Below are 288,358 nucleotides of genomic sequence, written 5' to 3' on the forward strand. Positions count from 1 at the left end.
GCTAATTTTCCTTTGCAATGAAATTTAAAAGAGAACAGAAATCTCCAGCAACGCTTGTAGTTAAAAGAACAAGTTTTGATGACCCTGATGAGGGCTACATGCCAAAATGTGTCGGTCTAATATAGTTGTTCTTTTAACTACAAGTGTTGCTGGAGATTTCTGTTCTCTTCAAGACCCTCCTCATCCTTCATGCATCTTGGGAGTTGGTGAAGTTGTGCCAGATTTACCCACTTCAGATCCAATGAAATGTAAAAAGCAGTCTTTAATATCTTTAAGACAGACTAGCAGATGTTTAGTAGTAGTAGTAATAGAGTTGCCATCATTTCTTTATATGGGCAGGTAAATTTGTGTGTAATCTTCATAAAGATGGTAAGATATTCCGTTTTTAACCTCAAAGGATGGTGGTAAAGCAAGAAAAGATGAGGCCAAGAATATAAGCTAGAGGAACTCCACAGGGTAGGAAGAAGCACAGTCACCAGTTTTTACGTTAAAACACCTCTGTGTCAAGTCAGATCTGAACCAGTTTCAATTCAATTCAAACCTTAATTTATTCTCCAAAGGGCATTGAGGTTTCCCTCATTTCCAATGCTGTCGAGATTACAAGCACATTGGAAAAAGCGAGACAAAACAACAGTCAAATATAATCAGCCAAAACCAGTAGAAATCAATTAAAACAATAGCAACTGAAAAAAAAGTGACTAGAAACCAAGGTCCTAAACTCTGCAAGAGAGGGTAGGACTTCAGTCTTTGGAGTTTGTTGGAGGGTGTTCAATGTGCTTGGGACATCAAAGGAAAATGCAGTTTTACCAAGTTCAGTGAAAGCTCGAGGAACTTTAAGAAATAACCAATCAGTAGAGTGAGTGATGTGAGTGATTGAACTCCACTCCAGCAAATCTAAGATGTAAGGAGGTAGTTTTTCCAAAGAGGACCGTGAGAATGTACAAAAAACAATGTCTGTTGTGCCTTTTTTCAAGGGAAGGCCAACCAACCTTCTAATATAGGACACAATGATGAGTGCTGTGTCTGCCACCTGTTATAAATCTAAGGGCAGAGTGATAGACAGTGTCCAAGGGCCTGAGCGATGTTTAGGGCTGTCCCTGTCAAGCCGAGTCAGTTATAATAATAAAAATTATAATAAATCAATAATAATAATAATAATAATGATAATGATAATAATAATATTTTATGTTAATATAACTTTTAGTCAAGGTCAGATCTGATCATAAAGAAAATATTGATCATTTTAGAGAGTTTTTAACTCTTTCAGTGCCAGTTAGGTGCAAAACTTGATGTCTGTAATGGAAAAAGAGGACGTGTTTTTCTTGAATTCCATGTGTACATTTTTTAACTGTGCAAACAGCCTTAGATATGTTTTTTAATAAGCAACAATTTTGATTTTTATGCATTATTGTTTTTTCTAAACAACATTAAAATTGTAATACAGTATCAGCTTTTTAATCAAGATCAGACATGATCAAGGATATCAAATATTGATTTAATTTTAAAGAAATGTAACCCATTAAATATCAATTTAAGTGCAAAACCCAGATGTTTGTCATGTTAAAAACACAACAAAAGGAAATATTTTTCTCAAACTACATGCACATTGGGCTTCCTTGAAGGGGATTATCACAGCCTTGAATATGTTTTTAATGGGCAACAATTTTGATTGATTTCGGGGGGGTTTTCACGACTTTTTACATTCTTGCACTTGAGGCAATTGGTGACCAAAGTTGGCTGTCATACATAAATAGTGATTAAAAAAAATACTTTGAATAAAAAATGCCCTTTTTTATTGTTTTTAAAATTCAAGATCAGACCTGATCATGTATATCAAAAATTGAATCATTTTTTTAGAAGTTTAACCCTTTAAATGCCAGTTTAAGCACAAAAAAATATGATGTTTGTGATGTAAAACACACAAAAAGTACATGTTTTTCTCAAACTACATGCAAATTTTATTAATTTTAGTATTTTAATAAACTGTTTGAATAGTGCCCCTACGGGAAACCATGAAAAAGCTTGCAATTTTCCCTAAATACTGGAAAATGGTTGACATTTGTTGATGAATGGGGAAAAAAAGCTTTTTTTAAGCATTGCCTCCAGAATGAAATCCACTAAGTGTAGGCATAAAGTGTACAGTGCTTATTGTTGAGCCATAACAGGGTCTGATATTAACATTTCAAAATTCTATTAAAAAGATCTCTTTTAAGAGTAAACAGTTCAAAAAGCCTTGCTTATTCATAACACTGTCATACAAGAAAACAAAAGCATTTCAAATGAAGTTACTTTTTCACTTTGTTAAAAAAAAAAATAAGACAAAAAGGAATCAACCTTACTAATTGTTTGTCTTTATTTACACCATGTGGTTTTAGATGTGGTTTCAGTTAAACCTCACCACCGACATAAATCCCTTCAGGCACATTCCTTGTTTAAAAAAATATATAAATAAATAAAGAAAATTATATATATTTATATTTCAGCTGTTTTAAAACATGCTAATAATAATCATCATTTACATCAAGAAAAAAAGGTTGATAATCATCTTCTGCCACAAGGAGTGATCTAGTGTAGAACACAGTCCAAACAGTCAAAAAAAAAACATCACTATGAAATCCAGGACGGTAGGAGAAACACTGAAACACAAATTAGTGCATGTGTGTCCTGTAGCTCCGGGCTGTGTTTTGAAAGCATGCTGTCAGATTAATTTCAAACCTCTCAATCTGTGAGTCCTGCTGATGGCGAGCTTTGACTTATGCTGCCCGTTCATTGGGAGACTACATTTGTAAATGACGGAACATCACAAAACCAAGCTGCTTTCCTTCTGCATGATCATAAAGTCCACTGAGTGTAGACAATGGAAAGAAGCGGCAGCTGTCATTTAGACACTGCAGTGGGGAACAGAGAAAAAAAAAGTTATTATTTTTGAAAAAGTAAAATCTTATGTTTGAGATTTATTAAACCTGCATTCTCGACAGATAAATTTACTCCCTACCAAGATTTTTGAGCACATTATAAAATAAAAGAGAAAACCCCACTTGTAAATATGCTCCTTATGTCAATAGGTCAGAGCAGTGTATATCAGAAGTTGCACTGTTTTTTAGACCCTGAAGAAACTGGTTTTGGAGTCAGGTCAGATCAGGTATGAAAGCATATGCAGGTATGACCCTTCGCCCCCTTAACCTTGGTCCTGAACTGCTCCAGCCTTCAGATGGCCATCGTCCCACATGCGGCAGGTGCATGCCCCATCCAGGTATCCTTCCAGCTGCCCCCTCCATGACACATGTGACCACCCCCTGGCATCTGGACCAGCCCACCACTTCCCACTTCCCATCCCATCCCCACTTTCCTGAGCACGTCAGTATCAGACACATGGCCTTGCCAGCGTTACCCAAAAATGCACCAAAGAAGTTGTCCAGCCAGCGACTCTGGTCATCAACCAATGTCCAGGCCTCACAAGAGAATAGTAAGACCAGGAGGACCAAGGACCAAAAGATTCTAACTTTCATCTGCATGCTCAGATACTGGGAATGCCACACTGACTTGCACAGTAAACCCATCGCTCCATGGGTTTTGGAGTAGAGGGCAGAAATAAGGGGAATAAACGCTTATTTTCAGTCACTTGGACTACCTTTTAAAAACAGCTCATCTGTTATTCAAAGTAGCTCTATTATCCCTTCTCCACCAAACTTCACAGTTGACACAATGCAGTCAGGGAGGTAACGTTCTCCTGGCATCGAACAAACCCAGGCTTGCCCATCTGACTCCAAAACAGATAAGCGTGGCTCGTCACACCACAGAACACGTTTCCACTGCTTCACAGTCCAGTATCAGTGTGCTTTATCTGACACCTGGCCTTTGACTTGGTGATGTCAGGCTTGCATGCAGTTGCTCGGCTCTGGAGACCTATTCCATGAAGATCCTGCTCCACAGTTTTTGTGCTTACATTAATGCAAGTAGAAATTTGGAACTTTAGCTATGTAAGGAGCAGAGTGTTGGTGACTTTTCCATCATTAACCCAGCTCTGTGTGTTTTTTTTTTTTTAAGATATATTTTTGGGCTTTTTAGTGCTTTTATTGGACAGATGAGGACAGTGGATAGAGTGGGAAATGGGGTGAGACATGGGCCAAAGGACCACAGGCCGGATTCAAACCCAGGCCACCGGCGTACATGGGTAGCGCATTAGACCGCTAAGCCATCTGCATGCCCCCCTACTCTGTGATTTTACATGGTCTTCAGTTTCGTGGCTCAGTTGCTATTGTTTCTAAATGCTTCCAGTTCCTACTAATACCACTTACAGTTGACTGTGGAATGTCACTTGGGAAAAACATCACTTCTTATTGCCAAGGTGGCATCCATCACAGTACCACACTTGAAGGCACTGAGTTCTTCAGATCAACCAATTTTGTATCATGAATGTTTGCAAATGGAGACTGCAAGGCTAGGTGCTTGATTTTATACACCTGTGGCAACGGGTCTTGTTAAACACCTGAATTCAATAGTTAACAGGTGTGGCCAAATACCTCTGTTCATATAGTGTTTCTATGATTTTCATGTGCTTACTTTAGTATGTTTGCATAATGTTGGCTAATAATATCAAAACATGCACAATAGAGGCTGTTGCAAATCATTTCTTCTGCAGCAGATTTCATGGCTAACTAATCATTACTTTTGATACATTTTACTCAAAACTGGAAACCACAACTACAAACTTACACTACAGGTAATAGTTAGAGATCTTCCATTATTAGGACTCATCCTCTGGAGACTACAACTGTCTGGACCAAATGTCAGTGCTATCCAATCAGTATATACCTATACCTTTAAATAGTGCCTAAACTCAGATGCACACCTGTAAACATGGAGGGATACATGTGCTATGATGACACATTTGAGCATTTCAAACCACATCTCCAAACATCACCCGATCTCCTGCAAGTTCATTTAATGAACAAAATGCAGCACATCCAAATGTCACTCTGCTATGACCCTGGATTTCATTGCATAAGACGATTCCTTTCTGTCTCTCCAATCACCCTATTTCCTTTTTTGTCCTTGCAGAGTTAACCCACTCCCTGGTGAGAGAAAACAAACGATTTTCTATTAGTTCTCAAGATTCAAACGGTGAGTGTGACTCACCGTTGGCTTATACAACACAAACCTTCATAGTTCTCTAAGCTCTCCTCTCCTAGCCTCTCTCCTTCTGTCACTCCTCTCATTCTGTCTTTCTCTCCTTTTTCTTCACCGTGCAAAGTCTCAAGGGTAGACTGAATGTCCTCTTCCATTTGGCGTCTATTTTGGTCTCCATGTCAACAAGATATGAGTCACAACACCCTCAAAAAAAACGTGGAAACAATCACTGAAACACGTTACTATTAATATTGCAATCAACCGATTCCTGCACTGCTCACACATAACGGTGCGTCAGACGTGCTCAATCTGAACAGCTGGCGTAATAAGTGGAGATGAATAGAAGTAAATGAAGATCTGAATAAAGAGACGCACTGTAGGTCTCTTCTTTACAAAGAGCTGTTTAAAGATTCTGACTCCTCTGAGCCTATTTTTACATCCCGCTGCTGTTAAACCGCTTTTAGACAACAATATATAGGATCAAAGATGTGTGTGTTTTGTGTGAGTGTACGAATTCCTGGCAGCATTTGGCAATAGATTATGTATAGATTATGAAGACTGTGGATGCAAGGAAAAGATACATAATCCATCTATCTATCTATCTATCTATCTATCTATCTATCTATCTATCATCTCATTGAATTCACACGGTCAGCCAAGAGGCTATGCCGTCTTAATCCAATTTAGTCTGATTAAGAGCATTACAGCGTGTGTGAAGAGGCTAATTTAATATTATGCATCTGCTAATAAGTAGCCTGTTACTGTATGCTAATATTTCTGTAGACTGAATGAGAGCTTGGCACATCAGTTCATTTTTTGTCAGCTTGTCTTGGCTGCATAATGCAATTGAAGCTTAATGATAAATACATTATGTTGCACAGGCACGGTGGCTCAGCAGTTATACGCAACACCTTGCAGGGAGAATCTGAGTTAAAATATACGACAGCATGCAGGGACTCCCGTGCTGCTCATTTTGGGGATGTCCTCTGGGTACGCTGCTTCTACTCAATGATGTTTGTGGTCAAGATTCAGACCAAAAAGATTGGTATGCAGGCCAAAAACGTTGAAAACTCTCAAGTACTTACTGCCATTTATCTATTAAACCGCTAAGTCTGATATTTCTACAGTCGCGGCAGCTGATCAACTTTATTGGTCAAGGACGCTACGCTACGCTAGGTATTTTAGAACACAAAGGTTTTTCCCTGTGCGTTTTGACCCTTATTGACAGGCCTGATCTCTCACATTAAGGGGGCTAGTCTGCTCACAACTGCTCAGTGTGGCATCCATCAGTGCAGCCAGACCAGTAGTGGGTGAAACCACCCACACCACTCTTGCCAGGGCCAGGGCCCCTCACCTCAGACAAGGTAGCGACAGCAATCCTAAGCTGAGCCAGCTCCCTCAACAGGTATGCGAGAGTCCTCCTTAAGAGAAGTCACTATCCAGGCGCCAACCTTGGAAGACTGCCTCAAGATGAGCCGAACCAATAGGCCCTTTTCACGCTGCGCATTTTCAGAGCGGAAGAGGTCAAAGGCAGTGGAAAACAACATCTGGGTCTGCTTGTTAGTCGCGAAAATGAATGAAGTGAAGATGAAATTTTCGAAGTTTCTTGACACCCTTCCAAAACAGACGATACTTTTACTTTATAACGCTGATTATCATCTATCCAACACATACTTTAATTGAATGTATTTCATCATTTATTCATCTTTCACCCAGTGGTCTCATGCAACATATTGAGGCAGTTTGAACTTTTCCTGCATTGAAAAATACAGTAATTAGAAGAAGTTAGTTAGAGAAATGTATTTCTCCGATATATTCTCAAGTTTACCAAACACTGACTAGTGGACTGCATTGTTAATTTTGATATTACATGAAATGATAGCCGCGTTATCTCTGATTTATGGATGTTGGGTTTTTCATACTGTATGATAAGGTTCATGTTTTGAAATACAAACCACCATCTCATCTACTGACTCCGGCTGGACTCCATTTCATTTTCATTTTCATTTTCCATTCATTTATTCATTCATTCATTCATTCATTCATTCATTCAATTCCATTCATGATTTGAAAGATGGATAAGTGACGAAATACAGTCAATTTAAGTATGTGTTGGATAGATGATAATCAGCATTATAAAGTAAAATACAACTTTTCACCGTATGGGTGATTGAGATCGTTGATTATATTAAGCAACATTGATTTTTACCCGCATTTGGTGAGTAAAGGAATAGGATTTCGGACCAGGACCACTTGGTTAAAACAGCTAGCTTGCTTGTTAGCCTAGCATTCACCGTCACACCTACCTTTGTAATCATATAAATATCCTTCCACGAAGAATATGTAACCCTCTTTCAAGTTTGGAGCTTGAGATCAAGGAAAACGTGTCAGCAATCCTATTGACATCAGCCATTGTCAGTTTCGGAAGGTTGTCAAGAAACTTCAAAAAGTTCATCTTCACTGACAAGCAGACCCGGATGTTGTTTTCCACTGCCTTTGATCTCTTCCGCTCTGAGAACGCGCAGCATGAAAAGGGCATATTGAGATCCGAATAGTTCAAGCTTGAGAGCTAAAACTGACGGCCTGTTGCAGCATGTGTGACATACTGTTTTACAATGCATCGACAGCAAGGCTGCATTTAATACTACCAATTTGATCTGACATCTCAGAACTAAACATGCAACAGAATACAACGACTTTGCTATAGCACCAGAGGAGACGGCTGCTACACTGAAACAACAAACTAGATAAATACCCCCAAGAGAACGCTAAGACAAGAAAGATCACAGAAAAAGGGACTGAGACACTGTTTTTTTCTTTTACCTCTGCGCTTTGACTCCGTCCTATGGTCCACATTATAGACGGTGATCACAATAGAACTTACTGTCCCATGGGAGCGAGGAACAGAGGCAGCTTTCGAGCAGAATACAGACATGCAGAAATGTGAAGATGCAGAGTGGTCAGCTGTCTGCTACCCCGTGGAGGTCAGAAGCTGAGGCTTCATGGGACCCAGAACCCTGAAAGATCTGTCCAAGGAGGCAGAGCAGGGAAGCTTCTGGCTCTGGCTGAGGAGAAAGGACCAGATTAGGGAAGGCAAGGATCCTAGAAAAGCTGTAGGGGGCCGTAGGAAGACATTCTTATCACCGCTGTACCACCTTGAAGTGTCCTGGGGTTGATGGAGCAAAACATCAATGAAGGGTAGCCCCCGCCTGATGACCCTGCAGCTGTTCTTAGAACGGCCGTCAGTCTCCAGGCATATCACCAGGAAGGAAAAGGCCCAGACAAAAGAGATACCGTTGAGCTTGACCTTGACTGCTGAGCAGCAGTGTCGACATGTGTTACCATTCACTCCAAAAAAAGCATTTATTGAGAATAAGAGACAGGACCAACTTAACAGCCATGTAAACAAAAGATAATAGAAAACACAAGCACAACAAATATGACAAAATGTCTCATTGTTTTCACAACCCCTCACATCTGCCATGAAAAATGTAGTGTTTATATTGTGAAGTCTAATTCAAGCCTCCACGTCATTGTAAACAATGACTACTCATATACACAATGATACCTAACACACAAATACACTCGGCTATATTTTAGGAAAAACAGGAGTCAGTTGGATATTCCGCCTGCAGTTAATCTCTCAGACCTGTGTGATGAGTATTTGCACAGACAGTTACGTAAAACAGGAGGATACAAAGACAACATGAGAGGATTCTTACAAGCTCTGTCTGAAACCAACTCAGCACTAGCTCCGGACCTTCATAGACAATGACAAAACAAAGATGCACTTTTGAACTCCAAGTTCAGTGACGCAAGTCTGACTTACAAACTTCAATGTACACAAAAGCACTGGAAAATTATTCAGCATTCGTTTTTATGAATCACAAAGCAGAAAAGTGGGGAGGAGGGAGACAGAAAATACAAAGTCTGAATCTTCCTCTCTTTCCAAGAAGTCTCAAAAGTAATGTGAATACTGTCCTCACCTATTTACTCTTGTTAATTTACTCTATTTTATGGAACACACAGTCTCCATCAAAACTATGAAAGTGAAGTCAAACCTCCATCAAGACATGAGTAGAAAGAAGCTGATTAGTGAAATGCAGAATAAACATCACAGCCCTTTGATAACTAAAGCACACATTACAAACTGACATGTAAAACTGACTGATTACAGAGAAACTGCCAAAGATGCTGAAGCTGCATCAGGTCTGCAGCAGAAGAGAACCTTATGTTGGTTTGAAGCAGACACTCAGAGTTATGGATTCCTGGTGGTGTCATGACTCTGTGGCAAATAATTTCATATCCAATCAGATGCTAATTATAATAGCATTTAATTGACTATTGCTTATACAAAACACCCAGAAAACAGTCAAAATTGTTAACTATTTATTCAAGACAGGATTACAGCAGCATTTGGAAAACTGTGCAGAGTATGAGGCTAACATTAGCAGAGCTAGCACTGCAGGATTTCAATCCTCTTGGCACGTTACCATCCACATTCCTGTGCTGAATATCATCACTCAGTTCTTTGCTCATTTTCTTGAGCAACATAGAGCTTATCAATGCTGGTCCTCTGTGAGGCTATCAGTGTTATCAGATCACTGTTGTTTACATCAAGTTAAACAGCATTATGGCGACAAGATGTCATTTAGCACAGCTTCAGTGGCAACTAGTGGCAGGCAGCTGTGTTACAGTTTAGAGGGAGCGTTTGACCATCATTGTGGACCTGAACTAATTAAAAATTTGTGCAACCAATGAATAAATCTGATGCAACCCATGGAGGTATCTGAGTTTAATCAGTTAGTCAGCTAATCAAGTGCATAATTGCAGTGTTTGGTCCATAAACATTCTTCTAGAGAATATGGATAAAAGATTAACATAAGTACTTAAATACTAGGTAACCATTAATAAAATAGTAACTAACTTTCTAATTAACACAAACAAATGAGTAACTAACTTCTAGTTGTCTGTTATTTAATAAGTAACTAGCTACTAGTTAGATGTAATGAGTAACTAACTACTAGTTAACCTTTAAAGAATGAGCTACTAACTACAAGTTAACCATGGAGTGAATAACTAACTACAAGTTAAACAGTAGGTAACCTTTACCGAACAAATGGATAAGGTACAGGAATTTTGGAATGTAAGAAGGCAACTGTTATGTGTTGGTAATGGCTGAACCCAGGATGCGGAGACGGATAGCAGTTTTGAACAGGTTTATTGTACAGGTAAGTGGAAACAGGAGGGGTGAATCCAAGAGTCCGAGAAGGAGAGAGAGTGCTGGAGCTGGCTGCGGTGATCTGGGCAGGAGGCACTGGAAGGCAATGGAGAGGCACGTTAGAGGTGAACAAGAGGATGACAAACACTAGAAAATACTCAAAAATCTCAATGGTAGAAACACTGGTGAACTTCTCTGGAGGAATCTCGTGAGAGAAGGAGCCTGGAGCTGACGATTACCGTGAGGTAGGTAAGACGAGACTCAGGCGCTGTAGAGAGCCGCAGCAGGTCTTAAGTAGCGCTCCTGATGAGTGATATGCTGCAGGTGTGAACTCTCCACAGCACCGGGGGGAAGGGGAGGAAGCCTCAGGGAGAACACAGTAAAGTTAGCAGCCAGTCACAGCCTCCGGAAACCGTAAGTTCCACAAAAATAAAACGACTAAACAAAGTAAAACACCACAGTACCCCCCTCTCAACGGACTCCTCCTGGCGTCCTGCCAGGCTTGTCCGGGTGCTCCCTGTAGAAGTCTCGTAACAAATTATTATCCAAAATCAATTTCCTGGAGATCCAGGATCGTTCCTCCGGACCATACCCCTCCCAGTCAACGAGGAACTGGTATCCCTGGCCTCGGGGTCGCACATCCAGGATTCTGGAGACAGTAAAGGTAGGATGGTCATCGATGATCCGGGGGGGTGGAGGGGCGACGGTCGGAGGGCTCAGGTCACTGGTAGATACAGGTTTCAACAGAGATACGTGGAACGTGGGGTGGATCTTCATAGACTCGGGGAGTTTGAGCTGCACAGCAGAGGGGTTGATGATTTTGGTGATCTCGAATGGTCCAATGAAGCGGGGGGTAAGTTTTCTGGATTCCGTTGCGAGAGGAAGGTCCTTGGAGGAGAGCCAAACCTTCTGGCCAGGACGATATTCAGGGGCAGGAGTGCGATGTGCGTCAGCCGATCTGCGATTGCGCGCTCCTCCGTGAGCGCGAGCGCCTTGGCTGATCGCCACACCTCTGATCCGCTGAAGGTGTTGCTGCACAGAGGGTACCGATGCGGAGGCTTGTTGCTCTGGAAACAGGGGGGGCTGATAACCCAGGGAACACATGAATGGAGACATGCCGGTAGCTGAACAGGTGAGCGAGTTGTGTGCATATTCGACCCAAGGAAGGTGAGAGCTCCAGGCGGTGGGGTGATGGGCAGCAACACAACGAAGAGCAGCTTCTAAACTCTGATTGGCTCTCTCAGTCTGACCGTTACTCTGCGGGTGATAACCGGAGGACAGGCTGACCGTGGCTCCCAATTCGTTGCAGAATTCCCTCCAAACACGAGAAACAAACTGTGGACCGCGGTCCGACACAATGTCACTGGGGATGCCGTGAAGCCTGAAAACATGGAGAACAAGGAGTTGAGCAGTCTCTAGGGCAGAAGGGAGCTTGGGGAGAGGGATATAATGGACTCCCTTGGAAAACCGATCCACCACAGTGAGGATGACCGTGTTTCCAGCAGAGGGCGGTAGACCGGTGATGAAATCCACGGCAATGTGTGACCAGGGACGACCAGAGGTAGACAGGGGGCGCAGCAACCCAGCAGGAGGCTGGTGGGAGGATTTCCCTCGGGCACAGATGGGACAAGCCGCCACGAACTCCCGGGTGTCTTTGGTCATTCCAGGCCACCAGAAACTTTGCTGGAGGAAACTTAGGGTCCTCTGAAAACCTGGGTGACAAGTAAGCTTGGACGAATGAGCCCACTGGAGCACTGGAGAGCGAACTGAGTCTGGAACGAAGAGACGATCTGGGGGTCCGGTACCGGGATCTGGCTGGATAGTCTGGGCGTCCTTAACAGTCTGTACTATGTCCCATGTAGCAGCTCCTACACAGGACGGGGAAGAATCAGGTCAGGCTCCGTATCCTCTTGGGATGACGAGTCAACACGAGAGAGGGCATCAGGCTTAGTGTTGCGAGAGCCTGGTCGGTATGAGAGGGTGAAGTTGAAACGGCTGAGGAAGAGCGCCCACCGGGCCTGCCGAGATTTCAACCGGCGTGCTGTACGTAGGTAGGCGAGGTTCTTATGGTCCGTCCAAATGATGAAGGGGTGCTGCGTGCCCTCCAGCCAGTGCCTCCACTCCTGTAACGCCCACACCACAGCCAGCAACTCTCTATTTCCAACGTCGTAATTCTTCTCAGACGGGACAGCGAGAGAAGAAGGCACACGGGTGGAGCTTCTGGGTCTTAGGGTCTCTTTGGGACAGTACCGCCCCAGCTCCGGTCTCAGAGGCATCCACCTCGACCACAAACTGGAGGGAAGAGTCAGGGTGTTTCAGGACAGGGCCGAGGTAAACAGAGTCTTAAGGCGGGAGAAAGCCTCAGCAGCTTCAGGGGACCACCGATAGGGGAGCTGGGAGAGGTGAGCCTAGTGAGGAGCAGCCACTCTACTATAGTCCCTAATGAACCTTCTATAAAAGTTGGCAAAACCTAGAAATCGCTGGAGCTCTTTGCGGTTGCTAGGGATGGGCCATTCTGTCACTGCCCTGATCTTGGCTGGGTCTGGCTGGAGCTGGCCTTGGGCGATAATAAACCCTAGAAAACTCACAGATGGGGTGTGAAACTCACACTTCTCGGGTTTGACATATAACTTGTTTTCTAGGAGTCTCTGGAGAACTAACCTAACATGTTGCTGGTGCTCCTGGAGTGAACGGGAAAAGATCAATATATCATCTAGATAGACGAACACGAAACGGTTTAACATGTCCCTGAGCACATCATTGATAAGGGCCTGAAAGACGGCTGGAGCATTAGTGAGACCGAAAGGCATGACCAGGTATTCAAAGTGGCCGATGGGGGTCTTAAAGGCGGTCTTCCACTCATCCCCCTCCCTGATCCTGATGAGATGATAAGCGTTCCTAAGATCTAGCTTCGAAAAAACCTGAGCGGAACAGAGGGGTTCAAAAGAGGGGTCAATCAAGGGCAGAGAGTATTTATTTTTAACAGTGATGTCATTCAGGCCTCTGAAATCAATGCAAGGACGGAGTGAGGAGTCCTTCTTTTTACAAAAAGAACCCAGCCCCTAGTGGAGACGAGGAGGCGTCTGAGACCTGAAGCTAGCGAGTCATGAATGTAAGTCTCCATGGCAGACTTCTCAGGGGCTGAGAGGTTATAGAGCCGACTGCTAGGCAGGGGTGCACCGGGGAGTAAATCAATAGCACAATCGTACGGGCGATGAGGAGGAAGAGAGACAGCTAGCTCCTTGCTAAATACCTGTGCTAGGTCATGGTACTCAGGGGGAACATTAGACAGATCGGGAGGATTGGGAGCGACCGGGGGGCGACTGACTGAGGGAATGGCTGAACGGAGACAGTGGGAGTGGCAATGGACGCTCCAGTTGGTAATAGTGGCGGTTTTCCAATTGATCTGTGGGCTGTGTAACCGGAGCCAAGGGAGACCTAAAACAAGGGGAGCATGAGGAGACGGGATAACGAAAAGTTGGAGGTTTTCACGGTGATTGCCAGAAATAATAAGGGTTATGGGCACCGTCCGGTGAGTGACTTTAGCAATGGGTCTGCCATCTAAAGCGGTGACGTTCTTGGGAGCAGATAAAGATTCAAGGGGAATTTGGAGCTGTTGGACAAGGTCGTCTTGAATGAAATTATCATCTGCTCCGGAATCAATGAGTGCTTTTATGGGGACGGAATCGCGCCCCCAGAGGACACTGGAGGGAACAACTACGCGCAGGGGAGGGCTAGAGGAGGAGGTCTGGCTCACACGAGTGCCCTCGTTCACGAGTGAGCCCTCTCTTTTGGCGTCTGGGGACAATTTACCAGGAAGTGGCCCGCCTGACCACAATAAATGCATAATCTGAGATTAAGGCGTCTTTGGCGTTCACTGGGGGTTAACCTAGCACGACCTAACTGCATGGGCTCGTCAACAGGGGTAGAGGAGGACTCACTGGAAGGTCTAGGTCTAACAGGGGAAGGAGGAGTGGGTTGACCCGAAGGGGGAGCTATGGTACGGGACCTGAACGACCTATACTGACTCCGCTCCCTCCGCCTCTCCCTCAAACGATTGTCTATACGAATAGCTAAAGAGATAAGGCCCTCAAGGGAATCGGGCTCATCCCGAGAAGCTAATTCATCCTTAAGTTCCTCTGACAGACTTTTCAAAAACACACCCTTAAGTTCGGCCTCCCCCCACCCGCTCTCAGAAGCAACAATGCGGAAATCAATGGAAAAGTCTGCCACAGACTGAGAACCCTGGGAGAGGGAAAATAAGCGTTTTGCTGACTCTTGACCCTGAAGAGGATGATCAAAGATGCGACACAATTCACTAGAAAATACCGAATAAGAGGCTAACACTGGGGACTCACTATGCCACACAGCAGTGGCCCAGCGGGAGGCTTTCCCGCGTAACAGATTCATAACAAAGGCTATTTTAGCTCTGTCAGTGGGGTAACTCGAGGGTTGCTGGTCGAACACTAAAGAACAACGTAACAAAAAACCTCTGGCGTTACCTATCTCCCCTGAAAAGAACTCAGGGTGAGGGACTTGAGGCTCCCTAAAGTGGGGGATGGGAGTCCGAGTCCGCTGAGTCCATTTTCTGGCCTGAATCTTCTGTTATGTGTTGGTAATGGCTGAACCCAGGATGCGGAGACGGATAGCAGTTTTGAACAGGTTTATTGTACAGGTAAGTGGAAACAGGAGGGGTGAATCCAAGAGTCCGAGAAGGAGAGAGAGTGCTGGAGCTGGCTGCGGTGATCTGGGCAGGAGGCACTGGAAGGCAATGGAGAGGCACGTTAGAGGTGAACAAGAGGATGACAAACACTAGAAAATACTCAAAAATCTCAATGGTAGAAACACTGGTGAACTTCTCTGGAGGAATCTCGTGAGAGAAGGAGCCTGGAGCTGACGATTACCGTGAGGTAGGTAAGACGAGACTCAGGCGCTGTAGAGAGCCGCAGCAGGTCTTAAGTAGCGCTCCTGATGAGTGATATGCTGCAGGTGTGAACTCTCCACAGCACCGGGGGGAAGGGGAGGAAGCCTCAGGGAGAACACAGTAAAGTTAGCAGCCAGTCACAGCCTCCGGAAACCGTAAGTTCCACAAAAATAAAACGACTAAACAAAGTAAAACACCACAGCAACAGATGTTTAACTGACTACTAGTTAACAACTGACAAAAGCATAACTAACTGCCAGTTAAAAATAAGTCAACAAATAGAGAGAGATTAGCCTGTAATGTTCAAGCGAGAATGATTAGACTTGTGATCTATACTAAAGTTAGTCAGCAGGGGGAGCTCTAAATAACTGGGCTTCATCCAGGGGTGGCTGTTGGTCTGTCTCTCTTGAAATAGAGTATTGGTCTAATTCTGCAAGTTTTAATAATAACAAAAGCCATATTGTAATCGTTTTAAAGTAAGAAGTGGTCTCTGAAGTTTAGGTGCAAAATAAGAACTTTATGGTGCATATTCACAGTTATGTCTTTCATTTTGAATCCGGATCTGCTTTTTTTTCTAAGAGTTTTCAGAGAAAGGGGTCAAAAAAATGAAGGATTGTTTCCTGCACTTCTGTCATGATTTATCAGCTAGAGTACAAAGGTTGACTTTTTTGTTAGAAACGATCACATATTTGTCTTGACTCCGACTCTGCTTTAACTTTACAAATGAAGAAGGAAAATGAACAAGGTGAAAGAAGACAAGTCGGACACAATAAAGGTGCAGGCTCCTTTGTAAAGACTGATTATTTTCCTCTTTTTAATGAAACCAAATGCAAGAATATCAAAGATCGGACTGTGTGGGTGCTGTGTCTATGGGTGACCTTAAACTTGTTCTCTGAGTTGTTTCATGCTACTTTGAAACCTTCGTTAAACTTAAGTGCTATTTTTAAGACTCCTTTATGAAATAACTCACACGACTCACTTTTCTGCCTCTGTAGTTATGAGTTACTTTAATCAGAGTTCATTACTTTAATCATGCAGTGCCTCTTTATAGCCACATGGAAACTGAGATTGATTTAGCTTTCTCGTTTAAGCATCATCTACAACACTGTCTTACAGCGGTATAAGAATAACATTCCTATAAGCCATTACAGCAGAACGATAGGAATAGATCAGCTATAAAAGCTGTAAATAAGGCTTCCTGTCCATGGAGAGACACAACACCATCCGTCTATAGGAACCAAAGTTTATAGCCTTAAGTATAGCTGATAGTATTTCCAGCCTTCCACTCTTGCGCAAAACTAATTAATAATTTCTCAGCCGATGTCCTCCATGAGAGACATCAGAGGGTTGAATCACGTCACTGGATCTCTCTTGCGCACACATTTCTGCCAGCACAGTTAAGCAAGGCTTTCCCAAAGACCTCTAGGCATTTGTGTGTTTGATGAGATGCTGTTAATAAAGGAATCATGAAGCTGAGAAATGCAGAGGGACCGAAAGGGAATAACAGTGCGCCAGCTTCGTAAAAATGGGGAGTGTGGAGGCAAACATTGTGTCATTTTTGTGGGATACACTCATCCTGGTAGCTTAATGAGCTGCACATTTACAATAAAGGGAGATGTAACATGTTTCACACAGACATATTTCATCACTGCAGCTGCTAACCACAAGAACGACTGCTTCTCTGTTTTCTCTCTCTCCACAGGATTGCTGGAAGTTGCCTCTCACATGTGATGATCTGCGTCATGCACACAAATGCATACACCCACAACTCACACACACATTTACATCTTACTGCACTCAAAGCTGTAAATGAAGCTGGTTTTGCATTCATTTCTTAATCCTCAATGCCTTTGATGGATATTATGATGTTGTTTTGACAAAATCTTTTCAATCAGTCATCTACCATACATACGCAAATGAACAAAATAACACATATTAAAAATGCATTCAGTGCCTACAAAAAGGCTCATTTTCTGAGTCCAAATAAATTAGGTGTTGTGCCTTTAAATGAGTTAGTGTTAAATGACTAATGTCAAACTTATATTACATTATCGAGCCATTTAGTGGCAGTCTAGACACATTAGACACATCACACAGAGATTACCGGCGTTAAAGCTATTGTAAGGAACAGGCAGTTTGTGTTGAATTCGGTGCCCCCTGTGGACGAAGATGTAGGCCAACTACATCTTATCTCCTTTTAATGTCTTGCACATGTGAAGAGGGTGCTAACAATCAACTTACCCCTAAACAGCATTTTTTTTTTTAGTATAGATATATTTTGGGGCATTTTATGCCTTTACTTGGAGACAGTAAAGCTTGAATCAGGGATTAAAGATCAGGGAAAGACATGCAGGAAAGGAGCTGCAGACCAGGCTTGAACCAGGTCAAGTGCTTACATGGGGCGCGACCTAACCACTAAGCCAGTGGTTCTCAACTGATGTTTCCTCAGGACCCACAACCAACTTAACCTTGCAAAGCAGATGGATTCGCCTGTTTCCATGTTTCTCACTGCTGAATCCATCTTGCAAAGCTCCCATCAGAACTGTTTGGGCCCGGTTAAAAAGTGACAGGACCAATTAGTGTTGAGGGCAGTTCTATCGGGTGCAGTGGAGTCGTGACGTAAGCAACCAGTGACAAGAGGCCGGTGCAATAATGGTGGAAGAGATTGTTATTATATTGACTAGAATATTAGATTGGATATTAGATTGGAAGGATGCTATAGTGTCAGTTTTATAAGAACTTGACAACATTTTTTGTTAAAAGAACAAAGAACAGCATTGAGTTGTTTTCTTTTCAAAAACGACAAAAGTCTACAGTTGTCATGGTTTGTGTTATGCAGTCTTACTCCACAGTAGCAGCACACCTCGGTAGTGGCTACGACGCCATGTGTTTTCCTGCTCTGATTGGCCCGTAAAGATTTGACAGAAAGAACTTTCATCCAATCACCCTCCAAGTTTTTTTTTCAAAGGCTCTGCCCTTTCCCAAATGCCGTCTACGGGAGGTTACCACCAACTCCTTAGGGAGCAATCGTGACCAGATTCTCTCAGTGAAACGCAGAACTATGTAGATTTCAGACTGTACAGAAAACAAAGAGACTGAAAAAAATACTCCAAAGTTTTTGGAAGAGTATCCTAGAAGATTCCCAAAGGTTTCTGGTAACACATTTCTAATAAGTTCCTAAACATTTCCTGAAAGGTCCCTAAAAAATTCACAACCCATTGGAAACAGCTTACTTTTTTTGGGTCCCTAAGAACCACTGTACTGGGCCAACCACACCCCAACAGCAGCAATTTTTTTTAAACAGAATAGAACATTAAAAGCATAGTTTGACAATTATTAATCAAACACAACATAGAGTACGCCGGCTGAAGGCTTCATTTTTAAGTTGCAAAGTTAAAAATGGAGTGCCTCAGGGCTCAGTCATGGGACCGCTGTTATTTACACTTTAAATCAACAGCATCAGTAAAATGTACCAAATGCAAATGTTCATTTATATGCAGATGACACTGTCATTTATTGCTCTGCACACAGTGTCAGGCTCTCTGCTGCTTACAGTAAGCTCTTGATGCTGTACAGGACACACTGAGTTAAAATTGATTTTGAATCCTTACAAAACCAAACTCATGTTTTCAAACTCAAAGAAAAAGCCTCCTTACCTGCCTACCATTACCACACCTTAGGTGATCTATGTCTTCTCATAAATATGTTGGGTTTTTAACTGATGATTTTCTGACTTTTCAGCTTCATATTGAGCATCTTGTAAAGAAGTTAAAGTTGCATCTGGGCTTTTACTTCAGGAATAAGTCTTGTTTTTTTGCTGCAAAGGAAAGACTTATTGCTAACACTTTTATGCTTCTGAGAGATTACGGTGATGTTTAATGGATGCATACATCTTCCCAAAGCTTTACAACTTTAGATACTGTGAACCATTGGGGTTATAACAAATCTTAAGTCCTTAACTCGTCATTGTACTATGATCTGGTTGGTTGGTCTTCATTGGATACTTGTAGACAAAATCATTGGCATATCCTTATTTATAAGGCAATACTTAACTTACTCCATCATACTTGTGTGATTTTATTCATATGAAGTTTTGGAAGCAACAGTTGTCACTCTGTGACTCAGACACAAGACTTGTTTTTGGTAACTGTGCCCAAAGTCTGTCTTGAGATGGGTAAAAGGAGAGTCAAGAAAAGCCCTCAGTGTGGTTCTTTGTTTTAAAGAAATGGCCCTATAGTTATGCCTGCTCCAATCTTTTCTCTGCTACTGTTTTCAGACTTGCAGTACCGCGAAACAACGCCTGTAGCTACTACCTAGTTTCTCTCCAATAACGCTTATTGGTCCGGACACTCTCTGACTGGAAACAAATGCATCAGCTTGAAGCTTTGCAAGATGGATCCTCCTGATGACAGACATGGAATCTGGTAAACCCATCTGCTTTGCAAGGTAAGTGCAAGAAAGTACTAATAAGCAGACATCGAGGGATTGATTTCTGTGTCAGTGCCACGCTCTCTGACCACTTAGTGGTTGGTAGTGTCTTAAACTTACATCTGAGCATCCTCTTTGCTCACTTGGAACCTCTCCAGAGGTAACCAGAGGCAACACCAAAAGAGGACAAGGTACAAGGTAGGTGAGAACAGTCAAGCAAACAAATTGGTGTGGATGGTCAAAGTGCAAGAAAACACAAGGACAGAAAGTCAAAACAAGGCTCAAAACACTGGAGGAGACACACACAAAACTCAGGAATCTGTTGGAAAAACATCCAAAAGAACAAGAAATCCACATCTAGACAGTGATATCAATGAAATACAAAAGTAAAAAAGGACAACTCATGAAAATATATCAAGAAATGTCTACAGATACACAAGTCTACAAATAGATACACTGTGCCTCACATTTATCTATTAATACAGTTGCAAACATTTTTGCAACATCTCCATTCACCTTTTTGGTCTTCCCAAATAATCAAAGCACATTACAGTGCATTCAGAAAGTATTCAGACCCGCTCAATTTTTCAATTTTGTTATGTGGCAGCCTGATGCTGCAGTCATTTAAATAATTATTTTCTCTCGTTAATGTTAAAAGAGCACAGCGGCTTCAATCATTTTCATAAAAAGGGAGAAGGCCTTAACAGGAGAGGTGACCGGGAACCTGATTGCAACTCTGTCTGAGCTCCAGAGATCCCGTGTGGACAGGGACAAATTTCTAGAAGGACAGCCATCACTGCAGCTCTCCACTGATCTAGGCTTAATGGCAGAGTGGTTAGACGGAAGCCTCTCCTAGTGAAAAACACATAAAAACCCACTTGGAGTTTGAAAAAAAGCACCTGAAGGACTCTCAGACTGTGAGGAGCAAGATTCTCTGGTCTGATGGAACCAAAATTGAACTATTTGGCCTCAATTCTAAATGTTACATTTGGAGGAAACTATGCACTGCTCATCACCTGCCCAATACCATCCCAACAGTGGAGCATGGTGGTGGCAGCATCATGCTGTGGGGGGATTTTTAGCAGAAGGGAATGGGGGACTGGTCAGGGTTGAAGGAAAGCTGAATGGAGCAAAGTATAGAGGTATCCTCAATGAAAACCTGTTATGCAGCACTCAGGACCTCAGACTGGACTAAAGGTGCATCTTCCAATGTGACACTGACCCTGAGCACACAGTCAAGACAATACAGGAGTGGCTAAGGTACAACTCTGAATGTCCTAGAGTGGCCCAGCTCCCTGACTTGAACACCATCAAACATCTCCGGAGAGACTGTAAAATCCACCACAGTCCCTATTCAATCTGACTGAGCTTGAGAGGATGTGCGCAGAAGAATGGCAGAAAACCCCCCAGTCCAGGTGTGTTGTCATTGTTTGTGGGGGTCTCTACATAATGTTAAATATCCTAAATCTATGCAACAGTGATTAATCTAGTCTTTGAACCACTACGCTACATCAGCTGTTTTTATTTGGGTAAGCAGTGAAATAAACCTTTCGTCTGTGCTACAAATGAAATCAACAAAGCTTTCAGCACCTTTCTGCAGCAAAGAATGATCCCCACATGAGCACTGAGGAAGACTTTAAAGTGATCACTTTTGCCTCTGGTAGAAACCCATCTAACAACATAATCAGCTGCACTATTTCTTCTTCATCTCTGTTCTGTTTTAATGCACACTTCAAACATTCAGTTTTAAGGCTTTCATCCAGTTAGACTTGGAATAATTGTAAAGAAAATGTAATTTCTCACACTGCTGACATTACAAGGAACAAAATAGTGAAGGCTGTAATGATATAAGTCACAGTAAACAGTCATCAGATGTAACAAGTTCCCATGTCCTTAGAACAAGGATCAAAGGCAGATGGCAAGCTTGAGCTGCTCTGCTGATAATTTGTTCTTAGTCAAATGTGACTGTGTTTTTTCAGGCTCCTGAGAAAGAGGAAGAGCACTGATCGCACAAGCAACGCTGATGATCATATTTTATCCTGCTCTTAATTCAATCATTCCAGTGCCGTTGTCAACACAGTTTCTTTTTCATTCAGAGCCAAAAGAGGTTGCAAACATCTTCACTTTGTATTAAATGTGATTTTAAATTTTGGTCAGCTTTATTATAAGAAATATTGATTGATTTCAGAGGAATTTTTTATGTAAGTTGAAAAACATAGCATAACTTGAGATTATAGAAACACAAAATAGTCACTAAAGGCCCAGGTATCAGATGGTTCAAAAGATTGTCTAGCCAGATTTTCCTGTGGTGTGAGGTGTTTTAAGAGAGATTTTACCTTCCTAGATCTGCTTGGAAGAGTTTCCACTTATTTGAAATTGTAAATATTAAACAAGTTTGATAAATTTAGTTCAGCAATCCTGTTGCGTGCCGAGCACTGTCTCTGTGGGTTGTTTCATGGAACAATTTGATAGCCAGTCACAAAGCAAGCTGTCTGAAGTAGGAGGCACAGCAAAGATAACAGCAGGGGAGACTTAAATACAAGTTAACAATTATTTATTTTACAAATGTTGATTAAAAAAGAAATCGTGATGACTTCATACATGAAGGGGTACCTTGAAGGGGGCAGATGGCTAGAATAGGATACCCCCCCTCATAGAGTCTAGGCACTGGTGGTGGTGCTGATGAGGGATGCAGGATTAAAGGAGGAGTAATGAGGTGGCTTGGCAGAGGAGACTGAAGTATGCAGGATAATATGAGCAGAAGACCTATGAGGATCTAGACAGGATGATGATGAACTGGAAAGGAGGTGGCTGGGGTGGAGGAGGGTTGCAGCACCCACATTGAAATGACAGGCTGAATGTGAAAGAGAGGATGACATTTAGAATATAACAAGTGTATGATGATTTGAACTTCTGCTGAGCTGCATTGAATATGAGGCATAAAGTTGGACATCAGAAATGCAGGACCAACTTTATGATCTGTAGCAACAAATAAGTGTTTATACAAAATCCTGTAAAACATGCCACAATCAAACCGACAAGGAGAAGAGTTGGACCGAAATTGCTAAGGGGTGATATTACAATCACATCCGTGGAGGGACATTTCACTTGGCAACTCAGGGGTCCATGCATTTCTGTGGGTAGGCATGCATGGAAGTGTCAGATAGCTAACAGCTAGCTACATTTAGGTTGTTCACTCACACTCACACAAGAGTGGAGACTCTGACAAATGAATTTGTCTCAGTGTGGTGTGCTGTGTTGATCATCTCATTGGATACCAGACACATGATCTTTCAGCATGTGTGTGGTCTTCATGTTTTTTAAAGCCAGTTAAGATTTGACTATTATTTTAGTGGTTGCCAGGCTTATTTATTTGATACATTATTATTTGATTATTTGAGGCAAGCTTGGTTTTCAGGCCGAATATTAATAGTACACATTAATAGGGACCGTAGGCCCAGTATTGAAATCTCTTCTTAGACATATTTTTCTGAATTTTAACTTATTTTTTAAAATTGTATTTTATTCTCTGGTTTGCTTTTATTGTGCAACCATCCTGTTCTTTATTGCTGCTTTTTGTTTGTTTCTTTTTTGCTAAGGTTTTTTGTTATCACAAACCCACAAAAGTCCAGATTCTTTAGCTGGATCCTCATGCTGAACTTTTGTTTATTTTTCTGCTTTGTGAAGTGCCTTTGTGTGGACAAAGGCAGGTGTAGAAATCAACAAAGTGTAGAGTGTCGCGCCCACACAGAGACAAACAGGACAGCACAAGAGCCACAGAATATGCTTGTTGGTGTTAAAGTCAGTACACGACACACTCTCTAAAAGCTGCAGTGCTCACAGTCTTTCTAGTTCAGGATAAGATGGACTTCAAAACTTTTACATGTCGTGTATTTTGGCCTTGTTAAACTGGGGCTGGTCATGTTAAATCTGTGCTGTGGGTGGCGACAGAGTAAAGCCAGTAAAGGGTCACTGACATCAAAATGATTTGTGGCCTCTGGGGCATGAAGGCACCCCACCAATTTCATGGCAAACCACCAGTAATTTTATGAGATGAGTTGACATTTTAGCCAGAAGAGGGAACAAAAGCTCGCTGATTCTCCAAACCGGAAAAGGCTCATAATTCTGGAAATGAGTATTTTCCAAAGAATTTGGGATTTTCTTTGATGTGTTCCATAGTGTCTTTGTCTATTGCGGAAGAATAGAGAGAAATGTCTTTTACTGCTATTACACAGAGAAATTATGACAATAATATGCAGCCTTTAAAGACAGGATGGACATGAGCTTGGTGTTAATACCTTGTGGAAATATTGCTTTATTCGCCTTTGGCACCTGTTGTTGGGTGTTGCTTAAGGATATTTCTTCGGCCAAGGGCTGGTGTCTACAGCTGAGTCCAGCCAGGGCTTGGGCCCTACTTTGTGGGGTTAAATTTGTCAAGCAAAGACATAAAAGTGGCAAAACTGGATCCCATACATAGAAAACTGAAGTGTCAAGTCTAAATCTTAATCTGTCTTGATGCTGCCTCCAAAAATGCTCCCTCTAATTAATCAGAAATGATTGATCTGACCTCCTATCAACAAACATTTTAAAGGTCACTCTGTCTCCTCTTGAGGAAAGACCCAACTAAACTTGCATTATTACTTTTTACAAATCTGCATCCTGATCTTCTTACTTTCTCATAATTTAGAGGTAAACTAAGACTCAGGGGGTGAACGTGCGTTCCTTTAGTGGATGTAATAAGCCAAAAATTTGAGCCTTTACTTCAGACATATCTGGAGGGGGAAAATTTGCTTAGCTTTGATCTGAACACACAGTAGCTTCTGAAGTCACTAATTGGACATTAAACAATGCAGATCACGGAAGAGAAAGTGCTATCCTGAAGCCATTTCAATGCTAACCACTGGCTATAAAGAAACTACAGAGAGTTTGTCTATGATTCCCAGAGGCAGATACCATCAGGAGACAACAGCTGATGAATTCTGAGACTGTTGTATTATTCTTATTCTGAGCTATTTTGTATGATATGCATTCACATACAAACTCCCCAGTTTGTCGTTAAACCCCTATATAATTAAATTGACGGTATCAGTATGGGGGTCTCAGAGTTCAATAAGGAGCTTGAAGTCGACACAGCCTCTTCACACGGAAAGCAGCTACTTGAGTTTGATCTGCTTTTGGATCACAGAGCCTGGACTCTTCCCAGCATACATCTTAGAGGAAATCCTGTTAGGATTACATGTTCATCTGGCCTGGGAATGCCTCATGAGTCCCTAGAAATAACTGGAAGACACGACTGTGGAGAATGGTGTCTGGTACCTTGGTTACCTCCCAGCTTTCAAAAGCTAGCTTTGGACTCGGACCAGTCTTTGAACTTGTGTTTCATTTACTCTGGCAGATAAACAGTATGTCTGCCCCCTGTTTTGGATTTCTCCACCTGACTCTGTTAGGGCCTGATCATGTTTGTCTAATAAGGGGAAAGCAAATATCCATGACAGCTCCTGCAAGGTCAGGATGTAAAAATGCCTCTATAGTAAATTATGTTATTGCATGACCAAAGATAAGTATGCAACTTATATGGTCTGCCAAACATTTGTACATTAGAAAGATAGAGGCCACTTGAATTTGATGTTGGAGCTGGGTAGCTTGCAGCAGCCTACTTCTATGTCATTCATTTGTTGCTCTGATGTATTTGGTTTCTATGGACATTTACATATGCTCCAGCTGAGAATTGCCCTTAAACATCAGAATCAATCAAATTACCTGCCTATAAAAAGTTCCTGCTCTCCTCAACCAGCCTGTAGTGAGAGAGAGAAAAAACATGCAGAGCCTCCTCTCCGACACAAAAAACAATTTAACACGAAATGCCTGAAAAATCACAGTAGATCAACCATGACAATCTGTGCTTTTAAACATTTTTGTTTGCCAGATTTGTGCTTTTTGTCTGTATTGGCTATGCAAAGCTTCCTTCTTAGTGTCCCAAAATCATAGACAGAATTCCAAATCACCAATTCATGTAGAAACACACTGATATTAAGTTGAAGTTGACTCAAAAAGAAGTGGAGTTCCAGAAAATCCCTCATTTTCTTTCCTTCATAGCCTCCAAGTCACCTTTATTTATCGGTAAGTACTACTGAGTATCATCTGCATATTAATGATCTTTTCTACAGTATGGTATAGATAGTTAACTGGGCTTACTTTTTACATACTTTTTGTGAGCAAGGTAACACAAAGATCACATATGACAGTTTAACTTTGAAATCTCTGAATTTGTCAGTAGTCCAAACACGTCTGCTCAGCTTTGACTGCTGACATTATGAAGGTTACATCTTTGTGGCCTCTTACAGTCAACATACCAGGTTTAGAAAATCATTACACCTGTATTACAATGCAGAGAGTGTCATAACATTTTTCTTTCTTGCAAAAAAAAAAAAAGAAAAGAAAAGAAAAAAATAAATAAATGGTTGGATGCTTTGTCATGGTAAACACAACAGTGAAAGTAGCTATGAGTCGTGAAGAGGGGCTGTTGTCGGTTCTGTGGTAGAAATTGTATAATCAGGATCAACATGAGGCCCAGTGTCACTGACTTATGACCTTTGACCCAAGATAAACACTGCTATCAAGATAACAGTACAAAGCAGTTTAAAACCCTGCTGAGCATATAACATTGGTACAGGCAGGCCACAGAGCCAGGCATTGCCATAACTGAGATCAGCTGATCTAATGCAAGCCCTCATCAGCTGATGGCCAGATGATTTGCTCTAAGAACACTACTGGGCAATCAGGCACTCAGACTTCCATATTCAAACTGCTCCAGCCTAGCTATGCTCTGCAGCTCTCTCTGCAAGCTGATCTTGCAACCCTCCTCCACCCCAGCTACTCCTTCAGTCTGACTTAATCAGTGTTATTCTGTTGCCATTGATGCCTGCTCTGCTCCGGGTTTTTTGCTGCTTCTCTCCCTGCCTCAGGCTTTCCTTATTGGCACAGGGAGGGCAGGAACATGTGCTGCTCCTGTTTAATGCTTTCCATGTATGCTTGTGGAACAAGAACAGCCACACCACCGAATATAGATAACAGCATAAGTGCTAATGAATAACTTCTAAAACATATATGTATAGCCACAAATCATGTGTGTTTCTTCACAAAGTGTTTCTGACTGAAATGTTACTGCAGTCAAAACAATCATACTTATATTAAAGCTACTACTGGATTTCAAACAAGTCAATCCATCTCTGATTACACTGATTTTTTTCTCTTCAGTTCCATCTCTTGCGCATGCTGAACCTTTTCTATCACCTTTATTTCATGGTGCCATCTTTCAACACCTAGGCTCAGCATCATCCTCTCCTTTTTTTGAAAGTAGGCTCACAGGCAGCCAATGTCATGATGACATTTCACTCACATCTTGAATACATGATTAATTGGAACTCACATATTTTCACAGTGTTTTCACACCTTCGCATGCCAGCGACATTTTATCAATGAAAAACCTGTGTATACCAACAAGCCAGATGTTCCTTCAAGGATACCAGTGAGATTATATGATTCACAGCATTAAAAAACAACTGCTTCATCTATGTGCTGGTGAACACTAAGGATGCACAGACACAGAAGAAACCCACCTTACTACCTCTGAATAAGTAGCAGCCACCTATGAGTTTTTTCTCATTATAAGCGAAAGAAATCTGTCCACTTTAACATCACCTAAAGGTGCCACCAAAAAGTAATGAGAAAAACTCAACAATGTGTTTAAGTTTTTACCTTGACAGGAGTTTGGTTGGAAAGAAAGGCTATCACCTGCAAATGACAAAAAACTTTTGCACTAACAATTATTATGCAAGCATATAAGGGGGAACTGGGTTGGTTGTCACACATTTTACTCTAGTGTAAATTGCTAATCATCACAACATCCATCAAAAGTCAGTCCTACTTCAAATTGGAGCTAAACCCTATCACAGGGATGGTTGTCACACACTATGGGGTTGCTTGTCACAATGTTATTTTAATTGAAAAAATTTTAATCTTAAAAATTTTAGCATCAGTGCACCTCAACTAAGCAGAGCTTGTTTGTCCATTGGTTGCACATCCAAAACTTCTCCCATACCTCCCCTCAACGGTTGTGACAACCAACCCCAAAGAGAATGTGACGACCAACCCCAACTGGAATTTCATGCTAGCATCAAGGCTAACAACCGTCAGCTGTCCTACTCTAGAGAAGACTATGAAGGTTAGCTCTGATCCCAATTCTGGAAATTTGCATACCAATTTTTAGGAGACAGTGCTCTCTAGTGATGAGATATCAGAAGTGTGACAACCAACCCATGTGGTAAACAACCCCATTCGCCCCTACTGATACTTTTCCCATCTGAGGCCAAGAAAAAAGGATAGAAAAATATATTTACTTATACCTGTTTGAAATGCTAAATGACAAAGAATACATACTAATATTGTCCCATATTTACCCCCCAAAAACCACCAGCTGAAATAACTAGTTGGACTTAATTTTGTTGTTGTTTCCTCTAAACAGACGATCAGATAAGCTAAGGGGGAATAGCATGTAGCCAGTAGCCGCAGCATGCATTTGAAAATAGTGCCAAACACAAAGTTTTTATTGGGGAAAATGAAAAAGCTTCCAACATTTTTGATATAGTGTATAAGCCAACATTGTTTTTTGACCCATTTTTACCGGAAACTTGCTAAATTAAGAAGTAACTGTACCCATCTGTAGTGCTGTATAGCATGTAGCTTCCTAAAGCATAACCTGTGTGAACACATACTGAAATCACTCGATGCTAATGCCACTATTATTGCCAAGTACCTTATACAACCTAACTTCAAAAATACCGAAATATCCCTTTAAGTTGTGTCATGTTTGGTAGCATTAGTGAGATTTAAGGTTTATCTTTAAAAAAAAAAGAGCTAAATGTCCAAACAAACGAAACTGTCATTGCAGATACAGTGTTTTCACTTAATTTGACCAGTCTGTGAAAAGCATGTTTTTATGCAATGTGTTTTACAGTGCTCCCTCTCTTGTTGTATTGCCACAGGTTAACAGTTGTAAATACCCTCTTCTAACTGTTGTTATTCCTCAAAGAGCCCATAAAGTGTGTGCAAAATATGACAAAGCTCTTTTAACCTGGTGTCAGTATAAAACAGTGACAGCAAGAGCTGAAACTTTCAATTTAACTATACTTTATTGTTGAACAGCAGACATTACCTCCACTCTTGGAAAACTAAAGTGTAATTGATCACAGAGATCACACTGCTATCACCAACCAAATCTTTGCTCCTCTTCATCCACCGAGTTATCTAATCTTTAGAACTATCACCAAGAGAATCGTATTTTACAGCAGGTTTTACAGAGGGGCATTCATTTGAAAACCAACACTGCTGGTGGTTAGCCACTATGGTTAGCTATTAGGGAAACATATTTATTCTTCTTCCGTTCTATCTATAGTAGAGGTTTCAGGGATAAGGTGGGCTCTGTTTATTGCCATTATGTTTTCTCACCTTTCCTCCTCCTTGTCTAATAATGCAAAAAGTCCCATTTGTCAACAGAGCTGTCAGTCATAGCATTACAGTCATGCTTTTCTCAAACAGCAAAAACAAAACTACTCTGAATAATGAACATCTTGAAAAAAGATCAGCACATTAAGATAGTGTGAACTTCTGTCATTTTAATCTGAAATGGTTTTTGTCTAGTTTGACCAATATACTGCAGCCAGTATAGGAATGGGGAGGTCTGAATATTTTGAGAGGAGGATCTGGCTGCAGACTGCATATCTCAGAAGTTTTTTTTTTAAATTCAACTTTATTCATCAACAAAGTCTAACAGTTACACTCCTAAGATAACCACTCTGCAAATATTAAAGACTAAGCAACATTACATAAGATATCAGAAGTCTAATCTGGTATTAATTATGTATATACCCGTTTTAGGAGTAATTATAATACAGTGGCTTGCTTTAGACTCTTTAGCTTTAGCTAAAGCTAACATAGCTTGACTAGCTAAGTTGTTAACATTGTTACATAAGACGTAAGCCAATGTAGCTCAAGTTAGCTTTAGCTAAAGCTAACAAACTAAAAGCAAGCCAACATGTGCATAACTACATATATTCATATTAGCGTACTACCTATATTCAGTATATTCTAATGTATGTAACGTAGCTTCATTTTCTTAAGCTTTAGCTACCTTAGTTACACAGCTATATTACCTACTTAGCTTATGTAGCTAATGTGGCTTTGTTTGCTTTAGCTGTAGCTACCTAAGTTTTCTAGCTATGTCACATATGTAGCTTATGTAGCTGATGCATCATCATTTGCTTCAGCTTTAGCCACCTTAGTTAAGTAGCTATGTTGCCTACGTAGCTTGCGTAGCTGATGTATCTTTTTTTGTTTCAGTTTTAGCTACCTTAGTTATGTAGCTATGTTGCCTATGTAGCTTACATAGCTGATGTATCTTTGTTTGCTTCAGTTTTAGCTACCTTAGATATGTAGCCGTGTTACCTATAGCTTATGTTGCAAATGTAGCTTTGTTTGCTTAAGCCTTAGCTAAGTCAGCATCATTAGAGTGTTTTTCTGTGATCTCCTGTGTTGATTTGGCTTTATTAAACATTTTTTATTAAGGTTTTGCAGGTCAGGTTAATGACTTTTAACTTTTGGAATTCTTTAAGCATGTATTTCCATTCTGTCAGATGCAGCATCTCACCATAGTGGTCTGCAAGAGGGGGGTGTCTGAGATCTGTGGTCTGCAGCCAAAGTGTATTGAATATATTATGGCTCCACTCAGAGGTAGCTGTCAAAGTTGTTCCTTACCACAACTTGTTCTTACTGATGCCAAATTGATTTTGGCCCTGAATAATATGATAAAAGGGCAGTCTAGACCTGCTCTTATGGGAAGTGTCATTACTTTTGTTTGGATTTTGAAGTGGATGTTATAAAACATGGGCGTTTTTATAGACCCAAAATGTTATGAACCTGAACAGCTGACAGTTGTCTTCTTGTGTATTTGGTTTCTTTGGCTTAATGGCAGGTACAAGAATAGCCTCAGTGTTATGAATGAAAATACCACACTGTCTAAACTGTGTGCTGTCATACCCAAACAATGTCACAAGACGCTTCTGGCAAAGGAAAATACAGTCAGCTATTAAATGGGTCCATGATTAACATTAGATCTACCGTAATGTTTGAAAATAAAGACCTTGGGCTGTGGACTAAACACAGGCACGGAAAGCGATGCTGTCATGATGGTATTTGGTGGGATATGGAAGGAATGCTACAAGTCTGGCTCATCAATCTGCTTGATAGGAGGTATATACGAATGTGGAACATTTTTGGTAAGGCATTTTGGAGGAGACATCTCTGAAAACATTTACCTTAATGTTTTCCAAACTGAAACACTCAGGGAAAATGAGGACATCTCCGACTCAGATTCCTGACTGCGGAAAGGAATCCTCAGGTTGGAATGTGATTTATGAATGGAACAGAATCTGCACATTTTAAAGGTTAGTCACCCTGATGTTTAACATTTCAATGAGGTAACATTTTCCAGAGGCGATCAGTCCTATTGCATTCCAATATTTTCTAAGTTTTCAAGTATACATTAAGGAGACAAAATACTAATTCCAAATTCAGTGTTATTCACAATGGTATCCCTCGTTCTCTTGTATTTCTTTCTGTGTGTGTTTTCTCTCTGTCGCTGCCTTCCTCCTCCCCTCAGTGTTATTCTCACCTCGAGCTCCCAAAACTGCAGCCTGGCTGACTCATCACTGGCCTTGCCATTAGGCTCCTGCCAACACTCGCTGATTAAATCATAAAGGAAGAGAAAAATGAGGGTTATTGAACATACTGGGCCTGATGCATGTGTCAGTGATAAATAAAGAGAATACAGTAAACAGGGTGATAAAGCCAGCACAGACAGCAGTCAACAGGATATTTAGAGCATATTTTAAAAGTTTAAGCCTCTCACATCTGGCTCATATATTCTAAGAATACTGGATGTATACACAGCAGACAGCTGCACACAAATTTGGAGAATGTGGATGAGAGTTTCAGCAGTGTTATTTTCACAGTGACCATGGAGATGATGAGTCCCTCACTTAAAGCTGCAATAATCAATTATTGGCCACTAGAGGGCAGAAGAAGTCCAAAACCAGCTGACAGTCACACAGCCCTTAAATATTACAACCTTATAAAGTCGGCAAACATGGCTGACTTGTATTGACTCTTTACACACCCAGTACACTCTGAACAACATTTTCATCCATTTGGAGTCTGATTCTGGCAACAAGCAGTCAGAGCTGGACAACAACATTGCTTCTCTGTTTTATGCCCCTTGTGGCTCGACAGGGTCATTTAACCATATCCTTAACAGCTCAAATCAAGGTAATGGAAACTATGGGTGGTATGTCAGCAATTTTCACTGTGTTTTTGCAGTAATAAATTTAATGAAAGTGACTGTATGTGACTACTACAACTAAGGACATTTGTATTTATTCGAAATCTTGGTTAGATTTGCCACACTGTCAATTGGTTGATCCATCTTGCAAGGCTCCAGTTTACATTTATACAGAACCAATTAACATCAAATGAGGAGAACGAGGCAGTAGCTACAGGCGGGTTAAGTTGTACTGTGAGCCAATAGCAATGGCTGACACCAGTGTAGCAGTTAACTCAGATGTAGCTGTACTACAGTAGCAGTTTTATCAGATTGGGACAACATTTCTTAATGAAATAAAAAGCAAAGAACAGCACTGAAAGCTTTTCATGAAGGAAAGTGTTATCCCTCTTCTGCTGACATGCTTCTGAATGAGTTTGCAATCTTTATGATGGGGTGGTAGCAGGCCCCTGGGGAGCCTTATAACAACCCAGTGAATGGGCCCTCCTCATTTGTGTTTTTATTTTAGCCACCCATTTTTGCCACTTGCAAACTGTTTATGTTACCTTTTAACCGCCTTTCAACATATTACACCCATTTTAACCCTTTTTTTGCCTTTCTTAACCAATTCTTGCTACTTGTACCCTGTTTTTACCATTTTTGCCGCTTTTAGCCAATTTTTGCCAGTTTTTACCTTTTTTGTCTCCTTTTGCAATACTTTAATTATTTTTTTAACCTAAAGGCCTTTCAAGTTCCTCCTACTTTATTCTCCAGCATACCAATGTTTTTTGTGCATCACGGCTTAGTTATGAAGTCTGACATTACTTGCCAAATGGTTTAACCAATGTACCCACATTGTTAACGTTATGAAAAAAAAAGGAATTCTGTATTAAGAAAAGGGGTTTACATCTTGAAAAAGGCTATATTGTACTACGGCAGAGATAAATACAATTTGGTTTGTTGTTGCTTTGATAAGAGTGGTTATTATTCAGGTTTAAAATAAAACAATAAAATGTGCTTATCACAGATTAACTTTACAATGGACTATGACTGTGTTAACCTCCATGCCTGAAAGCTCTCCTCTTTATCCCCCCGTATGGGCGACCTTGGGTGGTAGTGTGAGATTGTATCTACAATGGCTGCTGGTGGAATGGTTAGCATTTCACATTTCTAAATTAAAACAAGAGCAAAGAGCCATACTGACACCTTTTCATGGCAGAAAAGGTGTTTTTGCACCTATCCTGACTTGCTTTGGCGTAAGTTTTCAATGACAGCAGGTGGGGTTGAGTTGCACTGTAAGCCGGTATATACACTGGGTGCTGCTGGAGCGATTAGCTTGGCTGTAGCTGAAGAATAGCAGCAGTTTAATCAGGACTTGATCATATTTTTTATTAATCCTCTGAGCCCTGTGTATTTTTTCATCATTTTGTCTCGTCTTGACTCATCGTCTTTAAATGCTTGTGAAAAATCAACCCTGTGGCACACATTCAAGCTCTAAACATTCTTTATGTGAGCTGCAGTAACGTCACTGGAATTTTAAAAATGTTATGGGACTATCAAGACAAAAGAAACAAAATCAACAGAAATTTATAACAAAAATTTTTATGTGTGACACACAGCAAACAATAATGACTAAGAATTGTTTGGCACAGTTTTGTTCTCCCTTCTCTGAGACCAAAAAGTGTAAAAAATGATCATTCTGAGACAAAAAGTTGTCAAAATATTAACATATTTACAACAAAAAATATTTTGCACTTGTGTTAGCTTTATTTGAGCCGTTATTCAAAGTAGTTTCTATCTGCAGAGACACAGAGGGCCACATCACAGCCTCTCTGTTTCTCTTTCTCTAGTATGAGATGCTCAGGTTGTCCCTTGCATGATCTGCCCAGCCAGCGCAGTTTGGCAAAGCATGGCACAGCGATGGAACAGCCTGCCATTGTTTCTCACAGCCCATGTGACAAAACAATATGGGGGCTAATTCTAAGCTAGTGGTAGAAATGATTAAGAATGGATCAAAAATGGATCAAAAAAAGACCTTAAACATTAGGGTTACTGGTGTGGATTTAATCTCTAAATGCCCAGGAAAGTCATCCAAGCTCATAGCTTGCTAGACAATGTACTGTAAGGGCATGGATAGCACCATTAGAAAGGCACAATGGCAGTGTGCAAGAGTAAATAAAGTAAGAGGCTACAAAAGTTCAAAAGTTATTTAACCATAAGTTAAATAACCATTGGTCTCAGAGGGTTTAAACAAGAGCAAAGAGCTAATCTAAAAGCTTCTTCTAGCAGAGTACATGTTTTTGCATGTCTACTGTTAGGCTTCAACATGAATGTTAGTCATGGACATGTTCTGTTGTTCATACACCACAGCAGCGCTAGCCTGTATAGCTCAGGGTAGTACTGGAGCTTTGTTTGTCTACTTCCTCATTTTGTCCTTCCTGCCCAGCTTTATGGCCAAAATACATCCAACATGCATAAAAATGTCCATACTTTCATAGACTCTCATCCTGGTGGTGTAGTCAGAAGTATTTCCCATTACTGTAGGTAAACTGATATGCAAACACCACAGAAGAAAAGTTCTGGCCCGAACCCAGCTGATTTTTTATTGTCAGTGTGCTGTATAAGGTTACAGGTGACAAAAACTGAAAGCTATAAATACAAACTTTAAATGATATCTATCAGCATATGTTAAGCATGGTATGCCAACTTTTAAGAAATTCAAACACTCAGTAAAGTCTAAGTAGATCTTGCGATCAGCTGCTAAGGCTAACTTAGCTACATTGGCCCAGACAGCAACGTTAACTGTGTAGCTAGTGCAGCTTTGTTAGCTTTAGCTATGTTTGCTAAAGCTCACGTTGCTGGAGCTAACTTGGCTACACTGGCTTAGATTGCAATGGTAACTATGTGGCTAGTGTAGCTATGTTAGCTTAAAGCTAACTAAGTTAAAGCAAGCCACTGTTTGTGTATCAACTTCTAAAACAGGTCTATACATAATTAAATCTTAGATTTGACCTCTGACCTGGGTTTTTTCATGATTTATTTATTTTTACTCTGCAATGTTTGCAATGTAGGTATTTCATGAATGTGACTGCCAGACTTTGTCTATGAAAAAGTTGAATGAACAAAACATCTAAAACTGGAAAAATGCTGTACCACTAAATAACGCCACTTCCACTCTGACAGAGAGGAGTCCGTGATCTATGGTCTGCTACCAGACTGCCTTGAACATTGCTGCCCTAAATGTTTTGGAACAACACATTTATTGTCTTCATTCAAGATATTTATGCCAATAACTGATTAAATGTAACTCAAAACAGAGCTTTTTGACTTTTTTGTGCAAACCAGTCAGAATTTTCTCAGAGCACTGTAAACACCTCTGTATATTAAAAAAAACCTCTCTAAAGCATTTCATTAGTAAAACACATACTGATATGTGTGTGATTCAGTTATATGGCATTATGCCAACCAGGACTTTAACATCAGTTTCTTAAATCTGCGCTTTATGTATAGATACATAACATTTCTGCTGCATTCTGCACGATCTACTGCATATTATTCTTAGCTGCGAGGTAATTTTATCTTTTAAGTAAATCTTTGTTTCTCTGAGATCAGAAACCCTCAGCCATATAAACAGATATTAAGTGAGGCTTTACAATCAATTTGTTGCCCCTCTTTACCTTTGCATCGGCCTATCCATTTCATTATAAGGTGTGTGCAGTAAACTAATCCTGCAGTCTGACGATGGAGAGTGAGTGCTGCTCCCTGTAATAAGGCAGGGGAGATGAGTCATCAGCACAAGTAAGGCTTGGAAATAAGGAATGTGGAGACTGTGGCCTCTGGCTGAGATGAAAACCTTTGCTTCTGAGAAACAGACACACTCCTGCACAACTAAGGTGACCCACAAAGATCGCTGGATCCCTTGTTGTTTCACTGAGCCTCTACTCAGTTACCATAAATCGATATTGCTATAATTCTTCCTGGCTCCAACAGAGTGATTCACTTCACTAATAAACAAACCTGCCGCTATTTCAGCAGCTTTAATATTTTTAACACTGTCTTTAATGGTGTGAAAGAAGCACATTAATAGTGGTATTCAGAACACACTTTGCAGAGCCTAATTGCCATAAATCCAGCAAAAAAATCACTCTTCATCTATGTGTGTGTGTGTGTTTCATACTCACAGGTTTAGCCGACAACACAATTTCCAGTGGAGCATGTGATATATGACTATATTTAGATATATACCAGCAAATGTATGACTGCAACCAGGAACGCAGACAGGGTTTCAAAAATACTGAGATCTGAATATATTCAAGCAGCTCCTCCACCTAAGGATCATTTTATTAACGTACACAGAAAAAGCTGTTATTTCTTAAACAGGCAATGTGTGTGTAGTTGTAATTTAATTTATTGGACTGTTGACTTGTTGCAGACAAATAAGGAGGCTTGAATTAAGGTGTCCAAAAGATAAAGAAAAGAAAGAGAGAGGAAGCAGAATTTGGGGGAAACAACTCAAAGTTATTTTCAAAAAGAGCTGAGTGTACCCGAGTACACTAGAGATAGACAGCAAGATGAGGATGATGGAAGGGCAGAAAGTAGGGATAGAGAGGAAGATGAGGATAATGGAGGAGCAGAACGCAGGGATGGATGGGGAGATGAGGATAGTGGAGCAGTAGAAAGCAGGGATAGAGAGCAAGATGAGGATGATGAAGAAGAAAGCAGTGATAGACAACAGAATGAGGATGATGGAGTAGAAAGCAATGGATTGACAAGAGATGAGGATGATGGAGGAGAAGAAAACAGGGATAGAGAGCAAGATGAGGATGATGGAGGAGAAGAAAGCAGCGAGAGAGAGTGAAATGAGGATGATGGAAAAGTAGAAAGTAGGGATAGAGACCAAGGTGAGGGTAGTGGAGGAGAAGAAAGCTCGGATTGACAGCAAGATGAGGATGATGGAGGAGTAGAAAGTAGGGATAGAGAGGAAGTTGAGGATAGTGGAGGAGAAGAAAGCAGGCATAGAGATTAATATGAAGATAATTGAGGAGAATTAAAGCAGGGATAAAGAGCAAGATGAGGATGATGGAATAGTTGAAAGCAGGTATTGAGAGAAAATGAGGATGATGGAGGAGTAGAAAGTAGGGATAGAGAGGAAGTTGAGGATAGTGGAGGAGTAGAACGCAGGGAAAGAGAGAAAGACGAGGATAGTGTGGGAGTATAAAGCAGGGATGGAGGGTAAGATGAGGATGATGGAGAAGAAAGCAGGGATAGACAGCAGAATGAGGATGATGGAGGAGAAGAAAGCAGGGATAGACAGCAAGATGAGGACAGTGGAGGAGTAGAAAGCAGCAACAGACAGTAAGATGAGGATGATGGAGGAGCAGGACGTAGGGACACACAGCCAGACAAGGATGGTGGAGGAGTAGAAAACAGGGATAGACAGCAAGATGGGGATGATAGAGGAATAGATAGCAGGGATTCAGAGGAAAATGAGGATAGTGGAGGAGAAGAAAGCAGGCATAGAGAGTAATATAAGGATAATGGAGGAGAATTAAAGCAGGGATAAAGAGCAAGATGAGGATGATGGCAGAGTAGAAAGCAGTGATAGAGAGCAAGATGAAGATGATGGAGTAGTTGAAAGCAGGTATTGAGAGAAAATGAGTATAGTGGAGGAGTAGTAAGCAGGAATAAAGAGCAAGATAAGGATGATGGAGGGAGAGAAAGCTGGGATAGAGAGCAAGACGAGGATGGTGAAGGAGTAAAAAGCAGGGATAGAACAGGGATTATTCCCCAAATTTTCTCAAAATGCACAGTATAATTTTGACCTTTACCCCTGGCCCTAATACTGTATTGTTATACACAACATGGAGTTCATTTTTCATTGATTGGACTCCTTATTTCAAATTAACAAGCAACCGAGGTGGGTGGAGCATGGTGTGGCTCTGACAGATTTAGCGGGGCTGCACCATGACTCTGAGCTGCTGAATGGACATGTGCTTAAACTCTGTTTTTCTAAAGTGCCAGAAACCCAAATGAGGAGATGAAGCACAAAAATGAAAATGAAGAAAAGATGTCTGAAACCTGTCCAGCAGACTGAGCTTTGAAAACAGAGACTCGCTTCTGAAAACTTGAAGATGCTGAATAATTTTTTAGCACCACTTCACATATCAAACATATGTCTAAAAAATATCAAAAATAGTGATGAAAAACTCCCCCTTGACCGATTCGGTATTAAATCAAAAAGGACCTGTAATTATTTGTTGACATTTTTATCATAGGCTCTAAAAGACATTCTGTTGCTGATCCAACATCTAAGCTAAACAAAGGTTAACACCATGATTTTAGCTATTGCAATCATTGACAACAATAATTCATCTTGTCACTTTTTTCACAGACAGCTGATGACACTTTCTTAACTGGGGACATACCAGCTCAGTGACGAAAGTCCCTCCATTGACCGTCTCCGTGAAGTGACGTGAGTTCTTTAACAGCCCTGTCCTTAGTGGTGCTGGGACGTCGGCCAACATCACAACCATCCCAGTGGATCTAAACAGAAGTTCACTGACTCCTTTTTCTACATCATGCCAGAAGAATGTTTAGTATGTGCGGTATTTTGCCAAACAGACACGGGCCAAGCCACGATTGAAACATCATTTACAGGGCGAGGGTGAAATGATAAATGATGCAGAGCGGGGGGTTTGCCCTGCAACCTTCAGACATGATGCTTCACGATTAAGGTAATGTAATAAAGGTTTACTATGAGGATAGAGGGGCTGGTGAGTCATAGGTCAGCGGTGGGTGTAAGGTGAGAACATCGGAAAGCCTCAGGCGTTTAGGGAGATAATGAGGCCTTGTGCATCTCCCAAGTGCCCAACATGAAGAGTTATTACTTCCTCTCCTGCTGTAGCTACAAGCACCTTGTTTCATTCACAGCCATGGTACAACTGCACCCATTGCAAACACAGACACACACATGCACAAACATATGTATACACACAGGACATGCTTAAACTGCCTGCAATAGGTCTGTCTAATTGGAGAACAGGATTACACGTGCATCCCTAAAATTGTTTACGCGCCTCTGATTTTATTTGCCTCAAAGCTTTATTCACATCCACATCGAGACAAGGCATGTGCCATATTGTGCACCCTAGTTTAGAGATGAAAACAAATACATAGAGAAAATATTTCTTCTACTTTTTGAAAATATTATTAAATTATTTTGATCTGCATTTTTACTGTGAAGAAAATTCAAAGGCATAGTGAGACCTTCAACTCAAACATAAATGGCTGAGTTACAGCAGAATTTTTTAAAATCTTCTTGTGACATTCGGCACACTCATACTAAGCTACGTTGCCTCGTACCTTGCTGAAGCATGCTTATCTTCCCTCTCCAGTCTCTGCTCACCTGTACTCAAACTGCTCCGAGCCCAACTAAGCTGAGCACGCATACATCATATATGACACACACAATTTACAAGGTGCACAGTCTCACAGAGTCATCATAGTGGAGAAGAACACAGATTACCTAGTAATAAATTTACTGACATTGTGACTAAGGGTGGCCTTACACCAGAACACTATGCTAAAACTTGGAAAAAGACTCTAAAAAGACTGACATCTGAGACCCTCTCACATCTTAATACAATTTACCAGCAAGCCGTTGAGTTTTTAGTCTCAGGTTTTGCAAAGACTGTGGGTCATTAATTACAAGACTATCGTACGATTCCTTTTGAGATTATTTCCCATCATGCATCTGGTGGAAATTCACAACAACATTTTATGAGCAGAGAACAAGATGAGGAAGGAGATGGAGATCGTATTTGAGTTAATGTCTCTTATAATCCGACATTTGTAAATCATTTATGAAAACGAGAGTCATCTCATCACAGAAACAAACTGATCGGGCTTAAGACTTGCGACAACATCAAACATGTTTGATGAAACGTGAAAAAAGACTGCCTTAAAATGGCTAAAATTGAGTCTTATGGCCAACTTACACCTAATGACTGAGACAACGGGAGCGAGCTGCGACTTTAGCAAGACTCCCATGATTTTACGCCAACTTTGGAATTCATCTGAAATCTGAGGTAAAGTCGTTAGGTGTAAGGCTGGCATTAGTTACTGACCACTTGCAGACATATGACCTCTATGGTCCCGTTTTCTACAGTGGATGGACTTACCAAGCTGACATTACCTGCAAATTCTTTATAGTCCTCGTCCACAGTGTTGTCCACTCAAACAGATGGTAAGCACCCTCAAACAGTGAATTTCTGAAGCTATGTGCAGCAGAGCACAGCCCTGAACAGCTGGACAAAGGCTTTTTGGGTATACACCCAATGCAAACGCATTCAGCGTAGAAGTTCATAAAGTAGTGTAGTCTGGAAAAGAGCGGTATATAAACCTGTCACTCATTAAAAACTTTTGGAGGTTGACTGAAAAAGTTACCCAGCCTGCCTTATTGGAGTCAGTTTAATACAGCTCTTCTTTAAAGCATCCAATGACCCAGATGAGGTGATACATTTATGTAAAACTCATTCAAAAATATGTTTCTCATTGCTTAGATATGTAAACTGTCATTTGCTAACCAGCTTTGAGTCCGGCTCCCACAGCAGCTCCTGACAAGTTTCAATATTTACATTTTTCTGTGTAGCAGTCTTAAGAGAAGAAGGATGAATATGGAGCAGAGCTCTGGCTTTGTTCTTCAAAAGGAAACCGTTCCTCATCCTTGAAATATCTGAAGTGCTGTCATTTGGAGTCCCTCCATGGTATGTGAAACATTTACAGGCTCTGTCTTGAAACTGTCAGAACGATAAGTGTTCAGGGTCAGTTGTTTCAAAGATTTCAAATACCTGTTCCTCTATTAGTGTTTTCTTTTCATGTGTCCTGTGAATTTGTTATGTACATCAGTGTGTGACATGACCACATAAATGACTGAGGTATTACTGACAAGAGCCAATGCACCACAAAAGCCTGAAGGATTTCCGTGAGGAAGAACAGAGGGCAAATTTAGAAACTACTCAAATTCCAAAATAAATGCAGTCCAAGACTAGTCCAATGACAGAAACATGATGAATAAGAAAAGGGTAGTCAGGAAGATAAAACACACTTTTAAAGCAACAAAATGCTCCTACAATAATGCAATAGTTTTAAGAGACATACAAAATGTATTAGTTGTTTGCAGTCATGTGATCCCGATGATGTGCTAATGTCAGAAGAAGGACAGAAAGTAAAGATCACTGATAGGAATCAATGGGAACCAAGGAAAATTAGTACGTTAAGGCCTAAATGAATCTCACTACAGTGGAAATTTCTATATATGTTGGGTATGTTCCCTAAGTGATTTTTCCTACGGGTTCACCAATGTAAATGGTGTTGAGGCGGTTGATTCCTCCATTTTCAGATGTAACTGTCCCTTAGTTTCAGTTAACTTGCAATCTCTTAACTAGTGACTTCTGTCAAATCTGTCCTGATATAATGGCAGCTGGTTAAAACAGAATAATTCATTGGGAATACCCTGTTTTTATTTTGTCATTGTTTTTAAAAACATTCATATCAGACATGTATTTTATGATAAAATAGTAAATATAAACACTGCCACAGATGCTCTCAGCTGAAAGTGACAAGTTAATAGGGTCACTTATTGAACCAGACTCGAATCTTTTTTCTGTTTATTGCAGGTTTCCAAGTCAATTACAAAAACGCACCTTTTTGTCCCAGCTTTCTGACCTGCATGTTTGTCACTGTGTAGTGTCAATGATACATTATACATTTGTATTATGACTCATTTAACTTTACACATTTTAATAGCTTTTATTCTACTTCTTACTGCTTTGATTCATATTCCTTTTGTCTCCCCCTATTATTTTATTGCTCTTACATTTCTGGTACTTAGGTCTCTTTTTATGTAGCTGGGTTTAGTTTTTAGTTTTATTTTTATTCTTGGTCTTTAATTTTACTCTGGAATTTTATATATCAAGGATTCATAACGTATTTCCAAGTTGGCATGTTTTCAGACTCTGTAATGGGTCTACTAGGATGATAATGATGTCTCATTGATGGCTTTATCTTTCATGGGTTCCCCTGTTGATGTGGATTTGTCTTGTTATGTTCTTTGCTTGTGTTATGATGATGCTCTGTTTTATTTGTGTTTCTGCTTATTGTCGAAGCACTTTGCAAACCTCTGCTTTTAAAGGTGCTATACAAATAAGTTTTATTATTATTATTATTTTTATTACAACTTTACATAACTCTGGAACTGACGATTTGTCTTCACAACATTGAACCATTGTTGTTCTTGCTGCTGTGTTGACTTAGTCACAGACAGCCATGTAAGTTTCCACATACACACATAATATCCACACACACCAGCTGCTTTGCACTTCATTCTGGAGCGCTACACAATCCATTGCAAAGTTGAGCAGCCTGAGACGAGAGGCACAAGATCAACTATGAGCTCACATAGGAATCGTATGTCAACAGCAGATTATTCTGCATTTTTGTAGTTGATCTGCCATTTATTTAGACTTGTTTCTATGATTTTATTGCTTGTGCCATTGGTGAGTGCATTATGATATTAAAAGGTTAACGTTTGCAACAAAGGATGTGTGGTTTCATATAAAATTTTGTTGCTTTCAACTCAAAAGTTAACTAGTAGCCCCATGACCCTCTGACCTCCCAATGACCTCTTGCTTGTGCTGCAGGATGAGACGTAATGTTGATGTAGTGATGATTGACTAGAGAGGGAGCAATTTGCTCCACAGTACGTTTTGCCAGGGGATCATGGCATGGCCGTTGTATGTGGAAATTTGAGGTGAGCTAGTGCACTGCTTCTCTTGTTGTCTGACAATGCAAAGCATATTTTACACTCATTTAGTACTCCCAATTCACACACTGATACAAAAGGATTCTATGGAATCAATTTGTTTGCAACTCACCATTAAAAAAGGAGTAGAAGAATGAAAGGAGGCAGTTAAATAACTGTCACTTCAGGTAGTGCTTGATTTGTGACACTACCCTGTTCAGAATCGTTCTTTCTACAGAGAAGTCATACACTTGCCATTTTATCTAAAAAGATATGTGACTCAAATTGAAATTGCCAGTAAAATACATAATTTAATTAAAATAAAATAAATGTCACAATAATTGCATAAGTTTGTTACTACCTACATTTTAGAATATTCAATGAACCACCAGTCAAAACAAATGAGACTGATTAAAAAACAACTGAAAAAATATATTACAGATACGATTTTATTATCTATGTTATTTATGAAATGTTTTTCAGTTGTATTTTTCTTTTTAAAGCCCACAATGGCTTTTTACTGAAAATGTTATGTATAATTTAATAACACCTAGCCTATGCAATCCACTTTAAATGTTTTACCCTACAGGTAACCTTGCCTGACTAAATCTAGGCCTACTGAATGGATGTAAGGTAATCTCAGGGACATAGATTTTTACTCCGAGCTGAAGTCATGCAGCTGTTTATTGTGGCATTTATTCCATTACTAATTTAATAACCACATTTATTAATGAACATTTGAATAGAATAGGATTCCGTAGCTTTAAGACTCCTGTTGTTTGGTCATTGACACAAAAACCTAAGCCTAGTAGACAGATGAATATCACCTTCCCAAAATTTAGGGACAGTGCTGCACATCGCCAACAGCTCCTTATCTATCTGTACCTGGATAGTGCTTGCCTGCAGCACCAAAGGACTCTGAGAGTGGCGTCTGTCTCGCCCTAGCAGCACCTGTCTCTCTCCTCTCCTGCTCTTTGGATCGCATCATCATATTCTGTTTTATGGTGGATTCTCAGATATTTAACAGGGTTTGTGGTGTTGCCACAATACTTAACTGTCTTCCCACACACATCACATGCTGCGTCCTTGTTGTTTGTGGAGCTGAAATAGCCACAATAGCACATGACTGTGTTTACGTTCTGCCATCGTTGCCAACCGGATTGAGTGAGCAGCAGCGCAGTGAGCCTGTGACACTCTTATAGAGCCGTAGTTCTTACCAACTGGGAATAATTATGACAAACTTTTATTTTTATTTTCCACTGTATTCCTGTTAATGGTAAACTATACATTTACCCAAATTTAATGAAATTTTAATAGAGAATCGATTCTGGAACATAAATCTCTGGTATCGGAGGGATCAATTTGTCAGTATCAATCCGCACACCACTTCTGTCTACCATACTAAAGCATACTATAATAAAATTTACTAACAGAAGTATGTAACTAACACTAGCCTAGTGTGGTGCACTAGCTCAAGTATGCTAGCTAAACATTTTAAGTTACCTTGCTGTTGTTTTTTACTGAGTGTTAATGAGAGTTTATTATGGAAAAACAAACAGAAATTGTTTTGGTACCTTGTCCGATGTTGGACAGTCATTTTGCAAGTGCACTCATATCATGTATGTGTTGCAGGCAGGAAGAGTCAGACTGTGTGATTGTGACCATAGTAATTCTGAAAATTATGAATAGCAGTGATAGTATCATTATTTTAGTGTTGTCTTTTCTTTTCCTCTCTGTAAGAAGACAAAGAAGACAGCATTGACAAACCAAGACTTAACAGAAGCTTTAACATCCATCTATGTAAATCAGTGCAGAAGCTTAAACTTTTTTTTTATTTTATTTCCTTAATTTTTATGTTTTTTTTTCCTCTTCTTTAAGTGTTGTGTGAATTTCTGTGTGAGAAAAGTTTTTCCTCTGTGGGTCAATCTAAGTACTTCTTTCACCTTAAAGTCCCTTTTATTACTCTGGATGTTTCTTGCAAGACTGAAGGTGTGACAAAAAGCAGACAGTTGGCATCAGGTCCAGTACAGCCAAGGATAACCTCGCTATAGGAAGCTATGGATCAAGAGATAGAGTTTAAGGCAGTGAGAGAGAGCATGGCTGGATGAGAAATGCTCCGTAACTTTTCAGTGACATTTCTGAACACATACAAAAACAAAGTTTAGAGTTGTGTTAGAAAAGTAGATGCACATGAAGGTTAAAAAAAATTGCTAGCAAAAATATAAAAAGATGACTGGCTTATAACAGGAAAGGTGTAAATGGACATACATGTTAACCTGACACACCAGATGGATTTGTTTCACATATTCATCTAGAGGCTTTAGCAGCATCCACGCTAATGTCTCCTGCCATAACAGCACCGGCCTCTGGTTGCTGCTTGCTTACGTCACGACTCCGCCGCACCTGAAAGTACTGCCCCTCGTTGCTGATTGGTCCTGTCACTTTCTAACCGGGCCCAAACGGTTCGGATGGGAGCTTTGCAAGATGGATTCGCCAGCGAGGAAACACTGTTTTTTAAGACTTAAGGAATTTTTCATCCAGTTTTAACATCCTCTGATCACACTGCTTGATGGTTCTGTCTCACCTGACATTTGTAAAAACATCCACAGTGGTGATGCCAGACACATGAGATCTCAGGGAATCTTGCATAATCAGATGTGACTTCAGAAAAAAAACAAATATGGAGGACAATCTGCATTGTCAGCTAAAACTATTTTTAACTGTTTTAAAGCCAGAGAAATTCTGATATTTTATAATTGTAATGGGATGTGTCCTGTGATAATGCCTGACTTGCTAACTATTGATGGACCACAATTATTTCCTGCCATCAGTTGTACATGCAGTCGCCCAAGCTCAACCCCATAATGTGACTCAGAGCACCCATCTCCAAGGCCTACTTCTTGTTTGAAGGCCCTTTCATTAATAATGGCATGTGTTTACTAAAGATGTAATGGTATTGTTAGTATAGCTGTGACAGCAGCGTCTCAGTATCATGGACATGCAACGGTTTCATTTATGTTTTTCAAATTAAAGGGGAGAAAAGCTCCTTCCTGGTTCACACCAAGAGCAATCCCAGAATGTTTTGAGAGTAACACACTGCCCCAATGGGCATTTAACAGCATTTTTCCTCATTATGTGAAATTGATGAATGAAAATAATACAGTGGCTTATTGTTTTGTAGATGCATCATATGGAGTGCCCTTTATGATGAACAAAGCCCTTAATTCAAGACAAAGAAGTCTCTACTTGCCATATTAATGTCTTGTTTAGCTTCAGAACCCCCTGGCGCTGGAATTTATACACTATGTGTTCAAAGAAGATGTGTTGTGCCCTCTACTTACAGTAAAAGTTATTTCTCATGATATGAAAATGTAATTAAAAAGCACGAAACAAGGGTGGCTCAGAGGATAGGGCAAGCACCCATACTATACAGAGGCTGTAGTCCTCAATGTGATGGTCGTGGGACTGATCCCTGGTCTTGAAACATTTGATGTAATGTCTTCCCTTAGCTTTCCTATTAAAATAAACGCAAAAAGCCAAAAAATAATCTAAAGAAACCAAGAAACAACAAATGAACAATTTAAGAGTTGAAGTTCATTCACAAAACACTAGTCAAATCTCTTTTTTTGTTAGTGACGAAGACAGGACTTTTTAAAATGCTTATGCACTGATAATTTTCAATACCCAATATTTTTACCTCCGCCAAGGAGGTTTTGTGATCGGGTGGGTTTGTTCATTTGTTTGTTTGTTAGCAACATATCTCAAAAAGTCATGGATGGATTTTCATGAAATTTTCAGGAAATGCCAGAAATGGCATAAGGAAGAACTGATTAGATTTTGGGACTGATCCAGATCACCGTCTGGATCCAGGAATTTTTTTAAGGATTCTGTACTACTGGGAGATAGGGCTGATGGCAGAGGTCTGCGCTGTTACCACTTTACACCAGGAGATGGCGGACATGAGTAACTTATTCAGAGTTTTGGAGTTTATAGAGTTTGAAAGACACACACCCGGTCAAGGAGACAAGTCGGAGTGTAACAGAGCGAAAGACAGCGAATATACTTACAATGCTGGGAGGAATAGAGGAATATTCACCATCTGCCATGACTTTCAGTTGTCCAATAAGACTATGGGTGCTTCCGCCATGACAGTCCACACGAATTGTCTCACCATGTCTCCACCCCACCAGGGAGGGAGTAATCGGAGAATTAGATTTTGGGAGTCATCCGGATCACCGTCTGAATCCAGGAATGTTTTTAAAGGATTCTTCACAATTGGGAGATAGGGCTGATGGCGGAGGTCTGCGCTCTCTGAGTGCTTTTCTAGTTTTATTCTTTATCCAGTTTAAAAAGAAGTTAAGTTGGTACAAAATTAAAACACTGAAACACCTAAAGCTGTTTTAGTATATCACCATCCTGTTGTTTCTAGTGTCGTTTAATATATTTTTGTCCAAGATTAAAATTTTGGATTTATCTCAGAATATCTGTTCGCAACTGCACTTAATCTCCATTTTTACCACAATTTTAGATCCAATTATTTGCATTTAAAACTTTTTCATTTCGGATTTCTGTACTATCTTAAACTATGCGTAATTAACTGCCTGTTTATACAAAAACCTGCTTTTATTTTGAAAGAGTAACTACAGGTAGACTCAGGAGTGTTACATGAAATTAATTCATAATAATACCATTATCTTATTTCAGCCTCCCTGAAGAACATTAATCGAGACACTGATATAAGGGATGTTAACTCCTCCCTGTCTCTGTATGATGTGAAATAAAAGGTGAGGCTTTATTTTCAATCATTGTGTCGTCAGGTGTTTCTCAAACCCAACATACAGCTAAACTATACATTTTTGACCAAGATTTCTACATTTTATACCTCGGTATTTCTGTAATTAGTTGGTTCCTGATTATTGGTCCACAGTCATTCATCCAGTGTTTGAAGATATTTGTTTTCAGCTGAGTGCTAATAAAAACCCAGTGTGTTAATGTGCCCTCCTACCATTCTAGACTATGACTCATATCTTCACTGCAGAGAGTTATATGTGATGTGAATACTTATCAAGGCAACAATCCTAAACTGTTTCCACACTGTGTAGTAACATATCCGTCTTTTATGAGCTAATCAGCGAGACAAAGGCTTATTAGTGTTTGCTTTGATATGTATATTGATAAATGTGCATGAAGCTGCAATAACACATAATTTACATGTGCATAGCCTACTTACACTGAAATTAAATTATATATCAAATGATAAAAGTCTTATAATGGCACTTTTATTTGAAGAGTTGGTAACATTTTAGAGTCATTAATGCACAACACAGTGTAACATATGAATCCTGTGTTTGTTTTCAAGGAGACATTTATATGTTTTTATTTCTTAAATGTTGAAAGTTCCTCTGTTATTGAGTGCTTTTTGAGAGAGGGTGGGGGGTGGCTGACCAACTGAAATAACTGCTGTTTGACGTCATGACTTTATTTTTAGAAGGTAATATATGGGTGTGGAAGTGCCTTTTCATGTTAGTATCAAAATACAATCACACAACATACACACACTGACGCACCCATGTGCACATGGGCAAACAATCACGTGCATGTGTGGGTGAGTGGGGTTTTTTGGAGGGGGGGTTATGTGTTTGTGTGAGCTGAGAGTTTCTATCTTCTAATTTCAGTAAAATGCATATTCACACCTGCTGACAAGCTTTGCACATGCAGTGAGAAGTGACACACAAGCAACACTAAGTTTGTGTGGAAAGAAACAATACATGAGACCTAAAGTCTTTACAGATCCTGTCTGCACCAAACATGGAGGGACTTCAGCCACGTCTGTGTCTGTCACCTGTTACAGCACAGCACAGTGTCAAAGTATTAACTGGGATTAATCTGCTGAGTATTGGCACATCAAGACCCCTGAAGTAATATGGGCACGTACATGCACATGCAAATATCCATCCATGCACATCTTTAAATCTGCATATGTTAATTATTTCATTTATTAATATACATCAACACATAAAGACATCTACATCTATTACCTCCACATGTGCTAACTGATCTGCATAAATTTGGTAGGGGCATTTTCAAACCTTGTCCACTATGGTACATGTTGGGATTGTGGACAGGCCAGGAGCCATATTTTAGCTAGAAAAGCCTGATAAAGTGATTTTTGCACAATTTGTCCCCCTTCATAATTGTTTTCATTTAAATATGTATCTACTCATGCATGCACATATGCATTTTCTTATACATCTACAAATACATACCATCACAGTTACATGAACATCTACTAATACTAATACACACATATATTTAGATATGGACATACAGTTACATATCATCCACTTATACATCCACATTAAAAAAAAAACACGCCTTCATATAGAAATACAAACACATAATCTAAAAATGCACTCTATATACAAATATACAGTACTGTGCAGAACTTTTAATTATGTTTGAGCCAAAATTGAGGCTGAGTAAGGAAAGGATGATTGACACAACCCCAGTCATGCTCTGGATGTCCTTGCATATTCAATATTGGCATATTGGGTATTGAATTCAAAAAATATCTACACAGCTTTTAAACTTTGACTTTAGTTGTCTGTAAAATGTATGATTAACGTGCATGAAAAAAAAAATTATATATCTACGAGCCAGTGGTTGAGACGAATGTTACCGTTAGCTAGCAGTTAGTTTACGGTAATGCTATCAACAGTCTAAGTAACTTTAACAGTTCCCTTACTTTTCTGGGTGCGTCGTGGAAAGATGTCTGTTAAAGTTTGAGGTTGTCCTATTTTTCCTTGTGTTTTTTTTTTCTAATTTTAACATATTGAATATGTTGCACTGCTCTTGCTTGCATTTGCAGTAAAATCTTTAAAAGCAAAACACAGAACTTGTGGCACCTCCTTTGGCAAGCTGGCTGACACTCTTGCTGAGCAAGATGGCTCGTGAACACCCATGCATGTGAACACATGTGATGGGTGCTGCATTAATACTGATCAGTTATTAGGGGTTATAACACACAAAATCAACACTAACATTTTAAAGCATAAAGCAGTCTTTTAAAATTGTCAGAGTCCTCCTCTTCATCCCAAAGTCCTAATGCAGCAAAAGCTCAAGTCCAAGTCTAAGTCAGAGTTATCAGCGCCTGAGTCCAAGTAAGGTCACGAGTCTGAGTCCTGGACTCGAGTACTGTGACACTGGGAGCCACTTGATGACAGACATGGTATCTGGCCAATCCATCAGCTTTTCAAGATTAATTAAGTATGCATCCATGTCTTAAAGTCTTCATACTGTATGCAGTTACAAACTAATCCTTAACTGCAGATGCATTTTACAGATGGCTCTGTCTGTGTCTGACTGACTGAGTGATGCTACTTTCACTTTCAGAGTTGGGTTTGCTTGTAATGGCTGCCTCCACTGTGGTAAATAGAGCTATACATACAGGTTTGCACTATGGGTGGGGCTTAGTTGTACTGAAAGCCCTCTACTTACCTGGAGGAGCGCTGCATTTAAGTTATGCCATGTACAGTTTTCATATATGAATGAGGAAACAGAGCGCATCATTTCCGCCTCCTATACAGTTTAATGTTGCGCGCTCAACGGGTCACATGATGAATGTAACTGATATTTTATTTATTTTCTTGGGAAAATAAGAGGTATTTTGTTTTTTTGAGTAAATTAAATAGGTGATAAAAACCCATGAAAAATGAATGAAAATGATCATGGTTATTAAAATGTTTAGAATGTCTTTATTGAAAAGAAAATATTGTTTTAAGGAAAATTTATGAAATTTATGAGGCCCAGTAGGAGGGGCTTTTGTTTTAAATGAAGCCTGCCATGGCCTTGTCAGTCAGTTGGTTCTGGGTTACAGAGCAGGTAACACCAGGTTTGACTTTGACTTCTTTTTGCTCTTTGAGTATTAAGTTATTGAGTTATTGAAGGACTCTACTTTGACATGTTTTCTTTTGTTTAGTTGTAAATAGTGTAAATAGTATGTTTTTCCATTTTGCTAATTTTTTTCTATATTTGTGCAGCACTTTGGGAGGCCGGTTAAAAATAAATTTCACCATCACTGAAATCATCTGACTATGCCTGTGTTTTTGCCAACTTTTTGAGTGTTTTTGAAAGAACCCAGCCACAAGGATAGTTACAGGGAAAGGGTACGTTGTTGAGAGTGGTTGTGTACAAGGCCTGCTAGTGGAGTGCTGAGCTTGGACTTAGCTGCAGCAGCAGTTTCGTCTGAACTGAACAACATGTCTTTATTACAACAAGTGCAGAGAGCAACAATGAAAGCTTTGTGTGACAGATGTTTTCACTCTACTCCCAGTCTGTTTTGGCATGGATTTCCAATCATTACAGTCGTCTTGTCTGGTTTATCCAGGGCCTGCTGCTGCGTTAGCTTGGATGTCGCTGCAGGCACGCCAGTTTACTTGGAACTGGACTGACCTTGCAAAGCAGATGGATACACCCACTCACTCTCACTGGTGAATCCATCTTTCAAAGCTCCCATCTGAATCGTTTGGGCCCAGTTAGAAAGTGACAGGACCAATCGGTGACGAGGGGCAGTACTTTCGGGCGCGGCAGAGTCGTGACATAAACAAGCAATAACAAGAGGCCAGTGCAATTATGGCAGAAGACATTAGCGTGGATGCTGCTAAAGCGCCAGTTTTATCAGAACTTGACTACATTTCTTCATTAAAAAAAGAACAAAGAACAGAATTGAGTTGTTTTCTTTTCAAAAACGACAAAAGTCGTGTACTGACATGTCTACAGTTGCCATGGTTCAAGATGTGCAGTTCTTTAAGGACTTTACTCCTTAGGTAGGGACGCAGCTCTGTTGCTACGTCACGTGTTTTGTTGCCCTGACTGGCCAGTAAAGATGTGACAGACAGAACGTTCATCCAATCACCCTCTGAGTTTTTTTTTTCAAAGGCTCTGCCTCACTGAAAATGAAAGAGTCTGCATTAAAACACTTCATGATGCTGGATGTTCTCTGAGACAAATAGGGAAAGACATAAAGTGTTCTCACAGTGTGGTCAAGTATGCTTTGGAGTCAATTGCTGAGACTGGTACTTACAAAACGTGCCAAGGAAGAGGCAGGAAACAAAAGTTAACTGAAGCAGATGTCAGACACCTCAACATTTGAAGTACTAGAGACAGAAGGAAGACCACTGCTGATCTTCAGGCAGAGATGAATGCTTCAAGATCAGAGTCTGAGAAAGTCTCCAGAATGACCATAAGCAGACGACTGACGGAACAAGGCTTAAAGGGAAGAACAGCTGCTAAGAAGCCATTATTGAGGCCTGCAAACATCCAGAAACGCCTCAGATTTGCCAGGGAGCACAAACACTGGACTGTTGATGACTGGAAGAAGGCACTCTGGACGGATGAGTCCAAGTTTGAACTCTTCGGTCAGCATGGTTGTGTTTATGTCCGTAGAAAAGCTGGAGAACGTTTTGATGCCAGATGTATTGCACCCACAGTGAAACACTGTGGAGATTCCATTATGGTATGGGGTTCCATTTGTGGGTACGGTGTGGGTAAATTAGTGAAAGTGGACGGTATCATGAACAAGAACGTCTACCACAACATCTTAGTGCATTATGGAATCCCTTCTGGACTGAATCTGATTGGTTGTGGGTTCATATACCAACAAGACAATGACCCCAAGCATACTTCAAAGCTGTGCAGAGACTATTTGAGCAAGAAAAAGAAATCTGGAGTACTGGAACTGATGGACTGGCCAAGTCAAAGTCTGGATTTGAATCTATTTGAACAAATTAGTAGATTCAAAGATTGATGGCACAAAAGTTTAATCTAAAGCAAGTCTGTGGGAACAGCTAGAAACTATTTGGAACTCAATGACAAAAGAGACTGTGGAAAAGTACATAAAAACAATGCCAGCAAGAATGCAAGCTGTTATCAAGGCCAAAGGAGGCCATACAAAATATGAAGTCTTTTGGTTATTATGTGTGAAAAAGGACTATTTAGGTGTTTCAGTTTGTTATTTGCCAAATAAATAACAATAACATTTTTAGTTTTAAACAAGTTTTTGATAGATTTCTAAAATATTTATGTTTTCTCGTTTTTATGACAGGTGGTCTAATAAATTTAAGCACTGTACATATAAATGCATATGAATGACCAAAATATGTACATATTTAAATAGATTACATCCACCAAAAAATACAGCTAAACCTCAACACTAAATTTATTCGGAAAAATGTATTTTTAAGTAGTGTATATCTTGTAGTCTAACATTAATCAAAGCTTGACAAATGTATAAGCGACAAAAAAGAAAGAAACATCGTTTCTTGCAGTCGTAAAACAATTACTTGTCACAAATGCATTCAAATCTAAATAGGCACATATGTTTACATTAAAAAATGCACATACACCTTCATCTTTGTACAGAAATGTGTAATTATAGCTGCATATAATAAATTTACATACAAATACCTCTACATGCATACACATGTATATCCACATACAGAGACAGTTCAGCAGTTTAATAACCAAAGGATTCAGCAAATTTCTGTTCAATAATGTGATCAAACTGTTGAAAATTCAGATCATATTTCTTTGTCAGTTTTAGGCTGCTTAATATAACTTCTCACTACTTTCATGTATTTATTTGCTCTTTTGTGGCTTCTGTTGTCTATCAACATGCTGTATTCAACACTCTTGAAGTTTGCCTTCGTCTGTTACACAGAAACATGCTTTTTATAATCCTCAAAGCATTCTTTAATCAAACATTGAACTGAGACGCATCGCCACAGACAGACGGTATTAGCGATTTCACCTGAAAATAGAGTCCCTAATTAAACTTAATTTATTCATAAAGAAGAGACTTTATGTTGCCGAGCTGATAATTTTGTTTCATCTACAGTCCCTTTGGCAGAGACGTGATATAGAGACGCTGATAAATTACAAGCTTTAAGCTAAATTTAATATGATAAAACCCTCGAGCCCTTAGGGAATTTCTCTGTTCTTTCTTTTTTGTTTTTATTGCTCAATTAAGCTATGAAATAATATCTTGATATTAAAGCCTTGACTCCTTAAGGGGCTAACACAGTATTTTGTTCTATTTCAAAGGAAGTGCCTGTTTACAGTTTTTGTCTTTTATATGGAGGTCCAGAACTGCCAATGATAAAACAACACCGGTCATATCAATCAATTCTGTTTCAATTATTTTTTTAAATGTGTTCTTCAGTGCAAATTCCACATTCGCATGTTTTAAATGTTACAGTCATTTAAGTGATCTGGCAAGAGGTCTTACAAGATCAAAAGGTCTCAAGATTTCTTGTTGAGATGAAAACTGTGTTGTAAGCAAGGCTGCCCATAAGGGAGGATAAAGGGGAGAACCTTCTGGGGTCCAGCTGAAACCAGGGAGCCCATGGAGGTCAGCAAAATCATGGTCCATTGTAAAGTTAAGCTGTGATTTAATTTTTGACCCTAATAATAACCATTCCTATCAAGGTAACAAAAATGAATCTAACCTTTTTCAAGATGTAAACCCTTTTTCTTAAAACAGGATTATCGTTTCTTTGTGATGTTAACAATGTAGATGGGCATTCTGAACTATACTATTAGGACCACAATGTTACTTGACTTTAGTAATAGGCCATAATGCACACAGACAATAAAATGGAAGACACTAAGACAAGTTTTATAATAACGCATAACGCCACAAACCATGGCGACTGTAGACACATCAGTACTCGACTTTTGTTGTTTTTGAGAAGAAAACAACTCAATTCTGTTCTTTGTTCTTCTTTTAAGAAAGGAAATGTCGTCAAATTCTCATAAAACTGGTGTTTTAGCAGCATCCACGCTAATGCCTTCTGCCATAATTGCACTGGCTGCAATTATGGCAGGCTGCACGTTGCTGCTTGTTTATGTCACAACTCTGCTGTGCCTGAATGTACTGCCCCTCAATGCTGATTGGTCCTGTCACTTTCTAACCGGGCCAATAATGGTTCTGATGGGAGGCAAAAAATGAAAAGTGGGCAAAAATGGGAAAAAGATGGGCACAAGGAAGAAAATATAGGTGACAGATTCCAATAAGATGTTGCAGAAATGGGCAAAAATGTCAAAAAGCTGCAAAAAACAAATGGCTAAAATGGATGAAAAATGGCTTAAAGGGGATAAAAGTGACCAAAAAAGTGACAATAAATGGGCAAAAAGTGGCAAAACATGTGGCAATAATGGATTGAAATAAGCACGAAAGTGTGAAAGAGCGTACTCACACTGGTCAAACATACTTGACTTTAGGCTAAAATGCACGGTACGGTAGTACCTAGTGTTTACACTGGTAATGTTTGATTATATTCCTTTGTCTTTTTGTTAACTCTTTTCACAAACAGGTTTATTATAAAGGTAAGATAGATTAGAAATGTTGGCTAAAACTAAAGGCCTAAAACTGAGATCCAACATCAGCTCAACATCTGGATCTGACATCAGCCTGTCAGGATGATTATCCATTCTGTATAAGGATTTAAAATCAACCCAAAACCATCTATTGTTGTCTCTTTGTAACCACTTTTGCCACTTTTATCCCATTTTCTCAAGTTTAAATGTTTTTAAATCTAAAATGAAAGGCACGGAAGCAGATTCTATAGGATGTCGATGTTTTAGCTCAGCTGTTTAAACAATTGATTCCCAGATATGACTCATAGATGGTTTTAATCCAAAACGTTGTACTTTGTAAATTGTACCTTGTCTCTCTTTGTATTTCTGTCTGTAACTGTGTTTTTGCTGCTGCTTGTCTTGGCCAGGTCTCCCTTGAAAAAGAAATTTTTAATCTCAATGGGATCAACCAGGTTAAATAAAGGTTAAATAAAATAAATAAATAATACATTTTTGCCACTTGTAACCCACTTTAACTACTTTTTCTGCACATTTTTAATCTGAAGAAAAGGGAGTTACATTTTAAAGCAGGCTACATACTACAGCATGAATTAATACATGAATAAAATGTATGTTTCTTTAATAGAAGTGGTTATTAGTAAAAAAAAAAAAAAAATACAGTTATCTCAGCTTAACCTGAATCATGATTTTGAAGATGGGTCCTCAGTTTGGCTGGACCCAGAAAGCTTTCCCCTTTATACCCCCTTATGGGTGGCCTTGCCTATCAATCAATCAATCAATCAATCAATCAATCAATCAAATAATACATACAGTTAAAAAAAAAAAAAAACATAAAAGGGCCAGCTCTTTGAACCGGCTCGTTTAGGAAGACGCACCACACTATCAAGTACTGTTTACTTGAAACTGAAATTGTGTTAAGTCAACTCAGAAACACTGGGCTATTTTGGATATCTGAGTTAAAACAACTCATTTTTAACCACTATTTACTGGTCGGTCTGACAATTAATGGTTCCCTTCAGTGGCAATATAATCTATATTTCTTTCATAAACTGAGCTTTAATAGTTATCTTGATAAAATGAATATTTCAACAGTAATATGAAAAATTTCTTACTGCATTAAAGGAAAAAATTGTCAAGGCTGTCTTTCTTAATAAGCAACGTTTTTAAAAAGATGAAACCTGAAATTCCTCCAAGTACTAAAGTTTAAAGAAATCCAAAAAGGAAACATGAAATGTAAATATGAATGAAAAGGGTGAATGAGGGTCTGTGCATGTACGTGCATCCTTGTGAACTAATCTCTGAAATACCAGACAGCTTTTCAGTCAGTAGGGGGAGAAAACACTTCATCCCACTCTCCGAATCTGAGCTTCTCTCTGTCTCAGCCTTCTGAGTCTCCCTCCCCCACCGTAGGCAACACCATGAGTCAGAGAGTGGCACATTGACATGAGTGGCATGGCCGGCCTCACACACAGTCAAACATTCAGCCTGGACTTTGTCTCACTGAGCAGATTTGGTGAAGATATGTTCTTTTTTTAGGGTTGGCAGTTGTAGATTGGACAAACTTTCAGAGCACGCCATAACTCATGGACAGATTTATTGTTTGAAAGCACAACAGTGATGCTGCTGAGTCCACGAGCAGAGCCTTTGGGAGTTGGTCAAGGGCACCAAACTGAAATATTTGAAGGGCAGGTGAGTGATGTTAGTAATGATTCTGTCTGTCAGTCCTGGGAATCAAACCATCATCCTATCAGGTCGCAGAGCTTACACATTATTCATTCAGTCTCCCATCTCTCAGAATCTGTATTTCTCTGTACATCTATGGCAAAGTAGGATGTTTTTAACTTGACATCGATTATTGATACAAATAGAAGTTGTTAAAGCACATAAATGTCTTTTAAAATAAAATGTTTAGGTGGATATGATGAGTTAAATTATCTGATTTCTATGGTGAAAGGGATTTTTTTTAAGGCAAAACATATGCCAAAGGTCCAAAAGAATAAAAACTAATACTGCCATAATTCTAAATTTTTAATGGCAAAAAATTGGAGGGAAATATACCAATAAAACTTATTTTTAATATGACTCATTTAACACTATTTTTAAAATCATATTAGACCATTTAATGGTCCACATTAAGTTGATGAGACTAGAAATTTGTGCATTTAAATGCTGTAAAATATGCTTACCGTTAATTTTGAGAGGTTTTTGGTAGTATTGAGGTAATCCAAGGAAACTATAAAAAAAGGGACTTGAATTCAAGAGAAAAAAATGATGATAATGAGTAGAGTTGTTACAATATCAATACCAGTATCTGAAAGACGTCCAATACTACTTAAAATGCAGGTATCAGTATCGGCAAGTACACAAGTTTATGAATATTCAATACCATTTGGTTTAACGTTATAGTTTGCTGTGTTTAGCCATGCTAACTATTAGCACTAAAAATCAATTCGTCTTTGCTGCAACTGTATGAACGGACTTCCATTTTAGCGCAGAAGCAGCAAGAACAACAACACAAGAAGTGACACAGTTTATAAAAAAGTGAAATAACTTTTAAACCATAAATCGTTGCCTTTCACTTGTCCCTCTTGAAGCTAGCCGTTGTGTTTTCTCATTGACACTATTGATGCCTTTGAATCCTGTGCAGCAGCATTTTCAGCAAATCTGGAACTCGTGTGTCTTTTGGGGACTTTAATGATTAAATCAACACAAGTAAACCCGATATTTAACGTCTTTTTATCCATTTTAATTGAATTACAATCATTAATTACCGCTAGCTTGAATGCTAACCGCCATATTGTTTGTCTCTGTGTGTCCGTCAGCCAATATTAGGCTGTTCTGTAATCATGTGATCCTGCATGAAATAGAAGAAAAGAGAGATAGAGTTCACTGCACTTGATGCTTTATACTACTGTAAGTACATATCTATATACAACAATTGTTAATATGCGAGTTGTAAGTTTTATACTGTATTTGGAAAAGTGAAGTAAAGTTTGTGTTTTAAAAAAGAGAGCTAGTGAGAGCCTGTGATGCAGCACCCTGTATTATTGCTATTTTAATATTTAGCAGCAAAACTGAATAATCAGCAGGAAAACAACTTCCGGGTCACAGAGACGCTGTACATTTACAATTCTATTTTTTGTATGTTCTGAGTCAAAAGTAGGTCTTAAATAATTTGTTAGTCTGAACAGTCAGTTCAGAAAGTTCAGATTGGTATTGGATCAGTACTCGGTATCTGCCGATACCCAACACCTTGGTATCGGAATCGTATCGGGAAGGAAAAAATGGTATCGGAACATCCCTAATAATGAGGGCAAAACCAACTTCTCTTGTATCTGTTAAAGACTATTGGACAGTTCATTGTTGCTGCTCAAAAATGACTGAGCAGGTCAGGACTATCCTAATACATTGTGTTTTTGGTAAATTTCTGAATTGCAGCCACAGAAGAATATTTTATTTTCAATTGATGTTTTACGACAATTTCTAGGTTATATTTAGAAATAACAGAAGGAAAAGCAGCATACTCAAACCTATTAAACTTTTCAGGTGCGGGGCATGAAGAAAAAATTGGAACAGTCAGAAAATTCAGTGCTTTAACATTTTTATAGCCGCAGTATACAGACCATAATGACAGACTTAGACAGATGTCCATCAGATGGTACTGAATACAGATGGGCGGTATAAACTTTTTTTTTTTTCGATATGATACGATTCTTTTTGATGGAACTTTATCGATACTGATACCAATACTTTTGAAGAAAGAACAAAATACTGGACTCACAAACTTTAAAAGGTTCACATTTCAGGCAAATATAACGACTATTCAGGTCATTCAGAAATTAATTTAGGGAAAGACTTCAATTAAATTAAAATGTTTGTGTAAGCAGGTTAAAAAATGAAATAAATAAAATATTTTCATAGCACAAACTTGTATATGAGATTAAAATACCTACAACATAAAAATGCCCAATTTCTTTTCTTTAAAAAAAAATGGAAGGGCTATATTGAGAAAAATGTGAGAAATACAAGTCATCAAAGATTTTTTTTTTAATTTTTATCTTTTGTTTCTACTACTTGGTCTTCAAACATTTTATGGTATTGGCATGTGGTCCCAGTATTTTTTTATGCTTTCTTACCATTCTGAAATTTACTTTGGGGCCACACTGGTTCACATCACAGACTGTAAAATGAATTGATATGCAAGCGAGTGGAGTTGCTGAATCCTGTTGCTCATTTATGATTGGTCCCCAAAGTCACATGGTATGGCAGGATTGACATGTCCGACTGGTCTCCAAAGTCACTTGACACGGAGGAGCAGTCAAGAGTCAAGCCAAAACATAGGCAGGGAGGCACTTGGCTGAGAAGCGGTGGTGAGATGCATTTATTAGTACTCATTTGGTATCGATACTTTACTAGAGGGATCCATACCAAGAGAACACTTTGTAAATATCGATATATCGAGTCCGTAGTATCGATACTCCCACCACAAGTACTGAATCATACGTAATTAAGATGACTACTGATTCACATTTCCTAAACTGAGGTCAACACTTGTATGCTTTTTACAGAACGCCTTAAAGCTCGTTTATGCTCTGTGTTTTAACCACATACGGACACGGACAGACCTTTCTGTCTGTGCTCTGTCTTCAGTTCATCCTATTTTTCGTCCGTCCTCTCGAGGCTTACGGATATGGATCAAACAATGCAATAATGTTGCCAATCTTGGGGGAGTGTTGGGCAATGTGGCCAACAGTTCAACCCAGGGTAGACATTGCAATGAAGAAGAAACATTTGAAAGAACTTAATCGAGTTTTCTGAGGAATATCAACGAATAATGAGTGAGTTATTAGAAAATACAGACATATCAACATTGTTAGCTCACCTGGACACTAACACAGACAACTACAAGAGCGCAGCTGAGCAGAGGACAGACCGTTCTTTCGTCACTCTATGGGATGGATGGAGCAGCATCAAAGTAGTGTGGTGAGAGACGAATACCTCTTGTGGATTTGTTGGTCAAAGTCCACTTCAACATAATAGCCGCACATAAGTATGAGGACAATGATGATTTTAAAGTTCAAAACCCATGGATCAATTTTCATGCATGTGTAGAGCATAAATGAGCCTTAAGAGGCCAATAGCATAGTCCTTTGAGTATTAACATCTGGGTAGTATCCTGTTTCAGGTCAATGTAAAGATTCAATACTTTTTGACACATTATATTTTTCAACACCTTCAATGTGTATATCTTTAAAACTGTTGTATTCATAAAGTCCTGCTTTTGGTCTATTTACAAGACAGTCTGGCTGCAGACCAGACATGTCTAATGGCCATTCTCACAGATGGTTCATCTGAGACAGCGTCTCTGTCAGAACGGAAATACACGCTAAAACCTTTGAAATAAAATCAGATTAAACTTCCGTTTAGTGTTAGAGTACAAGTTAAAGTAGGGTAAGGGTGCCAATAAAAGTTAAAAAACCTAACCTGCAAAACCTGACTGCAAAATGTTTAATAAAACTGAGTAGGGTCTGCCTACAGGAAAAAACTATGAAGTTGTTGCACAAAAGGACAAGAATGTGACGAAGTGTAAACCACGGCATGACCAGAAACAACTCTCCACTGCAGTGAAATCCACATCATATATTTCCAAACACCTGCAAAGGCAGCATGCTAACACAAAGCTAGAAGCCTAGCCTGAGTGATGCCGAGAGATAACTGGGGTGGCGTATTTAAGAAAGTTTACCCTCTCCGTGTCTCAGGGCGCCCTCACAGTAGGCAATCTGTACACATCTGCGCTAATTTCTACGCCAGTCGATATTATTTAGCGGCTTGAGGTACAACTAAACCAAACGGAAAGCTACAGCCTCGTATTCCTTAAATAACGCCGATTTCTTTCTCGGACCGGGCACAATTGTTTCAGATTGGAGGTGGATCGTCAGCCGTCTGCTTACAATAGGCGACTCAAACTGCTTTGGAAGCCAATCTGTGGTGGGCTCCATATTGAAATCATGGTCTCAACCGAACTTTGGATCAACCTAACAGCCCACCCACTGACTCCCTGTCATCTAGCTAGCTAGCATTCTAGTTAACAGAAATATAGCTTCTGCCTGTCAAGCTATCTTTCAATCAAATGAGACGCGCCAAGCAGTGTGCAGTGAGGTTTTTTCATAAATATAATCGAAACTTTTGTGGTACAAATAAGTCAGCCCCCGTACAGTGAGAGGACACGAAGACATTAGCTAGTTGGTTTTTTGATCCAGGCTGTATACCAGTTTATTTCTTGTGTAAAAAACGGCTTTTTAATGTGTGTTAGAAACTTTCGGTGTTCCTGCTGCTAGCCTCAAGTGGACACTTGCCATATTGCAGTTTTGTGCACCTTCGCATTGGCTTCATTTTTCAGGACCGGAGGTTGCTGCTTATGACAGACATGGAATCTGGCCAATCCATCGACTCTGCATGGCTAAGTGGCCGCTAATGCAGCACACAACTTCATTACAGCAGAATGTGTCTGGGCACTTCTTGCCCACCACACCCACACTTAAAGTCCTCTGATGTACGATTGGTCATTACAACTCAGACTAAAAATATGCTCTCAGTCCAGTCCCATGCTTACAGATTTTGTTTTATACACACAATCTAAACCTAAACCAAAACACATGGTTGAACTTTTCTCTCTGGTGTCCTGCTGTTTTTACTTCATCAATGCACATTGACTGCTTTCTAACAACTTAAGTGTGGCACAAAAATACAATTGTTTTCTTTTGGAAAGCACTTTTTTGACTCTGAACTTAATCCTGGCAGCTTTAATGCTTCTTTGGCAAAACAAAATAGTAGTATTAACATAATTCCAAGTAAACTAGCCTGCAGAGCAACATACGCATACATTGCATTTAATTTCAACAAACTGACCTTCTAAGAGTGCGAAATCTAGATCTTGGCAGCACAGTGACCACATATTTGTGCTGCTGGCATCAAAATTACTCTAAAGATGAAAGAATCATAAACAACACAGATGCATAAAGTGCTGCAAGTTTCAAAGTATTAATAGTGAAGCAATAGTCAGAGGACTCAGGAGGAACTTTAGTCCCATTTAACCACCTAGAAAATTGCTGGTTTGGTTTGTTGTATTACGTTTAACTCTGCTCTTTCTATCTAACAGTGCTGAATATTTCACCTTAGAAAAACTCCACTGACCTGTTCTTTTACATAACTGTTGTTTTCACTTTGCAGGTATCCATGCGAGTCTTGTTTTGCTATGCTTTGACTCAGGTAAGAGTCAGTGAGATATTGTTTTTCATTCAACAAAGCCTACTACCAGATACGGACCACAATAATAACATGCTCTTATCCCCTAAGAAACAGCATCCAAAAGTGTCCCTGGAGGCACAAAGGGCACAGGGTCAGAAACAGCAACTGGCAAAGACAGATCGTAGGTCAGCAGGAGGCCAGCAGTCAGGCCAGAGCTGGTCGGAGAGGGGGAACAGAGGACATGCTTGGAAAGTTAATGAAGCCAATATTTATGTATCAGTTTGATGTTTTAGGGGTTTATTTCATTTGACAGGTAATGTACAAGCCCCAGATTCTTCTTCCGAGCTCATCTGTTGGCATGGCTGCAGTCATCATACAATAGACTGCAGATGTGATCTTGTTTCTGTTTTAAAGATCAATGGCTATTAAGATTGACATGAAGTTAAAGATTGGAGACATTTTATTTAAGTCAGCTAGAACCTGGAAATTTGCTGGGGGTTTTTTTGTCTTTTGACATATATACAGTTCCTGACAGCTTTATTAGGTACATTTTTTAATTTCATTAATAAATATGTCTCAGACCATGGTCACATGGTCTGGAGCACAGACAGTCTGTTTCCTCAAAAGTTGGGACATTGTGTTGAATGTAAATTATAAACAAAATGTGATGATTTAAAAAAAAAAAAAAAAACTGGGACCCCATATTAACAACCTTCAAGATCTAAGCTATTCTCAGAGACCATGTAAAGTGAAATCCAAAATTTATGTCCTAACACACTAGTTTTGTTGGAATGTGGTCGCTGTAAATATGTGAAAACACTGAGATCTATGTGTGACTGAATTCGGGATTTTGGAATGGTTAGGAAATATTGAAAAATGTTAACGCAACATAAAATACAAAACAAGCAAAAAACATGATTAAATCAGTTTTTTGTTTAAGTTTGCTTTTTTTTTTTACCCCCTACATATATATAACTACATGACCAACAGCCACATATATACAGGCCCGGAGTGGCCAATCTGATGAGTTCCCGGTGGGCTGGGCTGTTTTCTGGGCCGGTAGGGCTGCCGTACAGCAGCATTAAACAGGCTACACTAGATAGGATGTACACAGGCAGGAGGAATTCTTGTTCGAGTTACGTTTCCCCTCACAAAATACTCTCTCTCATGTTCACTCAGCTCTTGCTCTCTCTCTCCCTACATTTGGTCGTGCTACATTTGAGTGGAGCGGGCCGCCTGTGTCCGTCTGACTGGAAACAAAACCGTTAACATTGGTTCCACATTCACCATGTTACTGGTTGATCCCTCCTACCCAAGACAGTCAAAGTGATAATGAAGAGAGAAAGATGGATAATAACTACACTGAATTGGTGAAAATGTTAGACCAAAACAAGGAGAGCTTTAAAAGGCCAAAATGAACATTTATTTTGTCATCACAAGCTCACAGCTTGTTGTAAACGTACCAGGTTGAGATGACACAGGTAAGCTAGCAGAATCATATGTTCAAAACAAAACACAGCATAGACTTTGCAAACCACTGTCCAACTTTATTGATCAAATCATTGAATTGTTTGAGTTTATAGCCTATACAACGACGTATAAGTACACAACACAAATAAGCTCTATGCAAATAGTAGCTGTGTTACAAAAACTGTAAACATCACCTCTTCAGCTGCAGCCCCTCCACCAGTCTGCTGCTGACAATAAGAGCCAATAAGTGGTTATGATGAGTTATAGACATGTGAGAGAGTGTGATGCCCTCTGAGCTGTCAGTGTTGTCTTTTCTGATGTATGCGTAGCTGTCCATGGTGCTGATCATGTGACAGTCGGGATTTCATGGTGTGATGGACTTTATTATACACTATGTCCTGACTGAGGCCTCAGACTGTTTGTGTGTGGACTAGACTACTGAGTTTAAGACATTTTGTCCCCATCTCTGGGGATCAAAAAAAAAAAAAAAACTAGAAAAGCACTCAGAGAGCGCAGACCTCCGCCATTAGCCCAGTCTCCCAATAGTACAGACTCCTTTAAAAAAAAAATCCTGGATCCAGACGGTGATCCGGATCACTCCAAAAATCTAATCAGTTCTTCCTTATGCCATTTCTGACATTTCCTGAAAATTTCATGAAAATCTGTCCATAACTTTTTGAGATATGTTGCTAACAAACTAACAAACCCTGCCGATCACATAACCTCCTTGGCGGAGGTAATAACAGTATGTGACAAAAACTCTTCGAAATATTCACATGTTTACAATAAAAAGTCCTTGAGCTTTTTGTATTGTTTCTATCTGTGCCACTGTTGACAGCAGTCTCTGTCTGCAGTGGCACAGAGAGCCACATCACAAGCTCTGTATCTCTATGGATAAAAAGGTTTCAATATCAGATTTACTAGTGTGGATTCAATCTTTAGATACCCTGGAAAGTCACCCAAGTTCCAGACTTGATCAGCACAATGACAAGCTTCTATGGGATAAAAGTGAGTGGCTACAATTTATGGTTCAAAATTTATTCAAATTTAAATGTTATATGACAGCATTGGTCTCACAAGGTTAAAGGAGATAACCCAGTAACCCATTTTTGAAGTTGGGTTGTATGAGGCACCTGGCAATAGTAGTGGCATTAGCCTCCAGTTATTTCAATGAGCACTGCCCTTTTAAAATGACTCACTGGTTGTTCAAGCAGAGAAGCTAGGCTGTATAGCGTAGCTGACAGGTACACTATCTCAAAGCAATTTAGTGTGTTTTTGGCCCATTTTTACCTAAAACTCACCAAATTACATAGAGATAGTGTACCAGTTAGTTATACTGCATATCCTAGCTTCTCTGCCTAAACAACCAGTGAGACCTCTTAAAGGGAGAGGGGTCTGGGTACAAACTGTAGCTCTTAGATGCCCCCTCATGCAGATGGCTACTGTGAGATGCCTTATATGTCAGAACAGAAATACACGCTAAAATATGATTATAGATCAAAATAGTCAGATTAAACTTAAAAATGATATCTGAAGCTGTAAATACGATGTACTGGCAAATTACAGCGCTTTCGTTTTGACAGTGACAGCGTCTCACTGTAACGGTCTGTGAGAGGGTGTGTCTGAGATCTGTGGTCTGCAGCCAGATTGTGCTGCTTAAAGAGGCAACACTCACTAAAATCACTGGAGTCTAGTGCCACTATTGTCAAGTACCTAATACAGCCCAACTTCAAAAATACCACCATATCCCTTGAAATATAGCAGAAATAGAAAATAGAAAATTCTCAGACTGAGAATTTTTTTTCTTTTTTTTCTTTTTGTGTGTGTGTGTGGGGGGGGGGGTTATACACCTATTTCAAATTTTAAGCACCTGACACAATATTCCAGCTTTTTTGGAAGTAGGTTTTTATATGTGAAAACCCTCAGATGGTGAATGCATGCTCGCATATGAAACATAAATGTGTTATGTTTCACATATGAAACATAAATAAAGAGATGGCATGTCAGAGCTGGACAGATGGGATAAACACAACCCTAAAAGTAATCACAGAGCAAGGGCACACGGAGGGAAACAAGCGAGTCACAATTTCAATGCATGCCTTTGATATATATTGGGGACTGTACCCTAAATAACAACAAGGCTATAAATAGAAAAATGTGTAAATTGAGTCACAAGCTAACACAAACACACACACAACACAGACATGTAGTGCATTTTAATTGTCTCAACGTTTGAAGTAACTCAAAGTGAATATGTGATTTGTCAATTGATTCTTTTTCTCCCAGGCTATGAATAAAATGCTTTAATTATTGATGTGCTGACGTCAGATGTCCGCTTGAATGTTGTATGTGGTGCAGACCTCTTTCTCCGGGCAAGCTGCTCCCCTCACAGCTCTCAACCCCGGTAGCACCCCACCACACCACCCCTCCCCCCGACAGACACCCTTATGCTCCCCCTAGCTGAGCACGAGAACAGCTTCAACACGTTTGAGGCAGTTTAACAAACTGGAAAAAGTAAATACACAAAGTGTGTTTTCTCTGAATCTGCCTCCTCTCTCTTCCTTCTACAGCAGCCATTATTGTGGAGGCAGTGTGCGTGTGAAGAAACTTTGAGTATGGAGTTTTACAGTCAGTTCTGAAAACTTACTGTGAAAGTTATGGTTTGACACTCACTCACTTACTGATGTTTTGACAAGTCAGAATTTGACAGTTGTTGATTTTTTTTTTTTTTTTTTTAAACCAAGATTCAAATATATTGCCAAACTCAGCAGGGCTGCTCAACACAGCCAGGTAGAGTCTGAAACGGTTCCTTTTTTTTAATTAAAGAAGCGAGTTGTAGTTCTAATACTTCTCTGTTCTGTTCTTAAGTCTGAAACAGAACTTAAATGTACAGAGAGAGTAACTCAAATATTTCCAGCATTTTCAAAAGCCAATTCTTGTTTTTGCTGTGGCTCATGCATTGTGACAGACAGGATCTGTTCATCATTGCCTTGGAAAACGCTGGATGTTATGCAAAGATTGCTGCGTAAGAAATCATGAACGATTGGAAGCTGCCTTTCTGTTGCTGTATCTTATTCATTATTTGTGGACCACAGTTATTTTCTGCTATCAGCTGGACACTCATCACCCAGACCACATCATTCTCCCCTAACCCCTGTAACATCAAAGAAAAAGCTTCAAGCAGAAATGCCTGTGCCCAATCTGAGAATGAATGGACCAATCAGCATCATTTGAGGGGAAAAAGGGGGCAAGGTTTAGTCTTACTGCAAGCCAATAAAAAAGGGACCAGTGATGATTAGTTATTTTAAGACACTTTACAAAGAGGGCAGGTCTAGACCGTACTCTCTGATGTAGCCTATTATCATTATAAAGACCAGCACTAATCACCATGAGCACAGCATTAGCTGTATTAAGCCTTGTTACAGAGCTGAGAAAAATCTTCCCCTTTTGGGGCAGGAATCTCAAGCAGAACCAGACTCGTGTTGGAAAGGGGTAGTAGAGGTAGGGGCTGGGGGGAAAAGAAGGAGAGGGACAAGAGAAACAACAAAACAACAAATGAAAGACAAACTTATTGCACTTTGTCAAAAGATATCAAATTAAATTTATTTACTTGCATTCCTGAACGGAAAAAATACTTTTAGTGGTTGAATGTTATGCTCGATTAACTTCTGACTTCTCAGAGAAGCCCAGTGAGCCGACTCAAATTTCGGTATAAAAAGTGAATTCAGTTTTAAATGTCAGATGTCAGACGCCACAAGATTTTAACTACTAGTGACAAAAGGAAGACCACTGCTGATCTTCAGGCAGAGATGAATGCTTCTAGGTCAGAGTCTGAGAAAGTCTCCAGAATGACCATAATCAGACAACTGATAGAACAAGGCAGTAGCTGCAAACACCCAGAAACATCCTGACGGACGAGTCCAACTTTGAACTCTTCGGCCAGCATCGACGTGTTTATGTCTGCAGAAAACCTGGAGAGCGTGAAACACGGTGGAGATTCCATTATGGTATGAGGTTCCATTTGTGGATACGGCATGGGCAAATGAGTAAAAATCGACGGTAATACAACATCTTAGTACATCATAGAATCCTGTCTACCGTACTGGAAAAGTACAGAAAAAAAACTATGCCGGAGCAATGCCAATGCAAGATTTCAAGTTGTTATTAAGGCCAAAGGAGGCCATACAAAATTTGAAGTTTTTTGGTTATCATGTGTTAAAAAAGGACTTTATAGTTGTTTTGTTTTGCCATTTTTAAAATAAATTACAATGACATTTTAGTTTGTCACATTGGTTGTTAACTATTGGGTCATGTCAGTCCTCAAGTGCCAAGGATAATTTATCTTACATACTGTATGACAAATTTCATTATATATTAGTATATATTACAAATAATGTTTATTATTGTTATGTTTTCTTAAGTAAAGAGAGAAGATTCAAACACTTTAAAGCCCTAAAATGTTTGATATTTTTGCTCAAAAATAGATATTTATCAGTAAAACAATTGTAAAATCAGCTGTAAGTTAAAGAACTTTAAACCTACAAATTTGCTGACTAAATTTAAATGTGAAAGTCAGAAAATTAGGTAAAAAGTTTAAAATTTGTCTTTTCTTCACCACATTTTAATCAGTTAGTATTTTGTTTATTCTAGCACTGAGATTTAAAAAAAATCATAAATCTGATGAGGTAAACTTGAATAGATTATGTCATGGAATTGTAAAAACTTAAATGAGAGGTGTGTAAAGTGTTAGTCATTGAAATGTCAGTGATTGTAATAGTACAAGGCAGTAATAGTTGTTCTGAGGATCTATTATTAATACAAATGTAATGATGAAGGTTTTACAGGGGACTTTGTGTCTGAGTTGTTCCTCAAAAATGTTTGACGTGCAGTTCTGCTTGTGATGGATGAATCATCACAGCTCAGATCCTCCAGCCCCGATCCATCACTAACAGTAAATCCTGCATTAATGAGCTCCTTATCAGCATAAACCTACACAGCTCAGATACAGAGGCATCTGCTCTCTTAACCTGTACATGGTACGCTCAGAAAGATAGAAGAGGATGTTTGTCTTTGTCTAACTACCAGTGTCGAGCAAAGGTGTGACTCATTGCGCTCCCACCAACAAACAGAGCTTCTGTTTGTACATTATCTATTCAAAACCATCATTTTTGACATGCATGTGTGTAAAAAAAACACTTTTCACCTACAACACAATGATAAAACTTGAGACCTGTTTGCCATGCTACTTTTATTTTTATCTTTTTGGAGGTTTTTTATATCACTCATGTCCGACTCCATATAAAGAGGCAGGAAGCTTTCGCCATCATTAGCTATAAATCTTTGCATGCCTGATGAGTACCCACCCAATGTGTGGAGGGAGAGAAAGACGGACAGGCATAGCTAGTGCTGGCGTATGCCATGGATGTGAAGAGATCCTCTTGAGGAGGCGGAGGGATGGAGGGAGGCAGAGGCACATTGAAGCAGATGCAGAGAAATGTGAGAGGGTGTCAGTGAGACTGGTGATGACGCGCTCATGGCTGCGGAGAGCTGGCGAGGCCGCGGCCCTGGCTCTGACTCACCTCATCCCCACGGGGCCTCCTGGTTGACGTCACTCAGCGTGCGCTGTGGCATTTCTCTGCTTCAACTTCTTTGTGAGCAGCAGCCACACTTGAGCCTTTCTCTCATCTGAGAGAATGTGCATTCGTCTATGTGTACAATAACAATATCTATCTATCTATCTATCTATCTATCTATCTATCTATCTATCTATCTATCTATCTATCTATCTATCTATCTATAGCTGTTTAGTTATTTATTTATCTTTTCCCTGTGAATATACTGCCAGAGTTTGTTTGTTTTGCAGTTTTTTATCTACCCGTGTCGAGCAAAGGTGTGACTCATTGCGGTGAAACCAAACCAGGTAACATTCTGCACGTTATCAATCCATTGATTGTCACAATGTTAAGGTATCTCGCAGATTTCTTTTTGTTTCACACCCTACTGGCAAACTTCCTAGCACTGATTGCATCTTACTCCTTTTCTTTATCAGCTCTTACTTCCCTCTGAAGCAACAATCTAATCTTTGCATGAACTTCAAAGAGGAGTAGGTGGAAAAAAAAAACCCTCTAACAGCGTATATTTTTAAATACAGCCTACTGGCAATACATGTAAATGAAACTGTATTTTAATCGTGCAAATAACCCCATGTAGTGCGCAGCACATTTGTATCAATAATGGTGTGAATAATGGAGTAGCTGTTGCTCAGAACCTTCACCTCTTGTATTTGCTGCAGCAGACCAGAATATATTTTACAAACACAAATATGCATGCACAAAAAGAAACATGCAAGTTGCAGAGCTCTGCCATGACCTACAAATTGATATTCAGATACAAGGTTTTTTCTGCTTTAAACACAATGTAAAACATGTTTTTAAAACCACAAGTTCCTGCACAGTGTTTTTTCTGCTCACACCTCCTGGAGGTATATGAAGACCTGTTGGTGGGTAGGTCACTGAGGTGCAGGGGAGAGCAGGTGGAAGGGTCCAATGATCCAGCTTGTTATAGCTGTGGTCTTCATTTCTGAGGGACAGTAAGAGCCATAACACTGGCCTGCACAGGCCAAATGAGCAAAGATACACTTAAACCCACAGGTTTTCAATTTAAATGCTACACAGAACCATTTAAGGTACAGATTGTCAGCAAATTCTCATTAAATCTATACATGTATTTTCTTTATTGCATCTGCAACATTCAAGACCTTTGAGCAGAACAGAGCATGCTGCCTATAGATATGGGGGAAATGGTCTTTTCCCATCATGCTGTGCATGGAAAAATCTTCAAAAAGAGTTTAATTTGGAGTCACAGATTTCACTGTGAAAATTTCAGAATATTAGAGAGCTTGTGTTGGCAATTTTGTTTGATTATAAATCTTGGTTGGATTCCTTTATAAGACAAAGGCTAAAAAAGTTTTAACATTCTGAGACCTACATTGTTGTACAAGACAAAAAGAGACACAGGTTACAAAGAGTAAAATGACTTTTGAACCATAAATTGTAGCCACATACTTCTCCATCCTTGCAGCTGTCTGTTTTGCCGTTCTCATTAAGCTATCCACTTCTTTGTAGCTCTTACACAGGCTTTTCTAGCGAGCCTAGAAATTGGTTGACTTTCCAAGGCATTTAAATATTATATCCACACCAGTAACTTCGATATTGAACATCTTTTTATTAATTTTTAAAATCAATTTTTAATAATTTCTTCCATTAGCTTAGCATTAGCCACCATCTTGAGTCAGAAAATGGTTATTTTTTCACTTTTTTCTTCCCAAGAGATGGTAGAACGAGTTTGTGCAGAAAGTTGTGGTTGTTATTGTGAAAATCTATGAGTTTAAATTTATGTTTAGTTAATTTCTTTTGTCTTTTTGGTCCCATAACTTTTGAAAAATTCAAGTGACATCACTGCAGCAGACATATTCTTAAAGCCCATGTTGTCCTGAAGACGATGTTTAGAGCTTGACTGTGCACCACAGGATGGACGTTTTACAAGCTTTCTAAGACAATAAGTCCAGGTGAGAGAAAATGGTTTAAAAAAAAAGTAGAGTAGAGTAGAGTTTTGAGTTTTTGTTTTACTTTACTAAATGAGCAGTAAATTACTTGTTTACTGTGTAAATCTGTATCTGAGTTAAGGAAAAAAATGTTTATGACTGCTTTTTCTGGAAGTTTTTGTTTTGGGATTTTATTTGTTATTTTATTTACCTATCTACACTGTAAACAAGTAAAGTAAAGGTTATTAAGTCTGAATTCATCTGTTACTGATTTACAGAAAAAAACCCTTTTAATTTCTGCTCACTCTAGCTACAGGACACACTGGCTGTTCTGGGCCTCCATATCAGTGTTAATTATGTCATCTAAAACTGTGACTAAAATGTTAGTGGACTACCTTTTTTCAACAAGGAAGATTACAGAAAGATGTGCTAAAAACAGATCTTTGGTGAGGAAAACTCTGACAAAGTAAGTTTAGTTTTCCTCAAAGAGACTAAAATGTTAATGCTGGACTGTTGGACTTCCAAATTAATATTTCTCCACTGTGAATGTGAGGTGGGCCAGTATTTTAATCAGTGTATTTAAATCAGTTTAAACATTGATAGTGAATTAACACCACTGTTTTACATTTAGATTGATTTTATAGTTTGGATGATTAAATCATTTCCAAGAAGTGTTAAAAATGACTAAATTGTAACTAAAAAAAGCAAACAAAAAAATTTGATCCAAAGCCTAAGACTGACTTCTAAATCGGCTGCCAAAACTTGACATTGCTTCATAGATATCTCATGTTGTCATTGATTTATAAATAATTTCAAATTTCTATCTAAAAGGAATTTCATAAGACTGTAATGAGTAGAAAAAAGGAAAAATTTTGCTATTTTTAAAGAAAACTTCTCTTTGTCCTCACCGCTCAATTATCCCTTTAATCAAACAGCAGCATTAAGGAAAGGAAAAGTAGGGAACTTTTCCCCTCTGAGGTACTGATGATCTGCTCTTGACTCTGATAGTTGACTAAATACCCCATTAAACCCAGTGATTTTGTCAGTGGTTCTAACAAAGCAAATTAATTCAGACTTCTCTCAGTATAGATGTGTTGGCCTGACTGCTCTGTGATCCACATGAGCAGTGGATGAGCTGTTCTCATTTTCAGCTGCCCTGAAGTCAGAGCCTGGAGCATCACTGACCCAGAGGAGGATGCACCACTTCAAGGCCCAGTCACAGAAGAGAGCAGGCTGGAGAGGGAGCCGCCACTACATTGGCCTCAGTGTTAAGCAGTGGAAGACACACACCCACTGGTTTAATCCTTGTGCCCACTAACCAACCTCTGAGGCCAAAAATATTTAACATGTAGGCCTTAAAGGTTACTATTTACATTGAGATTCAGCCACAGAGCTGTGTTGAAGCTCTGTTGTACCTAAGCCTTTCTAATTTAGTATTTAACCACTAAATGTTGGGATACTAGTGTCCTGTTTTGCACACAGAAGCATAAGATGCACTATATGTAAAGAGTACTGCTCTGTTCTGCCGTCTCACTGACACTGAAATGATTTCACCCCACCTTATTGTATTTATATGTAGACAAAATAAAGCACATGCATCCACAACAGGCAGAGAAAAACAAGCTGTTGACTTTGTACTAATGTCGACTTTAAAGACAATATAGAACAAATGAAAACATGTTCAGCACCTCTGTACACACATATTTATCAGGTTTATTAACGATATGATACGGTACAGTACAGCATATTCTTCACATATTGCTACCGTCATTATTGATGTTTTAGTCATATGCTACACATGGAAGGTACGTTCTGTCTTCCATTTGTTGTTTTGTTGTTTCTCTTGCCCCTCTCTCTGCATCCTTATCTCCTCTCTTCCTGCTTCTCCCCCATCCCCTACCACCTAGTCCCAACCAACCCCAGCATGGCTCCGGCAGATGGCTGTCAACATGAGTCTGGTTCTGCTTGAGGTCCCGTCCACACGGAAGCTAATTCAGGTGTACACGTAAAAGTTTTATGTCGGATCGGCGTTTCATCCACACAGAAACAGTGTTTTGTATGACTGTAAACGATACTTTTTGAAAACGGGTCCCAGAGTGCATAAATCACACATAGCGTATCTCCCTTAACACGCCTGCGCGGGTCTGACCGTAACATTAATGGCGGACTACAGGGTTGTGTTCGTGCTGCAGAAGCTACTGAGCTAGTTATGGCTTTTACAGCTAAATCTGATGCCCCTTTACCACCACCGCAAAACGCATACACCATATGTTCTTAAATCAAATGTGAAGAACAACCAGAAGAAAGTTTGTGTCAGTTTTCTATGATCTTCTTCTTTTCCTTTGGTGCGTTTTTGTGGCAGCATTACAGTGCCACGTACAGGCTTGGCATATGCACTACAGCGTTTTCAGTCTTTTCAGTGGTTCCTGAAACGACTCCGTCTTTACGGAAAACTTTTTCAAAATGAAACGGCAATATATCGTTTTCGTCTCTGTGTGGACGGGGCCTGAGTTTCCTGCCCGTAAAAGCGGGGTTTCTCTTGCCATTGTAACTATGCTAATTACTGCTATTGCTCAGACTTTATAATGATACATCAAAGAGTACGGTCTAGACCTGCCCTCTTTGTGAAGTGCCTTGAGATAACTTGTTATGAATTGGTGTGATACAAACAAAAACTGATTGATTAAATATATATGAAATATATGAAACGATGACATGATAAATGAGATACAATACAGTACAATAACATATGATACCACATAGTAAAACACAAGACAATACGGTACAGTACAATAAAATATAACACGATACCACATAATACACATATATGATACAATTAACAACAATTAACGATTAACAGGCAAAGTATGATCTGATAATATACAAGAAAATACATTACGATCTGATGCAATACAACATATGGCATGAAAGGATAGGATATATTAAGATAAAATACTATGCTATACATCGCACTACAATTCAATGCAAAAACATATGATACCTCACCATAAAACACGTGATACTGAAATTAGCGCTGCCAGGTGATAAAAAAAATAATATAGTTACTTACAGGCTTTGTGATTAATTAGTTGCAATAAATTGTATATATGGATAATATAAGCAGGACCGCAATACAGGTCGATTTACTGTGTAATCCTGTTTGTTATATATTTTTTGTATATATGATATATTGCTCTCAGTATTTTCTCTGCTTTGCACATTATTTACAATGAATTTCGAATTTGGTGAATCTGATCCGTTAGCAAGGTTTCATTACATGCAATCACCCGTGTGGTTCTCTACATATATCAGGAGGTCCTTCTTATTTCACATTTTGGTATCCTTCCTTCCTCTGTTCGTGACGCTTCCTCGCGTCCTAGCTCCACCCAGCGAGGAACTGAAAAAGAGATGTGATGAAGAGAGAAGAGAGAGGAGGTCCAATTTAGTGAATGAGAAATCCTTCACTTCACAGCGTCAGTCTGAGCGATGTCAGGCACTGAAAATGAGCTGATCAGCTGATTCACCCTCATAGCCCAAACATTAGCAGACCCGTATTTAAAATCATTTCAAAAACCTTTTAGATGACTCACCGTAAAAATGGTCAAAAAAATTAGCCGTAAAATGTATGAAGAAAAGAATTCTTGTTTACCCGTGGAATTACTCAGGTTTATAAACTCAATCATTTAATCAGTGTTAATATCCTCATCTATTTAGCCTACAGACCTTTGTTATTAAGTAATAACCGAGGCACTCTTACACATAATCTGTAATCTGATCAGTAATCCACCACAGAGCTCTGTGAGTTTATGCAGATCTTTTTCTGTTACTTAGGAACAATAAACAAATTTCTTGTTGTTTTTTTTTTGTTTTGTTTTGTTTTTGTTTTTTTTTTACGAAAGTTAAAATTTAATAGCCTACAAAATATAAAATTCAGTATATAAACTTACTCATATTTTATTGAAATATTTATGAGTTAGTTCAAAGGATTTTTGCATGGATATTATTTTTGAATATTTGTATTTTAAATTCTCATGTTCCCCTGGAGTGCTTCCACGTACCCCTATTTGAGCACCACTGTTTTAGTTAGTGTAAGTGACCTCACGAAAGTTCGTAATGAAAGAACGTACATTTGAGCGGCATTGTCTCTGTCTGTTGTTTGTGAGCACTCTGGAGAAGCCCACCCAAAACCGAAGGGGGAAAGAGACTACAGGTTATCTTATTAATCAATCCTGGATGGTACATATCTTCTAGATGTACAAAAATGATCATTATCAAAAGACCAAAACATGTCAGTCTTGTTTTTTCATCCAGTTTGGACAAATGTAGAAAACAGTAAAGTATAACAGTGCAATTAATTTGTGTTAAAAAAGGTGGTTTTGCTGTTTGTGTGATTAATTATTTGAAATTAATGTGTCACTTAAACAGCACTAGATATTATACATATGATACAATGCCACATGAATGATATGAGACAGTATGACAAGACAAAAAATCATGATGCATTATGATACAATTTAACAAAAGATAATATGATTCCATAAGATACAAGAAATACATCATTAGATGTAATAGGACGTGGCACAGCATGGTATTATATATGATGTGATATGATACAACCTGTTATGATACCATAAAATGTGTTGTGATAGTCATAAGGTAGAATATAATCAAACATGATATAATAAAATATGATATAAAAAACACACAATTTAATGTGGAAGATAAAATACAACTCGATGAAATATTAAAGAATGTGATATGATTTATAAGGACGCTGTACGGTAAGACAAAATACAATATGATAAAACATATGAACCAATATAATACAATATAATTCAACACATGAAATCTATGCCATTAGTGCCAGTTTTACCTCTTTTTACTGCTGTCCAATAATGTCCCATCTGTTTTTCTTTTCTTATCTGCCAGTTTCCCTGATATATTATTTTTTTTCATGTTATCTTCAATGCCGTTAGAATTGAATTGACCAGGAATATCTAACAGAATTTTTTTTTTCTTCAAAAATAGACACTGAAAGCATTAAAACACTGCAGGTGTACCCAACACACCTGGTAGTCATATGAAAACGGCAAGGACGAACCAAACAAAGCCCTCATTATGAGCTGATCTAATTATTGAGTTTATATTTAACACATTGATAGAAGAGGATTGAATGCATAAATGTCAAAAGGGAACAAGATGTAGAGAAAAAACCCTTTATTATACCCATGTTAACAGATACAGATAGCAGGACGCATGTGTTCAGCGTGATGAACCAGTAACAGACTAAATATTTACTCCTAAGAACTGTGTGGATAATACGAGGGAGGTGTGTCGGCAGGTGGTGGTGAGGAGCTGTGAGCGTGTCCAGGGGACAAGTGGAAAAGCAGGTCTTAAAGTTCATAGACACAAAAGCCACGGGAGAGAAGAATGGAGACAGGTACACAAGGTCAGACTGAACCAAATTTCACCACAACAGAGGAAGTCCTGCAGAAGTTTGATTTCATTCAGAAGTTGAGCTTTGTAACCAAAAGTAAAATCAAGCCTCAGGCCAAATCACATCAATAATGCATAGCTGTTGTCCAGACATGACAAGACAAAAACACAAGTCATTAAATGTCTTATAAACATTCAAACAGACACAATAATTGTATTCTGTTTCATGAAAAAGGCTTTCAGCTTTTTGCTTTTAATGCTGCAATGCATTTCATATCTCATCCTTCATGGGTGAATATTTAATACAAGAATACATGATATATACATGATACTATAATTTTTTGAGATGCACCTGTACATACCCCCCCCCCCCCAAAGTTTTGATTATCTGCAAGTTTTGCAATATTTATTGTATTACTTTTTGTATTTTAACAATTAAAAGCTTAACAATTGATTTTAAGTACAGAGACAAAAAACATCCTTTCTATACACTTAAGACTCACAGTAGTGTACAGGTTTTGTACAGATGATAGGCGCTGTCAGGCCCCAAATGTGCAATTTATGTCACAACATTTAACAGCATGTTGTGCCCATGTAAGTGCCCTGCTTTTTAAATTTCTTAATAAACAAAAGTTGTATTGTTTAAATCAAACAAGCCATATTTCTCATGCTATAAATATGTGCGTCTCAGGTTTGAACTTACACAACTGTGAATTGCAAAGCCAGAAAATGACTAAAAGCCTGAATAAATCAGAGTCTGAGAGCTATTGTGTGTTGACAGGTCTTGTGTTTACATGGTCACAGCAGCAGGCCTCACAGTGATAACAATAAAGCCAAACCAAGAAGGTATCCATTAAAGGGCAGGGAGACGGCGTCTGTGCTGTGGAGTAATTTACACTCACACAAATTCATTTGAACCCCAGTGTGACTTTTCTGTTTGTGACCTCTGTTTCCCTGTCAGTGTGCGAGTTGTGTTTCTGTAGGAGCCAAATGGATGACTGCTGGGAATATTGCATGCTTGTACCCAGACAGGCAATTTTCCCTACTGTGGGATAATGGCAGTAAGTGGGGGGGTGGTAAGATTTAGTCATACTGTACACCTACTTGGAGGCTGGTGATTTTATTCTGCTGCCACCATCCAATATATCGCCTCATTGGTGTTGATTACAGGCAGCTCCTGGTTTCTACGTTTTGCCATCTCACCTCCCACAACTTGATTCGAAGGAAGTTGTTTTTTTTTTCTCCCTCCAGTGTAATTTTATCTGTCCCTCTTTTATTTTGTTATTTTACCACCACATTGAAGAAATGGTAGTGATTTTCCCGGTATGGCATTCTTCATTTCCTGCTTTGAAATGAAACACATTTTGATGACACAGCTTGACCTGCAGAGCATTCACTTCCATTTTCAAAGAAGATGGTTCAGAGGGAACAGTATGATGATATTTCTGAACTGAGTCTTTACAGTGGTTTCTTTTTGAGCCTTTGTTAAAGTTCATCACATGTATTAAAAAAGATCCATCTAATAAGGGATTATATTGTTTCATTTTATCCGATCCTAACTACCCGCTTTTTATTCTGTTAACCACAGGTCTAAAAAAATTATATGAAAACAAGACCAGGCAAAATTACCTAGAGAGCAACTTGGAGTGGTTTTGTAGTCTTTAAAAATGGCATTTAGAACAAAACAGAGCAAAAACTGTATATTTCTTCTAAATTTTTGTTTGATGTATTTTTCCAAGAGTATCCTGGCCAGGATTGGCTCATCAGATGAAAACGTTTCTGACAACAGTGAGCAGCACACAGAGTCTTTTTTATTCCTTTCATTTTTTTGCACTTAAAAAAAAGAAAATCAATTTGTTTCATTTCGTTCTAATCATGTTTGCACACTGGCGCAGAAACTTTAGCCGCCATAATTGTTTCGGAGCAGGTTTGCATTCAAAGTCATTCAGATGGTGGTTGATGATCCAAAACCGCCCCTGCTGCTTCCCTCTCTGTCACTCACTAAGCCCCCTTCCTTTTCTCTCTCCCTCCATCGCACCAAAACCTCACTTTAAACACCGTGATTTGCCAGTGTATTATTTGGATATCAACCATGGAAATATAACAGATAAAGGCATAAGTTTGAAGGACTGAATTAAAAAGTTGCTCTCTATTTCTCCAACTTGGCACGACTGTAACGTATAAGCTGGTGCCGTATGAAGATCTCTTCCAGGACGGATTCACGAGGGATTTTTAAGGAGTGACTGAGCCGCAGGCTCATCCTCTCTGCTTATTTTCATCAAATTATGAAACGAATTCTACTTATTTTCCCATTGAATATAAATAACATGCAATGGACTCAGTGTGCAAGGTTCGAATAATGTTTATGTTTTTGATTAGGGGATGTCTGTGCTAGCTCAGAAAACAGTGACAGAAACCCCACACTGGTGCGCAATCTAGATGTAAAGATGTAAATAAAGTAATTCAACAATTACTGTCATCAGTCCCCAAACACTAAAACAGTGTTAAAAGACAAGATGATGTAACACAGTGGTGAATCAGCAATGCAGTATAACGAGTTTCAAATTTAGTGAGTTTATTTTCAAAAAAATGATAAAGGTGATCAGTTTGAACGTTAAACATCATGTCTTTGTCCTGTATTCAAATCACACTTTTCTATTTTGTTCACATTTTAAACAATGTCCCAATTTTTTGGAACTGGGGTTTGCATTTTAGGTGGCTTTCACACTAGGGGCCTGGTCCCTGATCCGAGTACACTTGAGCAAGTACATAGAGTCAAGTGGACTCTGGCCCGGTTCAGATGAGATGTGAATGCAACTGCGCCCCGATATGGGACAGAGCATATTAGCTTTATGAAGTCATCATAAAAACTAAAATTCTTTCCACGGCACAGCAGTTTGTTCACATTTTTCCTCAATAAAAGGCAGAAATTGTCAGAATCAGTTCAATAAACGGACTGTTGTGACTCACCTTACGGATGAACACAAGTTGAAGTCAGTGAGAAGAGGTGTAAAGGTAATAAAAAGTCTCCTGTCACCTCAAAAACTGCTGTATCTGCGCAGTGCAAGCCCATTTAATCCTCTGAGATGCACATAGATGTGCAGATACGAAGAGCAATGTTCCTGGCATCTTTAAAAGTGATTTTAATCTTCCATGGCTGCAGGATGGACTTTTTTGCTGGGTTAAAACAAAAACAAACTTTGCTCAGGTCACAAACCGAGTGATTGCCATGGTAGCTTCTTCTTCTTTCTCCTCCTTGGCAGGGTTGTAAACCAGCTATGTGCATACCGCCACCTGCTGTTTCAGACTGAGTACATACGCAAGTGGGCCCGGGCATGGATCGATGTTGCTAGTGTGAAAGCAAGCCAGTGGGGGAAGTGGGAGGGGGGGGAATCGCACAGCGGGCCTAGTGTGAAAGCACCCTTAGCTTTATGGTTTCACCCATTCCCCATCTAATATCACAGAAACAATGGGACTTATGGTGCAGCCAGTCAGCAGAGGGGGAACTATGTACACTCAAAAAAATAATTTGTTGGCTTTAGTCAATATATTTATGGAAACTTTTTCCATCTATATTATTAGCTTTCTTTCAGCAAGATATAATTGTTTAAAGCTAACGTAAAACAGTTATGTTAATCCAGCATAACATGTTTTGTATTGGGCTATCATAAAAGAAGTATGTCGACGCAACGTAAAACAGTTGTATTGGCCCTGTGTACGATGTTGGTTGAACTCAACAGTTTTACTCTGGCTCTGCACAATTATTTCATTTTGAAAGAAAGTATCTCAATTAGGGGGAAAAATGTTTACATAATTTAATTATGTTTAGCCAACAAAACTGTTTTCGCTTGGGACAACATAGTGCATTTAACTTAGGTGGATGCAGATCTGAAGTATTTTTGATTTACTTTCTTTATGTTCAGTTCACAGATTGCCACCTCACATTTAACTACTATGGCATAGTGAAGTGTCTTATGGCTATTGGAACAATGCAACAGGGACACTGCTGAAGCATGTCCTGAGTCTAAAGTCTGCTATCCCTTTATGATTTGCCGCACAGATCACCACAGTCAGCAAATTTAGCAGACAACTACGCGCATGGTGCAGAAGTGTATAACATAAAAAACAACTACAATTCCCCAGAAATATGAGCAAAGGAATCCCAGCCGTGACTACTGTACAACAGAAAACATCTATATTCAGCTAAACATCTAAATACATCTAAAACATATAAACACAGCTAAAATGTCCCCTATATTCAAAATGGCAGTAGTTGGAGCTTGGATCACTGTACTCTCTACCGAATGTATTGACACTGTCAGATAACCCCAACACTGAAGGACTTTTACTCTGAATGGAGTTAAAAATACACTTTAGTGTTAAAATCAACACTCAAATGTTAAACCCTTTTCTGCTTACCTGTCTTGCACAGGTGGGCCATGCAGATTTGTGACTCATTACTGCCACCTACTGCTCTTGCGTAAGTGGCAAAAATGATTTGCTTCACTGACATTTTGGTGTTAAGTTGACTCCACATGAATGAAATGCGTAAATTCGAAGTTCTTGTATTTTATGATAAATCAACATAATTCACATTCAGCCTTAAATAATGAATTAATTATGTAGAAACCACATGATAATATGTTGTAAATGTAAAAAACAGCTAGTTTGTTTAGAAGTATTTCAGCCCTCTTTGAGACAACTTAAATAATTAATGTCAACAAAACACAAATATATTTTAAAGGGGACAAGTTAAAATTTACATTTACTTTTAAAGAAAAATACATTTAAACCCAACAAATGCATTTGTTTAAAGTTAACAGAAAATAATATTTTTTCATAAAGTCAACAATTCCTCTACTTCATTTTTTTTAGTGTATTTTGGCTTCACTCCCAGGCAGCTGTTGTTCTGTCCATCTTAATAGTCTGTGTGTCTGAGTAAGTGAAATCTATGGGCTAATTTTATAGTGAAGATTTTTGGAATCATCAAAAAAGATGCTTCATCAGGGTAAATCTTTGTTATTCAATACTTGCATGTATTTTTAATGTAATTTAATGATGTTCAATAAAAGTAAGCAGATATTTTTACATTTATGGGACTCCCCGGTGTCTAAAGGATGGCTGGTGTACGACTTGTTTTTTAGCCTGACAGAAATGAAAAGGTGCCAAAATGCAGTAGGTTGTTTCAGGAGGTGAGAGAGTGGGTGTTGTGTCTCCTTCCACTTAAGATTGTGGAGTAAGTGAGCTGACATCAGGTCACCCTGCTCACCACCTGACACAGCAAGCAGTGCTGTGATGACAGCTCAGTCCTAACGAAGAGGCATAAACTACAGGACACCCTAAAGACTTCTGATTTTTTTTTTTTTTTTTTTGTCAGCTTAGGTTATGAATGTGGTTAAACTCTAGAAAGACTGGGACTTGTAATTAATGTTTTCAATGTCATATTTTTTCCCTTGAACTAAGTTTCAGCAAAAAGCAGTCCTAGCCCCTGGCTGTGCAGCAGCACTATTATCCAACATGGCTGTCTTCTCGCACAGTTGGATCTTCTTCCCACGAGACCTGCAGGCCCTACGTCAATCACAAAAATTATTCAAATAGCTTTGACCTCAGGTTTTTTCAGTGACATATCTTTTTATAGTAGGCAGAGATGCTGAGATGGGCGGGGAGTGCGAGAAGGAGGGAGGGAGTACAGATGTGGACAGAATGAGATCTAGTTCAGACTGAAAAAATTAAACTTTCCTTAGTATCAGAGGGGGAGCCACAGCCTGATGCATGTTTCTCTCCTCACACAGAGAATTAATGGTCAAAGTCCTCGCCTCCCCCTGACAGATACTGAAAAGTAACAAAGACGCACAGTCATGGGTGGACAGAAATCTACAGGTGGGGGAGAGAAGGTGCATTCTTTTGGTTAGTTACAGGGGACTGAGATTTCGCTTCAGGATTAGGCCTACATCACATTTTCTTCTGTTTCCTTTTTCAGGTGACTCTTTTTCATTTTCTCAGAGAGCGCAATGCTTCTGCAGCACTGCAAGAAAAGGATAGCCTTTTCAGAACAATATTTCTATTTCCCCTTTTTCAATTTTTTCTGCTTCTTGAAGTGAATACAACGATCTTTATCAACCTTAACACGGAAGCTTCAATCCTGTTTCCTCCATCACCTGCACACTGATGTGCAGGTGATGGAGGAGGAGACAGTAGAGTCTACTGGCTGAAGTTTCCGTATTAAAACTTTAAGAAAAAAGATAAAGTCGAAATCATTTCAAAGAAGCGGATATATTTGGAAAAAGGGGATAAAGAAATATCATTCTGAAAGCTTTGCTTTGCTCATGAGCAGCGATTGATGAGAAAATCTGTGAGAAATTAAAGGCTATAGGAGCTGAATTTTTCTGTGGAAAATTCATTATTCCCAGTTTATATCTACGTTATAACAAGACTGATCTTGCAAAACACTTTTTGTGGTAATATGAGCTCTGAAATTTTCCAAAAGTAATGAATGGCATGACTTTCTCTAAAGAAAGTGGCATCGATAGGTCTCCAAACAAGAATAATGTGTCCCCTTTTCTAAATCCAGCTGTCTGTAACAAGCTGAATCAGAAATAACGTGACCAGACGGCTGGGGTCGAGCTGCCACGGCTCGGTTCAGAGTGCTGTGACACTCACACTTTATAACTGACTGCAGCCATAGTTCCCATGTGTGTTTTCAGTAAGTGTCGTTTTCCCTGTTTGCACGGAGACGGGGGAGTTTTGAAAAACTTTCACTCTAGAGCCCGTTCCAAAATTGTTCAGTTTTCAGGCACTAAAATGCCATTCTCGTGTAAACAGACAGCTAAAACGCTACAAAAGATTTGCGTTTTAACCTGAAAACGTTGCTGTGTGAACAGGGCCTCAGTTTTTGTTTTTTTTTTATGCTAAATTTTAAAAATACATCAATGGTCAAAGCCTGTTTTCACTTGTATCTCTCACTGTTTTTTTATGCATATAAGGTCCTGCTGTATATTACGAGTGAAGCCAAAATATTCAGAGCTTCCCCTGATGGCCGTATGGACCATTTGCATTAGCCTTTACATTGTCTGCAAAAGGATCTTGGATGTCTGCAAATCATTTCTTAAAAGGCGTAACAAGTGTAGTCTACAGCAACACTGATGTCCAAAATGGTATCTTGAAGCGTCCTCAGCTGGATAAGTAAAGAGGAAAGGCAAGAAAAATGTAATAAAAGTAACAAAACAGTAATTGAACTTCCCATGAATGCGAGAGTCTGCTGACCCCTGCTGTGTAGAAATGTGTGCTTTGTTTAGCAAATTGGGCGTGGCATTACTTGTACCCCCATCTGCACTTCTTGGCACCATATGATGGTGTCTTGGCTTCACTTTTGCACAGCAAAAGATGTCAGAGACATGACGTCCATATTGTTACACTGTAAATGGTCCCGTAAAGTCATGCTCATGCAGCAAATATGCATGCAGTATATATGTGTTTGTTTTTTTTCTTTGAGCTCCATTGCTACATTCCCATCTAGACGTTTTATAGTTTCATTGTTAGATTTTGTAACTACACTGATTATTTTTTCAAACCTTAGTTGTTTACATGAATTCTAACCTAAAATCCTAAAGTTAAGTATCTACCTGGGTTTATTAGTCTTCTTTTTTTTCTCTCTTTGTGAGTGACTCATCGTCCTCCCCCTCACCTGGTGTTGCCTCCTCTTACTTCAAGTTGTTACGTACAAACTTTTTAGTGTGAGATTTAACTGTTGATGACTGCCTAAAAAAATACCGACAGCCTTTCTGTCTTTAAAAACTCTAAAAATGAAAACACGTCCTGATTCAGGTTGGTTTGTTTAGTGGTTGTTTTTTTAAAATAAGATCAAATCTACATTTGGCTTTAATTTAATTATACCTCGGTCATTCAATGGACATTTTATAGTACTAATGATTATTTTCATTTTGAATAACATCAAGATTAAATCCTTGAAAGCCTTGAACAAGAGAAATGTCCGGTAGGTTTAACACATTCATTTTGCCAAGGTTCATGTCCAATCATGTGAACCACAGAGCAGCTTTTTATGGCTTTAAAAGATATATGAACAATTAATTAGTGTCATATTTATAAAACATATTATTTGAAGCAACTGTGTTGCATTTTTGTCACACTGAAGCTTAAAAAGTGGGGATGCACGATATTATTGGCATAACTGTATAGTATACAAACACCTGACTGTTACACTAACAGGGACTGTAATTACATTTTATTTAAATGCATGTACTTTAATATGGAGTTGGTCCCTTTTGCCGCTATAACAGCCTCCACTCTTCTTGGAAGGCTTTCCACAGGATTTTGAGTGTTTCTGTGGGAATTAGTGCCCATTCATTGTGTAGGGCATTTATGAGGTCAGGCATCCACATGTTGGATGATCAAATAAAAGGTTTTTAATTGGTTAAAAACGCTGTAAAATAAGTTGAACAAAATATATTTTATTGATGTTTTTTCTTAATCTAGCATATTTGAGAAATGATAAATATAAAATTAAACATTTATCCTGCCATATAAGCACTCAAATGTCCATAAAAGTGCTCTGGAGTGTTCTTAGATTTTGTTCTTAGCAAAGAACAAATCGCAGATAAGAAACGAAGGTGAATCTTCTTCAAAAGTGTGTGTGTTTTAAGACCAGATTTCTTCCAAGGAACAGTAGGTGAATGAGGCCCATTGAGTGCACTATCCACTATTGATAACATTGATCTTTTTTAGGGTTGCAGGGAGCTTGAGCGGAGGAAACAGAGCACCTGAAATGAAATGAAGAAATTACGGTTAAAAATAAATCGCAAGTCATGAAACATGAGGGAAAAAAAAAGCTTATCAAAACTTTGGGTGATGTGATCATTTCTAACATTTCTTGAATGTCTTTTAAAAAGAACCAGTTTCTCTTGACTGAACATGTGACAGAAGTTTGACCCTTTATGACTGAGTTTTAGTTTTCTGTTGAGCTAATACAGACAGGCCTGTATGTCTTAGTACTTTATATTTGTATGTCAAGTGCAGTTCTTGAAAAATGCACTTAGTTACATTTCTTTACTGCATGCATTTTAGCAACGTCTGGTTCTGAGTTTTTGACTGACATTTCAAAGAATCGGGCCGGACGTTAAAAGCCTTCAGATGCGACAGTGTCGTCTGACATATCAGGATAAAAGGTTCACACTGGAGTCAACCAAAAATAAAAAAAAAAAAAAGGGGGGGGGGGTCTGCTGGAAGAAAGAGTCATCTGTAGGGTTATATTTGCCTTTAGCTTTACACTAATCTTTACTGTGATGATGAAGAGATTCATGAGAAGTATGGCGGGAAACAAACACCCACAAGCTTTGTTTAATTATAAAGGATGTATTGATGTGCTGTTTGGTGTGTGCTCCTTTCTAGAGAAGCAGTTCAGGTGATTAATAGCACATATGCTGGAGAAAAATCATGATTTAAATAAAGGGTCAGGATGTTTATTAAAGGCATACAGCTGCATGCATCTCATAACCACAATTGATTCATCAGATGAGGTTTTGAGTTTTATTCTGGGAAGGCAATGTGTGGATTGATCAGCGTTTATTTCCTGTTATCTAAGGCTACTGTATCTATGTATGTTGAGCCTCAGCAGCAGCAATATTTTTACTTTTTTCCATTTGGAAATCAACCCTGAAGAACATTGTTTCTTCCTCTCATCACAGATGAACACTACACTGTAATTAACATGGATATAGTCTCAGAGATGTTACTCAATATTGAAGCTCAGCGCTGGCTGTCATGATGACTGCTGTCTCCGCCTAAATTTCAGACTTCCTAGTAACAGGAAAAAGAGGGTGTCCCTCTCATGCCCCACACAAGCACCGGTAAGAAGTCTTTCTTTTTTTTATGCACCAGAACTTTTGATATCACTGCTTCTGGACCTTAAGAGGCTGAGCTCTCTGGGTGTTTTTAAAAGTTAAACACAGACACATCTTTTAACTTGGAGGGATTTTACAACCTTTGTTTTCAAATTTTTTTTACATTAGGTTAGTGTACTAACTTTGATTTTATTTCATTTTATTTGTTAATTCTGTAACTTATTCCTTGTTTTAGTCTTGTAAGATATCTATTGTTTTATTTTCCATCTGTTTCTTTTGAGGCACTGTGGGCTGCATGCTTTTATGTATGAAAAGTGCTATAGAAATAAAGTTGAGCTGAAGTGGGCCTTTAGCCTCCTAGCTAACAGCTACACAGGCCTGCTTGTAGTCATATCAGCCGCACCTTCTGTTATACTTAAATATTTTCCTTAAAAATTTCAAGATTTATAAGACCAAAATCATTTCTGTACCAGACTACAAACATATCTACTGTGTTTCTGCTCTCATGATGGACTCATTTAACTTTGCCTGCCAGCTGGGTTTGTTTCACACATCAAGCTGGTAAACCACTCATAGACAGCAATTGGGAAAGGGCAGACCCTTTTAAAAAAAAAAAACTCGGAGGGTGATTGGATGAACGTTCTGTCTGTCACATCTTTACGGGACGATCAGACCAACAAAACCAGCAACATAGCCGCTACTGAGCAGCTCCCCTACCAAAGGAGTAAACTCCCTATAGAACTGCACAACTCAAACCATGGCGACTATAGACATGTCAGTACACGACTTTTGTCGTTTTTGAAAAGAAAACAACTCACTGCTGCTTTTTGTTCTTTTTTTAACGAAGACATGTCATCAAGCTGGTGCTTTAGCAGCATCCACGCTAATTTCTTCCGCCATAATTGCACTGGTCTCTTGTTGCTGCTTGCTTGCGTCACGACTCTGCTGCGCCCGAAAGCACCAGGAGAAAATAGAGCACTTCATGCTTCCGTCTGATGAGAAGCTTTATGGATATATTGATTTCCTTTTCCAGCAGGACTTTGCATCTGTCCACAGTGAAGCCAAAACTACCAGAACCTGGTTTGCTGACCATGGTGTTGCTGCACTTGATGGGCCAGCCAGCTGGTCTGACCTGAACCCAAAAGAGCAGCGGTGTCAAACTCAGCACAGCAGGGGCGGGATTCTGAGTTTAGGTCTAAGCTGAGGGTCAACGTTTAACCATGAACTCTCAACCTCATTTTCACCAGTAATAAAAAATGTGAAAATAAATTGAATTTGAGATTTAAAAAAGTCAAAGTGAAACATTTTCAAAGGCTCATAATCTGAGATAAAGTGTCACACTTGTTAGTTCAAAAGTTCAAAAACCCAACTGAATGTCAAAATAATGTTTTAAAAAGGCAAATATATGAAATACAAAGTCACAATAATGTTTTGAAGGTCAAAATATGATATTTAATTTGAAATCATGATTCTAAATGGTCAAAATATGAGTTAAAAACTTAAATTGTGAGTCTCAAAAGTCAAGATGTGGGATTAAAAGTCAAAGTAAGGAGCTGAAAAGGTCAAAACATGAGCTGAAATTCAAAATAGTGAGTTAAAAACGTCAAAATTTAAATAAAAATGTAAAATTGTGAACCTAAAAGGTGAACTAAAATGTCTAAATCACAAGTTTAAGTCATAATTGTGAGATGAAAATTTGAAAATATGAAATTAAAACACAAATTAATCTCTTTTCCCACATTACTGACTTTTAGTCTAATTATTTTTATCTTTTCTTTCTCAGATTGTTATGCAATAAACAAGGAGATTTTAAATCATCATGGTTAAATTTACATTTTTATACTGGAGGAAATCTGCAGACCTCATTATGTTTGGGCCAGTAGTGATAAAAATATAGTATGATCTTGCGGGCTGGGCATAACTGTCCCATGAGCTGGATTTGGTCCCTGGGCCTTGAGTTTGACACCCCTGCCATAGAGAATCTCTGGGAAAATGTCAACAAGAAGATAAGAGACACTAGTCTCAACAATACAGATGAAAAAGCTGCTATCAGAGCAAACTGGGCTTCATAACACCCCAGCAGTGCCACGGACTGATTGGCTCCATGCTGTGTTGCATAGATGCAGTAATTTGTGCAAAAGGAGCCCCAGCCAAGTACTGAACGCATAAATGAGCATAATTTCTCAGGGCAACATTTCTGTATTTTAAATCTTTTTTTTTCTTTTTTACTGATGTTTTGTGATATTCTAAAATTTTAAGATTGTTGATATATATAGGCTCTAAACGGCCTTCCAAATTAAAAAAAATAAAATAAATCCTTTGTTTGTTTGTTTCTGTTACTCATATGCAACAAAAGACAGATTTCCTAACAACTCATGTTTTCATGAAGACATCCTGTTCTCTGTTATAGTGATAAGACTTAAAAAGGCAAGAATCTGAAAAATGCCATTTAATACACAAAATGTTAACTTTCTTTATGCCTCATTTCCTCATATCTTATATTTATATACGAGCTGTTATGCATCAGTGTAGAATGTAGTCATGAGTAACATGATCACCTCTGACGCATGGTTAAACTGTGATTCAGAAAAGATCATGTGGCAGTAAAATAGAAACTAAGAATCCCCAGTGATTAAATGCCGTGACATACTTGCTCAACAGAGATAGTGATTTTCATTAACTTACATCCACTGATGTCAAAAGGGAGGGACATTTAAACTCTGGATATGGCATCAGTTCACATTAGATTAAAACAGCACATAATTTTAGACACAGTTAAATGTTACATGCGCCATTTAGTTTCCAAGGTAACAAGGAGGGTATATTTAGAGTGCACTAAACTAAGACAGAGGAAAAAAAGTGTTAATAATCTTAATGGAGCTATTACAATTAGTCTAAGTCAAATAGTAAAGATCAAAACACCTCATCTGCCTCCAGTCGAAGGTGAGAGAATGCTCAAGAACAAGCAGCATGCTCATTCAGCACCACTTCTGACACCTGCGTCATTCAGTATTTAGTGGCATTACTGATTCACATGGTACAGTACAGGTTTGACTTGAGCTTCCCATTGAGGGAATTAAAGGGGGAAATAAGAGACGTCAATGGGAAAAGGTGTTCTTTGTTGTTTTTCACTGTTACATCATCGGAGATTTAAACCCCCCCACCACCACAACAGCACTATGCAACACCAACACAAAGAAACATCTAACTTTGTGTGCAAACTTGAGGCTCTTACTGATTTCAAAGACATTTCAGTGCAAAATACTCAACAATTATGGCATTTTTTTATTACCCAATCTAGCTAAGTCCTGTTTCTATGCACATACTCTGCCAATGCCAAGTGTTATGTTGTCATGCATATTTGAGGTAAAACTGATGCCTCCGATAGACTATATGGGCAAAAGTTTTCAGCCACCTGACCGTTACAGCAACAGGGACTGTAATGACATTGTATTCAAATGCGTGTATTTTAATATGAAGTTGGTTCCCTTTTGCAGCCATAACAGCCACTCTTCTTGGAAGGCTTTTGTGTTTTTGTGGGAATTAGTGCCCATTCATTCTGTAGAGCATGTTGGACGAGCAGGCCTGGCTCGCCGTTCATCCCACAGGTGCTTGATGGGGTTGAGGTCAGTGACTACTTGTGACTGCTAGTTTTAATTTTAGTCTCAGTCTTAGTCTTTAGATTAAATGCCTTTTTAATTTTAGTCACATTTTAGTTCATTTCACCCTTTATAGTTTTAGTTGACGAAAACTCAAAATCATTTTACACTTGTTTTAGTCCATAAAAAGTCCTCACATTTAAGCCTTTACTTTTAGCCCGAGCATTTATTCTCTTGCCTAAATGTGGTATCAAATCATTGTAGTGTGTTCTATGCACCCTGCCAAACCTAGGTGGTCCCTGCTTTCTACAGCTGAGAGGCAGAATAGCTACAGATGCATTTGTATTTAGACCGATTTAGCTACAGTGGAGAAATGTAATGGATTTTGAATGTGTGATGAAACTAAACTACATTTTAGTCCTGTTTAAGTCATCTTGGCAAAAACCAAACTAACTTTTTGTCAGTTTTAGTCATCATAAATCTGGTTTTGGCTAGTCTTCGTCTAGTCTTTCCCATGGAAAAAGGTAGACGAAGAACATTTTTAGTCACAGTTTTAGTCAACGAAATTAACACCAGTTCTTCCACAACCAGAACTCATCAAACCATGTCTTAATAGTCCTTGCTTTGTGCACTGGGGCTCAGTCATGTTGGAATAGAAAAAGTGCCTTCCCAAAACTGTTGCCACAAAGTTGGAAGCATAGCCTTGTCCAAAATGTCTTGGTTTGCAGAAGCATTAAGATTTTCCTTCACTGCAGTTAGGGGGCATAGCCCAAACTCTGAAAAACAGCCTTGTAACATTATCCCTCCATCAAACTTCATAGTTGGCACAATGCAGTCAGGCAGGTAACGTTCTCCTGGCATCCGCCAAACCCAGACTCACCCATTTGACTGCCAAACAGAGAAGCATAATTTATCACTCCACAGCACGTTTCCACTGCTCAACAATCCAGTGTCGATGCGCTTTACACATCTGACGCTTGCCATCGGACTTGGTGATGTGAGGCTGGAGTCTGGAACAGTTCAACAATGGAATCAGCAGAGACTAGTGACTTTTATACCTCAGCAGTTGTTGACCCCACTTTATTATTTTATGTGGTCTTCTGTTTCATGGCTTAGTTGCTGTTGTTCCTAAATGCTTCCACTTTGACTTATATTTTTTTTCTCCGTGTTTTCTTATTGACAGACAAGTGTAGTTTTGTGTTATCTTTACATGTTCTAACTAAGTTTCTGCAGTCTTCCTCAGATGAGTTGTGAAGCTGGTCTTATGAAGGTTAAGTTGTCCTGTCTTGATTGACAGGATGACCACATCCCTTGTTGTCTGGCAGCATCTTGGGAACAGCATCCCAGGTGTGGGGCAGCATGTAAGCCCCCTTGTCCCTGGTCATAGTGCAATGGGCCTGTTATCTGAATCTCAATGGCTTTTCTGATCCATTGATGGTTCTTGTTGCTTGCTGGATAATTAACCCTGGCATTTCCCTGCTAGGTTGTCAGTGTAATAAACATGCAGTGCAGCAACCACATAAACCTGCAAACAAAAGTTTGATGTCTGTAACAACAACAACAGAAGTGAGCTACACAATTTGTAGAGTGTCTCTGTAGGTCTATGTGGAGCTTTTACTCAGGCTTTCTGCTGTAAAGGTTCAAACCAGTTGTCTGTGTAGCCTTAAACCTGCAGGTTTTACTGAAACAAAGACTCTACCTTGACTTCTTACAGACAGTCTATGTTTGAAGGAAATGCCTGAATGAGACATACATATGAGGATGACAAAAAAAAGCAGAAACCGATATCAGAGTATGAGTTTATTTATATAACATAAGCTTACACCTTTACATAACTTAAGAGTTAAAAGAAAGACAACATTCAAAGGTAAATAATCCATTCTTTCAATGCCTGACAGCAGCCCTAAGTTTAGCAGAGCGTCCTCGTGGATTGTCGCTGACATCCTCTTTTTCAGGCTTGATCACTTTTCTGCGCAGAGGAACCCAGTGAACACTTCCAACATCCATTTTTTCATCCAACAACTTTCTCTTGCTCTGCTTTCTAGGGCTAAAGTGATACTGGTCAAGATTAGACAAGTCCTCTCCTTGGAGGAAACGTTTGACCAGTCTGTCCTCCAGAGAATGAAAGGTAATCACGCAGAGACGTCCTCCAGGTCTCAGTGCTGTCTGAGCTGCAAGGAGGCCTGCGTGAAGTTCGTTCAGCTCATCATTCACAAAGATACGCAGAGCCTGGAACGTCTTAGTGGCCACATGTGCTGGTCGGTGGAGTCGGTCTTTACGTGCGTAGACAGCAGCAGCAGGAAACCCTCCTAGAGACCAAAAATAAAAAATATATCTGTGAGTGGATCTTAAAAGATTTTTTTGCAGAACCAGAGGACAAATGATCAAATACTAAGAAATCTGAAAACAAAAAGTCACAAAGAACATCACAAAAATATTCAAAGTGTCTCAGTCTCATAAAAAAAAAGTGGACAATTTAATTGAGCTCAGTGGAAGTTCAAGCAGGAAGACTGTTTCTACTCATTCATCAGTCACCACTCTTTAATATCTCTCTTCTTCCACTCTGGTGATCAGCTGATTATGGGTGTCTTACGCTTATCTGACTGCCACCTCCTTCCACCTCATTTGACCAATCATCATGCACCTGTCATATTTTAAATCTGTCATCCTCGCTTTCACAGTCAGCCTGTCAGTTCAGTGTGGACACTGTAACCCTCCTCCACCCCAGCTACCTCCATTAAGATAATCAACATCTCATTATACATGAAATCAGGTTCATATAAATGTCAGAAAACCCGATTTGTGGCCACATATCAATGTCCACATCAATGTCCACAGTCCAGGAAACACAACGGAACACAATGGATCTCTGTCAAATCCAAATATCCCTAATTTAAGCAGACATGAGTCTTTTTTTCTCCTGTTTTCACCCCCTCCTCATGGAGTAAGACAGCAATCATGATGCATGCTCAAAGTGACATCAGTGCAAACCCTCTATTGTTGTGTGTGTAGCTCCACTCTTGGGACGGATAGGTACCCCTACAGAAGGGTGCCAAAAAAGTAGGATGGTACAGGTTGGTTATTTGGGTCCAACTGTTGATAATGGAATTCCAAGCAAGTGCTTGCTGTGTCGTACAAAACTGAACTGACCCCAGAGAGGAAATGACAGAGATGATATATGATGCCACTCACTACAGTGGATGGTGGAGCTGCCAGTGTTGACACTGGGCCACTATTCATTTTAGTTTTTGATTATGTTTGAGGAGTCTTGGGGGCCATAGAAGCAACAAAAGTTTAACAAAGGTAAGCTTACTTCACGCAAATGGCAGTGAGTCAACTCTAGGGCTCTCACAGACAGAGAAACTTGTAGCATGTAGCTAAGTACTCCTCATCAATACCTCTTTGTTTAGCATGTCATTAAAATGTCAAAATATGCTTATCAGATGACACAAGGAGGCATTTACAAGTAGTCTTTATGTTTATAATATCAATAAACAATCACATTTCAAACTTCAATATTGGCATTTGCAGCCGTCAGCCTTAAAGAGTAAGTAAAATGCTGGTACAGTAAAGGCTGTTTTATGAATGAACAGGAGTGGCCCCAGGATTGACCCCTGAGGCACACCTTTGGTAACAATTAAACAACTAAAATGATTTGCAGACATCTCATACTGACATTTCAAGCTTTTTCAACTTTCCATGTACATAAAAATTACAGCGGAGTATCTGTGGCCAAGAGTGTTTATTTAGCACTACCATCCAGTGAATAACACATTCCTCACGCCATCCAGGCAGGGGGAAAGATTGTGTGGTATCACATGCAAAAGGTCTTTACAAAGCAACTTAAACACTTGCAGACCTCATATTTGCATGGTTCAGTCTAATTTAGAAGCAGTGGCAGTTGTGAAGCTTAATTTTTTGTTAGATAGGTTGGTTTTTAATATATTGGGATTTAACTCTTCATATTATCTGGTAGTCAAGGAAAATGTTATTATCCCCTAAAGTGCCTCATTTTAACTATTATACCAACTTAACAGCCAATAATATTAGCATACAGTACACACAACTTTTTATGAAAAGGGTCAAAATTTGAAAGGGTCAACTCTCCAGAAGACCTTATTGTATACAGACACCCAAAGGACCAGAGGAACTTCTTTGGGTGGTGATATATACATCTGAGATCACTTGGAGGAGGAATGACAGAGGCCATCTGTGTCCATCTGAGTCACCACTTATCAGCTACCACACCGCCAAAGCATACCTTGAGTCGTGTGACTCTGAGGACTCTGATGCCACCAGTGACTCATGTATGACCTGCACAGCCCACAGGTGTGAGCAGAGTGTTAATAACACAAAAGGAGCTCAAATGCCTCAGATCACCATGGGTCACGAGAACAAAGAGGCCTCTTCAGTAATAAAAATGAGAATGATAATAAAACTTATAAATAGATTTTTTAAAATCCAATGTCTTTTATATGTTATTGATGGTGATTCATGTGAGTTAAAGCAAACAGAAAGAGCTGAACTGACCTGTGAAGACAACACTAACAAAGTATTTAAAAAGAAGAACATGAACCACTGAAAAAACACATGCTGCTGCACTGAGTGACAGGCCCATCAGAGGCTCAGAGCAGGGCAGATGGAGGGTGGAGACGGTGATGATATGGCTGATGTGTCACCAAAATACGGAAGTAGACTCAGCCAAATGCTCCTTATAATATCAGTCACTGAAGACTAAGATGAAGTTAAATCTTACTAAGTCCATAACACAAAGTTTCTCTTAAAGGAAAAGGACAAAGACTTTTATTTTCATAGTTTTGCTCTGTGGACAAGCATACTCTTCGTTTAACTTCTTTCATTATATAATCTAATGCCCTATTCACAGAGGACTAGTAATACTTGGGAACCTCTGGTTATTTGTAATAATCTAACAGGACGTCTGTGTTTTTAATCCTGTGTGAATCGACCATGTTTGTAATTTGCAGTGTAAAAATTTCAGGGCAAATTACCTACCATATTTCAGCACACACAGAGGTCCACAGATCATAATTTAGGTTGGTATATGTTTTGTTTTGTTTTTTTACAGTCCACCTCCTTTATCTAGTCAAAAAATAATAGAGGCTTCGCAGGACATTTTTAGCAAAGTTTTGACACATCTAGGTTATAAATAGTACTTCGCTCTCAGTTAATTTCAGCATACGTTTAAAAATAGCTTTATTTTACGGAACTTATTTATTTAAACTCTAGTGTCCAAATGTGCGTGTGCACACCGCTGCTCTTTTCATACGCACAGCCCTTCTCTTCCTTTTATAAATGCTGATCTAATATCAGTATGATTTAGTTGTACATTTCACACATAACACAATTTACGATATGAAATGTGTTGCTCAATGTGTGCTTAACCATCCACAATGAATACAGTGCTGAATGATATTCACAGCATAAACTGCATAAAAGCTGTTAAAAGTTACAGGAGAGGTTCATATTTAACATGAGGTTAATAGGACACATGAAATAAAGTCACCTGCAGAATGCGATGATATGTCAATTTTGGTTGTTTCCTAGACATTTCAGGAAATTGAGAAAAAATCATAGAAAAACTGTTTTGTTTTCCCAAGAAAAGATGAAAAAATAATTTAAAAAAAGAAAAAACAATGGAAATGTACTTGTTATGGAGGGAAAACAGAGTAAAATAAAATATATGCTTTCATAAATCCTGAATACATCGTTTTTCCAGGATTTGTGGTGTTCTTTTATTTTAAATGTAATGTGTCCACTTCTTTGTTGGGTTACATCTTAAAATCCATCTGGAGTTCAAACTGACCTATTTTATAATTTAAAACATATGGTTACAATTTAAAAAATGTAAGAAATTTGAGGTACAATTTATCATGACAGAGTTACTGATAGGTCCTGATGCCAGACCATGTAAAGGCAGAAAATAAGACAGAGAAAATGGTTCAGATGCTAGGAAAACTGCACTAACAGATGTGTGGTCAGGATTAATAAAGAAAACCATACAGTGTGCAAACAGCATCAGAATTAAGGCACAAATAGGTGAATTCACTTGATCTAAAAGGGCAAGTCCCAATACCCTAAATGCAACTTTATTAAGAATTTCCTGCATATTGTTGTCATGGAAAATTAGCTTTATATAAAAATATATAAAGAGTTTCCAGAGCCAAGATTGATCAAATCATAACCACGACACGAAAGGCTAAGGAACAGTTAGATACTTAAACAGACTTACAGAGAAACTGCAATAAATAGAGAAGTGAGTGATGTGGCATTTCTCTCCTCCTGCACTAAACAGCCCGAGGTGTGACTCACACTGCAATCAATACAATGCCTGCACAGTGAGGACCAGCCCTGGTCTGGTCTCACTGAGCCATGTACTCTCCCTCTAATTCACCTTTCAAATGTACTACAGACAGATCCGTGGAGAGAAGAAGAGATTAAGATGTGTACATAGATGAGGGAATTAGATAGTTAAGGAGGAACAGTATGATTGTGAATGTATTACATTGCACAAAATACAGCAGCAACTTCCCAACACTCTCACTCTGCTCTATCTTTTAAAGTCTCATCTTGAGTCGCTATATATGATGTTTGTAGTTGGGTTGCTAAGATACCGGATTTTTAGACTTCGATTTGATCCCAGTAAAAGTCAAGCTATATGATACCTGTTTTGGTACCACGGCAACTACAAAAATTCAAGTCCTAGACACGTATTATTGGGTAATTTCAAGATTTGAATCACAAAAGTTGCAAATAAATGCCTGAACACTGTCTGGATAAAGTAAATATTGCAGATGAATATGTGCACTTAAAATTATGCTTTCCTCTTGCATCTTAGTTGAAAATATGATTGAAGATACAAAGCTTTTATAAAGCTTTTCTTTCAATTATTAATCGTAATAGTTACATAGACTATCATATTAAAATACATGGCATTTAAAAGTACTGAAGCTTCAAAAGTAATGTCAACCTTAGTTTGCAGCAAGGCAACAATTTGGGTTAGAAATAGCTGGGTTAAAGAGTTTGCTATTATCGACCAAAAGAGCTGAATGAACTGATTATGAGCACAACTTTGGTTAACGTCCTGCAAGAAATTTGATCATGCATTTGCTCAAGTTAATTTTTTTTCGATTGTCGTCAGAAACAGTTTGATTGCTGTGAACAAAGTAACACCACCACAATTATAACTTTGCTTCCTCACTCTAATGCAGCCCCATGCAGAAGCCCTGCTAAATGAGAGACCTTGCATAGTAACAGCTCTGTGTCTGGTGAGCAAACTAGCTCAGTATTGTTAATATAGGAATACTATAATGCTAGCCAGCCAACAAGGCAAGCAAGCTTGTGTGCTCACAGGTTTTGTTGTTGACTATTCAAGAACTTAGGAAGTATTCAGTAAACTTGTACATTAATAGCTGTTTTTGTGCCTGCAAAGCACAAATTTTTTTGGTTCTAATCAAACTGAATGGTGCAGCAGAGCAAACATGATAGCTCTTTAATATTGGATTTTCTGGCTTTTTGTCACTGAGGCCTGTTACTGTTCTCGGTCTAAACGTGCCTTAACATTTAAGTTCAGCTGCATCATGACTTTTCTTGTAAATATAGTTGCTCCTAGATGGCCCATGAGAGCTTAGGCTCAATACAACTACTACTTGATGTGTGGGATTTAAACTAAAAATATGGTGACGCTTGATGAGGCTACTACAATGTTAATTCTGGAGCTAAAACTAACATTATAAACATGAATCATCAGTTGGAAGTTGTAACAGATCAAAAACTACTTCACTTTGCTCCTCCTGCTGCTGTTAACGTTTAGCCATTAAAGTCAAGAGTTGAGTGGAAAAGTGAAGTTTTTTCAAGGCAGAAGTAAAAAAAATTATTAATCATTAAATTACTGGATTATCACTTTTATTTTTTACTTCATAAATATTTTTATCCCTTAATGTATTAATTCAGGTGCATCTTTTTATGCTTTATAAGCCAAATCACACTAATTCACATCACCTTAATCACTTTTTGTTACTTCTACCCTTGAGCCCTCTTTCCAGAAATGATAAATGTGCATGTTTGCGCTGATAATGGTGAATAATGAATGAAAAACAAACAAAAATGATAAATTTTGCCACTATTTTCATCAGATGGCAACAGTTTGCATCAAATCAACCTCAAATAAATCAAATCAATTGATAATTTATCATCGTGACTTTTAGATGACTGCATTTGTAGATGACAATGCTACAGCAGCTTCTACAAATAGAGCATCCCAGCAAATTTCTAATGTGCATAATCTTCATTATGACGTCAAAATATAGCCTACGTATCACTTATGTATTTGATGAAAAACTACAAAAATACAAATGCAGCTCCAGACACTCAGCTAAGAGTCACTAGTTAAGGAGTCACTTATTGAACTCATACATTCATGTTATTTTCATACAGATTTAAAGATCAATGTAGAAGAAATTTATATGCTGCCTACTAGTTTGATGGGCATGATTGTCTCTGTAGTGACGATGACATATTGTACAGATGTGGATGACTGTAGTTCTGGTTTATCATTTTTCTGTTTCTGTCACTGTTGTTCCTGCTGCTATGTTGACTGTCACATCCTCTCTGTCTCTACACTCCTACAGTTCATATATGCATCTCTCATCTGCATCAGGTTAATTTTTGAGAATGTGCACAGCTGATGCTCCAAATGGATGCAGGGGACATGTGGCAGTCATGGGGCGCACTCACACTAGGCACTCTGTACCATGCCTGGGCGCGTTTGGGCCCTAAGTCCAGTATGTTTGACCAGTGTGAATAAGCTCGTTAGCATGGTACAGGTACAGACTGCCATAATGTATACGTGTACTTAACACCAAGTGCATCTCTGACCTAAAAGTCAGCACAGTTGAGGTGTTCAGTCCTGTGTAAAAATCCCCTTATACACTATATAGAGGGAAATAAATCTCTGTAGCATTAAATATGGTGAAGGCCTATCAAGATATATTTGTGAGGTCTGCAACTAAGTGCAATAGACATTTAAACAAATATTAAGTAGACACCTGTCGTGCCTATTCTTTTCTTTTTATTCTTTTTCAAAATGAATTATAAATTAGAAGTGACACTAAGGCTGACACCCTCCAATCAAGCATGCAGGATTTTGTTTCTACTGAAGTGTCTCTGTGAGTGTCTCTGCTTTGTTCACTGTCACAACTCCGCTGCCTGTTTTATTCACTTGTCTGTATATACATTTACGAAGTGTCTTGGGGGCGGCAGTAGCTCCTGGTCGGGCCATATCTGGACTTAGACCTGGTAGCTGGAGAGGTTACAGTTCACTTTCTGAGTACTGTCGAAGTACCCTCGAGCAAGGGAGCAAGGCACTGCACCCCCAGCAGCTCCCGGCAGTGCTTCAAAGAGAGCAGGAAGGACATCACTTGAACATCAGTGCATGTCCATGGGGATCCCATTTGTGCATGTTTGTATGTAACTCAGCCTATGTGTGTGTAATATGTTCAACAACAGAGTGTAAACTGTGAATTTCCCTTCGGGGATTAATAAAGTATGTCTTCTTCATGATGTCATTAAAATACTCATATTAATGCTAGTATCTGCTGCAACTTGTGGCTCTTTCAAGTCCTACTTGGGGAAAATATCCCCCTAATAACCTTAAAAGGGAAATTTTGACCTCAGAAATTATCCATTGCAAGTCACACCAATCAATTTGTTTCCCACACTTATACAGTGGGCTTTAAATGTCAAATTCAATTGTCAACCTTTATTTTTTGTCTGTATATTTTCAACGGATGTGTACAAGAGAAAAGATGCCAGATAAATATCACTGATTCTTAACAAAAAGGCTAAATCAGGTTCTGAACCTGACTTTTTATTTTTGTTTGCCTGCAATTTGAGGTCTAAACTAGCAGTTGTGTGTTGGAACAATTTCTTTCTTTCTTTTTCTCTAATATGACTTTTTTGCCAATAAAATCTTTATTCTAGCAAATCCATCAGACACATTTACATGTATTTTATTTTCATTTCATTTCAAGATGAATGAATAAATGAAAGTTTTCAGTCATCTAAATCTGGTATTCATTAACACTTCATAAAGTGATAAAATACTTTGTTTTCAGTCACAGCTTATTTTTACTCATCTGAGGTATCTCATCTCAGACCTTAATTTTCTATTTTAATCTTAAAAACTACTACATAATATTAACCTTTTAATAATAATTAGTTATTACTGACAGAGTTGACAATCATCTAATAGAGTTGACAATCATCTGACAGAGTTGACAATCATCTGACAGAGTTGACAATCATCTAACAGAGTTGACAATCATCTGACAGAGTTGACAATCATCTGACAGAGTTGACAATCATCTGACAGAGTTGACAATCATCTGACAGAGTTGACAATCATCTAACAGAGTTGACAATCATCTAACAGAGTTGACAATCATCTGACAGAGTTGACAAGCATCTAACAGAGTTGACAAGCATCTGACAGAGTTGACAAGCATCAGACGAATTCGACAATCATCTAACAGAGTTGACAATCATCTTACGGGGTTGACAATTATCTGACAGAGTTGTCTATCAACTGACAGAGTTGACAATCATATGAAAGAGTTGACAAGCATCTGACGAATTCGACAATCATCTAACAGAGTTGACAATCATCTTACGGGGTTGACCATTATCTGACAGAGTTGTCAATCAACTGACAGAGTTGACAATCATTCGATGAGGCTGTCAATCAACTAACACAATTGACAATCATCTGACAGAGTTGGCAATCATCTTATGGAGTTGAAAATTCATCTGACAGAGTTGACAGTCATCTGACAGAGTTGACTATCATCTGACAGAGTTGAAAATTATCAGACAGAGTTGACAATCATCTGACAGAGTTAACAATCATCTGACAGAGTTGACAATCATCTTACGGAGGTAACAATCATCTGACAGAGTTGACAATCATCTGACAGAATTGACTATCATCTGACAGAGTTGACAATCATCTGACAGAGTTGACTATCATCTGACAGAGTTGAAAATTATCAAACAGAGTTGACAATCATCTTACAGAGTTGACAAGTATCTGATGGAGTTCACAATCATCCTACGGAGTTGACAGTCATCTTACGGAGTTGACAATCATCTGACAGAGTTGACAGTCATCTGACAGAGTTGACAAGCATCTGACAGAGTTGAAAATTATCTAACAGAGTTGACAATCATCTGACAGAGTTGACAATCATCTAACAGAGTTTAAAATCAGCTGACAGAGTTCACAATCATCTAACAGAGTTGACAATCATCTGACAGAGTTGACAATCATCAAACAGAGTTGACAAGCGTCTGACAGAGTTGACAATCATCTGACAGAGTTGACAATCATCTGACAGAGTTGACAAGATCTTACAGAGTTGACAATCATCTTACAGAGTTGACAACTCATGACAGAGTTGACAATGACCTGACAGAGTTGACAATCATCTGACAGAGTTGACAATCATCTAACAGAGTTGAAAATTATCTGACTGAGTTGACAATCATCTGATGGAGTTGACAATCATCTGACAGAGTTCACAAATATCTAACAGAGTTAACAATCATCTGACAGAGTTGACAATTATCTAACAGAGTTGACAAAGATCTGACAGAGTTGACAATCATCTAACAGAGTTGACAATCATCTGACAGAGTTGTAAATCACCTAACAGAGTTAACAATCATCTTACAGAGTTGACAATTATCTAACAGAGTTGACAATCATCTGACGGAGTTGTCAATCAACTACCAGAGTTGACAATCATCTGACGGAGTTGTCAATCATCTGACAGAGTTGACAATCATCTGACGGAGTTGACAATCATCTGACGGAGTTCATAATCATCTGACAGAGTTGTAAATCACCTAACAGAGTTAACAATCATCTTACAGAGTTGACAATTATCTAACAGAGTTGACAATCATCTGACAGAGTTGATAATCATCCAACAGAGTTGACAATCATCTGACAGAGTTGACAATCACCTGACGGAGTTGACAATCACCTGACAGAGTTGACAATCATCTGAAAGAGTTGACAAGCATCTGACAGAGTCGACAATCATCTGACAGAGTTGACAATCATCTGATGGAGTTTTCAATCAACTGACGGAGTTGACAATCATCTGACATAGTTTACAATCACTTGAAAGAGTTGACAATTAACTGACAGAAGAAAATCATCTGAAAGAGCTGACAATCAAATGACGGCGTTGAAAATCATCTGATGGAGTTGACAAGCATCTTACAGATTTGCAAATCATCTCACACAGTTGACAATCATCCGATGGAGTTGAAAATCATCTTATGGAGTTGACAATCAACTGACAAAGTAAACAATCAACTGAAAGAGCTGACAATCATCTGACAGAGTTGACAATCATCTGAAAGAGCTGACAATCATCTTTTGGAGTTGACAATCATCTTTTGGAGTTGACAATCATCTGACAGAGTTGACAATCATCTGACGGAGTTGTCAATCAACTACCAGAGTTGACAATCATCTGACGGAGTTGTCAATCATCTGACAGAGTTGACAATCATCTGACTGAGTTGTCAATCAACTGGCGGAGTTGACAATTATCTGACACAGTTGCCAATTATCTGACGGAGTTGACAATGATCTGACAGAGTTGACAATCATCTTACAGAGTCGAAATCATCTTACAGAGTTGACAGTCATCTTACAGAGTTGACAATCAGCTTACAGATTTGACAATTATCTGATGGAGTCATCTTACTATGGGGATAAAATGTAATGGTTTAAATTGGCTTTTAACCCAAATATGTTTCCGACTTCACCATAGATAAACACAAATTATGAAAATGAAAAGGTACAATTAAGCTCTCTGCATGCTATCATTAATATATCTATATTTATTTTGGTAATTATTTTATTCACATTCAAAGGTTTGAATTGTGGCTCTTGCAAAGTTTTTTTCAACAATTTGGCTCTTTGGTTGAGCAATACTGATCCAGAGATTAAGTGCACTTTTCTTTTCTCAACAGCTAATCAATTGGTTGGTTTGTGAGTGTAATTTCAGTCAATATTTTTCTTTGACTAAAGGCCTGCATTATATCATATACTGACCACACATTTCACTGCTGTAGTCGTTTCTCTAGGTGGAAATTAAGGTGAAACAGCTGGAATCTAATTCTACATAACTACGCCCTTCCTACTGGCTACACACAAGCATTTAATAAAGGGTAATTAAGTCATTTATTAGGGTGCTGGTTCAACACATTCAGTGCGGTAATTGAGCTAAGACCAGTGCTTTCTCTGAATTGATTCCTGCTTTCAGAGTTAAACAAAAAGTTTCCATCTACTTACAGGTTGAGCTCTAAAGTATTTTAACTTCAGGCACCTCTCAAAACAACAACAGCAACAAAAACAACCTGTTAATGCCTGTGGGTTTTTTGTAACTTCCACAGCTGTTTAACATGTGCCTGCCTATGTTATGTAAATGTTTTTTTGATGTTAGATCTTTAATTCATTAGATTTTTTTGGACTGCTAAGACCAGTTCCAACACAGAGACAAAAACATTCTTATTCCTTTTTTTTCTCAGATTTAAAAGCAATGCCATGGTTCTAATTTCAGAAACTAATCAATGATGAAAATGGGAATAGGATGGGCATCGGGGGAGAGGCTTTAGATACAGTCAGTAGTGTCCGTGCTGGAACAACATGTTTCAGGAAGAAAATGTTAGAACAAGATGTTTCTCACATTTTGTCCTGATACACGTTGTCCCTACATTACCCCACAACCCAACCCATCCCTCAGTATCAGTGTCAAAACTGTCATAATAACCCCCATGTGCTTTTTTAGAATCAAGACATCTCTTATTGTTCTAAATAAACATGTGTGGTGACTTGCTCTGCTTTCAAAAAAGATTAAACAGCTGCTCTTACTCACACCTGTTCTCCCAGGGTGACACTGACGCACATACTGCTCTGTGCAACAAGTATAGAAACCACATCTCAATCATTCAGCAGCTCAATTCTGCAGGCTAAAAAAACAACATACAGGGAAGATAAACAAAATAACCCTGGATTTTAGCATGAGGGTTTCATGTGTGTGAATATATTTTGGGGTTTGCTCTGAGGTGTACGCGCATTTTTGTGAGAGGAGAAACGAGGGGAGAAGGAAAGCAATAAAAGGTAATATAAAGAGAGAGATGGTATACTGTGCGTGAGATGCTGTTTGTTTTCAAGGCATTAGTCCTTTCCTGTACCCCAAGATCTATTTTTTTCCCTCTACCTTAAAAGGAAAGTGTAAAAAAAAAAAAAGGAAAAAAAGAGCACCCAACCAGAGGCAGGAGAGAGGAAGATGACTGAGGTCACTGTCCACGTAATTTTCTGAGACACATAAGTCCCACGGGGAGGCAGCCTTAATAACTCCACTCATGTTTTATTTTCCCTCCAGAATTCTGTGGGGAATTTATCAGGAGAGTGCTGAGCTACCTGCCACCACGCTGGCCAGCTGCTGCGTCCGGGTGATGGGGTTGACACGGCGTGCCTCCACAATGGCTGAAGCTATTTTCTTGGCGTGTCTTTCTTCCCCGTATGCAGTGAGGATGGATGCAAGAGCCTGTTGATCTAAGGTATTCACAACGTCAGCAGCGCAGGGCATGTCGGGGTACCTACGCACAAAGAGAAGCCCAATTAAGCTGCTTGACGTCATGTCCTTGCTGACAGTGGCGAATCCTGACAACTCTGAGATACAGCTGAAAACCTTTATGGCTGACAGTGGTGAATAGAACGATTGTGAGAGAATGAGAGGAGAAATGCAGCTTTTTCAGTAGCATACAACATGGTTGTCTTAGCTGGTTGCATTGCTGATAGTGTGACGTGATTCATGGATAATTCTGAAATCATTTAGAGAGCATTAGATTGCTTGTGACAGGGAAAAAAGAGAGAAGGAGTGGGATGTTTAGGCATGATTGATATGAGGAGAGCATGCATGAGTCTGCTTAACATGTCTGCAATCAGGTTTTAGATTCCACTGTCACACTTAAGAGGCATTACTCATCAACGTTCAGTAATATGTGGTTTCAATGCTGGCTGATCGAAAAATGAAAATTAGCCACTATATTTCACTGCACGTCTTAGTGACAATATTGAAAATATCTATGAAATAAAGCTTATTTCTGAGTCTAACAACCACAGTATCTATAGAGATCTCATACTAACATACCTGCGGACTATCACAACATAAAGGTAATAAAATGCTTTTGATGTGAAACCATTACATTTGTTATAATAAAATTTAAACCAAGATTTGTATTAGCAGGACATTTTGCAGTAAGTTTGCAAGTCCTCTCATGAAAAGTAGATGCTTTTATAGGGGACGTACAGTGCCTATAAAAGTATGTAACTTTGCCCGTTAAGTTGTTTTTGATTGAAATAGCTTTTGATTTCATTAAAAATGACCTCCTTATTCTGCAAATTTAATGAATGACCATTTTCAGTTCTTTACAACCTTTAAAATCTTTTAAAACTCTGTTTTGCATAATAATATGGAACAGTGCATTTTGAGGTTTTTATTTTTAACACAATAATGGTTATCATTATAAAGTTTGCTGAAAAACATTTGAATTATGCTCTAACGGCTGATGACTTGAAAAATACTCTGTCATTTGCAGTAATATTTAGGAAAATATGAGAAAAATGTTATTTGCATAATAATGTGGAAAGCAGTGTAAATATAAGAAGAGAACCTGAGAGTTTTTAGAACTTTTTTGCACATTCAGGCTTTCCTACATAAACTCAAATACTAAGTAATTGGCTGTTTTTAAATCAATGTTAATAAAACCACTGGCAAATAAAAACTAAAAAAAATATAAGTACAGAATTTTTTACCCCCTTTCACGGCTGTTAACTTAAAGATGGGTGTCATGTTTACAACAATAAGATGGCCTTGATGGTTATAAGAAACCAAAGTTGAATATTAATAATTGATAACTGTGGTAAGGTGTCACACTTATCTATGCACCTGGTGTCTCTGAAAGAGATTTTAAAGGTAAAGATGTCACCCTACATCCTGGCTTTTGCTACTATTAAAGAATATTTGAAATTATAAGACAACAAGAGGTTGTCTAGTCCATGTTTTGGCTGACCACTAACTTCTGATTATTCAGCTCCCTGAACCTTATTACTAACAAGTGTAATGTCTGTGTGTCTCGATAAAGCTGCATTACATCCAAACAGACCCTCCTTATATACCATTAGTACATTTTAAATCCATTACCTGTCTCCATCCATTCTCATATCCAAAGGTCCATCCTTGCTGAGGGAAAAGCCTCTCTCAGCCTGATCCATCTGCATGGACGAGCAGCCAGCATCCAACAGGACGGCATCAATGCTGCCTGGCTTAATATTCATGTCAGACAGCAGGGCTTCAAGCTCACTGAATCTGCCAAGCAATGGTTTCACACGACCACTAAAAAAAAGATTAAGAAAATAATTACTGCAGTTAGACAATTGTATAAATGCATATGGCAAAACTGTTGTAAAAATGCTGATGCCATCTGCAAGTGTTTTTGTCAAAAAGGAATACAATGACATTTCATCAAGAATTTTCCTAGGTAATATTGATATTATTCAAATAATAAACAAAATCTATTTCAGAGGGTAAGAGGAACATAATATGAGACTAACTGAATAAATTTCATTTTAATTCATATAGTCATAGGTTTAAAAAAAAGTAAGAAATATATTTTAGGAATTCAGGATAAAACAATAAGGACACTGCAAAATCAAACAAATCTTAAAGAAACTTGATAAGAATAAGGTATTCATTGGAATTTGTTTAACATTTTACAAAAAGAAACAATATTTTCAACCCTTACACTTTTGAAAGACAACAATAATGTAAGTGATTGAGTGCTATAGTCTTGGAGTTTATTTTTAAGAGAAAATTTGGTGAAGTCATGTAGTTGAAAATTTTGTTCTTCTCTCTTTCTATGGTGATATGCAGAAAAAAATGATGAGCAAGAAGGTAAAAAAACATTCTGAAAATAGTCAAAACTGAGCATCAAAGCTAAAGTTAGCAGTAGTGTTCATTTTTATGACTAAAATTATGACAAAAAATGTTAGTTAACAACCTTTTATCCATGTGGAAGACTAGCTTAAATTAGACTTTTGTTAATAAAAGCTTGAAAAGTAAATTTAGTTTTCATCATGGACTAAAATGGGACAACAATGTTAGAAGTGGACGGTTGGAATTTCAAAATCCATGATCTTTCTCCACTGTGCATTTAAAGTATGTCAGAATTTTTATCAATATAGTTTTAATAAATCAATGTATTGATAGTTCATTAACATAAATGTTTAACATTTAAATTAATTTCAAAATTTGGCTGATCAAATCATCTTAAATTTTAAAATGATATGACTAAAAGGAAATTGAAACAACTTTTTATTGACTAAAACTATTTTTTGTTTTGTTTTGTTTTGGTTAACTAAAATGACTGAAACTATAAGGGTTAAACATGACTAATATGTCACAATAACTAAAAGGCATCTTGATCTGAAGACTAAAATGAAGACCTTATTTTGAATTGCTGCCAAAGTGAACTCTGGTAAGCAGTGCTAGCATTGCTAGCTTTCAGCCAACCTTGCAAGTTAACGTTAACTTGTTCTTCATTGCTTTTTGATATACAAGTGTTACTTGACAGGGACTAAAAACAACTTTATCTCCATTTTCAAGTTCAAAATATTTTCAAACTGTTCCATGCTACTAGATGCCATCTATTTGCTGATTTACATCTGGGTAGTAGAGCATCATGGCAGTAGCCAGTACCCGGAGATGCAGCTCCATCTCGTAGCAGGCAGCTGCATTACAGCTGAGACACTATATTTCACTATATTGTGGGCTTGAATTAATAATAATGATAATAATAAATAGATTAAGTTGCAAGTAATTGCAGTGCCAAAGGACTTTAATCTTTTCCTGCAGTTTGTGAGTAGCAAACAGAGGGTGTGCACAAGGACAACTCAGTCAGTGGCATAACAGAGAAAAGACAGGGCAGCATACATTGTTCTTGTTACTCTCGCCATTGTTTAGACCAGCTGTTTTCAAACTCTTTTTGTCCAAGCCACCTCAAGCCAATATCTCAAGGCACACCATACTCACATGCGTGCTAAACAGCCTCTTTAACTAATCTCACAGTCTCTTAAGTGGTTGTGTGGTTGTGGAAATAACATGGTTGTACAGATTCATACCACATACCAAGACTTCCCACAAGGAACACCAGTGGTCTTCACTATACCATATAAGAACCGGAAAATGAGACAAATACATGCTAAAATGTATATTTTTGCCATGTATATTTCAGCCTTATAAAACCCTCTCACAGTTGGTGATTGAAGTAATCTGCCAGAGCAGAACAATCTGTTATCAGTCGCTTTTACCCCAACTTTTCCTCAACATATGAAAAATATTCAAGTTAAATAAACCAGAAAACCTCTGAGGAAATTTGTGTATTCTTCAAAGTTGTCAGATTTTTGATACTTTGATATTTCATGATAATGTGTTTTAGAACGATGATATTGTTAAAATGATTATTTTAATCCTTGATAGAATTAAAAATATCAACACAAACACATGTTCCAGTATCTCTACTTGTTGTGTAGTTATCGCATTATAGTTATACAAATTCCAAAGCCACACCTAGAAATGCCTCAAAGCACACCAGTGTATATTGCCACACCTTTTGGGAACCACTGGTTTGGACCACAGCTCATATTTAATATGAATGATAAGCCCCTTGTTTAATAAAGGAAAATACGGGCTGTTTTTTCATTCTTTATCCAGTGTCAAACACACTTTGTAGAGAAACACCACCTATACTCTACATCAGGCAAAAAGAGCTTGCTTTAAGGAGATACTTCTGTGGTAAGACCATGTGAGATATAAAATTCAATGGAAACCCGCAGTAGCTTGAGTAGCTTTCCAGTTAATCTATTAAAATCAAATTAAGTATTTCCTTGGAAGCCAACTAACTCTCTTAGCTTTCCCATTGAGATCGTTCCTTGTCAACAGGCGAGTAGAAACCCTGAATAGTCAGTCAATTCCTCATGCACGAGTGGTGAGATCCTCCAGCCACATTCATGCATTTTTCATGTGACCTTTTAACTTGTGAGAACAAAGATGATGGCAGAGAAGTGCAACAGGAGTTAGCATGTATACAAAAGGAGAGGCAGATTTTCTGCAGCCTTCTCCACCCATCTGGTCCGCAGATATGAAAACGGCTTTCAGTGAAGCTGTCACTATTAAAGGCATTTCTGAATGTGATTTGTAATTTGTTAAAAAAGTAATTTTAGTCACATAATGACTGTAGTTTTATTTTAAAAGGAACTCACGTATGAAATATTTCACAAAAATACTGTAAAATTATAAACCATTAAATCATTTAAAAATTACCCTTATTTATCGACCTCCCTCTCAGTTACTTGCAGCCCCCCTGGGAGTCCTGACTTTGGGGACTACTGCTCTAAACTAAACAATATAAATCAGTGTTTTCCCAGAGCACAACCTGTGTGCATAGATAAGTCAATGCTTTCAGCACACGAATCTCCATCTGGATTACAACACTCCCTGGATTTACATGTTTGCCACCATGAACTCAACCACAAGATAATCAAGGCTCATCATACACACTGCTGTTTGTCAAACACGTAAGATACATCCCACCTATAGCTCTTACTTTGTTAGGCTCTACTGTTCAGTCTTTGTACCAAAGCAGCACCAGATAGTTTACTTTACTAACGACTCAAATGAAAATGAAACAATAATGATTGCTTATACTTATTATACATGCTAAAGCTTGTGAAAAGAGTACAACTCAAAAAGCAGCACTGACGCCACTGTAGGTATAGACAAGCTAATTCACAGAAATGTTAGAAAAAGTTCGACAAGGTCCTCTCATAAACACAACAAGGACTTCTCCTTCCTCTAGATCATGAGCTCTAAAAGTGCGGCCCGTGAGCCAATGGCGGCCTGCAGAAACATTTCTGGCGGTCTGCAATTGATAAGACAGGAAGCAAGGCACACTGAGACTGACTGTTCTAAATAAGTTTTTACATATATTCTGAAATGGACTGCACACAGGACTGTTATATCCCAAATTTGACTGTAGACAGCAGAAAACCGCAGGAATTTTGTGTGCATTACAATGTTTCTCAATGTTTTCTCAAGTTTTGCCAGGTTTAGCCTCATTTATTAATTAAAATGTGTTTATTGAACATTACTGGATGAAGACCAATAAACGTAAACTGTAGAGATACAACCTGGCCATTAAAATGATTACAAATGGGATTTTTTTTTTCTGTTTTTTTTTTCCTTCTGCGGCCCTCAGTCCAATGTTGGGTTCCTAAATTGGCCCTCAGCAATCAAAACTTTGAGAACCCCTGCTCTAGATTAACTAAAGCAGAGGTTCCCAAACTTTTTCCGTCAGGCCCCCCTTTGACAGGTGACAATATTTTTGCACCCCCCCCCCCCCCAACTGCTCACCGTACATATCAACATGTAAAACATTGTAAATGTACAACAAACACCTACATTCACAATTTTTGCAAACAAACTCCTTTTTATCTAGAAATCACCACAACATGAAACCTAGAAATTTTTGAAAAATCTAACTCTCTGAAGATGAACAATTCCCTGAAAATAATAACTGCAATAATTTCAGTGACGACTGTCACAGCTTATTTGATGCTACAGATATTCTTGAGTCCTGGGTGCAGCTTTGAGACTGCCAATTTCTGTTTATTTTCAAGGACCAGCTTTGATTTTCTTTTTTTTTTTTTTTTTTGTTTGTTTTTTGTTTTTTGTCTTAATTGAATCTCACACTGATAGGATGTTGCAAAAGAAAAGAGTGGCCAAGGTTCTCGAGCCTAGAAGTGGATACTGTACTACTTTTCCACTCCAATCCAAAACGCAGAAAAATCAACTGCAATGACATTGTTGAATCTGCAGTGACATCAATGAACTGCTCCTCTTCTGCAGTGCTGAAGTCATCAACTGGTGTTACAGCCTTGCCTTGCCATGCCCCCCCGGCACGGCCCCACACCCCCCTGAGGGGGCCAGTGGCCCACTTTGGGAACCACTGAACTAAATGCATTCCAGGAAAGATAAATTGGCTGATCCTGTACTTCAAAAACTCACTGAAGACAAAATGGCAAGGGAGTATCTCACCCACGCTACTCGGGCCTCCCTTTGCTTTGCTGTTGTTATCCACTATCCTGCTCAGTGATTGATTTGTTGAAAAATCCATAATAAAGGCTTTGTTGTTCTCACCCATTACCTGCCCAATCCTTTTCTCCTATGCCTCCTTACAAACTAACCCAACATATATAACTAATATTTTCTATTATGTTTAGCAAAGTGTTGGCTTAAATAGTTTACTATTGGTAACTATAGTTTCCCAACAGTGCATCCAGTCTGAATTAAGGTGGGTAATGGGTGGATAAGGGTTATGGTGATTTTGTTGTTGCCCCAAGGCTTGCATCCACAGGACTTCAGAGTGATGTTTTAAGGCTGCATTTTAATCAGTAAAAGTTATCTATTAATGGCTAGTTAATAGAAAAAAATACCAGCAAAAAAAAAAAAAGCTCCACAAAACTGCTACAGCATTATGCATGTAAGTACCAGAAACAAATGCAGCAGCTTATCAGATCAGGCAGGGCCTCCAATGGCCAAAGAAAGGCCTGAAGTTGGATTATGAACACAGAAAATTCTCGTACAACATCACAGCCTCACCAAATATACATGTTCCACCCAGAATCTCTTTAAAGGCAGCTGATCCATGCAAGGAGGTTTGTTTATAATGTCACATATCAGAATGATCAGAACCAGCATGGTAGCTTTGTAGCTATATTGTAAATTTTCTATACAATAGCAAAGGTAGGGGTGCACAGATACCAATACCAGTACAGGGTATTGGTGCCAATACCAAGCCAAATTACTAGGTCCATTAAACATTACAGATACTGTACTCTGTATCATTATAAAGCCAGATGTTAGCCTCTTATTATGTGAGTATGTAGTCAAAGTTTGAGCCATGTCTGCAATTTATTGGTATTTTAAAATGAGGATGAAAAAAGTGGAGGAGAATGACAACTATGCACTAAATCAGTGTCAAAGAAAAAGACACAATTAAAAAACTCATATCCAATCTCAACTAGAGTTTGCCAAAAAGCATGTAGGAGACATATAGTAGACCCCATGGTCACATGGAAGAAAGTTCTTTAGTTTTTAGTAGCTTGGTGGTCACCAAACACTGAGCATCACCACAATGCCACCATCCCCACTATGAGGCATGGTAGTGGATGCATCATGCTGTGGGGATGCTTCTCAGCAGCTGGCCCTGGAAGGCTTGTAAAGGTAGAGGGTAAAATGAATACAACAAATGTAGGAAAATCCTGGAGGACAATCTTAGGTTGTTTTCACATCTGATAGTCCGTGGGACTTGTTTCGGTTCGGATCTCAAATTGCAATATTGTAGCACTTTCCCATGGTTTGGTTCCTATTCACGTTGCCCCTGGTCAAACGAACCAAACCATGCATTTGTGGCGCTGTCATACCTAACAAAGAGCAGAGCAGCAAGGTGTCCAGCATGTCGTTCTTTACGTAAGACGAATAAATCAGCACCGAAGATAAAGGTGAGCTAACATGTGAGCAAGAGACTACGACCTGTTGCTATGGCTACACAGACACCAAGTGAGGTACCGACATGTATTTGAGTGTTTTGAATCACATATATAAATCCGTAAATCAATGCGCTTTATGCCACCTCTTGCCTTTGGTTCACAAGTTGGTCCGCTTTGCTTTCACACCTCAAACGAAAGGCACCAGGGTTTGTTTGAAAGCAAACCCAGAACCCCCCCACCTTTTAAGTGGACCAGAGTCTGATTGTTTGGTCCACAGCAAAGTTGGTGTGAGCTTTCACACCACTCCAAACAAACCAGACTACCTGGGACAACGGACCAGATTTCATTTAAAGCGGACCAAACAGCTCTAGTGTGAATGCGATCTTATCAATTCCCCAAGACAACTACAGCTTGGGAGAAGATTTATTTTCCAGAGACAGACCCAAAGCATACAGCAAAAGCTACACAGAAATGGTTTCAAGACAACAAGATGAATATTCTAGTGACTGAGTCAAAGCCCAGATCTCAATCCAGCAGAGAATTTGTGACTGGACTTGAATAGGGCTGTTCACACCTGATCCCTGTTTAACCTGAGAGAGCTTGAGCAACTTTGAAAGGAAGAATGAGGTAAAATTGCAGTGTTCAGATGTACGAGCCTGACTGAGACCTATCCACAGATACTCAGTGCTGTGATTGCAGCCAAAGGAGCTTCTACTACATCTAGACTTGAAGGGGGTGAATATTAATAAAGTCACTTACTTTACATTACAGATTTTTATTCAATTGATATAACTTTGTAGAAATTTGTTTCCACTATGAAATAAAAGAGGGATTTTTGACATTCTTTATGTAAAAAAACAGACTATTAATTTATAAAATCAATAAAAGGGTTAAAAAACCAAGAGGTTGATTACTTGTCAAAGGCAGGAAACTTTTGAAGAGACACACACTTTTTAGATTTTTGTCCTTTTTTTGAAAGAGTGATCTTAGCTTATAAATCTGCTATTTATCAATTTGCTTTTCAACAAAAACCCAAAACCCTATGTTTGGTAAACAAGAGATCACTGTTTTGATCAGTTCCTTCTGAAATGTTTTTGCTAAAAAATAAAAAATCAATAAATGAATGATGATCAACTAGAGAATAAATATTTATGCATTATACGAACATTATTGTAAGTTGGCATTTAACAGGTTTCCAGCTGCAGAGCATGAAAGGCTCATCTGCTGGTAGCTGGAGGAGTCAGCTGAAGTGGAGAGTGGCCACAGACAAAGAGAGGGGACAGACCTCCAGTGACTGGTTGGCAGTGCCAGCTAGGGAAGCCACAAGCTTTCCAATCAACCTTACACAAGTGAGGGCTTCATAAAACAGCTCCTCATTTTATTAGTCTTCTGAAGAATTACAAGAATGTGAGCTGGTTATTGTAAAGTACTTTTTCTGTTTAACTGCAGACAAGAAACATTTTTGTGGTGCCGTCAGTGCCAGCCACTAATGGCAGAGGAGGGTTTAAAACAGCAGGTTAGGCAACAGTTTAGCGTTCTAAATGGAAGTTTAAGGTGTATTTGAAAACAGCTAATACTGGAGTTTGTGCAAAATATTGCTACTCTGTGTGACAAGGCAATGTCTCTGAACAGCATGAAAACGATGCACTACAGCCAATTTCCAACATGCACTCCTGAAAATTTCTGAGGACATTTCAGACAGACTGCCCCTGAAATCTACTGGAGTTTAGATGTTCACACAGCAACAAAAAAGTTGTTTCTTTTTCTGCTGCAAATCAGACTCGTACTGCTGACCAGGACATAAAAATCATCCCTGCTGTCCACTTGCTTGGAGTTGCAACTGACGGTGTTAATTAAACCCATAAAGAGTTTCATTTAACACTGTTACCCAGATTTGAGATTGCAGTAGGGAGAGACATCACATTCAAATACCCACACCAAAAACTGTATAATTGTGGACAGAGGAAAAACGTGTGGCTCAAATGACTGTGTGAGCTTAAACACCAGTCACATTTGTCCACTACAGCATCATTCATTTTGGATAACCTTGATTTGGAGAAATTGACCCTATATACAACCTTAAAGTGAATAAGTGCAAGATGAGCACATAATGTTGCTGTGTATAACCCTTTAACAACATCATCCCACCAACTCTCAGTAAGTTGGATTCCCAACTCCTCCTCCCAAGCAAGTCTTGATTTGAAGTCTGACTTATCACACTGATCAAGAATTTGATTGTAAATTGTTGAGATTATCTTTTCATGGGATGCGCTGAAAGTTAGAAAGGTCTCCCATAAATGTTGAGGAGGTAGAAATGGAAGATGGAAAACACTGAGAAACAAAATGCCTGACCTGGAAATACCTAAAATAATGGGTCCTATGTAGTTTATAATGTGACACCAGGTTATCAAAGCTGTTGAAAACGCCATCTGAGTACAAATCAAGATAACCTTTTATACCTTGTTTTTTTCCTGAATACAAAAGCAGAATCTAAGGACAAGGGAGGGAAAAGATGGTTATTACATATTGGGCCCAGCACAGATGCAGTTGTAAATTTAAACAGTTCCTAAACTGATACCAAATTTTGACGGTATTTAGAACAATTGGGTTTTTGGCATAATCTGAAATCTTAGTTGGGAGGAAGGAATATACTAGGGCAGACAATGAGGATGAAGAAAAGGAGCTAGTTTCTAGCCTGCACCATGTTAAGGAAGTAAAATAAAGCCAATAACGTATATTATGAATATTGGTTGCCCAGCAGTAAAATTGAAAATTTGGAAGTGCAAGGCAACCACTAAATTTGCATCTTTGGAGTAATGAGCTGTGAACTCTAGGGGGCCTTGCATCCCAAATGAAAGAAGTAAGTAATTTGTTTAAGGACTCAAAAACATGGCTAGCTAAGAATAATGGAAGTGATTGAAAAGAAACTTTGGCAGAACATTCATTTTAACAGCATTAATCTTGCCAATCAAGGAAAGAGGGAGTTTTTTCCATCTTTGTAAGTCTAATTTTAATTTGTTTATAAGTGGTGTAAAGTTTGCTGCTAGAAGATCTACAAATTTATGTGTCACTGTGATTCCAAGATACTTAAAACCAGAGGGGGTTACCTTAAAGGGTAACTCAGTGTGCTTAAGTTTCAGAGCTAGTGAATTAATAGGGTAGCACTCGCTCTTTAACAAATTAATTTTATAACTTGAAAAACAACTGAAGGTGTGAAGTGTGGACAATATGTCTTGAAGACAGGATCCAGGGTCAGTCACATAGAGCAGCGAATCGTCAGCATGTAATGACAAACGATGTTTGGACAGATTATTCCCTTAAAAGCAGGGGAAGACCTCAGTGAAACAGCAAGTGGCTCTATAGCCAGAGCAAAAAGGGGAGGTGACAGGGGACAGCCTTGACGTGTTCCACGCCCTAGTGGGAAGAATTCAGACTGAATACCACTTGTTTGAATGCTCGCTTGTGGGGATGTATACAGTAACCTCACCCAACTAACACATTTATCTCCAAAATCAAATTTTTTAACACTGCAAATAAATAATTCCAACCAACTCTATCAAAGGCCTTTTCCACATCTAGCTAAATGATTATCTCAGGAAAGACATCTGAGTGTTTAGAGTGCATAACATTTAACAGAGAACGAATGTTGTAAAATAATTGCCGACCTTTAATAAAACCGTTCTGTTCTTTTAAGATAATACCTAGCAAAACTTTCTCTGAGCGAAGAGCAATTATTTTTGCAAGAATTTCAACATCAGCAATAAGCAGAGAAAGGGGTCTATAAGAACTAAAGGTAGAAGGGTCTTTGTCTTTTTTTTTTAAGGAGGGCTATTGAAGCCTGTGTACGTGTGGGAGGCAGACGACCATTCTCCATGGATTCGTTAAACATCTGCAAGAGTAAGAAAGCTATTTTGTCTATGAACTTCTTATAAAACTCGATTAGAAAACCATCAGGCCCTGGGGCTTTATTGGACTGCAGTGCATTTATTGACAAACATAACTCTTAAATGGCATTCCTTTTGATAAATTTGCTAATTTAGCAATCATCATCCCCTTGGTACATTCAAGCGTCAACCTGTTGCCAAATTATGGTCATTTTAGGAAAACCAACGTAGCAACAGACATGATGTCCAAAAAACTGCTAGCAAACCAGTGTGAGTTGTAACAGTGGCTACAATAGGTGTTTTAACAGTCTGAACCATCAAAGCTTGCATTAATAGGCAGAGGTAGAAATTTGTAAAATCTATCGAATTAATATTCTGATACTTCTCTTTTTTGTATTAATAATATTCAACAAAGATACTGATTTTAAGCCAAACATGTATAGCTAGCTAATACACAGTACTTAAGTTCATGCTTATCAAACGTGGTAATCTGCCTGTTCTTTATTTCATCGTTTTAATCTACTTTAACTTTGTAATTATTTGAAAAGAAAATTCTGTAGTCAGTCATCGCCCACATGCAGGTGATGAGCACACCTTCTACTGCACACAGCGGCTTCTCCTACATGTTTTTGTAAGCCACTGAAGGATTTAAAAATATGCAAAACAGTTACATAACATTTCTAAATTATTAACTTCTTTATGTGGCTTAGACACAAAGTTGGAGATATAAATGCCTTAAGTAAGGTCTTATATTATTAAAGAGGACAAGTTTCAGTAGTGTATGTGCTGAGGTCTAAGTGTGGGCTCATAATTGCTTAAGAGATCTGAGCTATTTATAGTGGTAGCACCCCACAACATTGACATCATGCAAATTTGTGTTATTCTGGCATCTCGCTGGGTCTGACTTTCCCAAAGCTCACATGGAGACGGTCCAAAGCCACTGATGACTCACGAGACACATGAAATGCCAGTGACAAAGACTAGGAGCCAGTGCTAATAGTAAGAGTGCAAGTCAATGATGAGGCAAAGCACGGATCTAAAGACACTTATTCAATTACAACTTTGTCCTGTAGTGAAGAAACCATATGCCACGTTAAATCAAAGTTAGTCATTTAAATAAAATCTAAACAATGATAATTAAACACTGAGCACAATTTTAAACCACACCAGTCTTACATTTCTTTGAAATTTAGGAAGAGTGCAATTCTTTTAAAGTATCAATGCTCAACAATTTTATGGATCCTATACAATTTGGAACACAAATACTGTGCATAATCTCCTTTATGAAGAGTGTGGTGAAATTTTTAAACCAGCACTATCACCAGCTTAAATAAAACATGTATTCTAGATTCATCATTACAACGTGAAATATTGCAAGACTTTTTTTGTTTTTATCATGATGAATACAGCTTACAGCTCAAAGAACTCTAAAATCTACGCATCAAAATGTAAAAATATCACAAAACACAAATAAAAAAAAATGCTTTATAATTCAAACTGTTGACCTTCTGGAACATTCTGCTCATTTAAGCTCAGCTGTATCTATGGAGCCAATCAGTCTGTGGCACTGCTGGGTGTTATGAAGCCCAGGTTGCTCTGATAGCCTTCAGCTCGTCTGTATTGTTGAGTCTGGTGTCTCTCATCTTGTCTTGGCATTTCTCCAAAGATTATCTATGGGGTTCAGGTCAGGCCAGTTGGGTGGAAAGTCAAGCACAGTAATACCATGGGCAGTAAACCAGTTTCTGGTAGTTTTGGCTTCACTGCGGGCAGTCGCAAAGTCATGCTGGAAGAGGCTATCAGTATCTCTGTAAATTTCTCGGCAGATGGAAGCATGAAGTGCTCTAAAATTGCTTGGTAGATGGCTGACAGCGTTGACTTTGGACCCTGACTGTGGAAACTGAAAACACTGGACTCAAGCACCTTGGATTCTATGCCTCTGTGATCCTGCTCCAGACTCGGGGGAGCTTGATTCACAAATAAAAATACAAAATTAAACATTTCCTTTCATCTGAAAACAGGACTTTGGACCACTGACCAAAGTCAAGTTCTTTTTCCTCTTAGCCCAGCTTAGACACTTATGACAGCCATGGATCAGGATTGCCTTAACACCATGAACATGACACAACTGGCTTACCCTCCTTGTGGAGAATGACAGTGATTGTCTTCTGGACATTTGTCAAGTCAGCAGTCTTTCCCATGATTGTGGTTGTGTGCACTGAACCAGAGTGAGAGAATGTAGGTTCAGGAAACTTGAAAACTTGGCAAGTTGGCAAATTGAACTTTTTTCACAAAACTCTGATAGTTTGAGATAGTGGATTTGTGATTTTTATGAGCTGTAAGCTATAACCATCGAGATTAAAACAAAAAAAATATTAAAACGTTTCACTTTCTATGAGATAAAACTAGAATACAAGGAATTTTAATTTTTTTAATTAAATAATTGAATATACTGCATATCAAACCTGGTTTAAATTACTAAGACATGTACAAGGTTATATAAATGGTATAATCAAGTTAAGTCCCGTTTTTGGTACAATAAGCATTTACACATAAAAAAAAATTAATGCAAGGTCACTTCTGTGCTTTTCATGCATGGCCTCTCTAATATTAATAACTTTTTTTTTTGTCAAAAGGCTCTTTACTCTGTCATTCCTTAACCACTGAGCCTTACAGAGACATTTACCATACATAAAAATACATAATATTGACTACACATCCTCACAAACCCTCCCTCCCTCAGTTCTTCCACACATTCACTCGTTTCTGTCCATCTTGTGAAGAGTACACTCAGAGAGGACATCAGGAACCTTCGCAGCAGCTTCGCCTATGAGCGCATGCTCATTCAACACGATGCTGCCTCTTCACAAATCAAGCCTGAAATATTCCCTCGTGTTGACCTGCTCAGTTCCTTTACCTGCGTCACTGAAGCCTAAGACAAGGTGCTGATTGATTGCTTTCAGCAGGGGAGCAGTGATGAAAATATCTACAGTCCAGAGAAGAAGAAGAAAAAAAAGGGAAAGAGGCTGCAAACACAGGACCAACACACACAAGCTGGTTTGAGTTTTCATGAAAACATTAATTTTTGCCGCCTTAACTGACCTAAAGGAGGTCATTAAAAAACATCCATGCATGTAACATGCTTATTGACTTTAAAGCTACAGGAAAATTGTGAATTTGTGACTAACTGGCTGCTAATTAGTGGCTGGCCTTGACATCATATCCTTAAAATATCATCAATAACTCAATGACTGTTGACCATTTCCCTGCTGTTCCTCCACTCTTATTTTAACATATTTACTTCATGCAGGGTTCAAGGATTTGTTTCTGAAGAGATACAAAACGTTTCATCACAGATGAGGAGTCTCCAAATATGGAAATCTTGATTAGCCTGAATGTTGTCTATGATGTGTGAATGATTGATTGATTGAGGTTATTAATCATGTTGTTAGATAAGAGCCAGCAGCAGACTTATGTGTACTAATATTATGGCACCGACTTTCTTTTGTCATTAGAAAATAATCCAACCAACTAATTCTACATTACAGCAGATATTTTTACACAGCTTGGGCTGTAGCCTCTCAAAGCTAACGTAGCTGATGAGCTCACAGTTACATGTGGATTTAGAAAGATGTAAAACATTTAACAGGTTGTTGACATTACTAAAATATCACCCCTCTCTCAGTCACAGTACACTCACAGAGGGAGAACACAGACCTCATTTAGCCCTTGAAGAGGGTAGTGCTGGTGTCCCAGTCCAAAGTTTTACCCAGACAACTTCATCAACTGTGAAGTAATGTAAGGTCACTCTGAAAAGGTGGCCATTCAGTGCTTGGTCAGCAGGTTGGAGCTGCTTATGGCCACATTCCTCTCACTAAAAAAGTTGTAACTTAGCCCTAACACCAATTTTTCAGCTGGTGTGGTTATTTTTTGGTGTAACTGATCAGTTAGGGTGCACTCACTCTAGGCCATCTGTACCGTGCCTGGGCCCGTTTCAACCTAAAGTCCAGTACATTTGGCCAGTGTGAGTGCAAGCGTTCTGTGCTTCGGCGAGGCACGCTTCGCGGGCCCGGCACGGATGGACGAGGTGGGCCTAGGCACAGCATGGATGCAAATGAAGGAGCACAAGCGCGGGAATGTGATGTAACATGAAGCAACAACATGAGGACCCGCTTAAGAGCGCAGAGAGCTCAGCAGCTGCATGCTAGAGACAGCAGGGTCCCAGTCCAGTCCACATTTCTGCCCAGTTTCTGGCAAAGTCAGGCTTTAATGAATGTGAGAGGATTTTTGGTTTCGGAAATAAAGATTCTGCCCTTGATTGAGCCACAAACAGCAGCTCACAGGACAACAAACACCTTTCATCCTCTGTGTGTAAGGGAGTGCCAAATATGTGGACAAGTGGTTGAATTGCCGTCTCTTAAATGTCAACATTGGTCGGCTCATACAGCGTCATAATGGGGATTTCTGTTAAATATAACACAATAAACCAATGTCTTGTCGACGCTAGAGATTGCTGTGTTGATGAAGTGGCTGAGGGGGAGTGTTGCAGTCTTCCAATCACAGAGTCCAGGGTTCAAACCTGGCCATGTTCTGAAAATGTATCTCTTATTACCTGTTTGTTTTTTTGCTGGTAACTCTTATGCACTCTTATGAATTTAATCACTCAGGCCAGGAAATATATAGGACTTGAAAATTTGCTTCAATGTATGATCAAAGCGACTGGCCTAATGAAATATTGATTTCAGTCCATTACAGTCTGCACTAAACAGTCCTTTTAATATTTTGATTATTTGCTCTGACATTACGCTGATAGTTCCGTCAGCTGCCCTTAAAATAGAAAATCGCAGTCCCTTCAGCAAAGGAATCCCAACATAAAAAACGTAATCGATAGCTAAAGTTCTGCTGTGGCTACCAGAAAAACTCTGAAATTAGAGACCTCAGTCACGTGGCTCTGCCCAATGTGGTGCTGATCCTGCACCTGCAGCACAAACGGCGCCAGCGTGATGAGTCTTTGGGTCATCACGAATGACCAGTGTCCACTGGTGAAGACTCCCTCTCCCTGTCATCTACTCCCGCCTGCATGCGCGGACTCTGGCCTGATGCTGATTCACTGAAAGCATCCAGCATAACAAACACTGCATTCAGCCAGGAAAAATACTTAACTTGGAAATTTGCTTCAGTGTGTGATTACTCTTGATTTGAACAGGATTCCCTAATACAGGCCATTCACTTTCAACGGGAATCACAGTCAGACAGCAAATTTTCAAGTCCTATATATTTCCTGGCCTGAGTGATTATATTCATGAGCAGTGCATAAGAGTTACCAGCAAAAAACAAACAGGTAATAAGAAATTAATATTCAAGACATTACAAGATTCGAACCATCGACATTATGATTAGAAGACTGCAACACTCCCCCTTGGCCACTTCATCAACACAGCAATCACTAGCGTCGTAATGTGATTTAAATGTCAACATTGGTTGGTGCCATTAGCATATTCGTGCAAAACCAACAAGCTTACCCTTCCCCTGTTATTTATATAAATTTAAATGTTACAGACCAACCCATCGAGACGGCAATCCAACCACCACTGTGATACCATTTTGGAGATAAGGAAGTCATTATTTTCTTCACTCTTTCAAATATGAAATATGAAATATGAATAATAACAACAACAGTATAATTTGATAACACTTTTGCTTTTACACCGACGTTATACAGAGCCGTTACCAAGTCTTAACTGCTGCCTCCTGTGTGATGAGAAAGGCAGCCTTGCTTGTGAGCCTGTGCTGAGGGCAACAGGCCCAGCCTTTACGCTTACAGATCAAAGTACACGCTTACGGAACGGAGTACAAATCATGCACAGTACAAGTGTTGCAAAAGTCACGTGTGTATGACAGCCAATTGAGAGGCAGATTCTGAACCAAAATGAACAGAGTCCACAATTACAAATTGGTTTACATATTTGCAGATTAGTGCATGCATTTGTGGATCTTTGTACAGATTTGCAAAACTTTGCAAACATTTACAGATCTATACAAGCATTTGCAGATCTGTACACATATTTGTGGATGTGTGCACACATTTGTGAATTTGTGCATGCATTTGCAGATCTGTACACGCATTTGTGGATTTGTGCACAGATCTTTGTATGCATTTGCAAATACTTTTGCAACAATAAGAGCTCCATACTTCTTTAACATGTTTTTTTCGTCCTGTCTTATAGTTCAGTAGTTTTTTTTATCCATTAAAGGTCCTAACTGCAACATTTATCACTGCATTAATTATAGGGGTTGAACATTTTTTATTCTGGATCCTGAGGCCCGACCAGTTGAGATCCACTGGTCACAATCATTGTCACCACAAAGAGGGTAAGCCACAGAAGGTCACTGCTGAAAGGACTGACTGTGAAAACGGCACCACACTCTCAGTGGCTGTATCGCAGCACATTCATGGAAAGTTGACCTGAAGAGAAAACTGTGGTAAGAAAAGGCACACAAGCAATAAGGATGAGCTCAGACTTCAGACGATTGTCAAACACAGCAGATTCAAGAGCTTAGGGGAGCTTCATGAAGAGCTAACTGAGGCTGGAGTCAGTGGCTCAGGGGCCACCACACACAGATGGGTCCAGGAACAAGTGTCATGTTTTTTTGGCCTTATGTTTTGGGATACTCTAATATTTTGAGATAGTGGATTATTTTAAATTTTTGTGAGCAATAAGCTGTAATCTTCAAGATTAAAACAAAAGAAAATCATGGAGTCTAGAATATAAGGAAGTTTCGCCTCTTGAATTAAATCACAGGAAAAAACAAACTTTTTCATGTTATTCTATTTTTTTGGAGATGCACCTGTATATACAGGTATATAGTATATAGACTCATTACACACAGAGTCAAATATTTCAAGCCTTTATTTCTTGAAATGTTGATTATGGCTTACAGATAATGAAAACCCAAAATTCAGCATCTCAGAAAATTAAAATATCACAAGGGATCGATTTAAAAAAAAAAAAAGGACATTTTAAACAGAAATGTCAGGCTTCTGAAAAGTATGTTCATTTCTTTGCACTCAATACTAGGTTGGGCCTCCTTTTGCATGAATTACTGCATCATTGCCGTGTGGCATGGAGGCGATCAGCCTGTGGCACTGCTCAGGTCTAATGGAAGCCCAGGTTGCTTTGATAGCGGCCTTCAGGTCATCTGCATTGTTGGGTCTGGTGTCTCTCATCTTCCTCTTGACAATACCCCATAGATTCTCTATGGCGTTCAGGTCAAGCCAGTTTGCTGGCCAATCAAGCACAGTAACACCATGGTCACTGAACCAGCTTTTGATACCTTTGGCAGTGTGGGCAGGTGCTGCAAATCCTGTTGGAAAATGAAATCAGCATCTCCATAAAGCTTGTCAGCAGAAGGAAGCATGAAGTGCTCTTAAATGTCCTGGTAGATGGCTGCGTTGACTGTGGACTTCAGAAAACACAGTGGACCAACACCAGTAGATGCCATGGCAGCCCAAATCATCACTGACTGTGGAAACTTCACACTGGACTTCAAGCAACGTGTATTCTGTGCCTCTCCACTCTTCCTCCAGACTCTGGGACCTTGAGTTCCAAGTGACATGCAAAATGTACTTTCATCTGAAAAAAGGACTTCGGACCACTGAGCAACAGTCCAGTTCTTTTTCTCCACAGCCCAGGTAAGACGATTCTGATGTTGTCTCTGGTTCAGGAGTGGCTTGACACGAGGAATGCCACATTTGTAGCCTGTGTCTAGGATTCGTCTGCGTAGTGGCTCTTGATGCACTGACTCCAGCCTCAGTCCACTCCTTGTGAAGCTCCCCCCAAATTCTTGAATGGATCCTCGATGCACCTTTTCCTACCACACTTTTTTCTTCCACTCAACTTTCAATGAATATGCTTGGATACTAACCTTGCAAAGCAGATGGATACACCCATTTCCTTGTCTTTCAGTGGTGAATCCATCCTGCAAATCTCCCATCTGAACCGTTTGGGCCCAGTTAGAAAGCGACAGGACCAATCAGCAACGAGGGGCAGTACTTTCAGGTGCAGCAGAGTTGTGACGTAAACAAACAGCAGCAAGAGCTGGTGCAGTTATGGAGGAAGAGATTAGCGTGGATGCTGCTAAAGCGCCAGTTTTATCAGAACTTGACGACATTTCTTTGTTAAAAGAAGAACAAAGAACAGCAGTGAGTTGTTTTCTTTTCAAAAACGACAAAAGTCGAGTACTTACACATCTATAGTCAGCATGTTTCGCATTATTCCTCAGTAGCTGTGCATGTGCAGCTTGATAGCTGCTACGTCACCTGTTTTGTTGCTCTGATTGGCCCATAGAGATGTGACAGACAGAACGTTCACCCAATCATACTCCTAGTTTTTTTCAAAGCCTCTGCCTTTTCTCAGACATTTCCTATTGAAGCTTTCCCAGATGGATGTGTGAAACAAATCCATCTGATGTGTCAGGTTACTTGGATACAGCACTCTGTGAACAACCAGCTTCTCTAGCAATGACCTTTTGTGGCTCACCCTCCTTGTGGAGGGTGTCAATGACTGTCTTCTGGACATCTGTCAAGTCTGCAGTCTTCCCCATGATTGTGTAGCCTACAGACCCAGACTGAGAGACCATTTAAAGGCTCAGGAAACCTTTTCAGGTGTTTTGAGTTAATTAGCTGATTAGGGTGTGACACCATTACTTTCCAAAATTTAACTTTTTCACACTTTTCTGAGACACTGAATTTTGGGTTTTCATTATCTGTAAGCCACAATCATCAAAATTTCAAGAAATAAAGGCTTGAAATATTTCACTCTATGTGTAATGAGTCTATTTAATATATGGGTTTCACTTTCTGGAATGAGTGACAAAAAATATTGATATTCTAATTTTCTGATATGAACCTGCAGGTAAACTTTAACAAACTGGATTTACTGAATGAGATTTTCAGGTTCTGAGAAACAGCATGGCAGTAGGTGTAAAATAAGGTGAGTTTAAAGTGTATTCTAAAACTTAATACCATGTCTCAGAGTGTGTGTCCATCATATGCACACACAAAAATCCACTGTTTACCTGACTTGGCTTTTCAATGATGCTTGCAGCCTTTTCACATTAATAACTTTATTGTGGGCACAGCTGCTGCAGAGCTACAAGTGTGGGGAAGTCATAGCAACAACAAGAACGGTGAAAGCGGAGAACAGCACAGCTCAATATACAGGAGACAAATCCTATTAAAGACATCGTCGAATATCATTCAGGGAAGAAAGAAGCTTTTAAATAAATGTTCAGAGGTGAAATTATTATTATTTTTTTAATCTTTTAAACCGGGTTCGGATTCCCACCAACACTCAACAGTTTACTTTCTGTGGAGACGAGAGAGTACAGGGGAGAAAGAAAATCCTCTCACCCTGTTGTGTGGATGCTCTGCGTGGGCTGCAAGGGTCTTTTACTCAGGCTTCCAATAATATTGGTTAATTGCTAGATTTCTCCAGCTTCTCTCAACTTGCATCAGGAGTGGGCGTGGAGGAGTTTACAGCAGGGGTATATGAGTGCTGACAGAATACAGTGTTCTCATTCTCTCTCTCTCTCTTAATTGTCATTCCCTGCTCACAGGCACATTTCTCTTGCAGATTCCCTTGAGAGAGGTTTCCCCAGAATCTACGTAAAAGGATTCCTTCCCACGCCATGGTCTTAGGAACATCTCATTTTCATCCTCCCGCGCCTTGCTCATGCTCACACACTCCCTCTCACCCTGGCATTGTGTCCTCGTGTCTCCCTGTTCTCTCACTCTCATGCTTTCTTTTTTTCTCTCTCTCTGCTTCTTAACTTCTCCGGGCTTCTCTCTTCCAGCCCCCCCTCCTCATTTCTTATAGATCCTCCGTGGGAGGCAGCATCTCCCTCACACTGCAGGCGTGGGCCCGTACTCTGACAAATGACATACCGGGGCCCACCAGCTTGCGTGGGGGGGAGAAAAGCTTTAAGTTAAGAAGGAGGTCTGGATTTGATTGGATGCTGAAACTCAGGAGGCTATATCTTGGCGAGCAGTTTTTGATCGGGCTCAGGAAAAGAAGTGAGAAATACAGGAAGGGCTGTGATACTATATCACACCTACAGCATGTTTGAAGAAATAATGACCACAAACCAAACACTGCTCGCAGTGGTCAAGCGGTCGGCTGTGAGAATAAAAAAATTTATGGCAAGAACATGATATAGTATAAACATTTGTCTACACAGCTTATATAAAACAGAAGTTTTGCCCTGTGTTTTGGTCTTGTTAATGTGTTTTAATAAATCACTTACAAGTGTTCCTTGGCAAGCTGCTCGGCCAGAGAAATGGCAACAGGATCTCGGTCTAAGGCCAGGACAGTGACTTCAGGGACCAGATTCAGTATCGCTTTGGTATGACCACCACCTCCAAATGTCATGTCCACGACCACCTACGTGCGAGAAAACAAGAAAACAACACATTGTTCTCACAGCAGGGGTCCATAGACACAATTATTCATCATCATTTTGGCTATGTTAATTTGTCATTAGAGGGTTTTAGTCTCAAGTGGTGAAGACACAACTGAAACTCTAAACTGGAGTTTAAAAAAGATGAATAAATTAGAGGATCAATTTTATTTCACTCCCTAATGTCAAAAAAAGGAAAAGTTGGTAAGGAAAAGGTAGACTAAATCAATGCACATTTAAAGACTGTTTTGGTCAAGTTTATACTTGAAAAATGGAGAAGGGAATAAACTTTGAAAACTAACTGTTCTCTTCCAGATCCTGTATGGAGGAGACTGTTCAAAACATGCCCCTCAGTTTTCTGAACTGGTGTTTTAAATGCAAGTGATGGCAGTCATCATATAGGAAATACTAACTCAAACTGACTTTCAGCAAGACAGTATACGAGTCAAGGTAAGGGTTAGGATACCAAAAGTTACAAGTAAAAAATCTGATCTGTAAAACCTGATTATGAAATATTTAATGAAGCCGAGCAAACAGTGATCTGACAGGAAAAAGCTTGTCCTCCATAAAAGCATTCCAATGAGGCCAGGAAAGCTGACAGCTCTGTTAGCTGAGTAGGCTACGTAGATAACAAAGCTATGTAGCTCATGACGCTATATAGCAAAGCTAAAGCTAAGCTCAAAAAGCAGCTACAGAAGCTTGGTATCTACATTAGGTAAGTTGGCATTAGCTGTGTTTGCTAAAGTTCACGTTGCTAAAGTTAACTTAGCTATAGATAATGGAGCTATGTAGATAACCAAGCTAAAGATAAGCTAACAAAGCAGCAATGTAAACTACAGAGCTGTAGACTTTTGGGCACTGGAAATCTAGACTGAAACTTTTACTTTAATATCTTTGTTTTGATCTTTCATAGTTTTATTTGCTGTTTTTATCACTTTAATTTTTCTTTTAAAATGTTTCTATTGTGTTTCTTTAACCCTTTGTCATAGTATTTTAATGTCCTGCGTGAAGCACTTTGAATTGCCGTGCTGCTGGAATGTGCTATAGAAATAAACTTGACTTGCCTTGTATTAATAACTATTAAGACCCTGGTAAGTGAAATACAAAATATGTGTCTTAACACGCTAGATATGTTTGAACATGGTTGCTGTAAACATGTGAAAACACTATAAATTATGTGACTGAATATAAGGTGAGCCTTCAAGCTGTCTTTAAATGGACTATACATATAAATAACATTTTTTCCATTCATTTAAATGATGGTAATATTTTAATGGTGACAAAACATATGAAAACTGCTCATCAAAAACTGTTTTTCCATGATGGAGACAAGACTTTGGTGGGCTAAAACAGGCAGAAAGACCCAAAGTGTTGTTGACATGTATGAGATATGACAGGATAAAAAGTGGTGATTTAGGTTAGAGGTAGGTTGTCTGACACTCAAAGTCATTTAAGCCTGCATCTAACTGTTAAAGTCTGTCAAAACACAAACATGAGAGATGGGCGCTGCAGACACAAGAGGAGTGATTGCACATGTTCATATGTGTTTGTATGCAAGCGTCTCACTGAAAGAGAGCAACAGAGATGACAAGCCGACGCGACAGCAAGCTCTAATGAGCTAACGATAGCCTGACCAATAAGCAAGTGACTAAGGTCTGAATGATATCATAATATCAATAACTCAACATTCAATTAATAACAATGTATTTTAAAACAGCTGTTTGAGTGATTAGATCTGTTCTATATGCTAAAATGTAAGCCAGGGGTAGTGGTAAAAGTAGTCTTAATACACTGTGAAAATGTCCTACTAAATTTAAGTCAGTCATTTAAAATGTATCACTATTATCAGTATGATGTTGAAGTATGCATGTTTGTGAGTAAAGACTGAGGTAGGCCTCAGTAAATATCTGTCTCACACTGCATATCATAAATATTCATGTGTGGTTGACCATGACCTGTTCTTAAGCTGTGTTGTAGCAAAGCCTCAAAACATTTAGTGAGTTTTAAAAAGCAATTTACAATTTCTTATTACTCTAACAGCTCAGGGGTTATTGTCAGTATTCTGTTTTTAAATCAAGGTTTCGTTTATTCCATTTAGTTTATCTTACTTACCAAAGGACAGTGTGCAATGACATTGATCATTCATACAAAGTAAATGAAAACATGGTTGCACCAGATTCAGCGAGTCGCTACTCCATCAGCTGTCTCACTTAAAGCTGACACAAAACACACATAAAAATCCCCAAAACAAGAACAGACACCTGACAAGACTGCAGCTGAAAAGACAAAGTACATAAAATGCACTATTGATCATTATGGAGGAAGATAAATAAGTCCTACTACATACAAATTGTGTAAAAGTACAAAAAAGTAGTCTAAAATTTTCACAGATGCATTTTAAAGGAACAGAAATAAATACTTTATCCCATTCATTGATTGACCAAAATAATCAATCAGCTGATTTACTGATTATTAAAATGACTGTTTCTTACAGCCCTAGTTTTACCTTTTACTTCACTGCCTAATAATACAACAAGGTCACACTCTGTAATTTATTTATGTGTGTAAATCTGATATGGGACACCACATGGAGCTTTGAATTGGTGTGCATAATGCCAAGACTTCAGGTGATTGTTGCCAGGTGTGAGAATGCAGCATAAAAGTTTTTGACCACATCAACATGTTGGCATGCTCTGTGCTCCAGGCAGTTTGGATGAGTGTATGTATTTTATATATATATTTTTATGTATTGGACATAGTGAAATATCATGGCATTAGTTTATTGGCAACATAAACTTCAATGTTCATAAATAGATCACATATCCAAATAGAGAAACATATTGGACATTTTTTATTGCATCAACCAGAAAACATGGCCCAAAGTAGTTTCATCCCTCAGTGGTTCAATTCAGACAATATTGGGTTTGTTTAAATTTGTCACTACAATATTAAGAGTTTACAGAACATGACATAGTCACCACCAACCTAAAGACAAACTGGAGCCACCGACACATTTCTACCTATCTCTTCATTTATTGTCACTGCTTAAAGTGACCACACGATGAGATAGATCAGTTACACACCTACAGAAGTGAATCACACCCATCCTGATGGATTTCTTTGGAGAGCAGCGAGGAATCACCAGGATTATATGTAGCTAGAAATCCTGCAAAGATGGTGCACACTACCTGGGGACATTTTTTATTACTTAGATGAATTTCTTATTGATGCAGCATTGATACAACTTACTACAGAAAGCAATTAGATATTTTTCTTTACATAAAATGATCATCAATTGCCATCAAATATCATTGGATTTGTGCTGAAGGATTAAAAAAGAGGATTTTTTGCTAGTTTATGACTCTCATGATGTATTTCTCAGGTTCATTCTATGTTTGGGTAATGTATGTTGGTTTGGTATGGTTTCTTTTGTTAAAAATCGTGGTTTGATTTATTGATTTGGATATTTTGTGTCCAGGTTTTTATGCTTTGCTCTTTATGTGGTGTGAGTGTATGTCATAGAACTTTGTAAAGCTCCGTTTTTAAAAGTGCCATACAAATAAAGCTATTTTATCATTTTTTCTGTATTTTTAAAGTTAGTTTGTAGGAGGCACTTGGCACTACTAGTAATTAGCCTCAAGTGATATCAGTGGGCGTTGGCTCTTCAAACAGGAAACTAGATATACATCATAGAAGATGGCTACACTATCTCCATGTAAATTACCAATTTAATTGTACACTTAACGAGAATTTTTGAAGTCACCCAGAAAGCTTTTGTGTTTGGATCTATTTTAAAATGCAACCTTTGGCTACCAGCAACATGCCCTTCCACCTCAGCTAATGTTTGATTCTGCATGCTTCATTCAAAAGTTGAGGGATTTTGACTCGGGTGGCGATAATGTGCCATTTACTGTGGATATACAGTAATTGGATACTTTTATGCGCTGGAGCACACAGAAGAACAACTTCTTGAGATGGAGACTCAACAGTAAGAACGAGAGATGAAAACTTGTGGAGACTGGTAGGCAGGAGAGATCCTGAGTTACCTGGTGGTGTAGATGTGTAAACTGTGAGCCCATGCCCACACAAAGAGCCGCAGGATAGCGGCTCACAGATGCTTGTAGCCTGCATCACTCTCCATTCAGAGTTCTCTGCCTTAAGGCCGACTGAGATTTCATCATTTTTGGTTTTGTTCACAACAGCACCACGTCAGACTATGCAACTAAAATCTCGACCCGTCTTGGCCAACAGACTGGCCACACTACCAGACTGATCCCCGACCATTCACCGTACGCCAACGTCACCTCTGTCTCTGCAACTATGTGCAAGTTCACAGGCTATCAGGTAGGCCAGGCCAAAGAGTGTCAGCAACTCTACAACAGATGCTCTCTGGGTGACTGTAGCAGTCTTTTGCTCATAAAAGAAGTAAGCAAACAAGACACAAATACGGATTGGATTATGGATAACAATTATGGTTATATATCAAGAGGAGGACAATATGGACTGGCTCTCCTGCAGATAAAACTTCAGGTATGCAATGGCATAACTAGAATAAAAAGTACACATTGGTTCCCGGGGGGGTGGGGACTGGTAAATGATGATGCAATGATAAGGAGCAAATTCTCTCCTGTTGGCAGGCGTTAGGATTCCTGTTACTGATGTCAGGTCAGGGTGTCAAATTAGACGACAAAGCAAGAAAGATTCTGGTACGCTAGTCTTGTTGACTCATAGTCATGGGGTGTCTTGGATGCTTCAGTTATTATATCAAACTAGAAGACCGTTTGTCATTCCCGATGCACAAAATTAGGTCTGAGGTCTGACGATGAGCTCAGGCCAAAGTCTGGCTAAATTCGTGCAGTCTGAACTTTTGCTGAATGCCGGTGTTTAACAAACCTTTTTTAATCTTCTGTGGATAAATTGGAAAAACTGACCCTGAGCAGAAGAGCTGAATGGAAATTTGTCATCCAAGTAATTTCAAGTAATTTGCTAAAATATGCAGAGATACCTGCATCTCCCACTGGGCGCTGCTGAATCGCAGGCAACAACTTCCACAAATACGCAAAAAATAAAAATACCAGTGTATGCCACATTAATGTGGCGATCAGTGCCATAGTAAATGTCGTAAAGCAACAAAGCCATTGTAATTGTAGCATTCATGTGCTTAGAATAACATCTGAGAGTAAGATTTTCCTCTTTGTTGGAATCCCTTAAACTTCAGTGTTTTGGTGTTGCCTCCATTCTAATTCTAACTTGTTTGTTGGGGCCAGTGTAGTGTTTATCATTATGTCATTTTTTGCTGCATTCCTATTGGTTAGTTAGTCGAAGTAGGTCAGCTTAGCTGCAGTCACATCGTGAGGTGGTACTCCTAAATGTCTGACAATAACAGAATTTTCACTCAGGCTATCTTTGGTAGCAAGATCATTATAACCTTCTGTCAACACGGCTCACAGTGTGACGTAGGGCCACCACTTTAGAGTCACGACCAAAGATATCGTCACAACTGGTCATCTTTCGCCCGGGACAGCCCAAAATCGCACAGTGTATATCAGTCTTAAGAGTATCCTGTTTGAAGGTTCAAATACTCACTGAAATCACTGGAGGTGGTGGCTAATGCCACGACTGCCTTCAAAATTACCTAAATATGGGTGCCAGTTTTAGCTCGGTAGGTGGAACGGGCGCCATGTGCAGAGGCTGTGGTCCTCAGGGGTTTATTTGTGGTTTGGCACTGTTTGGTTTATGACTTCCCCGCTCTCTCTCTTCCCATGTGTCCTGTCCTGTCCCTCTTCAGCGCCCCCCCCCCCCCGTAGTATCAATGAATGAATATTGTTTTTAAAATGCTAAATCTCTACATGTTATATGCTATATTAATATTATACTTCATATATCTACTCTATATGTTGTCAACAGCTAAGTGTTGTGATACAATGTCGGTATTTATGTGCTAAAAGAACCATTTATTGAACTCTATCTTGAGAAAAAGGGAGAGGGAAGCTGTTTTATCAAAGAAATGTCAAATACCTGCCATAACATCTCTGCTGTTTGTCAGGTTACTTTAAACTCTGCTGTATCAGAGCAAAAAAAAAAAAAAAAAAAAAGAAACAACACCTCCTGTCCAGACATATTAACTTATATACTGTATTTCCCGACTGCAACTGATAGAAAAAAAAACAGAAAAGGAAAAAGAAATCACAGCCCTGCACTGACAGCACAGCCTGAGATTGTTTGATTTGGTCGTATTATGCTTTACTTTTTATTTCTCCCATTTCTGCTCTTTGATTTATTCTAATGTCAGCAAATGGTGGAGAACAGATGTAAAATGACACAAAAAGGAAATGCCAGCTATTCCCCACAAAAAACATTAAACATGTCGATCGATAGTGACGTTGAAGGTGGGGTGTGTGCGTGCATGTGTGAGGGAAGAAGTGATCAATGGCGGTTCCCTCTCCTTTCCAGCGCACAGCAGCAGATGGGGAGGGGGTGTGGGCTAGTGGGATGAGTCACACGCATAATGAACTTGCCTGTTGTGCTATTCAATACAAAAAAAGGGAAAAGGAAAACAGAAACACAAACAGCAAAGTAGGCTGGCTTTTACCCAAACAGTCGACACAAGCAAGCAGGAGACAAGGAGTGTTTGCTGCAAGAGTCACAACAATATTTTGTCACATTTTGACAGTGCTGTGGACAAAAGAATCAAGGGTTAAGCTTGATTATGACGCAATGAGCTGAAGCACTCATTATGATGCACAATATTCTGAGGTGGGAAATTAAAAAAGGAATGTTTAGTCATATTTCTGTGCAAACAATTTGAAGAAAGTTAACAAATGCACACCACATCAATGAAAAAGGAGATTTTGCAACCCAAAATGCAAAATTGGTTGTTTGCAAGGTCATTTATGAGGCAAATTAAACATCTAGTTCCGTCGACCCAAGGGAGAACAAAAAAAAGACCTGCATGCTTCCTCTTTGCTGCTTCTGCCAACAGATGGACAAAACCACTTCTTGAAAAGATTTGGGCGATAATAGGGTTGGCATTTTGCAATGATGATTGACACCAAACTGAGGGAGTGAGTCATCCCCATTGATATTTCAGACAGAGGAGAGTCAGCCAGGCTCTCACCTAGACTGGGCCTTCCCAGAAGCAAAGCAGCTGATTGAAAAACACAAAAAAGTAATTACTGTAGTGTTTTTTTGTACTGAGTTTAGGGTGTGTAATATCTGCCTTTCCCAGCAGAGGGAATAGGAGAGTTAGGAGTGGTCCGAATGGTGCAGTCAAACAGTGAAGCTGCAAGGTGCAAGAAGGTTTAAGCTGTCACCCCACAGCACTCTCAATGAGAGCTTTTCCTCCCTAAAAGAAATAAAACACTTCTTCTTTGGTGTATTCAAGCAGAAATACAAGCGTGTTTATCTATTTGGAGAGATTTCAAACAGAAATACAGTGTGGAGAAGTTTCATTTGAGATTTTGCAAACATAACACAGCTGAAAAAACAGTACATAATACCCTCCCCGTATGGAAAAAGGGGCCTCATCTCGAGTCTTCTTCTGGATGAATTCATTAGGAAAAGGGGAACAGTAAACCTGAGAGAAGCCCGAGTACTCACCTAAATCCTACTTGTGACTCCCCAGCCCAGGTCAGTTACAGTGGGGGATCTAAAATGTCATTGAGGGGAGTTTTTACAGATCTTGTTACACCAACACACAGACCATTAGGGAGACAGATACACAGGTACAGGATCGCTTTTCTTGTCGCGTCCGTTGCCATGGCAAGAGTGGAGGTAACCGGTTTGCATTTCTTTCTCTGTCACACAAAGTTCATGGCAAGACACAAGTGCCCACACATTTTAGCCGGTATGAAGCATGGGAGCACGGCAGGAACAGACAAAGGTGGAGCTCAACTTTATGAGGATGATGGCGATACCTCGTATGTCACATTTAAAGTCAAATACACTGTTTTGTCCTAACTATAGTAGAATTTAACATGAGATTCATTTAATGGATCATTTTCTATCTATGTAGCACCTAATCACAGAAAGGTAAAATCCCTATCTGTTCATATTGAGCAAGTCTAGACTGACTCTTTATATTATTTACAAAGACTTTATATCATTTCTAGCTGAAATTAGGCAAGAACAGAAGGCAAGAAATTTTTTGGGCAAGACTATACTCACTATTTTAAATATCATGTGCAAACTACTTTTAAAATAATATGCAATTATTTTTTTTCTTCATTACTGGCAATAACAAGTATCATATGCATTCTTTAACTCATTATTTGATACAGTTTAAGTCCTCCAATCCCTCTTAATGTAAATGCAAACATTACTCTCAGTGTAATATCACTTCTACAGTAAGGATTTTTAAATGGTTACAAAAACTAGGGGTGTCAGCGACTAAGGTTTTTTATAGTCAAATCTGATTCATCAGATTTTACCTTTAGTCGACTAACAGTTGAACAGCATTTCCGCTAGACTTTTTTGTTCCCGGGCAAAAAGACCAGCAGTCCTCAAGAATTCCGGCCATTTAGAACAACTACCGGACATTTGCTTTAACATTATTTTGCTGCATTAACAGCAGCGAAATGCATAAATCTCTTTTTTTTGTGTAAGTGGCTTAAGGTAGCAAACAGAAAGCTGCACGCTTTTCCTTACACACGCAGTCAGTTACACAATATACCCCCACATTAAACTCATCAACAACAACAGTTAGCATCAGCATCAAGTATTCAGTATTTACTTATCTGGTCATTTGCATGTTTTCTGGCAGACATTTTGACTGGTTATATTTTTATCTGCCGGACTTCTGCCCTTTTTACCAGCCAATAACCAGCAAATGCCAGCTAATGGAAACTCAGGCTTAGCAGCCCCGTGTAGTCAGAATGGTACGATCTTGGGTACATAACAACATTCGACTATGAGGTCATAGTCGAATCAGACTTCTCCGAATCAAATCGTCGAATCGTCGAATATTCCAGGTCACCCCTAACATAAACATTGAAATTAATTCTGATCTCTTTACATAAGATAGAAAAACAAGACCCAGTATTTCTTTAGTGATTTTTAAACCCTGTAAATTCTGCTACAAAGTAAGTGCCAATGTCAGGCAATGCAATAAAAGTAAAATGGCTAAATTGACTTTTCAGTTTTTTATAGCTTCCACAGCAAATATAAGCATTCAGTGACACATGTGGCAGCAAAATCCATCAATCTACTTAACTGCCAGGCTGAGATCAACTGAAGACTTGGCCTTGCACATGGGGCGCTGGGTTTGCTGGGCAAGGTGGTTAAACGCTCACCGTATCTGAGTATGAATACAAAAATCAGAGCCTTTCAGTCTTTGGACCTGCAGGTCTTTCTACACTCACACAGGCCTTGATGTTGACCGAAGGCCAGATGCGCCAGCTGGACTCCTTCGTGAGGAGTTCTCTTTGGTGCATTTTTTCAGGTATTGTTGGCCAGAGTGTAAGAGCGTGGGTGGGAAGGGTCAACTGCTGGCTACAGAAGCAGCAGCTGTGCTTCTACGGGTACCTGGCATGTCTCCCTGGGCCTGAACCAGCTCACCATATACTGGGTGCCCGGGATCCAGTGGGTTAGACCAAACCTTGGGGGTGGACACATTCATTCCATTCATTCCTGATAAGATTGTTGTCATGTAAACATGGCTTGTGAAAGTAGCACGAGATCTTAATCATAATACAACTTAAAGTAGATACAGAATAAATTCAGCAGAGAAATACAAGGTACTACTTAGACACTAACCAAAGTTTCCTCTCAATAGCTTTCACTAATTGTAATTTGTATTGCCATTCTATTCTGTCTCAGACCCTTACTTTTTATCGTCAACCCTCATGCTCTTTAATTTTTCTTACACCTTATGTCATTAAAATTTTCTTGTATTTGATGCTCTTCTTGTGGTACTATTTTCTAATGGTTTGAGTGTGGAGCAATCAGGCACTGGAATTTCCCTTGAGGTTAATAAAGGTCTATCTTGTTTTGAATTCATTGTCTTACAGGTAAGAGGCAGAGGTGACATGAGGGTGGGGGTGGGGTGCACAAAACAGATGGCCAGTGAGAGCAGACAAACTCAAAAGGCATGAAAGCTTCCTGCAATTACTCTGTCAATAGATTATGTTGAAGGCGATCAGGGACGTCTGCAGCATTTTGCCTCAACTACCTGCATTCAAAGTGTGCTAAACCTCCACCCACATCTCTGAGGGTAAGCAGGAGAGAGTGAGTGAATGAGTGAGTGACTGAACAAGTGATACGGGAGCACAAAAATGTTGACAAAACTCATTGCCTGAGGGCTCCTTTCCAAATGTGTCTCTGTATGTTAAGGTAATCTCTCTTTTGTCAAAGGAATGCTGTAGAGTTGCAACAAATACTTTCATTCCTCATCTGTTCAGAGCTTGTTTGCACTCTTTTGGCACAAGTGTAAATAAAGGCTCTTGAAAAGGTATTTGAGCTAGTTAAGACACGACATGTCTACGCGTGCTAAGACAGCATTTGCCCACAAAGCCGGCCAACCAAAGCTTGTAGGTCACTTCCAAACGCCCCAAATAAAGAATCAACAAGTCCTATGGGAAGCACTTAGGCATGAATATGGGTCAGCCTTTATAGAGTCTGTCAGTTGAAATGCAAGAGAATAAAATTGGTTTAAATATTATACAAAGTAGATGCCCTTGGCACAGCACTGTCAGTCCTTATAACTTGGAGCAGGTGATGGTAGGAAACATCAACTTGACAGAAAATACGAGGATACACCACACACAAGAGGGCTGAATTACTTTCCTTTTGTCAATCTGTATTTTCAACAAAGAACATGTTTCACCTAAAATTTAATCAGGTATGCCTTGGCCAAAACACATCTTATGAAATAAACTCTTATAAAAAATATGTGGTTTTCTAAAGTTTCCGGTTACCTGACAGCGCAATGGGCAAAATGCATTGTTTGTAGAGATGCTCAATATTGAATTTGTTCCATTATTCGATATACCTTAAGTTGCCTAAACTAATTATGCTGATAATGATCTCAATGAATAAATTAACAAGGCTCTGCCTAAAACTCCACAGACCTAATGCTTGCCTTATCAGGTTAAGCAGGGGATGGGAAATGATGTTCAAATATAAGTCATTAGTTCTCATAAAATAATCAGACTTTAGGGGACTATTATCTTAATTTTTAAACTATATTGTTTTCCATTATTTAATAGCACTGCCTGGTTTAAATAAGTGCTGCGTCATTGATCTACACACAATCATAATTGTAATGACAGGCTGTGCATTTACATAACTGCATAAAATATTGCAATTATTTTGTATTAAATGCTAGTTGAAAAGTTTACAAAAATGCCTGCAGAAAGGCCTTTACATTTACAATAGTGCCAAAGCATTTGCACTTTGTAGAAGTACAGTTGTTAGAGCCATAAAGTAATTTAGGTATAGTTTTGCATATTTTGCCTAATTTAGATAGTAGTTAATTTATTTTTTGATTTTTATGTTAGGATTGTAAGATAGTCTTGCATGCAATCTTTTGATAATATTAGTTTATTGTAGTATTTGCATCTAATCAGAATATCTGTGCTCGATTGGTTTGTCCTGCTACCGCAAATTTACCCTCTGCCGTAAAGTGCAGCCAAGTGTAGTAAAGTGATGTAAGGATACCTGCAAAACACATGCTCTGAGGGGAGGGTCTTTCAACTAAGCAGGACAGGGAGCAACAGTATTTCTGACCGTCGCTATGTCGTTTTAGTAGTTGTCGTTTACTTATTTGGAATAAAGAGACGGATTGCTTTATTTTACTCCTGCCTTTTTTCTTCTTTTGGATTATACATGGAACGCACAAGTCAGAAAACTTCATGTCCTGCAGGAAGTGGCAAAGGAGGGTTTTTTTTTTTTTTTGTTGCCACTACAACAGTCATGGGCATATATTTAAGGCATGTAGGGCTAGGGATTCATCATGGGACCTGATGTGCCACAACTCAGGGCTAGAGAGGGGGATGAGGGTAGCCAGAGTCAAGACATGTTGCAACACATGTGTCGCTCCACAACCAAGGTCAAGCTCAACGGCAATTCCTTTGTTTGGGCCTTTCCATCCGAACAATGACCATCAGGGGTTTTCTTGCCCTTGGGACATCCACAACACAACCAGGGGCTCTTGGCAACCCTACCTCCCGCCCGGACAGTACCCTTGGCTATGCTTACCAGTTACATCCACCCTTTACTTCGCCCTAAAGATGTGGACTTTATTATTTTTTCAACAGATCATTTTCCAATGCCCCTGGTAAAATGCAAGGACATCCAGAGCACAACCTGGGTTGTGTCAATCCTTTTGGCCAGATGTTGCCCTCAGACTTACTCACCATTACACACCTTACGTCAGCCTTAATTTTTGGCCCAAACTTGCATAAAAGTTCTGCACAGTACTGTAGCTTTATTTCAAAAAAGGAAAAACTTTTTTAATGCAAAATATTAAGTTAGCAGTATGGTAAAATCTTTAGGTTCTGTATTTTTATGCTACTTAATATTTGTATGTTTGGAATCAAGAAATACACACTTTAAAAATAACATTATTCTTAGGTTAGAACTGTCCATCTAACTATCCATTTTTTCCCACCCCTTATCCTGTTCAGGGTCAGAGGGAAGTTCTAATCAGCACCAAGAAATGCTATATCTGTTAGCCCATTTAATGCAACTAATTTAGCCCAAACCACAAGTGTGAATAGCAAAAGACCTTGGTATGAACCACTCATATGGGTTTTATCATGACTTTAGGTAGTTTGAGTGAACCTAATTTTAACAACCTCAAAGCAGATAGGCTGTCGCGCCCCCCCCTGAAATCTCTGTTGTCCCCCAAGGGGGTTCCGGACCCCAAGTTGGGAACGAAGTCTCCAGTGTGAAGTGAATCCTCTTATTTTCTGTCAAGTTTGTTTAAATATTACTTGAAATGTCCCCTTATGTAAAACTGCTTACTATGCTAATAAGAAAAAAAATTATGGGTATTTGGGGGGGATAAAAAGACATCCAGCTGTTGCAGTTAGAGTGTTATCAGAGCTCAATTCAGACAATGACATTTTTTGTATTATTTCAGTTTTATGGGCATATTTTTGCACTTACTGTTTTTAAATAATGAGCAGCAATGTTAGACAAGTTTCTGTGTGGGACTTTTTTAATGGATTTTTATGGAAGACAATGTAAGTACAGATAAGGACTCTCTACTTCTCTTCTGTATGTGCCATAGCTTAGTTAGAGAGAGAGCACACAAAGAGATCATACAACAGGCCTGTTTATGTCTGATGTCTGAAACATTTATTTATAGCTATGCAAAGCATGTGGCTTCAAGGAGTGTGTGTTAGTCTATCAGCCAGTCCCACAGCGCTCCTGCTCGTCAAACACTTGAATGAACGATTTATTGCCATGAAATTTTGTGCTGATATTCACTGCACCCAAAGGATAAATTCTAATTTGGAGGATGTTATAGTGCTAGTTGTAGGTGACATATGATTAAAGGTGTGCTGGTGCAGAATTTAATAGGAAAGGGAGTTGAAAAATTTGAAGAGGTGATGTAAAAGACGAACATGAGAAAAATAAATAATTAGAAATAGAGTTAAGGCTGCATATTTCATTTATGTATTTGCATGAGTTTAGTCAGAGCTTTATATAAAAGAGTATAATGCAGGTAACATTAGTCATACTTGTTGCATCTGGGATCGACAGATTCTCCCTGGAGAAGCTATCGGCTGCTTTAAAAGGAGGCTCAGAGGAGATGACTTAATTTAAGTATTAGTGAAGCAAAACTTAAGTCCACCTACGAATGATGTTCTTATTCTACTCCTTTGTCTTTTAATCTGGGTGTCAGTCACTGCACTGTGTCTGTTAGGTCTTTTAAACACGTAGACATTGTTTTTTTCACCAAATGCTCCCACATCTTCCAGCGTGTAAGCACAGGTACAACAACCCGTGGATGACAAAGGTGAACACACCTGTAGATCAAACAAAATCTAACCAGTGCACAATGCTACATAATGGGCTGTTATATAAATCATACTGACATGTTCACACACATTTCCGAGAAGTATACGCTCAACTAGAGTTGCAACCTGGGGTTTATTTAAGAAGTGAAGCTACCAGGAAACACCACAGCAGGTGGCCGTCAGTTGTTTTTGTCCCACTAAATTAAAACACATATACGTATATATTCATCATAATACATGTTAAATGTTAATAATAAATAACTGAGATGACCATGATTATTAGCATTATTAAAGGAAGCAATAGTAGGTGATTTGGTTTGATTTTTGCACAGTTCAGCCAGTCCACCTCTTAACAGCTGTTCTCAGAATCATCTGTTTTGGTGTCTCTCTAATAGTCCTGCTCTCTCTTTCCAGGGGTTGTGCCAACATGTGAACAGCTGTGTGCCTCCATCACTGTTGGTGGGGATCTGTGGGTGGAGATATACAGTGAAGGACGGGCGCTACTAGAATGACTTAATATGATGTCAAAATGGGCACAGATTCAAAAGGAACCACCAGACTTTGTGATTTCAGACATATCAGATATATTTTGAAGATATTCTATTATTCATCATGGCTGCCTTGTGTCCCAAATGTCGGTTTGACTCATTGACTGTGCATGTCCTCAAAAATGACCAACAACACAGATGCGAGGTGCAGTATGCACATGTGGAGTAGAGGCAGTGTTGAGGGAAGAGGAGGAGGAGGTGTTACAATCAACACAGCAGCAGAGACAACGAAAGAAAGTTTCAAGATTAAAGTGGGCCACACAATGCCTGATAATCATGCCGATTGTTGAGCTGAATTTATCTCTTTCTCTCCAGATTATCCTGTGGTGTGTTAACCTTGCAAAGCAGATGGATACACCCATTTTCCGTGTTTCTCACTGGCAAATCCATCTTGCAAAGCTCCCATCTGGGCTCGGTTAGAAGGTGACAGGGCCAATCAGCATCGAAGGTCAGTACTTTCAGGTGCAGCAGATTTGTGACATAAGCAAGCAGCAACAAGAGGCCGGTGCGATAACAGTGGAAAGGAATTAAAGCGGATGCTGCTAAAGCGCCATGCAGCTCTATGGAGTTTACTCCTCAGTTTGGGGCTACAACATCACGTGTTTTGATGCTCTGATTGGCCCGTAAAGATGTGACAGAATGTTCATCCAATCACCCTCCAAATTATTTTTCAATGGCTCTGCCCTTTCCCAAATGTCAGCTATGGAAGGTTTTGTGTGTGAAACAAATCCATCTGGCGTGTCAGGTTAGTGGTGTGTGGTCTTACATGGCACACTTGGACCCATGCATGGGGTGATGGGTTGGCTGAGCAAGACAGTGTGGCATTCCCGGTATCTGAGCATGTGGATGAAAGTCAGAGTCTTTAGGTTCTTGTTCCTTCCAGTCTTACTATACTCTGATGGCCAGAGGTGCTAGTTAGACTCCTTGTGACAACTCCTCTTCAGTGCATTTTTGGGTATTGTTGGCAAAACTGTGTGCCTAATACTGATGTTCTCAGTACAGCGGGGGTGGAAAGGGTCAGCTGTTTGATGAAGGAACAGCAGCTGCACTTTCATTGGAAGTTAATTTAGTTGGAAGCTGATACATCTGACTGCAGATGCTTTGATTAATTTACAAATGTGGTCAACTTTGGTAGTAGTTACCTTGTGTCTCTTAATGCATTTGGACTACATGTCTTGTATTATGTTTGCTATGTATGACTGCTCTTTGTCTGTCTGAAATTGCTGCTGTCTTGGCCAATACACTCAGATTTTTAACGTTAGTAAGGTTTTTCCTGGTTAAATAAAGGTTAAAAAATGTATCATTTTCGATATGTGGTATTGAAAAATATCAAGAATGTTGACAACCCTAGCAACTATCACCTCAAGCTGAGCATCTTCCTCTAAAGAAAAGTGTCTTGGTGAAATAGTAAATATGCATCATATAATTCACAGTGAGACACTGTGTATATACTGGAAAACATGGGACTGTACAGCTTTTAATGTCAGCCATAGGCACTAAAAGTAGAGATCAATTCCTAAAATCAGTGTTAAAGTTTGAATGTATCTAACTTATGAAATAAATTATCTTTAGCCACTGAATGTTCAACCTTCTTCCTTCTCCTTCCATTCTTCTCTGATAAACTGTTGAACATTTAGCTTGTTTTTCATTTCTTTTTCCTTGAGACATCCCTTTTTTGGATTGACTGCAGCAAGACATATGCCATTGGTCCACAGATGTGTGCACTCCCAGTGTAGCAGAGGACATACTGGAAAACTATCTAAACAATTTCAGGAAGCTGGCTAGTCAGGCCAGTTTGTCATGGTGTCTCCAAACACCATATATAGCAAGTTTCAGGCACAATCTGAGCTGTGACAAAACACATAGGTATGGGTTAAGTGTCTTTATGATTCTTCTGGTGCCACCGTGGTGTAAGCACAGCAATGTTTTCATAAAGACATGCACATTTGGTGGCTTATTAACTGTATTTATGGTTAATGATGAATATCAATAGTTTGATATATAAAAGATTTATGAAAGTTGATTTTTTAACACTACATAAGCTGCATAAAGTAATTCAAAATCTATATACATATAACAATTGTGGGTCAAGATGGGCGGCATCTCATACTCCACGTGAGTCGTTTTCTCTCAAGGCACTGAAAGGTGTATTATTCTCTAATCCAACACCATTTTCCAAAGGTTGTAAAGGACAGAGAAAGCCAGGTGATGATATACAAGGAGGTAAGAGGATGCAGCCTATAGAGGTCAACAAGTCTTTTCTTTTGTCAAACACCAGTTGTTCAGCTGAGTAAAGGGTGCACTGCTATATAATCTACCCTTAGATGTTCATTATGTAGACGATCATTTGAAAATCTACACTAAACCCCAGAACCCCCAGAGTCCCTTACTTGCTAAGTTATTCTGAATGTTCTACTTAAATTTGAGGGCACTCCATCTTACACAGCTGTTTTTTTTGGCCACTCAGATGAGGATCATCAGCTGCATTAGACTGAAGGTACTTTACTGTAGTAACTATGGCTGGATATTTAATGAGGGGCAAGTAAATCTTGTAAGAAACAAAGAAAAGAAAGTTACACAAAGAGAGTAGCTGAAGAGTTGGAAATAAGAGTAAATCTTTTTGTTTTGTCTTATAGAAGCAGTCGGGTCTATATATTTTCAGATAATTGCACACATACAGCTCAGGTAGATGGTTTTTAACATTTGTACCTGAGGTGTCACGATCACTGTCCAGGGTGCTGATTCCAGGACATCCAGAAACGCCAGAGCTGTCAGAGGTTACTAAACAATTGTCCTTTAGGTTACATAAACTGATGCCAGAATAATATCGCCTGTGGGTGTAAATGCATCACTTTGCATTGTTGAAAGGAAAATACCCTGTGGGAATGGGCACCACAACAAAAATACTACCTTTACCTATCACCTCCACTGTAATGGGTTTGGCAGCAGAGACTCCTGTAAAAAAAATCAACAAAACTTACCTGAGAAATATAAAACTCTGCCTGAAGAACACACAAAGAACTAAAGCCAGTGTTTAGTCATATTTTGGTTGAAATAAACCTGAAATGCATGTTTCTAAACAATACAACTATAAGAAAATGAATGCATACAGCTCCAAAACAACCATCTCTGATGAAAATGTACACCACTTCTCTGATTAGTGTTTGCTCATGTAAAAAGTAACATAAAGGAAATAACCAAAGTTATGTCTCGAAGTTGCATGTAATAATTAACCATTTACAGTGTAGCTATAGATGCAGCCAATAGATGTCGTCCATTCATCTTCTTAGACGAAGTCAGCCCAGAGATCTCTCTCCCCAGCAGTATTTTTCATTTCTTCCTGAGCGATACCGAGGTGCTCCCAGACTAGATGGGATATATAATCTCTCCAGCGAGATCTAGGACTGCCATGGAGTGTCCGCAGTTAGACATGCCTGGAAGACCTCCAAAGGGAAACGACCAGGAGGCATCCTGATCAGATGCCCGAACCACCTCAGCTAGCTCATTTCAATGAGGAGGAGCTCTACTTTGAGATCCCTTCAGATATTTGAGCTCCTCATCTCTAAGGCTGAGCCCAGACACCCTCCTGAGGAAGATTTCAATTGCTTGTATCCACAATCTCATTTTTTCTGTGCTACCCAGAGTTCATGACCATAGGTGAGGATTGGAACACAGATAAATGAAAAGCTTGGCAATCCATCTGTCAATCTCACAGTCCCTTCTATCCTCTTTGGTGAACAAGGCCCCAAAATAGTTGAACTCCATCGTTTTCCAGCAAAAGACCATGTTGTCTGACTTGAAGGTGCTAATTCTCATACCAGCTGCTTCACCCTCCCCAGCTAAGTAAGCCAACAAAACAACATCATCTGCAAACAGCAGAGATGAAATTCTGAAGTCTCTGAACCAGTAAATCCTCCTCCCCCAGACCGCGCCTCAAGATCCTGTCCATTAAAATCACAAACAGGATTGGACAGGGGGCAGCCCTAGTGGTGGCCAACACGTTCTAGGAACATGTCAAACTTTGTGCTGAAAATGCAGACACAGCTCTCACTTGGGTTATACAGGGATTGCCGCAGCAGAACTAGGACCCAATGTTCCTTCAGAACCCCACACATGACCCCGAGGGACACGACTTCTCCAAGTCCACGAAACACACTGGATGAGCAAATGCCCATGCTCCCTTAAGGAGCTCTGTAGGAGTAAAGAGCTTGGCCACTGTCCCACAGGCAGGACAGAATCTGCATTGTTCCTCCTGAATCTGCGGTTCTACAATAGACCAAAGCCTCCTTTCCAGTACCCTAGAGTAAGCTTTCCCTGGTTGGCTGAGTAGTGTGACACCCTGATAATCCGAGCACATACTCTGGTCACCCTTTTTAAAAACTAAAACAGACATCATGGCAGCAGTTAAATACACACAGACACCACATGACAACTGTTTTGGAGCAACAGGCTGTAGACACTGGCAGTCATAACATCAACAAAAGTGTTTTAAGAGAGTGCAGTTGCACTCTAAGACCTTCAGTGGGCACCAAGTTCACCAAACCGAATTGCCACATATTGATGCATTCAAATTTGCAAGGCTTACTGTATTGCAATGTATGAGGATATAATGAATCATAACATCTGTATCGTGATATGTATATCATGTCTGCCTTCAGAGACTTTCAGGCTTTTTGGTTGCACACTGTTGGTGTCACTGAATGTAAACAATCTGAGCTGCTTTGATGCAGACTTTATCTATTCAGTCAAATGTGCTGATTGGTAAATAGTGTACCGAGTCAACAAGATTTTCCTCTGGTGTTTCAAACTCAAATGTTTCTTAGACAGCAGTGCATTCAGTCAACAGTTCAGAGCCCTGATTATCTATCCCTTTATCTTCATTTCAGGTCAGAGTTGCTGCAGGATGCTAACCAAGTGGCCCTAATGATTCCTTATTGAAAGGATGGTTGGATTGTTGTTTGTCTTACTGGAACAATTACATTTACGACTATTCCTTTAGCTTACTTGGTCCCTAATTTTGCAGCCCTAAATTAGAGTCATGAAGATGAACTGTGCCCTGTTCTCAGAGCCCTCTGAAGTAGTTTTAGATGTTAGTCGTAACTTTTAATACACAGCTTCCTTCACATGATGTGCTGCACAATATTGAGACTGTGTAAATGAATGATGATTAAACCCACATTCATTCTAATCAGGCTAATTTTATCCAGGGTCATTACATTTTAACCCCCTTTCACTCGTTTATGCACTTTTTTATTGTTAGTACTTTCAGATAACTCACACCAACTTTCCTTTTAATCTACGGTTACATTAGTTTTATTGTTGGATAAAAACCTGGCAGTAAAGAGGAAAACCCCCTTCCCTGTCCTCCTCCACACAAAGCTTATAAAGCCCATATCAAGCATCCGCCCACTCCAAGGAGTCCTGAGACTTGCTCTTAGGCCATGGTGAAGCTGAGGAGATCCCTGGAGGAACGCAGATAGCAGGCACTCGTATCTTCTCAGAAACTATGAGCCAATAACTCAATATTTACTATACGTGGGCAACCCGAGGTAACGATTAGTCTCTCTGTCATTTTATAGGCTGCTTCAGTTCTGTTAAAAAAATCTGAAATTAATTTGATAAAGCTGCCACTTTTAAATGTATGACCAGTGCATTACAAAATGTGTTCAGTGCAATTCAAAGCCACTGCATGACCAAAACATCCTGAAAGCAGATTATTATCATGTGCACTATAAGTTAATCACATTATTAAGGAACAATCTGCTCATCAAAGCTGTGTTAATGGCATTTTTATTGACTCTGCAGGTTCTAAACCTTTGCAAATAAAGTGATGTACAGGAGGGGCAGTAAAGCATGATGGGGATGTGATTTGGAGGCAATGAATGACAGCTTGGAGAGGAACTGATTGGACACTGAAAGAAATAGAAAGGGAGGGACTTGTACTGTGTGCATGAGTCATCACTCTCCACCCCCGCCCCCCAGCTAAACTGTCTGTTTTTGTCTTGCAGGTTGGAGATTTACAGAGCTACATTTTCTCTCATGGAAAGATTCATTTTTGCATAAAATTGAATGCAGACCTGACCAAGTCAATTGTTGTAAGTAGAAACAACATGTGTTTAATTTGCAGAGCCATACAGCAAATTTCTGGTAGCTAAACTAATATGTGTCTTTTAACACAGCAATAATAGAGAGTGTCATACATCAGGAGGGTGCTGTGCATGCCAGGAACACTGAGGCATATTAGCTTAAACTTTTGATTTAAAACCTAAATAGTAAATAATGACATGAGGAGATTTTTCTTTTCAGTATACTGGCTCAAGATAAGCATCCTTTCATTAACACAGCCTCAATTCTGCTGCGTAGCTGTGGGAGAGAGTCATTCATGATAATCAAATTAATGTTTCCCACAATGAAGCACATTGGTTTGGGGTTGAAAATTGGAGCCAAAGGATTGCAGCAAGTGAAAACTTCATCATTACTTTGACTGGTCCACTTAAAACAAGATTGAGCCTGGGTATAAAAAACAAGGAGGCTATATTTCTGTCTTTCATTCCACATAACGAAACATACCTTTTTATTTTAAAAGCAGACAAGAAGCTTTGGCAACCTTATTGCTGCATTTCTGAGATGCTATTATTGTCATCCGCCATGCACTTTGCCTATAGTGACGTGGATGTTTGACCTTCTCTATCATGAGTGAGGCAAGTATGATCAACAGTCAAACGCTTTTCAGTTTCATCTCCTGAGAGATGAAAGCTGAGTTATCCTAACTTTGACATTTGTACATGGAGGTGGGATTTTATGACATCATAATTAGCCTTGAAGCTAAATGTGGTCCTGTATGGGACTTATACAAGAGCAAATCTGAAAAAGTTTCCCTTAGAATTGATTTTTTTTAGTGTAGTAAGAGACATTATTGTCAAAGAGTTTAATTTTTGACATGAAAGGTATGTGAGGATTAATAGACTCCAGTTTTATAATTAAAGTGGAGGATGTAATTTCAAGGACTTTTAATGCAGCCATTGAACCTCGTTGTAGAAAGATTATATCAGACATACATTTTAATACCAAGTAGAATCTTTAAATGCTTTAGGAAGTGTCCTTGAGGGATCTTTAAGAAGGCCATTACACTCTTTTTTCACATAAATATTAAACTCAGTGTTGGTCTGACATTGGCCAGGGAAGCTGCTCACGCTATTCAAATGAACAAACATAAGTGGAAATTCAGAAAGTTCTCAGTGTTATACATTATAAACAAAGCCCCAAAGGTGAAAGGTTGGAGTACAAGATCTTGCATAAACGCTGACAGAATGGCACTGTTACAGTTGTCCTTGCTAGTTGAAGTTTAAGTGACGTAATCTTTTGGATGGCTCAAAACTTTCTGCAACTAAAATATTCAAAATCTGAAATTATATTATTCAAGCCACATCATTCCCTTTCCATCTATAGCAACCTTGGTCCCTTTGCTTCTAATATTAAACCCTCTACCCAAAATTTAGGTGTACTTTTTGATTCTAAATTTTCATTTGAATCTCATATCAAAACAGCTGTCAACTCATACTATCACCATTTACGTACATCTCCAAAATACAAACGGAGCTCTCTCAGGCACATCCAGGAAAAAAAAAAAAAAAAAAACATCCGCGCTTTCATTTTCTCCAGAATGGACTACTGCAATTCACTTTTAACTTGTATCACCCCAGATGCCTTTCTAGCCTCCAACTTGTCCAAAATACAGCAGCCAGGCTTTCTAACTGGTTTCAACAGATGATATCACATCAACTCAATTTTAGCTTTCCTACACTGGCTCCCTGTTAGTTTTAGGAGTTCCAAATATACCCTAGTTTCAGACGTCCTTTTCATCTCAGTGCTACAGCTTCTTCTTCTTCTCCAAAGTTTAAAGTCCCTGTAGAGTGGAATCCAAACTTTGTGTCTCAACACACTAGACATGCAGGAATAAGGCTGCTGTAAACATGTGAAAACACTGTATGTGTGACTGAATTTTTGATTTAGAACGTTAAAAAGCTGTTCACCTCTTTCCTGGCTTGGTCTAATATGCTTGACGTGGCAAATATAAGAGCCCATGACATCACCAGTCTCAATTAGGGAATCAACCCGCCCCCTAACTCTACAATGACATTAAATCATAAAGCAGTTCATCTCAGTACAGTCTGTTGTTAGCTGATGTCACTGCCTTCACTGAAAGTTAACAGCCAGCTACATGCTGTGTTTTTGGCCAACAGGTCATTAAAAACATCATAACAATGAGATTCTTGCCAGAAAACAGTCAATTTAATCCCAAACTTCTGTCTCACTGCTCTGGCACAGAGCCAGGCAGCTAAGCACCAATTGGAAGCATTTCTCTTGAGTGGGCGTGGCTTCATCTCATTCAACCAACATGCCCACACCATCCTAGAGCAGATCTTACTGCCTCATATCTGTGTAGGTTCTCAGTCATCCAGGTCATGGTTGTCCAACACTGATCAAAGGGGCAACTGGACTGGTAAATTCTTGAAGACATTTCACCTCTTCTCCAAAAGGCTTCTTCAGTTCATCAGCCATTAGCAGAGTCGTTTCGTCTGGGGGTGTGGCTAAGTGGGCATCTCCTGGGTTGTTACGGTCACATGTTCTCTGGTCCTTTGTTCTCTGATGGGGGTGTTGTTTGGATTGTTTGTGGAAGGAATCCAGCACTGCATTGTATGTAGGTGATAGGAAGTGTCTTACCAGACATATGTATAGGTTGCTTGGTTTCTCCAGTGTACAAACTGTTGCACTCTTCATTGCATCGAATGGCATATACCACATTGCATTGCTTGGGTGTGGGTACTTTGTCTTTAGGATGAACAAGCTTCTTCTCAGGGTGTTAAAAGGTTTGAAATGTACCAGAATGTTGTGCTTGTGGAAGACCCTCTTTAGTTTTTCAGATACTCCAGACAAGTAGGGAATTACAATGCTGTGGTGCTTGTTGTTCTCCTCTTCTCTGTTGGTATCTGGCTTCCTAGAGGTTTTGGTGAAGGCCCAGTTGGGATAGCTGCATTTTCACAGTGCTTCCCTGAGGTGTTTCTCTTCCTTCATCTTCCCTTCTGTTGTTTTAGGAATCTTCTGAGCCCTGTGTTTCAGAGTCCTGATGACTCCCAATTTATGGTTGAGAGGATGGTGAGATTCAAATAAAAGGTACTGGTCTGTGCGGGTGGATTTTTTGTAAACGTCAATGTTGAGGCTTCTGTCATCCTCAATGTGTACAGTGCAGTCCAGAAAGGCCAGACTGTCTTCTCTCACATCCTCTCTTATTAACTTGACATGGGTATCCACTGCATTGAGGTGTGCGGTAAAGGCTTCTACTTCATTGGATTGAATCTTCACCCAGGTATCATCCACATATTTGAACCAATGACTAGGTGTAATTCCTCTGAACAAAGAAAGATCTCTGTTTTCCACTTCCTCCATGTAGAGATTGGTGACAGTGTGTGACAACGGTGAGCCTGTGGCACAGCCATGTTTCTGTCTGTAGAAACCTTGTATTGGAAATAAGCTGTGTTGAGGCAGAGGTCAGGCATCGTGCAGATGTGGTCCGGTTTGAGTGCCGTTCTGCTTGTCAGGTCTCTCTCCAGTAACAGCTGTTGCTTGATGGCCTTGATTGCTTCCGCTGTTGGGATGCATGTGAAAAAGGGAGGTCACATCATAAGAAATCATGGTTTCCTCTGGTTGTAATCTGAGATTAGCCTGATCTTATTGGCAAAGTCATAGGAATTCTGTATGTGATGTGGGGTTTTGCCGACCATGGGAGCCAAGATGGTAGCCAGATATTTTGCTGTTGTAGGTGACTGAGTTGATGCTGCTGACAGTAGGTCTGAGGGGGATCCATCCTTGTGTATCTTGGGAAGTCCACAGATGCAAGGAATGGCTTCTCCTGGGTAGAGGCGGAAGTACTGGACCCTGCCAATGACTTGTTCCTTCTCCAGAGATTGCAGCAGGTCATATACCGCAATGCCACTTACTGTTTTGAAATGTCTAGTTTCCTGTGGAAAAAAACACTAAAGGCTGTATTATTGTTGGATTTCATCAGTTAATGTTTAATTATTGGAATATTAAAAATCTATATAATATTTGTGATACTGTCCGATAATTTATCGGTACTAATAATTATTGTGCATCCCTAGAAACTGCTAAAGGGAAGGCTATGAGAAAAGCAGCATGCAAAGGCGAGTGGTATCAAGCTGCTGTCCAGCCACAGTAGCTCAGTCATGCTGCAACTTAAATGACAAATAAGAGCGTGATTAATGTGATTTTAAAAAAAATTTAAATGTAATTTGCAACCTTATTAAATCACAAATATTGTTTAAATGCTAACAGCCCAAGTAATAAGATTGGCAGTTAAGTGGCCAAAGAGGAAGAGGACAGTGGGATAATGCTGGAATGATGTTAAAGGATGAGGTACAATAAGAGGGCCTGACACTAAACTGCAGAAAAATGACAGCAATCCACGATTTTACTGGAATGATATATCGTCAGATATTAGCTTAAAAGGTTTATTATTGGTACCTGAAGCTATGAGCATTTCTGCCAATATTTACGACAAATGTATCAGCTATAAATAATTGCCTATATTGGCTGTTACATCAGCCATACATATGAAGACGTTTGCAGAGATTCAGGCAGGACCAACAGACCTACATCAGTTTTTTCTTTGTTTGGACTCATTTCTTACACTTTAAAGTGTGTTTTAAGGATGAAAGCTTTAGGTCTGAACTTTCTTAAGATTTAATCATCAGTATTGGCATCAGTTAAAAGGAATTTGTAAATATTGGCATATTGAATATTAGCAAAACTCCAGTGTCGTAGCTAATAATCCAAAAAACTCTGCACTTTACTAACCTTGCAAAGCAGATGATACGCCCGTTTCTGTGTTTCAGGCGTGGTAGAGTCGTAAGCAAGCAGCGACAAGAGGCCAGTGCAATTATGGCGGAAGAGATTAGCGTGGATGCTGCTAAAGAGCCAGTTTTATCAGAACTTGACAACATTTCTTTGTTTAAAGAAGAACAGAAGTGAGTTGTTTTCTTTTCAAAAACGACAAAAGTCATGTACTTTCATGTCTACAGTAGCCATGGTTTGTGGCATTATGCAGTTCACTATGGAGTTTACTTCTTCGGTAGGGGCGCAGGTGCACAGCTCAGTAGCAGCTATGTCACATGTTTTCTTGCTCTGACTTGCCCGTAAAGATGTGACAGACAGAACGTTCATCCAATCACCCTCCGAGTTTTGTTTCAAAGGCTCCGCCCTTTCCCAAACACTGTCTATGAGTGGTTTCTGGCATGCCAGGTTAGCACTTTACCATTTAAGGGGCATTTTCAACTGTTCAGTTTGTCACATATACTGATGTTTAGTTAGTATGATATGGTTTCAAAACATAACAATTTGTCACATTGCATATTGTGTGTTGCATGGGATGTGTTGCAGTATTGTGAAATTGCTGTATTGTGATTTTATCACTGATGGCCACATATAACGATCTTACCGTATCGTATTTCACCCTGTCATAACACATATTGCTCATTGTTTATCATACCATGTATTAAGTTACCCTGTGACTCCCACCCCTAGCTGCCACAATGTTATAGGAGTTAGGTTTTGGCAATCTCGGTTATGATTTCAGGGGCATGATGTTCATGCAAAATATATGACAGGAAGACATGGTTATGTTCGGATAAATACACCTGCTGAAATCAGGTCAGGGAAAGACCCACCTCAAAATCTAAAGTAACCATCACTGAGCGTGTACAGCAGAGGAGATGCAAACCCTTGTTTTCAGCTGTCCAAGAAAGCACGTCACTCCTCCCTGAAGATTTTGCTGCCCTGTATGTCACACTGCCTTTAGCTTTGGGACTGAATGTAAACATCAGCAGCTTTAGGCAGTTTGAACTCCCAATGCTGTTTTTCTATCAATAGAATCGTCTCTAGTGACAACGCAAACATCTTGTTTTCAATCTGGCTGTCTGACCTCTTACTCTGTTATTCTCACATGACGACAAATTTACTCAAAAACAAAATACAGACTTACAGTGGAAAGGAAATGCCATAAACTGTGACATAAATGCCAAAAGGCTATTTCTTTGTTTTAACCGGAAACAAGAAATAAGGTCAAAAATGATGCGGTGAATCTATTCAAAATGATTACTTGCTTCATCGCTCTTCTTCACTGCTCTGAAGGATGTCTCTTAAGTGTGACACTACAGTCAATACAGTGTGCCAAGGAAACAATGCAAACTGTATAAAGCCCGAGAGTAAGTGAAAAGAGGGGGTGGGATCATCTAACTATATTCATGAAATGTAAAGAGGCATCAGGAAAGAGGGCTTTCTCTCCTGAAGGTGAATTTCATGGTACTAAAGGAAGACAAAAGAAGAACAGGGCCAAGTCCATTAGGGAGTGCAAAGACGAGTCGAGCTAAATGAAGGCCTCGTGGTGAGAGGCTTGGTAATAGGGAAAAGACATCTAGAGGCATTTAGGAAGATGCTTCCAGTAGTTTGAGGACCAGGCTGACACAATGATATGAAATAAAAGGAAGTAGGAAATGGGGTGGGGGCAGTGGGGGTGGCTTGGGGGAGGGGCAGGTCTCACAGGGAAGCTGTGCACAGCAGTGTTGTGTGCTGGTATAGTTGCATTTAGCCTTTCTATTACTGGTATTATCACCAGTGTGCAAATGTTTTGTGCTAATACTTCTTCAATAGAGGTGGGGGGTTTGTAAGGGCCACATTGTGTCGCATTTCATAGCAGTAAAAGCTGCAGACTAGACACACTACAGGCATACAACTCCTATATCGTCACTAAAGGGTTGTCCCTAATGACTGTCTCGGTGTCAATGGGTAGTCAAACTCATACATGTTCACCTATTATATGGTGACAACCACCATTTAGCCCCCCGTCCACACGGAGAAAAATTCAGGAGTATATGCAAAAGCATCTTGTCATACCAGTGTTTCATCCACACGGAAAATGCGTGTTGGGTGACTGTAAACAATACTTTTTGAAATCAAGTCCCAGAGTGCACAAATCTGTAAACAACTACCATTTCGTCTCTGTGTGGACGACCAACTGCATCTTTCTTCAAACAATTTTGTCACATGTAGCGTAGCTCTCTTAAGACGCCTGTGCGGGTCCGGCCAAAACAACACTGGCGGAATACAGGGTTGTGTTCATGCTGCAGAAGCTACTGGGCTTGTTATGGCTTTAACAGCAAAATCTGATGCTCCTTTACCACCACCGCAAATTGCACACACCATATGTTCTTAAATCCAATGTGGAGAACAACCAGAGGGGAAACTAGAAGAAAGTTTGTGTTAGTTTTCTGTGATCTTCTTCTCTCTTTTGGTGCATTTCTGTGGCAGCATTACAGCGCCACATACAGGCTTGGCATATGCACTACAGCATCTTCTGTGGCTCTGTGCTTATGCGTATATTGCTTGAAATGATCCCATCTTTAAGGAAGACGTTTTCAAATGAAACAGAAATATATCGTTTTCGTCTGTGTGTGGATGGGGCCTTGGTTGTACTACAATGTCTAGACACTGGGTAACACTGACAGTTTTCATTTGAGTGAGGCAATTGTTGACTTCCCTAAAATTTAGAATAAGAGGTATACACTTCATGGTCAGTCAGGATGGAAGCTGTGGTTGCTAAATCTGGGATGCTGGCATCAATTAAAACATGTTCCATCAAACATTTCAGTTGTCTCACTGTTTGTGTCATGGTATTGTCAATCCCTAAGTGAAAACCCTAAGTGCTGGCATAGATCTATAGTTTGTAAGGGTGGAAATGACCAGAGGTCAGACTTCAAGCTGTCTTTTACAATTCACTGTCAGTCGGCTCCGGCTTTCTCTAACAACAGTCTATTTAGTCTTCAGGGTGGTGGGGGGGGGGGGGGGGGGGGGTTGTGGTCAGTCTCAGGAGCCTAAGCCTACCTGGAGGGTGTGTAACCATGTATGCAAGGGCTGATAAACAACAGCGAACAGAAGCTGAAATCTACGTTATACAGCACAGCTACTAATGTTAACATTTGTCCTTCAGATTCTCATCAGAAAGAGGAGGAGGCGTAGTAAGCCAGTGCACATCTGGCCGATAAAGAATTATGTTCAAGATGAGGCCTGCCATGTGGAAACTAATGTGAGAATCAATGCAGAGGTCCAATGCACCCCCTCCACCTCTAAAAAAGGAAAAAGATCAAGGCCATCGTCGAAGAAGAACCAAGCATGTGTTTAATGGGTGGTTTTAAGCAGGGTCTCTACAAGATAGTACATATAAAACGAGCAAGACCCATCAAGGACACACTGGTTAAACTGTGGAGGTGGACACTGTGTAGGAACAGTGAGAAGGAAGCTAGGAAACTTGTGTTACTGGCTTAGGTCAGCAGTGTCATGTAGTGTCGAGCGGACATGCTCTTCCTCGCCAAATTAGTCAGGAAACAGAGAAGGCAAGGAGTGGGAGAACACCAGCTGAGAACAACAGCACTTTATCTGGATGCTGCTGGGAATATGGATAATATTGGTTACACAGATAAGGTCACTGCTTCTGACTATGATCACAGAGGGTAACAGCAGTTTAGTAAATAATTTCAAGACGAAGTAACAAATGCTGAGAAGAATAAGTAATAGAGTACTATACCTGTTTAAACTCTTTCAAACCCTCTGCTTAAACTGGCAACAAAACCATTTATATAGTGTTTCCCACAGGATTCAGACTATGGTGGGGGACTTTGAAATGACTAGGGAGGTCTGGGGGCATACTGCCCAAAGTAGAAAAATGTGTCAATCTTAAAGTTACATGTATCAGTCTTATGCACTTTAAGAGTAAAATTAAGAGGCTAAATCTATGAAAACTTAATTCTTGTTGGATATGTCAGTTCAAGTTACCAGACTCACTAAAATTACTGCTGTGAGAACAGGGATCACTGATTTTTGGTGGCAGTGATAACCTTATTGATACTCCTTATTGATCTGATCCCAGCTGATACCACTACTTTTCTATCTTGGGGGTGTTATGTAGGGTCGTTCCGTTTCTGATAACGGTATCGGAATTAAGTCCGATACTGCTTAAAATGCAGGTATTGGTGTTGGCGAGTACACAGGAGTATGTACCGATCCGATACCGTTTGGTTTAACTTTATATTTTGCTTCATTTAGCCATGCTAAATTTTAGCACAACAAATCTGAAATTAATTCTTCTTACTGCCACTGTGTGGACAGGTTTCCATTTTTAGCACAGCGGAGAACAACAAAGGGACCTGCTGCAGCAGCAGCTGCAGTTAATGGTGGCTGCGTGACAGTTTTTCTCTGAATGTGATCGTTAAAACGCCAGACCAGCGCTGTCGTACAAGACAAGAAGTGACACCAATAAATTGAACGTCTTTTTATCCATTTTAATCGAATTACAATCATTTGTTACCGTTAGCTCGAAATGCTAACCGCCATATTGTTTCGCTCTGTTGAGTGTCTGTCAGCCATTAGCAGGCTGTTCTGTAATCACGTGATGCTGCACAAAATAGCAGAAAGGAGAGAGAGTTCAATGCACTTGATGTAATACAACTATATATCTGTACAACAATTGTTAATATGTTAGTTGTAAGTTTTATATTGTATTTGGAAAAGTGCAGTAAAGTTTGTATTAAAAAAGAGAGCTATAGAGAAAGCCTGTGATTCAGTCCCCTGTGTTATTGTTATTTTAATATTTAGCAGTAAAACTCAATAATCAACAGAAAAACAACTTTTGGATCACAGAGATGCTGTACATTATGATTATATTTATTGAGCCATGTTTTGGGTCAAATATAGGTCTAAAATAATTTGCTAGCCTGAACAGTCAGTTCAGAAAGTTCAGACTGGTATCGGATCAGTACTTGGCATCGGCCAATACCTAACACCTTGGTCTCGGAATTGTATCGGGAAGGAAAAATTGGTATCGGAACATCCCTAGTGTTACAGGTGCATGCAAATCCACGCTCAGACTTTCACATCTCAAAGCAGACTGTTGAAGGTATCGCATTTTGGATAAATTTAATGCACAATGTAGATATGCTCTGAGCTTATGTTCCCTCTTGCAAAATATATGCATGTTGTTGCACCAGTGATAAGACAAAATGACCCCCAAGACTTGAAAGCAGCATCAGAAAGCTAAAAACGTATTGACTTTCAAGTTTTGGAAATGCAGAACCAGGTTTGACCTCCATCCCTAAACCTACAATCAACAGTTTTCAGGTTTTCTAACAACTTTTTGGCACCCTGTATAACATTAACTTACTTCTAACTACGGATAATAATTGATGATGGCTTCCGTTGCCAACAAATTTAATTGTTGATGATTCGTTTGTTGCGTCAGCACACCTTTTTCATACAGTGTGCTGCCATGGTGTTGGAAAAACGTCTGCTTAAATTGAGTTGGCACAGCAGGTCCGAACTCGGCAGCGGCGATCTAAAAATAGCTTGCACCGACAACTGAAGGTAACGAACCTATTACTAAGACTATAGGAATTATGGCAATGGACGAATTTGCCAAAATGTTTAAGTATCTCTTTAAGTTCAGATGCTTGGGAGTGAGCCATCTGTCATTCATACTATCTCTGTTGAGAGTTGCACATGCTCAGCAGTGATCGAAAGGAAAAGAAAAACAGAGAAATGGCAGCGCCTGATGCAACACGTGCATGTCCTAAAACTTCAAAAGTCTGGGAATATTTCACTCTTGATAGGTCAAAAAGAAAGATTGCTTGTAAAATATGTAAAGCAGACCTTAAATATCACTAGAGCACATCAGCAATGCATTTTTACTTTCTATGTTCTATGTGCTAGCGACAATGGCCATCCACTGGTAATGTCGTCCTGGCTTTTAACATTAATGTAAAACTACAGTGCTGCAGACAGAGCCTGACACCTTTCTGTTTTTACTTCTAACTCAATAATATAATGTTATAGTGGCATTTTTTCCCTCATCCCGTTTTCCACCTCTGATGTTAACACATTACATAGGAAGTGATGCAACACTTAAACAGTGGAGCGAACTCTAACCAACATGCAATAGTTAGGCTTTACATTTGTAAAATAAAATCATTCAACCTTAATTCAACACTAATTATGTTAAAAGCCAAGACAAAAATATTGCTTGAAATGAAAGTTTAATAGTATAAGCAATAAAATGTTATTAAATAGATTTTTGAAAGAAGAACTCTAACTTACCACCTTCATTTTTAGTTCACACATGTTTGTAAGTACGTCAAAGTTCCTTTTGTCAGCTGTTAGAAAAACAAAAAAAATTGGGATCCCACAGCGCCCCTTGACTAGCCGACTAATCGTTTCAGTGGTCGGTGACTAGTTGACCATTGTAATAGTTGTTAGTTGCATCCCTACTACTCACCTCAAACTCATTGCTGAAGTTTAGTGTCTTGGATGCAGCAAAATAAATCTGGTAAGTGTGAAAAAGTTTGTGAAAGTGCTTGCAAGTTGCAGTGAAGGATGAAGAAGTGGGGCTACGGGAAACTACTGACTAACTGGGGGTGACAGATGCTTAGCTATGTCAAACGCAACATGACAGAAAAGATCCTAATATTATGTATAGCACAAAAGACATTCAGTACCTTGTAAAAATGTAACCTTAGAGGGGCAAAGTAGACTGTGCGGGGCCAGATAAGAACATTACTGGCTGCCATGGTCTAACTAATGGACACTAATTATGCAGATGAGGACAAAATTATTAGCAGTCAGGCGGTAGCGTTTCTTGTGTACTTGAGAGAACTTGAAAGGACATTTTTGAGAGCTGACCCCTTGGTTTTCTCAAAATAAATAGCTCCCCTAAGAAAATTTCATTTTTCAAACTATTTCCCAAGCACTGTTAAACAGAAGAAATTATTTTTTTACACATACCAAACATCCTAGTTTTAATTTGGATGTTTAAAACATTTCACTTTGCCCAGAAACAAAATTATTTCACAAAAACTACCAGGGTCAAAGTTATTACCTCTCTAATGCTAATAGTCAGTTGTGTCTCGTACTTGCTGGATAACAGCCTGTAGTCATTTGTTGTAGTTTTCAATAAGTGTCAGACACATCTCCTGAGGAATCCCAGCTCATTCTTCTTTGGCCAATCTCTCAAGCCCCTCCAGATTCTTCTGGTATGGACCTTGGTCTTTAGTTCACCCCACAAATTATTAATGGAATTCAAGTCAGGGCTTTGTGCAGGCCAGTCAGTAATTTTCACTTTGGTCTTCTGGAGGTAGTTTTTCACCAGGAGCAACAGATGTTTTGGGTTGTTGTTGGGTTTTTGTTTGAAGAAAAAGCGATGACACAGACCCATTTTCGCTGCTGACTGCTGCAGGTTTTCTTTCAGAATCTTCACATATCCTTCTTTCTTCATGATTTCGTCCACCTTTACAAGATTCCCAATTTCAGATTAACTGAAGCATCCCCACAGCATAAAACTTCCTAGGCCGTGTTTCACTGTAGGGATAGTCAGCTTTGGGTTATACGCCTCAACCGTCTATCTCCAAACAGAAGCAACGTCTCTATTGCAAGAGCTCTAGTTTCGTCTCATCTGACCAAAGACCATTCTTCTAGAATGTATCTTTCTCCAGGGCTCTAGTGATGGTCTTCTTTGAGACATTTCCTGACTTGGCTAAGTCATTCACGAGTGCACATAAATATAATGGTATTCTGAACAGGAAACTTAATTTTTTTAACAGCTTCGATGCACATCACCATGCATTTCTAGTGTTCATGCCATGACAGCCTGGCAGAAGTGCTCAAAAGTGTTTTTACTGTATCTCTGCTGCAGACAGACAGAGAGATACAAGAGAGAGATACAACACAACTTGATGCAGGAAATGAAGCATGAAGCATGAGATATCAATTACTAGAACAGGTCATAAAAATGCTCCAATGTTTACACCTACTGAGAATACCCTACAATGAGCCAAGCTTGGACTTGTAGAGCAAATATTTTGCCTGGTGCATGGCAGTAAAATCTGTTCATTGTAATTTTTGGTGTTGTTGATCTACCAAAGTGGCCACCAAAAAGTTGACATTTTATGAGCACTTGTGATAAATTTCCTTTAAGGCTAGTCTCATTGAGCTGAAAAGAAAGCTCATTTTTACAGTCTTTACTGTAACACCAGGACATAGTTGAAAAAACACCATCTGACAGAAAAATAAGAATCAAAATCAACTGTTACAGTGATAAAATAAAACAAGACTAAATGACAAATGTTTTGTTATCTAATTATCTTGAACATATTTCAAAGAAAGACCGCTGAGATAATGCAGTTGGACCTCACACAGACACTGATTGAAGATGTGATGCAGGAATGAGTCATCTAAATCCAGCTGTCCACAGGGCATGTATCTGATTAGCATACCCACACGCACACACTAGGAGAAAATGTAAATATTGTAATAAAACCAGCTATAATCGCGTCAATTCAGCATCAAGTACAGATCCCAGTTTATTTTCTACTGTGTTTAGCAATATTGGTTGCATGTGAGTATTGAGTTATACCATTTAAATAATAGATATTAAAGCAATATGCAAATATAACTCTCAGTAATTGATGCTGTAGCAGCAAACTCTGCCTCTTCAGTGTACCCCTGTGTCACGCATGCACTGTTATTGGATGTTATGAGGAAGCATCAGCTGTAAAGACATTTTACACACATACACAGGCACACACAACACAGACAGAATTAATTCTGTTATGGCAAGGTCAATCAAACATTAATGAAGTGCAATGTTTGTAAGAAAATGTAATTTTAGAGCATCATCACAGGAAAGATGGTGTGTTGTTGTACTGAATAACAGAACAATCTCCAGCAGTGTCTGCAACATCGTTCCTATGATTGAACCATCTCTGTGCTGATATTCATTACAACAGCACAGCCTCAAGTCTGATATAACTTTCACACAACTGTCCTACCAGTATACTGGTAAAAAGTAATAAGCCAAAAAGGGAGGGGAAATATTGATATGGAGATATATTGTCACCCTTACTTATGATACCCTTACAGTGCCTATAAAAAGTATTCACCTCCTTGGAGGTTTTACCCTTTGTTTCTCATCTGTTCTTGAATTTCTTTGGATCGTGGCATGATGCGTTTCTTTTTGAGATCTTGCAACCTACTTCACTTTGTCTGACAGCTTCTATTTAAGTGATTTCTTGATTAAACATATCTGGCGGTAATCAGGCCTGGGTGTGGCAAGGGAAATGTAACTCAGCTTTCCAGGAACTGTGGTTAATCACAGTTAACTCATGATTTAACAAGGCGGGGCAATTTCTTTTTCACATAGGGCCAGATAGGTTTGGATTTTTTCCCCCCTAATAGATAAAATCATCATTCAGAAACTGCATTTTGTATTTTCTTGGGCTGTCTTTGTGAGATATTAAAATTGGTTAGATGATTCAAAATATTTAAGAGTGCTAAAAATGCAAAAATAAAAAAATCAAGACTCAGAAAGGGGGAAAATACTTTTTCATGGCACTGTAAGCTAGGAAACTGCAGGTAGTGTGCTGGAGTTTGCATCCCTTTCCTCTTTTGATTTACAATACAGCAGGATTCATTGCTGAGAGTATAAATGAAACTTAAAAGTTAGTCCCTAAAAAGAACCATATCTGCTATGGATTTTCCCAACTAACAAAGAGCAAAAAATGTCTGCAAAGTTTGCACATACAGGGTTTGCACATCAGATGGCAACACAATGAAGCTTTTTAATGGCCTAGAGAGATACGCAGCATATACTGAGAGTCAAACAGCATGGAGCTGAGCAACACCGCAGTCAGCAGAGGCACAACTCATGCCGTTGATTTAATTGTTGCAGCCGATGTTATTCTGCCCTCTCTCAGCTTTGCCAAGTTATTAACAAGCCTCTTCACCTCTCCACACCAGGCTCGCCTGTTGTGATAATGAAATCATGAGCAAAACTTTCAAAAACTAACCGTAAGTTCTATGGGAAACATTTTTATCAAAGGGATGTGATGATACAGAATGTCTTTAAACACGATAATCATTTATTTTTTCATGCATGCTGGCAGTGAAATCAGTTAGCAGCTCTGCCTCTCCTCCCATTCAGTGTGTGGCATGCAGGTGCAAGTGTGAAGTTATGCTCACCACTCTAAAGATAGCTGGATATTAGAGATATATAAGCAGAAACATGACAAGAGACAAACTAAAACCAAACTGCAATTAATAAATACAGTGATAATGTTATTTATCATCATTTGTTCATCAGCATATCTGAGAAAGGAAATACACGCTAAAATTTTGAAAGAAAATTGGATTAAACTTCTGTTTAGGGTTAGTGTAAGGGACAGCAGGTTACCAAAAGTCAAAAATCTGACCTGCAAACCAGATTACAAAATGTTTAACAAAGCTGAGATAACTGTCTGCTTAAAGGAAAAAAGACATGTCCTCTATGAAAACATTCTAATGCAGCAAGTGTAGCTTGCATAGCTCTATTGGCTGCATAAGCTATGAACGTAATGTAGCTACGTAGCTAACGTGGCTACTGCTAAGCTTACAAAGTAGCTATGTTAGCTACATATCTATGTTATCTGCATAGCTAGGTTAGCTTTAGCTACATTTGCTAAAGCTCAAACTGCTAAAGCTCACATTGCTAAAGCTAATTTAGCCATAGATAACAGAACGACATAGCTAACCTGGCTATGTAGCCAAAACCAAGCGTACAAAGTAGCTATGTAAGCTAACTAGGTACAATATTTACATAGCTACATTAGCTTTAGCTACATTTGCTATAGCTCATGTTGCCAAAGTTAATCAAGTTACATTGGCTTATATAGCAATGTTAACTATATAGCTAGCGTAGCAATGTTAGCTAGGATATCACTGTTACCTTGGGCCATGTGTTGCATATTGTACTGCATAAATGTTTTACTGCACTCTTGTTATTGGCACATAACTGCAGACAAGCTACTTTATTTTATGTGTATTTATCTGTTTTCCCAAAATGAAACACCAAGTGAATTTAGAGTCTTCTGACAGTAGCTTTAGTGCTCTGTGTGAGAAACCTGTTATTAATCAAAACATGGGTTGGGTATTATGAATTTTTTACCAAAACTGGTGCTAAATTGATACTTTTTAAAAGGTGCCAGTGCCTTAACAGTGCCTGAATCAATACTTTTAAGAGAAAAAAAGGATATCAAAAGTCAGTAGCTGAATAAAAGCTGTCTCGTTATTGCACATGATACATCAAAATAGATGCCAATAGAAAATACAAGTAAAAGAAACGGGTGTTACTTCTTCACATAATGTATTTCGTGCCTTTCCTTTGGAGTGACAGCGATTGCATTTGGGCGGGAAGGAACTAAAACAAAGCACATAAATTTTGCTTGGAATTCTGCACAGTAGATATCAGATGTGTTGGTACCAGTACTATGTTAGTACTGCATTTCAATACTCATCCCTGCTCAAAACTGCTGACAAGGTAACCAACATGATTTAAAGCACCTGAGGTGGAGTAAAGGCTCATTTATGCTCTACATTTGAAACGTATCCTATGTGCTCCTCTCGTCTGTTTTCAGCCGTTCTCTCAAAGCTTAGGATACGGACCAAACATTGCAACACCACCTCCATACATGAGGCCAGTGTTGAGCAATGTAGCCAACTGTTCAACCCAGGGTAGCAAATCCAAAAGTAGAATCACTTTAGGAAAAAAACATACAGGACTTTATCCAGTTTTTCGAGGAAATGTCACCCAAAATTGAGAGAGATGTTTTAAAATACAGACTTTCAGTGATGTTAGCTCACCTGGGAACAAAGAAAGACAACTACAAGAGCACACCTGGGAAGAGGACGGACCATTCTTTGTACAGTCTATGGGACAGACGGAGCAACATCAAAGTAGTAGTGTAGCTCTGTGAGAGACAGCGATCTCTTGTGGATTACTTTCTTAATCTCCACTACGGCATAACAGACGCAATTAAGTATGAGGGCGATGACGGCTGTAATGTTTATAATGCACGGATCTATATTCATACGTGCATAGAACATAATAAGCCTAAATAACCATATTAAAAGTCCCACTGATACTGAACTCATCAACATTTCTGGAGAGCTTGTCCAATCAGATCATTTTGCCTGAACTGAATGCTGCATGGTTTACAGCACTGTAATATTTTAACACTGCTCTATACAAAGCAGCAACACCACAAAGGTTAGCAAACATAGTTTGGAGGAGGAAAGTTTACTCAAGCTTAAATATGATAGACACACCATCTGCTTAGGTAGATGCAGCCAGGCTTGGTTTATACATTTATGCTGCTGTTCAAGGTAACCTGCAGCTGAGGAATGAGTCAGATGAAAGATCCAAAACAACTCTACAGGACGGTGTGGTGAGGTGAAGCACCCACAGTTGGGTTGTCTGCTCAGCAGGGCTGAACAGTTTGGCACTCTGCAGACCGAGACACCCCATTTGGCTAATGAAGTCCCAGACTGTCTTCACACCACCCCCACCCACCACTCTACTATGAAATGTTCTACTCATGAAAGTAATGAGGCAGGGAGGGAGAAAGACTCTTCTGGCCACTGATAACCTCAGACTAAACTTGCAACCTTACGAGACAAGGGCCTAATATCTGGCCGTCAATCAGCCCTAGCATCCCTGGCTGGAGTGTTTAATTACAAGGATCAATTATTCACCAGCCTCCTCTTTCACTACTCAGCGCTCCAAAAAAAGGAATGTAAAGAGGAAAATAAAAATAAAATTTGCTGAACCCCCTAGAAGAGGCTGTGGGAGGAAAGTTAGAGAGCAATAAAGGTAGCTAGTCTTAGTTGAAACAGACAGCGTTCATTCTGTGCACATTTATAACATAAAATTGTCTGGTATGAAAATTTTCTTTAAGGACTGACAGAAAACTGTTTTTATATTTGTTGTCATATCAATGCAAAAAGACTTTTTCTATGAATGTGGAGCTTTCTGCAATTTTGGTCCCTTGAGATAAGTAACTGATTACCGCTGGATTGAAGTTAGAAATACTAAGTAGGATTAGAGAATTCTAAGGTTGTTAATTAATTGCATAAAATCATTTCATAAAGCTACAAAACTGTAGAGAGGGATTGCTGTCTTAGGAAAGTGACTAAATTAGTTATGTTTTTGAAAAAATGTTCACTCATAAAGTGTCTGCCTTCACAGTGTTTAAAATTCTTTACATGAAGAAAACACCCTCATAATTCAACTAGTGTAACTCCCTTCACTTCATATTTACTCCAAAAGACAGTCTTGACTTCAGCTTTGTGGCCCACACAGCACCTGCAAGGCTTTTAACTAATTTGAAGAGACAAGATCGTATTACCCCTTTGCTTGTACTCACAACAGTGCCTCACCTGATGGCTGACACGGAGAAAAAAATCAGGAAATACAGATAAAGTCACAAAAACAGCACATTTATCAAAAATGGTGGACATTTCAAATGCCAACTGCAATGCACAGAATAAAGTTCTCATTCCACACTGATCCACATGTGATTAAACTGCATCTTTCTGGTTTGTAACTTTGAAGGACTGCTTGCTACGTTTTCTTGCAGAAAAATACTCCCTGGACTGTACAATTTGAGAGTCATTTTTCACCTCAGATGGCCCAAGATTCAGCAGAAAGACTTAAAAGTAATTTAAAGATTCAAGATTATGTTAACCCTGTCTATGCCACTCTATAAAAGCTAGTACACTTTGTACCTTGTGAAAAACAAAAAAAGATCCTGCGCTGACATTAGGAGACTGATGAGATGAGGGACTCACTTGAAGAAATGCTGGATTCACTCATATAAAATATTGATGCATTTTTTTCTCTCTGAAAACTTCCATGAGCTATAAATTCCACAAAACCACTTTTAATGTAAAAATGTGGAAATGACAGATAAAACAGATGGTTGGTGCTTAACTACTTTTTCATGTCACACAACTGTACAGCGCTTCTCCCAGTCTACGCAGCTAAAAATGCAGAGAGGGGGGAAAATTTTTGAGGAGCAGCAGCTGGTGGAGTGTTTTGTGGTCATCTATCCATAGAACAGAGTGTCTCTGTAATTCGTGTCCGAATTACAGCCAGCCAGATAACCCACATAACAGAGGAAATGAAACATGCAGCACTTGACTGAAGTCTGCTGTGGTTTCGAGTCTTAACAAGCTACCACACCTGTGATTTATGGTTTGCATGTTTTGCTGTATTTTGTTGTGTGAGATTTACATTGTCATCATGAGTCCAGCTTTGTTTATGCTATTTATGGTGTGAGCTCCACAGAAGCAACCAGCTGCATTTAACATGAGTAGAAATTACTGCTTGTGTGTCTTTTTCCTATGACCCTGGACTTAATTTTCACTAAGCCAGAGGTCCTTGGAAATTTTTCTTTCACTGTTGTTGCAGTTGGATGTGTGTAATAAAGAGCAGAGCTGCACAATATATGCTAACTTCTTTTTTTATCATTATATAGCATGTGCATGAAACACATGCCAGAGAACTTCAAATTATTGCAAGGAAAAATGAATTACTGAATGTAATCACTCCATGCATATGTTTTTTTACCTATTGTTTAGAGCCCCAGGTAAACTGATCATGCTTTCACACCTTGTGCCAATAAGACGAAGTGGAAGCAACCCATAGCATTCCTTTAGATTTATAAGTGTCCATTATTTGAGGGTGAAAAATATCTACTAAGTTGAATTATTTCTGACTTAGGAGAAACATGTTTATAATGTGCATGACACTAGCTAACAACTTGAAGTGAGTATATTTGAAACTTAATTCTGCCATTGCACTATTGAGCACTGTTCAAGCACGAGACATGATTTTTGTTTTGCCATGTGCAAGTCTACTTAAGTGTATGTGATTGTTAGAAAATCAGTTAATGACAATGATTCAAATTCATACAGGGACAGAGAAGCAAAAGCACAACTTGCCAGCTTCTGCTCATAAATAAGTTGATTGTTGAAAGACTCAGACACTGATCTAAAAAGTAGGTTCAACACTTACAGCCTTATTAATTCCACAAGGGGGAGTGTGTTGAGACTGAAATATAAGAGGAGGCAGCTTGCTTCTCCTTCTACAGCAGCACAGGGTTTTTCCCCTGGACTCTAAGCTGATGGCTCATTAATCTATTCTAGAGGAGGTCCCCTACGCAAAAAAAGCCTACACCACTGGAGGACTCCTCTCACTTCGTCCTTTTCAGCAAAATGCTTTTACTTAACCACGAGTACAACTCAGTTTAAGATGAACTTTAATGACAGCATATGGAAAATGTAACCCTTACCTTAAAAAATAAGTATCACGGGTGTGACTTAACAGCAACAGTAAAATCAAGTTTGAGACTCTATGAAAAAAAAATTCTTTTTGACATTGACATTTTAGATTTTGCAGGTTCTGCCAATCTTGCTAACCTTGCAAAGCTGATGGAATGGGCAGAGTTGATGTCCGTGATCAGGCAGAACCATCTCACAAAGCTCAAATCTGAAACATAAATGCCTTGAAACCGCAAGCCAGTAAATAGTGGGGCGGAGATTAGCTTGGATGTAGCAGCAGCAGCAGTTTTTGTTTAGAACTGTGACTGCTTTTCCTTTTTTAAAGATGAGTAAAGAACTGCACTGAGACCTTTTTTTTGGACAAAAAAAGTTTTCTCTCTTCATCAACCAGCCTTGTCATGAGTTTGCGGTAACTATGGGTATGGTTTATTTGTCTGCAAGCCAGTGTACAATGTCTGGTGAAGAGATAAGCTTGGATGTAACTAGAGCGGCAGTTTTATTGGAACCGGACAACTCCTCTTTCTTAAAAGTAGTGTTGGTATTGCGTGGGGTTTTTTGATACCGGTGCTAAATCAATGCTTTTTTTTTTAATGGTGCTGGTGCCTAAACAGTGCCTGATACAATATTTTCAAGAGTAAAAGTGTATTGAAAGTCAGTGGGAGAGTAAGAGCTATAAAGGTGTCATTGCATCAGAGACAAACAATTAAGTAAATTTGTTGGTCAATGTGACTGTTTCATACATGAGCAGGGCAGAGACATTACTCCAGACAGAAAAACAATTTAGACATTCACACTTTGCTGAAATGAAGTGAGTGCACATAAATCACTCAAATTCTATAACATGTTTCTTGTCTTTTATACAGAGTGGTAGGGGCCCCCTACTAGGGGGTTACATTAGGGGTGGTGAGGTATCAAAATGGATCATTGATATGTGTCAGGGCTTCTGCAGATATCAGCCAGTCAAATTTAATGCTTTTTAATGCCATTTTAATGCTATACTGTAAAATTTTTAATGCCATGACCGTGAACTAAAGAAAAATTACACAGGTTCGTTTTTTTTTGTAAAAGATGATTTTTATATGAAAACTGTCACTACAAATATCTCATCTTAAAAATATATCAGAACTTATGGAGCTGAGAGAGAACTTCTATTGCACTGGAGGGTGACCACTAGTTCCCCTTTAAGGCATGTGCCTTAGTTCGTTAGTTTTTGCGTCCAACTCTGACTCAATGTTTTTCAGTTCATTGCAGGGCTGTCCGTTCACTTTTTTTGCACATAGCGCTGGTGCTACAGAGGTTGACAATCTTGTAGCACAGTACACAAAACCTATAGCAGAATATATAAAATGTTTGTTACATCTCTAAAACCAACATGTAACCAAAATATATGCTTAGTAAGTAAATGTACTTGAAAAACAAAAACAAAACGGCCAACATTACAGCGCTCATTAATGTCTACCAAAGCAAACAGCCAATCATAGATGTATTGTATTCATCTTTTTTTTCTGTTTTTGGCAGGACTGAAAGACAGCAGAAGTCTTTTGTCTTTTTGTCTTTTGTGTTCAACCTTATTACTTAAACTTTAGTGTGTTCTAGAGACTGAAGTATGTTTCTTTGTTCATCCTCAAAATGTGTCTCAAGGACTGAAGTGTTAGGTCTAAACTACATTTATATATTGGTACTGATATCAGCTAAATTTAATTTGTAAATATCCCCATATTGTATAAAACCCAATATTGTTCATTCCTAGTCAAACTAATAAATATAGTTAAGTTTTCTGTTATTATGTGGGTCTTTCTAATGGATTTCTTTCAGGCCAATTCAAAAGGACCAAGGGCCATAGTTGGCCAACAGCCCATAGTTTGGACACCCCTTATGTATTTACTGATACTCAGAGTGATAGGAAAATATTCCAAACATTATTTAACACTCATTAAGCACTGTTAGAGTTTGGTCCATATTGTAGTATCACACTGGGGTCTGATGTTTATAGAACTAATGTAAATGAACAGACGCACTTTCCTCTCTAACAGTGTAATCATAACATCAGTACTATTGGAGTTCAAAGGTAATTAAAAAACAATCTCTAAATCACATCTTTACCCTAACAATACACACAAAATTTATGCAGTGTGCTCCTATCTCTCTCTCTCTCATCTCTCCCTCGTACACTGCTGTTTGTCCGTCCGCGTTATATCAGACCTGTATGCTACATTCAGATGCGTATTGTCTTGTTAACCTAACAGCAGCAGCTACGACATTAGTGGAGAAAAACTGCATTGTTTTATACATTAATCTTTAATCAGAAGTTAGCGCAGACTGAGAGCTCTGTCCTCTCACTGACAGCCAACTCACTGCGACCGTCTGTGCGTAATTGGAGAGGACGAGGCTAACGGAGAAGTAAGCTAGTAGATACACGTTTTTAACATCGTCTAGCCTACGTGCCTTAAAATAAAACTTGGGATTATAGCAGCGCTCCTCTTCAACATAATGACACCTGTACTGCATCTGCCCTGAGCCTGCCCCGTCTGTAAGCGCTGCAGCAGCCCCCTCTCTCACCATGGCGGTGCGTAGCCGCTCGAGCTCCAGACACACAGAATGGCGCATGGCGAGAGGAAAAAACATTCCGCTTGAGTCTAAAATGTAGCAGAAATAAGAAATAAGAAATAAATGAACTGGGCTTTCTGGGAAAACTACAGAAAGAATTTTTAATGCCACTGAGAATCAAATTTAATGATTTTTAATGCCATTTAAGGCCTTACTTTTCGCAAAATCGATTTAATCCTAATGCTTTTTCATGCCCCGCGGAAACCCTGTGTGTGCCCTAATTCGGTCTAGTAGGTATCAAATGTGTTGGTACTGGTACAGTGTTTCCCCAACGGGGCACTCTAACGGCATCCCTCGCCCCCGCCCTTGAAGTTCAAGTTAACTTTATTTGGTGCTATGAGACATATGTGCTGCCTTCTGTCATCACCACAGAGCTCAACAGTTACCGCCCTCCCAATCCACAACCATTTACTTCACTTGTAGCCGCAAACACCCGAAATTACAAGCTTCACCAATCCGATACATGGCTGTGACACTCAAGTATTGTAGATATTTTAATGCTGTGTTCCAAGATCGTGAATAAATAGTGTCTTTCTTAGAACAAAGCTGACAGTATATTAGCTGGTGTTTTCTACATGATTATATTTCTTTGTTTCCCCATTTAAACTTTTTTTTTTAAGATTTATTTTTGGCCTTTTTGCCTTTATTTGACAGGACAGTGGATAGAGTCGGAAACAGGGGAGAACGCGGGGAGAGACATGCAGGAAATGGTGCCACAGGCCGGATTCGAACCCCAGTTGCCTGCGTATATGGCATGCGCCTTGACCACTTGACTACCGGCACGCCCCCATTTAAACTTTTGTTGAAAAACGACCATTAAATTCACTAGCAGCATTGTCCCACCCTGCTCATGCCTTGAGACTGACCGGCTGACATAACTTAATACAGTGGTTCTCAACTGATTGGGCATCATGATCCACCACCTCTTAAAGAGAAAGTGTGACCCAGATTTAACCACTAAAATTTATCAAATGAAAAAAGTGGTCCCTAAATGGAAAAAATACACATTGAACAAAGAGACAGGAAAATTTACTGTACCCACTAAGGGATTCTGTACATCAACTTTTAGTCTCTTTTTTTCCCTTGACACACATTTGTGACCCACTGGAGAGAACTTCACAACCAACTTTTGGGTCCCAACCCACCAGTTGAGAAACACTGGTATATAATACTGAGTGATGAATTCTCAATAACAAACGCTTGCTTCTGACAGACAGTTTACATTATTCATCTGTTAAAAAAGGGAAAACGTGTTTTATTTTGCAACTATTCCAGTATGCTGCTTCACATCCAAAAGATTGATCCTTAACAAGGAGAGACTGTCTCATATTCTGTGCATTGTGTCTTTAAGTCAATTAGCAGTGTGCTGGGAGCTTCTTAGTATATTATGCTCTCAGTAAAGAAACATGACAAACCATAAATCCTGTTTCAACACATGCGATGGCCATTTGTAAATCCTTGAAAACAGAGTGTAGGCTAATAGTGCAAATTAGCTACCTGCTTACACGTGAACAGCCAGACATCCTGTGTGGGAGGCAGCAGGGCACTGAAAGGCTCCATTTACACACTGGTTTAACTGCAGCATTTGCTCTGACACCCATCATCACATAAGTACTCCATTCATACATACAGTGCTTGAGCTGTCAAGAGCAATTACATGTTGGTGATTATTCCATAATAGCCATTCACATGATTAATCTCACTGCTCTCTGTGATTTAATTGGACATTTGTCTGACGTTGGGGGGAGGTTTTTTTTTCTTCTTCTCACAGCAACTGATCTGTTATTGACACCATGACTTAACCACCTCAAAATTTACTGAGTAAAAGGCAACTCTGTCAAAGAGCAATACAGATTAAAGAGCTAGGATTCAGCTAAATGAACATGTACAATATATGCCAGCGTACTTATAAGGCTGTATTGCTGCCCTAGAGTCAGTGACAGGGCAACATTGCATGTGAGCCATTTCATAAACAAGCAAATAAACAAATAAATCAGAAGTGAAACAACACTGAAAACGTGACTCTTCAATGCTCCACGGTACGTCACACAAAGTGAGGTCCACAGCATGTTCTGTACAAAAAAACAAAATCCATCAAACAGTTTTTAATAGCATCTGATTGGCAAGCTGTCTCGGGACAGTTGGCAAATGGGCGGACAGCGGAGGAGTTTAGAGGTGCTAAAGTTCAAGCAGGAGCAACGCAGCACCCTGTGTCCTGCCAACAGCCTTACAGTGGCTCAATTCCTGACTAACTCGCTGACCCATGGCCCCCACCTGTCTTGACTATGCATTGTATAGGGAGGGGGGCATCACTTCCACTTCTATGCTGCTTGCCATGCCAGAAGGCTTTTGACTCATTCCCATCTGTCCTGGTAGTATACATTAAGCGAAAGCCAAGCTCCTGGCACCCTGGCCGATTCATGTGTGCTTTTATAACAACAAGTCGTTATATACTGTGTGAAGACAATTTGTACCTTGGCAAAGAACATCTTGGTAAACAGGATATTTATCAGCAAACAGGTCACTTTTGACAGTTATTCACAGATTAAAAGGACATACTATTGATGTGTTATGAAGCAGGCATCCAAGAAACTATTCTCAATAAGGTTGTTTTTTAAGGTTTGCTTTTTTACATTTCAGTATTTGTGACATATTTTCAACAATAATTCTTTTGTTGAAACCGATGCTGTTTGTTGCTGTTGTTGGTGAGGAATTTGTAAGAAAACAATTCGAGGTGGTGTTATGTCAAAATGTAACACATTTAAACGTGTCCCGAATGTTCTGACACGAACCGCAGGGAAGAAATTTAAGAAATATCTTTAGGCATGAGTCTTAGGAAACTGACTGTTTGCTCTTTGTAATCCACATTTCTGTGTAAAAGAAAGCAAAGTCAGTACTGCAAATCCCTTCGGTAGGGTTGTCCAAACTATGGCCCAGGGGCCAATTGCGGCCTGTAGTCCATTTTTAATTGGCCTGTACAAATTCTAAAAATTTACATGAAATACGAGCATGAATCTTGTGCTTCAATGTATTATACTTCATAAGCAGTGCTAGGGCCTGCATCCATAGCTGGCATTTTTAGCGCTGGTAGCGCTTATTTCCAATTCAAAACCAATGTAGTCCAGCATTCTGAGTGTCCAGCTCCCTGGGCAGAAAAAGAGTGTCAGCTATTTTTGTTGCCGCACTTCAAGCGATCTCAGTTGAAAACCACTGAACTTTTGGGACGGCCCTGCGCTCATCAATGTCACTTCTCCCTCACTTGACAATCAAAATCAAGAAGGGGTGGGACCTCTGATAATGACTAAGAGCAGTGCAATGTCACTTGCCGTTTTCCAATGTGACCCATTTGGGGGGGAACAAGCCCTAAGACTGAATGGCATTAGGTTAGAAAACATTGGTAACTAGAAAAGCACTCGGATAGTGCAGACCTCCGCCATTAGCCCTATCTCCCAATAGTAAAGAATCCTTAAAAAAATTCCTGGATCCAGACGGTGATCCGGATCACTCCCAAAATCTAATCAGTTCTTCCTTATGCCATTTCTGACATTTCCTGAAAATTTCATCAAAATGCGTCCATAACTTTTTGAGTTATGCTGCTAACAAACTAACAAACAAACAAACCCTCCCGATCACGTAACCTCCTTGGCGGAGGTAACAACGTGACTAAAAGACAATTTGTTGTGTTTTGTGCTGTAAACAATTAAAAAGCTATAATTTAAGGCATGTTTTGTTATTTTCAAATGACAACAGACAGTCAAAGAATGGTTACTTGTCTTTTGGCTGAAACTAGAGAGGAATAAAGCAGGCAAATGTTGGGCCAGTGCTGTGTTTTTTAGCAATCTTTAGTGATCTCTCTGTGAAAGCAGGAGCTGTAGTCTGTCTGCCCACCCGTTAATGGCTTTTCACACATCCACTAACTTATTAACCACATTCAAGGGTTAAGATCCAACTCACATAAGTGTGTGATCCCAGTTTTGCCTACATGATATGTTTATCTAACCTTGCAAAGTAGATGGATACGCCATTTCCAGTAGTACTTTCAGGCGCAGCAGAGTCATGACGTAAGCAAGCAGCAACAAGAGACTGGTGCAGTAATGGCGGGAGATCAGTGCGGATGCTGATAAAGCACCAGTTTTATCAGAGCTTGACGATCTTCGTTAAAAGAAGAACAAAGAACAGCACTGAGTTGTTCTCCTTTCAAAAATGACAAAAGTCATGTAATGACATGTCTACAGTCGCCATGGTTCGCGTTATGCAGTCCTCTGTGGAGTTTACTCCTTCGGAATGGGCGCAGGCACACAGCTGGGTAGCGGCGACGTCACGTGTTTTGTTGCTCTGATTGACCCGTAAAGATGTGACAGACAGAGTGTCCATCCAGTCACCCTCCGAGTTGTTTTTCAAAGGCTCTGGCCTTTTCCAAACACTGTCTATCAGTGGTTTTCCAGATGGATGTGTGAATGGTTAATGTTTATCTCAATGGCCATTGGATTACATACCTGAACATCTGAAATGTATCATAAACTTCACCACCTTTAAGAGAGCTACAAAATCTTGCTTAATTCAACAACAGAGCTGCTCTTATGCTTGATTTTCTGTAATATTAGTTGCGTTTCCATTACCTTTAAAAATACACAAAAACTAAATAGCGCAATATAAAACTATAATTATAGTTATTTACTTGCATTCCTGAACAGAAAAATGAGTTTTAGTGCTTGAATGTTATGCTTGATTCATTTCTGACTTCTCAGAGAAGCCCAGTGAGCCGGCTCAAATTTGGGTATAAAAAGGTGAATTCAGTTGGAAATTCCTCATTCCTGTTCAAAATGGTAAAACGTGGAGAGCTCACTGAAAATTAAAGAGTCCGCATTAAAGCACTTCATGATGCTGGATGGTCTCTGAGACAAATAGGGAAAGACATAAAGTGTTCTCACAGTGTGGTCAAGTATGCTTTGGAGTCAATTGCTGAGACTGGTACTTAAAAAATGCGCCAAGGAAGAGGCAGGAAACCAAAGTTAACTGAAGCGGATGTCAGACACCTCAACATTTGAAGTACTAGAGACAGAAGGAAGACCACTGCTGATCTTCAGGCAGAGATGAATGCTTCTAGATCAGAGTCTGAGAAAGTCTCCAGAATGACCATAAGCAGACGACTGACAGAACAAGGCTTAAAGGGAAGAACAGCTGCTAAGAAGCCATTATTGAGGCCTGCAAACGTCCAGAAAGGCCTCAGATTTGCCAGGGAGCACAAACACTGAACTGTTGATGACTGGAAGAAGGTACTTTGGACAGACGAGTCAAAATTTGAACTCTTCGGTCAGCATGGTCGTGTTTATGTCCGCAGAAAAACTGGAGAACGTTTTGATGCCAGATGTATTGCACCCACAGTGAAACAAGGTGGAGATTCCATTATGGTATGGGGTTTCATTTGTGGACACGGTGTGGGTAAATTAGTGAAAATGGATGGTGTCATGAACAAGAACATCTACCACAACATCTTAGTGCATCATGGAATCCCTTCTGGACTGAATCTGATTGGTCATGGGTTCATATACCAACAAGACAATGACCCCAAGCATACTTCAAAGCTGTGCAGAGACTATTTGAGCAAGAAAAAGGAATCTGGAGTACTGGAACTGATGGACCGGCCAAGTCAAAGTCTGGATTTGAATCCGATTGAACAAATTTGGGATTTAGTAGATTCAAAGATTGATGGCACAAAAGTTTCATCTAAAGCATGTCTGTGGGAACAGCTAGAAACTATTTGGAACTCAATAACAAAAGAGACTGTGGAAAAGTACATAAAAACAATGCCAGCAAGAATGCAAGCTGTTATCAAGGCCAAAGGAGGCCATACAAAATATTAAGTTTTTTTTGGTCATTATGTGTGTAAAAGGACTATCTAGTTGTTTTAGTTTGTTATTTGCCAAATAAATAACAATAACATTTTTAGTTTTAAACAAGTTTTTGAGAGATTTCTAAAATACTTTTTCTGTTTTCTCATTTTATGACAGGTGGTCTAATAAATTTGTTAAGCACTGTATATCACAAAAGTGTAATGGAAACACTTTTTCCACATTTACAGGTCTCAGGACATGACGTACTGTGTCACATGATCAGTTCACTCTGAGACAACATCGCGCGGTACGTGTGTACGCGTGTGGACTTAACATCATACTTGGTACTTATTCGTAGCTTTTGCCATTCATACGGACTTTGCCTCGGAACTATCATCCGTTACCTTTGTCTTTTGTTCAAAATATCAAGATGCAGATGTAATCATAACCGTACCAACACGTAACAGGTTTTAAGCGTCCAGCTTCCCTGCAGCAGATACTCGCGAGATGAGATTTTACGAGAATTATGAGGCTCATGCCCAAAACGCTCATCAATGTCGATATTTTAGAAATATCACTTTTATTTTGCGAAAAAATGTAATGGAAACCCATCTATTGTCACTGTTTAATGTGTTTTGACTGTCTCTATTGTACCCAGTTGACTTTTTCCCTTTTAAATCAACTGTTTTAGCTTTTAATTCTCACAAAAGCCCTTCTAGGGACTGGTGTTGCAAATTAGCATTCGCTACAAACACTATGATACTTACATAGGATGCCTGTTCTCAGTTGTCTATGTTTACTGTATCTCTCTCTAACTAATAAACCTTAAATAAATAAATAAATTTTGGCTCTCAATAACTATTTCACCATATTGTTTTCATATTGTAAGCTTTTAAATCCCTTATGGCCCAATCTTTACCATTGACTGCCGTTCATTTTTATGGAAATTTTTCCCCCAGAAAGGGGAGGGGCTGGCACCGCTGGGCAAAGTACTAGGATGGGCTGCTCTTATCCATAGCAGAAAAGACAACAATCTGACCTGTCTTTTTTCTAGGCTAGTCTTTAGATCTGCAGCAGCTGCCTGTGTCAGGACCAATTCACAAAGCAAGTTATCAGCTTCACAAACACTCTAAAGTTTGGCAGCTTCATGTAGTTTGCACTTGCATTGTGTCTGAATGTGGAGATGAACCGACAAGTGTTTCCCTTCTGATTGGCCTCCCCAAAACCCATAACAACAATTGGCTATTTGTCTTGCCCGCCAACTAGCCATCAAAGCACACTCAATCAATAAGTTTATCTTAACCCAGTGGTTCCCAAAGTGGGGGTTGCGGGTTGTTTACCAAAAAAAAAAAAAAGAGAATAATTAAAATGATTTAAACCGGTATGTCTTATACATTACTGTAAAACATATCTTGAAAATGAGTTCAAATTAAAATAAAACAATAGTTATTAAGCAGGATTTGACCATTAATGTAGGTAATGTGTACAAAAACCATCTAAACTGTACATTTCTACATGATGCTTTGAGCAACATGGTACACTTTAACCACCTCAAGGGTCCCTACTTTGGGGGTCAAAGGCTGAGAAGTTTGGGAACCCCCGTCTTAACCAACATTGGACTGATTTCACTAAGTTTAATATTGTAAAGGTTAGGTATGTGGAAGTGGCCCCACCATCCTTATATGTTTTTGTATGTGGCCCTCAGTGGAAAAAGTTTGGAAACCCCTGCCTTACAGTGTGCTCTAGATCAAAACTTGCAATTACATTATGATGACTGCAAAGAAACAGCATCACCCCTACTACTATCACAGCCTTCATGACTAAGTATGTTTGCATGCCTAAGCCATTGCCACAGCAACCAAGGCAAACCGGATAAAGAGGCCTGAAAATACAAATAAGGCTTAATCACTTGCTGATATAAGCAAGGACAGTCAGCCCTACAAAATCAAATTCAAATTACACCACTGCTTTAAATAGGATACTTCCTTACAGCACACATTTGCTGAGAATAAAATGATGAAATTATTTGTGCAAAGAGACACTGACTTCCCCATGAACATTAAAGATGTTTCAAGAAATAGAAAAAATGCAAACCTACCTGACCACGTTGGATGTCTAAATAATGAAGCGCCTCTTTAAGCATGACAGGAGTGTGAGGAGCTTTCTCGCATGCAACAGACACTAGTTCTTCAGGCCCGTTTTGAGTGTCACAACCAGTGGATGCAAAAACTGTAGAAGAGTGCAGCCGTGACTTCCATGACCTCAATGCTCGCCACACAGCAAGATTTGTCTTCCGAAGAATTGGGTTGGAGCGCAGGGATATGCTGAAAATCATGATCCTTGTAATTTTCTATGGAAAAAATAAGAGCAGTTATAATGGGATACAGACAGATACCTTTTTATTTAACTCCAATAAAGAGAACTAGATTTTTTGGTCATCCTGAATAGTGTATTTGCAGGTTAAAGTAAGAAAGAAATGGATGTATATAAAGTTCTATAATGCCTACAAAAACATTCACCCCCTTGGAGGTTTTACTCCATTTTACTGATTTTATAAATCAGTCATTGCCAATATATTTTGGCTTTTTTGCTTTAAAAAAATTGTTAAAACCAATCTATACAAAGTAATTTCAATGAAATAAAAACATCTACTGTAAAATAAGTGATTGCATAAATATTCACCACTTTCAAATCAGTATTTAGTACATGCACCTTTGGCTGCAACCACAGCACTGTGTCTGTGTGGACAGGTCTCAATCAGGCTCGCACATCTTAACATTGCAACTTTACTCCATTCTTCTTTGCAAAACTGCTCAAGCTCTGTCCAGCTGAAACCGTGAACCGTGAGCCGTGAACTTTCCAAATTCTCTATTGTATTGAGGTCTGGGCTTTATCTCGGCCACTCCACAACATTCATCTTGTTGACTTCTGTGAAGCTTTCACTGTATGCCTCGGGTCATTGTCTTGCTGAAAATCAAATTCTATCCCAAGCTGTAGTTCTCTTGCAGGCTGAATAAGATTGTCTTCCAGGAATTTGCTATATTTTGCCACTTTCATTTTACCCTCTACATTTGCGAGCCTTCCAGGGACGGCTGCAGAGAGGCATCCCCACAGCATGATGCTGCCACCACCATGCTTCACAGTGAGGATGGTGTGTTTGTGGTAATGTGCAGTGTTTAAGCTGATGGCCAAAAATCATCATTTTTGTCTCATCAGACCAAAGAACTTTCTTCCACTTGACCATGGAGTCGACAATATGCCTTCTGGCGAACTCTAGTTGGGACTTAATCTGAGTGGCTCTCTCTTTGCCACTCTCCCATAAAGCTTTGACTGGTGAAGAACCTGGGCATGGATGCAGACTCTCTCATCTCAGATGCTGAAGCTTGCAACTTCAGAGTAGTCATAGATGTCTTGGTGGCTGTTCCACTAGTCTCCTTCTTGCACAGTCAGTCAATTTGTGAGGATGGCCTGATACAGGCCGATTTACACATGTGCCATATTCCTGCCATTTCTTGATGATTGGTTTAACTGAACTCTGGGGGATGTTCAGTGCCTTTGAAATGTTTCTGTATCCATCCCCTGACTTTTCAATAACCTTTTCTCTGAGTTGCTTGGAGTGTTCTTTTGTCTTCATGGTGTGATGTAGCCAGGAATACTGATTAACCAGTGACTGGACCATCCAGACACAGGTGTCTTTATACTACAATCACTTGAGACATCCAATGCACTCAGGTGATCCCCATTTCAATAATGGTGATACGACTAGCACCAGTTGGCAGGATCTCTGTTGAATTAGGTCAGTCACTTTAAAGGGGGTGAATATTTATGCAGTCACTTATTTTACATATTTCTGACTAATTTACATTACTCTGTAGAAATCTGTTTTCACTTTTACATTAAAAGGGTGAGAATACTTTTCATAGGCATTACATGTAGCCAGTACATAAGGTGCAAACACATTATTTTGAAAACAAAATAAGGTCTAAACCATCAGAACATTTTTACACGATCTGATTATTGGAACCTTTCAAGTAGCTTTGATATCAGGAATGTTTTGTCGTTCATACAATGTACAGATACACAGAATAAAAGCAAATACATTTTAGGTTTTACGTTCAATATATTTGCATTCATCATGAACAATACTGCCAGCATCAGGCACTAAAGGGGGCCACATAGTTAGATAGGTATTCAGGTGTTTCCTGGCAACAAGATGTATTGAGGATTAGAGCTCAGTTAGTTATGTATGGTTCAAATAGAGCAGAAATATGAGCAGGAGATGAAGAAATTCAACAAGTGTGTCCATTGAATTTGTGAATGCAAAGCAAATGTTGAATGGCAGCAAAGAAATACAATATTTGAAGAGGTGGCAATAAAAAATGTTGACTGACAATGCATGATTGATGTCATAGTGCGAGCCACAGCTGCTCTCTCTCTCTCTTATGAAAATCAAAATAAACTCTCACTATTATAACATTACTGTTATGTGCATCTTGGTGTAAATCATATCACCCCCTGGGTAAATTAAGCTTTCCCTCTGGAAAGAGCTGAGGACAATGAATGATGGAAGGCAGTGAGAATCAGTGCGTTTATTAAATATTACTCATTTTGTGCTTATTTTTATCTGTCATCACCTTCAACAATGTAAAAGGTTGAACATCAGAAGAAAATGAGTCTTAATCTAAAGACAAGATTTCTATGAACTAGTTATAGCCCTATATTGTGCCCCCATCAGGGTAATAAATTGAGTACAAGGTGGGAAAAAATCTCGGGAATGACTGGGATGCTACAATGTCACTTAAGGAGTAGATTTTTTTCCCATAGCCCGTACTAACATTTCCCCATCCGTCTTATTTTGTTGCTATGGCTACTTAACTGCTGGTTATTAAGCCGGGAGTGGGCTGGAGGCCATAATAGCATATCTTTTCAGAAAAAAAAATATTTTGAGATAAATACAAATATTATTTAAATCGCCAAAAAGGGACAAACTCTTTAAAAGACAGTGCACAGAATGCACAGTGTAGCAGTGTATATGCGGGTATATACAAGCTTTGTAGTCAGGGTTGCAAGATATTAGTAAAAACAAAAGGGATTACGTGCTTATAATTATCTACCACGCAGTTACACTACCCACTATGTAAAGTCGTGGATGGTGTGTTTCTGCCAGTACTGCACATTTACTATTTAATTACCTTAGGAATTTGCTGCTTTAAGCACGTGAGCGCAGTAGATGTTGCGGTATGTTCAGCGGTTGCTAGGCGTTTTACACCAGACGAGCGTGCATGCCATGGACATTGTTTGATAACGACGAATATAACGTTAAAAACATGTCAAAGGAAGCAAGGATAGCTACACTAGTGCATTCGGACACATTTAAAGAAGTTTAGCCAACGGGAACGGAGCACAATTGCCATCTCAAGACATCAGGAAGTAGACTACCTTACCGTAGCAGAAAACAGGGAAGTCCCGCCCTCTTCAGCCGCACGTCCGCTGCGTCACTCCGTTCCTCCCAATGGTCATTCGCTCACATCCAATCTGCTGCGACAGAGGAAGAAGGCTTGTTTTTGAAAATATTGGCGCTTGTTGGGCTAGCCATGGTCGTGTACGGCTTCGCAAATTAGATTATTTTTCGAGACAAACCACAAGTGTCTTATTAGTAAACGCTACCGTGGTAATGAAGTAAGAAATAGCCGTTATTGATAAAAGGTAAGACGTGTACATTCACAATGCCTCCGACATACAGGGAATATGACTAGCCAGCCGTTGGAAGTTAAAAAACGCTAACTGAGCTAGCAAGCTTTAGCAAACCAAGCCAAGTTTACGTTGTCAGGGTCTGTTTCATATCGAGTGGTTTCGCCTGCCGAAAGAGACCAAGTGGTACACATACGTGTTTTTGAATATGTCTTTCAACATGAGTGTTGTCTCTCACGTAATAGTAGTTGGTATTGCATGATTTACGTGTACTCTGGGCATGATTGCGTGTACTATAATGCCGTTATAAAGTGTAATTTTCGCAACGTATTATTCAGTATTGTCGTAGACTTTCCAGGAAAAAACTATCATGGTGTCTACTACGTGTGTTTCCTTGTAATGTTTTTGTGAGGCATTCATTCAAGGTGTGGTAATGTGTATGCTCGACACAGGAAAAACTAACCTAAAGGTCCGTCATGATGCATTCACTGTCATAAAGTCGAGACTGTATTACGTTATGCGAGCATTTTGTTTAGTACAATGTGACTGATATGCATCGTGTACATATGTACCACACAGTACATTTTAAGGGTATTTTGACACAATTACTACAAACTGAAGCCTCTTGAATGACAATGATGAAGTAATTAAAACTTATTATTATAATAATAATGCATATTAGGGAAGGTTTTGTGACTAGTCTGCTGTATTATGCAACAGCCAGACCTTGGACAGAACATCCTTGGACAAAGGCTATGCAGTGTTTGCCTGTTCTAATATTAAATATTAGAAAAATGCTCCTGGTATCATGTGCTGAAAGAATGTGTTGGCTTACTGGTGATGCACATGTCTAGGAGTTTAATTTGACTTTTCTTTAATAAGAAAATATCACAGTTATCTAGAATGCAGTTAGTACATTTGCTTGTTTAGGTCCTGTCAATTTTTCAGCAAACTTCATTAATTACTACAAAGTCTATTCTTTGAACCTTTGCCAAATGCAATTCTATGTGTCACCTCCATACTTTTATCTGTTTAACAGATTTATTTTGGTTCATGAAACCTAATGTATATGCCAAAAAACAAATCTGTATACCAGTTAGTAATTCAGAAAATTTTATTAATCCTTTGTATGTTTTTTTTCAGCAACACTTCACTCACTGAAGAGAGATCGCAATGGCTACTAACGTGTGCAGCCATGTAAAGGTGGTTGTCAGGGTGAGACCAACCAGCGAATCTGAAAGGCGGGAAAACTTTCAAACCGTGGTCCAGGTTGTGGATAACCACATGCTCATATTTGACCCAAAGGAAGAGGATTCGTCATGTTTTGGGTCACAAAGAGTACGAAACAGAAACATCAACAAGAGGGCTAACAAGGACCTGAAATTTGTTTTTGACCATGTCTTTAATGGGAACGCCACTCAAGTTGACATCTTCGAGAACACTACTAAAGGAGTGTTGGATGGTGTGATGAATGGATTTAACTGCACAGGTAACAAACTGATACAAGCTGTTGATCCCAAATGATTAGCTATCCCCTGACACATATGGACAGTCATTTTACTGGTCAATACTACTAATACCGGTCTTATAAGGAATAGAATAACTTTGCAGATATCACAGAAAGAAGAGATAACATTCCCCTCCTCTAACCTTATAAAAGGCAGAGATGTCTTTATAGGTTCTTCTTCATCCATGTCATGGTTATCCAAAACTTGGTCCACAGGGGGCAACTGGACTTTATTGGCATTCTTGAAGGTTTCTCCCTTTGGACCAAGTTTTGTAAAAAGGCAGTTTGACGTCACTGGGCTGTACTGAAAGTGAGCTCCTCTGTCAGATTAAAGTTGCGTCTGTGGATATGGTCAAAGCTTGCACTCACCATATTTTGGTTGTATCACTGGTCCTATGGATACATTTTCTGTGGCTTTACATTGTCTGCTATTGACTGCCCCTATCAGTCCAAAATCTGCCACCTGTTTTAAGTTACTGTTAGTCAACTCTGATGGTCATTTTTGGAGAAGTGACACCTTTTATCCTGTTATATTATTCTTCATTTTACAGACAGGTCTGGGTCTTGTTGATACAATTGTAGAGGAAAATGAAGCCATTATGCCTGAATGCATTTCATTAGTATCACAAATGAAACCTACAAAGTTACCCAACAGATATCCTGATGTCAAAACTAAATATGAAAATCATCATGAATATATAATTGCAAGACTTTTGTACAGTAATAGATTTTTTTTAACTGGTTAATTAACTAGCAATTGAGCATAATCTTGAGGCCAATATTCTTGTTTTAAATACTAACCCTTCAGAATAGACTATTAGACTATCTAGTACTGAGTAAATTTCAGTTAAGACATGCTGTTCTCAATACGTGCTGCTTTATTGCCCTCATATTGAAGTAGAATATGTGCGTCCATTGTTCACATTGAAAGTAGGGCTGTCCCGATACACCGGTATTGACGATAATCGTGATATTAAAAACTAAAATTCCAATATCGTGTTAAAAATGTGCATATGATAATATTGTGTAAATGATCCAGTGCCACTTGAACACAGTTTGGAAACAGAAAAAGAAAAATATGCCAGGGATTGTTCAGTAGACATTGGATTATTCCAAAGTTATTAGTTGTCATTCTTCAGTTGCATACAAATGCTGTGTCCCCTGCTATCCACAAATGATTTTGTTTCAGTTAATATTGTAGTTATAGCAGATGTTGCACCTTGTAGATTTTCTGTTTATCAGTTCATCTGGTTACCTTTTAACTAGCTATCGAGTGTAATTGCACTTTTTATATGCAGTTGTGCAGTTACTGTTTTCAAATTGTTTCAGTACCTCCTTAGAAGGGTATTTTAAGTGTAAGTCATCTGCCAAAAGAGAGAACACAATATAAATAAAGTTAAAGATAAATTTGATTGATTGTCCCGTTATTATTTAAATTTTTATTGATATCGTGATAATATCGTTGTCGTGGCATTTTTTTGCCCACAATAATTGTGAAGGGAAAATCTGACATTGTGACAGCCCTAATCGAAAGTTTTCACATGAAAGTTTGTGTCTAGTTGAATTTTGTGGTGCCCCCTTTGGAATTGTTATTTTAGAGGTTTTTCTGAGTGTATAGTGATTTGTCCTTCAATTTCAGTATTTGCGTATGGAGCGACTGGGGCAGGCAAGACACACACCATGTTAGGAACACACAATGACCCTGGGGTCATGTACCGCACCATGAAAGAGCTATTCAAACGCATGGATGAGGCCAAGGAGGAGAAGGAGTTTGGTGTTGCCTTTTCATATCTTGAGGTGAATATCTAGAGATAGAAAATCAATTCATATTTGATTAAAGGGTTACAAATAGAAGAAAAGTCAAGGTTGACGTGCATTTTTTAATGTTTTTCTGTCTGTATTCAATTCAAACTGCACTTTTCAGTGTTAATCTTTAACCCCTCATAAAGCCTTATAATACAATGTTTCAACTGACTCCTTGCTGTGTTTTGATGGATTCTTCTCTTACAGGTTTACAATGAGCAGATCAGGGATTTGTTGGCTAATGTAGGCCCTCTTGCAGTCAGAGAGGACAGCTCTAAAGGAGTGGTTGTTCAGGGTCTCACACTGCATACGGTTAGTAGCAACATATATATTTTGCTCTTTCTTATATAAAATAGTTATATTTATTACAGGTAAATACTGATGTCACTGGAACGTCTGTTAAATTCAGTCTGACTTGTATTACTCTCATTTTCTTTTGAAATTATTTTTTTAAGTAAGTAAATGGCTTTTCAAGGCTGCAGAGGTTGGAAAAAAATAAATGATAAGAAGAACCTGCATCTTCCCTGCAAGCACTGATATTTAGAAATGAACCTTTATCAGAAAAAATATGTAAGAAAGAGGAAAAGCTAAGGCAACTGGTAAAATCTAATTAAAAGGGTTCATTTTAACTACTACAAGTGGTTAGAAAAGGAAAAGGTTAATGATTTTCTCTTTCTTTAACAAATCACTGATTGGGAGTAAAATTTGGATTTAAACCTTCACCTAATGTTGTGATCAGATACACAGCATACATGCACAGCCCACAAGGTGATTGCTCAAGTTACTGACAGTGTTATTAATTCTGAATTTTCTTAGTCATTCCTTTAATGAGATGCTGTCCAAATGCAGTTAGTATGTGTAAAATGGCTCACATATACAGTACAGACTTTGAAATATGCAGCCTTCATACTGTTCAGTTAAAGTGATGTGCAAATGCTCCAGGGTGGATCTGTTTCAGCCAGACACCGCTCACATCAGTGTTTTTACCTCCACCAAGGAGGTTATGTGATCAGCAGGGTTTGTTTGTTAGTTTGTTAGCAACATAACTCAAAAAGTTGTGGACGGATTTTGATGAAATTTTCAGGAAATGTCAGAAATGGCAAAGGGAAGAACTGATTAGATTTTGGGAGTGATCCGGATCACCATCTGGATCCAGGAATTTTTTGAAGGATTCTTCACTATTGGGAGATAGGGTTAATGGCAGAGGTCTGCGCTTTCTGAGTGCTTTTCTAATTTTATGTTGTTTCTTTGTTTATTTATTTTTCTCCAAAATATCTAGCCCAAATCTGCAGAACAAATTCTTGAGGCCTTGGATTCTGGGAATCGAAATAGAACACAGCATCCCACTGATATGAATGCCACTTCCTCCCGGTCCCATGCTGTATTTCAGGTACACTAATCTTGCTTTATTGAAATTCCAGTTACAGTTCAGGTATACTATGACATCAAAATTATGATTAAAAAAACTTCATAAAAGGCATGATCAATAAAGGAATTGTGGGCCATCAGTTATTTAAGGATTATAAATTATAAGGAGTACAAGCGTCTATCAATGCATCACAGTGTGCTTCTTAAAAACTAATTCATTGACAGTTTTCTTTCTTTCTGTTTTTATGTCCAGATATATTTAAGACAGCAGGACAAAACCGCCAGCCTCAATCCAAATGTCTGTGTAGCCAAATTGAGCCTGATTGACCTCGCTGGTTCAGAAAGAGCAAGTGCCACCAACGCCAAAGGGGCACGTTTTCGGGAAGGTGCTAACATTAATCGCTCACTTCTTGCCCTGGGAAATGTTATTAATGCTCTTGCTGACCCAAAGGTGAGTTCTCATTTCCATCACATATATTGCAGATGGACAGAAGCAAATTCTCATTTTACTTTGTTAAATAAAGTTACTGCTGATTTAATACTTAAAGAGAAAATATTAACTCAGTAGCTTTCAGAATGGGTCAAAGTGTTGGTGTCAGGATTGTTTTCACTATCCACACATGGGTTTTACTGGTCTCGTGTTGTGAAATAGAAAAGACAAAAAAGAGAAAATAAGGCCTTGGAATGGAACAGAGTTGGCTAAATGATATGGTATTGTTATGAATGGTGTCTTCATTCCATTTTCACATCAGGTCAACTGAATGCTTTGGTCTTTATTTGGTGTGGAGATATGTACTGTACACCAACATTTATGACCCTACTTAAGTTGTAAATGCTGTTCACATTTTCCAGGATCATTATTCCCCAGTTCCAGGTTGCTCACTTCTTCCAGGAAACCTCTATTTTTTCACTCATCCAGGAACCATTGATATTTGGTGTTATCAGCCTGAATAGAGAAATCAGAGAAAATGGAAAGTGGTTTTTGCTTAAATATTTAACATTGTTTCACTGTTTGTCTTTGCTTGGAGCAATCTCTAAGATGTCTCAGAGACACCTGGAAGCTGAAATTAGTGATTTAATCACAAAAGAATTAACGTTCAAGCAGTGTTGTGTGCTTGCTGTTGTTAATATCTGAATTTTTGCTTAAAAGACTCCTTCTGGTCAGAGAAGACGACTGTGCACAGCAGCATCCGTCAAACTGTAGAAACTATGAAAGAGTTTGGTTAGTTTGAAACAAATGAAATTCAGTTCGTAGAATAAGTGCTTATAAAAAGTCGGTATAAAAGTGTATTGAAAAACTTTGAAACAATGTTATTTAATAAGACAGAAATGGCACTTTTTTTGAAAGATTCAAGGTTTTTTTTATCATGTATAAATTGATATGATGGTGTATGTTTTACAATGGGCTGCATAATTGTGTAGTTGCTGTCAACATACAGCAAGTCACTTTGTGGTTCAGACCCTGATCAGCCAGGGCCTTCATGTGGATTTTGCATGTTCCTCCTATGTTTGCAGTAGTACTCAAGCTTTTTCCCAGTCCAAAAACATGCTCATTAGGTCCCTGTGGTTGACTGGCAATCATCCCAGGGTGTAACCCCCCCCACACACACACACACACACACACACACACACACACTATTCCAAAATAGTTGGGGCGCTTTGAAAAATGTAAATTTAAAAAAAAAAAAAATGCAATGATTTGCAAATCTCTTAAACCCATATGATGATGGAACATTAACAACATGCCAGATGATGAAACTAAAACATGCCATTTCATGAAAAAAATTTGCTTATTCTGGATTTGGACAACACATCTCAAAAACGTAGGGACATAGCAATGTTTACATTGTGCAGCATCCCCTCTTCTTTAAATAATAAAACCTTTATTTATATAGCGCCTTTAAAAAGGAAGGTTCACAAAGTGCTTTGACAACAAGAAGAATCACAAATAAGACAAAGCATCATAAGAACACAAACATAAGAACACAGCAGGACAAAATCACAGTAACAGAAGAACCCATGAAAAATTAAGCTAGCATTATAACCTTAACATCATAATAACCCAGCGGGACACATTGTAAAAACAAGAGAGACATGATAAAAACGCCGAAGCATACAAAACTGGAATGAAAATTAAAAAGGTAAAAACGAAGTAGAGCAAAAATAAAATAAAACCCAAGAATAACCTAGACGAATCCAGGCAACACAGGAACAAAAACTACATAAAAAGACCCAAGGACCAGAGATGTAAGAGCTTTTAAAATATTAGGAAGAGATGGAAAAGAATAGAAATCAAAACAATAAGAATGATAAAAAATTAAAATGCGTAGTGATTATTTTTACTTTTAACAAGTCTTTAAACATCTTGGAAGTGAGGAGACCAGTTGCTGTAGTTTTTGAGAGATGAATGTTTTCCTATTCTTGTTTGATGTAGGATTCTAGCTACCATGCTGCTGTGATGGATGCAGTATGTGGTTTAGCATTGTCTTGCTAAAATATGCATGGCCTTCCCAGAAAGGGACATTGTCTGGATGGTAGCAAATGTGGCTTTAGAACCTCTATAATTTTTTCTGCATTTATTGTACCTTCCAAAGGAAAGGAAATTGCCTTCCTTTGGCGCCGGTAAAGTACCTATTATCAGATGCATAAGCTGCCTACGCCACTGGTACGAATGCAACCACATACCATTTGAGATGCAGGCTTTTAAAGTGTGCACTGATAACAAGCTGGATGGCCCCTCTCCACTTGAGCTCACAGGGCATGGTATCCATGTTCAATGGACCCCAATGTTTGTTTTATTTCTAAAAACATTAAGTGATAATTTTACTTAAAAAAAAAATCGTACCTGAACCATACCTGAACTCACTTCAGGAACTTATGGAAAATGTACACTTTGCTCTTAGAATTATCATACTAATATTTGTGCTTGTGGGAAAATTGAATCATGTTCAGATTATATTCTGCATGTATGTAAAGTTTAGCACGAGCCTCCATATGCAGCAGAGAGCATTGGAAGTCAAGTCAACTGAGTATTTGGGTATTATTTCATTCCAGTTGCATACATTAACCTGTCAAGCAGTCTTCTCATTTTACACTTCAGTCTCAAGGGAGAAGGCACAGGCGGGCTACATACATTTGAAAGTGCTGTGCAGATGTACCACAGCCATGTTGAAATTTGGTCAATCTTCAACAGGTACTTCTTTCATGGGTTAAAACTGGTCTTTCATCAGCTTTGTGGAGTTTGTATTTTAGCCTGCCCAGCATTCTTTGTATATTGCAGTCAAGTACTCATAGTTTGATCTATTCAACCTACAGCGCCCACCACTAATCCCCTCTCCCTCCACACCCTATCTCCATGGTTAGTGGTGCTCCAGTGTTTACTGTTAGCAGACGAGGAATTCATGTTGTGGCCATTGTTTACAGGAAAGAATGTCCCCACTTGTGTCTGCTCTGAAATGCCATTCGTTTGAGTGAGAAGAATGTCTGCGACTTCTATTTAGGCGTTTCAGTATGTCATCTTCATGCTATGCTGCACAGAGTTTTTTGTTGTAAGATGTTTGCCTTAGGCGATGAAGATACATTTAATGATGCATCCCACTTGGCCTTCCATTCATTCAAGACCAGTGTTACCCGCCCAACTGAGAGGGGGCTTTCTTAAAATGGTGTCCAATGTAGATCGTAGATAATGGTGTTGACAGATCAAACTCTGGTTTTTAAAAATGTGGATGTGTAGTTGTATTGCAGATGTGGTCAAATATTAAAAAGCACAAATTCATCTAACACTATTTAATCCCTCTCATTTACTCAGTTTGTACTTCAGTAATGCTCCAGGCCTGGACTTCTTGTTACCCTTAGTTTACAAGCTGAATTTGTGCTCCAATTACTGCAGTTATGCAACCAGAAAAACATAAAAGAATGTCCAGAGGAACTTGCAATTTATCTTGTGTGGCTTCTAATTGTGTGGTCTGTAATTGTAATTGCTCACACCACGTGGTTAGCATAAACACACAAAACCCCTTGTGGCATCATGAGTTATCAGTTGCTGACTAACTTGACCAAGATTTCAAAAAGCACAGCTTAATTGTAAAATCCTTGTGCCAGTCATGAGATTTAATTGCCAATTGTGAAAGCAACGGTTCCAAGATGATGCATTAGTGGTGTTAAGAATTCTACTTCTCAGCTAGCCATGGCTCAAACTGTGCATTGGAAAGAAACGGCTTTACAAGTATAAATCTCCATGAATGTTAATTAATGCAACAAACCTTACTTTTCTTCTCTAAAGGCTATACACATTAGTACTATTTCAGTAGTTAAACAGAAGCAATTAGATAAAACAGAAATCTCTTTTCTTGTAGAAAGGTTTTTTCTAAAATCTGAGTTCAACATTTTGTAATATATAAAGCTGCATCCATTCAATTGTTGTATTTGTTATTCTCCATCAGGGACATAGCGTTACAAACTCTGTCAATAGAGTATGATTGTTGATATCTACAGAAATCTAGTTTTGTAATCTTTATTCTTGTTTGAGCTTTGAAAATGTTGAACATGTAACATAGATGGACTGTTCAGTTAGTGAATGTACATACACACAACCCTTAAAACAACTGCTTTTTAACTTGTATTCCTCTCAGTGATTTAGGGGCAGCACATTTATTTTACAACATAATGATACATTTTCAGTTGATCAGTGGAACATGTGCAATGCAGACACGGAGATGGAATCCAAATTGATCATGGATCAACTGTGATCTGTAATTATTATGAATGTTTGAAATGTTACTGCTGCAGTGAAGTAAAAGAAATCCGAGTTAACCCAGAAACGTCGACTGATAGTAGATAAAAGACAATTGAAGAAAAAAGTAAATTAAATTAACAGATCGAGCGCAGAACATTAAAAACGTTTTGGTTTGTCAACTAAAACATCCCAAAAAGAGGAGATTCATTAAAGTGTCTTGCTAATTTGACATTTTGAAGTGGATAAGAATCTAAAACTAGATCTGAAACTACCAGTGTGCATGGAACGTTCTCATCTATGCATTTCTAGATTTTGAGAAACTATCTACATGAGTGTTTTTTCTGTGGCTCCTTCACATTCCCTTTTCACTTCAACACAAATGTTAAATGGAAACAATAAGTTTGAGGGCCTGCTCTTATTGAAAAGGACACCTTCCAAATTGGCACAACTATTGTGAAACTCCCTGGACCTGACATGACCTAAAGCTCAACTCTTCAAATCCAGATGTAACCGTGGATTGTTCTACAGAAAAGTTAAGGCACAGCTGTGAATTCCTCAAGATATCATTTTACACTTTCTGTTCCTTAACTTAGTTTTCCATGGCTTACTCATTGTGACGTTCAGCAATCCCAGGGCGCAAGTAGTTAATCCCAAGATATCATTTGAGACTAAGCTGAGTTCACAGACCATATGCAGGCTGACTGGTGTTGTAGATGGCTGTTACAGGTTTTACCTTAAAATGCACCCTTCATACCTCTCTTTGCTCCCTATACGGTTTTATTAGTCCCCACCAAACAGTGTTATACTACAAAGTTTCTCTTGTTGAGCATTTCCAGATGCTCATTCAGCTTTATGCCGTCTTAAATACCCCTGCTGCAATACACTCGATTTTGATTATGTTTAGCACATGAAACAAATTCCCAGTTTCGGACTTGATCAAAATTTCATTTGATATCTTGAATAAGTACATCAACAGAACCTCCAAAATTACCATTGTTTTTGTGTCTCTTGTTTGTGTACATTTATCGCGAAACAGAATATTCTAAATGGTTCTATTTCTTTGGCTTATATTAACTTTTCTCATTTGTTTCAGAGTAAGAAAACTCATATCCCATACAGGGACAGCAAGCTGACACGAATACTAAAAGACTCTTTGGGGGGAAACTGCCGGACTGTCATGATTGCCAATATTAGCCCCTCATCCAAGTCATATGACGACACCTGCAACACACTGAAGTATGCCAACAGGGCAAAGGAGATCAAGTCTTCGGTGTGTGTTCCAATTTTTTCAATCCTGTATAATTACTGTAACTGGTGGTATATAAATCTACCGATTGATTTAATACCTTATTATTTAAAACACAGTCCTTTAATATACGTCTGTTCTATGTCACCCTCACCTATCAGCTGAAGAGTAACGTTGTAAGCCTTGACAGCCACATCGGCCAATATGCAGTGATATGTGAGAAGCAACGGCAAGAGGTAAGATGAAACAAAAAACACCTTAATGCCCAATTTTAAAAAGACAGTATTTTTCCTAAATTTTCATTTTTAAATAAACAAGGTCTTTGCTCACTGCATAATTTTTTATTTTTATTCAAATATTCCCTTTTTTTTTTTTAAAGATCCTGCAGTTGAAGCAGAAACTGAAAGAATATGAGGAGAGAAATATGGCATTTGGAGCTTCCAATACAATCCCTTCCCAGAAACAAGGAGACTTAAAAAGGTAAGAATGAACATCCTTGTCGATCAGATGCTCTTTTCAGTCAGAGATTCTTTAACAGTACTACTGTAAGGGAAACTCCATGGTTGTATCCTCTTAAGTCTAGGCTGAACAGTGCCATCACATTTCTGTCCCAATGTATAATTTTACTTGGTCTCCAACATTGCTTCAGATTCAAACACAGTCCACCCCGCTGATTCCCCATTCATACAGATGTTTAACTCATTTACATGCATAGTAAAATCAAAAAAGTTCTGGTCTGCTACAGTAGATGGTATTAAGTCCTCTTTTCAGCCATTTACTAGGGACTTTCTTCCTGTTGATCTTGTTAACAAATCCACTAGCAACTAGCTACAGCTGAGTTAAGTAACTGAGTTGCCTTAATTTTGGTATAAATGTCATGTATGCCATTCTTTTAGCTTATGGTGATAACATAAGGCAGATGACAATGTGACTCCTGGGAGTTCTATTTGATCAGGATATGTCCTTTAACACCCGTATAAAGAATGTTTCAGAGACAGCCTTCTTTCACCTTCGCAACATTGCAGAAATCAGACACATCTTATCTCAAAGCAATGGAGAAAAACTTGTCCATGCTTTTGTTACCCCTAGGTTAGACTCCTGTAATTTTCTCCTATCAGGCTGTCCTACAAAGTAACTGAAGACCCTTCAGCTGGTTTAAAATGCTGCAGCACAGTTACTGACCAGAACCAGGAAAAGAGATCAGATCACTCCTGTCTTAGCTTCTCTCCATTGGCTCCCTATAAAATCTACAATAGAATTTATAATTATTCTTCTCACTTACAAAGCTCTTAATGGTCAGGCACCAACCTATCTTTAAGAGCTCATAGTGCTGTATTATCCCTCTTGATCTTTGGGCTCCCAGTGGTCATGTCATTAAGAATAATGTAATATATTTAACTGATAATGAGGTTCAAGTCCCATTCCATGTCTTAAACATGCGTATGTGAAATTGGTTGACTGCATTTGACCCATCCTCGGGGAAGCGGTGGGCTGCGCCTGTCATGCACTCAAGATGATCTTACCCCACCATTCAAACCACTGATGGTGAGTGCCAAGCAGGGAGATATTGCGTCCCCTAGTTTAAATTGAATTTCAAACATGAATTATATTATGAGCTAAAATTTAGCAAAAAAATAATTATGGTACAATATTATAGCCTTTCAATGTAAAACTCATGGTCACTACACAATGTAAAATAATGATTGCTTTTCTGAATAGAAGTCTGTGTTTGGTGAAAGTAAAGTTAAGAGATAGTTTGAAATTACAAAATGAACATTGAGTGTACCTTTACTACATATGTATCCCTTAGATATAGTGCATTTTTGCAGTCGATACAAATAAAACTCAACCGACTCAGTGTGCAAGGTTTGAATATGCAACGTTTTAAATTTCATTGGTCTAAATTTCATTTCAAGCAACACTACATCCAGTGTAGATCTATTCATGTCTTATCTTGAAGTCCAGTGTGCTATTGTTTCTATAGTTTCTTTAAATTTCTACATTTCTGACATTGCCACTTCTCTTCTCATTTCTGTGTGCCTTCTGTGTTTGCACACAGTCCTGTAGTCTCATGCCCTTATTAGGGCATAGAAGGGTTTTTTTATTTGTGCTAATGAAGAGAAGAGCTTCTAGCTTACAAGCACATGGCATTCAGCAGTTTAAGAGCTCAGGTGGGAATAATTTGGCTTTTTAAGAATGTGTTATGTATCTGGTAGAGGTTTCTCATAGAAGCTCTCTTAAGAGCAAATTTAAGATAAATCATAGGAATATATTGGTGGTCGAGGCCCTGTGCTATTCAGTTTCCAGGTCAAGGCCCTGTGTGGAGACTAATGAGCATGCACAGAAGTCTGGTCCGATTGAAGCATTTGCATGCAAAAAGAAAATCAATGTCCAACCATATTTTCTATGTGTGTTAGTCTCGTTTGGAAAAAAATCTAACTTCAGTCTGACTAACATGACAACATACATTTTCAAAATTCATGTTTAGCAGGACTAACACAATCTGTTGTCTAATTGCATGTAAATGTTATGCAGTTGTGTTAAATGATGTGCCTATTTTGCTACCTCTGAATGACTTTGTTCTTCTTTTGCACCTCTGTATCTTTTGCACAGGTGGTAATGTGCAACAGGAGTGTAACAGTCCTGTTTTGAACAGACTGTGTAAAATGAGCTCGTCTGTAGCCTGACTTAAATCAGTATTTCCTTCCTCATGTGCCATAAACCATTTTATTGTAAACCTCCTAATTGAAATCACAACTGCAGACAGAAGGAGCATGAGCCTGCATTTCCAAAGTATTGTACGGTAATAATGCATTCATGGGACCTGTGGTTTTTCAAGTGGTCCTGCAGGCTTTAGATCCATTATAACTCCTAATGGAAAACATCAGGCAGTGTTAGGTGTAATCAGGCGTTGTGGTCCAGTGTGTAGAATTAGTTATAAATCTGCAATAAATTACATGCTCCTATTTTGTTGCTTCTTTTATTTATTGACATTTGTTGTTAAAAAATTATGACGACATAGTCTTCTGGATATGTGGCTTTGTAGCATCAGCTAAATAAGTTCAAATAGTTGTCTGTAAGTTCATTTTTGCTTGCTGTCAAATCCTGTTGTGGCATGAAAGAGAAAAAATAACCAAAAACTGAAAAATTGTGTGGAGTGTTAAATCTCAGTAGTAGCAGCAAAACTAGCAGTGTGTTACTTGTTTTGTGACCAACTGTTTAAAATTGATCCATCATCTGGAACTTTGATTAAGTAAAGTGACATTTGGTTGAGAGAACTTGAAGCTCCCTTCCCAATCACTTTTCCCAGTGCTTCCTGGGGGTTCCCAGGGCATTTCCAAGCCAAATGGGATATATAATCCTCATAATCCCAATAATCCGTATAACCCTGCTCCAAATCTGCTTTTGAGTCTCCTCCCAATTGGATGTGCCACAAATACCTCCACAGGAGGCAGCCATGGCATGTCTCTGTCAGACACCCTAGCCATTGCAGTTAACTTTTTATCATTAAGGAGCAGCAGTGGGCAACATATGGGTAAGCATGTAAATTCTGAGGAAAAACATATTGAACTTCCTTTACGTTTGGCAAGAAGTCATTCCTATTCCAAGTGGTGCAGTCCAACTTGCTTTGAGCAACCTGTTACCTCTTGGAAGCAGCACATCTTTAGTAGTAAAATGATTCTGCATCCAGTAATCTCATGCAAGCCTCTTTATAAGAATTAAATTTCTGCAACTCACCATTTTTTCTATAGTCTCTCCTAACCTGTGCTGTAAACAGTGGACCTGGAAAGAACGAGTTCTAATATTTGATTGAGTTATTTTGAAAATCAGAAATAGATGAAGAAAACATAATTAGTCATCATTTTACTCTCCTTTTTGTTAATTTTCTGTTTTATCTGTGCATACATTTTACTTTTCTGTAAATAGAACTGGATGATGCCTTATAAAACACTACCTAGGGCTAAGTCCTGCTGGTTTTCAATCTAGCTGTCTAATCAGGAACTATTTCACATCATGTATTAAAAACAAGATCCGGCCTAAGTATCCGGATTGAAAGCCATTGGCATTGACAGTTCTGTGTTTTTGGGGAGAGACCCTAAACTTTTGTTTTCAAGTGACATTAATAGTATTTTATAAAACCACTATAATCAAAATCAGCTTAAAATCTTGTTTTAAAGAAAAAAAAATTGGTGGTTATATTTTTTGAGAGCAGCATCTGTGTAGTTCAGTTTTTATTCCCATTTCATATACTCAGTTATTTATTTTACATAAATCAAATCAGCGAAATCCCTGCTGTTGTCTTTAAGGCATTCAGTGGCATCTGTCAGGGTATTTGGGTTGGGGCGGGGGACACAGAAAAGCTGAATGAGTCTCCTTCCCACACGTTTCATTCACTGGCATCAGAATTCACAACTCGCACAGTGAGAGGCTCTGAATAGAGGCTGCACGCTTCTCACACTATTAAAAATTCAGCAGTCTAGCAAGGCCACGACGTCTCCTACGTCACTAGAGTTACATTGAAGAGTGCAGTCACATTTCAGCGACAGCTCTCCAGTCTTATTTACCTGCATGCCTCTCCTGTCTCCCCTCCAGCTTTAACCCAGCAAGCCAGCCACTTGCATTCAATCCCTATATCACCTCAACTGTATCCCAGGAACACACATCTACATCATATATATATATGTATATATACAGTGCTTATCAAATTTATTAGACCATCACCCAAAGTAAGGTTTATGCCACAGCTGCACTAAATTAACAGCATTGGTAATTACCAAAATCATTTTTTATGTTTCTGCAGTGGTTAATACACCAACATGTAGAAAAGCTCTTTAACCCAAATGATATTTTTAATGCTAAAATATCATTATTATTGTTATCCATGAATTTTGAAATTTACTGATTTACAAAAAAAAAAACAAAAAAAAAAACAGAAAAAATAGTAAAGCACATTGTTATTTCTTGATTGATATGTCAAATTATAGTTATTTACTTGCATTCCGGAACAGAAAAATGAGTTTTAGTGCTTGAATGTTATGCTTGATTCATTTCTGACTTCTCAGAGAATCCCAGTGAGCCGGCTCAAATTTGGGTATAAAAGGGTGTATTTTGTTTGAAGTTCCTCATTCCTGTTCAAAATGGTTGAATGTGGAGAGCTCACTGAAAATGAAAGAGTCCACATTAAATCTCTTCATGATGCTGGATGGTCTCTGAGACAAATATGACAGGTGGTCTAATAAATTTGTTAAGCACTATACATATATGTGTGTGTGTTTGGTGTGTATATTTCTGTTCCAGTTCCAACGGAATCAACATTTCATGGAAGCTTGACTGTTTACTGTATATTACTCATAAACGCACTGGCACACAACTAGATATATAACATAAACCTTTAAACATTCATTCAAATAACTGAGGCTGACAGAATTTTTTCTGATGTTTTAACAATTGTTGATGAATTGATGTTTAACAATTATTTGTTGCATTACTGTGTTTAGTTAAGTTAATATCTGGGGGTGTGATGGCAACATCAACATGTGATTTGTTAGAACTCTGTAACAGCAGTTTTGTAAATTTTTACCTTAAATGTGGCATAGCAGGTGCTGATCCCACCTAGCTTTGCTCCAATTTTTTGATGGTGTTTCTTTATTGGATCATATCATGCCAAATGGGGTCTCTAAAATCATATCCCCGTGTGTGAGTTAAAAGCCCCTATTCAGTATAGTAGTTAGAAACAATATTACAGCCTCCAAACTAGGGATGGAAACTGATATGATTTATGGATGCCAATGCCATTATTAATTCTTCTTATTGATTAAGTTCTTAATTGATTCCTTGCTCTGAATTTTCTTTTTGGAAAATGTAGACAAAAGAGATTTTCACAATTAACAGCTCAAATGTTAATGAGTCTCTTTCTCTCTGAACACAGAACAAGATGTATGCCACCTTCAGTGAGAGTCAATGTCAAGCACACTTTAATTACTGGCTATAACAAACAGTTTTGAAAACTAATGTTAAACATTAAATGTTTGGGAGGAGAACATGCTAAAATATACAAAAAATCTCTTTTTTTGTTGAAAATGTCTCAGTTGAAACAAATTCCTCCAGATCTTCAATCTCGTAACTTGAGTAAGAATACAGTACTACTGCTCATTTTCTGTGAGGGATAAAACCTTTAGATAACTATAAAACTGGTCTCTGGTCCTAGATCTCAGGTGTCACGGTTCCTTAATATGTGACCTGATATGTGTTTGAGGTGCAGCAGCTGACGAGTTCCAGGGCCACTGGGGCCCAATGTGTTTCCCAGGGGTATAAAAGGCTGACTTCTGCCGCAGCCTCGCTCTCAGACTCCATCCTCCGGCCGGCCGCATTGCAGCCACCGCGTTTTTCTTTTTTGCGCTCTACACACACCCCAACACTTTACATTTCACTCCAAATGTTTTCATACTGATTCTCATTCACACACACGCACAGACAGCACACAATTCATAATACTGACAACAGAAATATAATTGCTATTATTATTTTAAAAATAAATGCCCCAAAGAAAGGGCTTAAACGTTGCCGTCCGTGTCCTCCCCTTCTTTTGTTGCTGCCTTATGAGCCAGGCTGTAACACAAGACATATAAAAATAAATTAAAAACTTGTACAAAATCAACAGTTTTTGTGCAAAACGATGCATGCCTTGCATGAAATCACTGTTCCACAGACATTGCACATCGTGCTGCTGACATCATTTTTTGAGAAATGAAGATGCACTTTTGACCACTTTAGCCTGTTTTTGTGACTTTCTGCCATGTTTACTTCCTGGACTTCCCTGTTCTTGTTCACTTCCCTTACTGCCCCCTTGTTTTTCAAGGCATGGGAAAATAAAGCATTTAAGTTAAGATTAAATGTAAATGATGTTGATGGATTGAACGATTTAGAACCAGTTCTTGATTCCCATCCCTACTCAGCTGGAGCTGGATGAACGACTCTACTGACAATACCAGCAAAAACTTAGAGTTACTGCTGCAAGAAGACACATTTTATTATGAGGCTATTGCAGTTGACTGTGTTAGCATATACGTATGCGCATGTGAGTTTTCTGCAAACTTTGCCAGATAAGCCATAACAACTACAGAAGTGTGCATGTCACCGAAGGCTAACCATGTTTCAGTACTAACATTTGAGTCACAGATCGTTCTGTTAATTGAAAGAAAGTGGTACCACTCTAGAATGACCTGGTCTTTGATAACATGAAATTATATAGTGAATTTTTAGGTTAGTGCCCTACATGCATATTAGATATTTATGTTCATAATTTCAAGTTTGCTTACACTTACCTAATTAAATGTGACAATGTATCTTTTCTCTCTCTAGGGTGTCAGAAGCTCTGCAGCAAATCTTCTTGAGTCGGGCCCAGATCAGGAGTGAACAGCTGGATCTGGAGAGACAACTGAAGGAGAATGAGCTGCGCCAGCGCTACAGTGAGGAAGACAACCTGCAGGTCCAATATTTCTGTGCCAAGGAAAAGACTGAGAAGGTAACTGATGCTTACGCTGCTTTCCACAGATCCCTGCAGAAAAACATCTGCTGAGTCATCATTTTACTTCTCTGTTCTCTATAGTCGTCTTAGCTTCTCATTTACGCCACTACAGGACAGGGTCACCGCATCCCAGATCCTGGCTCCCTCCTGCCATTTAAGACCCAAGTTGTTAGGCTCAGCTGTCAATGCCTCCAAAGTATATAAAGAAAATTCTACAGACATCCAAAACCTACTTGACTTCTGACACAATTATCTACCTGCATTTCTTTTTTTTTCTTTTTTTTTTTTTCATTTTAATTTTATCCTCAAGGGCTAGATATCTAGAGGAAGAAATGATTAACACATGCTTTAAATTCTAAATTAATCTGCATTGCTGTTATTATTATTATTATTATTATTATTATTATTATTATTATTATTATTAACCTTTATTTATACTCGAGGTTATCATTCATTTAAAATGATGTTGAGCTAATTACAGAAGAAATTCAGAGAAGACTCTAGACTGGTCCCTGGTTGCTCAGTGATGGCTTTCTGCTGTTATTGTTATTTAGATCACAGTTTAAAAGTAAGGGTAAAAAATGCTGAAAGTGCAAGATTGATTACATCACTTTAGTTACTTTGTGTAATTGTTGCTTCCATTAGGCCACTTGTAAACATGAGCGGAAGATTGCCAGTTTACGAACTCAGCAGCAACACATATGTAAGCGTTTGAAGGAGGCAGAATTCCGTTTCTTGGACAATGATGGCTGGCTTCATCGTGTCGAGAATGAGATTAAGCTCCTGAAGTCAAATGCCCACGCTTCAGAGGTGAGTAAAGCGAACTGACCCTCTCAAATGTATTTACTTTTATTTCCAGCTTAAAAAAAATTGAGAGCTGGCATTATTTAATGTGTCATTTAACGTCTTTCAGCAAGGACAACAACAATGTATTAAAGGAAGGATTCCGTTTCTTTTTATTTCCATGTGTTTTTTACGTGATTAAAACTGTGTTGGTACAGCGCTTTTTGTCACATCAGCTAAACTTCACACTGAAGTTGATCTGAAAATAGAAGGCGTGAAGTGAGTAAAAATACAAGAATAATGGCATGGTGTTTGATAAGATTGAATATTTATAGTTAATGTAAGATGACAAATAATGATGATTACACATAAAGACAAACTTTACCATGTGGGTTACATCCTTCAAAACTCAATGCTTCCTTTTTTTGTTTGTTTATTTTGGAAGGTAGGCTGTCTCTCCACTGGTGTCGTGACTGTCTTTGTTTTCTTCCCATCTGTTCTCCCAGTAATTAGAACCGTGCTCATTTTATTTCTCCAGCTCACTCGTGGATCACTGAAGAGAATAAATCAATACCCTTTACTCATCCCTCACACAGCAGCCAGTTACCTAAAACCATGCCCATGTTATTTTTTTCTTCTTTATCCTTTCTTCCAGGAACTGACCCAGAACTATGACGCACCCACCAGTCAAATGTTCTCTCTGCTGTTGTTTCGTAGTTCCTTTACGTCAGAGTTTTTCTTTTTTTTATCCCCTCCCTTACCCTGAGCAGGCAGCTTTTCTGATGAAACAATGATCAAAACAGAACTTTGCACCTCACTCTAGTATCCTGACCTCCAACCACCATTTTTCTTCTAATTCTGTCCACCCTTGCGCTAATTCAATGTGCATTTATGTTATATTGGCTTCTGCCTCATTAATTCTGCTCCCTGACATCAGTTCTTTCTCTTGTTCAGGTGTTGGAGAAGGATCTACATTGCCACAGACTAGGGCTGCAGGTAAATGATCTCAAACAACACATCAAGCAGATGGTCAAGCTCACTGCACTGCAGGATCAGGAGAACAAACGCATGCAGAAGTAGGTTAACTTCTCTTTGTATAAACTATATTTCAGTGCAGCTGAAGAAAATCTTCACCTCACTCTGACCTGGTGTCAACATATTATTTTTCCTGTGCATTTCAGAATGCTGAACATCTTGTTGCCAGCTTTTAGTCGACACTACTCTACGCTGTGTAGGGCCGGCCTGGCCACAGAAAAAGATGAGTCGGAGAACCATGAGCTTGAGCACCTTGTGTTGAGGGAGAGGGGCGTGGTCTGGGCTGACCAGGAAGGGGCGGGGCAGCAGCTGAAAAGTGAAGAGATTGGAGAGGAATCACAGGAGACAAATGAGATGGGAGATTCTGAGCGCCATGGCGAGTTAGCACCCGTCTTGTCATTCTCACATCTGCTATACCACCAGAGTAGCCCCTGCAGTAAGTATTGTTTCATTTGTTAATTTTTAAAGAAAACTTATCTTTAAGATATCAGGAAAAGTTCAAACTAAGCCATCATATGTTCCCTTAATTGCTCCCTTAATTATGTCTTTGCCTCTTTTATAAAATTAACTTAAACTTGAATTGAATTTGTCATTAAAAAAAAGAGAGAAATGAAATTACTTAAAAATAAGGAGCTAAGAATAGCCAAATAAGGAGAAAAACTTATTTGACATATCTTTAAAAAATCTTGCATATTAAAACTGACTTTTTAGAATATACAAAAGCTCCAAAAATTAATCATAATAAAAAAGTAGGGAAACACCCCATATTATCAGTATGATATCAGTAGTGGCAAATATTTACAACTGATATTTTTACTATAAAAATCTGCCTATATCAGCTATAATATTGTCTGTGTGAACAAATAAGTTAGAGGACTGTCAGCTGAAGTCTTTTTCTTTGTTCATCATCTTTTCTTACACCTAAATCCTGTTTTATGGACTAAAATTTAGTCATCCTAAAACTTTAAATTGTGTATTCTAAGGAATGCAGTTTAAGGTCTGAACCACATTTAAATATTGGTATGGATATCAGTATCAGCTAATATTGGTTTGTAAATACTGGCATATCTGATATCGGCAAAAATCCAATTTGTTCTCCAAGGTGATTGAATCTCGTCAGAATGGCATGGGAGAAAATGCTTCTTGGTTTTCCATTTCTGCACAGCTCATTTATGTTTATACTAGCTAGCTGATCTTGTCATTAAAGCCAAATATGTTAACTTGAGTTTCAGGGTAGGGATAAAGCATAATGCACAACATGACAATAGCAGGTAGCGCCAACAGCAGACAACAAAAGAAGGGTGTTTTTTTAAAGTTAATAGACCTATCATTAAAGTTAAAAAGCCCAACATTTGCCCCATTTTGAAAAGCACTCCAAAACTTTTTGTATTTTTTTTTTCTGCATTGCAAAAGTGGTAACATGTCACCATCTACGAGTCTGATATGAATAATAAGCATAAGTATATCACACACCCTTTTTTAGATTCATATTTTATTTTCAACTATTCTAGAGGGAATGCAGGCACAACTCAGGTATGGTTTTCTTGTCACAAATGTCAATATCCTTGATATAAATGATAGTTGAACTTAACGTGCTCCTTTGTAATTGTACTTTTTTGATAAGGATACTATGTTGAGCGCCTGTAATTTTCCAACAGTAGCTTCACAGAGTGTTACACCAATAGAATTCATTTGTACACATGCTGCTTTTGTTGAATGCAACAGTCATATAATTGTAGAGTCTTCTCAGTAAATATTTTACAGCAAGTTGAAGTGAAAATTACACCCTTATTAACAACATCAAAAGTTGAAAACCAGGTGTGCATGCGTGTTTTTATCTACCTCTGTATCAAAGCAGTCCTAAGTTATGAGATAAAAACAAGTGTACACAAGTGGAATTAGTTTGAAGATAACTTTACATGTAAGTCAGGAGTTCAATAAGACCCACTGTGTGGCCTTAGGCTGGGCCTACACTATGTGATTTCAAGTTAATTCTGACCCTAACACTGGCTTCTATAACTGGTTTTAAAATTGTACTGATTTTCAGACTGATTATGAGTTGTTCTTCGTGCAGTGTACAGTGTACAGGGCAGCAGACCAAGACCATAACAGCTGCTCTGACTGGTTGGATTAATTTCTGGCATGTTTGATATTTTGAAAGGAAAATTGCAAACATTCACATGGTTAAATAGAAGTACGAGCCACTTTCCGAATTCCTGAAAAGTTGTTCCTAATTGCACTACATAAACTGTAAGAAAGCATCGTGGCAACAGCAGGCACGCTTGTTTGATATGTCCTCCCCCTCCTATATAACCCCACAAAGCAGATGGATATGCCCATTTCCTTGTTTTTCACTGGCGAATCCATTTTGCAAAGCTCCCGTCTGAACCGTTTGGGCCCGGTTAGAAAGTGACAGGACCAATCGGCAGGGGCAGTACTTTCAGGCATGGCACAGTTGTGGCGTGAACAAGCAGCAGCAAGAGGGGGTACAATTATGGTGGAAGAGATTAGCGTCAACGCTGCTAAAGCGTAAGTTTTATCAGAACTTGACAACAATTCCTCGTTAAAAGAAGAACAAAGAACAGCAGTGGGTTGTTTTCTTTTCAAAAACGACAAAAGTCGAGTACTTACATGTCTATAGTCACCACGTTTTGCATAATTCCCCGTAGCTGCGCACACGCAGCTCGATAGCTGCTACGTCACGTGTTTTGTTGCTCTTATTGGCCCGTAGAGACGTGACAGACAGAACGTTCATCCAATCACACTCCGAGTTTTTTTCAAATCCTCTGCCTTTTCTCAAACATTTCCCATTGAAGCTTTCCCAGATGGATGTGTGAAACACATGGATGTGTGAAACACATCCATCTGATGTGTCATGTTACCTCCTATCATGAACAAGCAGGAAATATCTTTGGAGTCTAGCTGACATGGAATTTTTGTTGCGATTTAGCTTCTTGTTGTGTTTGTTGTGTTCATGTGGCGTTTGCATGTGTGCATCATGGTTAGAGCATTTGTTTTTCGTATTTGAGCTGTGCAGAAGGGACAGCTTAACTGCAGTTTCTAAAGGAAAATTAACCCTTTATCTACTGAGCCAGCGCCAGTGCTGTGTTTTATATGTCCGGAGTATTATTACCGTAACTCTGTCAAAGTTTGTCTGATCAGAAAAATTCCAACAGTGTTGGAAAGCAGAGAACTGTGGGCATGCGCACATATATGGTTCATTACAGTACTCGCAACCATATGACGTGGGCATTCATAGCAAAACACCAGAAGTATCGCGAGACCGCTACACGGATTTTCAACACTGTAACTCCTCAAAAGTTTGCTCAATCTAAAAAATCCAACACTGACAGAGAGCTGAGAATCTGCTTTCCGGCAATATATGGTGTGTGGTATATACAGTGCTTAACAAATTCATTAGACCACCCTAACCCTAACCAAAGTAAGGTTTATGCCACAGCTGCCCTAAATTAACAGCATTGGTAATTACCAAAATCATTTTTATGTTTCTGCAATGGTTAATACACCAATATGTACAAGCTCTTTAACCCAAATGATATGTTTAATGCTAAAATATCATTATTATTGTTATCCATGAATTTTCAAATTTACTGATTTACAAAAAAACTGAAAAAATATTAAAGCACATTGTTATTTCTTGATTAAAATGTCAAATTATAGTTATTTACTTGCATTCCTGAACAGAAAAATGAGTTTTAGTGCTTGAATGTTATGCTTGATTCATTTCTGACTTCTCAGAGAATCCCAGTGAGCCGGCTCAAATTTGGGTGAATTCAGTTTGAAATTCCTCATTCCTGTTCAAAATGGTAAAACGTGGAGAGCTCACTGAAAATGAAAGAGTCCGCATTAAAGCTCTTCATGATGCTGGATGGTCTCTGAGACAAATATAACAGGTGGTCTAATAAATTTGTTAAGCACTGTATATTACAGTAATGTCAAACAGCACTGCAAAAATGGCAGCTTTAGCAGAAGATGAGTGAGAAAGGAGAGTGAAAGAAGAGAGTAAAAGGAGAGCGAGCGGGAGTGGTGTTTTGTTTTCAAAAAATAGATAGTGGCATTTTTGCGTGTCTGTCATGTGCAGTAACAATATGTGACTTGAGAATGTTGAGAATGCATTTTTCCACCTTTATTTGCACTAATTGTTGCTTTTGTATATAGTTATCTTTTGCACTGTGTTTTGCACACCCAGAGTCCTAGACTCAAACAATGACTGGTGATTGTTCTAAACATGTATAGGTTCACATTTCAAATGTCAAATCAAAACTTCATGAGCAATAACAAAATTTCTTCTCATAAAAGCCATGAAAAACAAATCTATTTTTGTGTTTTTCTGCTTTTAACCCGCTCACAATTCCATATAATTGCAATAATCATTAAGCAGATGTTGAAATGTCAAGTTCAAGTACTCCAGGGAAAGGGACCAACGCTCTCAGACTTAAGGCATTTCCTGACTATTTTACAGCCATAATAACAAAATATGTCCAAATCGCCATTTTTAGACTCAGTAGGTAAAGGGTTAATGGCATTGGCCCTCATGTATCAAACTTGCATAGAAACTAGCGCAGATTGGGTGTAGAAATCATCTTATGACAATGTCCACATGGGATACATGAAACGTGTGTACTTGGCTAATGACAGCATACAACTGAGCAGCTGTTGAAAATGTGGTGTCTGAAAACAAGCATCATTAAACAATGCTCCAGCCTCACCCTCCGAGTTCTCGTCACAGAGGCATGTTTTACGGCAAAAAAAACCCGGTGCTTTTAAAATGGCTTTGATTTTCAGGTGAGAAAGGCAAATTACATGTTGTGTTGTTTTTCAGCCTGTAAATTGGCATTAAAGGAATTTATACATCAGATCAGATATATAACGTATAGCCATGTGATATTATAACAATGATTTATGTTTAGATTACAGTATAATCAAGTCTTGACAATTAGGTTGCAAAAACTTGTCAGCTCTTAAGATGGGGACCAAAAAGTCTGTTGTTGTTTTGTTTTGTTTTTTGTTGTTGTTGTTGTTGTTGTTGTTGTTTTTTAAAGCAGCATGTTAACAGGAGGAGGCCAGCCTTAAACTGTCCCAGACTGAGAAGAGAGTGGCTGTGGTTCTATTTATTATTTACGTAGGCTAACTTTAAGTGCCACAAAAGACAGCGATATACCAGATCACAGTGGCGATAAAAGGCTCTCCTTTGATGGTTTATGAGGCTTTGAAGAGATTTAAGACAGTCAGAAATGTCCAGTAGCCTATAAAACAAATTAAGAGTTATTTTTGAAATTATTTTTCTAATTTAAATTGCTTTCTTGCCAAACATTTTGATTGTAATTGTTACGTTTTAGAGTGCTGGATGAGGTCCTGCCTCTGTCTCGCAGCCTCCAGCCGTTCATCCATGTGCAATTACACAGGAAGCACAGTAGCAGTTTAAATTGATTATTTCAGTCTCAAGATATGGCAACTGATTATGATCAAATTTCAAGTTATTTTATGTGTTTGTCTATGGTCAGCTCTTGAACACACTCTCAAGGTTTACACAGTTAAATATTTTGGAGTAAAACACTTATGTTTCCATGAAGAACAGTGGTCTAAAATATTTCCTGTTAAAGAAGGAATCTTTTAAATTGTTTCCTCTCAAGTTTAATCTTTTTTCCCCCAGCAGTTTTCCTGCTTAAATCTCACTTGATATGTTCCAAATGGTATTACAGTGTAAAACAGAACTTATTAACTACTGAAGGAAGCCTGCATATTTCATTTTGGAAATAAATCCAAAAAGAAATGTTAATTCGTCAAATAGCTTTAAACAAATATTGAAGAAATTGGCTAAAAGTTTGTGCTGTTCAACATCATATAGAAAGCAGTTTTGCTCACATGGATTGTCAGAGGCTTGGTTTAATTTAAGATAAATTCCAAATGACATATCTAATCTAAAACCACCAAATTTAAGCTGCACAGTGAGTCCAAACAGACTTGAAAACATGCACTCACAAGCTGAGACCTGCGTGGGATTTATGCGCCTCCTCCACTCACTTCCAGATTAATAAATACTTATCTCTGCATGGAAATAACCGTAAACCCAAATTTCTGCCGTATGTACGTACCTTTGATAAAAGAGAGCCAAAGTGTACACCCACCCTTAGTCCAGGTCCAGTGTGCATAATGGGACCTATGTGAGTTCTTGACAGTCCATTTTTAACTTTCATGTCTGCATGATCTGGCAGCCAGACGCCCTCATGATATATAAGCTATGACAGACAGTGGAGCATGAACTAAAGCTGGAGGACACTTCTCAGTCACTATCCTGATGTCTTAAAATTTGTGAGGTGATAAACTTTGATTTACGACCATGTGTCAGTGCAGGTTTTAAACAGTATTTAAATCATTGTAAAAACAACAAAAAACTTGACTTGATACAGATATTACTGTCAGTCTCCTCTGGGTCGTAGCTGGAAGTTTGAGTACAATATTTTTGTTTGAGAGTTATTGCTGACTCTGTGTGGGCTTTGATTTTCCTGACAACAGCCACATTTTTTATTAAGAAAACAAAGACCCACAACACATTTATCTAGTTGAATTTCTTTTCTGTCTGCTCTAAGTGAACTCCTTAAGAAACATATTAAATGTGTGAAATATGTTGCCTTTGTGATGTTTTTGTCAGAAAATGTTTCATTAAAACTTTCAGTGAACCTTAAACAGGCTAAGCTGTTTCCATTATCTCTGTTGACATTTTCCTTTAGTAAGAAAACCACGTATGTGTGGAAGAAGTAATTTACTGATGTTTTCCTTCCATGAATCTCTCCATGATGTGTTTTTACCCTCAGGTGCAGAAAAACACTCCAAAAGGACATTATTGTGCTCTGCTGCTCCATCACCAAAAGGTAAACCTTCTCACCCTGTCTTGCTAATATATGGTCGTCATTAATCTAAAACCCCATCATATCTGTTAATCCCCCCTCCCTCAATCATTCACCTTTTCTCTCCTTGTCATCTCTCACTCAATCCATCACACTTTCCCCTTTTCACTTGAAAAAATGATGCCATGTTTTATTGAAGCAGAACACACAGATCATAAAATTGTTTTTAAGTGATGTATAAATTTTTTATTGTTTTGGTATAAGCCTTAATTTTCATTTTGCTATGTTTTTTTTTTATTTTCCAAACATGTTTTTAGCTGTTAAAATAAAAGGGCTTGTTCAGCGTAGTAAAGAAAACACAATAAAAGTCAGACATGTAATATAATTTGATTTACAGCTGTGCTGCAGACGTTTTGTCCTGGCCAAAACTTGAATAATTGAATGATGTGAATACTCACAGCCCATTTTATAGAGGGAAAACTATACACAGTGCGCCTTTGGGGATGTGTAACAGAAGAAAAACTTTTGTGAAATATTGCACTTCAAATTGGCTGTAATGATATTTACTGCAGGTGGTCTACATTTCATTGAAACATTGTGGGAAATGTAACTGTTCAAGGAAATATTCCTGCCAGATGAGCAGAGTTCTTTGAATGGAAATGAAACATAGAGACACCAGGGAGTTTGTCACCACTGCGATTAAATTTCCATGAAGCTTATCATTATAAGTGAACTCTTTTCATTAAGTTTTAAAAGTTTTTATGTACAGTCTGTCCTTCTGACCCTTCCATATACATGTTTCAAGCCAATTGTTTTATGATGTTTTTTTATCTTTCCATTTGCTCATTGGCTCACAAAAAACAGACTTCTTTTAGTTGTATTACTTTAATTTACTTTTGTGTGTTTATATGTAGTCCTTTTATTTATTTATTTGTATTTTTTCTTTTTCTTTTTTTATTTATGTGTGTATATTTATAAATATGTTTATGTATAGATAAAACATATATATATATTATATGCACACACATACATGTATAGAGAGAGTTTGTTCATTAATAGAGGCTTTGCTTCTGAACAAAAGCTTTGTTCATTGTCAAAGCTTGTGTTTTGGGGGGGCAAGCTGCTCTGTTCTGAACTTGATGTTGTTTGTAAGTCCCTTACTGCTTCCTCAGCTGTAATGGTAGTCACTGCAGCATGTTATGAGAAATAGCTCCACCCTGCTGCTTGCAAAGCCAATCAAATTTCAACTGTTTTAGAGAGGGTTGGGTGTTGAAAGAGCATTAACTCTTTGAGGACTGATAAATAATAGCAAAGCATACAAATATAATCCCTTTGAGGGGAACATTTCTGCATTTCACACTTTGTTATGTTAATTAGATGATGTTCACACACTCAGTTATTAATAGCTTCATAATTTTTCATTCAGCTCCTTCTCACTGCCGCTTTTACACCTTTCTTTTTATACTCCTATTTGATCCTCTGCCTTTCGCTTCCCTCTTATCTATTTTTTCCTCCCCAGATTTTTGCAGTCCCTTTTGCTTCAAACATCTGTTTGTCTGTCTCTTTTCTTCATTCTACCTTTCTTTCCCTCCTACCCTCAAATGTTTTTCTCTGTCTGTCTAGCATATAACCCTCCCAATCCCTCTTGAGCTTCATTCATGAAAATGCAGATCCACAGCAGGGCAGGAAAAAACGTCAACAGACGTAAACTCCCCTGCTCCACCAACCAGAAAAGGCGCACTATAAAAAACAGGCAGCAGCAACCAGGCGACCCTAATTCAGTGCAGCCTCCACCAGAAATAGCAACTCATGCATGTATTAATCCCCTACAAGCCAAAAATATGTGATTGAAGGAACTCTGCTGCCATTTATTGCAAGGGACAACTCCTCTGCCACTGAAAAGTGCTATTTATCATCGTCTCCTCACTTGGGTTGCTGTCTGAAGTCTGACTCACATTTGCTAAATATTGCATTTTGATATTAAGGGCCATATATAAAGTCAGTCATTCACCTTTGTATTTAATGTTCTCACTTCCTTTATGTGCTGGCATTTTTCCATTTTTAGCCCCCTGCTTAACCCCCACCACACCTCAGCAGGAAATGTCATGAGTGTAAAAGTGTTCATAATGCCATGCAGACACAGTGATTCAACTCTGCTTTTCCCAGTAGAATATTGCTGTAATTTTCAAATGAAGTTACACAACGTGGCAAAACAGCTGAATTAAAATGTCATACGTCATCAATCAATATCCTCATTATCAACACCTTTTTTGGTGCTTAAAATCCCCAGTGTTAAAGTAATAGTCTTTTCTTCCCAAAAAAGAGAAGCAACAATCATTTTAATGATTTGTTTTCCTGCATTATCTCCCTTTACATAATCCAAGTTCAGTGAGAATATTTTTCATTATCAGCTTGCCCGAAATCTTGTTGAAGCATTCATGGCAGCAAGAGAACTTTAACAGTCAGCTAACACTGGTTTGTTTAAAAGCTGGCAGACTTATTCTTCTGTTGTTGTTTTTTTATTTAAGCTGTTATCTTTGCTAGATCAGTGTAACGTTGTTTACCTTTGTAACAAACCACCTTTGGCCAGCCACATGGACTCCTGAATACTAAAACGCTCCCTGCAGTTACAAAAATGTTTGTTTTTATCAGGGTCATTTTTTGCATTTTCTGGTATTAAATCTACTGAGGGAACATCTTCTTTTTTTTAATGTACCATAGGGTATATGAGGAAAAATCTCAGATTATTTGAACAAGTAATGCTGACAGTGGCACCTACATTTCATATTACAAAGCTGAGATTTCAGCTGTGCACTGAGCTCCATGTTTTCTTCAGTTAAAAGAAAAAGTAGTTTCAAGGTTGTTTGCAAATTAAGTCCCTCTGAATTTATAAAACCAAGTGTTGTTAAAATATGCACCATATTGTTTAGTTACCTTGTGCCAACCATATTTCAAAAAACTACTTATCACATATTCAAGGCTCTATTATAAACATGACAAAGGGAAACCTCCAAAAGAAAATAGAAGTATGGACATGCAATTTTCTTTTTGATGTAAGGGCATCAATTATTTGTGACACTGAGTTGGTTGGCTTGGCTGAGTTGTTTTGACCCTCTGTACAAAAAGAGTTTTAAACCAATTTTAGTGCAGCTGAGGCCAAAATGGGAGAAATTAATAGCCACTCTTACTGGCAGGTTTTGAAGGATCACTGTGGAATTGTTCAGACAAAAAGCTAAGGTAATGTGTGTCCCTCCAGATTTTTTTTGCAATTAACCGGTCCAGAGTTTGTCAGAATAAAAACATCACGACGCAGGTTATAAAAAGTAAATCCAAGAACCCTTTGGCTGCCATCTGAGGGCGTTACGGCCTTTGGGATGATGGTGAACTTTTCAGGGCTTGCTGTTTAGCCAGAGGTTAGTGAAAATGACTTCCAACCAAGATTTTAAGTAGGGATTATTAGCCGCACTTTTATGCAGGTATCTATTTATAGACATCAATAAAAGCTTGGGGTTAGATAACTGCCGATGGGTTCCGGTTTTGCATTACAGTGGATTGTGTTCTACCCCCTTTTACTCTCTACACAGACTGTTTTGATAGAAATGCTGGTGGATGATACTACAAATAGAAAATGGAACACTACAGATTACAAAATGAGATATAGTCCTACTGGTTTTACATTTTTTTGCAGAATATACAAATAGATTTAGTACACAGTTTTGTAAAGGTTTATATGTAAAATGGCAGGATAAATTATCAGATGCTTGTTTTTTGAATGTAGGTCAGATTGATGATTTTTCATGTAACTCAGGAAGATTTAAAAGAAAAAACCCTGACACAGGGTCAAGCAAATTTGTCACTTGGTTTGGATGTTTTCTAACTCAGGCAAATACTCTAATGAGGAGAATTCAGCACCACACATTTAAAGTTTACAGTGCCCACTACAGATTCACATCTCTAAGTGACATTTTTCAACATGCCAGAAAATAACTAGGCCAGTGCAAATAAAAGCAAACTGACCAATATCAGCTAACAAACTGATTGATATGAAAATAATAAATTACTGCATGCTATTGTGATGTTACAGCATGTGTATCTGTGTCTGTCATTAAACACACATTTCACTGGAAAAGGCCACACTTATGACTTATGGACACCTCTTTTTTTTTTTTCTTTTTTTTTTTAGTTAAAGAGAAATGGACAGATGCCAAACTGGATCCAACTGCCAAAATGCCTATCAGGAGAAACCTGTGTGCGTCTCTGCCGCCAAAGAGCCCTCAGGTTGTGGCCAAGGCCCAAAGGTTTGAGGAAGGCCTGTTCCCTCTGCAATGCACACCAGAACCTGTGAAACAAAATTCTCAGGCACTGCCAATGAGCTCCTCCAGCGCCATGGATCCCAACATGACTTTTGAAGTGTTGGACAGTGATGATCAAACTGCAAGCAATACAACCATCATAATTAGCGGGGATAGCCTATGTCAGGCATCAAAATCCACTGACTTCCTAAACTCCAGTCGATTGCCTCCCAAGACCAACGATGGGAACCAGGGCTCAACAAAAACGTAAGAAAAATTTCATGCTTTTATTCATTTTTGTATTGGATTAGATGTTTTAAATTCACTTACAAATCACATGTAACTTCAGATCTGTTTCTCACTTCATTGTGATATCAGAGCTTTGCCGCAACAATGACTGTGTTCACAATAGCAGAATGCAGTTGTATAGTTGGAAGGAAATGTCAATTAACCATCAGATATTTCAACCACAAATGGTGTAAGAAAGGAAAAAGTGAATCAAAATAACATTTTTGAACCATACATTTTCATCTTTTTCTTTTATGAAACTTGCATAGTTTGACATGTACAGTGCTGTGAAAACGTATATGCCCCCTTTCTGATTCCTGATTTTTTTCTTTTGCATATTTATCACACTTAAATGTTTCAGATCATCAAACCAATTTTAATATCTCATAAAGACAACCCAAGTAAATACAGAATGCAGTTTCTAAATGATGATTTTATTTATTAAGGGAAATCAAGTGTTTGTGGTAACTGGTGATGAGTCTTTAACATCGCTGTGGAGGATTTTTGGCCCACTCTTCTTTGCAGAATTGCTTTAACTCAGCCATATTGGAGGGTTTTCAAGCACAAACTACACCTTTAAGGTCATACCACAGCAGCTCAATTGGATTTAAGTCCAGAGTTTGACTTGGCCCATCCAAAACCTTATTTATTTATTTGTTTATTTATTTATTTGAGCCATTCAGGATTTTCTGGTAGACAGCAGAATTCATTGTTCCATCAATCACAGCAAGTGGTCCAGGTCCCGAAGCAGCAACGCAGCCCCAGACATCACACTGCCACCACCATGTTTGACTGTTGGCATGATGTCAAATGCTGTGTTATTCTTACGCCAGATGCAACAGGCGGCACACCTTCCAAGAGTTCAACTTTTGTCTTGTCAGTCCACAGAATATTTCTCCAAAAATCTTGGGAATCATCAAATGTTTCTTTGCAAATGTAAGACAATCCTCGGTGCTCTTTTTTGTCAGCAGTGGTTTTGGCCTTGGAACTCACCCATGATGCCATTTTGCCCAGTGTCTTTCTTATAGTTGAGTCATGAACTCTGACCTTAACTGAAGCCAGTGTGGCCTGCAGGTCTTTGGATGTCGTTCTGGGCTATTTTGTGACCTCCTGGATGAGTCATCATTGCACTCTTGGAGTAATTTTGGTTGGCCGACCAAGGTTCACCACTGTTTCCAGTTTTCTCCATTTGTGGATAATGGCTCTGACTGTGGTTCGCTGGAGTCCCACAGCCTTGGAAATGTCTTTGTAACCTTTTCCAGACTGATAGATTTCAGTCACTTTGTTTCTCATTTGTTCTTGAATTTGTTTGGATCATGGCGTGATGTATTTTTTTTTGACATCTTGTAGCCTACTTCACTTTGTCTGGCAGCTTCTATTTAAGTTAATTCTTGATCCAAAAAATCTGGCAGTAATCAGGTCTGGGTGTGGCCATTGAAATTGAACTTAGCTTTCCAAGAACTGTGGTAAATCACAGTTAACTCATGATTTATCAAGGGGGGCAATTACTTTTTCCACATAGGTCCAAATAGGTGTGGATTTTTTTCCCCCTTAATAAATAAAATCATCATTTAGAAACTGGATTTTGTGTTTACTCGGGTTGTCTTTGTGAGATATTAGTATTTAGTTTGATGATACGAAACATTAAAGTGTGATAAATATGCAAAACCTCAGGACTCAGAAAGGGGGCAAATATTTTTTCACAGCACTGTTTAAGATGTTTTCTCCCTTCTGAAAGTCAGTCAGATAAACTCTTAGAACAGATACATCTGGTACATTTAGACTCTTGTCAGTCAGTTCATTGGCTCCAGCAGTCCATATGGTTTTTCCAAGCTGAAGTCATAAATGAACACATCCTTACACCCACATCGTGCTTACTGCACTCCTGTGGTCGCTTCAAAATTTACTGCGTCAATAGTGGACACTTCTCCTCACATAAAAGCAAAATATTTCAAGAAAACCCTCATCCCCATGGGGATTTTTGGGAAATACAGAAGAAAATACCACTGTCACAGCAGAAACTAAAGCTAATAAAACTTCCCAATAAAACCATAGACATACATTCTTATAAGTTCAAGTTCAAAGAGGAGAATTGCCCCAAGTACAACAATGTATCATCACAAGTTGTTGCACTTTCTTTTCTCCAGCTGACTAAAAACAAATCTAATGTGTGCTTTCAGAAGAGGAATTAGCCATGCAGTGTTTTCTGCTGATCCTTTTAGTGTTAAAGCAGAACTATACCAATACAAACATCATTACATCAGCTTTCCCTTGACATACGAGGCAGTTTGTTGGCAGCCAAGAATTCATATTATCTTCATGGCATATGGCATTAATCATAAGAGGTCCCCATTCTGAGCCCCTTTTTTCAAACATAGACTGTGAAATTATGTAGCACGTAACATCTGTGCATGCATCTTTTCCTTCTCATTGCGGCCCACTTATTAATCCATATATCAGTGTTTAACTTTTATCAAATATTGTTATTGTTCCAAAAGAGAGCCATTTAGTGATACCTAGTCTGTGTCACTTAGTCTGATAGATATCACTGACTTTGTTTCTCATCTTAAGCCTACTTCACTTTTTTCAGACAGTTTCTATTTAAGTGATTCCTTGATTCAACAGGTCTAGCTGTTATCAAGCTCCAGTGTGGCTAGTGAAATTGAAGCTTTTTAAAAAAATGTGTCTTATAGTTAATCCATGATTTAACTGAAAGGTTTGGGGGGGGCTTTTTTTTCCACACAGGGCCAGGTAGGTTAGGATGGCTTTTATCTAGGGGTGCACCGATTGCAATTTTCTAGTCGACCACCGATCTTTAAAAAGCCTGTCCTGCCGATTCTGATTTTTGCCGATACCGATTTTTTTTTATAACTGACAGCATACACCTTCAATGTTCCAATCTTATTTTATTGAATAACATTGAACAATACCCGTGATCGCCGATACCGAATCTTGGCCGATCGATCGGTGCACCCCTACTTTTATCCCTTAAGAAATGACATCATCATTTAAAAATGGTGCTTTGTATTTACTTGGGTTATCTTTGTCTGATATTAAAATTTATTTGATGATGTAACATTTAAGTGAGACAAATATGCAAGAAGAATAAATCAGGAGGGGGCAAATACTTTTTCACAGCACAGTACAAGTACAATCTAAGAAGTGCTCTTATGCTCCTTGTCACCATCCGTTCAATAACAAGAAATGTATAATAAACTTTCTTGATAACCTTTCATAAAAAATGACGTAAAGGAAAAAATACTCTCCGCAGGTCAACCCTGTTCATCTAGGTTAAATGCTTTACTTTATGACAAAATGTGGAAAATTGAATGTTGATTCAATATTAATGCTTTTTCACTTAGACGGTTCTTGTATTTCACATTTGAATTAAACATTGTTCCCCGAAAGCACAAGTTCTCAAATCTCAAAGCGAGCATAAGAGCATGATACAGAAAGCTTTAAAAATGCATCAATAATTACTCTTTCTGTATAGTTTAAAAACACCTAATGCACCTTTTAAAAAGGTGTGCAGAAAACCACCAAGGATCTCATATCAGCTCCATAAGGTGTTTTAAGACAAGATCGTAACATATCCCGCTGGCTTCCATCTCAAAATTTCTGAGCTGCTGATAATGTTGACCCTAAAACTAGATAGTAACGTCAAGATTCAAAAGTTGTGAACTGTTCTAACCTTATTCAAAACAAGACAAACAATTTCATGCTTCCTTTGTTGCATGTGTCAGAAATATTTAAAGCTCCAGCATCCAAGAAAGTTTGACTTGGTGAAAGATGCAAATGGCAGAGATTTCAGCTTATCACAAATACTTTTTAAATACTTGATACATTTTTTATCCTCCCAAAAATCTCAAAGTAAAAGTGCTTTATCGGAGAAAAAAAAACACCACAAGAAAGACAAAACAAATAAAAATAAATCATCCTGCGATATATTACTTGATGATTAGGGATGAAGGGACCAGGGACCCCAACTGTTCCTATAGGAGGCTGCGGCATAGTTTAGCACAGCTGTGTGTATCCTAAAATAGTCATGTGCAGACTTGCATTTTAAGGATTTTTTAAACTTTACTTTGATTACTTTACATTTAAAAATACTCTGTTTTTGAAGGGCATGTCGCAACCCCCACTTTGGGAACTGCTGCCTTAACAACTATGAAGTATTTGTGCAAAACAAAAGTGTTTATAGCTGACAATCTGCATCAATAGTCTGCCACTAGTTGACTATTTAAATAGTCCTTATTTGCCTCCTCATTCATGGTCATGTCTTTTCTTTCGCTGGCTCTCCCCCTCCCCCTCTTTCTCTGTGTCTCTCTTCTTTTTCCTAAAGATAGACCAAACACTAGAATGATTGCTGACTTCTTGATCATTGAACACCTTACTAAATCAAGGCTCAAATACAAATTGCACCATTTTTGCCTTTAAGTTATTTATTCATTTACACGCAGGGTTCTTACAGATCCTTGAAAAGTCTGAAATAGTCCTATATTGCATATGTGAAATTTAAGGCCTTAAAAAGTCTGATTTTTGCCTGTGAGAGGTCTTTATTGTAGAGTGTCCTTTGATAAAGACATGTCCTCATCCAATCTGTGTTTTCCAGCCAACCTTGTATGATTTTAACCATCTTCTTCCACAAGTTGCTGCATATGTATTCTCCAGGATTCAAAGTTAAGTGTTGGATGTTCTAAATGTCCTGGTGGAGGGCTCCCAGATCACTCTGATTTGATATTGCTCACTGTCATTAAGTACACTCTGTACTGTTGTAAATCACTTGTCCAGTTTTGTAATTTCTGGGCTACCAGGTTGCCCACTGAAAAAAATCCATGCAGCCTATCCTGATTATGACAGGTTTTCCCCATCAACAAAAGCATTATTTTGCATTAAATGTGCCAGAACTCATCAAATTTGGGCATTTAAGACCAAAAAAAATCTCATATACCCTTCATCTTTGACCCTTTAGTATGCAGAGTGGTGTAAATTTTTCTCTGTTCAGGTTTTAAAACGTCTTAAAATGTCTTAAATTTGATTTATTACATTAGCCATGGATGAAGAAAAAGGTGTAAATTAGCAAATGTTTAAGTAACCCATAAACACTTTAGAGAAACTACAAGAGGCACAGCCAACCCTTAAGCACCAATACACTCTTTGAATAGCTGGTGCCAAAGCGGAAGGGAAGAAAGTGCTTCGGATTTATTAGAGACAACAATATTTGCATATCCAAATATCTTAATGCAGAGGCATGAAAACAATGCATCACATGTCAAGAGTTCACACTTGTTTACAAAAAGCTTTCAAAGTACTTCTGAAATAAAAAGAACAATCATCACGTCTCTTATTCGTTTGTTTATTAATTTATTTATTTCACCTAATTTTAAATACCAAATTCACTGTCTATATTCACATATGGAGTCTTAACAGCAGAACTAGGGTGTTAATGTGAGAATTTTTTCTATAGACCACAGATCCCGTCTTTACAAGAGGTGAGAAGAGCCAACCCAACATACATGAGCATGACTTCAGCTGCACAAGGAAAACGTAAACTCATTGGGTAATGTGATGACCTTTTTTCTTTCTTTCTTTTATTTCCAGGATTTCAATTTAATACTGGCTATGTAGTCAATTCTGCTAGGGAACTTTTGATGTTGTATTTGATAAATCTTACTTTATTTCTCCTTCCCATTTTATTCACGCTGGCAGCATCCGAGAAGAGTTATCACAGACTCTCTCTGTGCCGAAACGTATAAAGAAAGACCCCTCAGTTGCCCGGAGACCACTGAGAGTGCACCGTTTGGGAGGTAGGTGTCAACACAGAAAAACAGATTCTGAAAGAATCAAACTCACTTTGATGACCATAGATAGATAGACAGATAGACAGATAGACAGATAGATAGATAGATAGATAGACAGATAGACAGACAGACAGACAGACAGACAGACAGATAGATAGATATTTTTTAAACAATTAAAGTCTGAGAGTGTAAAATGTGGCTGTTATCATGGCTGTTTGAAGAAATTATTGAAAACTGCAAGGAAAAGTTGTAGCGCATTAGATTTCTCTAATCCTCATAAAATTGTCCTTCCTCAGGTTCAGAGGAGAACAAGCCTCGGAGGGTTGTAAGGAGCATATCTGAGGGTAATCTCAGCCTTCTTGAACCTCAGAAATCCAAGTCCATTTTTTATAAAACATCCCAACAGTTCAAACGAGTGACCAAACGGATGTGAAGCAGCTTCACAGTCAATAAGTTAGTTATCATTTTAAAACATTTTTCAATTTACACCCTATTCTTTCCTCAATAATCTTTGCTGAAATATTTTCTCAAATCTTGAACCATATGTAAATGTATACAGACTGCATGCATTACGCGTTTCCTGACTTAGTAAGATTCTTTTATTTAGTCATGCACTAAATCAGTTTTACTTGACTGTATATAAACTTTGTATAGTTTTGGTTGTATTTTAAAAACTCATGTACCCACTTACAGCAAGAAATAAAGCTGTTGTCTTAATTTTCTGTTTTTGAACTTCTCTTAAACAGTCTATCTAGTCAAGGGCAGCTAATTTTTAAATGTCCATGTGATCATTTTAATGGTAATATGGAACGGCTGTGTTTTTATGTTTTATTGTTTTTTATTGTACAGTTAATAACATGGGGTTATAGATGTGTTTTAATAAAATGCCTTGAAATAGAATCTGTCTGTTTTTCGGAAAACAAATCCCTTTCTAAAATGTAATATTTTTTCTTATTGATCTTGACACTGAATGAAGTGTAGTCACAAGATGTTCCAACGACAAATGAGTGACACAGGACAGACTCATGGAAGGTGAAAAATACAATGACAAAAGAAAAAAAGGAACTGACCAAGAAGTGACTCAGAGTAACTCAGAAAGATAACGTTCTTCTTGTCTTCCTACTAAGAAAAAAAACACTATCATACCTTTTGAAAAAAGGGGAACCATGAGTGCAGTGATTGATGGATGCTGTTTTTCTCAAACAATGCCTCATGGAAATACAGGATGAGAAGTATATTTAGCCATTCAGCTCAACACAAACTCCACATGAAAAGTGTTATTAACTCAAACACTGTGGTCCAAAAAAAAAGACTCATGTTTAAAAAGCATTAGTATAGATAAGGGCTGCAACTTTTTTCTTTCACTTCTTGTTTTATAAACCCATGATTCCCAGACTGAGGAGTTCTGACCATTTCTGCTGCTTTGTTGAAAAATGCTAGCCCCTAACCATTTACCCATGCACAGAAACACAAAGTAGCACATTTTGATAGGTAGCAGGAATCGACAGAACAGAGGCTCTTGTACTACAGGGATACTTCTGCCCTAACTTAAATAGAAAGTCAAGTATTTCAGTTTTTATTCTTAAGCAACATAATGAAATACTTGAAGACACATTTGTTCTAAAGCAAAGAAGATGCATCTCATAACTGGTAAATGGACTTGAGTCTGTATAGCCCTTCACTTGTCATCTAACTACTCACTCACTCACTCTTACTCATTGACTCAACTGTAGGAGCTGGAGAGCAAAACCTCAACTTTACAACAACTGACTACCTACCTAGTCAAAGGTGCCCCTTTTATTGTGTTGAGGCAATTAACTCACCACAAGGATTAGATATTGAACTATCAGTTTTAATAGCCTGGCCGAAAACCTTTCATGATTTGGCTTAAAGTGTGGTCAGACAACTTGATTTTTTGTGTGTCACAATGGTCATGGTGTCAGATTTGGCGATCATAGGGCCCCAAGTTTTAGCTGTGACTAACAGACGTAACAGACTACACGGTTGTATGGGATCATTATCATCTAAACTTTTCAGCCCCTGACCCCAAAAAACAACAGCATCAGACACCGGGTTGAGGCCAATTCCTTTATTTTTTATGTAGACTAAAAACATTTGAGTTTGACATCAAAAGATGAATATGAGACAAGAGATCAACATTTCAGCTTTTATTACCAGGTATTTACATCTGGATCTGAATTGCAACTTAAAAGATAGCACTCTTTGTTTGAACCCACCCATTTTTCATGTGAGCAAAAGTACTGGAACATGTGACTAACAGGTGTGTTTTGTTGTCCAGGTGTGTCCTATTTCATTAATCATTCAAACAGTTAATAGTACTGAACATCTACGCTCAGTTACAGATTTGGGTTTTGCCTTTGGAGACTGCATTTGTAGTTGAGAGGTGTAACCAACATGAAAACCAGAGAGCTGTCTATGGGTGAAAAACAAGCAGTTGTGAAGCTGAGAGAAGATGGGAAATCAATCAGAGCCATTGCACAAACATTGGCCATAGCCAGAACAACCATTTGGAACGTCCTAAAAAAAGAAAGAAACCACCGGTGTACTCAGTAACAGACGTTGAATGGGCAGACCAAGGAAAACTGCAGCAGTTGACGACAGAAACGTGAGCACTGTGAAGAAAGACCCTAAAACAACTGTTAGTGATTGTGATGGATAGGCTGAAGTTTGGAGAAAGGATCTGCACATGATTCCCAACATACAAGCTCATCTGTGAAACACAGTGGAGGTAGTGTCATGGCTTGGAACGGGCTCATTAATCTTCATTGATGGCATAACACATGATGGCAGCAGCAAAATGAACTCAGAAGTCTATAGAAACACTGCCAATTTAAAGAAAGATGCAACCAAACTGACTGGAACATCCTTCATCATGCAGCAAGATAATGACCCAACACACACAGCTAAAACAACAAAGGAGTTCATCCAGGCAAGAAGTGGAAGGCTGGCCAGGTCAATCTACAGACTTAAACCCTATAGAGCATGCATTTTACCTGCTAAAGAGGAGACTGAAGGGAGTAACCCCCAAAATAAACAACTGAAAGAGGATGCAGTGAAAGCCTGGAAAAGCGTCACAAAAGAAGAATGCAAAAGTTTGGTGATGTCAGTGGGTCACAGGCTTGATGCAGGTATTGCAAGCAAAGGATTTGCGACTAAATGTTAAAACTTATTCACTTAAATCTATTTTTAGTCGATCTGCTTCTATACTTTTGCTCACCTTAAAAGCTGGTATTCCATTACAAATAAAGCCATCTCCTAAGTTGTGAATCAGATCCAGATGTAAACACCTGGAAATAAAAGCTGAAATGATGATCTCTTGTCTCATTTTCATGTTTTGATGTCAAACCCAAATGTTTTCAGTCTACAGGAAAGGTAAAAGAATTGGTCTCACTGCTCCAGTGCTTTAGGAGGGGAATTTACATTTAAGCACAAATCTCACTTAAAATTAATTAAAATTATTATTTGTTTATTTGGAAAGCACCTCACGGCCCCCCTTCAGAGTCTCGCGACCTGCACTTTGGAAAGCACTGCCTTAGACAGCACTGGGGAAGGCTATAGACCAGGGGTCATCAACAACAGTCACTGTTGGGGATGGAGTTTTCAAATAAAAGCGAAGGAATGTTTTGATCTAGTATTTTATTTTGTTCCATTCCTTAATTTTTACTTTCCACAGGCACTGTGGACACAAACAACCAGGCAGGATCACATTCATATCTATGGGCAATTTAGAGTCCTACATTAACCTAACAAGCATGTTTTTGTTCTGTGGGAGGAAGCTGGAGTGCCTGTAAAGATCCCACAAATGCACAGGGAGAACATGCAAACTCCACGCAGAAAATCCCTGTCTGATCAGAATTCAAACCTTGCTCTGAGGCAACACTCTTAACACCTGTGCAGCCCTCATAATAATTACAATAGATGTTCAACTCATAAAATGTATGCTCGGTTAAACTTCCATTCAAACTGAGGCTAAAGACTAAAGATGAAAGGTTTATGAGCATTACACACTGGGTTGGTGGAGGATATATGACCTCAGCTTAATACTACCTCTTTGACTGGTGGTGTTCAAGGATATTTTAGGCTCTTCCTGTGTTGCATTTTTAGTCCCATCAATGTGAAAACTGTTGGGAACAAGCTTTTTTTAACACTGAAAACTTATGTCAAAAAATACCTCCTGGATCTATGATGAGGATGGGACTTGGTTGCTCTGTCTGGAGAGAACTAGACTTGTCACTTTGTATTCAGTCTTGCAACTTTCAGTGGCACAGCATTCAGTGTGATCTTTATTTTTAGCTCAGGAGCTCAATGCATATATCAGCACTGTACTGCGCAAGCACTGACACCCTCTCATGCTCTCATTCACAAGAATCTCTTCGTAGTGTGTGTGTGAGAGAGAGAGGGAGAGTGAGAGAGAGAGAGTGTGTGCGCACACAGGGAGGCAGGTCTTGGCTAAAGTTTATTAACTTTCACTCAGCCAATGGGGTGCCTTGTGCGTTTTTCCTGCTGACCAATGGGACAGATTGAGAGGTTGGAGGTGGGTGTTGCTTAGCAACTGCAGGTAGAATCTCAGATCATGTCGGACCCATTGTTTTATCTTGCCTCCCTGAGAGACATAACATGCTATGTGTTGTGATTTGTTAGTTAAAAAAACACCTCTGTGCAAATGCGTCACAAAGTTGTTAACTCTATTTTTATATTGTTAAACAGAGATCACATTGACTTTAATGGTATTTTGCCCTTGAGTCAAAGCACTTTAATTGATAGTTATTATGATACTACATGTCTTATTTGCACTGCTGAGCCACTGGAGTTCAAACAAGTGAATTCTGATTAAACTGACTTCTGATTAAAGGGATAAATAAATTTGCTGAAAGCTCATGCAGAGTCAGATATGACTGTTAGTAAAGACAAAAACAAGGCTGCCAAAAACAAAGATTTCACATGTAGATAAAACGTTTGCATCTGCTTTTGAAGCATTTGCAAAATTAAACCCTCTGCACCCCAAGACAGCATATCACCATACACACAAAACCCTGATGCAACTAACTATGACTCCTTATTATGTTTCTGATTTATAAAACCTAGTATGTTGGCCCAAATTAAATTGAGCTCATGTTTTGAAGTATTTAAAAAGAGACTATATTTTTCTGTGCATTCACTAGCAGAGAGACTACCTCATACAAATATAGACATACAATCCTCCCTACAATGTTCCTTACTCCCACAAGGCAGCACGTCACAGCTGTGAACTTTTCATTCCCTGTCTAATTAGATGACCTGATATCTTACAGCAATATGTCACAGTGAAATAACTCACAGAGATCTGACCACTGGTACTGTCTGTCCTTTTACCACTAATGGTGTCACTTTCATTTTACCTCTGTTAGCCTAAAATTATGTGTACAAGTCACCTTAAAATGATTTCATGCTGAATGTGTGTATGTTATTGTAATTACAAAGAGAAAAAATAGATTAATATTTTAGATTCTAACAGTTTTTGAAAAACCTTTTAAGAGCAGCTTTGGTCACTTTTATTCTGTGATCCCTCTGTGACTCTCTTTTGGGAGAAAAGAAAATATATTTTGAATGGCTGTCAGAATTAAAGGTGCGGTGTGTAGTATTTACCCTAGTAGCATTTAGTGGGACAAACTTTGTAGAAATGAAACAAAGTATTTATAAGTTGGCCCATCTAAACTAGTATATGATCAGCTGAGTTTGCCAAATTGATTATTTTTTAATAACTAAGACATATGGAGGGTCCCCTCGACAGAGTCTTGGATTTTTGCATATATTTTGCAGTACCACAGAAGGGACCAAACAACAGATACATGTTTTTTTTTTTTTTTTTTTTTTATGATGCTGGTTGCCATAGTTAACAGCATAAGTTGGCATTGCAATCTAGAATCTGACTGTTAAGCCCAAAAAACACCTGTGAGGACTGGACTGTCACGTCATGCAACATGCCCACTTGCCTAGGCAGCGCTTCAACAGTAAAAGTCCCCCACCAGCCACTGCATGGCCAGGTGCTTGATACAGATCCAAAAAGCGGCTTCGGGATCACCTCCCTGCCTTAATGGGTAAGTCAAAAAAGGATATATCACCAGTAGCCAAGGACTCCCACTTATTCTAAACCTCAAACAAAAGATGATGCTAAATTTCTTTTCAATCAAACAGAACTGCTACTACATCAGCCGAGATGGGCAAAACAGCTGTTCTCTCAGGAAACTTCTCAGCCAAGTGCGGCCTGCCATGCTGGGACTTGAGGAGTGCTGCAGTCTGGAATGTCTACTCACGGCTGGCCGCCGCCGGTGTGGGTTCGTTCAGTGAAAGTAATGGGGGAGATTGTTTGCCACGCATCAGATGGCACAGTGTGTTTAAGGCTGTAGATATTGCTTATACTCCCAATTAAAATACTTTACCTTTAATGCATTAATCACATTTGATTGCGTGTATAAGTGCATTATTTTTTTGTAATTCACAGCAGTTGAATGCTTTCAGAACACAATGATAGTAGGCATACAATAATGCACATGTATCCAATTGCATTTAGTTTTCCTTTTATTCAAACAATATGTAAATGGTCAGGTCACACTCAAACAGGGGCCGTTTTACGAACATTGCAGGAACCAGGAAGTGGCCACCGTCACCGGCCTCCAGACCAAAACACCCACCCCAGGAGCCATTCAAGTCATAAACTTTAATGGGTGGTATTAAAGGGAAGATGAAAATAAAAGTAATAATAATAATGATAAAGATCATAATAATCAGATTTAAATGAAATATTGCTTTCGATAGCATGTGTATGGGTATGAGTCAGCATGCTATTCTGCTATATTACAGAAGTAATGGTAAATGGTACTAATGACAACAAAATAAAATAGGAATAATGATAATAATAGTAATAACAATCAAAATACTGATAATGACAATAAAGTTGATTAACATTATAGTAATAAAGCAAGGATGTCATTTATATTGAAAAAGGTGGGAGATAACGGAAGTTAGCTTAAATACATAGTTGATGATTATCAATTAATAACAAAACTTTTATATATGATTGTCTTGACAAATGTTTTTGAAGAAGAGAAAACAAAGAGGATGAAAAGGAGAAAAAAGTATACATATATATAAATACATACACATACATATAAACATATACCAACAGATCTGTATTACATACACAGACATATATATATACACACATAGAATACACACACAATATATCTATATGTCCATATCTCCACACATACATACACATATATATACATATATATATATATACATGCACACACATACACACACATTGTATATACATCTACAGACACTCACAAACATACACATAGGCATACTTTTAGATAATGTCAGTGGTTTAACTGCTAAACTAAAAAAACCTTATTGAGAGATATATAATAATGATAATAAAGATGATAATAAATAATCATAATACTAATAGTAATAATAACAATAATTGTAAAAGTAACATATGGATGGCTATAAAACAGACAAGAAAGCTAAAGAGGGAGATTTTAAGAAAGAAGAAAATGGTGGGGTAAAGGTAGGGGGGAGAGGAAGAAAGAAAAAAATAAATACATACATAAAAAAGGAGAAAAATGAAAGCAACTGAAGTGGACGGACAGAGAAGCTACAGAGTTGAGGTGGTTCAGGTTGGATTGTGGACATGTACGTGGCTTAGTTTTAGTGAGTTTGAACTTTAGATGGATGGTAGACGGGTAATGAATGCATTCCAAGTTTCATTCAAGGCTGATATACTGTTGTTTTTGTGTGCTGTCATTTTTTCTATTGAGATGTATTCTGTAAGTAGGTTGGTCCAATGTTTGATATTGCAGGATTGTTTAGATTTCCAGTTCTGAAAGATTATTTCCTTATTGATAGTTAGAGAAATGAGTAATGGGTTTCTGTGTTTGGGTGGGATGGTGGTCTGTGATAAGTCCCCCAGCAGGCAGAGCGATGGGGATGCTGGGATTCTGCAGCCAAGATAGTGGAGAGTTTTTCTGTGACCGATATCCAGAGTGAGTGAACAGGTGGATGGGTAGAGAGGTCCACTTCACCTAGGGCCACAATAATCACAAACAGGATCACCTCACCAAGTTTCACACTACACCAGGGAACCAGACAAGGATGCCCACTCTCTCCATCCTTATTTGCACTTTTCATTGAGCCCCTAGCAGCAGCAATAAGACAAAACAACAGAATCAAAGGAATCAAGGATAATGAGTCAGAACATAAAATAAGCCTGTATGCAGATGATCTATTATTACACTTACAGAACCCGTCCACATCAATCCAAGATACAAAATCATATCTGAGTTCTCCACCGTGTCACATTATACAATGAACTTGAATAAATCAACCATCCTCCCACTGTCCAATGATGCCTGGGATTCTGCAGCTCAAGATTCAGCCCTTCCCTTTCACACCGGCAAAATATCTAGGCATCAACATTTGCTCCAGGCTGTCAGAGCTCTTCAACCTCAACTACACTCCCCTGCTGAAAAATATAGAAGATGACTTTAAACGTTGGACTAAACTACCACTCTCACTCATTGGCCGTATTGCAACCGTAAAAATGATCCACTACCTATTCTCCATGCTCCCCATAACCCCCACTGACACATGGTTCCAAACCCTCAACTCACTAACCACCAAATTCTACTGGAAAAACAAACAACCCAGAATCTCACTTTCAACTCTACAGAATGCAAAATCACAAGGACCTGTCCACTTTTACCTTTTTGATCATTCCCTTATTTCCTTTTTAATCCATAACAAGCTCTTTTTTTAAAATCAGCTTTATGTTATAATCTTCTATGTATCCAAAGTTCCTTTTTTTGTCCAAAATAAAAGCAGGTCTGTGTCCAAACAGGAAGTAGTTAACCCTTAGGCTGGAGGCACTCTACACAACTTGGCCAGACTGAGTTGGAGACAGTACACCTGCAGACCTGCCTACGACATCAAATGACCATGTGGCTTCAGAAGAATAACAAACATGGATGTCTATCGATACCCTCGGCTTGCTGTACCTCCAAAAAAAACTGAAAACAAGGAAGAGAATCATGATGAAATCATGGCTGGAATCAAGGTACAGTTGTGTTTATGTTTGTGTGTGGTAAAAGTACGCAAGATCAAGCTGGTGACACTACCTGGTCTGCTTGCTTTCATTGGTTGTAAGTTTTCCACCTGAGGCAGTACAACCTCGAATTGTAAATATCAAGCTTGTTTGAGGGTTATTCAGGCAAATAATCATTTGCAACAGGCCACCACAATCACTAGGGAAGGATAATCTGGCTAAAATTGGGCTTTATATTATGTAGTGTGTAGCCAGCCATAGTTTAAGACAAAATACAAATAATTACAAAAAACAAATTTTAATGCAAAACAATGGAATTCAAAAATGCATCAAAAAGAGATTAATCACAATTAACCACAAAAATTCTGACATAAATCATGATTAAAAATTGTAATTCTTCAACCGCTCAAAAACTTAGAAGATATTACATGAGCTGCAAGTGAGTTGTTCTTTTTCATCGTCCTGCCGTGCTTGCTCAATGCAAATATTTAAATAGGGGTTATGGAAATTCCTGGGATGCACCCTGGATTTGTCATGTAAAGTAGGTCCAGGAAGATTGTTGTTTACACCCTTTACATTTGTGTCCAGAACAACCAGCAGTGGAAAGCAAAGGAGTACACATTTAAGAGTAAAATACATGTTTTCTAAAGTGTGGGCGAAATTGGAGTAATTTTGGGGAATACATCAACTCAAAAGGCGGAAAAACACATTGATTCTAGAGAAGGTAAGCGTTCATTTCTAAAACTTTATGGAGATTAGAAATAATCTTTCAATCAAAAATTTCCAGTCTGAGCAACAAAGCTTGATGCTTGCATGCCCAAGTTGAGCATATAGTGCTTTTATTCCATAAAAGCAATAATCTTGAAGCAATCATAAACTACCTTTTTGAAAATGTTCTCCTGAATTAAAAATAAACAAGCAGTCATGAATTTATTAATGTGCTTTTTAAGTGAAACAATCAGACTTTGTGTAAGAACCAGTGACCTTAGATTATCTTTATTTCTCAAAAACATGCCTTTTTTAAGTTGGCACCAACAGAAAATGAAAAAAATGTGCTCACTTAACAGCAAACATTCATCCTCAAATACATCAACTGTAAATATGTTGGACAAACACAGAAGGCGGCACTAAAGAGAGAACTATTTTTCACATCGTGAAACCAAAAACACGGGTTATTTTGCCTGACAGCTTCAACAGAAATGGGTCAGATAAATGTATATTTAGTTACATGTTTTGTCATCACATGCCTCACCCTAGCTGTTTGATATCAGGAAATGTTTTAATATTCCACATTTAAATCTGCAGACAAATTTAGTGACAAACACAGTGGCAGCACACACACCTGGCTCTTTTTATCAATACATAGCTGACTGTTGGCAGGACCTTGTGCGGAGGTTATTGTGGGGGAGGGGTGAGATTTACAGTTTCCTTTACCAGGTAATGTCTCCTGTTGTGAAACAATGTGACAGAAAATCAGTACAGCTGTGATGGCTCAGCAGTGTTCTTTGCCCCTCTACAATCTCCTCCAGGAGCTTATCCAAAGCCCACCTCAAATGTACTGTATGTAGCCCGAGGATGACTCATCCTCAGGAGAATGAGCTGTATGGTGCAGGTAGCCTTGCAAATAAACATTTCACAATTTGCAGAGTCTACTGAAGTACTTTGCTGTCTAACACAGTGAACCCACAGACCACAAATACAAACTCTGACAAATGGAACCTGTTTTAGTCTGCCTGTTAAGCATTCAGAGTAACATATTCTCCTGTGTTAAAGTCTGACACACATGTAATGATCATATCACTTTAACACAACAATGAGACATCCCTTAAGGCTGCAGGAAAGTTACTCATTTTGTTTTTTTGTTTTTTGTTTTTTTATCTTAAACTTTTCATCATTGCACCAATTACCATGGAGACAGGGTTATGTCCCAAAATGATGGGAATCATACAGAGCATGAGTGTCCTCTACCGTTTGCTGCAACTTCCAGGAAAAGCTGTGCACTGTGTGGATGGTGACTCCACCTCTTAAGGATGGTTGGGGAATATGCAGTCATTCAAATGATCTTCGTTTCCCGGCAGGCTTTCACAACCGTTCCCCTCAAACATCGAGTAAATCCTCCCATGTTCCTCATTAACTTTGCACCATCCTGTTGCTTTGTCATCTTTGCTTATGCATTTATGGTTTGTCGCTAATGGGGAGATTCTGCACCTGATGACAATTTAGCTTACATGAAGCTTTAAGGAGAGTCGTGGCCCCTGCTGGTTACCCTCCCTGTTTCACATGCTCACCCATGATTAATAAATCCAAAGAGCAGTGTGAAATCAGCCTGTCCATGACCTTTTTTCAGCTGGCTCTGAAATGACCAAAACACAGTAACAACACCAGCGTGCCACATAATACAATTGGGTTTTTAAAAATTGCTTCTTTTAGGGTTAAAGGTGGATGGAAAAGATGACTGTAGCAACATTTCTGCAACCATTTTGCAGGTGTTGAGGAAGTATGGTCTATTTCAAGACATCATTTTAATGTTTTTTTTCTTCATTTAAATTCTAAATATTTAATGGGCTGTAAGGTGGGAACAACAATGTTGTGAGCAGCTCAGTGTCTTTGTAAAGTGAGCAATTCCAAACATTTCCCATAGAAGAGGAAATAAGTCTTTGCTCACGCAGGTGCTTAGGTTGTGTAACCCTGACTATGAGGCAGAAAGACTAACAGGTGCTAATGCAACTTAGTGACATCTGATGGGAGAGACAGTTGGAAAATATTCTGTGGTCAAAGCTGGTAAGCAGAGAACTTGGATGCAGTCATCGTGAGAATGAATCCAATTTGACTGGTGATTTTTTTTTTTAATGGTGACTGTGATGCTTTTATCAGTATTAAGAGTCATTCCAACCACGATATGTAGGATCCGACCTAAAAATGATCATTAATGTATCAGAGGATGTGGACAACTGTTGTGTTGAAAGCAGATGCCCTGGTGAAATTTTCACCAACCAGCCTTAGCCAGTTTTGAACAGCTTTTCATATTGGCCATAGATTTTTAAGTGGAAAAACATGCATTTAGGAGCTAAGCCATGAAAGTAAAAAACACTTTAAAAATTATAGATTTTTTTAAAATCTTGCTTTATTGTTAGAATTAGTGTTCATAGGACTGTTCGCCAGCAGTATTGTGTGCCAATGGCCTTTTTTGACTCTGTAAAGCACCTTATCTAGTCTGGACCAAGCCTTATAACTAAACCTTGCAAGGCAGATGGATACACCCATTTCCTTGTTTTTATTGGCGAATCCATCTTGCAAAGCTCCCGTCTGAACCATTTGCCCTGGTTAGAAAGTGACAGGACCAATCACTGATGAGGGGCAGTACTTTCAGGCCAGCCGGTGTCGTGATGTAAGCAAGCAGCAACAAGAGGCCGGTGCAGCTATGGCGGAAGAGATTAGCATGGATGCTGCTAAAGTGACAGTTTTATCAGAACTTGACAACATTTCTTCGTTAAAAGTCGGCATGGTTTGCGTTGTTCCTTGGTAGCCGCGCACCTCGGTTGCGGCTATGTCACAGGTTTTGTTGCTCTGATTGGCCCGTAAAGATGTGACAGACAGAATGTTCATCCAATCACACTCCAAGTTTTTTTCAAAACATCTGTCCTTTCCCAAACTCTTAGTATTGAAGGTTTCCCAGATGGACGTGTGAAACACATCCATCTGACATGTCAGGTTTCATGAAAATTTGCTAGCTCCTTGCATTTCCCTTCACCCATCCCTGACGAGCAAAGGCAGGCAAACTCTCTGCTGCAAAGTAAACCAGCAAGGCTTGAAATTTTCTGGGTGTGTAACATGTATGAAAACCTCTGTCTTTTGTGTTCATACACGCATCTCACCTAAGGTAAATTTGAGAAGTTTTCAATTTTGCGTAAGTGTGAATATGACCTTATATTCCTGTCCCTGTGTAGTTTACACAGGATGATGGCAGTGTACATAAAGAGGCTTTATACAAACAGCTAGGCGTCACGTACGCATGCAGCACTGTTCTTTCCCAGCTGGTCACACAAGGTTAATTCACACTTACACAAAAGTCCTGAAAATGTCTAAAATTTACCTGGGTGAGCAGCATGTGTGAATGCAAACAGCAGACTATTTCATCCTAAGTTTATCCCAAAATTTCCTTGCTAGCCTCCTAATAACCCCCCACCCCCACCCCTGACAGGTAACCTGCAGAAAAACTTTTACCTCTAGCTCCTTAGCTTAGTTCACAGTGCCATTTAAAGTCGTGATAGATACACCCATGTGACACCACAAACATCATGGAGGCATAATGTGGGGACGAAGTGATCTTCCCTCCGTGCTGTTTTTGAACATAGTAACAGACGGGCTATTTTAATTTGGGAACAGAATGTGGCAGATACTGATGGAATGGTTGTATTCATTTTTATGTACAACAAAATTTCTCCAGACTCAGAATTGAAAATTATTATAGAGGTACCAAATTTAACAATGCACTTTAAAACAGGGCCATACCATTACACAACACAAGTTTATAAAATATTTTTTAAGCTCATGCACACTGAGCTAATAGCAATACTGCTAACCATGAAAGCAGTGATGTTTAAGGATTTTTAGATCAATCAGTAAAAACACAATGTAACACAATTCCCCCTTGCTTTGATCCTATGCACTGTATTTCAAAATCTTACACCATTTATAATGTTTTAATCTGATTTAGCCTGACTCCTAATGTCTAGTTAGCTAAATACACAGAGAAAAGAAAGACAGGATGTTGTTTAAGTGTTGAATTAATCTGGGGCACTCTCCTCTCCATGCTATGAACACAATACATGGTACTTTTTTCATAAGCAGAAAATTTCAGGACAGACAGCCCCTGACCTGCAGTGTTAAAGCACTTTAGTACTCATTAGACTAGAAAAGTGCTATACAAGCTCAAGTCAAAAAAAGATGACGTGGAAGTGACAGACGAAGCGCTGGTCCTGGCACTTTAACAACAGTTGAAATGCCACGCAATTGGATGTATTTAAAGTGTAAATGAATGGGGTACATACACCAGGGCAAGTAGCAATAAGTATGAAGAACCCTCTTTATGTGCATGAGCATCACACCAGCTGTCTACCAGTTCATTAACTCCACCTGCTTACCTGCAATAAATATCTTTGAATATTTCCTGCTGTGTCCCATTTCAGCTCACCTACACTTCACTATTGGCAGCTTATGAGCTTTTACAACACTGAGTACATGCACATCTTGTGCTGGAAAGTGTTCGACTGACTCTCTTTACATGGATTTATTTCTAGTAGCCAACTATTTGGGGGTTAGGGCAGTGTTGAAAACTGCCTCAATTGCCCCTTTTCTTCTAAGCCAGTTCCACATGTTGCTCTCTAGCCAGCTCCAGCCTATGGAAAAGCCAACTAATTTAAATCTGGTTTCCCTCTTTTGTCTCATGTTATAACTATATAGGCTGTACCAAGTATCGTAGGTATAAATAACCCTAAATGGAACAAACTACAAGATGCATTACTGTCAGTTAAAAGTAAAACATGAGGGAAGCCCAGAATAACTTCCTGATAAACTGAATCCATACTGAACCCAGATGTCTGTGAACCCTTACACTCCTACTATTCACAAAACTGAAAACAGCATGATATTTTCAAATTGGGCTGCATATGCTAACAGTTAAACTTTTCAACTTTTAAACTACCAGCCTATTAATATGTGGAACTACAAGTAGCATTGACAGAAAGGCAAATATTCACATTATAGCATCATACAGTAGGCTCAGATTCTCCCACCATTTCCACATTGCTCTTTTAAGTCTTTACTCCTGATCCTCCACCCCTCCCCTTTGTGTATTCAGTTTTCAGCACCCTGTCATTAAGTGTAATAGATTGTTCTAAATATTGTGATAATTATAAGACCAAGCCATAATAATTTTTAAGTAATGCTTTCCAACATTTTTGTACATTTTTTTTCTTGAAATATTCAATCTAAAGCAGCATCTTGTTGCCTTAGAAGTGTTACCTGTGGCTTTGACAGTTGCAGGTACACCCTCTAATGCAGTCTCTCTGGACAGGGGATTAACTCTTCAACCATTTAGGCATTTTCATCCAGTGACCGGAAACTGTGCCTGCATCTCTATCAGGAAATGAATTTCTCACGAGGATAACGGGTTGGCTAAACATGAGTGAATGGTTGGCAAAGCTTTGTAGGATTTGTAAAGCAGTTCACAATTTTTCATCAGACAGTTTGACTTTGAGAAATGCATAGTCTTTTTTGGCATATACTGTAAGTCTCTGTGTTTGTCTGAGGTATAAGCAACTATTAGGCAGTGGCAAATTTTGACTTCAGTTTTCAATGATTCATCCAAATTATCCCAGCATCTTAAAGAGAACTGATTTGAACTAGTTGTGGGTTTGGGTTTGTTTTATTTATTTCCACTATGCACAATTTTACAGCTTCTATCAGATGTTAGGGGATTTAATAGGTCTGTATGAAATCACCTCTCAAAATACACCTTTATTGGGATATTGATAACCTAGCCCCTCGTTACCACTTACATACGTGGCTGATGTCAGTATATCTGTAAATATAAAGAAGATTCCTCATAGAGGATAATTTGTGCTTTTTTCAGCATTCAGAAGTTTGTAATATGTTAAGGAATTACAGACACAAAAACAGAATTGTTACTGCATACCAAGAAACAAGTGAAGAAATTGGCCTGCCAGGAATGTAGCAATATTTAATGAAATATTTCATTTAAAAGACAGCTGAAGTAGTTAAGTTAAGCTAGCTTGTTTAGCCAGTCAATTGGATTTTTTTTATGTTACCTAAAGTGTTTTATCACTGGTTCTCATTGATCTGGACTTTGCTGATGATGTTGTGATCCTTGCATAGACTGAAGATGTCCTTGTAGGCGCTCTTAGCTTGCTTAGTGAGGAGGCTGAAGCGTTAGGAAAGCACATCTCCTGGGCCAAACTATAGATTAAGGCTTTTGGAGAAACCTTGGATGCTGACATGGAATCTGCTTCTGTGAATGGTGCAAGTGTGGAAGTTGTAGAGCAGTTCACCTACCTTGGCAGTGTAATCTACAATTGCAGAATTGAACTTGTACATAGGGGCCATGGGTTCAATGAGCAAAACAATGTGGTGTTCCCTGTATCTGAGCATGCAGACAAAAGTCAGAGTCTTTTGGTCCTTGGTCCTCCAGGTCTTACTATAATCTTGTGAGGCCTTGACATTGACGGGTGGCCAGATGCACCAGCTGTACTCCTTTGTGACAACTTCACTTCTGTGCATTTTTGGGTATCATTGGCAAGACTGTGTGCCTAACACAGTTCAGGAGAGCAGGGATGGGAAGGGTCAGCTGCGTGATACGGGAATGGCAGCTGCGCACCTGGCATCCAGCTCTTCACACTCTCTACTGGGTGCCCAGGACCCAGCGGGCTGGTCCAGATGCCAGGCGCCATGGAGTGGTCAACTGGGTAGATTCCTGGAGAGATGGGGCATGGGCCTGGAACAGGCCTGGATGATTGCCATAAGGGGGCCAGAAAAGTACAGGACTGAGGTTTGCACGGTGAAGTACCGAACCAGCATGCTCCCATACAGTACCTGACCTGAAACTGTTCTAATTATGCCTTCTAACTTTACATTCATAGTACCAAGATGATCTGGTAGTACTAATGACTGTTTTTCATATCAAACTGCTTTATCTGAATACGTCATAGCCTATTAGCTAGTTAGCTGCTTGTTTGCTAAGCTATCATGGTGTCACATGATCTCTGGGAAATCCACCAACAGCGACAGTTCTTATAGTACATGCCAAACATTCCTGATAAAATTATTACAGTATGGTAGAGTTTCACAGTCAAGTTGGATACCACAGAGATTCCCATAGGACTGAATGGACTTCTGGTTGACTCACCTCTCTAGACATCCGTACATTGAAATATGGGGTAATGGTAATATCTGTGCACCCGTGTGCAGAGCCTGTTATGCTCGAAGTGGGTTGCATCTTTCTGGCATGCCACTCCCACACTCTCTCAATCTTTACACTTGTTTCTCCAATAATGATATAAAAGCCCAAAAACTGAATCTTAAAAAGGCGACATTTTATAGACACAAGCTAATGCCTTTTATTAAAGAACAGAACCGTTTCTGTTGCAGATGCTGTCTCATTTTTCAAAGATGAATCAATTCGGAAATCGTAATGCCTATTAAAGCCTTGAAATGTTCTTACTCTTAGCAGCATTTTACTCCCAAGGCACTAAAATAATTCCTTCTTATATTGGGCTTTTCCCATCATTGTTCAATTTTTAACCAGTGCAAATATTTGCAACAAGCCCTTCCAATTTAACTATAAATATGTTTTGTAATATGATGTGTATCTTTGTCCCTCAGAATCAGTTGAATGGTAAACAGGCTGTGCTTAATATGACCTTTTTCTATTCTGAACACTACAAGCATGTTATACCCCATGCTATTCATCTCATTCATACCAATTAAAACACTGATGGCTGAAGTTCATCAGGTTCTAATCTTAACCTGATTCCCAAACACTCAAACATGAGCATAGCCTTCAGAAGCAATTTTGCCTATTAAAAGTAGCCTTTAAACACACTCAAGTCCCTGAGCTTTCTTCACTGAATGAATGCCAATCCAAGGTTCACTTAACCTTGCAAAGCAGATGGATGCACCCGTTTCTGTGTTTCTCACTCGCGAATCCATCTTGTAAAGCTCCCGTCTGAACCATTTGGGCCCAGTTAGAAAGTGACAGTATGAATCAGTGTTGGGGGACGGTACTTTGGGGCAGCAGAGTCGTGACCTAAGCAAGCAGCAACGAGAGACCGCTGCATTGCGGAAGACATTAGCGTGGATGCTGCTAAAACTCCAGCTTTTTTTTTACTACATTTCTTTGTTAAAAGAAGAACAAAGAAAAACACTGAGTTGTTTTCTTTTCAAAAACAACAAAGTCATGTACTGACATGTCTACAGTCGCCATGGTTTGCGTTATGCAGTTCTATATTGAGTTTATTCCTTCAGTACAGGTGCATCTCGGTAGCGGCTACAGCGTCACGTGTTTTGTTGCTCTGATTGGCCTGTAAAGATGTGACAAACAGATCGTTCATCCACTCACCCTCCAAGTTTTTTTCAAAGGCTCTGCCCTTTCCCAATCGTTGTCTGTTAGTGGTTTTCCAGATGGATGTGTGAACAACAAATCCATCTGGCGTGCCAGGTTAAGGTTCACTTGTGTTTTGCCTCATTTTCTCTCTCTTTCTGTCTTTGTATTCTTTGCCAACAGGGTTTTTTATGGTTCAGGGTAGAGTTTTCCCAGTAACTCTAGTTGTTGTTCCATTATTTGCCATTTCCAATACCTGAAGACAGTTAGGAGGGTCCTTGGTCATCCAAAGTAAAAAAAATAAAATTGCTTATTCTAATTCAAAATTTACAGTAAAAACACCAAAGAAAAGTCTTATACAGCAGTACTTTTAAGTGAGTGACCAAGTTGCTAACAAACACGTTTTTTTAGTTGTCAACCTCAAAGCAACTTAAATCAACTTGTGTCAAACGAATCCACTGACTCATATGCTAGCTTTGCCTTGTCAGTGAGGTAATGCACATGGACTATTATGTTTAGAAAGTCTCTTTCCAGAGGACCATGAAAGTGTATTTACTTCTAAGCTAAGATTAACACCAAGGATACAGTACCTGGTACATTTTATGCTTTACCTCAACAAACAAATAGGCTTATAGGCTAATAGGCTATATGGTACATTTTTGTTACAATTGTTAAGTCATTGTCAGTCCCAGACACCCAATCCAGCATAAAGGTTTCACAAAGGTTTCAATCCAACTTATAAACACTGTCATTTAAATTTGAATAGGGTAATGTTACTCTCAGATTGATACTACTTCATTTACATTTTCAGTTTAGCTGATAACACAAGGAAACTACATGACTGTTTACAACCTATGTAGCTATTTTCAATCCACTAAGTATTGATGTCCCTAATGATCACTGGCAAGATTTGGGAGTGATCCAGTATTTTTTTTTTTCCTTTTTTTTAGATGACAGGTGTTGAAAACCTGTGAGGTTGATAAACTCCCTGACAATGTGGCACTACAAAGATTTAGCATTGAATGCTTTGGAAACATGTTGGGGCAACTCGGCTAACATGTTGTTTGCTAATTTTAATGGAAATACTCTTTTTTAATATATATACAGTGCTTAACAAATTTATTAGACCACCACCCAAAGTAAGGTTTACGCCACAGCTGCCCTAAATTAACAGCATTGGTAATTACCAAAATCATTTTTTTATGTTTCTGCAATCGTTAATACACCAATATGTACAAGCTCTTTAACCCAAATGATATTTTTAAGGCTAAAATATAATTATTATTGTTAACCATGAATTTTCAAATTAACTGATTTACAAAAAAACTGAAGAAAATAGTAAAGCACATTATTATTTCTTGATTAATATGTCAAATTATGGTTATTTACTTGCATTCCTGAACAGAAAAGTTAGTTTTAGTGCTTGAATGTTATGCTTGATTCATTTCTGACTTCTCAGAGAAGCCCAGTGAGCCGGCTCAAATTTGGGTATAAAAAGGTGAATTCAGTTTGAAATTCCTCATTCCTGTTCAAAATGGTAAAACGTGGAGAGCTCACTGAAAATGAAAGAGTCCGCATTAAAGCACTTCATGATGCTGGATGGTCTCTGAGACAAATATCACAGGTGGTCTAATAAATTTGTTAAGCACTGTATATATATATATATATATATATATATATATATATATATATACATTCTGTTGCAGGACTTTGTGCTTTGTGGCTGTTCCAGGCTCAAACATACTGTTGAATGCTGCACTACTAAAGTCATCACATGTGCCATCGGTGAGTACAGGAAAATGCTAATCAATAATCAGAGTGCTTTCACAGTCATCAGAAATGATGTAAACTGCAAATGAGTTGCTATTTGGACTAAATTTTCTAATTGTTGTGATGGTTTATTTTGTCTCAGGTGATGAGGATCTATCACAACACTTTCAACTTTGATCCCCTGTGCATTTTTAGTTTGTAAATTCTTTTATGCTCAATTTTTGTAGATTTTTGCAAATATTTTGAACCTTAAAAAATTGAATTAACAAAAAAATCATAAATGCTGTCATACATAGTGTTCTGAACCTTAAGACTTGGAACTTAAGTGATAAACCGTTTCATCATTTGCATTGTGATGTAAACTTGTGTAAGAATGGAGCAAAAAATCTGAAGATAATCAGTGACATTGGTTTAAATTTGGAAAGCCATATTCATACAAAATACACCTTTTATGATCTGAAAAAAAGTCAAAACTTTGAGATTTTCTGTCAAAGTCTATTAATACATGCATTCACATCAGACTAGACCCTTGGTTCGAACTTGGTGGGTCAGAACACAAAGGTGGGTTATAAAGCAGTTTCCCGTGGGTCACAAATGTGCGCCTGGAAAAAACAGGGGCAAAATTTCTAGAGGTATCTGGCTTCAGACGGTATATCTCCGAAGGTCACTCTCAAAAACCGTTCATCCAAGACGCCATATACATCAGAATAGAAATACACGCTAAAACTTTCTAAATAAAACTGGATTACACTTCCATATAGGGTTAAGCCTGATTTATGCTTCTGCGTCACATCAACGACCCCGTCATTGACCATTCGAAGTTCTGCGTCGAGGGAGCCCGTCACTCTGCAGTTCACCGCCACGAGCTAAAGGGGCGTGGCTGTGTGTGTGTGTGGTTTCAGAGGGGTCACATCCGAATCCTTGTTTATCTTCGGGCAGGGTCCAAAACTAACTTTTTCACTTACCAGCCAGGAAATTTTTTACCAGACAGGCAGATATTTTACCAGCCAACCAAATAAAAATTGCTTTTAAGTGTTGTAATTTTCTATCAGTATTATTTAACATGTCATTTGGGTCTTGTATGCGATTCTCAATCAATATTTTTAATAGTATAGCACTAATACTAGCAATAATGTATGCTAAAATATGAATGACTGTTTCAAAAGTTAAGTGTAATATTTGGGTTAATAAATTCTGTAGTATTCTTACTACAGTGCAAAAAGAATCTTTCACTTGGGAATTTTACTTGAATCACTGACTTCAGTCATCTTTGGACAGTTGAGACATAAGATTTTAGCTCGACCAGACTGCAACAGCCCTGTATAAACATGAATGTCTGACCAATGATGGACATCACCATCTCTCCAAGAAACGCCTAGCTGCTGGTGGATGAGACTGGGGGGTGGCGGCGGTGGCAGTGGGAGCAGGAGCAGCAGCAGCAGCAGCAACATTAACCTCTGTCTTTTGGTCGCCGGTTGTTAAAATCTCAGCCTCAGCAGGTTCTTTTGGTGTAGTATTTTGTTTTTCTTGCAGGAGGCTCCGCAGTACCTGGCCAGCATCGCCACATGTTATTTTTTTCCTACTTCTTCTTATTCTTCTTTTTTCTTACTACTTCTTCTTCTACAAGCAAGGAGGTACGGGTACGGTAACAACCAGCTATCCACCTCGGCACGCTGTGAATGACGTCATGACTGACGCACTTATGTGACCACAGATCATCTGGGCCTGAAATACACATTACTCTGCCAGGAAACCAGCTGATGCCAGCATTGTTCTCCAGTAAGAAAAACATGAATTTTTTGCTAGTAAAAAAAAAACTCACCAGAGTGGCGAGTGGTCTTAAAAATTCACCAGCCAGAGACAAAATCTACCCGTAACTGGCAAGTGGCGAGTGTTAGTTTTGGACCCTGTCTTCGGGTCCCAGTAAAATATGGCAACCGAGGTGGAGCGGGTGTGTTTGGAGTTGGAGCTCATCGATATTGATGAATAAATTTTTTTGTTGCAAATGTTGAAGCTCAGGCGACAGGGAAGACGTTTGCCGAGGTGGTCTGTATGACCACTAATTGAGTCGAGGCTGAGAACGGGTGATGTTTTGAGTGGACCAATCACAGCCCTTGAGGTCCACATTCCCATGATGCGTAGTTAGGATTTTTTTGGACGCAGAAGGCTACATGTAGCTACGCCATCAACGCGATGCAGAAGCATAAATAAAGCTTTAGAGTGAGGGTTGAGGTTTCAGTTAGGTACCAAAGATTAAAAGTTAAAAGCCTGACCTGCAAAACGTTTAATGAAGCTGAGTAAACTGTCTGCTCACAGGAAAAATGCTTGTCCTCCATTCAAATGCAGCAAACATAGTTTGTGTAGCTCCATTAGATGCATAAGCTACACAGATCATGGGCCTACGTGGCGAACGTGGCTACAGAGATAAATCTGAACTCAAAAATCATTTACTGTGTGTAAGCTGTATTATCTATGCAGCTATGTTATCTTTAGCTTTGTTTGCTAAAGGTCCCGTTGAAGCTAACTTAGCTGCATTGGCTTTTGTAGTAATGATAATTATGTAGTTAAGCTTTGCCGTAAGCTTTAGCTAAAGTTAAGAAAGTTAAAGCAAGCCAACATTTATGTAACTACTTCTATGGGGGCTCTATACCAAATTAATGGAATTGGGAAAAAAAAGATCTAAGCAAATACAACACTTCCATTCTGACAGCAAGGGCGTCTCAGATGAGCAGTCCATGAGAGTGGCTGTCAGAAATGCACGGTCTGCAGCCAGACTGTCTTGAAAAACTCTATGATGGGATTTTATTTTGAAGGATAAAGCTCCATCCTTGAGTTGTAATTTGCCATTAAGGAGGTGGTGGTAGGTCCAACACGAGACCAGTTTAGATCCACTGGAATAGACTACGGTGTTATTAATATTGAATCATAGATTGTACTGCCAGTGACAGAGAATTATTGTGGTCCATCCATACGTGAGCAAAAAAATCATGAATGAAATACAGCAATACAACAGCAGCCTCCAGAAGCCATAAGATCCAGTGTGTCATGGCATCTCTGTAATGACAGTTTACATGACAAGAAATGCAATGATACAACTTGAACACCAAGAATAAAAGCCTAACTAGGGACAGGAGATGGAAACTAGCAAAAGCTATAATCTCTAGATTTGAAATATCAATTTCTGTTTGTGAAAGCTGTTGGAAAATTTGGGGTAATGCAAGCACTTAAAAAAAAAGTTATACATAACACAGAAGTAGTCTTTTTTTTTTAAATTGATAAAGACATTTCAGATGAAAATTTCTACATATTGTACCTTAAACAAATACAGATTATAGGTGATGTACCAGCATCTGCTCAGCATTGATTACATCTTTAAATGACTTACTAACAATGACAATGACAGTGATAAACATTTAATATAAAATCCTGTCAATTTTCATGCTAATGCAATGTCAAATAAACTGTTACCATGGATATGTATCCGCTGCATGTGGGCTGGGATTCTGAATTTAGTATTTTCATTATATTCTCTCCTGGATACAATGGCCTTTAAAAACCTGCAAAAATGCATACCTGCCTTGAAGAGATGCAAAGTTTTTCTCATAAAACCAGATTTTACAAAGTGTATGAACTTTAAGAAATCATGCAGAATGCTTAACCAAGTGCACTTGTCATATCCCCTCCCACTATTCCTCCCTCGTATATGTGTAGGAGAGACTGATGTCACACAGAGAGTTTCTCTGTCAGACGACAGGCAGCTGCCAAAAAGCTTGTGTGATAAAAATTACATTCATGGTTCCGGTCGCACAATGCATGATGGCCCTCCATCTTTGTCACTTTGACACACACAGAACACATCCACACACTCTGACACTCTCTCAAACTTAACATACATACAAACACATCTACGAGGACTCTCTCAAACCCTTCTTCTCCCTCTCTCTTCAGTGATTAAAAAACAATATCCAGCTTATAACTGCAAGTTAGTCAGACACCCACACTCATTTGCAGTGAAAGGCAAATGACCCTGGTGATGAGTCATTGCATTCACTCAGAGATTTGCTTTATTCAAACACTGAAATCTCTTAAGGCTGAGTGAAGCAGTGGTTCTCGCCATTGTGCCTCTGAGTGAGCTCAGGTGTGCCTTGACGTTTTTCTCAAATGTAAAAAAAAAAAAAAAGAAAAAAAAAAGAAAAGCAAAAATAGCACATGGCGTCATTGAAATCCACTGAAATTAGACTTTTATTTCCGAGCCAAACACATACACACATTGCCATTATAAAGGACTCCCTTTTCCTGTCATATGCAATATTTGCAGCTAATCAATAATCAGCCGTACCTCTGAAATTACTTCCTTTGGTAAACATGTCATCACAATGAAAAGATCTATGATTGCCAGGAAGGATAAATACCTCAAAAGAAAGAAAAAACATTGCTAATGACTGTTATATTGACAGTTGTATTTCATTTATTATTGTTCATTATATGGACAGATCAGTTCATTTTAATTCAGCTTCATTCCTTATATTCCTTAACTAGGAATTTTCTATGACTGTAGTATTGATTTTTAGAAACATAATTTTTGTAATCAAGTATTTCCTGGCGATGAGTTGAAATCTTTTCCATATAACCGCAAAGGTAGTTTGTGGAATTTTATTTTAATCTTTGTCATTAATGGGTGCCAGTTTAGCTCAGTTAGTGGAGCAGGCACTAATGATATCCAGACACAGCCAACACACAGCATGTGATATGCAAACTTTTCTAGACTCTCATTTCTTGAGTTCTTTAGGGTCTTGACCCACATACTGGTGTTGTTTTTAGGATTTTTTAAGATATCCTTATATTGCTTTTATAAAAATTTTCTGGGTGAGCTGCATGTGTGAACACAACCAGCCAAATTCTTTACCTCAACTTCACCTGGACTTTTCCACCTGGTAATACTTTCATGTGAAGTAAAGAAGAATTAATGTGTAAACCAAAGATCATGTTTTTGGTAACTGAAGAAGGCATGATGGCTGCCATTTGGAAAACGCTTTCTCAAGCTAGCTTTTGATCAGCTTAGACACACACAAAGAGACAGAGCTGAGGCTGGTCTTAAACGTCCTGACAAACAAAATGTTGGCTTTCACATCAGCCATACCCCTTACTGTTCACAAATCATATTCTTCTTAATACTCTCAGACTAGCATTGTTGCACACAACTGGAAGTGACACAGTTTATAAAACTTGAATAACTTTTGAACTGTAAATCGTAACCTCTTTCTTTTCTTTCCTCTTGAAGCTAGCTGTTGTGCCGTTCCATTGGCACTAATCATGCCTTCAAATTCCTTAAGAAAGTTTTTCTAGCAAGCCCAGAACTTAGGTGATTTTTTTTCAGGGGCATTAAAAATGAAATATACACCAGTAAACCCAATCTTAAACATCTATTAATCGATTTTTAATCAATTTTTGATCATTTCAGCCACTAGCGGCTAATGCTCAACCCCATATTGTTTTCCCCGAATGCTTTGAGAGGCTGTCAACCAATGGCAGGCTCTTCCATTGTCACGTCATGCTGTGTCACACTGTGCATGCCTTAACGCTTAGATCATGACAGAGACAGCCTGAGTAGCTCATAATAGACAGAGAGAATGTGATGTGGTCCTCTTTGCCACTGCAGACTTGACCTGCTTTGAATAATAATAACTTTAACTTTTTAACTTTAACTTTTTGAGTTAAAGTGCCATTGCTGCAGCACACATATTGTTAAAGCCCAGGTTCTCCTTGGAAAAAAAGGATATGAAGAGCTTGCCCTTGCACCATGGGGTAGATGTTTTGCAAGCTTTGTAAGACAATAAGTCTTGGCGAGACAAAATGGTTAAAAACAGCTTCGGGCTTGAAAGGTTATTTTCAAGGCATTTGCTGCAGACCATTCATCTCTGATGGCCACTATCATGAACCGTTCATATGAGACACCATATATCTCAGAACAGAAATACATGCTAAAACTATCAGATTAAACTTCAGTTTAGGGTTAGGGTAAGGGTAGGGTTAAGGTACTGGTGAGGATACAAAAAGTTAAAAGTTAAAAACCTGACCAGCAAAACCTGATTACAAAACAATTTATAAATCAGAGTAAAAAGTCTGCTACCATGAAAAAAACTTTTCTTCCATGAAAACACTCTGACACAGCAAGCATAGCTTACAAAGCTCCATAAGATGCATAGGCTGTGTATATAGAAAAGCTTAATAGTTAATGTAGCTAAAGCTAAGCTCACAAAGCAGCTGCGTAATCTACATAGATACATTATCTATGTAGCTACAATAGCTTGAGCTTTGTTTGCCAAAGCTCACCTTACTAAAACTGACTTAGCTATAGATCATAGTTACTTAGCTAATGTAGCTCATGAAGCTGACAAAGCTAAAGCTAATCTAACAACGCAGCATTGTAAGCTACATAGATACTTTACCTACATAGCTATGTTCACTTTAGCTTCATTTGCTAAAGCTAACATAGCTAAGCTTGGCATATATAGAAACGTTAATTGCATAGCTAGCGTAGCTATGTTAGCTTTGGCCAAAGGCCTTTTCATCCCTGGTAATTCACTCAGAGACCACCGGTGGTTTAAGGGCCCTTTGGACATCAACAGCTCAACCAGGGCCAAGACAGTACCGTAGCCCATGCTTTCTCACCACATCCACCTTTTCTCCGCCCTGTGGACTTTGTTATTTTTTTTCAACAGATTATTTCCCATGCCCCCAGTAATATAAGCCCGATGGTGCCCTCAGACACTTAGTCACCACATCTATGCCTCACTGCAGCCTCAGTTTTTGGCCCAAACATGCCTAAAACCTATGCACAATACTGTAATTTTACATTGAAAATGGAGTTATTAATTTTCAGTTTGTACATGTTTGTCAGATTAGACCCTCATACAGCACACTGACAATGAATTAAACTCTAAAACAACAAAAGATCTAGTCAGAGCTTACCTTCAGTGGTGTTTAACTACCATAACATCTACAGTAGTGGAGAATCCATACTCTTACACTGCCTCCAATATGAAATAGCAGAATGTATAGCAGCCCCAGGTCATCATCTATCCACACAATGTTTGTGCTTTAGCTGATTTTGTGTGTTCACAACTCATCCTTTTTGAAGAACATGCACATGTGTTTCACATTGCCAACTACTGCTAGTGTTTCAAACATTTTTTTTTCAGATCTCTGTGTATGGCAGTTGTTATCAAAACACCCTCTAAATGCAAAACCTTTTCAAAATAAAACAGTTCTGCTTTCACTGGATCTTTGTCATATAAACGTGACATAAGTTTGCTCACAGAGAGGCTAAAAGGAGTTGTATGAGAGACAGGTGTATGTTTGTGTAACTGAGTCGTGTCAGAGTATGTGGGTGTGTAGGTGTTAAAAATCTCTTTTCTCCTTGGCCTGGACCAACTTTATAAATGTTATCCATGACATTTCACAAGACTGTAAGATCTATGAATGGCAGATGTTAAAGAATTGGCAAATGGGCAAAGATTTCCTGAAGCGACAGTTAAACGTGTCCAGTCTGTCTGACCACAGTTTGTACAAGGCTGTCTGCTGGAAAAAAAAAAAAAAAACCTGAATGAACTTGAGACTCATTTTTAGGCATTAGGCCTGAGGGCTGCAAGTGTTATCTGGCTGCATCAAGTTTACTTTGTTTAAGAAAAGAAAGAATAGTGGAGTGTATGGGGGAGGGAGTGTAATGGGAGTCTTTAACAGGGAGTAAAAGGCACTGAAAGGATTTTGATCCAGTGATATTATATATCTGTCCTGGTCAGGGCAGACAAAAGCACACAGCAAACCACCAGAGAGCAAAGCATGTCATCTGAATAGTATGTCTTCTTTGCAGTGTTGTACATCTAAAGGCTTTGTGTGCCTGAATTTGGCTGGAAGAAGGCACAAAGGAGGCAGTTTGTTCGCCCCTGACAAGTGTGCTTTTATTTGCGGCGGTCCTTTGATGTATAGAGAAACTTTGGCTGGGATATCCCTCGCAGACAAATGCATGAGAAATCCCACTCCTTTGTATTATCCTTAACAATTCCCTCACCATTCACTGCAAAGCTTTTATTCCCTTTAAGCCCTTTATTTTAAATTTTGGGCCTACTGTCTGTCTGTCAACTGTAATGGGGAATCGTGTTTGACTTTATTGTACAGATAAAGTTAATGGAGAGTTGGGGGCATGCAGTTCAGATAAGGGGAAATAACATCACCTGACATGTTTCTTTCTATTTTAAACATTTTAACTGAAATGTCCACGTCATTGGCTCTCAACCTGGGCTCCGGGGCCCACTTTGATGGCACCAGAGATTTCAGGTGGTTGACTCTTACTATCTACAATTATGATAAAGCACTTACAACAAACCCAACCCAAGGGTATTGGGCCCCAAACCCGTGCTGCCATGTACATGGGCATGCATAACCACTAGGCCATCTGCGCCCCTAAATCCTTGATTCCTACAGTTGTAACAGCTTATACTTGAATTAAGCAACAGCATCAAAATCAGCTTGATTACACTGATTCCTGTTGTTGTACCCGCACAGCATGTGAGCTACAGAACGATGTGGCGGGCCATTTCTCATCTTGTTCAAAAAAATGCCCCAGACAGACAAAGGAGTGCATGTCCACACAGATGAGCCATGTCATAACACCTCCAGCCTCTGCTTTTACTGGCATGGAGGCATCAGAAAGTTGGTTTTCTTTGTCAGTATTTTTGTGCATCAAGCATATATTGCTTGAAGAGTCAAGCCATGAGGACAGCAGTTTGAACAACTGTAAAGCTGACTACAGTTTGAGTGCACTTGTTTCTTCTATCAAGCTTTTCTGACCCAGCAAAATTGACTAAGTGGATAAAACTGGGGTTAGGTCATTTGCCATTCAGGACAAGCAGGTAGAAAAACATTTCTTGGCTGGCATAGAGTAGCTAAAGCCTAAGGCTATTAATAGTAACATCTGAGAGTTTAACTAAGTATTGACTTTTTTAATAAGCCAGGGTCTACATGAAAAATAAATTTAGTCTCTTAATTTCTAAAGTGAGGCCAAGATGTGATTGCCTTAAACCTTCATTTCTGATCAACTACTGTGGATACTAAAAGAAGGGCATGACCCTTCTTTTCAGTTGCTTTATTAGCACTGTAAACATTTTCCTCATGAGTATTTTCTTTCAAGTGCAAGTATTAAGTCTTAAATATGGCATATTATTTTAGTAAATCTTGATAATTATTCAAACCGAAAAATAAATTTAGGGCACCGCTGCCTATTATCGACAAATTGCCACAAAAAAAGGGGGTTATTAATTCTCCTATACATCATCGAAGTAGGCAGTAAGAAGTCAGCATCGTCTCGCAGTTGGAGGCAGGGAAACAACCCCCCCACCTCTATGATCAGAAAAGTATTAGTTAAGGCATTAATCTGAACTTAGTACCCCATAACAACAAATTTTGGACATTTTTACAAATGTATTGAAAATTTAAAAAAAAAAACTGAAATAATACATCGACATAAGTATTCAGAATCTTTGCAAAAACCTGATATTTAGGTCAGGATTAAGTTGTAGAAACAGCTCAGCCATGATGGAGAAAAATAGGAGCTACCTGTCAATGTGAAATTTAAGTTTTTTATTTTTAATAAATTTGCAAAAAGAAAACCTAAAATTCTGTATTCACTTTGTCATTATGGGGTACTGAGTGTAGATTAATTTGAGTAAAAGGATTTTTTTTACTGCAGCATCAGGCTGCAATATAACAAAACTGAGAAAGGGGAAGGGGGGGTCTGAATACCTTCTGAATGCACTGTACATGCTTGGATGTTGGATTCCACTATTGGGCAAGGCTTGTTCTCCCTCTGGATGGCTTGCAGTCGTGTTCTCCTACTCGGCCCTGCTCTTTAGTTGAGTAAAATAAAAAGGACACTTTAGAGAAACTAAACCCTGAGATAAAAGTTTTGTGCTTTAAGGTTTTATGACCAAGAAGAAGACCAAAATATGTGGGGGACTAATTTACTGGTCACAGTTGGGAGCCTTATAAACTTAGCACAAAGTAAGGAAATTTGTGTTTGGTAGATCAAGCAGTTTGGCATTGGCAGGGAAGATTAGGCAAATTTTCATGGGTGCAACCCACATACTAGGCTCTGCTGCTCATCCCACAAATGCCTGTTCCTTACAAATGTGGTACCATTTAAAAGGGTAATAAACAGGCTTTCCAACAGTATATATGCAAGAAACATTGTTACAACAAAGAAATAACCTACCAAACACAAATTTCCTTACTTTTTGTACTAGGTTTAGTTTCATCCTTCTGTCTTATACTTCTTTTACCCAACAGCAGGACTACAGTGCCTCTGTGTAACAGCACTCAAAGTTGCAGGGCTCAGTGATACTTCCTTACACAACTTTCATCAGTCAGTCAGGGGATTTAAAATCATCAGCGTCCGAGTCACAAGCCTTTATCTCCTCTGCATGGCCTCTGCCACTGTCTTTTATATCAGACTGCTACTGTTTTTTAATCGGTCGATCACTGTAAAAGAGCTCAAACTCTTGAACCACCCATTCCTGGGCTCCCACAAGTGCTTAAGCAGATAAAGATTATAATCATCACATAGGAATTTTTAGTACAGGGGGTCAGGAAATAGGTCTTTTACATAAAACATTGAAAACTGTTTTGTTTTGAAGCCACAGTCATGCTGATGTAGCGGGATGCTGAGGATGTTTTACTGTATTATTCAAGTTTGTTTACACTGAAAACTTATGCTGTGACTTTCTGTTCCAAAAATCTGAGAAAGCTTGTGTTTTCTTATTCAAATTAAGATAAGTTTTTTTTAAAAGGCTCAATGCCCATCTAAGAAATCCAATACAAGGTCAACAGCCTGTGCTGCCTCAGTTTGCTGGTGTCAGACTGAGTCACCCTAATGAATATCTGAACTCGCAATCCACCACCTACCCTCCTGAGTGTGCATGTTGCTGCACTGTGGATTGAACTCCATGCATCTCTAAAGATAAAATCAAAACACTTGGTTTTTAGCTAGTCAGTACCTTATGGTGTGTGGATTCTCAGGACAGTGAGGACCCACAATTGACAAAAATCACCAAGCTGGTCCAAGCAATCAGCTCAACACTCACAAACTTAACTAGATGTCCTCATTTCTCTTTCCCTTTTAGGATTCAGCAGAAAACTGTGAAGAAGAGAAAGTCGTGAAATGTGAACATCTCTGCCAACGTGTGTGATATATACATGCGCTGCGATGAAGGTCAGTGCTGGGTGCTTCCACTGTGCAATATTTGGCTGATCATAAAGGGGTTACCATTTGCAGCGTCGTCGTGCATGCAAAATTTCAGGTCACTACCACTGGGAACCAATAATGCCTTTGGCTAAGCAACAAGATGCAAATACATCTATTCAAATTCGTACCACTCCATACACTTTGGAGCCAACACAATCACTCACACACAATCTCATCTTAGTGCTGCAGAATTAAATTGCATTGCATTCATTTTGATCATGAATGAGTCACGGTTCTGGAGCGATGTTTGATCTTGGTCTAATTTGGATTCGATATTTCTCCAGTTCTCATAGAAACTACACTTTTTAAATACAATCTGTATCATTTTCTATAGTTTCTTTATGTTCACCTACTTGTTGGTGTGATTTAGTTTAAGTCTTGCTTGACAAGGCCAATCATAGTTCAGACTTTTAAGGTTAATTATGACTGGCCTTGTCGGGCAAGACTTAAACTTGAATCAACTTTTTGGGCTTTGTTTTGGGCTTCTTGTAGCTGACTTTGCATTTCAACGTGGTGCATTTGCTTTCGTAGTTTAAACTGTCATTTCTGCTAAGCTGACTTGAAATAAGTGTTGCATGGCCACATGGGGGGGGGGGGCTTTTTGGGGAATACCTGCTCAAGGGGGCCTTTGAAGACCGCATTTAATCTTGTTAATCTTAAATATGCCATATACCAAAAAAAGGTACAAATTTGATAACTGAACTGAAACAATCACTGAAACTTCTCCATATTCTACCACTAATTTTTGCTCAGGTTAAATGTAGCCAGTAATGGAATTAAATCCCCTTCTTTACACTTGGTAAGACTATTCTTTGTTGTATCTACTGTAAAAATGTGAGAACTGCATTGTTGGTTTGTGACATATTACCTTAACTGCTAGATGATGATACATATCTAGACTTATTTTCTTGAGAGGGGTCTGGCTACAGTCTATGAGAGTGGCCGTCTGAGATGAACAGTCTACAGCCAGACTGAGGGTTTTGTCCCTGTTACCATTAAAATTGATGTTGAGTTTTGACAGCAATCTGTCACTTTTTTATTTGGTGGGTCTTCGGAGGGCTCGGCTTTTCTTAGATACAAGTAGGGGGGCTCCAAGGAAAAAAGGCCAGGAACAACTGACGTACATCATAGTATCATAACATCATCACAATATTTACACACATTTGTGACCCACTAAAAACAGCTCCATTCTACACTTCTAGGTCCTGGCCTGTCAGTTGAGAACCACTGATTTAGATAACCTTGCAAAGCTGATGTATTTGCCAGACTCCATGTCTGTCATCAGGCAAATCTTGAATGAATTGAAATCTTGATCTTGAATAGCTCCAATCCACAATGTTTGTGCCAAACCGCACACTGTTCGGACCAATCAGCACCGTTTAAGAACAAGACAGTCGCCATGGGCAGGGTTTAGTTCTACTAGTCAACTGCAATGGCTATTGCTAGTGCAGTGACTACCTTGGATATAGCTCTAGTGTAGCATCAATTTTACCATATTTCTGTATGAAATAAAAAGTAATAACACCAAAATCTTTTCTTGATGTGAAAGATGTTTTTGCTCTCCTGTGACTGCTTTGGCATGAGTTTGTGAGAGGGGGGAGTGTTAGTTGTTGTGAGTGGTTGTGTACAATGGCTGCTAGTGGAAGGATTAGCTTGGACTAAGCCACAGCAGCAGTTTTTTCAGAACTGGACAACATTTCTTTATTGAAACAAAGGAAAAGAGAAACACTGAAAGCTTTTTATGATGGAAAAGATGTTTTTGCTCTTCTCCCAGCCTTCGGCATGGGTTTGCCATCGTAATGGGAGGTTTGCTGTTGTATCCAATGGCTGCTGCTGCCATAGCTATTAGCTTGGATGTAGCTGTAGAAAATCTGCAGTTTAATCGGAACTGGACCGTATTTCTTTTTAAACAAGAGCAAAGAGTCTAACCGAAAGCTTGTTTTGGCATAGAAGGCATTTATGCAAGTCTCCTGACCGGCCTTGTCATTTATTTTTATTTATTTTTAAATTTTTTTACCAAGAAGTTCTGCCATTAACAATCTATGGCAGTGTTTAACTGTCAGCTCAAGAGTATTGCATGTGCAAAACGTCAGTTTGTCTTGTCGCCCTGATTGGCTCTTCATGAATGTGACAGACACTTTCCTCCAGTCACTTTCAGAGAATTTTTTTTGAAAAGTCTGCCCTTCCCAAACACTTACTATGGGACCTTTCCCAGATGAATGTGAAAGACATGCATTCAATAGAGATATGAAAGTTTATCTGGTGTGTGAGGTTATGATCTAGACACACTGAGTGAAATCAGTAAGGATAAAAATGCCATTTATTCTTGTATGTGTGCATACTCTCAGGCCACCCTTACATGAGTCACCACTCCGGTAAGGCCACCCTAATGAAAAAAAAAGTCTAGCTCTACCACTGGAGGCTGAGCAGTCCAGATACAAGGCACCAGATAACCTGTTACTCCATGGCCGTTCTAAAGCTAATGGCAGACAGGCAGCATCCTCCACACCTAACTGTGAAGCAGACGCAGGTTATTCAGGGTTAGGATATCAGTGCTCTTATATGTCTCATCCAGAGCTGCCAGATTTCTCCCCTCGGGCGCTAGAGACAGAGTTTACATAGTCACCAGGTGTTTAACTGGTAAAAGATGGTCTTGGGGGAAGACGGATGACACCATATGCAGCGAAGCCAGAGTGAAACCCTCAATATCACAGCAACACATTGAGTCCAATTTCAGCCTGCCAAGCCACCGGGGCAACCCAAATATCATCTATCCCGACACTGTCCGTCACTCTATACATAGAACGGCGAAATTAGCACAAACTGCAGGGCTCGCCATCAGTGTGAAGTATGGTGGCAGTAGGGGTGATTATTTACGGGGCTGCATTACTTTCTGAAGACCTGAGCTCTGAGTCACCGACCGAGCCTGATAATTAATTCCACACTCTACAGAAATATTATGAAGCCGTATGACAGAAAGACAGATGTACAGCATGAAACACATTGTCAACAGGGTGACTGGATTTAGAAATTCTGACTGCTTCAGCTTTAGAAAAGACAGAGAAAAACTGTTTTTTGTATGTGAAGAAATTAACCCTTACAGATATGGTTGGGTTTATCTGCACAGTATGATTTGTTTGAATAGAGGAGGCTTGAAGTATTGTAGTGTGTAATCAGAGTATTTGTTGTTTTGTCTGCTCTGTTTGTCCCACAGCTCAACATCCTGTAGATACAAAGAGGTAGAGACGAACAGGGATCTGACAGTAAGAGATAACCTGCCATCAGCCGGCCTTCTATTTTTAACCGCAGGTACTAGTAACTCATGACGTGGGGGCTCTTGTTATCAATATTTATGGAACAAAGATTGAGACAGAGTAATGATACACGTAGCCCCGACTGGATCCATCCTCGCTTAATAGTTGTCATTACGGCGAGGGGGAGGAAAGTGCTGATGGACTCAAAATTTTAGGCTGGCCCTCTACATTTTCGTAATGATTCCTGAGACTAGACAGGGCCCGAATGTGATTAGCGGATGTAAACAGGGGTGTGTAATAACTGCAGCATTAGAAATGGTTTTAACAATACTTATGTGCTGATTTGTTTTGTACTTCTGAGAAGGTGGAGCAAGGGTTCATTTTCATATTTGAATAGGAACAGTGGTGTGGAAGTAAAGACAGTAACAAATGGTAATGGGCAAACTAGTGCTATAACTCTTCCTGCGTTTCTTCTATCATCATGCAGTCACTAACGAAAGTGTTGGCACCCCTGGAATTTTTCCAGAAAATACACCATTTCTCCCAGAAATTGTTGCAGTTACAAATGTTTTGGTACAAACATGTTTATTTCCTTAATGTGCACTGGAACAACACAACAAAACAGAAGAAAAAAGCCAACATTTACATAATTTTACACAAAACTCAAAAAATGGGCCAGACAAAATTATTGGCACCCTCAACTTAATATTTGGTTGCACACCCTTGGGAAAAAAATAACTGAAACCAATCTCTTCCTTTAACCATCAACAAGCTTCTTACACCTCTCAACTGGAATTTTGGACCACTCTTCTTTTGCAAACTGCCTGAGGTCTCTAAGATTTGAAGGGTGCCTTTTTGCAACAGCAATTTTGAGATCTCTCTATAGGTGTTCAATGGGATTTAGACCTGACTCATTGCTGGCCACTTCAGAACTCTCCAGCACTTTGTCTCCAACCATTTCTTGGGGCTTCTTGAGGTGTGTTTTAGGTCATTGTCCTGCTGGAACACCCATGACCTCTGATACAGACCTAGTTTTCTGACACTAGGCCTTAAATTGTGGCCTAAAATCTTTTGATAGTCTCCAGGTTTTACAATTCCTTGCACAAAGTCAAGGCAACCAGTGCCAGAGGCAGCAAAACAACCCCAAAACATCCTTGAACCTCCACCATGTTTGACTGTAGGTACTGTGTTCTTTTCTCTGTAGGCCTCATTCTGTTTTCAGTAAACATAATGATGTTCTTTTTCGAAAAGCTCTACCTTAGTCTCATCTGTCCACAAAATGTTCTCCCAGAAGGATTGAGGCTTACTCAGGTATATTTTTGCAAACTCCAGTCTCCTGGCATAGCGCTTCATCTAATTCAGATTACAACGTATGGTCTGAGCTGACACTCTTGCACCCTGAGTCTGCAGGACAGCCCTAATTTGTGTGGAAGTTGACTGAGGATGTTTATCCACCATTCCAACTATCCTGCGTTGCATTCATTTGTCAATTTTTCTCTTCCATCCACATCCAGGGAGATTAGCCACAGTGCCATGGGTTATAAACTTCTTGATTATATTACGCACAGTGGACAAAGGAATTTCAAGATCTCTGGAGATGGTCTTGTAACCTTGAGATTGCTAATATTTTTCCACAATTTTGCTTCTCAAGTCCTCAGACAATTCTCGGCTCTTCTTTCTCTTCTCCATTCTTGGCGTGACACACACAGGCACACAACACAAAGGTTGAGTCAACTTTTATACGTTCTAACCGGCTTCAGGTGTGATTTTTATAGTGCCGGCACCTGTTACTGCCACAGGTGAGTTTAAATGAACATGCTTGAAATAAAATGATTTACCCACAGTTTTAGAAAGGGTGTAACTAGTTTTGTCTGGCCCATTTTTGAGTTTTGTGTAAAATTATGTCAATTTTGGCTTTTTTTCTTCTGTTTTTTTTTGTGTTGTTCCAATGCACATCAAAGAAATAAACATGTACCAAAAACATTTCTAATTGCAACAATTTCTGGGAGAAATGGTGTATTTTCTGGGAAAATTCCAAGGGTGCCAGTACTTTCGTCCATGACTGTATATCTTCTTTGCTGCTTTACTGCGATTATTAACACTATACAGGCTTTCTTTGCAGGCTACAAAGAGGTGTAATGTGCACATTCGTCTCCATGTTTATCCCACAGTGCTGCTTGTTGGCTTCCCATTTTGATAACACTCCCTCTGCCAAAATGCATTCTACTCCAACACTTGAAAGTTGCAAGGGTGAGCTCAAAAGAGGTGAAGTATCTTGGCAGACCATGGAGCAAAATGCCATGCAGTCGTATGCAGCCCAGGGGATGAAGTGATTGATCTATGACCTCAGACTTAGCCATAAGATATTGTGGTGAAGAGTGCGGGGGAGGGCATGGATAGTGGAAAAGGGACGAGCATGAGTCAGTAACAGAGTCTGCTGAGAAAAAAAAATAAAGCTGTGGGAGCAGAGGAAGTGTTAACAACATCACTAGTAGGAGCAGGTCAAGTTACCACGTCAGGAATCAAAAAGGACCAAGAGTAGGATGATGGTAGGAGCCTGAGAGGTGATGGGACACATGCATCCTAATCATCTAATCATGGGAAGAGAATGAAGGAGATTGTTCATCCGCAGCAGGCTGTCCACACCGAGCTGATAACGTGTTACCTCTCTTTTTACGTCACTCCCTTTATTAGTCGCCTGTAACAAGGAGCCTAGTGTGAAAAAGCCTACAATTAGAGAGGATTGAGTTCAAGGATAATAAGCTGTGTGACTCTGAAGTGCAGCACTTGTTGCCAGTACTGTCCATGAAAAAAAGTACTTCTTCCTCAGCAAATAATGGCTATAGGGTTTTTATCTAATCTGATTATGCCATCTTGTGTTTTCGAGACAGAAATGTGTGGACAAAAACTGCAAAGAAAAGAAGTTTGGGGTTCTTTTTCGTTTGTTTTTTGGACACCTCTGCAAGCATCAAGACTGAGTACATGCGTAGTCAGACCAAATTAGACTCAAATGTGTCTGCCAAGAATAGACTTTTGAATGTGTCAGAAGTTTGCTGGTACAATATTGACAAGTGGCACTGACAACACAGATTTTTTTTCTTTGAAGTCCTAAACTTGGAGATTCAATAGTCCAATCTGTGCCATTTTTCAGCACCTGTGTGATGGAGATAGGATGCTGCTGCTTCCCTTTAAAGTCCATGATTCACGTTCAGAGGTCTGGGTGGCATCTAGTAGCCTCAAACACTTTGACGAGCAGCTTTTTTGTTTTGTGAATTTGTCACATTGTTGGTGCTATTGTCTCTGCAGACGCACGCCTACAGGTTCCAATAACGCGCCACCCATGCTGCGTGATTTCCATAAACTATGACAAAAAAGTCAATTATACCACAAGAATGACACTTTCCTGAGAACACTCGAGAAAGTTTTGGGATGCTGGCAAAGAGTCAGGCAAATATCACCTATTACTCATGTTACTTCGTACATTTGGGGCTCCACTTGCAAGCAAAGCGCTTCGTCACTGCATAACAATCAGATGGCTGAGTGTTGGCAGTGCAACTGATGGAATTTTACTGAAAACAGATTTCGCCTTTGAACTTCCAGATATTTCCTGATCGAAAAAAAAGTACCATCTCTGGCTTTAATCACTCTGATCGCTTCTCTCGGTGTCTTGAAGACGTGGATTAACTTTTGATTGATATCTTCCCGAAAAAAACGCAGCACTTTAACAGAAATTGACAATGTAAGTATACCTGAGATTGTTTGGTCCAGCAGGCAAAATTAAAAAAAAAAAAAAAAAAAAGCGGAGGGGGTGTTTTTATTTTTTTGAGCAGCAACAAGTTCCTGAAGAACTTGACAGGCAGACATAGCAGCACTGGTGATGTTTTGTGGTTAAATAAAGGCGACCTGGATGTGCACGTTCCGTGTTCATAAAATCAAAATGACCAGTTTTGCGTGTGCGTAATGGGCCTATGGCCCTTCGCCAAAGAGGGAGTTAACAGTGAATAACACAAACACGTGAATATGGATATGTCTCAGAAGTTTGATGTCTCTGTCATTGTGGCTCGATGCGGATTTAAAAGATCTGAGGCAGTGAACGAAGCATCAGTCAGGATCTAGTCTCCATATAAACTTGGATTGCCGTCGCTTATTTCAATCACGTAAGACCCCTAATGGCGTTGTCCGGGCGAGGGTGTTACGTATATCTGTACAAGCTTTTCTGACAAGCCCGGCTTGTTGATATTTGTCCTTACTGTAGAGCCACCAAGGTGTTGCCTAAGAGAGTTTAAGCACGCCGATATTGCAAAGGGTTATTAGATTCATAAGTCAGCGAAGTGGTGGGCGATCTACTGAGCACAGCAGAAGTTCTCATATGATGACTTCAAACAAGACACATTACCTACCAGCATCTGTTGGAGTGAGTGGATATTAAGACACTTCTATCTCCAGGACAGCGTAGGGGAAAATGGTAAGTAGCAATGGAAACACACAGCATTTGAAGGATGATTACCACTAAATAGTCGTGCTTGCTATTTAGTCTGGCAACGCATTGCTGGAAGGGTTGGACTCACTGGCTACTTGAGAAACTCAGTATCGAGACCCATCCATGTCTGATGAGGCTGATGTTGACAAAAGCTTGTGTGAAAAGAGATTGTGTGGCATTTCTCGGCTCAGGATATGCCGGTACCGTGAGAGAGGTAAGGATATATTACATTGTGTCTGCGCGTAATGTGTGGATGAGATATAGGACTGTGTTTGGGGGGTGCTGTGCCAGTGAGGGCTTTATATTTCATGCATGTATGTATGTTCTTTTTGTGCCGTGAAAAGCAACATGTGCCACTTTACCTGTGACACTTGTCATGAGCTGTTAAGAACAATGGGGCTCAGTGGCAGCGGTTGTAATTTGGCGTGAGAGTGGAGGGTTTTATTGTTTTGTGGCGACTATATGCTGAATTGAACCGGCGTTTGTGATATAGGTGCTGTTATCTGGAAGGAAATGTCCGACCAACATGTGATCAAATATTAACAGGACTGGTTTGGCAAGGAGGGGGGGAAATACACGTGACAAGACGCTGGGAAGCAGCGGAGTAAAAAAAAAAAAAAAGAAAAAAAAAAAGCAGTTTAAAGTGGGCACTCAAACAAAAGTATATAGATATTTTCTTGGCCCCCTCATAGTTCCCCTGGCTGTGTTATGCTTTCAGCACGTTGGACAGAGGCACCGGAGTCGTGCATGGACTAAAACGCCGAGTGGACGCCAACTCTCTTTCTCTCTTTTCCCCAGCCCCCCTTTGCCAAACCTGGGATTGTTTTTTCAACTTTTGGTAAGCTTATTCTGAGGGAGCCTGTGGTCTGTAAACGGAAATTAAACGGGATTCTAAAGAGAGGAGGAAAAAAAAAGAGGGAATTAAAACAGGGAGCAGAGGAGAGAAAAAAGCGCGTGCCATAAAAAGAGCTCGTGCTTTTTTTTTTTAAAAAACAGATGTGCCTTTTTTATCCTAAGGCATTGAGAAAGTTGAAATGTTAGGGTCGCCTGGTGTTTCGCACAGCTCATTCTCGGTACCTATAAGCCCCCCCACACTGCGTTAAACTTTGGGACATGCAAGTCTTGGTCGCGGAGATCTAACCACGCACATAGTGGTTGTCAGCCCCCTTGTAAAGGTAAGAGCACAATCCATTGTTTTCATGTCACTCTTTTGTTCCTGTCGTCTTTACTGGCTTTTCTGTGAAGAACTTCGGCTTTAAAACTAAGGCTTCTTCGCCCTGGCAGTGTGTGATCATTGTGGGCATCAGTGACCGAAATAACTCCGAAATGTGATCCGAGCCAGGTGACCAATATCTCCTAGGTGTCTTTCTTTACCCTTTAAAATACAACTTAGAGACATTTTTATTAAATAATGCCGCGTGCATGTTCGTTTCGTTTCAGGTCATGTGAGTATTTTATTACGACTCGGTTTTTTTTTTTTCGTGCTTGGAGATTTTTTTTTTTTTTTCCAGATCCAGCTTTTTTGGAGTTTCCGAACACTGCCTGCTGCAACATAATTTGCGTAATCGTTGCGTTGTGCCTAATCATGCTCCCAATATGGGACTTAAGACGCTGCAGTGATGCTTCCAGCCTGCACGAACTGGAGTAGCTGCTGATGCTGGTGCATGTCATAAAAACAGTCCGGAAAAGCCTCCATACTCTTTCATCCATCCGTGTATCTGTGCTTATTTTTTCGTTGTTTAGTCTGATGCATTCATGTTTTGCATTCAAACCCTCTGGATTTTTGTTATCGACCAAAAATAGCCCTACTCTTTACCCCCACCACCACCACCCCCCCCCCTCCCTCCGTCCCTCCTTCTCCTCCCTCCATCGCCCCCCCCTCCCGTCATCGCCATCAAATCACTTGTGTTTTTACTACGACCGCTCCACGGTTTCATTCATAAGGTGCTTTTCACTTCACCTGCTACCCTACCCCCCTCTTTTGTCCGTACACGGCTCTGTGTCGACCTGTCAAACGCGGGCTACGGATGAATAATGTACAAAAAAAAGATGAATTAATTCTTAATGGCTCTGACTCGTGTAATTCTCCGGCTTTGCCAAAGCGAGTGTCCTTTACAGTAGTATACAAATTGTTCTGTTATTCCCGTGTAAAATTACAATAAAGATGGGCGTGGTCAAAGTGCATCCACTGACAGATGTTATGGCTGAATGTGATGGAGAGATAACATGGCTTGATATGCAATTGTTCGGGAAGCAGCGTTATTTTTTTTTTCTTCCTTTGCCTTTTCTCTTTTTTTTTTATTACAAATGAAGGCACGCGTCAAATCTCGCGTGAGGCTGTTCCATTTAAATGTGGGATTGTATTTATTTCTCTGCTCTCGTGGAGGACTTGTAGCCTAAAACATTCGTCTCGCACCAACAGTAGCGCTGGATGTTGTCTATTTCCCCCCTTCTCTATCCTGCTTTTCTTTTTTTTTCACAAAGATTTCTCATCCAAGACGAAGCAAAAAAAAAAAAAAAAAAAAAACAAGAGATGAGAAAAGCCCCAACGCCCACTGTCAGCGCTCTTTTAATCAAAACTCCTCTAGCAGGGGACGTTTTCCCATAAAACACTGAATCCGGTAAATCCATAATTTCATTTGAATTATGGGATTTTTTTTTTCCTCCTCCGGCATTATGGGAGTTTTTTTTTTACCCAGCGGTGTAATGCGCGCAGATCGCTCTCTGCATATTACAGCCTATTAGTGCTCATTTTATGTGACAGTGAAACCAAAATAGATCATATTACTTATAAGTCTGCCCGACATTCATAAAAAGGCTCCTTTAATAAAGGCTGCGTCGCCTCTACAAGAGCCACGTTTCCGGCTTATCAACAGCACACATTCGTTTATTGCTCATAATTTAATCAGTCAATAATTTATCAATCGAAACGATTTTAGTTGCTATAGGATCAGGAAAATTGAGCTACCTTGAAGAAATGTTTGGCCTTTTGTTCTCACATTCTCAAGGGAGTTTTTATTGCAGTATCCTTTCCGGTTTTATTTTATTATTTTTGTGTGTGTGTGTACTAATATAATCTTTTCTTTTTCCTATTTTCTGACCATGTAGCAGTATTTTTATTTTTTATTTTTTCCCCCCTATTGAGACGTGGGATTATGGTGTGGGCGTGGGCGTGTTGGGTGGAGGAGGAGGGATGAGCGGAGGCGGGTTAGGAGGGGTCTGTGGGGTGGCACGACACACTTTGTATGTATGAAGGTTTTTTTATAGCACTTTTCTGCAATGTACGTCAGCGGATCAGTCCATAAATGGGGCTGCGTGTGTTTGTGTGCGGGCGTGCGCCTGCGTGCGCTCGCGACTGTGTGCGTGCGTCTCCGCGTGTGTTATCTTTACCGAGAATCTCCCCTCTCTCTCTCTCTCTCTCTCTCTCTCTCTCTCTGCACTCTCAGCTCTGCAGAGTTGGGGTGGGCGTCAATAACAAACCTGATGGTAGGTTTTCATTGCAAAAAAAAAAAAAAAATCAGATGAAATTCTTTTGATAGCCTGATTATTAATCGAAATATGAAATGCATTCTGCAGGAATGAGGATTAACATTAATAGCATTTGCTAATGTGTTCATGCTCTTTTTTTATAATGTTAATGTTGGCCTTAGTGTGTCGCTTTTTCGTTGCGATCAATTGGTGCACTTTGGGGGGCTAAAGGGATTTAGCGAAATCTGGTTTTCAATCAAGAACGTTTTAATTTTCATTTTAATTGAATGTTAGCCTTTTATTTTGAAATAAAACTCGATCTCTGGTTGTGTTTTGCCACTTTGCATTGACGTTTTCATTCATGGAATGTGAGAATTTTGTGTTTCCGGCTGATAATATCTGAGTGCTAATCATAAATAGGTTATCGATTATTTTAGACTTTAGAAATCTGGACTCGTGGCTAGGCGGACGGTTTATATTTAGAGCGAAAATTAATCATCTTAATCATTATGGAAATGTGGGCTAGATCGCCCGCCGCTGCTGCTGCTGCTGCTGCTACTTCTGCTTTAGTCACCACCGCCACCATCATCTCCATCACCAACACCTTCATCCAATTAGCAGGCTTGTTTAAACAAGTTCGAACCTGATTCGGAACCTTTAATTATCAGCGATTCGTCACTGTGTCGTGGAGGTGAGTGAAGCACCAGTGAAGCCCACGATAAGTTATTAATACACGAGGCGTCTTATATGTCGGACCACTGCGGGACTACAACGATTCATGACGCTGTCTGCGAGCGAGCGCGCGACTCACTCTGCCCAGTGTGTGTGTATGCGCGTGCGGAAATGTTCGATCGTTCACTCAGCGTGTGAACATGCAGCACATCCAGGCAACTTCCTAAAATCACACATTTATTTCATTTCAAGTCAGGTTTGGACTGATCAGGCTGATTTTTTCATTTTTATGAGAGAAAATATTTAAAAAAATGAATCTGGGGTGTTTTAAGAGAAACAGGCAGGATGCATATTCAAGCCATTGATTTGTTTGCCTCATTTGTGCAGCATATGAATAATGCCTGCTTTTTCAGTCTCACAACAAATAGGCTACTTCCGCTTTTCCAAGTAATTTCATGGCATGATTAGTGTGTTTTCCCCCAGCAGTGATCCATGCAAAGGTTATTGATGCTGTGCTGATATTGGATTGGGGGGGGGGGGGGGGGGGAGTGGAAGGGGGAGACATAAGCCAAGGAAAGAGACAGACAGAGACAGAGAGAGGCTTAATAGGCTGTGGAGTAATTTGCAGTCTATGCCACTATAGACATTATGTATCAGCTGTAGGAGGCTGTGCAGGAAGGAGTACATATGAGCATAGAGGGCTGCTTCTCTGTGTCTGCCTCATGATTACAACTAAGGTTACTGTCATCACAGGAAAGATGGCATTAATTCCTAATTTCAGCATGTGATTAAAGAAGGCCTTACACTGAGTTTGGCTGCTTGTCAGTGTGGACTTCTCTCTCTCCTGTTCTCCAGCCTGCCCTCGTCTCCTTTGACGTCATCAGACCACTTTCACAAATGTTTTCTCAGCTGACGTGTTTACCTGTTGAGGAACGGACGCAATTTCTCTCTGATCGAAAATACCCCTATCGCTTTCCTTTATCCCCAGTGAAAATGACATTTCACTAAATGTCATTTCGTCCATGTTACATGGTTCCTCTCTGTGCACAATGAGGCATAATTCTGCTTGATAAGTGAAGCTATGGGCAGTGTGGACCTGTCTGCATGCTGCTGCGTTTGGCAACACAAGCCTTGAAAGGTTATACAAGTGAGTCGTGTTGTCAGCTCCAGTGGATATTTCTTCTCTTTTCAGCTGCACAAATCCAACTCTAAATGCAAGATCTCATGTGTTTAGCCTGGAATTAAAGGGCAAACACTTGTAGAAATTAGCCACCTTAAAGATAAAATGGTACATCCCAAAACCACAGATAGTTTGAAGTTACTGGAAATCTTAAACCTTAAGAAATCTTACACCTCAGTTCCGATGAATTAGCGGTTTAGCAGTTTTCAAAGGGATGTCTGGTTTCCTTAAAACAGGCCGGTACTATCATGTCGTCTTTTAAGCAACCGATCCAAATTCAGCCCCCCCTCCTTTTACACATTTTCATTCAGAAACCCAGTCCTTAAAGCTACACACAAGCCACCAGACTTCAGTTGTGTTGTATTTGCACAAATGAGAGGGACCATGTTGTTGTTTTTGCTCTTCTAATGAGATGCCAAGTGATTTATTTATGAATTACTTGTTTGGAACAGCCCCCTTGTGCAGTGAGCATTTTTTTTCATCCTCTTTGGAGTCATGTCGCTCAGTGATTGCTGATGCAACTCTTTGTCATCCAGAGTTTGCCCTTACCTCCTGTGAGCCTTCAGGGAGGGCTATAACTATCTTGGCATGTCCCTGGGTGTGTTGGAGGTGGAAGTGACTCATTAAGCAGGTGTGAGCATCCACTCCCATACTGCTACATGCCAAACAAGAGCTCTGCAGCTCATGGGCTCGTGCAGGGAGGAATCATGATGGCAATACAGCGAACACATCACTGTAAATCTTTGCACTGGACCAGGGCCAGCTCACAAGGATAATGAGCTGCTATTACGCTCACTCCTGTATTCATCAGAGGTGGACTTTTCCAAATCTTCTCCCCCTTAGTGAAAGGCTGTGGCTCCTCTGACATTTTTTTTTATTATTATTTTGGTTCATGCGACTGAAACAGAGCATGAAGAAGAAAAAGGGATTTCATTCTCTGAGTTGAAGCTCTGTGTACATAATTTAAGTGCATTTGTTGAGCTGACATTTGGTAATAATAACCTGTGAAAGCTGGTTACTACACTGCAGAGCACTTGCAGGGGAGTCATCCATCTGTTGTGGAGATGGCTCACTTTAAAAAGCAATGAGAAGAAGAATTGTTGCAATAAGTTCACATATTTGTTAGCCTCCACTGTCTGCTGCACATTTTACAGCACAAGGATGATAGGCCTCATATTCAGGGGGTTATTTATGACTCAAAATACTCATTTTATGAGGAGATTATGAGTTTATCCTACATTAAGGGCTTAAGAAATTATTTAGGATGACTTAAAATGTTGGGAAAATGCATTCATGAATAAGTAGGCCTACTATAGACCTTCTTCTAAGCTCACTTTGATGCCATTCACCCAGCCTCCTCACTGTGCTCACCAGTACAAGAAGTGCTTATTTTTACTTCTCTGAATATCTAATTTTACATAAATAGGCCATCTAGAAATGGCTCGCAGTGTATCACGACTTGGTGGAGACGCGCTGTTACGCAAAACCTTCAAAAAAAGAGAAAAAAAAAACTCTTTGCCTGGGAGAGAAATACGGAAGAGGAGAGGCTTGGCTCGTGCTTTATATATCGCCAGACATTATGGTGTGGATGCAGGCAGCGCGGTATGCGGACAAACACAGGGACATAATGCACAAGGAAAGCGCATTAATAGTTCCGCCTCGGGGCTGTTTAAACAGGAGTTTGGTGACGACCAGTCAGCCAGCGGCAGGTCACATGTTGCAGCGTCATTGTGTAGTAAAGTTACTGTAGTTTCAAAGAGGCGCCTCATTTCAGCTCCAGAGGTCTCCCATCATCATCCTCCTCCTCCTCCTCCTCCTCCTCCCGCGGTGCTGCTGCTGCTGCCGCTGCAGCGTTTTCAGCATGCGACAACTTCAGTCTCAGACCATCTCCACAGGAGCCGCGCAACCATGGGAGTGCATTACCTCAGCAGCCATGCAATTTCCACCATCAATAATTTAATCTATTTGCTCCAAAGCTGAAGAGATATCTTGAAGCTGATCGGGGGGAGAGCACATACGAGAGAGAGAGAGGAGGAAAATATCGCGAAAGTAAATTACTCAGGGAGTTGTCCAAAACATCCCAGATGACACTACTGTCCTGTTGAATGGTCTGTTTTACGACTGGGCAGTGAAAGGTATGTGTCTGTTTGCTTTACGATAAGTTCTTTGAAGCACTTTTAAGCGTTGTTTGGTGAGTCTTGAGGATTAAAACGAAGTGTGTGTTTGTAAGTGTGTGTGGTGTTGGGGAGGAGGAGGAGGGGAGGTCTAAAAGTAGCTCGATCAAGTCCGGTTCTCCTGCGAACAGACAGCGCCGCAGCCCGAGAGAGGGGATATGTGTAACCTTATCCTCACGTTCATTAATAAAAAACGGAGTTATTATGTTGATTGGGTTTCCAGTGGAGAGCACGAGCTCGGCAGATGTAATCTAGAGAAGAAAATACACCTTGTTTCATTACATTTAGCTCGAGCGACGTGACTTCTCACTAACAACTCTTTACGTTAAAAGGTGGAAACATTGAGGCACGTATTTTACGTTCAACTTTTAACGCCTTTTAGTATCACTACAAACTTAATTCAAGCTGCACAATGTATTTGAGTATATTCGTGCTAATACATTGTCTCCAACCTACTTAACAAGACCCTCGCGGTTATTATTTTGGTCGTTTTGGAGAGGGAGAACAACTTTGATGAACTCATTAAGACTTTATAGGAAACCCGAGACCTAAACGCCCAGCTACGGCGGCCAACATACACTGTTGGGTCTACTTGTCACTGTTGTGAGTGCTCACACTGAATAACTTCAAATTATTGGCGGGTAGAAATAAAGTCGTGTTTATAGACTGGTGGAAAACTGGCTCATTCATAGCATGTTAGCATGTCTGCTCCAAGCACTAGTATAAAGGCTGGTTATATGACAGTTTAATGATCAATTGATGGTGTATTTTCCGAAAAAGTGCGCCAGATTTCAATGCAGAGTTGTGACTCAGTTGTATTTGTATATTAACGTTGTAGCTTTGAAACTGGTAGGCAAAATCAATGTATTTCTCTTATCTATCTATCTATCTATCTATCTATCTATCTTGTTTCACTGAAGGGAGGGAAAGAGAAGCAGCTCTTATTATTTCACGGTCTCACGCGCCCTCCAGAGTTCAACCACCGGAACTACAGCCTTATTCACATGAAGCTGTATTCCACTTAGTTTTATTGCTCTTTTATGTTATTAAAGTTGCTGATTTGTAACTAAATTAGGTGGTGTTGTGCCTCCTATAATCACTGGCTTAATATTTGAGCACCAAGACTCAGGTAATTAAGGGTTTTTGGATGCCAACAGAGGATTCTGTGTTGCCAGATGGGATTTTCACCATATTGTAATGTTTTTTTTTTTTTGCCTTCATCTCTCACTTGTCCACTGTTGCATACAGTGTTGCATAAAGGCAGTGTCTCATTTGTTTGCCAGACATCACTCAGCAGCTCTTTGAATGCTGTTCTTTCTGAGGCAGTGGCCCAGGTTGGCCTAGAGGCCAGGTATAATCCCTCAGTGATGCTCATCCATTACTAAACGTTCTCTGAAACTGTGTCAGATTGAAAGCAGATCTCAAGGAAGCCAGCTTCCACATGTGTCAGCCATTAATGCAGACAACTCTAACTGCTGTTTTTTTTTTCAAGTGCTGCATTGTGGCACAGAAGAGGTCCTCAGGCTTAGATTTTGATAACATGCTGTTTGAGCGTTTTTTTCCTCTTCTTCTTCATGCTGAACATTTGGCATTTTGTGCTAGACGTGTCGAACGTGACAAAACATGTTGCTAGGTAAATAGCTCTCGCCGAGACTGATCTTGAGGAGCCGAACAAAGACAGATGCCCACGAGGGAGGAAAGAACAAATGTAGCTATAGGTCACGCATTTCTATTCAAATGTGGCGGCGTATTTCCCTCTTTTATGTCTCCTGTTTGATGTTTATTTTGCTTCCTAATGGTTCCTAACATATCCCTCCTGCTGTTTGTGAAGATGTAGCCATGAAGTGTGCAGGAAGGCTTTTGGTGGGGGGAAATCATATCATAGCCTTGCTAGTCCTTTCATGCTTTAGAAAAACTTTTCAGCATCTGTCAAAGGAGGTATTTATCACTTTAATCCCCACCTGGCACAAAGAATAAAACGCCAGGCTAAGTTACATATCCCCGCCATGCAGCCGTGCTCTCAAAGCAGTTGAACAGGTGGTCATCTGGAGACGTCAAACAGTAGACAGAGTCTACACACTCACCTGCTCCTATTGTTCTGGGTGTTTTATGCCCTAGGTGTTGTCAGGAATAAAGGCGTGTTTGAGCAGCAGTTATTGCAGGAGTGATTTATGTTTATCTTCAAACATCATTTGGTTGCATGTACCTGGATTCAATTTAACCATTAAACAATGGAGATAGATGAAAGCTCCTCTTTGTCATATATTTTCATCACCAAACCAATAGTCACAGAGCTGCCTCAGAGCTCAGAAAAACTTCATTTTCCTCCACACATTCCCCTATACGCACTTCCTCCCTTGCTTTATTATTCATGCTCATTGTGTTAACTCGCGAGCCGCCTTTTTCATTAACAGCAAAATCCGGCAGTGCACATAAAACATTTCTTGCTGGATGTATAAAACAAGAGCCAACCAATCAGTTGTCACATTTAGCCTCCAGTAGATATAAGCCAGAGATCCTCCGCCGGTCCCACAGCAATTAAATGATTCATTGGCTTTATCGCATTTTAACAGGATGTTGATTGAGAGCATAAGCCATATTGATTGTCCTGATGGAAACAGGAAATCACAGAGATAGAAATAAAATCATTTGTTGTTCCCGGTGTGAGGGTACCCGGGGGAATGGCACGCAATTGCACACTGTTGAGTGGCATTACCCCCAGCAACCCCCCCTCCTACCCTCCTTCCCCTCCATTCTCTCCCCTATGGAGACCTGGAAGAGACGTCATCTGTGGTTGTTATGCTGCGAAATGACGCTGGCACTCTCTCCACCCCCTGCTACTGCAATATTACCCCTGTGGTCTGTTACGGAAGATGCAGCACTCCTCGTCTGCACCATTTCCAGCATGAAGTTTGACGCCTAACAGTAATCAGCCCTCTGCCTTCATTTCCGTCATGTGGAAGTGGAACCATTTGAGCGTGATGCTGATAATAATATCAGCCTAAATGCATCCTACACATAAGGGCTCGTGACTGGCCTCGATCCCGTAAACCTACGTGGTTTTTCTCTTTCTGGGAAGCCTCACAGAAAATCCTTCTTTTTGGAACCAAATCCTTAACAATATTTAAAGCTTATTAAGCTGGATTTTGCCTCTTAGACTAGCTTTTATTAACAATATTAAACAAAAAAGGATAATTATCCCCTTATTCTTGACTTTTTCCTCATTGTTGTCTTAATTGGTGAGAGGAAAAATACCCCCATCTCTCCCTGCTAACACATGCACACCGGCCCCTCCCCATGCCCTCCCCTTAACTCACACACTCAGGAGGAGCGCGTCACTGAGCTTGGGGAATGAGTGGCTCATTAAGAAGAAGGATGTGATATTCTGAATAGAGACTGTGAGACTCCCAGCACGTCTATTTTTAGACAACATATCTCTATGGCAGTCACCACGGTGTTGGTTAATTGCAGCCACGGCCCCAGATACCAATTAAGAATGAAACAAATGCTTTTAAGGTGCTTTTTTTTAGGCTCCTCCCTACTGTAAAGGTGTACAGGTCCACTCTCAGTGCAAGCAGAAGTGATTGTGAGTGTTTGCTCCACTGTACTTTCCTGTACAAAGTTTGGGACATGCAGAGTGTGCAGTCAAAACCGTGGCCGGGCTATTTTTAAATGAGCCCCCCTGTGGAAAGCAAGATCTAGATTTTCTTTTCATTATGGCTGCTTTTAAGTCTCATTGGTTGTCCACGGATCATATTCATTGATTTGAATCTTAGACCTTCCAAAGGTAAGAAGAGATGCTTATGCGATTTGCTACTTCAGTATTTCTGCTACACCTGTCCTTGTGGCTCTTTTCTCCCTCCTCCTACCCGCTAGATCTTTGCTTATCTTGTGAGTCGGTGCAGGGAGGATGACACATCTTTCTGTCATTCATTTTCCACATCCTGCAGTGCTTTCTCTCATCCACCTGCTGAAAACAAACAGAGCACCCTTGACAAACTCCTAAATCCCATTTATGTCTGTAAGGTTTGGTATCAGACCAGTCCTACAGCACGGACCTGTTTTTATAAGAAAATAATAATACTACAGCTCCAGTGTTTGCAAGAGCTGACACAAACAAACCATTCCCCTCTAAGGCCGTCAGTGAGTGTTGGCCATGTCAGAGGTTGATAATGGCGATTGTGTTAGCGGGGTTAATGACATGGTCAAACAGTAAAACATGAGCTCCTCAAACAAATAATCCAAACAAATCATATCCTTGTGTCAACACATGCATGGCCTGTTAAAAATTTTCTGGTAAATGCATCCACGTGTCAGCTCTATTATCAATAAAGGACAACACATAAAACTACAGGGCCTCATAAATATCCAATTTAGAACATACAAATCCAATTGACAAAGTTAAAAAACATAAGGGGGAGAGTAGGAGCTCTCAAAACTGACAAGACCACTCAATCAATCATGCAGTGAGGGATGAATGGCAGGTTAAGTCATGATAAAACTACTCATGCAGCAGAAAACTACAGTTTAACACCGCAGTGAAAAAAGCTTATAAATAATAACAAGCCTGTAAGGATGTAGTGACATCCATTCGTGTGATCTTATCTTTTGTAATAAGCGTTCTCTCTGATGCTCGGCACAGCTTTTGTGCATCGCTGCCAACAAATAGAAATGTAAGCCAGACATCACATAGGAACAGAATGATAACAGTTTGCAAACAATTTGAAAACACTGATGATGACACAGCGCCAAGATCAGTCTCATAAAAAACAGTTTATGATTATTCCAAAGCTTCTGGCTCCCTCTTTGGCTCGCTCAGAAAGAGTAGAGGGTGTAAATAAGAGGGGAGGCTTACATGGTGCATAATGGATCAAAAATAAGCAGACTTCATAGAAAATGCTCTTTGATTAACCGCTTGTCCCCCCCCGCCTCCCTCTTCTTTTCTCTTTTTCTCTTCACAGTTCCACCAGGTTAGAAGAGTGATGACCATCCTGTTCCTTACTATGGTTATTTCATACTTCAGTTGCATGAGAGCTGCGCCCCTGAGAGACGCCCCGGGTATGCGGGGCCATCGGACGGAAGGCTACTTGGGCGCCGCTGCGACGGCCGCACGAGGCCACGGGACTCCACAGAGTGGCGGTGGGCCGGGCCAGCGCGGGGAGCTGCCCTCGCTCACAGACACGTTTGAGCAGGTGATAGAGGAGCTGCTGGAAGTAGAGGGAGAGGCGGCGCAGCTGGGACAGGGGGGCGAAAAGAGCCAGGGAGGTGGGGGCCCGTCCTCTGTGGTCACAGCAGAGACCAAGGATGTCGACATGTACGACTCGCGGGTGATGATCAGCAACCAAGTGCCTTTGGAGCCGCCGTTGCTCTTTCTCCTGGAGGAATACAAAAACTATCTGGACGCCGCTAATATGTCCATGAGGGTGCGGCGACACTCGGATCCCTCGCGGCGTGGAGAGCTCAGTGTGTGTGACAGTATTAGCCAGTGGGTGACAGCTGTGGATAAAAAGACGGCAATAGACATGTCTGGGCAGACAGTTACCGTCATGGAAAAGGTCCCTGTCCCCAATGGCCAACTGAAGCAATACTTTTATGAGACCAAATGCAACCCCATGGGGTACACAAAGGAGGGCTGCAGAGGAATAGACAAGCGGCATTATAATTCCCAATGCAGGACAACCCAGTCCTACGTGCGAGCGCTTACCATGGATAGCAAAAAGAAGATTGGCTGGCGGTTTATAAGGATAGACACTTCATGTGTATGCACATTGACCATTAAAAGAGGGAGATAGTGTATAAAATGTATAGATTTTATTGAAGAGTTTAAAAAAGAGAATAAAGAGAAAATATCTATTTGTATATATACATAACAGGGTAAATTATTCCGTCAAATGAAAATTTTATGGACTGCATGTAAAAAAAGATGAAGTTTATACAGTAAAAGTGATACTACAGTCTATTTATTGAACATATTCATGACCTTGTAAACAATTAAAAAAAATCTGATCAGTCATTTGCGCCCAGTTTAAATTACTATATCACATTCCTCAAGACATTGTGATTTGTTTACGTTGCCAAGAATTAGAAAAGGAAGGAAAAGAAAAAAACAGGCAAGGAAGGAGAGAGGACAGCTCCATCTTCAAAAGCTTGCATGCTGCTTCAATTGTGAATCAAGAAATTCTCCACTTACAAAAAAAGGATATGATGCTGACCAAAAAACATTCAGTTTACACACTCAGCAAAAAAACAATCTTCCTCTCAAGTAATTTATCTGTCTACTGTTCTAAACTTCTCAAGGTAATGTTGGATTACATACTATGTCAAGGTGCTGTTGTCAAAGCTTTGCTGTTTATTTTTTTATCCCCACCAGAGGACAAGATATATATAAAAAATTATATATATATATATATATAAAATCTATTCATTGACATGTTTCTGGGTTAATATTATTCATTTTGTATGTTGTGAAGTTGTTTGCAATATTAAACTGAAATATTTGAAGAAATAAAAATGACTATAGGCAACTGAAAAACAAAATCAATGTCGATAAAGTTTCAACAGTGCATTTCTAGGCAGGATAAACTTCATTATTCAGTCAGGCAGGCAGGAAAGAAGGAAGGCAACACACACAAACATACATACGAGTGTGCACAAACAAATACTGCAAAAATGCAACAAAATTCAAACCTTAAAAGCCAGGGGTTTTATGAGTATGTTCATACCTTTTTTTGTGTTGTCCTGAAGAGAAACATAATGCTAACTCTAGACTTCCTGCTCCTCACCAGCCTGTCATCGCTGCAACACAACCCTGCAGTGTGTCCTTTCAAAGTTCAGTGTTTATACATGAGTACATAGAGTTTCACTGAACTGTTACTCCAACGGCACATGAGATATTTCATCATAACAGAAACTTATCAGAGAAGTGCCTACACACACACAAGTGTAGACTAGCACAAGTGGGATATGGCTGCACATGAAGCATGCCCAAGTCTTTCAGTGATGGATTCACCCACCCATGCATGTGTGTACTTTAAAACATGCTCTCACATTTGTTATTAATACACAGTAGTCCCACCTTTAAATCTTCTAAGAGGAATGGTTGTTGCAGATTTCATGCAGCTGTACTTATATCAAATGGTAAAGCCTTTCTAACCCCTTCAACAAGTCTACATGCTAGAGTTAAATGTGGAAATAGTAAAGGGTTCTTTAAAAGCACAAACACTTCAGTTTGAATCCAAAATATGACGTATTTCAGGAGAGAAGACGCCCAAATAAAAAAAGGAAAATGTGTATCAACAGCTTCATCTAAGTCATTCCATGAGATCCAAACCACCTGTACTTCATCCTCCTGAAGGTAAGTGCAACATCTGCAGAAAATCTTATGATGCATTTTGTGATTCAACTATGAAGCTTCTGGAAAAAGAAGTTTGTCTAATGTGCAGGTAAAGAAATTCTAATTTCAAAACTGATGAAGATGCTTTAAGTTCCATTTCTTATACAGACTCTATGAACAAAAAAGGGCCTCTAAACAACAAAGGCAGACGAAAAGAGAGTAGTAGTGTTGAATGAATCATTGTCATAAATCAACAATAAAATAATTTCCTGTCACTTCCTTACAAAATAAGTGCGAATTAATATATCCCCCTTATGACAGAATTAGACTGCCTTTGTAAAAATGGGTATATGTGTCTGAGCACCCTCTATGAATCATACCATCTGCAGTATATTTTAGACAAGGTATTTTGAGCTGCTCCATTCATCATGAGTAGAAGCCTCAGGCTATTTTTGTTCAGCAGCTCCTAAGTAATACAAAACTACCATCCTTCAAATGCAGTCATTAAAGTCATAAACAAGAGTGATTCTGAAATAATCTGCTCTGTCTGAGACCGGATGAAGACCATATTGTCTTTTTATATCATAAATCATGCATGTACATACAGGATAATGTAATATTACTTTGACCAAGAGCTTAAAGACAAAACAAGGAGCAAAACAACTGGCTTATTGCATCAGAAAAGGATAAAAATAACTTTTTCCTCACTAAATATGGGTCCTACATAAAAGTGTGTTGTGCCTCTGGTCACGCCCCATTAGTGATGTCACAGCAGGTGTTTTTCATCAGCTGTCAAACGCAAACACTGTGTGTGTCATCACCAGCCGGGGTGTGGTCAGGAGTGATTCATGCTTGAAGTGCTTAGCCCACACAGAGAGCAGTGCAGCAGCAGTTTTCTGCAGACTTGTGTTCTGCACAGTCACCAGCAGAGGGCGGCAGAGAGGCTGACTCTCCCAGGTGTTGGCTAAAGAAGTTTCTGGCTGGTCCCTTGTCACCCGTTCACATGACATTATGTAACAATCCCAGGAGACACAATCACCAATGAAGAGGCTCAGCACTGTTAAATGAAATATGCATCAAAGGTGTTTGGGGATTAAGTAATTGAGTGGTCGTTAAATAGTTGTATGGGGATGACAATGGGCACCCTTAACTGGAGCAACAGTGGGCTAAACAGGATGGGCCTACCATATTCACAGTATGTATATGAAGCTAACATACCCAGTGAAAAATTAAAGCATTATTACATTATAGTACTTAACATGCAGAATAGACACCATCAACGTACATTTATAAATAAATCAGCTACAAGGCTGTAAGAATTAAACAACGTATTTAGAATACTAGGTGATAGATGGGACTGTGTTGCCTTAAATGTCTACTTGGAGAATTTACATCCTGCAGTAAAACATTGTGATTCCTTGGCAACTTTTATACATGTGAAATCTAACAAGGGTTTTAGATGACAGTCATACACGATCACTTACTAATGAAAGTTACTGAAGATACCTTTAGAGTTGGCACACACGCAAACAGTAACTATGGGAAAATGATACGACGAATGGCTAGTCCTCCTATTTACAAGGATTGCATGAACGCCCCATGACACTGGCAGCTAGCCTAGCCGGCTAACTTGGCTAATCTGATTTATCGTCTCGGTTAAGCGCACGTAAGGCTAGCCAGGATTACCAAATTTAGTTTTCCATATCTAGCGTTTAACGCAATATCTATCGGACATCAGCAGCACTTCATTCCAAGTATGGCATCGCTTGGGGAGCCTGTGCGATTGGAAAGAGGTAACGTTAATTGGCTAGCTAGCGTTAGCTTAGAAATATTTGTTGTGATACCGGGGAGATGTTAGCCTAGCTTAGCTAGCGTTAGCTAGACGGTGATTGAGTCCGGAAAAGTTTGCTTCGATTATCGTAAATTTGTGTCGTGTACAGATTATTTTACTGGCTGTTATTTTTCGGTTTATGTTGCTTGAACTGGCTCTAATGCCGACATTGTTACTGCTACGTTGGTTTGTTCACTAGCTAATTAATAGTTACAGTAGACAGCTAGCCATCATTTAACCTAGCATGTTTTGTTGATTCTGTGTTTTCATTAAGAAACTGCAGTTTCACATAGCAGCTTCAGAATAATCAGTATTAGGGACAAGCGAAGTAACCTATCTAATTCATAGACTTTGGTCCATTCTTCATCTGAATAAATGCTGGTATGCTGTATATGTTAATTGAGTGTTCTGAGATAGTGCAGAAATACAGTAAAAACATAATACCTATATATTATTTGCATTTAGGTGCAGAACAGTGTAAGAAATCAGTGCTTTCGCTCTCTCTTCTCTTTTTGCGGTTTGGGTTTGGAAGTAAAAGTTGGGGCTAATGACAATTAGTAACCGCAGCAGTTAGCACAGATTATGCTCAAGAAATGATCACAGTCAAGTTACTACAAGCAAAGGGTAAAATCCAAATTAAAGAGAATATATATATATATAGATATAACACTGAGATAAGTTAAGACTTTATTGATGCCCAGAGGGGAAATTCTGGGATATATAACACATACATTGGAGTACAAGGTACATTTAAAATTAAACAAGAAATCTGTGTAAGGGTGAAGCAGAAGCCTACAAGTAGCTTATATACAAACCATGCCCAGGAGACATATAGGGTAATGTAAAAACCACCAAAGCTGACTATATGTTAGACCAGTGGTTCCCAACCTTTTCCCCTTAGGGCCTCCTCTACTCACATCTAAGAAAAGCTAAGCTCCCCAGGACCAACCTGGAACAAACAAACATCAATTCTAATTGTTTTCATTGACAAAATCCCAATAAAATAAGCTACATATGGTATAATAAACTCTCCATTATTATGATAGTGTGTTAGGGTCACTCTGGAAAAAAATAGTAAAGAGTATCTGTTATTATTTCAAGAAAAAAAATCAAAACTGTCAAGTTTAAAGAGTCGTTACTTTACATGAAAAATATTAACCTTAGAAATTGCAAATGTATGTGAACCAAAAAGTTGACTATTTTAGAGTATAAAGTTGAAAATCCAGCCACTGCTTTCAGTTTGGTTTCTTAAATTTTTTCATATTTACACTTTTGTACATTTTTTTATTTTAAAAACTTGAAAGTTTTAAGTCTCCAGTGTCAAAATATCAGAGCTTTTAACCTCTGATATTCTGAGTTTGATATCCTGCAAATATAAAACTTTACAGTCTCAATTTTTTTCCTTTTTTTCACACAAATTAACAGGTTTTCTTAATTTTTCTGCTTTCTTTGGTTCGCCTTTATACATAATGTTTTGAATCATGGTTTTAGAAAATATACCTGTACATTTTGACAACCTCAGAGCAGACAGGGTACCGCGCCCTTCTTAGGGGGGCCTGCAGCCCAGGTTTGGAACCACTGTGTTTGACATTAGGGCTGGGGATCACCACTGATTGCCGATTCAATTCAATTCCAACTCATGAGGTCTCGATTTGATTCATGATTCAATTTGATATCCATTTATGTAGGTATGTTTTAGTTTGAAAACCTATTTTGCTTCAACATTTAAAAGATTCTCAGGGAAATTAAAGTTAAAAATAACATGAAGAATGTTCCAACCAGTCACATTATTAATAATATCACTGCTTGCATTAAAAATTGACCCCAAACCAACCATATTTACACAATATTTTACTTCCACGTGAGCACACATCTTGCATATGGCCTTTCTTTCATCCAGCTTTCCTTTGTCTTTATAGATTTTAAATCCAAAATGTAGCCTGATGTCCTCTTTTAAGTTTGGAGGGGCCTTCAGTGTGTAGCAGTGCAACCATCCAAAAAGCCCAGGGGCCTCCAGGAGGAGGAGAAGGCATATAGCCTATTAAAATATTGATCTCTGGATTTGGTTCATCAATATCATAATTTAAAAACCAGAATTGATCTAAATCGTTCCAACGATTTTAGACATCCCATGAACATTTCAAAATTAAGACTAAATAGTGTGGTTACAAAAATGAAAGGTGAGATGTTTTGGAACAAAAAATTGTTGAAAGCTTCTATAGAGATGGATAATTTTCCAGCTGTGTTTTCATCATCAAAGTGTTTCTAAGTCTGTTTTTGTACAACATCAACTACATAAAGGAGTTAATCAAATGTGAATATTTATTCCATAAGACAACTCCTCGATACTTGATTGAGAATTGATGATGCGGTGTTTTATAAAGTGAAAGGTGAAGATTTTAAGCCTGTCTGGTTAAATAATAGTTAAATTCTGCGTTGTAAGCAAAATAGTTCCCAGAACAAATGGGTAAATCTGAATTCTGATATAAAACTTTGAATATGAATCAACAAATCTGAACAAAAATGGTCAACAACTTCAGTCTGAGAAAGAGTGGAGTACTTGGTGCATCAAATTTTGAAAAGTAGACTGCTTTTGAAGCTGCAGTATTTTATGAAGGTAAGTGGGAAATGTGTTTGCCCAGACAACATTACAATATGATAAATATGCTCAAGTGAAACTGTAATATAATGTACAGTGTTAACAAACTGCCTATTTTTCTTAAGATCCCAACAGATTTAGCAACCTTTTTTTGCAGACAGAACTAATGTGTTCTTTCAGGCAGTTTGTCATCAGTCAGAATACCAAATGACAAGTACATGAAACTTTGATAATTCCATCTTTGTCAATGTAGAGTCTGATTTGTTCACTGTCATATTTATTTCTAAATGAAATTAGACTTTATAACATCTAATGACAACTTATTAGTTTGGAACCAAGGATGGTCATTTGAAAAATCTTGGATCCATGGCCATTAAAACAAACATACTGAGTTATGTTATGAACATAGTTTTCAGTCATTCACGTAGATGCAATTTCATGTGGTGGTCACTTACATAGTAATTGACCACCAAGTAATTGTAAATTAATAATATTATTCCAGTTTAGCTACATTTCTCAGAAGAAAGGCATGGTGGAAGTTGTCCTGTTGAATTTCTTATTTCATGCCTTTTTATAAGTGAAATGACACAATAACTTCTCTGAAACCCAAGAGTTTAAGTTCTTCATGGGGATGAAACATTTCAAGCAGCAAGAAAAAGAAGATATTTCCGAACACTTTCTCGATGCCACAAGAGCTTTATTGAATAATAGCAAGAAAGAAAGATTAATAATCAGAACAAATGTACTGCATGAAAAGATCTCATAACAAACTGGCTATATCTTTCAGAGGTAATACTTTTATAAACTAATGTTTTCTTGCTGCTCTGGGTTATATATTGGTACAGACTGAGCATATGTCAATGAAAATCTTGACTATTATTGTGTTTTTGTGTCATCTCTTGTTGACAGATATCAACCGGGCTGTTGAGCTGCTTGATAAGCTCCAGAGGACAGGGGAAGTGCCTCCCCAGAAGCTGCAGGCGCTGCAGAGGGTCTTGCAGAGTGAATTCTGTAACGCTGTCAGAGAGGTGAGACTTTTAGTCAGTTACTCTGAAGGCACTAAACTGTGAAAAACAGCAAAGAATTAGGTTTGGTTGCTTTTCCATCAGTTATGATAACAAAAATAAGTACTGTCCAACTGTGTCTCTTCAGGTTTACGAGCATGTGTATGAAACGGTGGACATCAACAGCAGCCCCGAGGTCAGGGCCAACGCCACAGCTAAGGTAGATCCAAGATAGATGTGATCTGTATTTAATTTCAGGTCATTTGTCTCTTGATGATCCCTGTTTACTTGTTTGACGTTGCACTTTGCTAATTTACTCTGTGTTATGCTCTCAGAAGGCAAAGGTTAATTAATAGCTCTCATCTGTTTGTAGGCAACTGTGGCAGCTTTTGCAGCCAGTGAGGGACACTCACATCCTCGTGTTGTGGAGCTGCCGAAGACTGAGGAAGGCCTGGGTTTCAATATAATGGGAGGAAAGGAGCAGAACTCACCCATTTATATCTCACGAATCATCCCAGGAGGCATTGCTGACCGACATGGAGGTCTAAAGAGAGGCGACCAGCTCCTTTCTGTCAATGGGGTGGTAAGTTCAATTTAACACCATCACGACCAAAGCCTGTTTTATACTTCTGCAACTCCGCATTGAAACAAGCCCTGTGATTGGTCTGCTGGGTAGCATGGGTCACTGCCAGTCTCTGAGTTACATCTACAGGCATATTGTATTTTCTCTAGAGTCAGATAAAAGGCTGCAGACAACAATACAACTAGCAAGAACCACTTGCGAGCTTCTTAAAATATCAAATGTGTATTTCTTCATCCGTGTCTCTGTCAGCAGCCTAATGAGTGCAGAAATTCCCTGTCCTGTGTTTCAGCTGATTCAGCTGCTGTACTTACCATCTCCTCTCTTTTCTTGTTGTAACTACATCTTGATTATCTGCTGTTCAGTATTTATCAACTCCAACAGTACAGACCCACCAATGCACAAGTATGTGGTGTTCACAACGGCGTAGGCCACTATGGCGTAAAATGAACACAGAAGTTTAAACCAGGCTTTTCTCCAGGATGGAATTCAATAGACTCTTAATGGAGGCAGATAGACAGTCTTAAACTTCTTGAAAACTTCTCAAACTGTAGTACAACATAACTAACAACGCAACCCCACGACCATAGTTCAACAACGCTATCATCTCTAAAATGTTCTTACTTTTGTCGTCTAGTTGGACACCCTGACCTGACGTCAGCAACGTGAATCCTGATGCCTACTGACAGGAGAGCCTTTAGTCCTTATCTTTGCATTATTATTTACTAAATTCCCTACTACATTAAAACACAAGAGAAAATGTGGGCATTGTGGGAGTATTACACCAGAAAAAGTCATGTAAAAAAGATTATTAGCCATTGGATAAATTGTTATTTTAAACATCGTTATTATCATAAGGCCTGATTTTACAGTCTGAATTTGTAGGAAGAATCATCACTGATAAACACCAAGAATCTTAACGGAAAAGACTTCTGTCAAACACTGATGTAAATAATGTCAAAGTCCTGTGAATCTTTGCTCTTAAAGCCAGGATACATTCTCAGCTGTTGTATTAAGTTAACATACGTACACAGTCATTTTTATTGCTTACTAACAGTGGCCTTTAATATGACTGTAAACAAGTTTTCACAAGGTAACTTTTAATTTTCTCCAGCATTTACCACCTTCAGCCATTGTGTGTTAGCTTTCTGAGCTTTGGCTGCAGTTCCAGCTTGGGACTTAGGCAATTACATAATTGATTTTGTCGCTTGTATCTTTTCTCTTATTTAAATTTCCAAATTACACTTTTATACAGGAAGTTGCGCTCAACCAATAAAACTTCTGGAGCCACTGTTTAGTCTAAGATGACCACACACCTGGTGATTTTGTTTTTTATAATTCTTGCTGTATATTACTTTTTAGGATTACAAGCCTGTAAAAACTTTAGAGGTTACTACAGTTGTTATGCCTCAATGTCATAAAAATCTCACCATTTATTTCTGTCTTTTTTCAGAGTGTGGAGGGGGAGCACCACGAGAAGGCAGTGGAACTCCTCAAAGCCGCACAGGGCACAGTGAAACTGGTAGTAAGGTACACCCCCAAAGTCCTGGAGGAAATGGAGTCACGCTTTGAGAAAATGAGGTCGGCAAAGCGCCGGCAACAGAACAACTATCCCCAATAGAATTTTTCTGTGACGATACTCAGCTTCCTCGTCTCTTCTCCTCTAGCCTTCTGGCCGTTTGTTCTGGTCTCTTTCTTATCTCCCTGCCTGAACAAAACCACAACAAACATACCCATTGTTTCTACTCCCACATACTGTTTATTGTGCTTCTCCCCTTCTCTGTAGCATTTTAATATTTGTTAGACTGGACACTACAACTCTAGACAAACACTAGAAAGATCATGATTGTCAGTGTAGGTGGTTGCTCACACTTGTGCATTATTTTTCAATTGACAATTTGAATGCAACTTTGAATGCTTCTGTGACCAACTACACAATCCTTTAGCCTGATGAGGTAGTGATTTCAATTGTTTTAGCACAGCCACTACCAAGTGCCTCAGGGCAGACACGTTTATCTCATGTACTGTTTTTGCTTCTCATTTTTCTCTTTTTAGTGGTTTCAAGTGGAGTACTTGTCATTAAATGTTAATGACAGGATTGACTTCATGCTTCTGCTCTCTGCAAATATCATTTTAATTCATATAAACACTCTGAAAACGCTTGTAAAAACTCTTAAATCACGCTAACTTAAGAAAGATGCATTTATATTCACTATCACGTATAGGCAGTTGTGAATGAGGTGCTTTGAGGAGTTGATCATAGTCTGAATTAATAAAAAAGGTTTCATAAAATGGGAATGAAATGGCGGGATTCTGAGAAACTACAATGTTGCATTATCTTTAAGGCTTTCTCTGGGCTTCCTCTTTAATTTTTCCAAGATCATCCCTCGCTATAAAAAGCTCAGCAGCCTCTGTAAGTGATGTAATGGGGTCTGAGCAACTTCAGAACTGCCATCACAAAGACTTGCAGTTTTACTTTTATCAAAGTGTACACACTAAAACATAACTCTTGCTGTCATGGAAGCACAGGGATCTTCAGCTTTGATTACTTTGTCTTGACATAAATCAGAAATGTACTACACCTACTGTTTTGTCAGGTACAGTACTTAATGAGAGAAGTCAGCTAACTCGACATACTGTATTTCTTTGATCTGAAGTTAAAACTGCTTGTTAACACTGTTTACATCATTCAGTGAAAGATAAAAATGAGGATAAATTAGACATTAGTCATGTCAGTCTGAAAACAGTAATCTTAGCACACATAGGGATGGAGATCGTTGCTTCTTATTGATGTTGATACCCTTATTGATACTCCTTATCAATCCCAGCCCTTATCGATACCACTATCTTTTTCAGTTGTTGGGTAGAAATACAAGATGACAATGGGTTTTTAACAAAAGTGGTATAAACTGAGTAGAGCTTGAGTTAAATGTTAAAAAGGTCATGAGTCCATCCGTCTATCTTTCTGTTAAAAAAAAAACAGCATCGTGTTTTTATTCAAGTTTCTTGTCAAACTTGATGTGACTTTTGAGCATATGACATTTTGTTTACATTCGAATCACTTTTACTGAGCTGACCTGCAAAGTTTGTGAACACTTTTCAGCACTGATCCGTGCAGATGAAGAAGAAATTTTTATTTCGCAGATGAGGCTGTTGTTAGGATTGCCTGCAACTCCCTGCACATCTGGAATCTTTTTTCATTAAGCCAACGGCTACGTTCACACTGCAGTTAAAAGTGACCTGAATCACTTTTTTGCTGACATGTGACTCTTATCAGATTTTCTGACAGTGTGAACAGCGCAAGTCACATTGAATCTGACTTTTTTTTTAATCAGAATTAGGCAACTTTTGAATGTGGTTCTAAATCATATACGTGTCTGATCTTTTGTAAGTTGACTGCAGTGTGAACAGGCAAACAAAAAAATCAGAACTGAGAAAAGATCAGAAATGAGCATTATGGCCTGTAGTGTGAACGTAGCCTTAGCGACATAGACGGGTAGATGCTGCATGGACTGGCTGGCCGTATGTCAGCATTACCACCATATTGCTGGAGGCAGGTCCGTTATGTAAAAGTAGGCGAGGAATATGTGAGCTTTGGGAATAAAAAGGTGCAAACGATCACACTAAATGGACTTAATACATCGTTTCATACTTCGTGATCCATATTCTTTTAAGGGACAATAAGGAAAACTGTCAACATAAAAATGAATAAGATTTTAATGGTGAAACTCAGAATCAAAATCTACTTTCTTATATATTTATTAAGCAATACAATTACAGTTATTCTCTGACCATACATACATGTATATATGTACAGTGGTTAAAAAATTTATTAGACCACCTGTCCCAGAGACCATCCAGCATCATGAAGTGCTTTAATGCATACTCTTTCTTTTTCAGTGAGCTCTCCATGTTTTACCATTTTGAACAGGAATGAGGAATTTCATACTGAATTCACCTTTTAAACCCAAATTTGAGCCGGCTCACTGGGCTTCTCTGAGAAGTCAGAAATTAATCAAGCATAACATTCAAGCACTAAAACTAATTTTTCTGTTCAGGAATGCAAGTGAATAACTATAATTTGACATATTAATCAAGAAATAATAATGTGCTTTACTATTTTTTCAGTTTTTTTGTAAATCAGTAAATTTGAAAATTCATGGATAACAATAATAATGATATTTTAGCATTAAAAATATCATTTGGGTTAAAGAGCTTCTACATATTGGTGTATTAACCATTGCAGAAACATTAAAAAAATGATGTTGGTTTTACGAATTTTTACCAGTGCTGTTTATTTAGGGCAGCTGAGGCATAAACCTTACTTTGTGTGATGGTCTAATAAATTTGTTAAGCACTGTATATATATGTATATATACATATATATATGGTCTTGCCTCTAGCAATTTGGCGAACACATTGACGTATTGTGGCAGCGAGCAAACAGTCATTGAGACGTCTATTATGTCTATGGTTAAAGGTAACATTTTGGTTTGTAAGGACTGATGCAGGCCTACGTTTTTGCATCACTGATGAGATAAAATAGCGTTACGTCACAGAGCCTGTGAGACTTGAATGTAGTATCGATAAGCTAAGATATTATCAATTTTGGGTGTTTTAATAATACAAACTAAGGTTTGACCCTGGTTTCGATCTCCATCCCTAAACATGAGCATACAAGGATCTGAAAAGGGCAGATATCGATCCTACAGACATATAAATATACTATACATGATTCCTGCATATACATCAACTCTAAAAATAATGCAGCATGTCTGCATAGGCTTTTTCATTTTTCCTCAAACCGTTTTGAAGAACAAAGTTGTGTTTCAAGTGAAACGCATCATAGAAAGTGTTGATAATTATGTCTTTTGAAGACATAAATAAAAGATGAAGGGTGCTGGGATAATATGATGAAAATTACTTTTATTTTGCTTATACTCTATACAATAATACAAAAGAACTCCTATATGTTTCTTAAATGTACTACAGCAATAGTTTTTTCTGTATAGTCATGTATTATTTATTTCCATAGATATTTTGTATCATTTTTCTTTACCATCGCTACGCAGTTTCTTTTTAGAGCCACTAAGGTACTCTACACAAATTTACAAATAGCACACGATGTTAAAATGATAATAATAATGCTGAAAATATTCTTACTGAATACTGCCAATCATTCTAGCAGGCTCTTTTTGGTACTGTATTAATATCACAAATGTTCCTTTTTTGTACACATTTTGAAAACACAAACAGGAAGTCATGAAATTAACATTGAAGTAGAATGTAAATATTTTAATTAACATAATTGAAAGGTACCCTCCTAGTCCTTTTATTTCAATGAAACAACTTTAGACCTTCAGTAAAAGTTTGAGATATTTTATGATTCAAAGTTTAACCATCAAAAGGGAGTTATTCTCAAAATGAATGATCTTTTAGTCTTTCAATGGGAGACAACAGGATATTCATTTATCTAATTAAATGAAACGTTTCCTCCTAAATCATTCTTCCATATGCAACATCGTGTATACAGAATAATGTGAACTTAACTCCAGCTGACTAAGCCATACTATCTAAAGGGGAGGGCAGATTTGATTTGGATGTCTGGGTTAGATCGAGATGGTATACACATTAGTTAGGCAGTAGATCATCACAAAACCATCTTTTAGTAATGATTAGTCTCAAAGCTTTCATCAGCTGTTTATCATCTGATGTTGGACCATTCTGCAGAAATGATCTTTATGCAGTCTAATCTGTTTTTATTTGTTGTTTTTAATACTTTATCCACCATCTCTCTCTTAAGATCCAACTAGTGCAGCTCCTCAAAATGTAAATAGCTCATTTGAAGTCTTTGCTTGAGTACTTTGAAAATATGCTTCAGCTTTGTTAGGGATAGATTGCAGTTGCATTTGACCAGTCAATTATGATGGTATCATCTTTTTTCCTAAATTATTTGAGCTTCAATTTCAGTTTGATTCAGTCAAATCTGTTGTATCTGAGGTCTTTTTTGTCTGTTACGACCCCTGGATGCATCACAAAAAGTCAGCTTTTCCTTAAAGTATCACGTTTACTTGATAATTAACTTGAGTTAAATTATTGGTAGTATTACTGAGTTGATCAAGCATTTACTTAATAATGATTTAATTAGGTACAAGGAAAGAAGCTAAAACCAGATGAGTACAAAGCCCCTTTGTATTTAAAGTGTGTGCTCCCAGTAATCCTTTAAAAATGTGTAAAATGGGATAAGGTATTTAAACAAAATGCCACAAAAACTGAATGCAAATCGATTATCTATGCAAAGTCATGACAAAACTTTGATAAAGTCCTTTAATGGTGCAAAATGGCAGTCATTTTACTGCAGAATGTTCCTGAAAACTACCACTTTGAATGCTTTGGTGACAAACTTCTAATGTAATGTAACATTTTCAACAAGTTTTTGGCCGCTGCACTAAAAAAGACACACATAAATAAGAGTTGCTAACATGGTGTGCGACATTTTTCACTCTATTATTCATACATTCCTGTATTGATCATAATCAGGCATGTTGCAGTTAAATTCCCCATCTGATAGAAGCTTTTCTATTTGAGTCAAGAATGTCAGGATGCATGCAGACGTAAAGGCTTACGTGAACGTGGTAAGCAATAGACCATTACACAGGCTATTTTTGTTTTGAAGCAAAGGAGTAGGGATGTACATACAAGTTGAAATGTCTTAAAATAATATATAGTTTGTCACTTGATTGTGTTTTATCCGGCATTAAATAGCTAGACTCACTGCTTACACTCGTGTATCATTAATCAGGTTCAAATGTAATGAGACTTGGTATTGATACTGCACAGTCATGCTCTCCACTGAATGTCAGTGACCATTGACTTGGAAATTTTGTGAAGTACCCTTTCAACTTTGTACCCGTTTTTTCTTGTCTATATATGGGGATGGTCAATAGAGTATTTTTTATAATACTTTTCTTTTGATATTTTTCTCAATTTTTATAAGTGATTTTCCTAAAACAAATAGCAGGAATGATTGGTACTTCCATTTTGACTGTGTACCAAGGCCATATCAGAAGACCCTCACTGAAGAGTGGATCTGGTGCAGGATGAGATCTTTATCTCAGAGAGAGAGAGAGAGAGAGAGAGAGACCGTCCTGGATCAGACCTTCTTTTCTGAGGTCTGAACTGATTTTGTTTCTTTCTATTACCAAGACCAAACTTGCGACATTTGTGAAAACTTTGATAATGTTTTGAAATGTTTTAGCCAGTGCTTGTGTAGGGTTATTACCTTTAGACTGTGTTGTGTCATTTTGTGTTCTCTGGTTTCTTACCTGATTTACTGTGTTTCATTGATGTGGAATGTAAACTGTTGTGATGTAGAACATAAGAGTAATAGATCAGAGGCTTAATAAACAGTGCTTACATAAACCATTTTAAGTCTTTGTGAACTTTTTCAAACAGCATTTTTTTTTTTTAGTTTTAGGCTCTTACATTGTAAACAACCAAGATTATAAAAGTTTCATCCCTTTTTATGAACCTATAATGCTTACTACAACTGTTAATTCCAACCCAGTGTCCTGATTGGAGAAGAGGTTTCCCTTTGGTGCATTTTCCCTCCAAAAAGGCAGTCTTTGTCAAACTACTCTTCATCAGGTACCATTCTGACTTTTATATATCTATTAAAAAAGAAAAAAAAAATGAGACAAAGGAAACTGGCTGTCAAACAGGGGCTGGCTCTATATCCAGTGCCTAAAAAATACTTAACCACTTGGATGTTTAACCTTTATTTGAATTTAAAAGTCAATCATTGTCATTATAATTTTCACTATTTGACAAAATACTCTTTAATGTCAAAATGAAAACCAATTTCTACAAAGTAATGCCATTTAAACTAAAATAATTGATGTAAAATAAGAGACTGCATAAATATTCACCCTCCTAAAGTGGCTGGGCTGACCTTATTCAACAGAGCTCCAGCCAATTGGTCCTTGTAATTTCACAACTAGTGAAATGGAGAACACCATTGTGTCTCTGATTGCAGTATCTGGAAGGTTGAAGTGTCTGAAAGGTCCAGTCACTGGTAAATCAGCATTTCTGGCTACCATTACGCCATTAAGACAAAAAGAACACTTTTTAAGTCCCTGAACATCCCCAGTTGAATTCATCATCAAGAAATGAAAGGAATATGGCACATGTGTAAATCTCAGCCTAGATCGGGACATCCTCACAAACTGAGTGACCGTGCAAGAAGGCAACTAGTGAGCGAGGCCGCCAAGACACCTATGACTACTCTGAAGGAGTTACAAGCTTCAGCAGCTGAGATAGGAGAGACTCTGCATACAACTGCTGCCCAGGTTCTTCACCGGTCGAAGCTTTACGGGAGAGTGGCAAAGAGAGGGCCATTGTTGAACTCAGATTAAATCTCAACTAGAGTTAGCCAAAGAACATGAGGGAGACTCTGTGGTCAAATGGAAGAAAGTTTTTTGGTCTGATGAGACTAAAATGGTGCTTTTTGGACATAGGACAAGATGCTATGTCAAACACTGCACATCACCACAAACACCATCCCCACTCTGATGCACGGTGGCAGCATCATGATGCGGGGATGCTTCTCAGCAGCTACCCCTGGAAGGCTTGCAAAGGCAGAGGGTAATATGAACCTGAAAAGGGCTGTCCACATCTGATTCCCTTTTGCAAAGAAGAATGGAGTAAAATTGCAATGTGCAGGTGTGCACGCCTGATTGAGACCTATCCACACAGACTTGTAGCCAAAGATGCCCATAAAGGGGGAAAGGGGAAAGCTTTATAAGGCCCAGTCCCACTGGAGGCCCACGGAGGTTAAAAAAGGTCCAGCCAAAATTTCAAGAAATTATA

At 39.0% G+C, this 288,358-nt stretch overlaps 4 protein-coding genes across 7 annotated transcripts; 3 read left to right on the forward strand and 1 right to left on the reverse strand.

The window, feature by feature from the left end:
• Nucleotides 1-92,192: 92,192 nt before the first annotated feature.
• Nucleotides 92,193-182,141, reverse strand: mettl15 (methyltransferase like 15). Of its 2 annotated transcripts, none has more exons than XM_041788819.1 (6): nucleotides 182,118-182,141; nucleotides 178,772-179,023; nucleotides 127,300-127,436; nucleotides 106,710-106,901; nucleotides 104,924-105,102; nucleotides 92,193-92,714 (listed from the first exon to the last, which is right to left on the reverse strand). In XM_041788819.1, the coding sequence occupies exons 2-6, from the start codon at nucleotides 179,006-179,008 to the stop codon at nucleotides 92,290-92,292; spliced, it is 1,170 nt and encodes a 389-aa protein (XP_041644753.1). In that variant the 5' UTR covers nucleotides 179,009-179,023; nucleotides 182,118-182,141; the 3' UTR covers nucleotides 92,193-92,289. The 2 variants fall into 2 exon arrangements, with proteins under 2 accessions (XP_041644753.1, XP_041644744.1); XM_041788810.1 differs by lacking the exon at nucleotides 182,118-182,141 and adding an exon at nucleotides 181,866-182,108.
• Nucleotides 182,142-182,236: 95 nt separating this feature from the next.
• On the forward strand, nucleotides 182,237-220,519 carry kif18a (kinesin family member 18A). Its single transcript, XM_041804096.1, has 18 exons — nucleotides 182,237-182,379; nucleotides 183,508-183,853; nucleotides 185,511-185,668; nucleotides 185,882-185,986; nucleotides 186,954-187,064; nucleotides 187,296-187,493; nucleotides 192,871-193,047; nucleotides 193,185-193,259; nucleotides 193,403-193,503; nucleotides 200,386-200,548; nucleotides 201,197-201,361; nucleotides 202,289-202,410; nucleotides 202,516-202,805; nucleotides 209,206-209,262; nucleotides 213,422-213,797; nucleotides 219,286-219,378; nucleotides 219,528-219,625; nucleotides 219,916-220,519. The coding sequence occupies exons 2-18, from the start codon at nucleotides 183,538-183,540 to the stop codon at nucleotides 220,050-220,052; spliced, it is 2,742 nt and encodes a 913-aa protein (XP_041660030.1). The 5' UTR covers nucleotides 182,237-182,379; nucleotides 183,508-183,537; the 3' UTR covers nucleotides 220,053-220,519.
• Nucleotides 220,520-241,341: 20,822 nt separating this feature from the next.
• bdnf (brain-derived neurotrophic factor) lies at nucleotides 241,342-272,268 on the forward strand. 3 transcript variants are annotated; one of them, XM_041791649.1, is made up of 3 exons: nucleotides 241,342-241,395; nucleotides 250,794-250,882; nucleotides 271,105-272,268. In XM_041791649.1, exons 2-3 carry the CDS (start codon nucleotides 250,877-250,879, stop codon nucleotides 271,933-271,935), a joined length of 837 nt encoding a protein of 278 aa, XP_041647583.1. In that variant the 5' UTR covers nucleotides 241,342-241,395; nucleotides 250,794-250,876; the 3' UTR covers nucleotides 271,936-272,268. The 3 variants fall into 3 exon arrangements, with proteins under 3 accessions (XP_041647583.1, XP_041647592.1, XP_041647601.1); XM_041791658.1 differs by lacking the exons at nucleotides 241,342-241,395; nucleotides 250,794-250,882 and adding an exon at nucleotides 258,542-258,634; XM_041791667.1 differs by lacking the exons at nucleotides 241,342-241,395; nucleotides 250,794-250,882 and adding an exon at nucleotides 266,069-266,104.
• Nucleotides 272,269-275,089: 2,821 nt separating this feature from the next.
• Nucleotides 275,090-283,420, forward strand: lin7c (lin-7 homolog C (C. elegans)). Its single transcript, XM_041794775.1, has 5 exons — nucleotides 275,090-275,269; nucleotides 278,816-278,934; nucleotides 279,059-279,130; nucleotides 279,284-279,493; nucleotides 280,944-283,420. Exons 1-5 carry the CDS (start codon nucleotides 275,233-275,235, stop codon nucleotides 281,109-281,111), a joined length of 606 nt encoding a protein of 201 aa, XP_041650709.1. The 5' UTR covers nucleotides 275,090-275,232; the 3' UTR covers nucleotides 281,112-283,420.
• Nucleotides 283,421-288,358: the final 4,938 nt, after the last annotated feature.

The sequence above is a fragment of the Cheilinus undulatus genome, linkage group 1 (assembly GCF_018320785.1).
Source record: "Cheilinus undulatus linkage group 1, ASM1832078v1, whole genome shotgun sequence".
Classification (NCBI taxonomy): Eukaryota; Metazoa; Chordata; class Actinopteri; order Labriformes; family Labridae; genus Cheilinus; species Cheilinus undulatus.

What these genes read in the sequence shown, in the direction of transcription:
- lin7c (XM_041794775.1), top strand. Translation starts at nt 275,233, where the DNA reads ATGGCATCGCTTGGGGAGCCTGTGCGATTGGAAAGAG. An exon ending in TCTGTAACGCTGTCAGAGAG is followed by an intron (nt 278,935 to 279,058) that starts GTGAGACTTTTA and finishes GTGTCTCTTCAG; the next exon opens with GTTTACGAGCATGTGTATGA. An exon ending in GGGCCAACGCCACAGCTAAG is followed by an intron (nt 279,131 to 279,283) that starts GTAGATCCAAGA and finishes ATCTGTTTGTAG; the next exon opens with GCAACTGTGGCAGCTTTTGC.
- mettl15 (XM_041788819.1), bottom strand. Translation starts at nt 179,008, where the DNA reads ATGATTTTCAGCATATCCCTGCGCTCCAACCCAATTCTTCGGAAGACA. An exon ending in TAGACATCCAACGTGGTCAG is followed by an intron (nt 127,437 to 178,771) that starts GTAGGTTTGCAT and finishes TCTCGCACGTAG; the next exon opens with GTGGTCGTGGACATGACATT. An exon ending in GCTGGCCAGCGTGGTGGCAG is followed by an intron (nt 92,715 to 104,923) that starts GTAGCTCAGCAC and finishes TTTGGTCTCTAG; the next exon opens with GAGGGTTTCCTGCTGCTGCT.
- kif18a (XM_041804096.1), top strand. Translation starts at nt 183,538, where the DNA reads ATGGCTACTAACGTGTGCAGCCATGTAAAGGTGGTTGTCAGGGTGAGA. An exon ending in GGTCCCATGCTGTATTTCAG is followed by an intron (nt 187,065 to 187,295) that starts GTACACTAATCT and finishes TTTTATGTCCAG; the next exon opens with ATATATTTAAGACAGCAGGA. An exon ending in AAACAAGGAGACTTAAAAAG is followed by an intron (nt 193,504 to 200,385) that starts GTAAGAATGAAC and finishes TTCTCTCTCTAG; the next exon opens with GGTGTCAGAAGCTCTGCAGC.